This window comes from Brachypodium distachyon, chromosome 2, assembly GCF_000005505.3.
Source record: "Brachypodium distachyon strain Bd21 chromosome 2, Brachypodium_distachyon_v3.0, whole genome shotgun sequence".
NCBI lineage: Eukaryota > Viridiplantae > Streptophyta > Magnoliopsida > Poales > Poaceae > Brachypodium > Brachypodium distachyon.
This window is the reverse complement of record NC_016132.3, coordinates 7,608,470-7,889,494: the sequence shown is the minus strand read 5'-3', so window position 1 is coordinate 7,889,494 and position 281,025 is coordinate 7,608,470. Positions and strand designations below refer to the sequence as shown.

Here is a 281,025-nt window from a genome sequence, read left to right as displayed (position 1 = left end):
GAATACTCAAAAACAGATTTTAGTTTACAATTCCATCATTTGTACATCCAAACATGAATTGGAATTGGATGCCACTTTCCAATTCCAACTATCAATTGGATGCACATCCAAACAACAATTTGGCATTCTAGGCAATTCCATTTCCACTAAGAATTGGAATTCCTACCCAATTCAATTCCCCCACTTGAATACATACATCCAAACAAAGCCTAAACGATAATTAATTTAAGAGGAATTAATACTTGAATTTGAGTGGAGTAATTAATGTTTTCGAGTATGTCCAAGTGCAAGAGTGGTATCTCTAGTAAGAGACCACAACAAGAAGCAGAACAAACTTACCTTCCTCATCGGTGACTAGGTATTCCTGAAGCTTCGATCTTACGTCAGTCCTCTGTTGCTACTCATGCACATCACCAACTGTTGTTCAAATACTATGGTCCCTATACTACCGCAAGGATGCAAGATTCACCTTGTGATTCATGTTTCTCAATTGAAAAAGGCCTTGGGTTCAAATGTTCAGGTACAAGTATTACAACTCCCCTCTCGTGATAATTTGCTTCAGTTTCCAACTTCGTATCCTGTATCAGTGCCTACAGACGAGAGGATCACTCTCCATTCCACAAAGATTGATTCACTGGTCCAACCTTCCTTACTCCCTCGCTACTTGGGAAGATTTGGCTGAGCTTCGCCAGTGATTTACACAGGCACCGTCTTGGGGTCAAGCCGGTTTTCAAGAAAGGGATAATGCTAACTTCGCTAGTGATTTAGACGATTCATCTTTTCTACTCCTTCGGATCATATTAAGTGCCGGGGATTTAGTAAAAAAACTTATTATGGATTTTGTACTAAATTCTCAACACTTATCATAGATCGGAGGGAGTACTGCCAAGTCTAAGTGGCCTTTGGTTATCAGACCGAGAGGAGCAATTAAAGAGGTGTGATCAGGTATTCAAGAATCATGACTAAAACCGCATGCACATGCTTATGAATATATACAAATGTCCCCATATTACAGAAGCTTTCAACAAACTAGTGACAAGACACTCTCCATAACCTTCATTGCACATGATTGTGACTGTTTCTCCGTATCACAAAAATTGTTCACCAAGTAACTTCAGATCTTTCTTATTACAGGGATACTTCACTGCGTAGTCCCATTCGGCAAGCCTATCGTGCACGTCAGGGTTAAATTGGATGGACATTTGCTCGACTTTGCAACATAACAGAGCCCTCCAGCAAAGTTTGCTCCCCAACCATGATCATAAATCTTTCCTTCTCTCCATCCATTTGGTGGTGCCGTCAGCCATATAGTATCGAACCAAACTTTACATAGCAGTATTACACGGCGGAACAGCACAGCCGCAACACGAATCCATGGAATCTGGCGGAACCGGTTGGCATAACTTGCAAACACAGCGAGACAAACACGCTCTCAAAACTTCAGCCTTATCGGTGCATACATACATAAACACACAGGAAGCCGTAAGGTTTGCCCTATCTGAAGCAAAGAAGAAGAAAGGAGCAGAGGAGGGCGAGAATTACCGAGCTCTGAATCTTCCGGACGACAGAGAACGGCTCCTGCGTGGTGCGCATGTTGAATCCGTGGAATGTTTTCTGTGGATTGGGGATACTGGGATCCTATTCCACACCACAAACCCTAGAATTTGGGAAGGAATTTGGGATGTTGTCGGGCTCATGAACTGAAACTCTGATGATTGCTTCAGTTCAGCTGTCGAAAACTTCAGAATCTTCAGTGAAGCTGGCAGTCAACCTGAAGCGTTACGGCTTCGCACCGTCTTTGTGCCGATCTGGAGCGGGCAAAGAGGAATCCAATGGTCCATGTTCAAATTATCTTTTGTGGCCCTATTTACCGACGGACAACTCGCTTTCATCTCTCTTTTACTTAGCTTTTCAGGCTGTTTCACAGACCATAGAACACAGTGGTATCTCACTGTGCTGTGAAAAAAAGTGGTATCTCGTTACGCCCCACTTTCCCGTGCCCATTGCCCCGTCCGTTCATTCTAAGAACGAATAAGCCCCTGTGCGGGTAATAACCGTCGCTTTACGGACTCTAGAGGAAAAAACGGACCCGAATAAATACCGAATATGAAAGCTGATCCGAAAAATGTTTTCGGAAATCCAATCTCCTGGGCGAAAAATCCCAATATACTCGGGAAGGAGTTCGGAACTTGTCAATACCCAACATCTCGTGAAAACAGATGGCCGGCTGAAATTTCAGCCCGCGCTTTCCGCATCTTCCTCCTTTGGCCGCCGCCGACCCCTCCATGGCCACCGTCCGCTGCTGCTCGCTGCTGCCCTGCCGCCCCGCATTCCCCTGCGCACGCCGCCGCCCCTGCTCGCGCCACCCGCCGTTCTCTTCCTCCTCCGCGCGCCCCGTCCTCTGAGGGCCCCTTGTCTGCTGCTGTTGTTGTTCCCCAGTCGGACGCAGGCCTGAACGCGATGCGGTTGCAGCTCTTCATTGGCTTTGGCGCCACGCTGAGGGGGAAGCGCAGGAGCAGCAGATGACGGGCCCTTTGTTGACCGGATGCACGAGGAAGATGAGAAGAGGTGCCTAAGGTTGTGCGTGCGTATTCGGTTGCTGTGTGTGTGCGCGCGCGAAATAGAAGGCAGAGGTGTGGATTTGGTCGAATTTGGTACCTCTGGGTGCGGATTCCGGGTGAATTTGGTTTATGTGTGTGTGTATTTGGATGAACTGTCGAACTGTCAATTTCTATCTGTCGAAGTGTCGATTTGGGTTCGGTACTTCTTTTATGGTTTTGTTCGGACTCAGGCAGAACAGAATCCGCAAACTGGGTTTTCGTGCCAGTTTGCAGATTCTGTTCTGCCCGAGTCAAAATGGATCCGGAAAACAAGAGATCAATAGACCGGATACGCGTTTTAACTGGTCAGAAAGATTGGTAACTGTTAGAGTAGCTCTAAAGGCGAGTATGGCTGCGTTCTTTTCGACTTTTAGGACCGGTTTTTCCTAGAAGCTGTCCTAACCTAGCTCCTGAAGAAGCCGCATCTCAGATTTAGCTAGGTTTTCATAGTAGTTTAGGCCAAACTAGTTTGCTAGCCTAATCAATTTTAGGTGACGGCTTCTCTAGGAAGCTGGGCTAGGGCAGTTTCTCGGAGAAGCCAGTTCAGGAAGTCAAAAAAAACTGCCCTATATTACTTTTTGTTTGTTAAAATGTTGTGTCTAGCGTTGCGCGGTAGATTCTTTCACCTACTTTTTACTACTTTCTTCGATATGATTTGTTGCAGTTTTGTCTATATAAGTACGTAAAATAGTCGATTATTCTTGCTTTTGTGTGTATTTGCACACAACAAATATAAAATAAGTTCAACACAATACAACACGGCACCTACAAACTAAGTCTAAGTGAAAATAATAAAGTTTGACCATGCATTTTTTTTAATAAAATTATCAGTTTATTGTAGTACATTAATACCAAATAAACAAACTATACAGACATATTTTTACGGTGGATCTTTAGGGGAAAGAATAGGATATTTGCAGCCGCATTTCTGCTTCTTTTATGTTTAATTTGTTAATTTAATTTATCATCGAGCTAGAAGACTTATCATCAGAATGATTTCGTATTATAGAATATGTAAATTATCCTTATTCAGTCAGAACTATTTCAGTTCGAACGGGGTGATTATCACTCCTGCATGACGAAATGAATGCAGGTACCATCGCCTCATCATGGTGCTGTTTCCTCTACATTGATGAAGTGACAACAACTTTGTGCGGTTAGCAATCATCCATCAATTGATGAGGTTAATAGTTATAACAAGATTGATCTTCCAATGTAGCATGTGTAAGCACAGAAGCCATACAGTCTGAAGTGCTCGTTGACAGCCAGGGGAGCAACCAGTGACACTGATATCGTAAACTGTTTCTGCACAACAATCAAATTGAATCGCCACAGTATGTACGTGCATCCCTTTTAGAAATTAATTAATCCTTGGCAGGTGAAACAATCAATACGCTACTACAACATGATCTTCTCTCTCTTAGAGAGAATAGCACACGCATACATCGATCAGTTAACTACTCTTGCCGTCGACGAGCTTGGACGTGGCCGGTGGTGCCGGCCTCTTCTTGGCGAGCTTGTACCTGACCATCCTGAGGATCCTCAAGAACCAGTAGGCGCTCACCAGTTGCAGACCAGCAGCCATCGCCTTGCGAAACAGAAGACCAAGAACAAGCATGGATGCATGAAAAAACAGTTGGGGTGCGTAAAGCAGAGGAGGCGGTGTTGAGAGGAAAGCAGCTGGACCGCGGAAGGTTTTAGTTAATTTGGTGGCGATGGAGCGGTTGTTGCGAGAAGAGAAATACCTTGATGAGGAACGGGTAGTCGGCCGTGAGGGTGACGTAGGTGAGGTACGGCCCACCGACCATCCGTGCCACCGAGAAGGTCACCGCGAACAGAATCTGGACATACATGGAGACAAGAACAGTTGGACACGGAGTATATATACTATCACAGTGCACAGCAGCCTAGAGAAGACCGAAGGTAATATACACGTACGTCGACGAGGAGGTTGAGGTCGGTGTCCTTGACGCCGAGCTCCTTGAGCATCTCCCGGAGGTGCAGCAGCGGGCTGGAGATCTCCGTGACCACCATGCACGCCACCATCTCCGTCCCGCACTGCAGCGCACTCAATTAAACACACTATTATTAGCACGGCCGACCCGACATGCATCCACCCAGCAGTTAAGAACGACCAGCCAACCAATTGCGATCGATCTCTATCTTATACGTACGTACCCTCTGGTAGGCGAGGCCGGCGCCGATGCCGACGATGCTGACGAGGTGGTGCAGCGTGTTGTCGAGCCGCACGTCGCCGTTGAGCTGGCAGCAGGCGGCGTCGTAGATCATGTAGGACAGCGTCACGGCCAGCGCCCTCATCTGCCGCGGCGTCGACGGCGCGTTGAGCGGGCACACGGGGCAGGACCAGTCCTCCACGCAGAGGCACGCCATGCACACCGCCGTCACGGCGTGCGCCGTCGACACGGCCCGGTTGCAGAACTCGTAGGAGCGGTGAGGCATCAGCGCCCGCGCCGCCACGAACGCCGTCGACCACACCGCGAACCCGCTCGCCACCCACCGCACCACGAACTCCTCCATCGTGTCTCTTCTCCGGCCACGGCCGGCGCCGGCGACCTCGCTCTGGATCGAAAGAATTTGGACGGCGGAGACTGAGCAATCGATCGGCGATCGAGCGTATGTGTATATAGGAGGGGTCAGTCACGGTCCTCACGGAGGCAGCGTGAGTGACAGACGGGGTTTGTGGTGCGGAGTCGGAGTGGAATACCGTTGCGGCGCCTTTAAGTAATTTCGGAGAGCGAGGTCCGGTTTCAATAGGGGGGCGGTTGGGGACGGATATGGGTCAGACTCGAACCAGCAGGTGGACGGACGGAGGTGTGCCTAGCGCTAGCAACGGGAATTAATTGCTGCCGATTGGTATTAAGACGTGCTGTATATATTAATGCACATTAATTCGTTCCTGCTTCTGATTCCAACCCAAATCAGTCACGACGTGTACCCTGTCTTGGAAACACCAAAACTGTCGAGTGAATTGTTTTGGATACGTTTTATCGTGCTCTGAAATATTTGCACCGACTGTTATTTTTATCGTGCTCTGAAATATTTGCTCCGGCGGTGCTCCATGCCGAAGACGGCCGCCTGCGCACGTTCTCACGGAGTTTGTCAACCCCTGGCAGCAGCTTCTTACGGTTAACTTATCGAGAATCAACTATTCAGAGGTCCACTTAACAGTCACTCACGGGTGGGTCTGGGTCCGCACGTCGGTGACTGCAAAGACACCGACCTGAAGCCAGGGGACTCTACTCCTATATCTTCTACTCCCTCCGTCCTCTTTTAACAGACGTACTATTTGAAACGTTCCGTCCCGATATTGCAGGCGCCCACCTCTTCTGAATGAGAGCAGCTGCATGCTGTACTGAGCTCAACTGATTGGCCAACAAAAAATAATCTAGCCTGACAGCAGTACTAGATAGAAGGCGGTTGTAGGGGTACTTTCGTCCAAAGCTTTACTGTCGAGGGTTATCTTGGTACCGGTGTAGAAACTAATTCGCGTGGCAAATTAGCACGGAGGGAGCAGTACTCCGCTGCAAGCGCATACAACCTGCAACTGTTTTTGGGGAAACTGAGTCACAAGCAGCTGGCCTAGTCTGGTGTGTTTTTCCCTACTTCTTTTACCTTGTTTTGCTTCGGAAGAGTTTCAGGAAAACATATATGCCATAGTAGTAATCTAAGACTTTCAATTGCCTCTAATCTCAGCCGAATATTATTTTTACAGGCACACGCAGAGCTGTTCTCATTTCCATTGTTTCAGTAGGGCCAACGCAAGAACTCTTTCATTTCGGGGTACTCCATTTGACATGAGACAGCAAAGCAAAGCCATTATATATAGCGTACTGGAGTAGTACTTGGGTAGGCATGATGGTGATTAATGGACGCACTGTTTTAGGTAATATACTGTACTGTATTTGATTTGACCATTCGCTTGCCAACGAATGATGGAATTCAGCTGGAGTAGGCGCTTAGCTAGGGAGATCATCGCTTGGATCGTCTACTCAATAAACGAGCTAGCTACTCTCGTACTGTACTAGTTTAGGATGCGTTGTCGCCAACCGGCAACCGCAGCTAATTACTCAATCGGCTGCTTGTGGAGCTCAACTATATATATATATATAGCTTGGACGAGTCTCTAACGATGCCAACTAACGACTTTTGCGACGGAGCTCCGGATTCAATTCCCGTCACATCCTTACGGTTATGGATTAATTGATCAACCATCTGAAATTCATAATATGTGGAAGTATATAAATAGATGCATTGTCGTTGTGCTGGACCTGTCTAGTCATCGATCAATGGATTTGCCATTGTATACAGTGCAACGGAGATGGACGGATGACCTAACGCTTCATCTCTCGGGAGCGGTCATATGTTCTTAATTGAGAGCAAATATGAATACATTGTTTCTCGGGAGTACATGTGTATGTATGTTCATGCTTTTTGTGTACCGGTAAATTTTACGAAATTTAGTGTCCTGAGCAAAAAATCTCTAAATGCACAACTTCGTGAGCAATGTAGTCTTTTAACACAACGCACACAACTTACTTTTTTTCCTTATAAACTACAGTAGGTACAAAACATATGCATATGTAAGCTATATTTTTTTTAATTTTCACCACATATAGTATCGAAAGTAAATTACATAAAACCACCACTTTGAGGCCGCATTCTAGGAATATAATTTATAACAAAGATGTCGTAGCTCAGAAGTTTAACTTAACATACCCTCTCTTTGGCTTTAAATATAATTAAAAATCTTAACTTTGTCTTGATTCAAAATTATTCAAATTTGATCAATTGTATAAAAAAATCTACAAACTTGATCAAACTCAAAAATATTTAGCTTAGAACAAATTTAAAACTCATTATATTTAGAAACATTATACGATGTATCTTTAGGAGGAGGAAGTAGTAGAGTACTCCATAATAAATAGAGCTCTTTTACAGTACCCCTAAATGAATTTAGACCGTTTATTTTGTTCAATCCAACGGATCAATGTAAGTCGTACTCCAGTCCGATTGAGCAGGAGTACCGTATATGAAAACAACGGAGTACCTAGCTTACAGGGGCAAACTCGTAAATCTGGAGGGCACTTAATGTCTTGGTCTACGCGGTCGTCAATGGCTTCTGACCTCTGAGATGTGCAGTGGCATGGCGATGTGATGGAGATGTTGTTTGCGAGGGCCCGCGTGTGCCCTGCACACCGGCACACCACGGCCCATGCCTCCCTCCGACGGTCATGGAGCCTTCTTATCTCCACCAATATGGCAATATTCCACGGCCATGCAAGTGAATCGTTTGTTGTTTTGTCGATTTCAATCTGGGTTTATTGCTAGCCAGTTCTTGCTTGTCCTTTCTTCAGTTCTAGGTATTGGAAAATAGATTAATTTCAATCGTTATAAATTTTTAGCTCCGATTTGTTCCTTGTGAAATTGATGAGTGGAGAAACTGTGTGGACGATAATCAATGTGCAGAAAATTGTAGAGCCTAGGCCACTTGTTTCACTCAAACTAATTAAATTCAAACAATTAGCTCTGGACTTGACACATCGCCGTTCGGAAGAAGAAAAGCATAGCATCTTGATCACAAGACGAATGGCGATGCGATGCGGTTACAGGAGTGGAGCAGCCCGGCGGCCGGACATGCATGCAGTGATGGTGGCTTGCGGGCGATTGGGATATGGGCGGAAAAGGCAACGGGTCAGGTGCGCGCCGATCAGGGAGGCGGCGGCGCCGGGCACACTACCGGATTAGCAGGCGGCGATATCTAGGAGGCGCCGGCGCCGGGGTGCACTATTGGGGAGGCGTTGACAACGAGAAAAGATTCTACGATTCTGCCCCCATCCAGTATAAAAGTCCCGTGTTGTATTTCATTAGTACAAGGCACCGTAAAAATTCCTAATAAATTAGCAGAGGACAGTGGCATAAAAATATCTGCCACGAAGGCAGCAGAACCAGAAAAGAAGTTCGGCCCAAGGAGAAAGAAAGCCCACAAGAAAGTTACATGTGTTTAGGGCGATTGCTTTGTACGGTACGCAGTTCATCGGGTAAGGGTGGGATTGCTTGTTGCAATGAAGTCCGTCCCGTTCCATTCTCCTTCCTCGTCGTCTCCGTGAGATTTGATCTCTCGTTTAATCCAATCTCGCACTAATCGTTAGATGCTAGCCAATTACTGTCGTAATCAATTCTCCGCTCATCACCAGTTCATCCCCGGTGGGGAAAATCCATAGCGATTTTTGGTCTCTACCACCATCCCGTAACTTTCCTTTTCTCCTGACCTAGCCGAGCTCCAATCCAACCCAGTCGCTGTGCCCTAGCCTAGTGTCACCGCGACGCCTCACACCCGCGACCCCCCCTCCGCCTCTCACGCGCCTCGCCGCCGTCGCCGTCGCCGTTTCCGTTTTCCCTCATCGCCTCCCTTCTACCCCTACCCCGTTCGTAATTCTGGATATCGGTTTTTGAGGTATGAGATTCAGTCCCAGGCGATGATGGCTTAAACCGAACCGAACTCCACAGATTTAATTTTGGGTGTGTCATATAGATCCGCCCTCGGTGTTCGGAGATTCGCCGTGGGGCAGCAGCGGCAGAGATGATCCGGCTGCAGACCTACGCGGCGTTCAGCCTGCTGGCGACGACGACGGCGGTGTACTACGCGTTCAGCAGCCGGGTGCAGTTCTACCCGGCGGTGGTCTACCTCTCGTCGTCCAAGATCTGCTTCGTGCTGCTCCTCAACACGGGCCTCGTCGCCATGTGCGTCGCCTGGCAGCTCGTCAAGCGCGTCTTCCTGGGCAAGCTCCGCGAGGCCGAGGTGGAGCGGCTCAACGAGCAGTCGTGGCGGGAGGTCGTGGAGATCCTCTTCGCGGTCACCATCTTCCGCCAGGACTTCTCCGTTGCCTTCCTCGCCATGGTCGCCGCCCTGCTCCTCGTCAAGGCGCTGCATTGGCTCGCGCAGAAGAGGGTCGAGTACATTGAGACCACGCCCTCCGTGCCCATGCTGTCGCACTTAAGGATTGTGTCCTTCATGGTGTTCCTGCTTGCTGTTGACTGCATATTCCTGTCCAACTCGTTGATGTCACTGATAAAGAATTGGGAGGCCTCTGTTGCAATCTTCTTTTCATTCGAGTAAGCTATGCTCTATCAAATTCTTCTTTACTCTAAAATTGGCCGCAATGCAGCATCTGTATTGGACCACTTCACCTTTCAAACAGTACCCATTAGATTGAATGAATTCAATTAAAACACCGATACTTGGATATTAAATATGAAATATATTCTTTGTTCTAGACACCTATTAGTTGGAAAGGTGGAATTTGGTGAAAATGTGTGCACTGTTCCATGAAATGAAAAGGTTCTGTTTCGTGGAAATTGACATTTGCGTGACATTCTTTGAAAGTTAAAAGTAGACGTCATTCAATAACTCACATCAAAGTGTGGATGATATACTTGTATTTCTAGTTATGTATGCTTGAAGTTGCATTGATAGGATGCCTTACTATCAAAAACTTACCGGAAATAGAATTTCTTAGGTTGCTACATATTCCATCTATTTATCATAATCATATATATAGTGGCATTTATACAATGCCTTAGTATGAATAACTTAACCGAATAGGGTTTATTTTGTGTACGTTCTTTTGTACCGGGTCTAACACTTTTCTAGCTAAGTCATCAGTTAATCATTTCAGTTGGTGCATCCACTAAGGCATGTATAGTTCCGTCTAGTATGCTTACCACCTCGTTCATTTGTATGTTACGGTTGTTAAATTTCAGGATCTGAGTCCAGGGACTTGTTAAATTATGTATATAAATCTGTGTACATTCTTTTGTAAGCAGCACAATAATCGAAGGTGGTGCAAATCTAGATCTGAATCGTTTAACTATAAACTGCATGAGTACCAGCAGTAGAATTTATTTATTAACTATTGCTTCTAAAGCATGGGTCATGCCTTTTTAGGCAAGTCACCATATCAACTAGTTTTTTTATTTACTTGATGTCATACTGCTATTGTTAATGTTATGAATATCTGCATATAATTCTTCATGTGTTATTTCAAGATACTGAGATTCTTCGTAGCTCAAACATGTGTAAATTATATTTCAGGTATATGATACTAGCAACATCCACGGTGTCGACATTCATGAAGTATGTATTCTATGTCAGCGACATGCTAATGGAAGGTCAATGGGAGAAAAAGGCAGTGTATACATTTTATTTGGAGCTCATCAGTGACCTTGTGCACTTGTCTTTATACATGCTCTTCTTCATAGCTATCTTCCTGTAAGTTCCCTTGAGACGACCTTCCCCCTTAGGGAACATCAGTGTCTGATCTGTTAAAATTGATATCAGGAACTATGGTGTCCCGCTGCACTTGATCCGTGAGCTGTACGAGACCTTCCGCAATTTCAGGATTCGTGTTTCAGATTATGTACGCTACAGAAAGATAACTTCCAACATGAATGAACGCTTTCCAGATGCTACTGCCGATGAGCTCAATTTGTAAGTTATTTAATTTCATTGGCACTGTTTCAGATGATTCAACAAATGATCATGTTTGTGATTTTGATAATTTTATCTATACAGGAGTGATGCTACATGTATTATTTGCCGCGAAGAGATGACCACGGCAAAGAAGCTGCTCTGTGGGCACTTGTTCCATGTGCATTGTTTGAGATCATGGCTAGAGCGCCAACATACTTGCCCCACATGTAGAGCACCAATTATCCCCCCGGACAATGGACGTGCTGCATCAGCGCGACAGCATGGAGCTCAACGGGGAGTTCAGCTTGGTGAGCTTCATTTGGATCTGATTTTTGTTTTACATTTTGCACTTGACCATTCATATAAGTTAGGACTACATTATGCAAGCAGTTCTGTATGCGATGTGATTCCTAACGCAATGAAAGGAAAAAACAGCTGCAGGCGCTGGTACTCCAGGTTCGGGAGGAGCACCAAGTGAGAACGTGAACATGCGCCAAGCAAAACTTGAGGCTGCTGCTTCAGCTGCTTCCTTATATGGGAGATCTTTTGCTTATCCAACAAACACTTTAAATAGGTATATTTTCTTCCATCATTGCCTTTTTGGTTCTTCTGTAAATAACCCCAAATGTAAAGCATTTCATGATCCTGGTTGAGATTCATCTGTAATGATCAGAAATGGTGACTCTCTTTTTTTCTGGTCGATCAATTTTGCAACTTCTAGGATTTATAGGCATCTCATATGCATAACTCGGAATATATTTACGAACTTTGTCGGTTTGGTCATAGCTTTACCTGTACTATTTTGATAGTTGAGTATGCCTGACAAAATGGTAGAGCTTGTTATTTTCCTCACTAAGCATATCTTCTTTGGGATAGATTTGGTTTTGCCACTAAGCCTTGCGTTCATCATGGTTTTCTCTCTCTTTTTTTTTTTGCTCCGGAGATGTCTCATTGATGTGTGGGCTCAAACAGTAAACTGAAGACATTGTGACTTGTGGTTACTGTATTCAACACATTGTGACTTGTGGTTGCTGTATTCAAGATTAAGTTAATTTGCCTTTTTCAGAGCTGCGATGTAATTTTCTGGAGCAAGTTACTACTTTTTGCTTGCATTGTACTGCTAGGACTAGGTTGTTAACCTTTATCTTAGGTACCTGAGATTGTGCCATCACTGTGTTTGACGGTTTTCAGTGTTGTACTGATAGACTATGGAACAAGGGTATCTTGTGCCATGCATTCTAATACCAATAACTCAAAATCCCTTTTACCCAATCATCAGGTATTCGGGACCTCGTCATGCTACATCAAATGCTTCACAATCAGGAGAAGCAAGTACTTCCAATCAATCCCAGACAGACCAATCAGTGCAGTGGAAGCATACTGGGGATGCTTTAGAACCAGAGCCTTTTATTTCATATGGCCCTGTTGTCCCAATAACAAGCAACGGGGACCTTGAAAATTCACTACAAAAGGCGTACGAGAATGCTATAAGGAGCCAGATAGAGGTAATTAATATTCCTCTTTTCCTAAAGCAACGTGATTTAATCTTACTAATGGCAGTAGCAGGTGTTGCATATGAAACTGCTCTAAAGAGCAAGATATATATCTTTCTGAATTACGCATCTAGACCATTCAACTATCATCCAGCGGCCTACGTGAATGTGCATGATTCAAACATATATGAGTTTGTCGCACTGGATATGTCCCTGACAATGTTTCTGGTAATCATATATCAGGTGCAATTATTCAGAAATCTTTGGTTGAACACCAAATCAGTGAAAATGTCCATAAGTTTTTCACGATATATAGTATATAGACAGTCGAGTTTTGTATCACCCTTTAAATGTCTAGTGTAAATTCCACATGAGTGAGGAAAGACACAAAGGAGAAACTTTTTGATGCTCTCAATCCTTTTTTCAATATTCTCTTATATTTCCCAATGAAAAATGAATTTGAAATCAAATTTTACATGGCAGTACATTAGTTTACCATTATGTATTTGGAAATTTTAATATTGTTTTGGTATCAAAACAAAAGTAATCTGCATTGTTGCACCTAATATACGATTCTTTTTCATGTTAAATACATCCCGATGCTTGAATCAGCTCAGTTATTGGTCATTGCTTATGGTTTTGTCAGTTCCTAGTAGTCATAATTATGTTCATGTCACAACTGAGATCGATAGGCATGCCAATAATTTTATTTCTTTTGTTACTATGTTAGTTGCTAAGTTAAATTACTGTCTTGGAATCCCCTTGATTCTTAACTAACACTATGCAGCAGTCCAATATCTTTATTATGACCATAAAGTAACTGCCAACAGTGTACATAGTTCATTAGCTAATCTTCGGCATTGCTGGTAGATTATATTCTACAATGTTACTCATGACATGCTTGCCTAAATGTTAAGTGAATAGCAAGTAACTACTCCCTCCGTCCCATATTAAGTGCCGAAATATTACATGTATCTAGACACTTTTTAGGTATAGATACATCCATATTTGGACAAATTTGAGCCATTTAATATGGGACGGAGGGAGTAGATCATAGATATGCATGCTTGCTGGGGATAAAATAGCATTACATGATATCTATCCTTCTTTGCCCGGGATATTATCCTTTATTGATGCTGTCCATAGCCAATGGAATTTACTAGTCACTTGTTTTCCAGATATTGCAAATCCAATTGCAAATGGTGCAGCAAGGAGCTACGACATTGGCAACTGACAACAACAATGCTGATCGAGCACCCGACCCGAAAAATGAGTGAAGTGGTATATATGGGGACATGGAGTCTGGATGAGGAAAGGATTTAGATGGAGATTCGGCAATACTTGTATGTTACTTAGTACCTCTATCAACACCAGATGTTTGTTTGTTTTATGTGCTAATTTTTGTAGCTTAAGGCCTCGTTTGGTTGTTGGGGAACCATTCCCCAAGTGGAACCAATTCACTAGGGGATTTGGGTTGATTCCCATCCCTTCACCCGTTCCCCATAGGGATTAATCCCTTCCACTCCTTTAAACCCCTTCCATATGATGATTCTCCCAAAGAGATTCTAAAACAGAGTTTTCCTCTTCAGAAACCTTTTCCCCATAGGGATTAATCCTTTCCACTCCTTTAAACCCCTTCCATATGATCATCTTTGCAGAAACATAAAGGATAACCCATCTGGGCCAGGAGCCCCATCTGAATAAGAATCAAACACAGCTTGTTTAACTTCCTCTTCATTAAAAGAGATTCTAAAACAGAGTTTTTCTCTTCAGAAACCTTCTCAGAATCAGAGTTTTTTTTTTCTCAGCTTAGCTCAGGGAAATCCTCGCTAGCTAACCACCATTTCTCAAATTTAAAACTTGACTTTTAAAACCAAATCTTTGTTCAGTATCCATCAGTGGCGGAGGGGGGGGGGGGGGGGGGGAGGGGGGGCTAAGTCCCCATATGATTTTTTCCTGGATCCACTCCTGGTATCCATAACTATAGGCACATGATCATTACCCAATCTAGGCAAACCACTTGTACAAGCTAAGTAGGACAAAAACATCTATCTCGGTGGTACAAAAGATCCTATCAGTCTTTGACATAACTAGGTTAGTTTGATTATTAGCCCAAGTATATATCCCACCAGATAGCTGCATCTCCAAGTCTCCAACAGAGGCCAAAGGTTAACCCGGTCATTAAACCTATCACACCATCTTAAATAAACTTTTCTGTTATTTTCATCCTCCGGAGCCCTCACTAGATGAAAATCCCCTCCTATAATAGTGGGGCCAGACCATTCTAAGAAAAGTTCATGAAGTTCAGAAATAAATTCTTCCCAAAATAGTTTCTTCAATGTGCATAGTAGTTTGGAAGTTTTTGCTTGCAAAAAAGTCCTAACCAATGCATGAGTTTTAACATGAGCTCAGTAGATAGAATCATCATGAGGATGTAAGAAACATAGTCAAATCATTATCTCACGAGGTTGCACATAAAAGCGCTCAAGCTGAAGTGGCATGGGAAGGAGAAACGCAACATATTACATATCTGATATCTTTCTCACCCAGGTTTTTCTCTTCTTGTAAGAAAACTCAGAGTCCGTTTTGAGTTTTCTTTTATGTTGCCAAGTAACTGTAACCTACACATAATCATTTTCTATGGCTTTTCACAACAAAAACGACTTGCCATCTAATTCTGTCATCTTAATTGCCAAACTAACTAGAGATAGTCTTGTCGGCATTTCATATACTCCCTCTGATCCATATTAGTTGTCGCTGATTTAGTACAAAGTTGCTTTAACTTTCATTGCTAGGTTTTCATATGATGCAATTACTCTGGCCAACTCTAAAGTATTAGAATCGGGTGGACTAATGGACTGCAAACTGCAATCTCACACTTTCTCAAAGCAATATCAGTTTAATGGTACATTAGTTACAACAATAACAATAAGAAAATAATCATTTAGGCAAAATCCACTAGGCCTGATTCTAATACTTTTTGGGAATCAGGCCGTTAAGAATTTGATGACCACACTATTGTAGGTTGACCTACAAATTAATGCGACTGCCAAGGCTAGCGGTACATCATGTGGTTAGGTCCATCTGACATTGCTCAGAGCTGTCAGTTCTCACTAGGTCCTGCATGGACTGCTGCTAATCCATTAAAAAAAATTTACAAGCATCCAAATTTAACTTTTTTTGTCAAGAGAATAAATAGCACAAATTTCACTTATGTATCCATTTTGTGTTAAGGACACACTAGCCAATTAATGACTGCCAAGAACTTATTCTGAAATTTGCCACTGAACTGCTATAAAGATTAAGCAATACACATAACTGACAGAAAGTATGTCGTGTGTGATCAGTATGAAAAAATCTTCAGTTTAGCAGCAAGAAACTGAAGAAGTCAAGATAACTCTGGGGAATCATCTCTAAATGATTTCCTATAGTGTTAGCTATTGTGTGAGGTAATCATCAGTGCTATAATTATATCAAGCTAACTCTGAATGCATACTCTGCCACTGCAAAATAGTCAAAACCCTAGATTTATTTATCGCAGGAGGAGAAGCCGGATGAATAGGAGAAGAAAGAGGAGACGGATTCGTGTCAGTTGCTAGAGAAGAACGAAACGACCGTCAGCAGAGGAGGAGGTGTCATCGGAGGTCTTGATCAAACAAAGAGAAATAAGGTGGCGGCCTCAGGAGTCATCTCTGCTTGCCACAGAAATTGCAGGAAGAGGAGGAGAAAATGGAGGGTTCTCTGGAGAAGATGAGATGACCTCATCTTCTTTGGAGAACCTTTCAGTTTTTTCTCCTCTTCCTGCAACTTTTCGTTCCAAGCAGAGGCGACGGCCTCGCCACCTTGTTTCTCTTTTTTCACGACCTTCGACGCTTCCTCTGACGACGATGGCGGTCGTTTCGTTCTTCTCCAGTAATTGACCTGAATCCATCTCTCTTTCTTCTCTTCATCCGGCTTCTGCTCATCCGATGAATAAACTAGGGTACCGACTATTTTGCAGTTGTAGTGTATGCATTCAGAGTTAGTGTGGTATAATCATAGGTCAGGCTATAGGAAATTATTCAGTTGAACCAATTAAATTTATGTAGCCATAAATTCGCCCCATCAATGTACAACTCAAGATGATTTCCTGCAGAGTTATCTAGACCTCTTCAGTTTCTTGTAGGTAAACTGTAGAGTTTGTTTCGTACCGATCATAGCCGGCATACTTTCTGTCGGCAACTTCTTTAGAGTTTCATGCTTGATTCTTTACAGCAGTCAACACTACTACTCCCTCCGATCCATAAAAAGTGTCGCCCACTTAGTACAAAATTTGCACTAGTACAAAATGGGTGACACTTTATGGATCGGAGGGAGTACAAAACAGTGTTACACTGATGGGTCTTAAACCCTCACCTCTGACGCATGAGGGACCGCCACTAACCTGTATTTATTTTTATGTCACCACTAATGGGTCAGGGCCCCGTCAGAGGTGGTAAAACACTGCTGACAGACCGGCAAGGAGGACCCGTCAGAGGTGACGTCTCTAGGGCAAGTCCTGCAAGCCTTTTGTAGGTGTCATCGCTGACGTTTCTTATCATAAGACCTGTCAGTGTTGTTCAATACCAGTTGCTACTGTAAAGCCACCATTAACTGTTCACAGGCTATGTAACAGAATGTCAGCTTAGAAGAATGCCAAGCAATTATATATAGACAAGCAGCTAGCAATTTATTGAAACAACATTACCATAGAAGTTTACAAGAAAGACATGATATACAGAGAACACAAGTTCACATGAAGCTAATTTATTAAGCTAAAGTTCAATCACGATCTACATGGTATAAAAGCACCATCTATCTGACCACTGAAATTTCTTGTTTCCTGACCCAGTAAGAAAAATTAACAGCAATTTGCACTTTTCTATCATGAAAGAACAAGCTTATACAAACATTTACCATGGAGTATGAACAATTGTCACCAATCATCACATCACGAATAATAAAGATGTCTATACCAGCATGTCATAATGGTGGAAAACACATTATACATGCCTGTGCTATCTTATCTTTCATGAAAAACTATGCTTTCACACTTGTGGACCTAAATTAACTAAAAACATAGATGAATCTATGCCAGGATGTCATAACGGTGGTGCTGGGGCAAAACCTCCATTTGCAGTATCTAGGAACGTTCATTTTGAGTTCTTGGGTACGGGAATTCTTCTCTAACTTAAATGACTCCACGAAAATACAATCAGTTTGCTTGTTCAAGGATAAGACACATTCTTCTAGGTATAAGATAGCAATAGCTTCAAAGATGAGATTAGCTTCTTGCAAATTACACATTTGTTTAGTTGGTCAAGTTTATATTTTTTAGAAAAAGGTAAGGGAACATATCTTCCAGCATTTGCATCTGAAGGTGCGCACAGCCTAAGTCAAGTTTACATAGAAAAATATTATACTCATGAATATCAAAGGAAACCTCTTAGAAATATGTATAAGCTGGATATTAAATTTTTAGTCATTATGAAAATTAACTTTATATCCGCCATGGTATATCAACGGAAACCTGTTAGAAACTTGTCCATAGCAACCCAGAACCAGAACTGACCGAATGGAATCCTTGTTATTCACTCACACTGCCATGTATAACATAAACATAATTAGATAGCATGCACATATCAACATCATACACATGCATTTGAAAGTACGTAGTACGATGCAGTTCTTGAACTGAATCAGTTATATGTGCAGTACAAATACAATATACTCTAACGACAAGTAATATGGGTCGGAGGGAGTACATATTTCTACAGCCCCAAAAGCCATAAACACTGAAAAATGCCATATGTCCTACCGGCGAACTTTTAGTTAGCAGATCCAAAATAAAGCTATCTAAAGCTTCACCATTAAAATATATACTTGTACAACTCTATCCTCTCAAGCGAACTTGCATCCTATAGGATTGCAGGTCTCAAATTTGAAACCGTTCATCACAGAGTAGATGAAAAACAAATGCAAGAAACAAAACCTATTTTGTGAATTTACAATTTGGTGAAACTATCGACTATATGTAGTATGAATAGTGAGTCAAGCAATTAATACTGAATCGGCTGATATGTGATTGATTATTGTCTGTCTTTTCGTACTGACTTTGGCTACAATGGGCTGACATGGGAGTTTTCAGCCATCTTAGATGAAAAGGTGTCGAAGTGATAATTGCGACGAATTATCCCTTGAAATACTGCTAATCTTATGTCATATGACAAAGGCCGACAGCAAATTTTCAAGAATTATCATGTATTTGGAAACATACTCGTCAATACAAAACCCTAAAATGATTTCGCTGATTATTTGTTCTAGAAAAGGGTATAGAAAGAAAAGAATATGTATTTCTCAGTCGTTCTAGTACCACGGCAAGCACAATTTGAAGAGATTTATGGATTCTAAATTTCTTATTGTGCCCTCTAAATAACAATTGCCGAAGCTAAAAAGGAAATTCCACATAATAGATCTTGCCATTACATAGAGTTGTAGATTGATGTGATAAAATACAATTTTATTTCTTGAGCCCTTATGTTTATGATGATCGTGAAGATTCGAGACACCGATATGTATATATGCTACAGTGGGGGTGAATCACCAATCGATTGCCGTGAACTCTTATCACATTGGTTCCATTGAAATTGTCCAGATATATTATTTTTGTTGTTTTAGCAGAAATTTAAGAGTTAGTGTAGTTGAATTTTTGTTCATATGAAGGAAAAGTGCAACCTAGCTAGCTTGTTGATGTAGCTGGACCAATCATGTTATATCGATATAGCTAGAACTTGTGAGTTAGGAAAGGAGAAGTACATATATGTACGTACCTGCAGGTTAGGAAACCATTTGCATCAACCGCTGGGCATGTTGGCATGTGTCAACAGCTAGCGGAGGCGGGAGCTTGCAGTCGGATAGGAGGCGCCATAGTACGCAGTCGGATCAGGTTACATGAGCACGTAAAATATAGAGAATCCAGTGTGTTTGTTACGTGAGCATGGAGATCTTGAAACAAGATAACCTTTGAGAAAATGAGAATACGATGAGATCTCCTTTTGAAGTGATTTTCTCTAATTGCGCTTTTCTTTCTCATTGGGCAGGACTCCTGAAAGAAGAAGATGCCAACCTGGTCAAGGGAGCTGTAGATGAACTGAAGAGTAATATGCTGTGGACCGGTTGAAGACGCTTGGGATGGCCGGTCAAAGTTCTGCTTCGAATGTTGTTGCTGATTCTCTGAGGATAGAATATGCTGTCTGATGATACCTGTTGATTGCTTATGTTGTTGGGGTCACCTGCTTTAGAGTCTCTTTGTCACTCTGTGCATGTAACTATTTGAGTCTTACAGTACTATTGGAGCTGCTGCAGCGGCAGCTCCTTCCTCTAGCAGCTGCTTCTTGCTTCAGGTTGCAGGCTGCAGCGCTCTCAATCTCTCTCGTTTGCATAACACAGACTCACAGATGAACACATGGATTTTGGCGATGGCTGCCTCTCACAGCTCATCCTTTTTCTCTTCCTCTTATCTCTTGTCACTATTTTCTCAACTCCCTTAACAACTTGATTACAGTGCTTAAATAGCTAGAACACGCGTGTAGCCGGATCAACATCCTGACGGGGTCTTGCGCTTACTCGTAAAACAGTACGAGGCCTTAGTCCCTAATCTGCACGCACACAACTAGCTGCCTAGCTAATCTATTGCTGCTAACAACTAACCTTACTCGCGCGCACAGGCATGCATCGGCTAACTACCTGGCCAAATCATCACTTGACTTATCACTCAGCTATTTGCATGAACCAGCATCTCAGCACGCCACATCACACGACGTCTTTGGCATCTTACCTCGCATGGCACAGCTGAAGACTTGCCGGCCTGTATGCATCACGCGTGCATGCACCTCACTGGACTCAGTGGACTGACCACTGGTCACAGAATTAATCCTAAGAGTAAAATGCACTTCTTTCGCAAATGTCCTAAGTTAGTCTCGCAAATGTCCCAAGTTAGTCTCCAATCTTTGAAATTGCACGTTTTAGTTCTAATTATTTCTTAAGTGGTTTATCCCAGGTCCTATACTGGCTTCGGGGCATGTCTGGTGCATATGTGGCTCTTTGGGCCCACTCGTCAAGTGCCAATACGGATGGCCTTTTGCAAATAACCCTTTGTCTCTTTCTGTCTTCTCCCCCGCGAGCTTCCAGGTGATCTCTCCTCTTCTCCTCACTCCCTCGCGTGAACCCTAGTTGGCGGTGGGTGGACTGCGGCGTGACTTCTTCTGCGATGAAGAGAGGGAGGAAGGGAGCAGCCCCGGCGCCATCTACAGAGCTCCCTCCATGTGTTTTGCCGCTGGTGACTTGCCCCTGCTGCCGGGTATGACGTGCCGTCCGCCTAGTCTCAAAATCAGAGCTCAATCCGAGCAGGGTGTTCTACAAGTGTCCTAACCACAAGGTAAGAGAAGTCCATCTTTCATGTACTGCACAAATTTTGCTTGGATTTGTTTGCTTTGTGCCGCTGCCTGATTTGAGCATGTTGAACTTGATTTGGGCTGAGTGGAAGTGGGGGTTGCAACTTTTTCCATTCGGAAGATGGTGAATATTATTATGTTGATTACTTGTCAAGCATTGGTGTGATGATTCCAAGCACTTATTGGGGTGGAGAGATTGAAGGAGGAGCAGAAGGAGGAGCTGAATCTGGTGCACAATGTTGAGAAGAAGGTTTAGAAGGTGCAGCAGAAAATAGAGAATTTTGAGATAAAGTTGTTGGTGGAGAAGATGGATGCTTTGGTTGTGATCTGTAGGATGACCTTATGTGATTTTGTAGTATTTGTTGCACTGTTGTTGTATGTGGTGGCTAAGAAATAAGAGTTAATTCAAATGTATGAACTTTGCTTCTTAATCAATGAATTTTGGCTCCTTTTGGTTGACTGTATGGTCTGAATTTGAGAGCTTTCTGTTGTTTGGTGAAACTGATCAGAGGCATAGCATCATGTTATTTGATTTTGAGTCAATTTTGACAGTTCTGTTTTTATTTGAATGAAATTTACTGGAATTTTTTATAGCATTTCATTTGTATTCGAATGAAATAGATAACACATCAAAAAACTCATAAAAAAATGAATTCACACAACAAAAGAGTAATGAAAGCATCATTCCTAGCTTTGCATTTCATCTAGTCATTCATCAACATCCATCGGTTCAACAAAAAGTAAACTATTAAAACACAAGTCCCCTTAGTAGAACTACAGGAACATTACAGGTTCACTTAGTAGAACTACAGGACCATAACTAGCAATTTGCTGTGCAAAATGTGCACTATCTGTCTGTCCGTTTATCCAAAATGTGCACCTTCCTGTCCAAAATGTACTCCCCTTCTTGAAGTTCTTCTAATTAGCTCACTTGTTTTCTTTTGGCTTTGGTTTCCTTCTCTTCTGTCCTGCTAGACCAAGTGCAGCAGTGGTGGCTCTTGGCACAAGAAGTCCTTCTCTACAGTTTGCAATGAATGTACTTTTTGGAAGAGGGCCCGGTGCTTGGGACTACTGAGTTGATTCATTCTGCTCATTTTGGTAAAAGTTAATGTCGTCATGCTTGGCTTCCAGAGGAGAATGACTAGTTATTTGAAATGCATAACTCCATGAAAGTCAGTTGTAGCACTGAAAGATTCTGTGACAATTGTAGACATGAGTTAATGTCATGCTTGGCTTCTGTGACAATTTTTGTAGCGCTGAAAGGTTCTCCTGGCTAACTACATGAAAGTCAGCTGTTCTAGACAAAGCAACACTTGGGCTTGTTGATGCCTTGCAAGAATTGTTATATAAGAACGATTTGTCATGTTTATGCAAAAGAATTAGTAATGATATATATGAAAATGGAGATCATTTTACCTGGCAGCTAGAACTAAGGTTTTTTTTCCTTACAAATATGCTTTTTCTTCCTTGTAACTTCTGGAGCTGGAGCATTTGCAGGCTGAGGAGCTGGAGCATCTACAGGAATTATCCTTCTTTTGACAGGCAACTTCCTCTTCTTTGCATCAGCCATGAGCTTGAGCAGCAGATGTTCTTCCCGAAGCCATGGCTAAAGTGTCTGCATCACAGTCAACAATGCGTCTTCCAGGAAGAAGCCAGTACACCTTACACTTGCTGTGAATATAGCCCAACTGTTCTATGAAGTCCTTAATCCAAAGAGGTGACCATGTTTCAACCTCACATCCATCAAACCAATCAAGATACTTAACTCTTGTTCGCCCCGAAGCCACAAAAAATCCCCCATGGCTGATGCCCACAGAGAATAGAGAATCAATTGGTCCTACCAACAAAAAGACAAAATTTGTGCTCAAAATCAAACCAAACTACTTCTACCTATCATCCATTCACAGGATTGATCCAATTTTCATGAAGAGATCAATGGACGTTAGGTTAGGGTTGAGAATCGGCCAGGTTAGGGTTTTACTTACCGTACAGAGGCAGCAGGGCGCCGGGCTCCCGCCGGACTAGGGCCATCTCGACGGTGTGGCCCACGTCGTCCGCCGCCTGCCAATGTGGGTTTCCTCGCCGTCGCTGTCATCACCGTCGGGTCGCCTCTGCGTCGCGAAGAGAGGAGGAAAGGAGGAGAATGAGGTGGGCTCGCTGGGGAGAAGAAATGAAGGGGCATGGGTTATTTGCAAAAACCCGTCAACGGTAGCACCTGACGACTGGGCCCGAAGAGCCACGTAGGCAGGCGGCACGCGCCAAAGCCAGTATAGGACCTGAGATGAACCACCTATGAAACAATTAGCACTAAAACGTGTATTTTCAAAAAATCAAGACTAACTTTGGACATTTGCGGAAGAATTGGGACCTCTAATGCATTTTGCTCTAATCCTAACTACGATACATGCATCAACAAAAAACAACATGCAGATACAAGAATCAAGATTAAGACTAACACTTTGGTCGTCTCTAACTTGGTCTTGTAGTGTAAAAAACTTCATAGTGGTGTTAGGTTTTCTCCCTAAGCTTGCACGAACCGTGGATTTCCTAGCACCGCTAAACTAGTTAGCCTCTATTTTCCTCCTATCTGCTGTAGCAGACTAAATATTTTCGTTTATCATGAAGGGAACTTGGGAAGTGGGATAGCCCGGTTGGAAAAACACGAGGACATCATTTATGGATCCACTAATCAAAGACCAAATCATGTTTAGCTTTTCTTTTGACATTTTCTAGCGTGTCTAGCTATCATTTCCGGTTAACTCTATTTTAATTTTAGTAAATTTTAATTTGCACAGATCTGTACACATGTATACATCAAATAAATCACTTCTTTCAGGAAAAAATATTACAACTTACAAAATGCGTCTTAAATCTTAATGGAGAGGAAACAAAAGGCTAGGTGGGTATTGTTTTTGTGGAAACATGGGAAACGTAAGAACCGAAATTACTTGATAAAATGCATTGTGTTTGAGCACAACATCCTTTTTAGATTAATAGGAGGAAACCTGCACACTTGAGCATTACATCTGAATAACAGCTCATCTCACTCACGCGCGCCGCACACACAATGCAACAATGGTGGAAAACACATGATACATGCCTGTGCTATCTAAATTAATGAAAAACTGTGCTTTCACACTTATGGACCTAAATTAACTAAAAACAAATGAATCTATACCAGGATGTCATGACGATGGTGGTGGGGCAAAAACTCCATTTATAGTATCTAGAAACTTGTCATTCTGAATTAGGGAATTGTTCTCTAACCTAAATGAGTCCACGAAAAACTTAAGTGGAGTCCACGAACATACAATCATTTGCTTGTTCAATTATAAGCACCACACGTTCTTTGTATGCATAAAATAGCAACAGCTTGAAAGATGAGATTTGCTTCTAAATTGCATATAGTACACATTTGTTTTGTTGGTCAAGTTTACTTTTGTTTGTTTAGATAATGGAAGAGAATATCTCTTCCGGCCTCTGCATCCGATCGAATTGAAGGTGCACCAACCTAGGTCAAGTTTAGATAGAAAACATAAAGATGATACTCATGAAATATCAAAGGGAAACGTGATAGAAACATGTATAAGCTAGATATTAAATTTTTAGTCAATCTGAAAATTAACTTTATATCGGTCCGTCGTAACTGAGCACTGACCAAACGGAATCCTTATTATTCAATCACAGTGACATTTTTAACATAATACAATTAAATATAGCACCATACACATTCATTTTAAAGTACATATAGTACCATGTAGTACCAATACAATATAAATATTTCTACAGTTCCCAAAAGCAATAAATACTAAAAAAACGTCAATTATCTTACTAACATACTTTTAGCTTGTAGATCTAAAATAAATCTATATAGAGCTTTAAGATTAATTAAAACACATATTTGTAATTCGATCCTTTCAAGTTTGAAACCATTCTTCACAGTAGATGATGAAAACAAATTCAAGAAACAAAACATATTTTGTGAATTACTGTTTGGTGATATCATTGACAATATGTAGTATAAATACTGAGTCAAGAAGCATTAATAATGAACCGGCTGAGATTTTATTGATTACTGCTGGTTGCCTTTTTATACTGATGTTGGCCACAATGGGCTAACAAGATGGGAGTTTTCAATTTCAACCATCTCAGAGGAAGGTGTGAAATTACAATTCTTGTGGACTATTCCTTGAAATACAGCTTATCTTATGTCTTTTTTTCAAGAAGCACTAGCGCTGGTGGTATTGAATTATCTTTCCCATATGCTTTGTATTATGATTATTATTATTATCACGTAAATGCTTACATGCAAGAGAAACTGTAATGTCCATAGAAATCGCATACTATTTTGAGATTTTTTAATTACCTTTCCATTTCGAGTTTTTTATTTTGAAAAAACAAAATGAAGGAAGATGTCCGAAGAATCTATATGTCCAAATAGTAGAGATGAAGAGCAAAGTGGACAGGTTGCATAGTCAAATTTGAATACTATATCACAAACAAGAGCCTCCTGATGATCGGTGGGCATGCACGAGTCGCGCGGGGGAGCGGGACATCGGTGGCGAGGAGGTTGGGGAGGCAGCCCCAGATGTGGGCGACGACTGGGGTAGTTTTCTGCTTGCACGGATCTGTCCCCAGATAGGCGCGGCGGAGTTCGTCGTGTTGAGAAGTGATGCGTGCCACATGCATGGTGTGGTGTACGTTTGACGGATGGTGACAGATGCGCGTGGGGGAAGCTGCTTCCTGAGCTCTTGTGTCTTGACACTACTACAGAAAACCCCTTCCGTGATCCCCCTCCACTGGCGGTTAAAACCCAAGCTTCGGTTGGAGTAGGTGACGGTGGTTCCTTTCGTCGTGGTCCTTCGGTCTTGGAGGCCTCATCTCTTTGGAGAATCCTCTCTTGTGGCTGGCAATGGCTTGTGGCCGTGGATTGAGTCTTGTCCTTCGCGGGAAGGGGAACGCGGGGTAGCTTCCTCAGGGATTGATCTTTGGAAGTCAAGGCGGCGGCCTTGAAAAGCTTTGCGGTGGCGACCTTAGGAGGTGGGGTCGTCATTTTGCATGGTTGGGGTAGCGGCGCTATGCTACGTGGGTAGCGATTGAGTTTCCTTGGCCTAGCTGACTTGACCCGTGTGGGTTAAAGGTGGCAATCGGGTCAGTTTTGGTCTAGCTGGCATGTCGGGGCAGTGCCCTGGCCCGATCTTGGCACAACAGCCGTGGTGTAGCTAGGGCTACAAGAGGTGTCCAAGGTTGTGCAGCATTGTGGCTCGAGTGTGAGAGGTGGATGTCGGGACGGTGGTCCCGGACCTTGCTGTATTGTGTTGTGCCTTCGGTCGTCTCTTGTCATGTGGTGACGATCATCGAGGCTTTCTGTCGTCGTTGTGGGTCTGTTCATTTTTTTGCTAGGTTTTCCTTATAAAATAAGCCTTGTATTCTTAGTGAAATCGAGGAGCACCCTAGCTACCCTCTAGACGAGGTTACAAAAAAAAAAGGACACAGTGTGCAACATACCATAGCAGTCCAGAATGTCCAGCTAAACATTTGTAGCCAGTGATATTCTTATTTGGTCCATATTTGTTAGATTCACACTTGATACTATTTGTGTCCAGCTCCATCCTTGAGAAAAATGTGGTTTAAAATACAGGATGGCATTATCCGACAAGAACAGAGGCTTCCGGGTGGCCATTATATGTACGTGGGATCAACAAATTAGCTAGCTAGGATGTGGAGATTTCGGTCCTGTCACATAGCATATTCTGATAATATCCTTAATTACGGATTCAATCCATACTAAAAATACAACGGTCCTATACTCAAACATAAACATTTAACCAATGAAATACAAAATAAATCTTAAAAAAATGCTTTAATATCGTTTTTGTTCTTTCTTCTTTTAAGGGTCACCATTGGCTCTAACAAACCTGTGGGTCTGTGCTCCTGTGCCCCATCTCAGTAACACGTTAGTGCCCTAATTCTTTGTCATTGATGACCAAAACAAAAACCGACTTGATCACATCATGCACTTTCAACTGTAGCTTAGCTAGAGGCGGCACATGCTATATATGTTGATGCCTTTAGAAGAGTTTTTCGTATGAGACTTGTTTTGATTTGTAAGACGTCTCCATACAAGTTTATGTACGTAGTTTACGAAAAGATATAGAGTATACTTAGTTTGTTGAGTATTTTTCCATAAATAGGTAGGGGTTGGTAGTCAATTGGCGCCATGCATACCAATAGAGAGAAAAATGGAGGCAACTAGTTGGAGCTACCGATAAATGGCTTCAATCCATGGCCAAAAGGTTAGGCATACATTTTTTTCGTGTTGCCAACATGTACTGCAAATATATTAAAACACACCGGCCATGATCTTGGGGGCAAAGCCAACAGGCATGGGTTAGAAGACTTAGGTGGTGCATGTGCCACATCGTCTACGTACCTGCTGTAGGACAGGACTCGCTGGGAGCAAGAGACATCAGAGAAGTTATTTCTTGTCATTTCGTTTATGGTCTTTTCAGAACCTGGGAGGTGTTCTGCTGTGTACATACTGCACGGACATGTTGGTTTCATTAAAAAAAAAGCACACCATCCTACAGCTGACTCCTTTGTGTCAATTATCTTTCGTGTGTATGACAGATCAATTTCTATCTCAAACACCTACTCAAAAGAGATTTTCTAACGATTAAATTTCTTGGAATGAAATTTTATATAGCACACCATCCATACAGCTGACTCAACCTTCGTGTCAACTATCTTTCGTGTGTACGACAGATCAATTTCTATCTCAAACACCTACTCAAAAGAGATTTTCTAATGCTTAAATTTCTTGGAACATTTTGTATAGCACAAACAAGTAAACTTTAGTAGAAACTCAATGTCTCTTCATTTGGAACATATGATATTCCCAAAACAAAATACTAGAACATGCCGTTTTGCGTTATTCTTTAACTATATATACAAAATCATCCATAAGTCATCAAGGTACTAATTTGTGATGAGTATGAAACTCCATTTGCCAAGTATGTCGCGTCAAAAGATGAATAGGAAAAGTATGGATTAGGATATATAGCAAACAACATCTTAAATCCAGCCTATTCTCTCTATTTTGAATTCGATCCCTGAAGGTGTAACTAGAACCGGAAAATTAGTTGAAGGATAATGTTTTCCTATAGTGTATGTTGCTAAAAAAAATCTGCATATTGCAATTTGCAATACACGCTGATCTAATTTACGTCCTTACAGCAACTTGTATTTTTTTTAACAAATAATGTATACAGATCAACAAAAAAGGGCACTCAAAACTGAGTACGACCTCAATCTCTTGCACAATACACAGATCGAATGCTGTTTGCACATATTTGTTTTCCTGTAAATAAGTTGAACACATCTAGCTACGGGAAATAAATTGCTTCATTCAAAAATAAAAGTAAAATGATTACAACTCAAAAAATGTATCTGAACGAGGGAAACCAAACAAGTGGGTATTGTTTTTGTGTAAACCTGGGAGAGCGGAGGAATTACACAAATTACTTGATAGTAAAATGCATTGCATTCAAATTATTTTGACCAACGTTAAGGGAAATATAATTAATTAAACCATGTTTGAGCAATACAATAAGACGCATTGAATCTAATAAAATCGAAGAACACATTACTGCAACAGACGATAACAGTACACGTTCAGAATCAGAACTGAAACAAAAAATGAGACCTACGGGGAGAAAATGCATTGAACTCAGCTCTTGTTTGCCGCGGCCTATGCGATGATAAAACATGGGGCATAACCTATGTTGGGTTTGTCCAAAGATCAATCACATGAAGACGCACACGCACAAACGATCACACAATTATTTGACCAAGGACGCGTATCGTGCCCTCTAGTTTCTCTTTATTTCTTTCTCAAATCCCACAACCTTGTTACAAGCCATGGTTCATGTGTATATATACACGTACCGGTAGCAATCCTAGCTAGACTCGATGACCAAAACCGAGACAGACTCAACTAGCGTCACGCAAGCACTTACCTAATAGAACTCATACGGTACTAGTACGGAACTCTAACTAGGACCGTCAAACTCACACACGGCCAGCACAACTAATCCTATTAGGACTCATACTCAAGATTACTCAACAACCTAGTATGATATGCCCAAAACAATACTAGAACATGCCGTTTTGCGATGTTCTTTAACTATACAAAAGATGAATAAAAGTATGGATTCAGATAGCAAAATACATCTTCAATCCTACATATTTTCTCGGTTAATTAGATCTCTGAAGGTGTAAATAAAACCAGAAAATAGTTAAAGGATGACTTTTACCTAGTGTATGTTGCTAAAAAATCTGCATGTGTTGCAATTTTGCAATATATACACGCTGATCTGATATATGTACATCCTTACAACGGCTTGTAATTTTTTTAAATGATATATATAAATCAATAAATGAGCAAAAATGGGCACTCAAGACCTCAATTAATCTCTTTTGCACAATACACAGATTGAATGGTATTTGCGTAGATTTTTTTTCTTGTAAATAAGTTGAACACATCTAGCTACGGGAAATAAATCCCTTCATTCCAAAATAAAATAAAATAACGAAAACTCACAAAGTGCATCTGAACGAGGGAAACAATTATACAAGTGGGGATTGTTTTTGTGCAAACCATGTGAGGGGAGGAACAAAAATTACTTATAAAGTGCATTGTATTCAATTTATTTTGACCAAGGTCAGGGGAAATTAATTAAACCATGTTTGAGCAGTACAATAAGATGGAGTGCATGAATCTAATAAACACAATATGCTGCAGCAGAAAATATAGATAACAGTACACACGTTCAGCTCTTGTTTGCCCCGGCCTATGCGATGATGAACATGAGGCATAACCTAGCTCAAAGGCTTCATAGCTTGCAGCAGAGATGGCAAGCAAATCTCATGAAGGCACGCCTCCGAGATCGAGGCTCCGTTTTTGCTCAATTTGAAGATGACGGTAACCTTTTTGGTGTCGAGGTTGAGCTTGACGAGGGATCTACGCACAATGAAGACCAAAATGCCACTCCTCTCCCCGAAGCCCTCGAACCTAATTGAGTTGGGATCCCCGATCCCAAATGCCCAATTCTTCTTGTCCACCAGCACCTGCCGGCTCCAACTCGCGAGCAAGCTGCTCCTGCTCGGCTCCTCCTCAAGAGTCCACGCCGATATCACAAAGTTCTCGGAGACGACCACCATGAGCCTCCCGTCCGGAGTAGCTGCCAGGATGAGCGACTGCGGGCCGATGAAAGGCTCCATTCTGCAGCTTGTGCTAATGAAGGGCAGGTCAATCAGTGTTGCCTGCGCCGTGTCGGCATGCAGAGCGACGACATACACCTCTCGCTGCGTATTGGCCGGCAGCACTGGCAGTGCACATAACCAGTGGACGTTGCGTCCGATTACAACCGGGCAGGAGCCGTGAAATGGTCAGAATGGCAGCTCGGGATGGGATCTGCGGGCTGGGCTCCATCTGCCATCCCGTGACGAGTAGAGCTGGCTTCGCAGCGTTCCTTCCACGACGAGCAGCTCGAAAGAGCCGCCGCCCTCGCCGACGTTGAGCAAGGCGTAATTGTTGAGGACTACCATGTCTGTTGGTGGAATGTTTGAGGTGTCTCCGGTGATGTTGTTGCATATGCCAAGAGGGTTACCTGGACGGAAGAAATTATTGCGGACGACGACAAGGCCGTCGCGACACGCCAGGTTCTCCCACTCCGGTCCCATCATCTCAGTGAAGCGGACGAGGGTGGGTTCAGCCGAAGGCAAGCCCTGGACGGCGCGCCGCGCGGCGGGCTTGTGCTTCGAACTGCGGTTGCCGTGGTTAACCACTTTGTACGACACGCCGAGGAGGAGATCGGGATTAAAACGGCCGGCGCGGACCGGGGCTAGCTGGTCGCGAAAGCCCTGGGCGAGGATGGAGAGGCGGAGGGTTTTGGAGGTGGCGGCGCAGCGGACGATGGAGACAGCGTCCGAGCGAGCGGCGATCTCGAGAATCATATCCAAAGGGAGGGTTGTGGACTGCTCGCCGTCGACGCTCGGGATCGGGCGATTCGGGACGAGCAAAGGGACGGCGCCAGCGGGGCGTGGTGGGGGTAGGGGAGGAGATCTGCGGCGGCGGATGCTCCGTGGGGGAGGAGGAGGAGGAAGCGGGGGAGGGGCGATGCCTCTGATTCGCGAGCTCTGGCGCCTCTGATCCATGGGGTGTCGGCGCCGGCGGCTGGGAAGAGGATGGATCTGAGATGGACTAGGGTTCTGTTGGAGTGAGCGGAGAGACCAGTGGGCAGTGTGGCCGCCTCGAGAAGCGCTGGGGCAGTTTTATGCTACGGGCCGCTCGCTTTGTACAGACAAACTCCCGTGGGCCGAGGAGCGTGGGCGTGTGTAATGAATGTGTTCGCCCCGAAGAACTGTGTCTGCTTTTCTTTTCTTCTCCTTCGTGCGTCTGAGGATCTCGATCTGGTTTCCTTGTCCTGTGTTCACCCGGTTGCACGCTAGCGCTGATGTTCGATCGGAGGAAAAAATAGAACATCACTGATGTTTGACCGCAGTAAGAAGAAGAGAGGTTACTGCTCCGCCTATCCACGACGTCCAATGATTTTTGGTTTACCGTTGGATAGGATCTTCTGACGACAGGCTGATGTATTGTCAACGCAAGCAGACGCCGTTGACGTTAGCATCCGAGGAAGAGGGATGCGACGGATTACTATTCGCATAAGGACGCGGAAGAGAGCACTGTTCGATCTGTTCCCACAAATATATACTCCGTAAAACATTCGGCATCCATCCGGACGATGGCATCGCGGTGTGGACGGCCGCGCAGTACAGAGGGGGGCACACAAACAGGGAGGGCACGACCTAGGAGTAGTAGGGTTCTGTTCACATGGGACCCAGTTTGCTTCTTTTTGTTTTTGATTGGTCCACGGTGTTCATCTGGAAAGAATAAAAAAAAACTAGGATATGTGTTTTCTGAGGAGCACTGTTGAGTCGCTGTTGACACAGTACATGGCATTGTTCACGGCTTGAGTCAAAGCTGAGAACAATGTTGAAAGTACTGCTGAGGAGTTGATTACTGTTCTCTAAATATATATATATATATATACATTTTTTCAGGAATATGTGTTTTTTCTATTTATTTGATTTCGTTTTTTTCTTTCTATATGTATTCGTTCTCTCTCAAGACTGTGTTTTCTTTATCTATCTATATATATATATCCATTCTCTCTCAAGAATATATGTTTGCTTTCTTTGTTTGATGTTATGTTTTCTCTCTCTAACTATATATATGCATTCTCTCTCAAAGATATTTGATTCTCTGTTTGGTTTGGTATGTGTCTCTATATATATATCCATTCTCTCTCTTAAGAATATGTGTTTTCTTTCTCTATATATACATTCTCTCTCTCAAGAATATGTGTTTTTCTCTCTCTCTTTATATATGTATTCATTTTCTCACGAGTATGTGTTTTCTCTCTCTATTTGATCTCTCTATATATCTATTATATCTCAAACATATGTGTTTTCTCTCTCTACATATATTCATTTTTCTCTTAATAATATGTGTTTTCTCTTTCCACATATATAAGTCTCTCTAAAAAAAATGTGTTTTCTTCTTTCTCTCTATGTTTCTATGTTTAGCTAGGCTTGGCCGCACTGTGCCTACAATCTCATCGTTCCTATTCAAAGCTGGGGTGGCTGTGGGGGCAGATGTCCCTTTCACTCACGTCTGTGGTACTGTTCTCACGAGCAAAAGGACAGTACGAGGGCTTTATTAGTACTGCTTCTCCCGTTTGCTTCCGTCTGCTCACTAACGCCTGATGGACGGTGGAGATAAGTGGCGCAGGAAGCTCGAGACCAGTCTCAGCTTTCTCTAAGAAGAAACCATTGGACACTGGCCGGTGTTGGAGAGCAGCTGCTTGCCTCGATGGAGGCCGCCGCGGCATGGATTTCTGCAAGGAATTCGGCAAGCACCAACCTAGATCTCTGCAGGGAATTCGACGAGCTGAGATGGATGTTTTAGAACGTTGGCCGCTCATAAATTTATGTGGGATGGATGGAGTGCATATATGTTTGTTATCTCTCCTCCATTTCACTCTCTATCTGTGGGAATTTCGGACATTATTCCTAGCCAGACAAAGAAATTAATATATAGGATTCTCGATTTAATTAGAGCTCGTTGAGTAGACTGCACATCAAATTGCTGTTTTACCAGAATATTGGTGATATGGATCAGTACCAAACAGATTTTCCACGGCTGGGCTAATGTGTACGTACTGGTTACCGGGCATTTTATGTTAGTGTCCCATATCCACATTTATCAGTGTCCCAAAGGTAAACCGGTTCACTGGACAAAACTGAGTGATGATGGTCTCAATCTTTTTTGCACAATTAATGCAGATCAAATGGTATTTGCAGATTTGTACACATCTAAGAAAATAACTCACTTCATTCAAAAAATCTAATGGTATTTGCACAGATTTGTTTTCCTGTAATTAGTTCTAGCTACGGGAGATAAACCACTTCATTGAAAAATAAAAGAAAAATGCATCTGAATCTGAACGGGGAAACCTGAGAGAGCGGATGAACACAAATTACTTGATAAAATGCATTGTATTCAATTTATTTTGGGCCAACGAGGAATTGGGGAAACCATGTGCTTTTGAGCAGTACAACATGCAGTGAATCTAACAAAAACACACGAAGAGCACAATACTGCAGCAGAGTACCATAACAGTACGTTCAGAACTAAAGTAACAATGAGACTGGAAGAACAAATAACAATGCAGACAGAACATACCCTGCAGTTTCATTTCTAATGTATCTTAAAGGATAGAATTCCCCCAGAATGAATCAGAAATCTAGAAATTATCACATCAGTTGGAAAAACATCTACTCCCTCCGTCCCAAATAAGTGACGTGGATTTGCATAAGAATCTATACAAATCCAAGTCACTTATTTTTTGGACGGAGGGAGTAGTTACTAGACTAGTCTTGGAGCGGAAAAAACGCTGTTAATTTGTAATCGAAGGGCATGGAAATTTGACGCTATGTATTATGCTACAGATAAATTTTTAGAAAGACAATTCACCTATATTGTGTGCCGCGAGAACATTAAGTCGCCAAGAACAACACACCTGCGAAATATTAGAGTGACAAACTAATTCTAAGCAAAGCATCATGTACATGGAACAGCACGGTGCAAAAAAAAAAGTACATGGAACAGCAGATCTAGAGAGAAAAGTACAAGATTATGTACGTAGTTTCAAAGAAAAAATATAGTTTGAGGCGTAATTTGCCCAAAAAAATGGTCGTAACTGCTTAGTAGTCAATTGACATGCCAATAGAGAGAAAGATGGAGGCAATTAGTTGGAGATACCTGTAAATTGGCTTCAAACCAATCCAAGGCCAAAAGGTTAGACATATAATTTTTTTTGGTACTGCCAAACTTGGACTGCAAACAAAGCACACACCAGTCATATTGACTAACCGTTCGCGCCAATTAGCTAGATTTACCTTGTGTCTATGACAGATATATATCTCGAACAACTAATCAAAGGAGATTTTCTTATGACTAAGATTTCTTGGAAAATCGTTTACTTTTTCTATAGCATGCACAAACAAAAAAACTTTGGCACAAAATACAAACTCAGGGTCTTTTAACTTGGAACGTAGGATGTATATTCTTGGAACAATACTAGATAATTGTCATTCTACTTTATTCTCCATTTTCCATGTATGTCGAGTCAAAAGGTGGGTAGGAAAATCTTAGGATTAGGTTAGCACACACAACTTCTTAAATCCTACATACAAAACTGGAAAATTAGTTGAAGGCCGACTTTTTCCTATAGTGTATGTTGCTTCAATGTATGCATCAATGCTGATCTGGTTTACCTCCTTACAACTATACACATAAAGTTATTTAACAAAATAATTTATCTAAACCAATAAATCAGCAAAATGGGCTCTCAAAACTGAGTGGTGACCTCAATCTATTTTGCACAATGCACATCGAATGGTATTTGCACAGATTATATTTGTACATATCTACAGAAAATAAAACACTTCATGCAAAAATAAAAGCAAATAATTACTCCTAAATTGCACTGAACGGGGGAAACAAACAAGTGGGGATTATTTTTGAACAAACCTGGGAGAGAGGATGAGCGACATGGAGTCGTTGATATGGTTGACATGTCTTAGAGTTAATTGTTGAGCGGTTTTCATGAGAAGACATGGAGTCATGTCTACCACCGCCTTTGATTACACCCAGATTTGGCTACTTGGATTGATACTGACGGAACTATCATGTGACATGGTTAAAAATGAAATAGAAGCATTGCATATTAGAGCTAACCTACTTATCTGTTCTAGGAAACTTAGAAATAAACATGTCGGACTCAACCTGGGAAATGACCATTAATATTAATTTTTACCCTTAATTTTAGCTATCACTGAAGCGGGTATACTTCAAATGGAATTGTATCTTTTGGTTATATATCAACAACCTTGGTCCAATCAACTTATTAACTACCCCCTCCAATCCTAAATTCTTGTCGTGGTTGTACTAAAACCACAACAATAATTTAGGATCGGAGAGACTACTTGAGCAATTAAACAAACACACTTTCTCTTCTTGCGCTTCCATAAATTAATTCACAGCATGTTCAACATATGTGATCCATACCGGGAGATGAAAGCACCATCTATTGGACCACTGAAAATTCTATTTTTCCTGACCTAGTAAGAAGAAAAATTAACAACAATATGCACTTTTTCTCATGAAAGAACAAGTTTATACAAACTTTTACCATGCACAATTGTCACCAATCATCACATCACGAATAATAAAGCTCTCTCTCTCTCTCAATGCAATAATGGTGGAAAACATGATACATTGTTACATGTTTGTGCTATCTATATGTTTCATGAAAAACTATGCTTTCACACTTATGGACCTAAATTAACTAAACATATAGATGAATCTATACCAGGATGTCATAACGATGGTGGGGGGGGGGGGGGGCAAAACCTCCATTTCTATTATCTTGAAACTTGTCATTTCAAACTCTTGGGTTCGGGAATTCTTCTCTACCTTAAATGAGTTTACAAAAATACAATCACACTACTACAAAACAGTGTATATGTGATGAGTCATCAGTGACGGGTCTTTCGCGTCCGTCACTGATGATGGCGAGCACGCGACCGTCACTGATGATCACTTATCAGTGATGGGCAGTGGCGGAGCTAAGAAGAAATTCATGGGCGGGCCAAACTAAAAGAGAACGCAAAATTTTTGTTCTCCATCATACCACTTCACTAGTCATTTCTCAAATCTTTCGTTCTCTTGAGCACGAATGAGCAAACCAGGGATTTGGAAAGAAATTGGGGAAGAGGAGGGACAGTGGGCGCATGGCAGCACTGCTGCGGGGTGAGCAGCGGGCAGCGGCGGCATGGCCACGCGGCGGCGGAGCAGCAGTGGTCTCGGGCGCTGGGCAGCGGGTACGGCGAGGTGGCGCAGGGCAGCGGGCGCATGGCGACTGGCGCGGCGAGGGGCGCATTGGCGCAGGGCAGTGGGCGACGGCGGCGTGGTGCGGGGCGGGGCGGAGTCCGTCGTCCTCAACTCCTCAAGGGACTAAGGGAGCGCGGCCCTGGCTGCAGCCTGCAGACCATTGGCGACCAGGGAGAAGCAGCAGGGAGCCAGGGAGAGGCTGGTTTCTGTGATTCTATCGGCAGTCTGCTAGGCTCGGCCCATGAGTACTACTAGTGTTCTTTTTTTTTTCAAAAACCCTGGGCGGGCCATGGCCCAGGTTGGTCCTAACGTAGCTCCGCCGGTGGTGATGGGTGTGGTATGTCCGTCACCGTTGACCACTACCACGCACGTCACTGATGACGTCTCATCACTGACGGACACGCAGGACCCGTCACTGATGACCATTCATCAGTAACGGACGTGGGAGGCCCGTCACTAATGGTTCGATGTGAAAAATAACAAAATTCACAAAAACACAAATCACTGGCGGGCTTTAAATCCAAGCCCGCTACTGATGAGCCCGGGAAACATTTGAAGATTGAAAAAATCATAACTAATTTATTAAAAATCAGAAAAATGTGATTTTTTTTTGCTAAAGTCTTATTAGCTATATCAGACTCATCAGTGTCGGCTTTGGAAAAAAGCCGCTACTGATGCTGCGTAGCCCAAAGAAACACAAAAACGGAATGCACGCACGCTATCGGTGGAAGAGCACAACGCATGGATCAATGACGTGTACACATCCTGCTTTCTCTCTCCTCTCTTGTTCACCCCACGATCTCCTCTCTCCCATCCATCTCGTTCTCTGCTCTCCTCTCGTCTTTCCCACTGGCCGACCTCCTCCTCCTCCTCCTCCGTCCAAGTCCATGCCACAGAGGAGAGGACGCCAAGCCAACAAAGAGCCGCCGCTGGCATGGAGGGCGGCGCCGACCTCCTCCTCCGCCCGTCCCCGCCTTCCGCGCCGCCAGGAAGCCGGCGCTGTGCCTCCCTAGTCGCCCGAGATCCAGGTTCCTCCTTCCTCTCCCTTTCTCCCGTTCCCTCTCCCCCGTTCCGTCTCTCACTGCCCCGCCCCTTCTACCCTCCAGCAACAGCAGCGGCGCCCGGCGCTTGGAGGACCTGCAGCGGCGCCGTCGGATCCACCGGCCACGACCCCGTCGCGGATCCGGCACGGAGGCCACCGGATCTGGCCTCTCTTCTCCTCCCGCGCGCGTCCTCCTCCCTCGAGCTCCTGCAGCAGCGGCCGCGGAGGACCATGGAGCAGTAGTGCTTGGAGGCCTTGCGCCGGCGCCCCCGACCCTGCCCGCGGTCGGATCTGGCGCCCCCGATGTGAAGCAATGCCATATTTCTTGATCTTGGTTCTGTCCAAGCTAGGGTTGTTGATCTGCTTTGTGTCCATGTCGTGTGTTTGTGACGCGGCGAGCTGCCGATTCCGGCCGGCATTCCGGCCTGTTTTTTTTTAATCGTGAAATTAGTATTAGTGTCGGTTACAGATGTGAGCCCATCACTGATGTACCACAACATCACCACAATCATGACCGTTACTAATGATACAACCATTCTGTTTTTTTAATCTTGTTACTGGCAGGAAGTTAATGATGCGGTTTTTCGATCGTTACTGATAGGCTTTTCTGTAATAGTGTTAGTTTGCTTGTTCAATTATAAGCACCACACTTCTTTGTAGGCATAAATCAGCAACAGCTTGGAAGATGAGATTAATTATATTAGCTTCTAACTTCCGTATTACACATTTGTATTGTTGGTGAAGTTTACTTTTGCTTTTTTTAGATAATGGAAGAGACATCCACACAGCCTATCTCTCAAGTTTACATACAAAACATAAAGATTATGCTGATGAAATATCAAAGGGAAACCGGCTTGGTAGAAACATGTATAAGCTAGATTCTAAGTTTCTAGACGATTGATATGAATATTAACTTTATATTCGTTCTTTGTAACTCACCACTGACTAAATGGAATCCTTATTATTAAGTCACATTGGCATGTACTCCATCCGTTCCAAAATATAGGGCTCATAACTTTGTTGATGGTCAAACTGATCTAGACTTTGACGAAGCTTACCGCCAAAATATTAACATCGGTTAATTCAGATGAATACATATGAAAACATATTTCATGATAGATCTAGTGATCTTGGTTTGGAGCTTTAAATGTTGTTGCTTTTTTCTATAAACTTGGTTTTGACATTCAACAAAAGATATACGTCTATATTTTGAAACGGAAGGAATATAACTTAATAAAATGAAATAGCTAGCACATCTGCCCATGCATATCAAAACCATACGCATACATTTGAAAGTACTTAGTACCTTATAGTTCTTGAAGTGAATCAGTTAAGTTTGCAGTACAAAACACAATATAAATATGCTTCTAAAGCTCCCAAGAGCAATAAAACATGCCAATTTATCTTAGTAATGTACTTTTATCTTATAGATCTAGAATAAATTAAAGCTATATAAAGATTTAAGATTTTAAAATATTTTTTTTTTTACAACTCTCCTTTCAATAAGTTTGAAACCATTCTTCACAATAGATTATAAAAAATAATTGCAAGAAAGAAAACCTATTTTGTGAAATGCTGCTTGGTGATATCATTGACAATATGTATAGTATAAATGAGTCAAGAAGCATTAATATAATGAACCTGCTGAGATGTGATTGATTATTTCTGGTTGCCTTTTTATGCTGATCTACAACGGGCTAATAAGATGGGAGTTTTCAACAATCCCAGAGGAAAAGGTTGAATGAAGTTATCATTCTTAGGGACTATCCCTTGAAATACAGCTTATCTTATGTCAAATGACAAAGGCCAGGATTGGATTTTTTTTTTCAACAAGCACAGGTGGTATATTGATCGAGAGGGCTTGGAACTATTTTTTCCAACATGCATTGTAATATATTATATTTTTCATCAGGTAGTGCTTACAGGCAATTGAAACATACTGTTATGTCTATATATATAGAACCGCATATATACATATTTTGAATTCTTTTTACCTTTTCATTTCGACTATTCTCTTTTTAAAAAACAAAAATGAAGGAACAACTCGGAAGAATCTATATGTCCAAATAGTAGAGAGATGAAGGACGCAATGCAGCAGATAATATATAGCAAGCAGTTCAGAATGTCCAGCTAAATATTTGTAGCTAGGGATATTTTATTTGATCCATATTCATCACATCTGATACTATCTGTGTTCAATTCCATGCTTGAGAAAAATGTTGTTAAAAATAAGGGATGACAATATCCAACAAGAACAGATGCTTCAGCTGGGTGGCCATTATATTGGGATCGATCAACAAATTAAGATGGAGATTCAATCCTAGCATGGATCCAGCAAACCTGTGGCACCGTGTCTCCGTGTGCGCCATCTCATAAAGACGTTAGTGCCCTGATAATTTTCTTTAAATTTTCATATATTAACCAAAACAAAAACACACTTGCATACTGGACACATGCACTTCCAACCCTAGCTTAGAGGCAGCCCATGCTATGTTGATGGCTTTACAACAGTTTTTCGTATGAGGGGCTTGGTTAATTTTCTTTAAATTTTCATATATTGACCAAAACAAAAACACACTTGCAGACTCGACATGCACTTTCAACCCTAGCTTACAGGCGGCCCATGCTATGTTGATACCTTTACAACAGTTTTCATACGAGAGGCTTGGTTGACTGCCAACTTTACGTATACGTAGTCTGATGCCAATAGAGATAAAATTAAATGGCGGCAAATAGTTGCAGCTACCTATAAAAATTGGCTTCAACTTTCGTGTCAATTATCTTTTGGGTCTATGACAACTCAAACACCAACTCAAAAGAAATTCTTTGGTGACTTAAATTTCTTGGAAAGAATCTTTTACTTTTCTATAGCACAAAAAAAAAACTTTGGTACAAACTCAGCTCGACCAGGGTCTCTTAGTTTAGAACGTATGATATTCTAAAAAACAGTACTAATAGAGAAATGCCGTTCTACGATGTTCTTTAACTACACAAAATCATCCATAAGTCATATCAAGGTACTTTAATTGTGACAGGTTTATGACGAAACTTCATTTGCCATGTAAGTCGGGTCAAAAGATGAATAGGAAAATCATAGGATTAGGATACCAAACAACTTCTTAAATCTTGCATATTTTTCTCGCCTTTGAATTTGACCCCTGAAAGCTAGTGTAAATGATACTTGAAAATTACTTGAAGGACAGACTTTTTTCCTTTAGTGTATGTTGCTCCAAATGTGCATAGTGCCGCTCCTGCTGGGCTCCCCCTCAAGAGTCCACATCGATATCACCATCCTCTCGGAGACGACTGCCATCAGCTTCTCGTCCGGAGAAGCTCCCAGGATGAGCGACCGGTTGGCAGTGAACGGATGATCCATTCTGCCAGTGAAGGGTAGCTCAATCAGTGTTGCCTGTGCCATGCCGGCATGCACAGCCACGACCCGATACGGCGTGCATAATAACCAGTGGGCGGTGCGTCCGATGACCACTGGGTAGCAGCCATCCAACAACCGGAAGAATGGCAGTGTGGGGCGGATTGTGCGGACGGGGCCCCATCTGCCATCCCGTGACGAGTAGAGCTGCAGGGTTTGTAGCGTTGCCCCCACGATGAGCAGCTCGAAAGAGCCGCCACGGTCGCCGACGCTGAGCAAGGCGTGCTTGTTGTGGTTTATGATGTCCGGGGCTGGAATGTGGGAAATGCGTCCCGTGATGCCGTTGAAGACGCGATGAACTGGACCCGAATGAGTTGAGCGGAATAAGCTGTAGATGTCCCTGCACCAGCGGCGGAGGACGACGAGGCCGTCGCGACACGCCACGGGCTCGAAGTGGAAGTCGACCTCCAAGTCCACGAACTGAGTGAAGCCGACGAGGGCGGGTTCAGCCGAATTGACGACAGCGCCGCAAGGGGAAGCAGCTTCCCGATTCGTCCACTTTGTAGGAGACCCCGCGGAGGAGATCGGGGTCAAAGCGGGGCGGCCTCGGCTAGCTTGCTTCGAAAGGCCTGGGCGAGGCTGGCGAGACGGAGGGGTTTGGAGGTGGCGGCGCAGCGGACGATGGAGACAGCGTCGGAGCGAGCGGCGATCTCGAGAATCACATCCAAAGGGAGGGTTGGTGACTGCTCGCCGTCGACGCTCGGGATCGGGAGATTGGGGACGAGCAGAGGGACAGCGCCGGCGGGGCGTGGTGGGGGTAGGGGAGGAGATCTGCGGCGACGGATGCTCCGTGGGAGAGGAGGGAGCGGGGAAGGGGTGATGCCTCTGATCCGGGAGCTCTGGCGCCTCTGATCCATGGGGTGTCGGCGCCGGCCGGCGGCTGGGAAGAGTACTCAGATCTGATGATGGAGAGGGGGGCTAGGTCTCTTGGAGTGAGCAGACAAAGAGGATAATGGGCAGTTTATGCTACAGTACAGCAGGGGTTGCTTATTTGTACAGGCAAGGATCCCGTGGGGATCGGAGCTCTGCCATGCCAGTGTGTGTTCTCACCGTTCACCGAAGGACTGCCTGGTCTTTCTTTTTCTGCTATCGGGTGTGTCGCGCGGGCGCCTGTGTGTTTTCTTCTTTCTTTCTTTTTTTTATTGCGAGTATCTCGTTTTCCGGTCAGCCGGTTTATTTCTCTATGTCGTCCCTGGTAATTTAGGAGATAGGTATTCGTTATAATTTCCCACGGAGAAACATGTATAAGCTAGATACTAAGTTTCTAGACGATATGAATATTAACTTTATATCCGTTCGTTGTAACTCAGCACTGACTAAATGGAATCCTTATTATTAAGTCACATTTCCATGTACTCCATCTATTCCAAAATATAGGGCTCATAACTTTGTTGACGGTTAAACTTTCTAGACTTTGACGAAGCTTACCGCCAAAAATATTAACATCAGTTATTTCAGATGAATACATATGAAAACATATTTCATGATAGATCTAGTGATCTTGATTTGGAGCTTTAAATGTTGTTGTTGTTTTTCTATAAACTTGGTTTTGATAGTCAACAAAAGCTATAAGTCTATATTTTGAAACGGAAGGAATATAACTTAATAAAATTAAATAGCTAGCGCATCTGCCCATGCATATTAACACCATACACATACATTTGAAAGTACTTAGTACCATGTAGAGAGATGAAGAATCTATATGTCCAAATAGTAGAGAGATGAATAACACAATGCAGCAGTTCATATATAGCTAGATGTTCAGAATGTCCAGCTAAATATTTGTAGCCAGGGATATTTTATTTGATCCATATTCATCACATCTGATACTATCTGTGTTCAATTCCATGCTTGAGAAAAATGTGGTTAAAAATAAGGGTGACAATATCCAACAAGAACAGATGCTTCAGCTGGGTGGCCATTAATTATATTTGGATTGATCGACAAATTAGAATGGAGATTCAATCCCAGCATGGATCCAACAAACATGTGGCACCGTGTGTCCGTGTGCGCCATCTCATAAATACGTTAGTGCCCGAATAATTTTCTTTAATTTTCATATATTGACCAAAACAAAAACACACTTGCATACTGGACACATGCACTTTCAACCCTAGCTTAGAGGCAGCCCATGCTATGTTGATGGCTTTACAACAGTTTTTCGTATGAGGGGCTTGGTTAATTTTCTTTAAATTTTCATATATTCAACAAAACAAAAACACACTTGCAGACTCGACACATGCACTTTCAACCCTAGTTTAGAGGCAGCCCATGCTATATATGTTGATATCTTTACAACAGTTTTCATATGAGAGGCTTGGCTGACAGTCAAGTTTACATATACGTAGTCTGATGCCAATAGAGATAAAATCAAATGGTGCGAAATAGTTGCAGCTACCTATAAAAATTGGATTCAACCTTTGTGTCAATTATCTTTTGTGTGTATGACAACTCAAACACCAACTCAAAAGAGATTCTTCGGTGACTTAAATTTCCTGGAAAGAATCTTTTCCTTTTCTATAGCACAAAAAAAACATTGGTACAAACGTGATCAGGGTCTCTTAGTTTAGAACGTATGATATTCTAAAAGCAGTACTAATAGAGAAATGCCGTTCTACGATGTTCTTTAACTGCACGAAATCATCCATAAGTCATATCAATGTACTTTAATTGTGACAAGTTTATGACGAAACTCCATTTGCAATGTAAGTGTCAAAAGATGAATAGGAACATCATAGGATTAGGATACCAAACAACTTCTATTTTTCTCAGCTTTGAATTCGACCCCTGAAAGCTAGTGTAAATGAAACTTGAAAATTACTTGAAGGACGACTTTTTTCCTTTAGTGTATGTTGCTCCAAATGTGCATATTGCTTCAAAGTGTGCATATTGAATACACTCATGATCGGATTTACGTCCTTATAACAAGGGGTAAATTTTGTTTAACAAATATATAAATCAACAAATCAGAAAAAATGGGCACTGAAGGCCGAGTGACTTTTGTTTTATTTTAATTTACAAATAATGTATATAAATCAGTAATTCAGCAAAAATGCATGGGCACTCAAACTTAGTGTCCTCAATCTTTTTTGCACAATACAGATCGAATGTTATTTGCACAGGTTTACTTTGCTGTAGTTAGTTGAACAGTACATGCATCTACAGAAAATCAATTACATCATTCAAAAATAAAAGCAACTAATTGAACCTCACAAAATGCATCTGAACTGGGAAATTAAAAAACAAGTGGGACGGCCAGGATTGTTTTTGTTCATACCTGGGAGAGGGGCCGAACACAAATTAAAATACTTGATAAAATGCATTTTATTCAATTTATTTTGACCAACGACAGAGGGAATTGGGGAAACCATGTTCTTGAGCAGTACAACATGCTAATAAAAACGCACGAAGACCAGTAGTACTGCAGCAGATCATATATTCATATTCTGAGAAATACCCAAAAATCCTGTAAATTTCTGGAAGAAATGGAGAATTCACAGAAGACCAAGAATTTCTGGGTTTAAGTGCCATGATTTTTCAGTAGAATGTCTAATTGAATTCGAAGGATTGTCAATGTAAAAATCGATCTGAACGATGTACTTTAGCATAGTTCAGGACATATAATGATTGTAGTAACTGAGATCAAACAGAGGCATAAAGCAATGCAGACAAAACATATATAGCCTACCCGAAAAAAGAACTTATATAGCCTACAGTTTCATTCTAATGTATCTTATGGGAAATAATATTCCCCACAAATTAAATTACTTGATAAAAATGCATTGTATTCAATTTACTTTGACCAACAACAGGGGGAATTGGGGAAACCATGTTCTCGAGCAGTACAAATGCAAATAAAAACACACGAAGAACACCAGTACTGCAGCAGACCATATATAACAGTACACGTTCAGAACTGAAATAACAATGAGACTGGAAGAAGAAATAACAATTAGACTGGACAAACATCCATGGAACTCGGCTCTTGTTTATGCGATGCTGAAGCCCGAACATGAGGCATGATTAAGCTGGCTCAAAAGGCTTTCATGCCTTGCAGCAGAGACGGCAATGAAACCTCGTGAAGGCACGCCTGCGAGACGGCGATGAGTCCTGTAACATAGCCCGGTGGTTGAAATACGATGGTTACCTCCTTCGTCGAAAGATTGAGGTGGACGACGTAGCTTCTACCCACCGTGAAGATGACAATTCCACTCCTCTCCCCGAAGCCATCGAACCGAAGCAAACTGTGCGCGATCCCAAATACCCAATCGTTCTTCTCAACCAGAACCTGCTGGCTCCAACTCGTGAGCAAGCCACTCCTGCTCGGCTCCACCCAGGCCCGTCGATGAGGGTGAGCGAAGTGCACGATTGCTCAGGGCCACCCAAAAAATGGGGCCTCCAAATCACACACTTATGTAGGTTAATTAATCCATCTATTTACATGCTTAAGCATAGAACAAAGCCAACCTGATGCAATGTCCAGTCCGTCCTTTGATACTTTGTTGGGCCGTGCACGCGCAGCTTCTCGAGGCCCGTACACTCATTGACTAGTTCAGTGATGCATTGTGATGGTCGACCGACCTAAACAGCTCCAGGCCAGTCCATCGATCATTAATTTTGTTGTTTTGCAACGCAATCGACCGATTGATCGATCCGGTCGTCTCGGCGAGACTCTGTTCGCCGCACCTGCCCTCCACATCCGCCACTATTCCGTTCCTAATTGGTAAGTCCATACTCGATCGATCAATAAATTCACCGGTCCATTGTTAAACTGTTTTTCTAAGGGATGGAATAGGGAGCGAACGTTCGCTCTCTAGCTTTCTGGCGCGACGGGTAAAGTTGCCAGCCTCGCAGAACTAAAGTTGCCATCGTCACAGACTAAAGTTGCCGGCCTCATAGAACTAAAGTTGCCATCTCACGCAACTAAAACGTTTGCTCCATAGTCTTCTAGCGCGACGAGACAAAGTTGCCATCCGTATAGAACTAAAGTTGCCACCTTCAGAGAATAAAGCTGCCACTCTACATACTAAAAGTTGCCATCCACGGACTAAACTTGTCACCCCACAAAGACACGTGGCACGATCCCAGCCATAATCTTTCCGATCGAATGGCCAATAGAACGTTCGCTCCGAGAGACTAAAGAGCGAACGTTCGCTCATTATAAATCCCGTTTTTCTAATCATTCAGTTCATCGCTAGACTCCTTTAACATTGATATATGATATATTTCTAATATTGTACTCCCTCCGTCCAACAAAAGATGTCTCAAGTTTGTCAAAATTTGAATGTGTCTAGACATGACTTAGTGTATAGATGCATTCAAATTTAGTCAAAGTTTTGACATCCTTTGTTGGACGGAGGGAGTATAAAATATCAAAATTTTGAGGTTGAATAATTAATTGAAAATATATTTAGCTGTGTTAGATATGTGATCTTTTTACCAAAATAAGATTTCATTTTTGCATTCGCTCCGGGGCCTCAAATTCCTGGAGACGGCCCTGGCTCCACCTCAAGAGTCCACATCGATATCACCATCTCCTCTGAGACGACCGCCATCAGCTTCCCATCCGGAGAAGCTCCTAGGATGAGCGACCGGTTGGCGAACCGATGATACATTCTGCCAGTGAAGGGCAGCTCAATCAGTGTTGCTTGCGCCGTATCGGCATGCACAATAACGGTGTGCATAATAACCAGTGGGCGGTGTGCCCGATGACCACTGGGTAGGAGTGATCCAACGGCCGGAAGAATAACGGCATGTGGGGTGGAGTGTGCGGTGTTAGTTTAATCTTGAGTTTGAGTTCTACTAGGATTAGGTGAGTTTGAGAGTGCCAGTCCAAGTATAATTATGAGTCATGGCCGTGTGTGTGAGCTAGGAATAAAGCTAGGTTCAAGTACGAGTTGGAGTTGGAGTCCGAATAGTACTAGGTGTGTCCTGGCCGTGCATGTACAAATACACGGGTAGTCAACGTAGCTTGTAACAAGGTTGTAACGTGAGTTTTGAGTTCAGAGAAATAAAGAATAGAGGGCACGATACGCGCCCTTGGCCAAATAATTGTGTGATCGTTTTTGCGTGTGTGCGCCTTCATGTGATTGATCCTTGGGCATACCCAACATTTGGTATCAGAGTGAGGTCCAAGATTTGAAGACGTGCTTGCCCCGGGTAGGTGATGTGCTAGCGCCTTGGGGCAGGCAACCGTGGCGGACCGGCGCGCGTCTGCGGATTGAAGCGGTCAATGGGCGGAGTGGCGTCTACAGATCAAAGCGGGCGATCTGCGGCTGTGTGGCGGAGTAGAGATCAACAGATTGGATCGAGTTGTCATCGCGGTGGGCCGATCTTCTAGTAACGGGAGATCATAATACTGATCGTCAGAAAGTACTCGGCATCAGGGCAAACTGTCGTTGGCAAGCTCGTTGAGGAGTTATGTGTGTCCAGATCAGCATTTGTGAGTCGTGGTTCTGTCCAAGTGCTTGCCGGTGTGAGGTTCTGTTGAAGTAGAAGTGTGTCACGGTCGAAGGTTGTCCGGTATGGTGTGTCATCAGAGCAAGAGATCGACGTGCGTGCAGACAAGGTGGCATGTGGCCATCTGCGTGTCTCGACGAGAAGATCAAACTTGGGGTGTAGTGGGACCATGACCAGTTTAGTTGAGTTCCTGCGTGAGATTAATGGTGTGTCTAATCTGCACGTAGCACGCGAGATGTGTCCGCGTGGGCTGGTAGTACTACCAGATCATGCGTTGAGTTGAGTCGACGAGTTGTGAAGCTGAAGAGAGAGCCAAAAGCACAAGAGCATGGAAGACATCAACTTCAAAATTAGGGGGAGATTGTTAGGTTTAATCTTGAGTTTGAGTTCTACTAGGATTAGGTGAGTTTGAGAGTGCCAGTCCAAGTATAATTAGGAGTCATGGCCGTGTGTGTGAGCTAGGAATAAAGCTAGGTTCAAGTACGAGTTGGAGTTGGAGTCCGAATAGTATTAGGTGTGTCCTGGCCGTGCGTGTATAAATACACGGGTAGTCAACGTAACTTGTAACAAGGTTGTAACATGAGTTTTGAGTTCAGACAAATAAAGAATAGAGGGCACGATACGCGTCCTTGGCCAAATAATTGTGTGATTGTTTTTGCGTGTGTGCGTCTTCATGTGATTGATCCTTGGGCAAACCCAACATGCGGATGGGGCCCCATCTGCCATCCCGTGACGAGTATGTTAGAATTAATCTTGAGTTTAGTTCTACTAGTATTAGGTGAGTTTGTGAGTTGTAATCAGGTTAGTTTCTTTGTTAAGCTAGCCTGCGTGTTGGAGTCCTTGTGTTATTAGGATTGGAGTTACCCACGTGTGACTACTAGTACGTGTGTGTTTAGTATATATACGCGGGCATAGCCGTAGGTTGTAACAAGGTCGTGGGATTTGAGATATTGAGAAGAAATAAAAAAAGAGGCACGACAGGTGCCTCTGGCCAAATAAATTTCCGATCGTGTGCGTCTTCATGTGACTGATCTTTGGTCAAACCCAACAGAGTAGAACTGCAGGGTTTCTAGCGTTCCAGTCACGACGAGCAGCTCGAAAGAGCTGCCACGGTCTCCGACGGTGAGCAAAGCGTGCTTGTTGTGGTTTATGATGTCCGGGGCTGGAATGTCGGAGATGTGTCCGGTGATGCCGTTGAAGACGCGATGAACTGGAATGAAAGGAGTTGGACGGGATAAGGTGTAGGTGTCCCTGCACCAGCGGCGGAGGACGATGAGGCCGTCGCGACACGCCACGATCTTGAAGTCGAACTCGACCTCTGAGTCCACGATCGAACTGAGTGAAGCGGACGAGGGCGGGTTCACCCGAATTGACGACGCGCCGCAAGGGGTAGCGTCCCGTGTCGTTCACATCGTACGAGACCCCGCGGAGGAGATCGGGATCGAAGCGGGGCCTGGGCGGCCTCTCGGCTAGCTTGCTTCGAAAGGCCTGGGCGAGGATGGCGAGGCGGAGGGCCTTGGAGGTGGCGGCGAAGCGGACGATGGAAACAGCATTGGAGCGAGCGGCGATCTCCAGAATCACATCCAAAGGGAGGGTTGGTGACTGCTCGCCGTCGACGCTCGGGATCGAGAGATTCGGGACGAGCAGAAGGACAGTGCCGGCGTGGTGGGGGTAGGGGAGGAGATCTGCGGCGACGGATGCTCCGTGGGAAAGGAGGGAGCGGGGGAGGGGCGATGCCTCTGATCCGGGAGCTCTGGCGCCTCTGATCCATGGGGAATTGGGGATGGGGTGTCGGCGGCGGCCGGCGGCTCGCTCGAGGATGGATCTGGACGATGGAGAGCGCGGGGGGGATCGGGCGGGGCGGGCTCTCTTGGAGTGACCAGACAAGCTACAGTGAAGGGCTTTGCTTTGTACAGACAATCCCGTGGGGATCGGAGCTCTGGCGTGTCAGCGCATGTTCTCACCCAAGGAAGGACTGCCGGAGTGCCGGGTCTTTCTTTTCTGCTCTCTTGTCAGAGAGTGGTCAGTGGGTGTGCGTTGTTTTGTCTTGTTTATCTCTTCTCAGTGTCACTAGCTGTCCGTCCGACTATCCCTGGTAATTGGGAGATCGATATTTACCGTAACCAAACGTACGCAAAGCAACTCCGTTAAGTATGGATTTTGTACAGCAAATTGTTTGAGCCGAAGCGAAAGGTAGACAATGTTTTGTTTTTTCGAGTTCATTCAAAATTAGAGCAAGTACTTCATCCATCCCATATTAAGATATTAAGCATCGCAAAGTTGTGTAAACAAAATTGCTACACTTAATATTAGAAAATATTAGAAAGAGAGGGTAGTATCTAAGCGTCCTACCGGTCGCAGTTCCATGTACGAACAAAATTAGAGCAAAAGAAAACATTTTACAAAATTGAACTTAAGACCGTATATACGAACACTATATAAGAACCCGTGCTGATTCCCTTCTTTAGGAGTGATAGCTAGCATCATCCACTATAAAAACCACATAGGTTCAGTACATAACTATGGCCAAGAAAAGAAAATTTGAATTAAAAGTTTGATCAGGAAACATGTCCACTAGATGGATGGTATATTTTGGTTGGTACGGTTAGCGAAGAAAAGGAATCCTCTGTAGCCAAAGCCTTGACAACCATACCACATGGCAAATTTTTGTGTGACCGAAAAATAGGGCTGGCTATTGGCTCGTTAAGATAACGAGTTCAAAATCAAACTCGGCTGGACTCATGTAACTCACAACTTAGCTAGCTGGTTAAGCTCATTAAGCTCTTGATCGGTAATGAAGTTGGACATGTAGGCTCTAAATTTGACTATCTCCTCACATATATATTACATCTAGATATATAGATTACAGGATAACACAATCACCTAGAAAATTTCATCCTAAAATATTATGATTTTGTAGAATAAAAAACAAGGCATTTACTATTCTCTTCTCCCTTGTCTTTTTTGTACCGGGTACAATTTTATGAAACTTAGTCGGTGCACACGACATAGTATTATCATAACTATTCACGACTTCCTATCATAAGTGTTCAAAACTCAAGTGTGTAACATGCACTATGAGTTGCGCACGCAACCCGTTGCAATTTTGAAATATCCCACAAGATATATACCTCTTAGGTTAAGAATCTTGAAGAGACAACGATAACTCACTAATTGCAATGACAAAGAGGTAAGATCAAATATGGAAACCTTGACGAGTACCTCGACTACTACCACTACTACAGAAAACCTCATCCGTGATCCCCCTCTAGTGGCGGTTAAAACGGACCAAAAAACACACCGCCACTGGAGGCCTCTCAAGGCATCCACGAGCGCCACCAGTGGCGGTGAATATTGTCCCGAAACAAGTCACCGCCACTGGTGGTCCATCACCAGTGGCGGTGTTTGTCACCGCTACTGGAAATGGCCATGGAAACCCTAACAACCACCAGTGGCAGCCGTAAAAAAGACCCGCCACTGGTAGGCCATCCGATACATGATGGTACTACTCAGTCTCAGTGACCTTCACTGAACCCCTTAAGCACCGCCCGATCATTTGTTTAGTACTCAACCGGAACGGGGAGCGCACTGAGCACTAAGTAGTAACCACCGGTAAGTGGGGCGGCGTAATCCTTTTTATGCTGGTCGGAACTCATGTAAACTAGCGAGGTGGGACTAAAGAGGGGAAACTGGTGGGAGAGCACCAGTGGCGGGCCTCATGTTACTCGTCACTGCTGAGGCCTCCAGTGGCGGTTTATTTTTCCGTCCGCCGCTGGAGGTCACCAGTGATGGTTTATCCGTACACCCGCCATTGGTGACCTTCCTATATATAAGTACTGTGCGTGCCTGAAGCTGTTCGAGCTTGCGCGTCTGTCTTGGACCAGCTGCGGCTCTGCTCCTCACCGGCGGCGAAGCCCTGCCAAAATTGATGGCGGCAGCTCGAAGGTAGCTCTCCCCCCAATCTCCTTCTTTCTCTCCCTTCTTCCTCCGCTTCTTCTTCTTCAATCTGGCCAAAAAGCCATTAATGGCGCGGTGGCCGGTGGTGGCAAATCCAGCCCCGATCTCTCTCCGGCGGCTCTCCCGGGCTGCCCCTGCTGTCTCTGGAGCTCCCCCTCACCCTAGTGAGGGCCCTCCCTCCCGGATCCCTCTCTCTCTCGCTTTAATTTTGCTCCAATTAGCTCCCTCTCTCTCTCTCTCTCTCTCTCTCTCTGTGCAGCTCTCTATCTAGCTCTCTCTCTATCTCTGCAGCTCTCTCTCTAGCTGCTTATGGGGGAGCTTAGCCCCTGGGGGTTAGCCCTAGGGTTAAACTTAACCTCGGGACATGTGTACGTGCATGTTAAGCATATTAAATGTGTGTTGACACCGGCCTTCGTGCCGTGTATTTCTTATGTGATGTGATACCGGCCGTCATGCCGATGTGGGTGGGGGTAATTTGTTTTTGATGCAGGCATCGAATTTCGTAGTGCAAAATGCTATTTTTTTTAGCAAAGGTCATGCCGAAATTTTCCATTTTTGTCGATCAAGTTGATTTGTTCATTTAAAAAAAAATAGTGTTGTAGCGCGATGGGCCGTGCTTGGATGTACGAGGACAGGTTACGTGTTGAGTTTGGCTGAAGACTTTTGTCGATGCTGGCGTGGAAGATATGCATAGGAAAGGGGGTGATAACATGTGTTGTCCCTGTGTGAGATGTCGGAACAGCAAGCTGTACGAGCCAGAGGATGTCGAGATGCACTTGCTCGTGCGAGGATTTGTGTCTGGTTATTCAAGGTGGACTTCTCACGGGGAGGATGGCATTGAAGTCGATGACGACATTGAGATGGAAAACATGGAGTCTGACGACCAGCCTGGTGAAGAAGCATACCGTGGCGAGGATCCAGTACAGGACATTCCAACCGGTAGGATGGTTGAAATGCTGGATGATCAGCATCTGCAGAATCAGTTGGATGACCCCGAGGATGAGAGGGTGTCCCGTAAGTTCGAGAAGTTGAGGGAGGATGCCGAGACGCCACTTCGCCAGAATGGGTTACTGGCACACGAGCTCCAGTGGTGGTACAGTTGGTCCAAAAAATTCACCGCCACCGGACGTCGTTGGAGGAATCCAAAACAAATATCAGTGGCGGTGAGCAACCACTGCCACTGCTAGTGGAGCACTGGTGGTGGTGAAAGCACTCGCACGACCAGCACTGCCACCGGTGCTCTAGCACCCGTGGCGGTGGTCATTCACCGCCACTGGAGCTCTTTAGTAGTCACCGGCGCACGAGCACTAGTGGCGGTTAAAGTGGTCAAAAAAACAAACCGCCACTGGAAGTTGTTGGAAGAATCTGAAACGAGTACCAGTGGCGGTTAGCTTCCACCGCCGCTTTTAGTGGAGCACTAGTGGTGGTGCCAGCACTCATGCGGCTTTCACCGCCACTAGTGCTCCTAGTACCAGTGGCCGCATCAGTTAACCGCCACTAGTGCTCCTCAGAGATTCCCATCCCATTTACCAGTGGCGGATAGATTCTTTGAACCGCCACTGGTAAGTTATCTGTAAAGCAAAGTTATTGTGGCCTTATCTTCCTCAGCTCGCGCGTCTCTGGACCAGCTGCGGCTACTGAACACATAGGCGACGGCGAAGCTCTGCCAAAATTCCATGGCGCCGGCGGCCGGAAGGTTGCTCCCTTTCCCTCTCCTTCTTCCTCCTCTCCCTCTCCTTTCCTCTAGTTCCTTCCTCTCTTCTCTTCTTCCTCGATGTGGCTGAAATGGCACTGGCGGCCGAGAGAGCTCGATCTCTCTCCTGGAGCTGTCCCGGCCGGCCCCCTTGCTTGGGAGGTCCCCCACTCTTCCCCTAGCTCCGTTTCTCCCTCCCCTCTATCGTCTCTCTGGTTGTTGCGCGCACGCCCCCTCCCCTCTGTCTCTCTGGTCCCCTCTCTCTCTCTGCTCCCCTCTCTCAATAAAATATGTGTTGAATGTGCATGTTCCGCGGCCATCGTGCCGTGTTTGTGAATATTTTTGTTTGTACATGTATACGGGCCATCGTGCTGTTTGTGTTCACATGTGGGTGTGGGTGGGTGTTTATTTGGCAATTTTTTGCAAAATTTGTAAATTTTATAGCAAAGGTCATGCCGAAATTTTGCGTGATACTATATGTAACTTGATTTATGTTTGTTTATCGGGTTTTAGCTCGATGAGCCATGCTTGGATGTACGAGGAGACAAGAAATTGCGAAGAGTGGATAAGAAAACTGAAGGACTTCACTGATGTTGCCATGGAACATATGCTGAAAAAAGGGGACGACATGACATGTTGTCCATGTAGCAATGTCGTAACACAATGATGCTTCTGCCAAGCGATGTGGAGTTGCACTTGCTCCTACACAGTTTTGTGTTCGGTTATTCACGTGGACTTGTCACGGCGAGGATGCCACTGAAGTTGAAAGCGACCCAGAAATGGAAAACATGGAGCATGATGATCCACCCGACGAACCATGCCATGGCAAAGATCAAGAAGTTCCGCAAGGCAGGGTGGCCGAAATGCTAGATGATGTGCACCTGCGTAAACAGTTAGATGACGCTGACGATGAGATAGTGTCCCATAAATTCTAGAAGCTGAGGGAGGACGCAGAGACACCGTTGTATGAAAATGCAGGGCCGGACAAAAGTGTGCTGGAAGTAACGCTCGAACTTCTCCGAATGAAGGCAAAATATAACATCATGGACTCGAGATTCACGAATATTTTGAATTACCTTTCTACAGTTCTTCCCGCGGGCAACATGTTGCGTAAGAGCACGTACGAAGCGAAGAAGGTTGCATGTCCCCTCGGGTTAGAGGTTGTCAGATACCATGCTTGTCCGTTGGACTGCATCATATGCAAGGGTGACAACAAAGACATGCACAACTGTCAAGTATGCAAAACATCTCGATACAGGAAGAAAGACGCCAATCCTGAGGGCCTCCCGGAGGAAGAAGTGACTCGTGCTCCAGCGGCAAAGATGGTATGGTACCTCCCGTGTGGTAGCCAGCTGGAGCGTTGGTTTCAAAACAAGAAGGAGGCCAGGTGGTTCATCTTCCACAACCCGACTCAGAAGGATATCGATCCTAATGGGGTGTACCGTAATGACGATGGTGTACTTAGACACCCCGCCGATGCGGCTCAATGGAGGACCCTGGACGAGGAGTTTCCAGACTTCGGCGCAGAGCCCAGGAACATCAGGTTTGGGATGAGTACGGACGGAATCAATTCGTTCGGAAACATGAGCAGCAAACACAGCACATGACCGGTGATCCTGTTCATATACAACCTTCCTCCGTGGCCAGGGAAGATTTAGTCGGCGGAGCCTACTTCGTGGCCAGGGAATATTTAGTCGGCGGAGCATCAGCTAATTCTGCACAACATGGCCAACCAATGGCGGCCGTCACTGTAATGTTCCAGTGGCGGTGAGTACGCACGGCCACTGGTACATTACAGTGGCGGTGCTTCCCACGGCCACCGGTGCACTTTCCGGAGCTCCCCTACGGATTAACAGCGGCGGTTGTGCAAATCGCCACTGGTGCTGGCTAGCACCGATGGCAGCTCGTTAGCACCAATGGGTTACCGCCACCGGTGTGTAATCCGGACCGCCGCTGCTAACCTTTTCCGGAGCAGTGCACCGTTATATGAAAATGCCAGCGTGGATAACAGTGTGCTAGAAGTAACGCTCGAGCTTTTGCGTATAAAGGCAAAATACAACATCGTGGACTCAGGATTCACGGAGATTCTGAGTTACCTACGTACGGTACTTCCTCCGGGCAACAAGTTGCCTAAGAGCATGTACGAGGCGAAGAAAGTTACATGCCCCCTCGGGTTAGAGGTCATCAGATACCATGCTTGTCCGCTGGACTGCATCATATATAAAGGCGACTACAAAGACATGCACAGCTGTCCAGTATGCAAAACATCCCGATACAGGAAGAAAGACCCCAATCCTGACGGCGGCGAGGAGGAAGAATTGAAGCGTGGTGCGGTAGCAAAGACGTATGGTATCTCCTGTGTGGCACCAGGCTGGAGCGTTGATTCCAGAATGAGAAGGAGGCCAAGTGGTTCATCTACCACGACGCTACTCAGGCGGATATCGATCCTGAGGGCGTGTACCGCAACGATGATGTAGTCCTCAGACACCCCGAAGATGCGGCTCAATGGAGGACTTTGGATGACGAATTCCCCGAGTTCGGCGCAGAGCCCAGGAACATCAGGTTCGGGATGAGTACGGACGAGATCAATCCGTTCGGAAACTTGAGCAGCAAACACAGCACATGGCCGGTGATCCTGTTCATATACAACCTCCCCCCGTGGCTTGTCATGAAGAGGAAGTACATCCACCTATCAATTCTCATACAGGGTCCTAAGCAGCCTGGAGCTAATCTGAACGTCTATCTAGAGCTGTTGAAGGATGAGCTCAAGGAGCTTTGGGAGAAGGGTCGAAAGGTATGGGACGCTCATAAGAAGGAGGAGTTCACCCTTCGAGCAGCTCTCCTGACATGTGTGCATGACTACCCAGCGAACGGGAACTCATCGTGCCAGTCAACACATGGGTACAAAGCGTGCACAAAGTGTGGGGACGAGACAGAAGGGTTGTTCCATTCAGAATCAAAAAAAGATTGTGTACATGGGACACCGTAAGTGGCTGGAGATGAAGGAACCGTGAAGGGATGATAAGAAAAACTTCAACGGGAGGGCAGAGAGGCGGCACAAACCGAGGGAATGACTAGACACGAAGTATACGAAATTGTCGGGGACCTCGAAGTCGTGGCCGGAAAGCACAGCCGGCTGCTGGTCCAGATGGCGGCCTTACGTACAAGAGGAGGTCCGTGTTCTATGACCTGCCTTACTGGAGGTTCTTACAGAGGCGTCACACCATAGACGTCATGCATGTCGAGAAGAACGTGTGCGACAGCCTGTTGGGCTTGATGATGCACCACGCGGACAAGTCAAAGGATGGACCAAAGGCACGGAAGGACCTGCAGTGGATGGGGATAAGAGAGAAGCTGTGGCCGATAGAGGAAGAGGCGCTGCAGGAAAACAAGGATGGTGAACGCACGATATATACGCGATGCAAACCTGCGTGTTACAGTCTGAGCAAAGCCAAGCTACATAGAATGTGCGAGTGTCTCCATGGCATCAAAGTTCCATCGAACTACTCATCCAGCATCAAGAAACTCGTTGACATGAAGAGCCACAAGCTGGTTGGCATGAAGTCTCATGAATGGCACGTGATTCTCACGCAGCTACTTCCGGTTGCAATAAGAGGCTGCATGGAGCCATGGGTGAGAGAGACGGTCATGAAGCTCTATGACTTCTTCGACACGATCGGCCAGAAGTCCATCATGGTGGATCGTTGCCTGCAACTGAGGGACGCAATGATACAGATATTGTGCGAATGTGTGAGATGTTCTTTCCCCCAACGTTCTTCGACATTATGGTCCATCTAATGGTCCACATCGCCGATGAGATCTTGTTGTTAGGGCCATCGTTCCTACACAACATGTTTGGGCCCGAACGATACAACGGGTGCTGAAGCGATATGTTCGTAACAGAAGGCGTCCCGAAGGAAGCATCATGGAAGGCTATCATGCAGAAGAGTGCGTTGAGTTCTGCACTGATTGGTTGGCAGACGCAAACCCATAGGGGTCCCCGAATCACGACATAAGGGGAAGCTAGAAGGTGAAGGTGGGCTTGGCCGGAAGGATCTTGATGTGCATGCCCGCCAAAGAATGGATGACTTTATAAGAGCACACACAATGGTGCTGCAACTCACGCCAGAGGTCGAACCGTTCATCGACATGCACATCGAAGAACTTCGAAACCTCAACCCTAACAGGAATGATGATTGGATCCAGTGAAAACACAATTCTACATTCGCCATGTGGCTCAAGGATCTTTGGTATCCGAGGGCTGCGGCGAATGAAGATGAGAAGATTGGCCAGAAGTTGTCACGGCTTCCCGACCGCAATGTCGTGACATACCAATCGTATGCAATGAATGGATATACGTACTACACCAAGGCTCAAGACCGTAAGAGTACGTACCAAAACAGCGGTATAGTGCTCGTAGCTGAGACGAGGACCGACAGCGAAGGCCAGTTTGAAGCGTACTACGGCGTGGTTGGCGATTGAATACCTCACTCAATTCATGTTGAAGCACCAAGACCGCCGTTTTGTATTGATATTGTACCATCTACAGTAACTTGTTTTCAATTCGCGTGAATACATACATCTTTTTCCGTCGGAAGACTTGCTTGTTATATTATTTGGCTAATACAATGTGCGCCCTTTTGTGAAACAACGGCCATTGGATGACAATCGCCATCTGCCTCGATATGGGAGGGGTCACATATTTTGATCCACTGCGACGCAAGGGGAATGAACCACAACGCGACTTTGAGCCGATCAAATATGTCATCGACGCAGCCTATCGCGACGCGATGAAATGCTACGCGATGCCTAGATTCAGCCGCAATGGTGACGCTCCCCTCAGGCACACTTTCAACTTCCCCTGCGAGCAACAGCCTGAAGGATCCGTCTACTGTGGTTACTACTGCGCGCACACTATTCAGCAGATGATCAACGACTTCCAGCTGAAGGGGAAGAAGACCTTCAAAGAAGTGAGAAATTGGTTTCTGGCCAACGCCGAGTTAGGGAACAACTCAGAAAATTCTCGTGTACGAGATTCAGAAGGATATCGACGAAATCCTCAACAAGGAGGTTCTCAAATCGAGCAGGGATTACTACGGCGGCGGGATTGTCGCCAAAAGTGGCTAAATTGTGTGGAACACTTCTATTTGTGGCTCATTCTTGCAAACACTTTGTATACTCCATGTGCCTTGAATGTTTAACTCATGTGGAACTTTGTAATATATTTGCTGCTATTCTATTTCTTTGGTGTTGTATACTGTGTTGTTGTATTCCTGACATGTGTTGTATTCCTGCTACTTCTGTGCTACATGAATATTTATTTTTATAAATAATTCATTTATTTATTTTCGGAAAAAAACAGTAACAGTGGCGGTTATACACCACCGTCACTGGAAAAGGTTGCAGTAATTACCCGCCACTGATGTACTCCACGCACTTTTCGGGTGATGCCGGAGAGATTTACAGTGGCAGTTTGTAGGTCTTCGGTGGCGGGTATTTTACCCGCCATTGGTGATCTCGGTGCAGCAGTGGCTGGTATTTTATCCTCCACCTGTGCTAAAATCTCCAGTGACGCAGAGTTGGTGGCGGGCGTGATCACCACCAACAATCCCATTTTTTGACCGCCACTTGAGGGATTTTCTGGAGTAGTGTACCCAAAGGACTCAATTAAACAGCTGGCCATTAGTATATATTGTTAACAAAAATGGTGGCCGAGAAAGATACATCATAAATTAATTGATAAAATGATCATGAAACCTTTACGTGGTAGTAGATCCCTAGCTATAGAGCCACATTCTGAAAACTTCCAAAACATCTTGAAGGTGTGTGTGTTCTTTCTTTTCTTCTCTCAAGCATGTGTGTTTTTTCTTCTTTTATTGCGAGGATCACCTTCTGTGGTTTTCTAGTCCTGTCGGTACTTTATTTTATTGTCTGGTAAAAGCGTTTGCAGCTGGTGCCCCCCAAGTAAAATAGTTCATTCGGAAAAAAACTTTAAAATAATTAAAACTTAAGACACGGATGAACGGAATGGAACCTGTGACCCCCTTGATAAGAAAATGATAGCACTGCCACTACAGTACGGTTGTATTTGATAAATCACATAGCTTGAATACGTAGTTATCTCTTCAAAAGACAAAATTTGGACTCAAATTTGATCAGAAATCCTCTCCGCTAAATGAACGGTATTTTTCAGTTGGAGCAGTTAACCAAAAAAGAGAGGATCCAGTACCCAAAACCGTGAAAACATTCAAGGACATATATTACACAATAACATGACCACATAGTCAACAAAAAATATGATCATTTATGAAATGTACAAAAAACAAGAAATTTACTTCTGTTCTCTTATATATATATAAGAGAACAGAAGTAAATTTCCTGTGAATCCTTCGTCTGCGTGCATCCCTGCATCCATCACGTCACAGCCTTCCGATCGAAATTGTGCGATGCCAACGCTTCGCGGGAAATTTTGTGAAAACACGCCCGCCTCGTCCCCAACTGTGCGTGTAATTTTTTTCAGAAAGCCCCTAGCCGCATGCATCTCTCTCAACTCCCGATTCCCCCACAGCGACCAAACCTCTCTAGCAGACGCCGAGATCAATCGCCTCATGGCGGCCGGCCACCACAGCCAGAGATGACAAATCTGATTGGATGGAGATTGAGAGAACCTGCTTGCCCTCCCTCTCCCGAGTCCAGGATGCAACATGGAGTATGCTCTCCCATCTGGCCATCCAGAGACTAATCGCCTTTGCCCATCTCAGTTTTCCCAATTCTCTGCGCCACCTGCAGATCGTGAGTTCACTTGGACACATGGGAGTTTTAGATAACACAACAAAAATGAATTCAGTCTTAGCATACATCATACATGTGTGCTTGTTGTCTAATATTTTTAAATCATGTAACTGCCTGTGCAGGTAGAGGATCAGTTGGTAGCTTGCAGCCTCAGAAAAGAGAGAGAATTTAGTACACCCATGTATAAAGAAAGCGAGCATTCCTCTATTTGTAAGTTTAATAATCTTTCACTGCCATTGTGATATTCATTTTAACAGAATTATGCATAAATGTGTTGACCATGATTAATTATTTATGTTTCAGTGTTCGTCTCTTACACTCAATTGAAGGGCTGGAGGCTGTGGAGGAGTTCAACAAGTCTTATGAGGCTGAAGATCATGTGGGTTTTGGAGTCCGTACCAGACAACAGAAGAAGTTGGGCAATGTGGTAGTTCGCACAAAGCGCTTCATGTGCAATAGGGAAGGATTCAAAGCCGAAACAGGGGAAGAGACTGAAGACCCTTAAAGAGAAGGCATAAGAATACAAGCACGGAGACATGCAGCAGAATGGTGTTTTGCCTTGAGTTGTCCAAAAAACTCATGACTTTATACACCTATGATTTATTAGTACCATTTCAACAAAGGATGTCTCAACTTTGACTAAATTCGAATGCATTTATACACTAAGTCATGTCTAGATACATCCAAATTTTGACAAACTTGAGACATCTTTTGTTGGACGGAGGGAATACTGAATTTTTGTAATAAATGAGAACTTGTGATTTTGTCAAATTGATTTCATGTTTTTTGTCTGTTAGTTGACGCATATGGAACGGAAAGAAACAGACCATGATGCTTCTTCATGGTCAGAAATATGGCAACTTTTTGTGAGTCTGTGAGCTCAACATTTTGCTCTATTGCATCTCATCGATTTATTAGTTATTTAGGCTGTTAGCTGCTAGCAGCAGCAGAGCATCGTACTTCTCCTTTTTTTTTGAATATAGACAGCCTTTTATTCTTTGAACTATTTGTTACACCAGGAGCTCAGATTCACAACAGAACCTCATACAATGATACATATCTAGCAACCTGGTTAGCTGATCTAACTAACACCGTCCATTAACAATTCAAAAGAAATACACTCAAAGCGAGCTGATTTGATGTCTTCGATGCATGATGACCTGACCAAGTTCAGACAATCTGATGCTATGGCCATCTTTTTCTATTTTTTCTGAATATATCGCCGTACCAAATTGCAGCATGTATCGCCAAGGAACACCTAAGGATTACAGAACCACATTAGCCTCAACAATTGCATTCACCGAAAAGAAACAAAGTTACTATTGTTTCTGAAACTTTCACTCATGAGCAGTACACGAGCTAGTGAATGTATAGACGTATAGTAGCAGAAGCTGCATGTATCAGGTGCAAAAATATCACCACCAGCTAGTCGGACTAGTAAATTAAATTGCAACATGTATCAGTCAAGTAACACATTACAACACAACTTCACATCCAGACATTCAGTTCCTTTAGAAAAAGTTTACTCACCAACACATGTTAGTCGCGTCTGAAACAATCCACAGCAGAAAGAACAAGAACTAGCTATGTCAAATAGGAATAGTAGTGGCCCTAGCAGCAGAGTGAGGGAGGTCGCCGTCGCCGTCAGGATGTGGTGGCCCGCGGTGCCGGCCGCTTACGTAGGTCCCGGTCAAAGGCTGATGGCGGGGCGAGGTGGAGCTTGCCATCGCCGGAATCCAGTGATAGCCAAATCCTGAGATTGTTGGGCTTGTTGGAAATCCGGTGATTGTTGGGTCATTTGAATCGGGGGACCGGGGGTATCACCATCGTTGAATCGCCGGTGGGGAATTTGGGGGAGACAGGAGGAGGCAGGAGTTCCGGCAAGAAGACTTTTGTTGGGGGCGTTCCTGAAAATTTACCATCACTAGGTTGGACGAGACGGGCGTGTTTTCGCAAATTTTCCAGCGAGGCATTGGAGTCGCACGATTTTGATCGGAAGGTTGTGACGGGATGGATGCAGGGATGCATTTAGATCAAGGATTCACAGGATACGACGCCCCGCGCGCGCGTGTGTGTCTATATATATATATATATCTTTTCTTTTCTGTACCACGTACAATTTTATGAATAAAAATCGGTGCACATGAGATAGTACGTATTGTCCTTGTTTCATGACTTCCATTCATAATTTTTCAATACTTAAACGTGCAACATGCAATATGAGCTGTGTGTTATCTTTTACCGGGTACAACTTTATAAACCCAATTTTGCCGCTGCACATGACAAGTAATATATCTCTTCACCATGACTACCTTTCATAATTTTAAGAACTCAAATGTGCGACATTGGTTGCACGTTATCTCATGTCTTTTAGTATTGGGTACAATAATGAGACTTTTGCCGGTGCACATGACATTGTATTACCTTTATCTCATTACTTCCTTTCATTTATTTTCTTCAAAACTCAAATGGGCAACTTGCAATTAGTAAGATGAGTTGCATGCAACCCGCTGCAATTTTGGATTATCCCAAAAGATAGATATACTACCTTTTACGTTAAGAATCTTAGAGAGGTATAGCGACAACTCATTAATTGCAATGACAACGGGGTACATAAGATGAAATATGAAAAACTTGACGAGTACCTCAACTATCCCCAAAACATCATAATTGTTCGCGCCATTAATGTAAACACAAGGGAAAATTGGCCACAAGACACCGTTATTTTCCGACCTTTGCCAAGACATGCCATCGGATTGTGCCTTTACCCAGTACCATTACAATTCTGTGGTTATTTGCCACAACACACTACTTGGCCTAAAACAGAAAGTTCGCTTTTTCCACAATACCCCCAGACCTGAATTTTAAACCTATGATTTAATTTGTCGATTGTTATGGTTCGACTTGTTGGATAAATGCTGAACAATTGTGTAATCAAATAATGTCCAAAGTTGACTCTTACGTACCGCCTTTTGGGGCCGAAATTTCAATTAGAGAAAAAAACTCTTCAAAACCGTCATCCTCCCAAGCAAAAACCGTCATCCAGAGAAAACGAGTCAAACTTTCTATTTTGGGCTAGGCGATGTGTTGTGGTAAATGACCAAAAATTGTAATGGTACTGAGCAAAGACACAATCTGGCGGTATGTTTCGGAAAAGGCCAGAAAATATGTAAATTAATTTGATGAAATAACCATGCAACGTTTTATGTGGTAGAGCCCTACCTATAAAGTCACATTTTGAAAAACTCCCAAAAGAACTGGGAAAAATTCTTAAAATGCCTAGAAGGACCCAAGAAAATTCAGGAAATTCTGGAAAGGTCCATCTCGTAGTAAAAGATAAATATGAAGTTGAAGGATCGAGGCATAAGATAAAATCAGGACGGAACTTACCGCGGGACAAGAATTTCCCCTTACCAGGAACAAAAGTTGGACAAGAACCCTTTATCTTTAGATGGCCAATGACATGAAAAACTGAAATCACACAATCGAAGGTTTCTGAGGACCATAAGCTTCATCCAGAACCGGGTGTTTAGGGTCGATGAGATGCTATGTGTGACGATCAAGGGCTTGGAGTCCGAACCGAGTGACAGGTGAGTATTGACTTCAAATATTTGTAATTAACTTGAATTTATTTCCAAAGTCAGAGCCTAACGTCAGAGCCTAGCTCTGATATTCTTAACGCGTGCTGCAACGGTAATGTCGGAGCTGATGACTAGTTGGGTAGTAACATCCTTGAAAGCATGAGACGAATGCATTTAAAAGTTCATATTGATCCGAACCTGCCTGGGTTTAACCTGTTGTGACCTCTGCCACGTGATCGTTTTGATCCACTTCTGCCACCACCACTTTCTGCGGCATCACCGATTGACATGCATTGCCCACAGCGGCGACTGCGACGCCAGCTCGTATATATCTTGTATTCCTCTATGTGCAAGTGAATGTCCTAAGGTTTATACTATGTCCAACTTGCAAACTCGTTTTCTCGGGATAAGGGCTTAATTGTCCGGGGTTAACTAGGCCAGGGTCCGATAACCCGGGATTAGGAGGTTAGGGTTTGATACCGTGGGTCTCTACAATTTAAGGTTTAAATGGACATTTATGTATGCATTAGCACATACTTGTTGTATTTCATGAAATTAAATTCAGCAATAGCTATGATCGGCAGGCTTCATATATCCTTGAGGCTACTGATAAAACGTCACAACATGGCACTTGTTGCTCTTCCTAACATAGGAGTATGTTGTAGCATTGCACTTGAGGCTACTGATAAAAACGTTCCCAAGTCGAGTTGGACGCTGGACCAAGCAAATCAAAGAAGCAATGCCAAATCCACAAGTCCTGCGAAGCAACTGCCTCGAGCACGATTGTTGGCTCGCGGTGATGGCTTGTATACTGCCCGTGCCAGTCGGGCAGTTCTTCCACGTCCAGTGCATGCAATCTATTCTCCCAAGTATTCCCGGCCATCCCCTTGCTTCATTCATCGCCATCAGCCTCTTAATTTGTGTCCTCCTCATTAGGTGCTCGGAGGTATTGCTAGCCGAACATCCGGATCAACACCTTCGCAAACATGCGGACAGATTTTAGTGTCATATCTTCGCCAATGCGAAGATACTCGTCGGTGTAATCCGTCAGGACGCCATAAGCAATCATCCGCATGGCGGCGGAAATCTTCTGATAAGTACTAAACCCAAGAAGGCCGGCAGCGTTCCTTTGGCGAGTGAAGTAGCGGCAGTTTGCTTTGCATGCGTTGACAATTTTCACGAACAGAGGCCTACGCATACGGAAGCACCTACAGAATAGGTGTGCGGGGTAGGTGTATACCTCCACAAAGTAATCATTCGTCAACATGGAACGGCCGAGGCTTCAATTGCGGGGAATGCAGTAACGACCAACCTTTGATCCTCGCCTCTTCGGTCGCTTCCCCTTGTCTTCCACCTCTTTCATGGCGAGAATCATCAAAATGTTCTCGAGATCACCGAAGCTGACTTCTTCGTCGGACGAAGAGGAGGGGTCAAAATATTCCAGCACGGAAAAGGACAACATTGATGACTGCATCTGAAATCGGCAATTCGCAACATGAAGAAAGCCCTAATTCACGAGATCTATCCCCGAATCCGAAAGGCAAGAAATCGATGAGAAATTTACCTCGTTCGGCGGATGGGGACAGTTTAGCTTCTAGATCCAGCGAACTAGGCCTCCGCTGACTAGACAGCGGCGGTTTTGGATCCCTCCGAAGCTCCTAGACGGTGGCGGCGGTGGTTATGGTGCTCCTAGCTTGGGGAAACTTGTGGCGGAAGTTCACGGGGTAGCGGGCAGACTGCTACGATGCGTTGGCGGTGGTGGGGTTATGTGGAACAATGACATGCGGTGAGGATGCGGTGGTGACGGCGAAAATCCACAGGAGCGAGGTGTCGGGGAAGACACGAGCGTGGCGACGCGGGATGAAATATCCTATCGCCAACCGTTTTCCCAGGCCAAATCGGTTCCGAGACAGGGGGACAACGGGACCGAGGAAATCCAAGCTCGGGGGCTCCTATTCGGTAAATCCAGAAAAAAATCTGTTTCCGCCAATCTTCGGTTTTTTCCACCAAAAACCAATAATTGGCGGTTATTTTTCGGTTCGGCCCTTTTTTCAGTATTCGCTAGAGTTGCTCTAAACATTGTATAAAAGCAATGGAAAGGAACGAGGCAGGTCGAGATTGCAGCAGTAAATCAAATCCCACGAATATCGTTTTCTGTTTTCCTCTGCCGTAACTTTGCCGCGGCAGGAATCGGGCTGGCTGGAATAGGCAGGAAATCGCTTCTGTCATCTTTCTTCTGTTGCCGATCTTGTGATCTGAACCAAACAGACATTACGAAAGATAAACAAGCTAGTGATCACGCTAAAAGGCAGTAACATTTACTCGAGTCTCGACACACGTATAAATCGGCTCCTCCAGGAGAATAGAGTCTGGAAACCCCGATGCTGATCAATGAAACTGTTTTTTCTTTCTTTCGAGACGAATGGAAGTCAACGTTGATGGCTCGTTTCCGTATGATCAAAATAAGCATGAAAAGAAAATCCTTGTTCGTGAACTAGGGCCAGCACCGTCGCCTTACCTCTGGGCACACTGATCGGCCCTGAGCGCCGGTTGACCAGGCTAGCCGCAAGGGAGCTTTTGCAGAGCAGCAAATACACTTCTGAAATTGGCCCCTAATAATTGCTTAATTTCTCTTTTGGCCTGTTTTGCAAAGCATCCTATTTGTACTCCTACTGTAGTACTGTATCTCTGCTTACGGAATGAGTAGTGGTGAAGTGATACAAATGTTAATTAATACATTATGCTAATCTTCGTTGTGTCCGACCTTCCATGTCACTCACCGTGAGACATCGTTCCACAAAATAATCATACTATTTCAGAGCTTCAGGCCTTCAGTGTCCAGATCCAATTTATGGTATCCATTACAGGTCACAGGCTAAGCATCATCATTTTTTCACGGTGAGCCAAGAATCAAAAATACTCTGCAGCCCTGATCTATAAGATGGGTAAAGAAGCCTAACGCCTAGTTCCTGTTTCAACCGTTCATTTGAGACCCGTTTTTCAGCAGCTATAATTCTATCATGAATGTTTGATCTTGCCGGATCCATCGCAAGGTCAGGATATCTTCTCTCTATCAAGCTCTGAGCAAATGCAAAAACATCAGCTCTTGGGGCAGGATCGTCATCCACCACATTGTATATTTTCCTGGAATCAAAATAGTTAAACATGGGAAATCACCGATATCTCTGGGTTTTATAGAATTGTTTTTGGCAAAATGTAACTAGAACCAATATAACTAAGCATGTTTGGTAATACTGCAACATGAAACCAAATATGGCACCAAAGTGAGTTTGCCCCATAATGTTAAGTAACACATGGATATACTGCCTCTGATCCAAAATAAGTGTCTCAGTTTAAGTCTAGTTCAAAACTGAGACACTTATTTTGGATCGGAGTGAGTAGCTATTTCCAGGAAGTGCCTAAGAAAATTGTTCTGTAGAGCCAAGCAAACAGAGAAATACAAGCAAAGAGAGAGAAAATGCAGTCTCACATTTCAGCTATGCAATGTAAGACAGACTGAAATGGTGTTTGAGAAAAATGTATGAAGGCTGAAGCAATTGCAAAGAATTGAAGTCGTTATGCAGGCACGAGGAAACAGTAACCTTGCAGATTTGATGCTCATGCTAGCCCGGATAGCCTGATAGATGTCAGCCACATGGATTCGTGCAGTGAACTGTTTGGACTCCCTCAACTTCTGTCGTGATGACAAAGATTTATTACCCTTAGCTATTGTGTCCAAAGCACTGCAAATAATAAATCAAAACAGGGGAAAGAAGAATGCTTTAAGAAACCAAATATCAGGATACCATGACAGTCTCCACTGAACAAAGCTTCTCATTATTTTGCTCTAAAAAGTCGTCCCACTCATCATCATATTGTTATTTGGTCGTTCCATTCATGAAGTACAAAGAGTCATAGTATTAGAAGTGCTGAGAATCTTTCATTGTTCAGATAGGTGCAAATATATTGGTTTCAATCAACATGTCAATTCAGATCTTGCATTTCTAGAGTTTGATTATTTGATTAGAAATCAAAAGAGTAAAAGGAACTGAATAATATTGCAACCTTCTTCCAGGCCCATATATTCCACCCAAACGCAGTATAAAAGCTGACAGATCCAGCTCATCGACAAGATCCAACCATCCTTCTTCGGCGGCATATCTTAACTTGGCCGACTCGCTCTCTGGATTTACTACATGACTGCATATACATCAGCCTCTTCAGTTTATTAAAAAAAATGTATTGCAAAAATACAGACAAAAATCACTCGGTCTCTTACTCCTCATCAACCCATGCACCACCACAATCACCATATACACCTGTAAAATAATAAAACTACGAGATGCTTGTTAAGCTGAAAGTAAAAGCTAATGTACTTGACAAGAGTGAAGAAATAGATATTCCAGTGTATCTAAATGGTTGCAGTATGCGCGTCGCACAAGTGTGGTCAAGCACAACTATAGGCACTAAATGCTTATCAGTATATCTTAACATTGTTGCTGACCTATTAACCTGTTTCATAGTCACTGGCTATTTACAATATTAGCACAAGAAAAGTAATGAAGAAACTATCTCTAACATGCCGCAGGTGTTACCTATATTCATAGCTTCACAGTGCGCAAGGACAAGTGTAAAACATCACTACTAGTTCATTTGACTGTTTGAGTGCAATGGCAACCAATGAAATAATGGTAATCAGTTTCACCCAAACCAACATACAAGAATAGCATTTCATACTAGTGGTGTAGCATTGTGAGAACTTACTTGTTGAAGAAAGGTAACATAACCATTGAAGATTACCATCCGCCAATGTTCTTTGCAGGTCAGCATGTGAAGAAAGGAACTGCTGAAGGCATTAGATGTTAGATGAAAATAACAATGAAGTTGAATTGAGAAGGCATGCAAGTAAATCATACTGACTTGAGCAGCAAATGATTAGCAACTTACAGGATCACCAACTCCAGGGATGGGTGGAATGGAGATAAGCAAATGAGTTGCATCTTCCAAGGCATGAAGATCCGCAAGACTGGAATTGATAGTCATAATCAGGAAAAAAGCTCATTCAAGACCATCGAGGTTCATGTATCGGGGGGGGCAAATAGCAACTGGGGATTCTATGAATCAGGACGCGCATCATAATGAATTTCAAGAAAATGCATTGGGATCCAATAGAAAATGAGAAAAGTACCATTTTGATCCCTCAATTTGTGAGTTGTGACAGAGTTTGCTTTTGGTCCTTTAAAAAAACTTTGTACTTTTTTTGTTCCTCATTTTCTCAAACCGGAGGTCCTGGACCCGACCTGTTATGGTTTTCCGAATGATATGGCTTGGCTTTTAACCCGATCGCGGACATGGCGGTCCAAGTTGGCACCCACCTCACCTTCTTCTGTCTCCTCATCGCAGGCATTTCGTCAGGTAGTTGGTGGGCAGCCAGGAGTGACATGGACATGGACAACCACCTCAACGGGGGCCCAGATACACTGAGTATCCTGCCAGAGCATTGGCCACTCCTGCTGCCCCTGCTTATCCGCCCACCTTTCTTCCAATGCCTCCCACGGAATGTACATGGACCTCAAGCTTGGAGCAGTGCAACAATGGCAGCGGCAATCACATGGCAATGACGCAGCTCTTTAGGACACCCGACGACCTGGGATGGGCAGCACTATCAGAACATGGATGGCCTCAAGGTCTCCGATGAGGCGCTCATGGTGCTCAACTACACACATGTCCATGAGCTCTGGGAGAGCAGATTCGTGGCAGTGGGCACCTACAGTGAGATGGTTGCTGTACCAGAGCGAGTACCAGGACCTCCACACCTTCCCAGTCCTGTCCTTCAAACTGTGCAGCATGCTCTTGGTCCTTGGAGCACTTGTCGGAATTGGAGACGGCAGAAGGCACAGGAACTGGAAGTTCTCCTCTGCTTGCTGCTTCGAGATCACCAGCCCGTGAAGCTTGCCCACATCGCTTGGTGTCACCCTCTTGTCGAACAAGGGCTCCCACGCCACTGCCGCAGAGACAAGAACGACGAGGCATCTAGGAGATACGCTTGTTATGGTGGGTGAGCTCACTGAGGTATGTGTGCTTGAGGCGGGACGCGAGGAAGCGGAGCTCGCCGAGTTGGACCACAGGGCAGAAGTTGGTGATAGCGTCATAACTAAGGAACTGCTGCCTTGGCCTCCATCATGAATGTGCCGAGCCACACGCGGCTGTGGCACTCATAGATGTTTGGCGTGCAGCTCTGCCCACCAACTGTTCGATGAATGCCCTGGAGGAGGAAAAAGTTTGTGGTGAGGTTGATGCCAACTTCAACCACCACATGCATTCTGAACCACCCTACGTTATCAGTAAAATCGCTCCAGGCTGGGTTCAGAACAAAATGTGTCTGGTTGAGAAGAGGGACGAAAAAAGTACGAAATGTTTTTGACGGACCAAAATATGAACAGTGAGACAAGTTGATACCGAAAAAGTACTTTTCTCTACAAAACTCATTCAATAATGTAAGAGATCTCACCCTCCTAATTATCCAACCCAACCTCTAAAGTATTTGCTTTAAGATGAAAATATATTTAGTGCAGGCGATTAGTCCCAAAATGGTAGATTTAAGTTTATGTTCGAAGAAAACGTATGCGTGTTCCATTCACTTTTTTAGGTGCGATTCAACTTAAATGGGTGCCCTCCTCAAACTAGTGAACTGATTTTGAGTCACAGATTTTTAGCCAACCATCGTCAAGTATTGATGATTAAGTAGCTAGAATGCTAGATTCATCCATCTATGTTCCTCTATTATGGGGCATATGGCCCCTCAATATTTCTCTAAAGTCCTCAGCAGCAGAGAACAATGCTTGAAAGAAGAAGAGCGAGAACACAGCGAAGAAAGCCGTACTTGCTTCTTGTGGCATCGAAGACAGAAGCACTCATGCCCAGCTTTTCGAGCTCCATCTTCTTGGCGGCACTGGTGCACGTCCCGGACACCCGCCTGCGTTAATCCAGCCACAAATCAGGATCGAATTCGAGAGAAGAGAGAGATGGCAACAGAAGCAGCACCGGAACCCAATCCAGTCCCAGACATCAACCGGGGAGGTGGGGAGCCGCGACGGGGTCGGTGGTCTCGATTTCTCCGACCCCGCTTGACGCTAAAAGAGATGCGGTAGAACGGACGAGGGGAGAGGGGCGGCGGACTAACCATCCCTGCGAGAGGAGGCGCTCCGAGACGTAGCGGCCCACGAAGCCGGTGCCAAGCACAAGCATGTGGCCAGGATTTGTCGGGGGCCGGGCCATCGGCGGCGGCGGCGGCTTGGGGGCGAGTCCTGGCGCCATCTTCCCTGGGCGGAGCTGGGCGGAGAAGGGAGCCGGCGGCGCCGGGCGCCGGAGCGGTGCAAGGAACGTAGTAGTTGTATTACTGAATCATCATCTAGCCAAGGATTCATGGAGAAGACGAGGAAGGATTCATGGAGAAGACGAGGAACACGAGGAGGAAGAAGAAGCAACACACGTGCCTCGGCCGAAGCCGCCGTCAACTCTGTTCCTAGCCAACCTGCTTTTGGCTCACTGTGCAGCCCATCCGGAAGGGTGGAGGTCACTGACAATTCTCCCCCTTTGAAATTCGGCTTTATCCTCGAGCCGACGTCCTGTCAAGCCGTCCCGAGTCCCAAGACCTTTGTATTGCAGCGAATTAAGGAATTGCAGATGCACTTCTCTATTTTTGACGAGCTTCTTGTTCCAGTATCAGTGTGGAGAGTTGTTGTTTAGACTTGCTGCCACCAGAACACAAGTTGAGGGACCATGCAATCTTCCAATGGATAATCTCAAAGTCACATTTAATAACAGGTGCTTGTGTCAGCATCTTTTGTTCACCGGGCCCAACCATCATCAGTGTGTCACCAGTAGCTCTCACCAAAGTTACACCATATGGAAACAACTCCCACGAAGGCCCGAACTTCGATTGCACTTGGGAATAGGCTTCAGTTCTACTGCTCGGCAAAAAAAGTAGTGGAAGATGAAATAACCATGCAATCTCTCATTGCATAAGTTCTGAACCATATCGAATGATGTGACTAGCGAGGTTGCAGCTAACAAAGGTGTGTAAGAAACCATAAAGTTCTAACTCCAGCTCAAAAGAGTGCCAACTATAACCAAGTTCAGAACCACTTTGAATAGTTTGGTCCATACCGGATATTGCATCAATCCATGAGCTCATTTCTGTGGAATTTTCAATAATATGAACCTTTGTGAAATATGACCATACTATCAGCACTCCAATAAGCAAAACACCCAGCAGGATATGATGAGCCTTGAGGATGCCACAAGTGAAATTTTCATGTAGTTGGGTTGGTTGTATGGACAAGTATAAAATAGTAGCAAACTGAAATTTCAGCCCATTTGATGCTGACTGTACTGATACGCAGCAAACAAGGACTAGGAAAAACAGAGCTGAAGTCAATTCCTCCCGGGAGTCAAGTAGCTTATACATGCTGATGAGACTCTCACCACTTCCCAAATCTGAATATGCACAAGACAATGCCACTACCAACCATGCGATTTCCCATGAAACATATAGAAAACCAAAATGTGCAGCACCTGTTGTCAGTAGCCCAGAGAGTCCATGGTGTTGTGGGAATAAACAGCACACACACTTCTGATGCGATGTCCTCAGATATGAAGTTATGATGGCTTCCTGTTCAATTGGCATCATGTAAATCAATGAGCACAGCTCAAAGGGCCACTGCTCCAATATGATCCTAGCTTCACATAACTTAATGTAATGCATATTAGTCAGTACCCTTGTCTTGGTTTGAGGCAAAGCCATGACAATTGCTACAGACAGCTGAATACTCCAATGAAAAGAACCATGTGATTGCCCACTGAAAATCTTCACAGGCAACTAATCCAAGATATTGCTCAGGTATGTGCTTGAGCTGAACCCACCTAACTGAATCCAACTGAACAAAACATTGCAATTGTTGGTCACAGAAATATACCTCCCAAGCAGAGCACGTCTTTTGTTTGAATATAGCAGTCACTGAATTCTGCAACGTGTTAACCGTCAGGAACACAGAACAATTGGAATAGTGAATTTTGGACTCATGCTCAACAAGTTCTAGCTGTCCCGGGTCCCATGGTGATCCCAAGCATTCATCACAAAATAATAATGATGATGAGTCTCTGCTAACAGTGCCAATTATAGCAAACAATCGAGTTCTATTTCCATGCAGGCAACCACCCGGATTCCAAGGAAACAAGGACTGATTAGAATCAAATATCATACCATCCGGTGATGAACTTGCAACAGCTTGTTGCTGCGGACTTTGAAGTGGTCGCCATGGTTGTACTTGATACACATTGCCAAAGAAGCAACCAAGTGACGGCCATGGAGGCTTCAGCTGCAAGCTATCATTAATTTCAGAGTCCGGTGCCACACACATGGAGAGTACTCGAGAGATCAACAAGTCCACCACTGGAGCTGCCATGGTCGCTACGCAGTTTGTCGTGGCGGTTGGCGAAAACAGGATCAATTACGAGACCAAGTCGTCCTTGTCCGAAGCCCTGATATAGGATGCGGCAATAGGGGAGCCTCCCTTATGCGAGATTGAAGTTGGTGGTGCCTATTTTGTGGCTGGCGTCGAGTACAGTGGAGGGCGCCACAGAGGTGACAGAGCTGGGGTCATCTTCGTCGACCTCGTGCATCACGGCCACTGTGAGATCGGCAGCCATCGGCGTTGCGTTGTATGGTGGTGCGCGAACCAAGGAGTTGGAGGCCACGAAGTGGACATCGTCCTCACAGGCCGTCGTGGTGGCCGCTGTTGGAGTAGTCACCATCGCCGCTGAGTCCGCCACAGCTACAAGGACGAGAGTCGGTGAAGTTGTTGGGGAAGATGCCGTGGATGACATGACAATGAGGTCATTGCCCGATGTGGATGTAGCAGAAGTCTTGTCCGGCATGGAGATGTCTGTGAGCATGGCTGCCGATGTGAGATCACTGTCGCCCTCGCTGACCACGAGCACAACCGGGACAGTGGCGGACGCCTCTAGAGAGGGCTTGGAGGAAGCCGGCGTTGCCGCAGGAGGCGCTGCAATGGCTACAGTCACCGATGTGGCCGATGGCTCCATGTCCCAAAAAGCTCGCCAGATTCTCAGGGAGCAGCAACCTTCGTAGATGCACTGGCCATTCCACTCCTTTCATGCTTGTGCCGCTGCTTGTCGGGAACGGAAGAGGATTTGGGCAGCCACCGAGGTGACTCCCTTGGATGTGAGGGGCGGATAAACAACCATCTGCTCCACACCATATGAATCGAAGATGTCATGGAACAATTCTTCACTGATTGGGTAAATAGCACAGTCGACAACAACCGCGACACCACGATCTAGAAGCGCTGGCTGGCTGGACATTCTCACGAACAGATGGTGGATGGGGAGAAAAATTGAAAGAAAATTTGTGGATTTTTGGTGGGGATCAACTGGGAAGGGTGATGGTTGGATCTGATACCAGATGTAAGGAATCTAGTACTTGTATTACTGAATCATCATCTAGTTTGGTTACAACTCAAGGATTCATGGAGAAGATGAGGAACACGAGGAGGAAGAAGAAGCAACACACGTCCGAAGCCACGCCTCCTTGTTGCCAAGATCACTGTATTTGTATTGCGGCTCGTGCTTTGATACCAGGTCCTAACCCATGAACGATATGGTCCACTGTGCAGTCCAGCCGGAAGGGTGAAGGTCGCTGACAAGCGGCGGTGCGGGGTGGTCTCAGGGGGAGCGGAGGGAACCGGCGGCGCGAGGTCAAACCAGCGGCGCGGGGCATCGGAGCAGCGGGGGCGGCGATGACCAGCGCCCTTTGACGCAGCGGCGGCCGGCGAGGTGGCGAAGCAGTGCTGTTTCCCTCCCGTTCGTCAGCGAGAGCAGTCCTCGTTCCGTGCGTGCGCTCGTTGTGGGGCTGTGGATAGCCGAAGACGTCGGATTAAAATGGAGGGCAGATAGGAGGAGGCAAGGCGCGCTGGCACTGGATCTCTGTCCGGACAATGTTCAGAGGTAATTTCTACAAACTCTGAAACCAGGTGTAAAGTAGTCACTACCGTGGCAGGTGAAAAACTGTGAAGTTAGGAAACGAAAGACGACTGAGAAAAACAACGGATTCTGCCCAGTTCACGTCTCCTGTTCATTGGGACCAAGGAATGCTCTAGTCTGGGCTACTACTTCCTTTTTATATATTCTTTCGCAAAAATTAGAGCTGGATATCAACTTATCAAGTTATTCCATACATGTAGAAATGCAAACGGTGCATAATCAGCCATCGATGCAACAAAAAGCATATTGTTGTATAATCAACCATTGGTGCTACAACTATAATAACCTTGCTTTAGCATCGAAATTAGAGTATAACTACAGAGTATTATGCAAAAGACGGACAAATTGTCAGCTGCTTTACGGGTTGTTCACACCTCCAGCCATAGATCGATAAGACAGAGCCGGATAAAGAAACAATACTACCAAACCAGCTGAAGTTGCATCATTAGTGCAGCTGACCTTAGAACAGACAATTTGCCAAAAGAATGTGGCTCCACAGCAGCTCTTGGATAAACCACAGGCCGAACTAAACAGAACCAAGCAAGGCCTTAAAACAGCCAGCTCTTGGATACTGCACATCCGTCCGCAATCCATCAAACACTTGTGCCAAGCAACACAACCACAGGAACGCTTATATCCACTCATGGGATTCATCTTCTGGAGCACATCATGGCTGATCACAGTGCATGACACGACTTATTAGCATGTCAAGAGGACAATGTACACAAACTTGTTTATTAGACACATGAATAACAGTTGTGATTTTCTAAATGGGAAGCATGAGTCATCCTGTGCAGTGCTGCAAATTACCGCCACCGCAGCGCATCCAGGGCCTGCCTATGGACGTGGGCATCTCCAGCCGCCACGACGTTGAAACCTGAAAAAAGAAGAGCAATAGATGTTTGACACAGGAAGCATTGAATTTCTGCTAATCATGCATTATTGCAATTTTGAATTGGCCTAGTTTCCTCAATAATGGATCTTGGTACTCAGATTAATTATATCAAGAAAGCAAGATTTAGGTTTTTCAAAGTGTTGAGGCTTCAGGAGTGGGAGGGATGCAAAATAGAATGAAAATTTTGGAAAGCAAACTGAGAACTTGATAAAACATAACAAGAAGACTGTTATACTTGTAGGCCGAGATTCAGAAGAGACAGGCCAATGGAGTTTGTCCCCTTTCCAGTCAGTTATTGACCCTCCAGCTCCTTCAATCACTGGTACCAATGAGAGGAAATCGTATGGCTGCACAAACGTGTAGTACACAATTTAAAATTGATTTCAGAAGAATGATAATTGAATCCCGATCTTAAGCTGGTCAGAGAAATACACTGACACCCCAGCTTAGCATAAAAGTAAACTTAAGCTGAAACTGACCTGGTGTGGTCACATTCAGTTCATTTCATGCAATGCAAATAAAGGAAAGATTCTGTAAAACAAATCAGAGAGCATTCCCAAATAATGAAATGCACATACACAATAGGGCTATTTACCTTCAACCCGGATTCAACAACAAGATCGACAAAACCAGAAGACAGGAGAGCATAAGCATAGCAATCACAGCCATACAATGGGACTTTCACCTTACATCAGAAACGATAGATTAAAAAATGTATAATGTTGATGATTGCACAAGTTCAGTTAACCATGTATAGTTTAAAAATGGCACATACCTTATCTCGTACACGAATAAATGCATCTTCAGTATCTCCTTCAAATAGATGTGGACTCGTTGTATACCTGGCACATGCACACTACTGATGATCATACACAGGAATTAACAATTCAAGATTGGATGCTATGTATGAATAATATGCCTACATACTAAAACATAATGCGCATACAAGTAAGCTTGCGCCAATGCATTGCAAGGACGAACAGATATTTCTTGTCCATTTAAGGTTGTTTTCTTCCCATCCACCCCGATCCATCTCTCTCTCAAGACTGGCTGATCAATAATGCCCATAACCTAAAGAAAGGAAGGAAAAAAGTCAAGGGCAGCTAATGCCATAGAAATATCAAACATATACCACACCTACACAACAAGTCCAGAAAGAAATATCATCAGTAATTAAAATAACTAATGTTTCTGGAAGTGCCATCAAAATATCATGTAGAGGTAGTTCATTCTGTTGGCTATATCAAACAAAACAATTGAATGTATGTAGTTATATATGACAGAATATTATCCATTAAAGTTTTCTTCCTGTAGTGGTAAACAGGAGTGGTGAAATGAAAAGGAAAGCAAAAATGCTAGATATGAGCAAGAGAAACTAGCATACCGGCTTCCCATTGTGCAGAAGTGCAATAAGCGTACCAAACAGAGGCTTGCCTAAAAATAACGGATTAGCATCCATCCCTGTTAGTTAAGCTCAAATTAGTCTAACTACCCAAACAGTGATTAAGGTCAGTACCAGTTATGAAGCTTTTTGTTCCATCTATAGGATCCAAAACCCAAACATAATCAGCAGACTTCTCCACACATCTCCAACCATTCTCCTCGCCGAAACTTCATTCACCCAGCAAAGATTGCATTATTTATCGTACTGTTGTAGCTGCATTGAAAGTGGACTACAATATGGTAAGAACAAACAAAGTGATCTCACACAGCATGGGTAGGGAAGCTCTTCAGTATGACTGACGTCATTGCTTCTTCTGCCTCTCTATCCGCAATCGTGACGGGACCTAGACAAAGTTCAGTAAATCCAGTTCAACAACACACATACTGACTTGAATACATTTCCACCTAAGCTGCTGTCCAACTTCAATAATATGATTCATAAGCACATCCAAATTTTCTTTACAGGTACTTTGTTGTCTTTTTTATTGAAATGATTTCGGGAGTCCTATTGCATGACAATGTAATAATAAAAACATCTATTGCAACAAACTACAAAGAAGCAGGCATCTTAAGTAATCTAAAACTTAGTACAAAAGGATGTGGCAAATCTAAACTACGGAGTAACTATCACTACAATATAAAAACACTACCCATTGAATAAATTTCATCTCCCAGTACACTACTGGAGTAATAATCAACAGCTAAAACGATCCCCTTCAAAATGTCAACAAGTAGAGAGGAGGGCACGAACTGTGGTCCTCCTTGTCGATGATCTCTACGCGCTGCCGGAAGTACTTCCTGAGCACCTCCCCCGCGGCGTCCGCGGCGCTCTGCGCCACCTCCACCAGCCGCTCCATCTCCACCCCACATTTACCCGCCGCCGGCACCTTCCAGCCGCCCGCCTCGGAGGCCTTGGCTCGAACGGAGCCCATCCAACGGCACGCTGTCCCGCACGCCCGAACCGGCGGCGCGGACGAGGCCGTGTACGGGAGGAAGCGGGGTCGGAGCAGGCGGGGGCTAGGGTTTGCAGAGGCGGGGTTGGGGAGGGGCGAGGTGGGTGGGACTGTGGAAGCGGGGGAAAGCATTATCTGGGTGGGAGGAGAAAAGCGGCGGCTTGGCGGCGAGGTTTAAATGGTGGCGCCGCGCGTGCAGAGAGAGAAGCGGTGGACGGCGGCGAGGTTGGGCTCGGTGGGTTTTCGGTGGGTTTTGGCCGCTCCGCACCGCCGTTTCAGGTTGGGTTGGTTCGTCTTGGCTCTTGCGACGATGAGACGAGAGTCACGAGACACGTGCCGATGCCGATGCAGATGCCGCCGCCGGCGTCCCAAGTGTTTGGGCCATTCCCGGAATATTCCTATTGCATACCTTTTTCTATTTTTCGATGCACACAAAGTGGAAAGAACCAAATGAAGATGGTTCTATTTTTCGATGCACACCATAAGTGAAAAGAATCACAATCTGAGATGGGTTTAAAGAAAAAAAAGAATTGAGAATGGGTGATCGATGGCGTGGTTTGGTGCGCACAATCTTGTTTCGTGTTAAATTTATATACTCCATCCGTCCAACCAAAAATGTATAAAGTTTGTCAAATTTTGGATATATTTAAATATGACTTAGTGTATAGATGCATTCAAATTTGGTCAAAGTTGAGATATCTTTTATTTGACGGAAAAAATAGTTAAAAAAATTACGGATATCTTGATCGGTTTGCTTGGTTACCAAAGTTTTGATTCATTATAGAACCATGTCCATCCATCACTACAGAAACGGAAATATCAGATAAACCATATCATGTATACCATTCGTATCGGATGTGAAGTCGGGGCCGTCAATGTAAGGATATGAATACAAAATACGAGTATTAACGATTACGGATATGGAATGAATACGAAGCGAACAAGGTTCGATAATAAAACTACTCAGTAGAATATAACGTCAGAGAAACAGAGACCATGTATCATGCACACAGACCGTAGTCAAATAACAATAATTTTTTTGAGGAAACAAATAACAATAAATTAAGGACATATCTAGAGTATACAAAGACAATTATCACTCCTCAACACTACGTAGTACTCCCTCCGTTCCAAAATAAGTGACGTGGATTTGTATAAAAATTACATTTCCGGACGGAGTTAGTAGAATTCTTCTTGTCAAGCTCGTACAAGAAACTCTCTTCATCTCATCTCGTGATATCCAATGATCTCTGTGACTTTCCGGGCTCAGGTGCCACTCGTGAGGTAGGTGCACGTCCGGCCATGGGAGCGTCCTTGGCCAGATCGATGCCGACGTAGCGTCAACCTAGCCGACTGGAGCGAGCGGCGCGGAGCATGGTGGATCCCCGCGACACCGACGGGAGAGAGCGTGAAGCTGGCGGTGTGCTCTGGTGCGGTCCTGACGAGGACGACGCCTTGTGGTCGTTCTTGGTCTTCCGCCACCACAGCTTGGGCGCCATTGCTGCGGTCGTTTCGGTGGTCGGTGGCTAGGGTTTGTGGCTCCGGCGAGATGTGTGGAGTGGGGGAGATGGGGACGGGGCCGGTCCCCATTTAATATGACCACGACAGTAGGTTATTGGGTCGCTGACAGGTGGGGACAGGGAAGGTGTCGGGAGAATGACCCCGGGTAGGGTCATGACGACACATGGTGGCCGACTAAGCGAAAGCATGGCCGGCATACGTAAATAAACCGGCACTCGTAAGCCGACTTTCTAGCAGGCCGGCATACCTAAAGTATGCCGGCGTCGTTATCTTGTCTCATATGTCTACAGGACAAGTAAAAGCTATCTTGTCTCGGCTGGAGCCGGGATATGCCAACGATCTTCTCCTGATTTTACGGTCTAAAGTAAAGTTACGCTCTTTTGATGACGGAAAAGCAATCGTTGCTCACGTCGCCGTGTCAGACGACTGCACAGTGATGCACCGTAGAAGGACAGTGACGATAGCCGAGGCGTGGCTACAGTGCGCGCCGTCTCACAGTACGAAAAGCACAAGGCTGCATTGTCCCCTCCCAGACAATCCAGAGGGGACCACGGGCAGTACCCGGCGGGCCCGCGAGTTTGGTCAGGGTGGCCCCTTGCCCCACCTGGTAGAGTAACACCCTTAGCCTATAAATAGAGTCATCACCCCTCCCGTGAGAGGGGTTTCCCCATTGAGTACTAGTTACCTCTTCTTCTTCTTCTTTTTCTTCCTCTCAACACAGCTCAAGGAGCAACTTTGTAGTTCTCTTATATCTCGAGTAATAAAAACTAAGGCAGAGTAGGAAACATTGTGTAATCTTTACGTTGCGTGTAGTTTCACTACGCCATCCCTCCTCTGGATACTCCATCGTCCATCGGCCACAACTCAAATCATCCCATGACATCTGTCGTGACACCACAACGACAGAAGGCGAGGGGGTTTGACCGTGCGGACCAACCGAACTGCGCGGAGCTCCGTTTCGCATCCATGAAGACACAAATCCGTCTCAGATTTGCAGTCGAAATGGGTCGACATAGACCAAAATCCGAACCGCCGCGCAAATGGATCGTCCCGTTGGAAGACGCGTTTCCTCCTTTTCAGACCGAACGAACCGTACAGTTCCAAATGAAGTTGCCCTTCAAACATCACACCATGTTTGCAAGCCCGCACTCGGTGGGCTGGAGCCTCAAATGGCTCGAGCCCGGTCAGCACTCAGCAGCAGCACATTACTCCAGGTGTCTCAGCCGCTAGCCAGTGCGGCTTGGGCAGCACGACAAGGCCCACGTGGCTGAACGGCCCCACAGCCACCGCATCAGCGCCCCCAGGGAAACGAATCACCGGATCCGACGGCACCCCTTCCCTTGACCAGGAAGGAGGACGCCCGCGTTAAGCAACGGATTCCCCGTTCCGTTTTAAAAACGCGTCCGCACGCCACACTTCCGCTTCCTGGCAGCTTCCTTCTGGCCTTGCCCTCCCCTTCTCCTACGTCTCATCTCACGCGCCCCGCAGAGTCTCGCTCGCGTGCTACTAGGAAGGAAGAGACAGCGCACCACGCCGCCCAGCCCACCCACCCACCCATCCATCCACCTGCCAGCCAGCTCGAGAAAGACTTGACCAGTTCGCGCGACTGCAGCCGCCTTCTCCTCGGCCTCTTCGCCTCCTCCGCCTCCACGACGACCGCGACCCCGCTCCGCCCTCATCCTCATCCATCCTTCCTTCCTTCCTCCATGGCGAATTAGTCCTCGCCCCCGAGCTCCGCCTTCTTCCGCCCCGTGGTGCTCCCTCCGCTCGATCGGGCCCGGTGGGAAGTTGGTCGCGGCGCGTCTGCGCTCTCCGTAACCGAGGTGAGGGAACGAACCCCCTTTCCTGGCCAGCGCCTTTTTTTTTAATCTTCGGTTCGGCATGGCGATCGGTTCCTCTGCTCCTAGCGTTTCGTTCTAGGGTTGGGTTTGTTGCAGCGTTCGGGCTACGGACGCGCGTTCATGGTCTGTTTGATGGACTGGGCTCCGTTTGACTTCCCAGTAGGACGGGGAACTGGGAAGAGACGTTGGCTTCTCGGTGGCGGTGATTCCAGCGGGTTCTAGAGAGTCCCCCGCTGTTGGATTAGGACTCGAGGATTGGGTCTTCCACTCTTCCTGGATTAACGATTTTTGGGGACAGGAAGGGCGAAATTCGTTGCTCGAGTCCCTCTTTTCGACTTCTGGTTGGCTAATCGGCGGCCGATTTGGGGCTCCTTGCGTTTCGAGCGGCATCATAGTGGGTGGAGAACTCGGGATCGGTTACCAGCTTGTTGCAGTACCAATCGATTAGGAAGGGTTTAGGAAGGATCTCTGGAGCCTTGCGGTTTCGGCTGGTTTGTTTTGGACTTGCGATTAACTGTTGGTGTCAGTGACAAGTGACAATAGTCTATTAATTCAGCATGTTTACCAAGTGTTGGTGCCAGTGAAGAGAACAGATATTGCCTGCTTAACCCTATTTGTTTTGCTTTGCTTTACCGCAAAAAAAAACCCTATTTGCTTTGTTGACAAGTGACAATGGTGTAATCAGCATGTTTACCAAGTGTATTACGGTCAAATATCTAGTGGTGTTTACGTTTTCGTGGGTTTAAGATCTTCGTCTCACTATTTGCTTTCTGACAAACCGCAAGTACTGTATATTAGAGACTCAAGAATGGGACATAAAACATTTTTCAGCAGATACAACATAACAATTTGGTTCTCAAATTTTTAAATGCTTCCATTGCTTAACTTTACACTACATGCGGAAAATGCTCCCATAAGTGAAATTTGTGCACATGGGTTCTTTCCATCCTTCTACTACATATGTCATTATCTTTCTTAAGGTGCGCTATTCGACATCCCTTCATGGACACAATTGACTTAAAACTTTTCTTTAGAGAGAAAAATGGTGTCAGGAGGTGTGTCTGTGGTGGTGGTGGTGGTGTATGTGTGTTTGGGGGAGGGGGAATTTTGTACTAATTACTTCTTATGGTTTGAGAATCAATGTACTAATCATATTTGTGTTCTATTATTCTTATGCAGATTTTCTAAAATGGAAACTTTACGTAACATGACCCTGCCACCAGGATTTGGATTTCATCCAAAAGATACTGAACTCGTTTCTCACTATTTGAAAAGGAAAATACTTGGTCAGAGAATTGAGTATGACATCATACCTGAGGTGGATATATACAAGCATGAGCCATGGGATTTACCTGGTAAGTTGAACATGCTTCAGTAGTTCCTTGTGATCATTTAGGTACATAGAGTGGTGGAGAAAAAGCTTAAGTTTCAACTATCATATGTACTCCCTCTGTTCCTAAATGTTAGAAGTCTTAGCTTTATCCTTAGTCAAACTTCTTAAACTTTGACCAGGTTTATAGAGAAATCTACCTACATCTATGACTCTAAATAAGTTCTATTGAATCTATCATGGTATATATTTTCATAGTATGCTTATTTAATATTCTATACGTGTATATATTTTTCTATAAACTTGGTTAAACTTTAGGACAAAGCTAGAACTTCTTACATTTAGGAACTGAGGGAGTACTCCCTCCGTTCCATAATTCTTGTCTCAAATTTGTCCAAAAATGGATGTATCTATTCCTAAAAAGCGTCTAGATACATGTAATATTTCGACAAGAATTATGGAACGGAGGGAATATTTATTGATCTCTGTGTTTTTTGTCAAACTGAGTCTTCTGAGGTCACATAATAACAATATTCTGGTAAATGTGATCATAACTAGACATTTGTCAAGAACAACTAAAGAATGCGACAGATCCCCTGATCAAACCAATTTTAGCAGTCAATCAGGTGTGTCTTTTGTTAGCTACATTTAACAGTTTCGATAATCAAACATGATCGTTGTTGCGGGCCTATGGGAAAGAACATTTAGCAGTTATTCTCTAATGATGTATTTTCTTTGTCCATTACCAGTTCTCTATCTTTTTGGAGTATTTACTCTTTGTTTTCAGTACCCATTATAATTTAGAAATGTACTGTGTTTTCTAAAATTTCTCATTTTATCTAATCCTCTGATGATATTTCATATTGCAGCAAAGTGCAATGTTCCAACCCAGGATAACAAGTGGCATTTCTTTGCTGCTCGAGACAGAAAGTATCCTAATGGTGCTCGGTCAAATAGGGCAACAGTTGCTGGGTATTGGAAGTCTACTGGAAAAGACCGGGCCATTAAGGTGGATAAGCGAACCGTAGGAACAAAAAAAACTCTAGTTTTTCATGAAGGTCGACCTCCCACTGGAAGACGTACTGAGTGGATTATGCATGAATACTACATAGATGAGAACGAATGTCATGCCTGCCCAGATATGAAGGTATTGTTGAGGTTTCAAAATAGCATTATATTTAGAAACAGCATGGGAGCTAGATATATTTCTTGCATATTTTGGATGCTGCAAAACATAAGGTGTACTTTACCTTCGTTGGGCCATCATGTAGGCTTCTTGCTGCATCAGAGGAGGTTGTTCTCCTATGTTTTTTTTTCTTAAGCTTGAGATCCGGTATGCTAATGTTGTTTCTTTCTTCAGGATGCCTTTGTTCTTTGTAAAGTTACTAAAAGAGTTGACTGGACATCAGAGAATGGCAATGAGGTGGGCAACAGTGACCCTCATCCACAACAGTCAAATGTTGCTGCTACCTCAGCTGTCAGTGCTGAACAACCAGATGCTGCTGCTGAATCAGTTATCGGTGGTGAACTACCGAATGATCTTGCTACTTCAGCTATAACTGCTCAGACAACAACTCCAGATGGTGATGACGAAATACAAGGATGGCTGGAAGGAATGATTGATTTTTCCTTTAATTCTGCAGTGGATCCTGTTTCTGCTGGCCTGTCTCTGGATGAACAAAACGCTGAATCATCGGTATGTTCGTGTCACTCACAGTAGTGTACAGACTTAAAGTTTGAACCAATATTTCGTTATGAGGCTATGCGGTGTCTAGTTCTGTTGTAATCAAAGTGCTAATGCATAGATAAGTGAGGAAACCATCTGTTTGATCTACAAGCCAACAAGCCTTTTTTAACCAAAGGCAAAAACCTTTGCTTTTATATTAGTAGAGCAGAATAGAGGTACGAGTAGCATATTTACATGCTGAAATCATCAGACAAAATCTCCTAATCACCTGTAGATTTAAATGATAAATGCTGTGCCCCAGCAAGGACCAAGAAAGTGCTTCTGCCTTGATTTTATTCAGGTGGGTCGACAGCATCATAGATTTGTTGTTCAAAAGTCGGCAATTGTTCAAATGTTGCTTGCCCGGTGTTAATGAGTAAAGTTAACCATGTATGCATAAATCACTTCTGCCAGACAAATACTGCAGAACTCTGCCAAGATTTGGATAGCAATTACAACACTGCATTATAAATAAGTTTTTATGCACCTTTTCAAATAATAATCAAAGTTCACTGACCCTGTATCGCATCAATTCCTGCTTGGAAGTTCAATGGTTTGATCCATTTATAAAGATTTTAACTGGTGGTGATGTGCAAACACAGACCCTACACCTAGGCGAGCTGTAACATGGCATCCAACATTTTTGCTGTAATTTGGTATAAGCTGTTTTTTTCTCTTCTTTATTTGCAAAAACTTGGTTTGCCATTGCCAATAATTATTTTCAAGGAACTCTGGAATGGTGTACTCCCATCCAAAATAAAGTTAAAACTCAGCTAGAGTTACTATGACTTGTTGGTGTAAATAGCTCAAATCAATTAATTAAGCTAGCTGCTACCAGTTTGTGCTGTCTCTGACTTTGCCCATACCTGATCGATTAACTGCAAGCTCCATTATGATTATGTTCTCATGTAACAGTAACACCCTTCTTAAAAAAATTAAAGTTAGTGGCATTTCATAGTGCAAATTATGAGTTATGTTTATGATGTTTTCTGTTTGATGGGCATGCTACTATATAATGACTGGATTTTTCAGTCACTCACTGCATTTGTTTTCCCTGCTGAATTTACAGAACCGTGGTGCTATGGCTCCAAAGGTGGAACCAGACTATGCCAGTCCTAACCAGTTTGTGGTAGACGATGATTCAGACTACCTGTTGCCAGATGATATTTACAACATGTTGTGTCCTGGTAGTGATGACTTCATGCCATGGCATACTGAGCAGGCAGCTCTTGCTTTTGCTGACCAAACATACTCCATTATGGGTGTGGACCCCTTTACTCTGCCAAGCAACTTTGCGGAAGGAACTCAGAATGAAGAGCTACAGTTACCTCTGGAAATTAATGAGCCTAATCTGTCAAATGAAGCTGCTGATAATGGAGTTATAATACGGACGCGTAATGGAAAAACACCTGCAGAGAGCATTCCACCATACAGGAGTAACAGGACTAGACTTCAGCATAGTATCAACAGGATGGTTGTGAGCAGCTCTGAATCTATAAACGAGACCATGAAGTTCGTTGACAACGGTGGTCGTCTTGATCTCATGACTAATGTTGAGCACAAGAAGAAACATGTGCGTGATGTTACTACTGTCAGGCAGCGGGATGCAGGGAAGTCAAATAGAAACCAAAACAACCAAGGATTTTTCAGGGGTGTCCGAAAGTCAGTTTGGGGCTGTTCAGCAGCTGGACTGAATATACTTGTTGCTCTTTGCATGGTGGGAGTTGCTGTAGCAATACTGCATCATGGATGTCACCGCACTGGGATCAGCTTATAGTAGAGCGTTCAGAAGCATGCTTTGTTTTAGCTGTACGAATCATTAGCATCACACCCTTTGATCTTGGCAGTTGGCACTGCGATTGAAGTGGATGAGCGATCGAGTATTTAGCTGGGATGGTGGCCTTCTGGAGATAATGTGTTCTTTCGTGCAGAACATTGCTCCCCCGTCTATCTTCGCTTGTTCTTGTACATCTATGGAATTCTTTCGTTTTGATCCACTTGCTGTCTGGATAGTATGATGGATGAGTGCTAAAAAGGAAGAAAAAAGGAAAAAGGAAAATATAATAGATATGGCACACTACATGTTAGTATTGTAACCCTAAACCATGCTTAACATCTTGTAATCCTTTTGCTGTTTGCAATTGAATACCTGATACATATGTAAATTAGTCAATAATACTCGTAAACTGGTAGATGGCTACATTATTATGTTCGTCCGAATTCATTCTTCGTGGTCTGATGGCTGCTCCATTTTTGGTTGCCTGTGGACTCTTGGTCTGCATCGTATGGCCTGGCCGAGCACATGCAGGGAAAGCACGAGTGTTTGGTTTGCCCTGTTGCCGTCGCTCCCTGCAGCCTGACGTGGATCCCTGCGGCTCACCGTGGATTCCTCTATTTGATTGAGTCAACTAACATTTTTTTAGTCCATAAAATTCTGAAAAAAGGGGAAAAAAATCAAAATATTGTTCTTAGCATACTATTAAAATTCCCGTTTCGTTGGACCAATGATCAGTAGAAAAATGACTTATTTTGTTTGAGGCTCCAATATTGAATTAAAAAAATAAAAGTTCCAGAAAAATTGAAAAATTAAAGAAAAGCATAAATGTTGGTCGTTAGCGTACTACTAAAGATATGAAAACATATTTCACAATGGATATAACAATCTCCATTTGACACCGCATATGTTGATATTATTTGTTTCAAGTTTGTTCAAATTTTTAAAAGTTTATTACAATTATATACCCTGTTCAAGGAAAAAACTTCAATGCGACAAGGCGGAGAGAAAAAAAGAAAGAAGTGATGGTAACTCCGCAAGAAATTGAATCATGGTTGATAGCTTGGGTTGCAAAGAAGATATCAACACCTCTTTCTAGAACCAAGATAACTCAAAACAGGACGTATTATAATGTTAAGGTACCTATGATACTGATCCTCACCACTAATAGCAATATTTACTTGGAGACTAATGAGTCAGAATGAAAAGAATCGTCTCGAGCTTGAAGAGGATCAATAATGGTTTCAAGATTCGCTCGACTTGCACATGCAAAGCTCTTTCTTGGCCGCGATTTATGAGACCAACTAATGTGTTTTCTTTAAGTAACCACACATTGTATTAAACAAACATAGTATTGTTAATACAAACACACACGAAAACTGCTAGACCGATCAAGGAAAGACAACAGTTCAAAAGCAACGCAAAATAAGCTCCAAGAAAATAAAAATTACACTTAGATTCCTATGAGCCCCTGCACATAACAAAGTCAAAAGCCGACGCCAAACCCCAACGGTACCAAGACGTTTGACCGAGGAAAAGTACAACCTCCAATGTTGCGAAAAGTACAACCTTCAATGTTGCACGATCCAAAAAAAAACCACCATTGCCATAGAGGCTTTGACAGCCGATGAACAGGACTGCTGCATGCAGCGAGACACTTGTCGCTATGGTACGTTGGCTGGAAAACATCTATATGTTGCCATGGACCGGAATATGTCGCATCCCGCTGACAAAGTCAGGAAAGAGCACCTAATCCTCAACCGTTATACCACAAAACTCGCTCTTGAAGCACCATCTTTTTTCTCGGCAACTGTTTTTTTTTTCTAGAGTACCTCAGCAACTGGTGTCGTTGTAGACCAACCATCAGCGACACAAAGAACAACAAATCTCACCGCTGCGAGCAGGCAGTGAGCAAACAAGGCCACAAACTTCTTGCCGACTGTCTTGTGTGTTGTCTGATCTTTGATCCCGGGTGCAATTATCGCCATCACACAGACAAACGAGCCTCTGCCTCCTGCCAGGGGCGCGAGTGTGTGACCGTTCTTGCCGATTCATTCAAGAAAATGAACAAGATACTGCTTAAATTACTGACAAGAGCTCCCATTCGTTCTGTTCTGGACGAGATGGAACGACAAAACCTGTCAAGACTGATTGGCTGCTCCAACAGCCGCACAACATAAAATATTTCTGTAAATATGACAATTGCTACATAACCATTGATACCTTCTGCGATGCAATGTGATAAATAATTAGCATCTCCAGTTTTCAGCTATGTACAACAGTTCCAAATTATGCATGCAATCAAACCATTTAAACAGGATGCGCATAACCAACATAACAAATAAATGGAAATAGAATCTACCATGCCCTATTATACCCTTGCAAGCTTCAACCCAGAGTTGGGCCTTCAGCCTGAAGGCCACCCCCTTTTCTCTGTTAGATTACTTGCTAATAAGCTGCGACGGGGTTTGCAAGAACCCTCAGTTGCATAGTATAGAAACTGTCAATCAACTATCCTGAAACTGTTGCTTGCCTCTGAACATAACGACTGGGGAGAAACTTTCGGTATGACGGTTGCTCAGGAGCAAATATTCTTTGCATCAGTTTCATTTGACTACAATGTCCAGATGCTTTGCTTGCTAGCTTGCTTGGGAGTTCACCTCCTTTTCAGGAGCATTTCTAGAAACAAAACATGGACCAGATAACTATGTTCTCCAATCTGTACTCATCACACGCAATGCACTGCTATCCTAATTGAAATAGAACAAAACATGCAAGGCTGCACACATCTTTGGTGACTGAATGCTATGCTATTCTCTCCAGTGCCTCGCCCAGAAGCCCTTCTTTCCAGTTGACTCACTCTCTGAAACTAGCCGGGGAGGTCGAGAGCCAATCGAGAAATGCCTCTTCAAAAATGGCCGACTGAACGGGCCCTTCATGCTACTACTTGCGCCTAATTTGGGTTCTCTCCTACTTTTCTGCAGGAGCTTAGAGCTTCCTTCTTGATCACCATCAACTATCACATTCTGAGGCATCTTGTTCTTTATCTTAGATTCCAGCTTCCCAAATAGCTTCACAGTATGTTGCTCACCATGGGTGCATACAGGGCAAGGAGGATCATATTTCTCAGCTTCTGCAGTTACTCTATCCAAGCACTTAGCATGGTAAACATGCCCGCACAATAAAACAGCGACAACACCCAGATCCTGAGCATTCCACGCAGTCCTTTCCTTTAGTAGCTTTAAACATAGCTTGCACACCTCTTGGTCAGGGGGGAGGGTAGTAGGATTTGAAGCACTTGATCTTGTCATTTTACTGGAAGCAGAACCTAAGAGCTCACTATCCACTGACCATCTCTCCCTTCGAGATGATGCAACCATTTCAGAAAATGTTCTCATTGACCAACCATCAGAGGACTCACCATGCGACCCTGCTGCAGATAAATCATTGCTGCAGACTGAGAGCATGGAGGAGGAAGGCCTTCCTTCAGGAGAGCTGCTCTCATTGAGAGACCTAAGAGATGGAATCTTGCTGTCTGAGACCTGTCTATATAGTTGATACCCTGGTGATCGACGTGCTTTTCTCATTGAATCCGGATCCATTGGTAGAGAATGGCCCGTAGAGGATGAGGGATCTGCTCTGGATACTATAGGTGGTGTTGAAGGAACGGACATTGATGTCTTTGTATCTGAAGCAACGCTAACCATGTCTAGTGATTTCCTGCAAAGCTTTGCCTGCACAAGATATTGAAGAATAGAGCTCTTAGATACAAACTGTATCCATCTTTCAATTGTATATACATAAAGTGGCAGCTGTTAATTTTAGATGCATACTAGCTAAATGCATGTGAGTTGCTACGGAAATATTATTATTATTTTGCATAAGTTGCTAAAATGCACTTTCACCCTTCTGTTCCCAAATTTTGTGCAAATGACAACTATCTCAAAATATACATCAATACAGTCAATTGTAGTCAAAATATCATGATACATATATCTACCATATTGAAGGGTGCAATTACATTCATTTCCTAGCAATATAGGGAATAGTCTCAATGAAGTGAACAGATGACTACCAACTCAGATCTTTACAAGTACAGATAATGTAATACTGCATACCTCGGGGGAAGAGTTGCTTGCAGTGGATCTATCTGCTGAATTATTAAAGAAGAAACGAAAATCAGCAAAGAAATTTTCAAGTCACGGGTGAATCATGAATACAATAATGATAAATGTCTTCGTATCCTGTGGCCTTGTGGTAAAGTTAAAAAAAGGAATAAATACTGTTGCAATGATGTTAGTTTAAGAATGATGCAACTGTAATCAATTAGCTTTGGGAAATGCCACTGCAATGCCCAAATATATTTTCAAGAATGCCTTCAACTCAATATACCGCTATTTAAACATGGTTCATGGCAAGTATTAAATCTATATTTTCACACCGCATAATTACTGCTGGCATTGTCAATGTCTAGTCATATGGACCTGCTAAGCCCCCAAATGCCACAAGACAGTGTTGATGGCTGTAGTGTGGCTGTGTTGTTCAGTTGTTGTTAACGCCTTGTTGATGCATCATCAAATGCCAAGCACTTAGTTTGGGTCACAGCGCGCAGAGGCATCAGTTCCATTTAAAACGACTCTTCTTCATGCTGCTGTTGTTTTCCTACTATTTGTTGATGATTTTTTTTTCCGAGGACTACTATTTGTTGATGATGTGAGCTTTTTCAGGGAACAGAGCAATGTATCTGCTAGCGGGTCTTCTAAACAAGGTGGCAGCTATGTGCATGGCCCCTGCCCACATCCATGACCACTGAATTGTGGCACACCATGCTCAGTCCACCTCTCTTTATTGGCTCCATGGAATCAGGTCACGGGGAGGTCAGCTTGGTGAGCAAACCCAGCTGCTGTCAAGCTGTCTCAGGATGGGAGTACTAGAGGTGATATACAGGTTTAAATTTGAACCATACGTTGACTTTAATAGAGGTGACTTCGTGTAAAATGGCAATTTGTTTAGCATGCCAGCTTTGTGGGGCATTATTCAAAATGAATGGTGATTGCAAGGGCATTTATCCAATCACCCCAAATAAAAAAATTGCACTAAACAAATATTACAGTTGCCCTATAAGATAAACATTTCCATATAGTTTTCCAGACTAATTTGATTATAAAAGAACATTAATATTATATCACTCCATTTTCGAACCAAAGCATATCACATATATATGAAGTTGTATCTATTTACCTCGAGGATCAAATTGTGCAATTTTAGATGTTCCCATCTTCTTTTCAGATTTGTGCCACTTGACCTTGTGGAACAGATCAGAAGGGCTACCTCCATTAGAAAAGCCTTCAGTTGGTGCAATGGATCCACTCTTCGTTTCAGGGCGAATGCTTCCACTACTATGGTTGGAAAAATTTGTGGGGATCTCCATTATGTCTTCTATGTGTGTTCTGTTGTCCCAACGGAAGCTCCATGATGGGGATTGTCTTATATTCCTATAAGATGACACTTCAACTGGAGTTGCACATGGCTCAGGCCTTTGCTTTGCAGCTATACAGCAATTAGCTCCCATATTGACTGAGCAAAAGAAACCAATGACAGTTTTGATCATCCAAAATTAACTTGCTGAGAACTCATTCATGTGAAGAAAATTCGTGAATCAACAAAACTTAATAAGCTCATCCAACCTAGTTGACATAGAAAGATAATGACGATAAGACAAATACAAGACTCAATATAATAATACTAGTAATAATATGTAGTGCAGACAGCAAGGGCGTATTAACCAAATAGAAAGCAACCCAAACAAGGAAGCTAAGGAGCAAGAAGCTTCTACAACAAGCTGATCTGGTATGACTAGAAATTATTAAACTATAAAACTAAATTCCTCCAATGCACATGTTAGCCTCGTAATCAACATGGTCCTTTGAAAGCTGGGCCTGAAAGCAGGTGTGGTTGCCTATCTGTGGTAAACAGAGAAATGAGAAGAAACGGAAGATTACAAGAAAGAGACATATTCTAACACGGGGTCCACATATTAGATAGTATGAACAGACAGGTTCATCAATCCAAATTAGGGAGCGGCAACATCAAAAGTGGACCCCATTTCTGAGATATCTCTGATAAATGCCAAATAATAATGATAATAATAATTAGCAACATGCTTTCCATACATAAGCTTTCCGTGGTGGCATTTCTAACATCCATAAAGCAGCCGCTTAACGTATTCAGAATAAGAAAGCTAAGAAGAATACAAAAGGATGCTAGCGTATAACTGAAGGCGGAAAATAGAGAAGCCAGCAAAACAGTGGGTGGAACTATGTGAAGGAAGAAAGCCGGCGTTAGGTAGACCAGAGTCCAAGACATTCTTAAACTAAAGCACACTCAAAGGGATCGATTCCTACCCCAACACTACACACTAGCATATCACATTATGCCCATGTCAAATCAAGAATTTTATAGACTACAGCAGGACCGAATTATAAACAAATAATATCTTGCCACAGGGTATCGCATTAAAGCAACATAAAAAAATTTCAAAACGTTATATGAATATCTACAGGTGTATGACTCAGGCGCGAGACTACAACAGTGGGCGCAGTTTATCACATCACATCAGGCTACTCCGAAATCTAGAATTGTTTCCCAACGCGAAAACGTGCTGTAAATTTTTCAACTATCACGGAGTGAACGGTTAGCTGTTAAACAAATACTAAAAATCTACCAGGTAAAATCGCGAACATGATAACTCAGGTGGAGCACAAATAGTCAAATATACCCTAAAATCATAATACTCCCTCTATTCCATAAAGATTGGTACGGATTTGAATTAGCTCTAGTTCAAATTCGTGCCAATCTTTATGGAACGGAGGGAGTACATCAGATGAGTATTTAACAGAAAAAAGAACATCTTTCTGACAAACGAGCGCAAACCACACACAGTTCATCAGAAACTGGCCGCGCGACTACCAACACGTCACCAAAATTTCCCCATTCCGCCCCCACCTACCACCGCAACAGGTCCTCTCGCAATTCAGGAGGGAATTTACCTCGAGTGACGCGAGAAGCTAGCCCCGATCAGGTTCTCCTCCGCAGGTCCACCGTCGCCGGCGATCCGGATAGCCCGGCACCGGTTGCGGATCTTGAAAATCTACAAGGAGCGTCCGCAGCGCAACCGACGGCGCGCCTCGCGCTGAACTGGGCTAGGGCTCTGGCTCTGTGTGTGGGGGTGGGGAGAGAAGCGGCGAGCGAGCGGAGGAGAGGGAAGCGAAGGGGGGGGCGAGAGAGAGAGAGAAAGGTGGGGATGGCAGAGGAGTGTGGGTATAAAAACTGGTGCGAATGGGTCTTCCGCTGCGGAGTGCGGGGAAATACTGCTGTGGCCACGCGGAGCGGGTGGACACGACACGGGAGGCGCAGCCGTGACGGCTTCCGGCGGCGAGTCCTGGGGCCACGTGCCCCCACACGTCGACTGCTGCTGACGCCCGGGGCCACCGCATTCGGGTCGACGGTGCAGTGTTGGCTGTGTTCTAGGAATCCAGGGAACGGGTGAAGCGATTTTGAAGCAGGAGGAGAGAGTTTAAAAATTGGAAGGAGAAGAAAGAAAGTAAGTGATGCCAGTAAGTCATGGGAGGGTGAAGAGAACAACCCCAGGCGCCAACCAAATAGAAATTGGGATGAAAATCTCAATAGACCGAGAAAGGTAACATGTAAATGTTGGGGAGTGAAGAACAATTGAAATATGGAAGGAGCAAAAAGAAATAGGAATAACTAAAACCGTGTTGCACATCAAGAAATCCAAGATCTAATGGATCTGATTGACCCGATTTCGATCTAATCACATGCTCTCTTTCAACCGCGAAGCTGCGGTTGAACGGCCGTAGCGAGGTTGCAGCATGGCCAACCGCAACTCCTCATCTATGAGTAGTTGGATCAAAACGCGGCGAGCTCGGTGTCACCTGCTCTAGGACAGTACCAACATCTCCAAAAGTTACGGCTATGGGCTCCGCATCGGACGCAGTTGTGCATCCTGGCCTCGGATGATTTTGGTGCATAGCTCGGGGACGGGGGCAGGATAGGAAGCTCTAGTGGTTCAATCTCGGTAGAGTTGCAAATGGACAGGAAGCCGAAGAGGGGAAGTGGATGATATATATAGGGAAACTGACTGTCGATGTCGAACGATAAGGCATATATGTTTGAGGCCATCCACATTCTACACACTTTATGAAGGAGTGGCTTCCTTTGGGCGGTGGGCTATCTACCTATCGACGATCCTTCTAGGTGTATGTATTTCGTCACTCATGTGATTGTTTAGATACACGTAATAGGTAGGATGTTGCGAGCAATATGGGAAAACAATGAACGTACTCGCAAAGACACCGATGTGTCAGGTTTAAGGCCGTTTTCGGGTAATAGAACGCAACCTGCTATTATTTATTATCCTAAGGAAAATACCAAGAAAGGGGGGACTAACCAAGATTTTTCCTCCCATTTACTCCTTCCTGGCGGCAAGATTACCGGTAATTTTTCTCTCTATTGTTTTTATCTCATAAAAAAAGTCATGAAATTTATAGTGAAGTCGTGATCTAGGGTTGCAAAGTGGTTTCTGAAGGGTGGCAGCAGTGGCCCTCTCTGGACCCATGATAGCCACAACTATAGGGCACTGAGGCGTTCTTCATGGGTAGTACATTAAGACAAGTCATAATTCGACACATGGGGACCAAATAAGACCTTAGTGGCAAGAACATAAATCTAACCACACTTGTGTTCAAAAAGGATGTAACTCCTCAAATTGCAGCCCTCCCCATTGATGTCCCGGACTATCACCCCAGGGGTCACCGATTTGTAATTGTGACTCGTGATACATCAAACAAGTCTAATAAAAACATAAATCAACATCACATAAAACTCATATCAATCGTACTGACCGGACCAAGCAACAAACATTAAGCATTGGAAAGAGGGTCTGGCAATCCAATAGGAACTGCATATAGACGAGTGACCGTCGATTACAGCAGAATTCATTATTACATAGGAGATCTCACCAAATTCTTATCCACCCCATGTGCCTACATAGCACTACTCACACATGAGAGGGAGGGTGATGGCATGACTGAGGAAGAAGGCTTAAAGTCGATGGAGGTGATGGCAGTGAAGAATATCTTGTCTCCTCAATGAAGAGAAGATCTAATCTGCCCCAAAAACTTGGCAGAGGTTTGGCGACAGTGTGGTGAAGCTAGCTTTCTAGAAAACCCTCATCGTTATTACTAGGTCGAATCAAAAACACGCCAACTTCCAACATAAGCTTCCTACAGATTGATAAACCTTGAGTCACCCACTAAACAGAAACTTGTAATCGTCCGCATCCCTTTATGCTTGGGTGCCTAACAAAGTTTACATCAACAACATGACCACTCTGTCATATTTTTGGCGCCTGTTAGACTACGAGGAGTAGAAATTAGTTCTCGGGGAGTCGTTGAGAGAGTTTGACATCTGAGGGAACCATTTCTATGAGTATCCAGTCTCAATTGTAATAGTAGTTGCGGTTGTTGATGAAAGGGGTCGGCGAGCAATTTTGATTTTTAGGTCATGGTCATAGAAGCGATCCCTATTGTTGACCTGGGGAGATCAAAGACCAATATTCACAATTGAAGTTAGGGAAGAGGAGGCTCGTAGATCTATGTTTTACCTCCCCATCGGTGGACATTCAAAATCTGTAGAGCCAATGAGGCATGTTTACCCCGTGAAGGGGTACAAAGAGATTCTTTGATTTCTTGGATAGTCTGTAAGTGTTCCTCTGGATTTTTCCCACATGTGAGTTCAATACTTTCGGTAGTGAGGGTCTACTTAGAAATGGAGTTGAGTTCGAAGATGATCAAGTTGTGTTGGAGCGTACAACGTCCCTATGCTTCTCTCGTTGGTGCATGTGGTTTTCTCCTCCATTTTATCAGGGTTGATCATAGTGTCTGGATGAGAAGCAAACGGGGTTATAGAACGCTAGAGTTTGAGCTGACTTTATCTCTAGAGGAAACCTCTATAAAAGCATGTCGACCAAAAACCCATAGCTAGAGTGCCCTACCTTAATTGATCAAAGTTGAACCTACCAATACCCTAGACGTTGAGCTAAGGGATCTTGATGTCATTGTTCAACGAGCACACGCTTGATGTCATTGTTCACCGACCATACAGGTTTGATATCTTGAGAGTACTCGTAGCTGAGGTCGAGTCACTTATGTTGCAAGCGCTTTCCAACAAGGGACTAGCTAGGGTTGTTCTTTAAGTCCTTGTCGAAGAAGTTGGCAGACAACATTGTCTCGAGGGAAGTCACTGCCGGAGTTGATGAAGATCTTGATGAAGTCGGTGAAGTTACTCTGGCAAAGTTGTTGTGTGGCCCATGGTGTTTCTTTGAGATGTTTGCAAATTGTGTGAAAAATAATATGTACATAGTTTAATTAATTTTAGTTACTCAATAAATGTGAATAATATTTTTTTTGTCAATGATTTGGTGATCTTAAATCTTACAATTGTTATGGACATGTGTAGGAAAAGGGTGACATTTATTTTTGCAGGATTTTGAAAACAAGAAGTAAAAAAAGGATAAGATTATAATGTCCTGTGTGAAAGTACATCATCGATCCCACAGGGATGGGTTTTGGTTAATTAGTGATGATCAATTCAAGGAAATAATGATGACACTAAATGTTTATCAAGAGTTTTTTTGTGAGGGTGTTTATAAAGAGATTAGTTTGATAAAAATGATACTAAGATACTTAGAAAGATGAAGGACATTTCTAGAGTTGTGTGATCCGATCCTTGATCACTGTAAGTCCCAAGGATGTCGTATTACAGATGGTGGGAGTTAGACAACAACTTGGAGTGCTAGGATCTCAAGGAAATCCATCTCAATCCTTCATTTCCTTGTTCTGTTTCTAGTCGAAACTTGAGTATGACTTCTTCTGCTTTGAAGCACACGGATAGCTTTCCTTATCTTGAGGGATACCAACTTTCTAGTGGTAGGTTTCCATATCTCTTTATAGTTTTTTTCCAAATACATTAGGGTATCTAGAAGGCTCTTAGTAGAGAATTATAGAATGATAATTATGCATTATACATCATCAATTTTAATGTGGTGTGTATCCGTCTTTATATCTTGTCCATGTTCTCTCACTTTCTTTTTGTCTTTAGACATGATGTGTCTCCACCTTTATGCCCTATCTCTTTATCTTTTCTTTCACCTTTTTATATTTAAAAGTGACACATCTCCACCTTTTATGTCTACTATCTCTTTTCTCGGACCTCCTATTTATCTTTAAGACGTGATGTATTCTCCTTCTTTATAACATCTTTTTTTATGCGATAGTGATGACAACTTTATCTCTTGTTCCGCAAGAAAACTTTATTTCTTTTATCTACTCTCGCATCGTATTTTTGTCATAACCTATCTTTATGTTTCTCAACTCCCACCTCCTAGCATTTTCTCGTTGAGTACATGGTGCACACATCGGTACGGAATTAGTATCACTGCTAACTTAGAGCAACTCCAATGGGATCCCCCAAATTTTGTCTCCAAATGTCCTTTTTTTGGTCATAAGAGAACAAGTGAACATGTGTCCGCCCCATATCCGCCCTAATTACCCAACCACATCCCCAAATTAAATTTTCCTTCTCTTTCTCCTTTCTCTTCTCCTTTTCATATGTCTTGTTGTGGGGCCAGGATGAACAAAAGAGAGCACCGGACAATGTCTGGACACTCCAAACCTCCCCCAAATTTGGGGCAAGTTTGGGAGATCTGTCCGGACAAACATGACATTTTGTCCGTTTGGAGATTCCATTGGAAAATGATTTTATGAGCAAAATGTCCATATTCTCCCAAATAGAACATTTGGGATAACTTTGTGGGATGCCATTGAAGATGCTCTTAGCGGCCCAGTGAGTCATACTATCTCATTCCATTTGAAATACATGTTAGAGGAAAAAAAAACTACCAATCGGTTTTTTAGCGAGAGACCACCAAGTTGGGTTGTTGAAATAATAACTAACCGAGATAGTTTTCTCTCTCAGGTGTGCATAAGAAGTTCCAACCGGTAGTTATCTCACTCGGGTTTTTCATGAGGAACCAACTAATTTAAGTTCCTTATCTTTCGGTCCACTGTACAGAACTAGCAACAATATATCTCAGTTGGCTTTCTGGGCCATCAGTCGGAGATATTGTTGCATGAATTCATGCTATTACAAAATGTTTTATGCCACTTAATTCTTTGCTCGACAAAGTGCGGGCACCTAGAGATTCTAATGGAGTTCTGCAAAACAAATATAGATGGACGCGTTTAAGTTGAATCCTGGATTTAAGCGGTTCTCGAGGCACAACTGCACAAGGGAACCAGCTCAGGTCGCAACTCGCAAGTTAGTGGTTTCGTTTTCCCAACAGTCCTTCAAAATACACGAGGCCAACACAAAATTTTAATCAACTGACAACTATTACAAAAATCATATTTGGCATGTGTACATCAAAGTTATAATATTAAAAAACATTTTCATTATTAATCCAATGATGTTATTTTTACATCCCAACAAACCTCATACTACTAATCTAATAGACGATGAATTTTTATTGCATAGATTTCCATATTGGTCTTGTATATTTAGAAGGAGAAAGTATTGACAAGACTCCACGTCAGATTTGTGGTTACGGCCGATTTTTTTCAGTGTTACTAGTTCAACTAACAGATATCATTAGCTTTAGAAACGGATAAATAGATTTATTTAGATCCTAGATCCACATCAACTAACAAGATGCACTGACCACAGATGCATGCTTAGAAAGAACACATATAAAATCATAAAGACAATCTTAATCTTCAGGATAACCGTTCATCACTGGGTGCCACGTCTTGTAAAACCTACATGGTGCGTGCGCACCGCCGGATGACCTACATTATTTGAACTCCTGTGTCTTCACCATGAAATCTGAGCTACTGCCATAACATAATCATATTGTGCAATAAACTATCTGGATGCTAGTTCAAAATTATGTGAGCGAACTAACATTAAAATTACAAGAGAATGGAAAGATAACAATATACCATTGCGGATTTAAACCCAAACCAGCCTGGGACTTTTTGTCTCGAAGACTATCCCCCTTCTCTATTCTATTACATTGCCTAGTGAAGAACAAGACATATTCTAGTTCCACAAAGCGTGCTTTAACGAATATCACCGAAACTTACGATATGGTAGCTTGACGGCTCTATCCTTGCTCAGGACCTCACACCATCTAAAGGTTACCTAAGAACAAAAATATGGAGAGATCACACACTGTTATCTCGCGAATAATCAAATTCCATCGCATTGCATTTATGACATGTTTTATAAGATGCTAACCACTTTAATCATGTGTAGCTGGCTATTCTCTCCAATGTCTTGCCCAGAAACCTTTCTTTCCTGTTGGCTCACTCCCCAGAAATGATCTTGGTGGTCGAGAACCAATCGAAAAATGCCTCTTTAAAAATGGTCGACGAAATGAATCCTTCATGCTAGAACTTGTGCCTAACCTGGGTTCTCTCACTTTTTTCTTCTGGTGCTTAGAGCTCCTATCTATATCAGTATCTGACATCACATTTTTGGATTTCCTGTTCTTAATCTTTGAGTCCAACTTACCAAATAGTTTTGCTGTACGTTTCTCGCCATGAGTGCATACAGGACATGGCGGATCATATTTCTCACTTTCTGCGGTTATACTATCCAAACAGTTTGCATGGTATGCATGACCACAGAATAAAACAGCAACGACACCCAGGTCATGAGCACTCCATGTAGACCGTTCCTTTAATAGCTTTGAACATAGCTTGCATATCCCTTGGTCAGAAGAGAAAGCAGTAGACTGTGAATCATTAGGTCTAGATATTTTACTGGTAATTGAGCCAAAGAGCTCACTGTCAACTGACCACCGCTCTCTTTGCGATGATACCACCAATTCAGAAAATGTGCGATTTGACCACCCATCAGATGATCCACCATGTTGGGATCCTCCTGCAAACAGGTCATTGCTGCAGGTAGAGAGCATGGAACTCGATGGCCTTCCTTCTGCATAGCTACTCTCACTGAAGGACTTGAGAGATGGGATCTTGCTGTCCGAGATCTGCCTATACAGTTGATGTCCAGGTGATCGACGTGCTTTCCTCATTGAAAATGAGTCCATGTGAAGGGAATGACACCTCGAAGATGAAGGATCTGCTCTCGATACTAGGGGTGGTGTTGAAGGAAGGGACTTTGATGTCTTTATGTCTGAAGCAACAGTTAGCCTGTCTAATGATTTACAAGAATTTACCTACACAAGATCATGATTGGTGAAGAACTATCAAAAACAACTGTGCCAGTCTTACATATCATTCGGAAAACAAGAGTGGTAGGCTATAAAATATAGCTGCAATGTTCAATAGTGCTGGTGCATACCTCAGAAGTTGAATTGCTTGCGTTGGATTGAACAGCTGAAAACATGAAACAAATATCAGCAAAAAATTGCATATTTTTATGGCGCAATGTGAACTCCAAGTGTAACAGAACTGATTTCTTTACTTCGTTTTCTAGAAATGATAAATATCTAGTGAAAAGCAAAGAAGATAAAATTGGACTCGAGTGCACATACAATGAAAATGACACCACTAGTTTAAAAATGCCTCTCAATGTGACATTATTCATGTAATATTCCACCCACATAGGTAGCTTCATTCTGTTCTACTAAAATATATATGTATCTTCATACATTTTGCGACTACTATAACTATTCAGTCAATAATACTAAATCCAGATGGAAGAAAAAACCCAGATAAAAGGATATCAGTTTATAAATATACCTCGAGGATCAGCTTTCAAATGTTTGGAAGCTTCCATCTTGTCAGATTTTTGCCATTTGACCCCTCGGAACACATCAGAAAGGCTATCCTCATTGGAGTGGCCTTCGGTTGGTGCACTGGAACCACCCTTTAGTTCCGGCCTAATGTTTCCACCATTCTGATTGGAAAACAGTGCTGTGTTTTCCATTATATCCTCTATGTGTGTGCGGTTATCCCAGCGGAAGCTCCATGACGGCGACTGCCTTGTCCTGTATGCTGAAACTTCAGCTGAAGCTATAGATGGCTGAGGTCTCTCTTTAGCAGCTATGCAACAATTAGCTCCCATGTTTATTGTCTAGAAGAAATCAATTCGCCTTATTGCATTCACTTATGTATAAACAAATCTTCAGGACTCATCCATATGATGAAATACTGGAAGTCATACATAATATGCTCACCCTCCCAAGATGACACTGTAAAACAATAACAACCATATTATTTTTAACAAAGAAAATTAGGACTTCAAGAAAATACTATCCTAGTATAGGTGGGGTAATTCACAGTTGTACACTTCTACTAGAGACATTGGGAGATAACTGATGGGTGCAAAACTAAAATAAGAAACCAACTCCAACAAGAAGATAAGAAGCATCAGGAACAAGTTTATTTAAGTCAACGTAGGACAAGTGTTGAACTGTTTATTGAACTTTGAGACAGATAAACTCCAGACTTGAAAACTGTTTATTGGTCCTATAATACAGAAACTAAATGCAGGAGGGATTCAAATTTAATTGTCAGTTTGGCTTTGAGAGTTCAATAAGCACATCTAAAAATAATGAAAATCTGGATGCAAATTTCAAGTGTATTTTCTGGACATGTAGCTCGCTTAAAGTTTGATTCAACCTTCTAGACACATGGCCTTCATCAGGCCACTACAAAGTTCTAAATTTCACCTGAAAGCCAAAAATTTATCTAATTGAAACAAAAAAAACTGACAGAAATATTTTATTTTTCATATAATTTTGGCAGCACCTAGGTAGGAAGGCTAACAACTTTCAGTGAAAATACAGGGAGGAAGGTATTTTTGGATGAACATGATTTTATTCCCCTGCTTATTTCTGTGTAATTCAGTGAACTTTCTGCTGTTTTCTAGGCTAAAAGTTCTTCAGATTGCCCCGAGCAACTTTTAATTTCCTGTTATGATACATACACTGAACTTTGAAATATCGCCCCTTTCATCTAAAAAAATGCCAAGATATTCCTAAACTACCGCAGTCAGTAACACAAGACAGTAAATAAAGATGGGACTACATATAACGGTGACACCTTTATTTTTTGTAAAAAGACAATCAATTTTTCGGCCATTAGATTGACTCTTTGAATACAACCTCGTCTCCATCAGCGCCAGCTCCTTTTGGCGGCTAGAATCAAGTCCATAGTTTTGAATACGTCGCGATCTCGTCGTTATGGCGACGCTTAAGCGTCGTGGCGCCCCTGGGCTCCGTCGTGTCGACCCACGCGACAGAAATCGCCTGTGGCATCGCTGTGGTGTCCTGTGGCGTCGAGATGACGTCCGCAGACGATACAGCCGCTGTAGCGTTGAGAATACGACGCCACACCGCCTAAACAGAGCAGTTCGTGCGGGCGCGCGCAGGAAGGAGATAAACAGTAAGCGGGAGTGAGGAAGAGAGAGGAGACTGAAATAGAGAATCTATTGACCAGATAGAAGAGAAATTGGGGGGAAAGCAGTCCGCGCGGAGGAAGGGAGAAAGAGAGAGGAAAGGGAATCGACTGACCTGCAGTTCCATCCCCCATCTCCAGCGGCTACAGCGCCAGCAGCTCCATCCCCTGTTGCCAGCGGCTCCAACCCCCATCTCCGGCAGCTCCAGCAGCAGGTATGTCTTCTCTTCTTCTCCCCTCCTCTCTCTGCTCTGTTCTTCTCTCCCTCCTCTGTGCTCTGTTCTTCTACTACTCTGTTCCGCTCCCCTCTCTCCCTCCTCTACTCTGTTCTCTTCTACCGATGGTTGTTTAATCTCAGATATTTTGTAAAATCTGAACTGATGTTGATCATTCTTAATGCAGGCTGTTTTGGAGAAATGGAAAGGGGATGTGGGCTGCACAACCTCCAACATCGAGCTATGCATATGTACTAAATTGATGATTTATATGGTGCCATTATAGGTTAGGATATTTCTGTGAAGTCGCAACGCCACACGCCACAAGCGTTACAAAGCTGTGAGGGGGGTGGGTCGCCGCAACTCGCCACGCCGTATTCAAAACTATGATCAAGTCTTCCATCTAACCCCTCAGCGGCTCAGCCTAACCACCCCAACACTAACCCTTAAGCCCAGCATGGTCGCCTCTCTCAGCTTTGCCCCCACTGCCGCAGCTACACTCGGGCCAAGTTAATATCGACTGCAACTTTGAAACGGTTGTGGTATAGAAATTGAGATCGAATATCTCTTTGTTGAGTATCATCTTAAAGCACAATGGCTAACAGAACACAAGAATATTCCTTAAATTGTGGTTATGCATTGTATATTTCCAAAAAAAATTAACAGGCGTGAACATAAGGGGTTGACAGTAACAATGCGAAAACAAAACCACGCAACTACGGTTCCTTTTTTAGTATGCAAAACAGAAATTTTGATCTATCCGTCTCAATTTGGCAATTGTTAGTTTCCATCAGAATTAAATCAACTCGTACGATTTCAACTATCGAAACCATATACCCTATTTTTCTCTCTTTCCGCAGAACACATGACATGACAAAAAAATCTAAGCTTATGAATTCCATAATTTCTCGACAAAAATAAAAGCACCTAGCTCCCCCCATCGTCCACCGAATCCACAATTGTCAGAAATTACCTCGAATCCATACGAAAATTAAGCCCCAAGCGGAAAGCCGGAGCGGGCACAAAATATGGAGCAACGGCGGTCGCAATTCGACCGAGACGGACTCCCGGCGGAGGCAATCCGGGATCCGGGGTCAGATCCCACGACGCCGGTCGCTAGGGGCCGTCGGCGGGCGCCCGCGCGGGAGCTAGGGTTAGGGCCGGGAGACGCGGAGGCGGGGAGAGGAGAGGAACAGAAGGGCGAGGAGGGAGGGAGAAAGAGCGCGTGGTGGGTGGTATGTGAGGAGTGGGTACGAAGACTGGTGGGAAATGGTTTTCTTCCCGCTCCACGCGCCTGCTGCGGGGTGGAAGGAAATCGTACGCCGACGCTCTCTCGGGTCCCGCGCGGGCCCCAGTTCTGACGGACTCTGGGCCCGCTCACATTGACCGTGGTGTTTTCGGTCTCGGAGATGCCCTGGTACACTCTGCTCGCGGAGACGTTTCAACGAAGCTCAGCGAATCAGAGCTGACGCTCGCGCCACGTGGCACATATCTGCCGTAGTGTGCGGTCAGCCGTGTACTGATTCGTGGGCCGTGGGTTGTTCGCGGGCCTGGGCTGCTGGGAGTTGTGGGTCTAGCGCATAATTCAGGCCCGACTTATTAGTTGCCACTGGGGAGAAGATCGGCCCAGGTAATTTGGAATGTCTCCAATGGTGAGGGAAACCGAAGGACCGTATGAAGTCTGAATAAAGTCATGAATGATTCTCAAAAAATAAATTGGAATGTCATGATCTGTGTTGAGTCTCACTGAAAAAACAAAATTCCCTCAGAAAAACTCAAAAGAAAGATAAAAGACATGAGTCTGAAAAAATGAATATGAGAAAAAGGTACTCCACCCATAGAGAGACTAATATTTTGTCATTTTTTTGCGGGTAACAAATCCTTTGATATTACATGAAGATGAGTAAATTGAGTTAATCCTAGATAACCTCGTGAGCTCGATGGATGGTATACTTCCCTTGAGGCTTTCAAAACCACAGGTATTTGACCTCTCCCGAGGTTGGAAAAACCATCTAAATCACTCCCTGAGCCCATGGAAAGTTGTTCTGTGTTGCGACGTTTTGCTTAAATAGTGGCCGACGTTCTGCATATTAAAGCTGCTCGCAATCTTGCTCAACTGACCAAAGGACATGTCGATGTCCGTGTGAGCCTTGTCCATGCACCTGCCGACATTGCTGGCATTTTTGACGACCAGGAATGTAAAACACATCTATGCATAAATAAAACTCTCTCGTGAACTTAAAAGAAATCCATTACAACTAATGCTAAACATTATCAGCCATGCAGCTTGATCACATCACACATTATAGAAGTATAGATATGAGTACTAGTTAAAACAGTCGCAGAAGAAATGAGAACAGTACTAATTAATTAAAAGTAATTAACATGTAAAAACAAGTGTACCCAAATCGATCTCTAGTGCATGTTCTCGAATGTAGTCACTAACTAATCAGCAACAATGACAATGAGAGTTCCAACCAAGAATGCACAACATATATATGTCCACATAAAAGTAGTGTACACTGCACAAATACATATACACACATATATATATGTTTCACACACACGTGTCGCGATATCAATACATGAGATTTATTTGAGGACCAAATTGATACATATGTAGCGCATATCATATGTTTCCCATATATATGAAGCTATCGGCCGGTCGATCTTGATCATCGAAGCACTTAACATCCAGCCGTTGATCCCAAGATATATAGAACTCAGTTAGGCAGTTAGTTAGGTATGTCCTTGAAGTGAGGCTTAGCCATGGTCGGAGACGGGTCGTAGGTCCCGTAGTCGTTCGTGTTCTTCACCTGCCTGAGGATTCTCCCGCCGTGCAGAGCCACCACCAACACCTCCTCGTCTTCCTGCTGCAGCTGCTCCGTGGATGATTCGGACGTCTCCTGCCATATGCACGCATGTATGCACGTAATGAGCAATGCAAAATTAGCTAGTTAACAAGACAATACATATGGTACTCATTTACTAACAATACATGTGTGATACCTTAAGGAAAACAATTCATGTGTGATACATTCCTGCCTGCATGCATGGAAGAATTGATGATGTTCATGATGCTATGAAATGTTTTGATCGTTCTTGTATTTTACGTAGTTTGTTGCTTCCTTTACAAGTATGTTGCAGTATGGCCATTTGGCGAGTTAGCACAATTGAACCATTTGAATCAAACCAGTTTGACGAACTGGCTTGATTCGAACTATTGTGATTCTAACAGCTCTCGAATGGTTTAATTGTGCTAACTCGTCAAACAAAATACGAGTATGAAGATTAACGTTGTACTATTCCCATGAGCTCTCCAGATGCACATGAGATGGAATAAAGGCAGAGGAAATTAAAGAAACTATTTGTCCCATACTTATTGTTCCTTAAAAAAATTAATGTGTCCCATACTTGGAAACACATAAGTACATATATACTATAACTCAATACATGCCTAAGTTTCTCTTAAAAGTTTTTTTTTGTTGCATTTGCGTCAGAAGTTAAGAAAAATCTTGATGGCTAGAAGGGCAGGATAAAATGACAGAAATTAATATGCATCATATCATAAGCCAAAGATATATATATATACACATGCATCGTATCACTAGCTAGCTAGTTCGGTGATTTAAATACCATTGATCCTACTTGATCTTGGTCCAACAACTTCCTCTGCGCTCCTGCATCAAAGAAACTACGACAAATCACAACCAAACTCGAGCACACATGCAACTAACAAATGCACCCCTTAATATATTTCTCCGATGCGCTCGAAGAAAAAAGGACCTAGCTATAGCTAACCTGCAACCATGGAAGACAGGATCAGTGCCGCGAAGAAAAAGGCGACGAGATAGTTGCAGCTCGACTTGTTGATCTCCATGGCGCCGGCCCAGCCAGCATGCGGCTACCTTTCCTCAGCTTGAAAAGAGAGAGACGAAGATGCAGCAGCCAGCAGATAATGGCAGGAGAGAGAGAGGAGCGGAGCAGAAACCTTTCCTTGGTTTGGACACAAAGGAACCAACACACCCTGCAGACGTGAGTTGTCTGTCTGCAATGCTGAACAGAAGGGATTTTTCATATTGTTTATTAGCTAGCTATATCTTGTTAGTATTATCATTGTCTCTCTGGGGGCATGATGGCCGGGGACGTGAATCTCAGTGGAGTGTGCTGTTTATTGAAATCAAAAGGTATGGGTCAGAGCTTTCCCCGTGGAATTTTTCAGGGCCTTGTAGTCATCATGGCGCGCATTCGACCGGCCTTGCTGGTGCCGCTGCCCGTTTGATTAACTAGCTATAATAGATAGCCCATAAGCTAAAGCAACTGACCATGCAAATAGTCTACAGTAATCATATATATTGTACATACAATCTTCGACCACTATTTCTTGGAGTGCAATAACGGCATACTGTATTTTTTTTTCCTCTTCTGAAATAATGTCACATCCAACAATGCGACCGGTTGTTGTGTTCGTGATCAAGCTGATCCTGTGCTGCAGGTTGGTGTGTGTGCCACAAATTCAGATATTAGAATAATTAACTTGATTAAGCCTGAAGGAATTTTGTGAGTTTGACGGGAGTGGTCTCATTAGTCAGAGATCTTCAGTAGTGGTGTCTGATGGCCATGCACGCAACATGGCGAGCACTGAGCAGGCAAGGTCATAGTTTACTTGAGGTTTGAAACCATGATGATGAACAGGGCAGAGGTTAAAAGCCTGCCTAATTGCTTTTCCGGCATGCAGGCATGGAATTATGCTGCCTCTAATTTCTCTCTCTCCCTCTTCACTATATATACATAATACATATATACTCTTGTGTATTTCTAGCTGCAGAGTACAGTAGAAGGTATTTTCTCTGCAGGGATATATCATTTTTCTCTTCATTATGCATGCTTCTAGTGCCATACTTCTAAATTGCTTTGTTTAGAATATACTTCTAAATTAGTGTGGTATAAATTAATTTTGGAGTGCATGCACGCAATTATATGTGGAGTGGAGGACGTGTAGGATTGTGAGAAGAAAACTATTGATTCAGCTACCTGGCAGTCAACCTTATGGGCTGTGGCATAAAGTAATCGGAATTCAGAGACTTTACATAGACAATGTGATCAAAGGAGATGCTCGCCTTGCTAGTGGGGAACTGCTTTATTGTTTTGGGAATATTATGTTCTCTAAATCGGATTAGGAGGGCAGCAGACGATGACAACCGGAACTAACTAGCTTAGTGGAGGATAAAGATGCCATGCATGCATATATGTCTTGCAGCTTTCCTCTTTAAACATGAGTAAAATATACAGGACCTAGTACCAGCTAGTCTAGTCTAGCTAGTTTAAGTTAAGTAGGAGTAGAACTATATATCTAGTGTCTAGTGTGTTAAAGCTCACTGATTATCAACTTTTATAAAGTTCGTGATTGAGAAATAATTTGTCTGTTCATATATAGCCAATGGTGGAAAGAATGTGTAGTTTGGAGATAGGATCATATGATGATATGAACAAATGCTTTGAGGAAATAATGGAAAAGTTAATCTCTGCAAAAGAAATTATTACTGGTTAACTATCATAAAGTTAATGCTTTAGTTAACAATAGGATGTCTCGGTCAAGTGTGAGTTTTGTTTTAGATGAGATTAGACAGTGGGTTCTTGGAAGTCGGGAGCTTATTTTCCTGAAGTTTAGTCGTTCACAAAACAAGGTTGCAGATTTATTAGCTAGCTCTGCTAGGAGGGGGGAGGGGGTCGAGGGTCGGATGTCTTGCTGAATCGCCCCCATCCCTGTATCGTTTCAGCTATTGCTGATGATTGTAACCCTGTTACTTGATTAATAAAGCTCCATATTTCCCCGCAAAAAAAAACTATCATAAAGTTAAAAACATATTGAGTTGATGGGCAGAATGATACAGATCAAAGGGGATCCGGTCTCTGCTGATGGATGACCTGTCTGTTCAGATATAATGTACTCCCTCCCTCCGTTCCAAAATAAGTGACGTGGATTTGTATATATTCTTATACAAATTCACGTCACTTATTTTATATAAATTCACGTCACTTATTTTGGGACGAAAGTCACTGCCATGCAACCAAGAATATTGCTAATTCGTCATGGAGAACAGGAATAATGTTGTCGTCCATTGGACGGTAAGACAACCCACACAGTACCATAGTACCATACGCATGCCTTCTCTTCCCTTGCTGTCTTTACTCTGAGTTGAGTGTAACAGGAGTCTGTGAACAGTGATCAGTAATCATAAGTGTGTGCTTTTGTTGCTTGCTGAACCACAGACCACTGCACAGCAGCACTAGGGAGGGATTTAAGAACCAAGAATATTGAGCTGATGAAAAGTTAAAAATATAAAGAAAGGCAACATATATAGCAGCATCAATCGGTAAACATATAGACATGCCCTCACTATAGGTTAACCAAACATAGAGAAGCTATTCAGTCTGAAGATGGAGCCGTGGATCAGAGCTCTGTCTCCAGAGCAATATTCATTACCCGTTCACAAGATCTAGAACAGAAACAGGGAATCCTGGGGCTGACCTGTGTTTTTTTTCGAAAGGGTAAAGAGAGTGGGAATTAAGCAACAACAATTACGGAAGTAGCTACAGTACATAAGTGGTGTCTGCTACAATAGATTGCATTCATAAAAGTCCACCATAAGACTCTCAATGGGCAATGGCAAACCATCGCAGTACATGTAGAAGGTAAAAGAAAGTTCAGAGAAGTGAGATGGCTAGGACAACGGTTTAACAACAGATGAATCTGGGTCCGGTAATGCATCCTTATCTGACGATGCAAAGCTTAATGACTTCAGAAACAGGTTTTAAGCTGCTTAGTTTGGAGGCCACTTCATCAACAGTCTTACAAGATCATTCTTTTAAGAGCGACGGCGTCTGGCACTTCAGTGGAGTAGTGAACTAACCTGGCAGCCCCCTGCACAGTTTGCAGAGAGACTCTCGGACAATATTCAATGATCAGAGACTCTAACTTATGAGCTTGGACCAGTTCAGCAACTCCAATATCAGTCACATGATGACAACACCGGAGTGTGAGATTACTCAAGCGCGGCATATGCGTGATGAAGCGCATCCCAGCATCAGTTACAGCCTCGCAATCTGCAAGCTCAAGTGTCTCCAGGAATTGTGCAGATGAGAGGCCCTTCATCCCCTGGTCATCGAAGAAGTGGGCACCATTTAGCAGAAGAACACGAATTGGGCAAGACTGAATGAGCACCAAAAGACCCTTCTGTGTGAATCCTATTTCTATTGGATAATCAGGAGAACAACATGTAAATGTGAATTCAACAATCTGAAGCATTGGACAGTTGAGAGCTAGAGCCTTAAGACTGTCATCAGTAAATGACGTCGTGTAAGCATGATTGTAGTGGAAGCAAGGCCTGAGCCAAAGTGAAATGCTTTTAAGGTTGTTGCAGCTCCGGGATAAAGCAATCATGTCATTGTCATTTAGACCATGAACATACTCCAGACAAATCTTCTCCAATGATTTGCACTTCCCCAGGACAAAGCGGAGTCCAGTTTCTGGCCAAGTTTCAACTTGCACCAACCTCAAATCCTTCAATTTCTCACAGCATAAATCATGTCTAGCCATGGTGTGAGTGTCATATGAGGGATCGTAACCCTCAACCATGGCACGAGAAGAAGGCCAAAATCCTCCCTTCATCTCAAACTCAAACTTCTGGAGCTTCATCCATCCTGAACCAAACTTCAGGAAGTCATACTGTCTGATTCCCTTGCACCTCTTAACTACAAGTTCTTCCAACGATCCGCCCCAACCAAAGTACTCGAGCCACTCTATGCTGCCTACTCTGTTGCATTCAATGAGGTGGAGAGCAGATAGACTCTTGCAACCAACAGCCACTGAGAGAAGCCCACTTGAAGTTATACCTGGTGCGGAGTGCAGCCTAAGGGTCATCAATTTCTTGCAATGGGCTAGATAACCAAGTCCAGAGTCATTGATGTATGAGCAGGAGCTTAAGGTGAGATCAGCAAGTGAGGGGCAGCAGGATGAAAACAAAAGGAGGCCTCGGTTGTCCAACTGATTCCCATGGCCAGGTATCCGACCAGAGTAATCAATTTCCACTTTCCATAGATTTGGGAACCGGGAGCACAGTGACGACAAGGCTTCTGTAGCAGGGCAAAGGCCGTAGCCGACACGGATAGCACCCCTTTGATCCGCCTCGATCCTGTAGATCAACTTCGACACAAGAGAAAGGGAGTTCCGATCACTTGTGCTGGTAATCCTCTTTACGATCTCTGCCAGCAGTGCCTCAGGAAGATCCTCCATCGAGTAATGCAGCTGCAACATTTGGGTAAAGTCAAGGTTCAGAAGGAATCGACAATTGAGAAAAGTCAAAGTTCAGAACAAATCCAGGGGCACTGGACTGAAATTAATAGAAAATCAAACGGAAGCATATGATTCCACCCAAAGCAATGAATCATATGAACCTATGAAGATATTCATGAAGTTTCTGTTTCTGTTTCTGTTTAAATTAACATAAAGCACATTATTGGCCACTAGAACGCAACGAGCACAGACGAAACAGCAAAGAACCGACCCATGGGCAAGAAATGGTAGATTTACCAAGATCACGCTGATCTGAGACCTCGTTTTGAGTTGGCATCAGTGAACGGTGGCCGTAATTATGACTGTCCTAAGGCAGCGAATATAGTAAAAGAATCGACTTCGCCAAGAGAGATAGCTACTGCTGGGGTTCCCTCCAGCCTCGTCTCAATCAAGGATGCACAAAATAATCATAACAAGAAACATTTGTGGAATACGTACGTATGGGATGGGCAAAATCAACCAAAGCCATATATACCTCAAATTAAGGAACCAACCAAGAGAGGCTAGGGTTGCGTTTTCCTCATCTTGAGACGGAATCAAGAGACGGTGGTACCTTCAGCGCGACCGGGAGAGAAGAACGGGATAGAAACGGGGCGCCTCCGCTCGATCAAACCAAGGGTCTTCAATTTCCGACAGAAAGTGCAAAAACTTAAAACCCTAGTCTCGCTCCCATAGTCACCCCCCGGCCCGACTCCCGTGTCCCGTCTCTTTGTTCGAGCGGAAAGGGATGAACATTGAACAGCGACAGAGCGGCCTTGCAGAATGAAGCAGCAAGGGAGGGCGTTGGCATGGTGGGCCGGCCCACTACTCATTTCAGACCTTTTGTTTCTCCGATCCTCAATTCAGACTTCAACAGAGTTTATCTTCAAAATTTGGTCAAAAAAAAGTTTATCTTCAAAATTCTGGAAATGCCCCCTAAAAAAAATCTGGAAATGCAGGGAGGAAGCTTTTTTGGAAATTCAACTAGACAAAAAAATATAACACTGAAGTATTTATAAAAAAGTTCCTATACGGCAGATGCTCCTCGTGAAAACCATTTAAAAAAATTTATTAACCATCTATGGTAAATGTAAGTATATTTGTACCTTTAAACTCTGCTCTTTCATTTATATTGTACTCTCTCCGTCCCAAAATAAGTGACTTGAATTTATATATTCTTATACAAAGCTACGTCACTTGTTTTGGGACGGAAGGAGTATTTCTCATTAAAAATTTCTTGTCTATTTCGCCTGTGGTTGCTCTTCTCAGTTCTTCCCCTAGTAGAACCCCAAATAACAAGTTGTAGCTTCAGCACTGTCTCGCCCCATTTTCCAATTTCTTAGCTGTAGCCCCAAAAATGTACTCCCTATGTTCAAATTGACGTTCTGGAGAGTTACGATAGCTTTGCAAAACGGAACGGAATTACGGAGGTAACAGTTGTTAAACACTAAGATTCTTTGCTGAAATCTTCATTTGGAAGACCATGAGCCCATATTTTGCTACCATCCTGATTCTTTAAACTAGTAGAGTTTGTATGAGATCTCCAAATATTTAAATGGATTTCTTCCAGAGAAATTGGCATCCGCTCCAGTTTTCTTTGTTTTGTTTTAGTTCAGAAAAAAAAGGGTTACAGAACGGTGACCACTAAGCTTATTTTATAATCTTGTGTGGATGAATAACCATGAGAACAAAAAGAAGTTGGTTCGTTAAAAGTCAAGTAAAAGTGCCAGACACAACTTGAGTGTTACTAATATACAGCTTTTTGGGCCAGAATTCAACACCTAAATACTTGAATCCAGCGAAAGCAAAGCATCACACTCTAGACATGTTTGGCTAGAGGCCTGGATAGGGTTTCAAACTTGGTGATTCTTGCCTGCCTATGCAAACCCAAAATTGCCGGTTTGGTTTGCCTCAGGAAAAGGAACAGGGGGAGATGATGGCACGAGAAGAAACCGGGCTCAGGCCACCAACTCTGGTAGCCTGGTCAGGCGCTGCGAATGATATCCGGCTGCCACTCGATCCAAACAAGCCCTGAATATGCCTTCCATGACTGAGCCACCGGCATGCCGCGGCGTCAGCTATTCAAAATACCCCAATGCTGTCAAGTTGTCGATAATCAACTCCTCCTGGCGACCCTGGATTAGTGCGCAATTCCTCCTGCTTCAGATCCAATAGCGCGGCACGCCGACACATTGATCCATCTGTCCTTGCGCAAAATCCTCCATTGTCTCACACCATTCAGCATCTTGCTCTGTATAGACCCCCACTCCTTTCCAGTGAGCACCCTGGAAAACCACATTTCATTCTGTAAGCGCCAACCACCCATAGATATGGAGGATATTTCTGATAAGAAACTCCACATATGCTGAGCAATGCAATCAACTATGTTTCGTTTTAGGTGGTCAGAAAAACAATTGCATGGCGAGAAGGCTATGCATCGGCAGAGAAAACAAGGAACCGCAGATAGGTGGTGATGTCACTACGCTCATATGCGGCACGTAAAGCTCAACTGAGCGGACCATAAACATGTTCAACCTATTAGGACTACTGTCAATTTTTGAAGCTACTCGGAATGACAAAAAAATATGAAAAGATCCAACTGTAAAGATTGCAGTTCCACAGAGTTATATACTCCCTCCGATCCTAAATTGTTGTCGAAATATTACATGTATTTAGACGTTTTTTAAGAATAGATACATCCATATTTGGGCAAACTTGAGACAAGAATTTAGGATCGGAGGGAGTACTCCGTACTTATGTATGGGTTATAAAGTACTGAGTTTCTGTTATATGTGCTGCTATTAAACTAAACTTCTGGTGTTCACCTATGTCGTTGGCTACATGAGTAACATAACTTATTTGTGCACATGGTATACTCCTGACCAGTGTGTGCCAGAGCAGGACCTGGACTTCGAGCTGCACTCCTTCGAATATACAGTGACTAGCTGGCTAACATGGATACCAATACAACGCGTCAGTTTGACTTTTAGATAGGAACCCAATAATACTTCCATTCTGGTATATTATAACACATGCATATGTGTTGCGCTTGAATCTTTGGAGAATGACCGACTTTGTTGCTCTCCAGGTCAAACGAAAAAAAAAAACAGTTGTAAATAATAACTAGCTTTGCTCTGGTCAGTTAACTAGCAGAATATCGTCGACAAAAATAGATGCATTACTACCTGTCACGAGATGAGGATACTTGGGATATGACAGATCTTGAACCAATCCTTGCCTTTATCTTTTCTGCAATTTTCAATGAGTACAGAGCTACAACCACTGACAATAAATTCCTCCAGTGCAACCAAGCATTGCAAACCTTCTGGCAACGAGACCAACTTTTGGCAGCAGCTTATCTCAAGATATTCAATTGCTACGAGCTCGCCTAGCCATTCTGGAAGGACCTCCAGATCAGTGCAATTGTTAATCTTCAGCTTCCTCAGCATGCTAAGGTGCCTAATGGCCTCTGGCAAAACATGTAACCTCTCACAGTATTCAATGGTCAGATCCTCAAGTTTTGGCCTGTGCTGTAATATGTTCCAATCATTCGATGATGCATAGCATTGTCTAATCCACAGTCTCCTGAGAAGTGATGCAGATTTTGAGGATGATGGACCGAGCATCCCCCCAACTGATAAAATCTCACTGCTGTTGGATAGTGACAAATCTGCTATAGCATCTGGGAGGCATGGTTTTGGTCTCATCTTTGTACATCCACTTGCAGTGACAGTTTTAAGAACTGGAAACATGAATACTTCTTGTTGACTGTCTTCACTATCCATTGCCAATGAAGTTGGCCAGATCTCCAAATCAGGCATGTCTTCGAAATGGAGTTCCTTCAGTGACTGGTATAATGTGTTTTTCTGTCCTTTCTCAAGTATTTCAGATCCCATGCTACTGACACCACTGATGCAGCGGAGCTCAAGAGATTGGAGATATGGAATATGACCAAGAGGTGGAAGGCATTTACAGTTAGGGATGTTGCCTAAACTTAGGGAGGTAATATTTGGAAGCCATGACTCCATGCTCTTCATCATCCAGCTGGGAAATTTAGTGCCCATGTAGCCATCTATTTCAAGGACTTCAAGGTTTTCAGGAGGCAAGAGAACTTCAATAAATGTTTCGACATTCTTTAGATCATCAAAAGAACACAAACTGGTCCATGCCAACGCCAAGTTTCCCAGTTTACTCTTGTTCCTCAAGTTTGCTCTCTTGGCATCGGTTGTCAAATCGTTCTTGTGTGAGCAGCATTCAATTCTAAGAAAGCCAGTTAGAAGATTTAGGTCTTTTAGCTCTGCGATACTGCTGTATCCTGCACCTATAATGAGTAAGGATAATGTTTCAAGTTTAGTCCATTTCCCAAATCCACCAGGTAGTCTCTCCAAAGATCGGCATTGGTCATTTTTTAGGTGCTTCAGATTGGTGCCTGCCATGCCCTCCGGCAGCTTGGCTAGCTCTTCACAACCAACAAGGCTCAAATTCTCCAACATCGTGAGGTTGGTTATAGACTCAGGTAGCTCACGAAGATTCCAACACTGGAACAAAATAAGTTCCTTCAAGTTATACAGATTCCCAACTGATGCAGGCAATTCCTCCAGACCGATATTCCATGAGAGATCCAAAGTCTGCAAGTTTGGTAGGTGACTTGTTGTTATGGGCAGTGCCAAACTGTGTGAATGATGTGATAAAATGAGAGTTTGGAGCTCTAGCAGGCCACCAATAGATCCAGGTAATTCTGATAAACTACTACAGTGAGACATATCCAGGGTATGCAGCCTTGTAATGCAGCCTACTGAGTTCGGAATTGCCTCAAGATCACTGTCTTGGAAATATGCCCTAGAGGCAATAATAAATTTGTTATTATCATATTTCATTGTTCTTGATAAATGTTTATTGCCCATGCTATAATTGTATTGATTGGAAACTCAAATACATGTGTGGATAAATAAACAAATACCGTGTCCCTAATACGCCTCTACTAGATTAGCTCGTTGATTAAAGATGGTTAAGGTTTCCTAACCATAGACATGTGTTGTCATCTAATAACGAGGTCATATCATTAGGAGAATGATGTGATGGACAGACCCAAACCTAAACATAGCTTTTGATCATGTCACTTAAGTTTAAGTTGCTTATGTTTTATTATGTCAAGTATTATTTCTTTAGACCATGAGATCATGCCACTCCCTAGTACCGAAAGAATACTTTGTGGGCATCAACCGTCATCTCGTAACTGGGTGATCATAAAGGTGTTTTTCAGGTATCCCAGAAGATGCTTGTTGGGTTGTATGGATCAAGACTGGGATTTGTCACTCCTTGTGACGGAGAGATATCTCTGAGCCCTCTCGGTAATATAACATCCTAATGAGCTTGCAAGCATGCGACTAATGTGTTTAGTTGCGGGGGTATTGTATTACGGAACGAGTAAAGAGAACTTGCCGGTAACGAGATTAAACTAGGTATGGCGATACCGACGATCAAATCTCGGGCAAGTAATATATCGCGAGACAAAGAGAATTGGATACTGGATTAATTGAATCCTCGACATAGTGGTTCAACCGATGAGATCTTCGTGGAATATGTGGGAACTATTATGGACATCCAGGTCCCGCTATTGGTTATTGATATTTGATCATGTCCACATGTTCTCGAACCCATAGGGTCACACACTTAACGTTTCATGTTGGTTGGGTTAGATGAGATAAATGATGATGATATCGAATTATGATTCGGAGTCTTGGATGGGATCCTAGACGCAACGAGGAGCTCCGGAATGTTCCGGAGATAAAGATTTATATATAGAAAGTTGTTTTCAGGGTTTTGGAAAGTTTGGAATATTTCCCGGTTTTGACCGGGAAGCTTCTAGAAGGTTCCGGAGGGATCCGGAGGGTTCCACCTTGAGGCCCACCTATCCCTGGGCTAAATGGGCCTGTGAGGGAGCACCCTGGCCTTAATGGGCCGAGGGGCTAGCCCACAGGGCCCATGCGGCCAGGAGGAGAGTCCTGGCCGCATGAGAGTCCTGGCCGGCCACGCCTCCTCTACCCCTATATAAATAGAAGGGGGGGCAAGGGAGAGAGACACCCCAAGCTTTCAGTTGGATCTCTCTCCCCTGAGCCCTCCTCTCCTCCTCTTCTCACGCGCACGGCGTAGCCTTGCCCGTGAAAATATTCACCATAGTCACCACGCCGTCGTGCTGCCGGGATCTCGTCTACCTCTCCCTCTCGCTTGCTGGATCGAGGAAGGAGGAGACAACGTGAAGCTGAACGTGTGGATACCAAGGAGGTGCTGTCCGTTCGGCACTGAGATTGATCTCATTGAAAGTTCCACTACACCAACAACGATCTCGTGATCGTAACGCTTAGCGGTCTACGAGGATATGGTGTTCATGATCCCTCTCGTTACATACATCTAGTATATATATTCTTGGGTTTCTTCCGCACTTCTCGTAGGAAAATTTTTGTTTCCTATGCAACGAACCCAACACACTGCACTGCGATAAATTCAGGTGCAACAAATTTGAGAGATTCCCGATATTTTCGGGCAATGCTTGGAGAATTCCACATTGTGAAAGGTTCAAGACCTGCAAATTTTGCAGTCTGCATACAGTGTCAGGCAGAGTCTCAAGGTTGGCACATCCTTTAAAATTCAAGGCTTGCAAACTTTGGAGTTTGCCAATGGAGCTGGGTAATGAACAAAGGAAATGGCAAAATGACATATTCAGATTTTGCAGGTTTTGAAGATGCCCTATGGAATCTGGTAAGGTATGAAAGTGGCAAGATGAAATATTCAAGGTTTCTAGATTCTCAAGGCTGCATATTGACATGGGAAGCATATAAAGGTTGGTACAATTGGATAAATGAATTGTTTGCAGATTGTGGAGTCTGCTAATGCAGTTGGGCAGAGTTCTGATAGGGGATGAAGAGACATCCAAGTACCTCAAGTGTTTTAATCTACCAACTGACTGGGGAAGCTCCATAATTTGGCTGCCTCGCAAATCTAGTACTCGCAAGCACCTGAAGTGAAGAAACAACTGAATATCGAGAGCATAACCCCAGGAATGTAATGCACGGACCCTGTGAAGCATGCTCCAGAGAACTTTAGGAACCTCCATGTCATCAGCCAATGATGCATAGTGGCATGCTTCAGTGTGCCCATTGACATTCTTAGAATTGATCATCTGGACTTCATCCCCTGCTACAGATTGAGCAAGGTCATGCACCAAGTCATGAATCTTGTACTTAACATTGCCATCTTCTTCTAATTCTTTCTTCGATAAATCATGCTCCTCTACTTCTTGAAGGAAAGACATCCACAATAAGTGCTCAAAATAGTCATTCGCTTTATCAGAAACTGACTGACAGCCATATTTTGCAGGTTCAATCAAGCCAAGAGCAATCCACTGCTGAATAAGCTTATCCCTGTAAAACTCATGGTTTCTAGGAAATACTGCACAATGCGCAAAGCACTGCTTTAGACCAGGTGGCATTTGGTCATAGGTAAGCTTGAGAGATGGCAAGATTGTCTCTTCCTTATCCAGCTGCCATATTTCACTGTCCTTAACAGCAGTCCATGATTCCTCATTCCTCTTAAACCGCAACATGCTCCCAAGAGCCTTCGCTGCCAACGGCACACCACCACATTTCCGGATAATCTCCTTTCCTGCCTTGACCAATTTGGGATGCAAATTGTCTTCCCCGTCCTCAAAAGCCTTTCCCTTGAACAGCTCCCAACAATCATCATCCGAGAGACCCTTGAGCACGAACGGTGGCACAGTGCGCACCATCGTGCTGACTTTACGGCTCCGTGTCGTCACGATGATCTTGCTTCCCCTCTTGCCATCCTTGAGGAGCAGCTTCAGCTTCTCCCACTCCTCCTGGTTCTGGCTACATACATCGTCAAGCATGTCGTCAAGAACCAGCAGGTACTTCTTCCCTGTGAACGTCTCCGACAAGAAATCGGCAATGGCCTCCTTGCTAGTTAGATCACGCTTCAACTTGGACACGCTCACGATCGGCTGAATCAGCCTCCAGAGGCTGAAGTCAACGGACATGGAGACCCAAATCCGGCGGTCGAACACCTCGTCGTTGGCCCTCCGGTCGTTGAACACCAGCTGCGCGAGCGTCGTCTTGCCGAGGCCGCCGAAGCCGACGATGGGGATCACAGACACGTCCTCCTCGCTCGCCGCGTCAAGCACCAGCTTCATGAGCTTCTCCTTGTCCGCGGCCCTCCCGACCGTCTTGGCCTCGTCGACCTTGGAGATGGTCTCGCGCTTCGGAGGAGCAGCCGGATGCGCCGGTGGGGAAACATTCGGATTCAAGCGGAGCCTGTCTCTCCCGGCGGCGACCGCATCCAGCTTCCGCCTCAGGGACCTCAGCCTGTGCGCCATGACGACGGAGCGGAAGATGCAACGGTCGGCGGTGGAGCCGCACACCGTGTTGCCCCGGCCCCGGCGGCGGCGGCGGGCGGCGCGCAGGTCGGTGTGGCAGGCGTCGAGGAAGTCGTCGATTTCGTGGGCGAGGTCCTTGAGCTTGCGCAGCCAGTCACGGACGGCGCTGTCGCCGCCGCCGCCGCCGCCGCGCGCCTCCGCGTCCGCGAGAACGCCACGGATGGTGGCGAACTCGTCCTCCATCGCCTTCAGGTCGGCCCTGAAGCTCCGCAAGAGCGCGAGCTCACCCCAAACCGAGGACCCGAACTTGGCTAGTACCGCCTTCACAATGCCCGAAGCAAGAACCCCCTCAGCCATGGATCTCTCCCTCCCTCTCTCTCTCTCCGAAGAATTCCTCTCTAAACCATGTCGCAGTGCTGGTCAAATCTCTCTTCCTCAGTCTGTGTAGGTTGTGCTGACAGTCAGCCGATGTGACATACAAGTAGTAAAAGAAAACTCTTCTCAGCATATCGATAATCAGTTTCGTTTGTTTGACTCTAGAAGGAGAACAGAATCACCGCAACATTTCTAAAATATCGACGTCTATGTCAACGTCTCAAATTCAAGCGTGGCCGAATCTACGTCTACACCTATTAATAAACGGAGTAGTGTTTTCTTGGTCCTCGTCCGTCGGTCCAGTTTACAATTTAGTCCTTCAGTTTTTTGTTATAATTCATCCAAATTGCGAACGGAACTGGTTTGTTTAGCAAAATATGAGCTATTATGCAATTTTGCCGTCTCCGATCCAGGGCAAGGAGGAGCCGTGCAAGGATCGGTCAGCCGCCACGCATCTCCCTGCCCCTGTTTGACTCCCCGCGCTCGCACCGGCTGCCGCCGCCTCGTCCCCCTCATCTGCGAGGCGCCGTTCAGGATTCCCCATTCCAAGTCGTGCCGTCCCGTCACCCTCCTCTACGTGCCGCCATGCGGCTAGTGGCAATGAAAGAAATCAAGAGGACGTGTCAACGCACGGACGCTGTACTAATTAATATTGAAAACAATAATCTTTATGTTCTAAATACAAGATGTTATAACTTTGTTCTAGTCAAACTTGATAAAGTTTGATCAAGTTTATAGAGAAATCTATCAAAATCTACAACTCTAAATTAGTTTTGCTAAGTTCATCATGATATATATATCGAGGACTTTTCATGTGAAAACTTGAAAACTCTTGATCATAAACATTAAATCTCAAAAGAACAAACAAGATTAAAGGTGGGATCTCTTATCACTTAAATGTATTTTATGAAGAAAAAAAAACCTTGGACCTCTAATCGTGAGGAGGATTTCATACTGATATTTTAAATATTAGTAATATATTTTTCTACAAACTTTGCTAATCTCTCAAAAGTTAGACTTAAAACAAAGTTAGTTAGTACATCTTATATTTAAGAATAGAGGTAGTATATTCAATAACACAAAACATAAAGTTTATCTGTGTGATAAAATTCTCTACACATGTTTTTCAACAAATAGTCATTTTATTCTACCATAAAACTAGTTTCCATCTCATAAATTTGGCACCGAGATGGATTATGATAACTTAATTTTCAACCACATTGTGCCTTTTTCTTTGTGCTAACCATCTTTTTGCTCAACCTAGCACAACCACAAACTAACCCTTGGAAACGAGAAGTACAACGGTGGTGTAAAATCGTTTGCTAGCTGGCTTAAAGATGGGACACCTTTCATTAGTCTATCGCGTTAACGATCACCACAGTGAGGCAACACCATTACGATTATATTTTCCACCGTGCGCTATATGGACGTGTTTAACAGAAAGGACCGGAAAATTAAAACTGTCCTTGTTCGGGCAGCGGAAGCTACTGAGAAACACACATAACACGATCTTTCGTCCCGATGGAGTGAAAAGGATCACTCTGGTGAGGCCAGCAATTACTCCCTCCTCCCATTTCCCACATTAAGTGATTCAAATTTATGTAAATAAATGTATCTACTACTTTAGTCCCATATTAAATGATTTTCTATTACATGTATCTATACGCTTTTTAGTCATAGATATATCCACATTTGAACAAATTTAAGCCACTTGATATGGAACGGATAGTACATAGTAAAATACATCTAGTATCTAGTACTTCGACACTTAATAAAACGGAGGTAGTACCACACCAAGACAAGCAATCCTGCCACCTCAAAGAACTTCGGTAAAAAAGTAACAGCCAACTAACTTACACCACCACACGAACGATATACTGCTTATTATTCCTCAACAGAAAGATCCCAAACAAATCAATCCTCACCATTGACTTGAGAAAAAACTAGAAATGAAACATTATTATCCCCATCAGATGAATTAATACTGCGCGATCTACACAACCACACACCACATGACTGAAATCCTAGGAGAGGCATAACAGCAGTTCGGGCCACAAGATCGAGCTAATCATCTCTGACTGGGCTCAACGGTGCGTACGTTCGCACCCGTCATTCCTTCAAGCCTGTCCTTCATTATATCTACAAAGTGTCCCACCATCTCATGGAACTGCTTCAAACCAGAAAGCGGCAAGATTATTGACGAGCGGTCAGCTCCAGCAACCTGCCATTTTACAAGCAGGAACAATTAGCTATTATCCTGATATGGGTGGCAGAGTACTACGAGTTACAAGCAGGAACAAGAAAAGAGTACCTCAGAAATCCTCAAATAATGGCCCCTATTGTTGCTGCCTAGGTCAAAGAAGAACCTCTTCTGATCTGCCCGTATCACCTTGGACAACCCCATGCCACTAAATTCTTCAATAGGAGGCACATCAACCAAGCGTTCAACATCTACCTCTGGTCCAGATGCAGATTGGCTGGCATGTCCAGCTATAAATCCAGCACCCACATCATCAGAAAGACCAGGAAGGCGCTCTGGCGGTTCCAAGTGTTGCTGACCAATAAAATCCCAGAAGAATATAAGAATATTGATGTCATGACTCATGACAGTCTAGTAGGCTCCATAGATACACCAAAAACTGGTAATTTTGTTATACCTGACTTGGATGATTTGGAAGAACATAGAGGCGGGAAGCTTCATCACTGATTTCCAACAGTACATTCCTGAATGCTTCCCAACCTTCTTCCCCAGAGCTACCAGCCGGAACAATTATTGTACTGCGGTTTCTGTTGACAGATGCCTCAGAAACCTGGAGAAAATTTGAGTTAGCTGATGAATGTTCTAATTATTTCAAGACAAATAATTACAGCACATTGATTTAGGAGAAAAAACAGAAATATGGGTAATGTAGGTCAATCAAGATGTCAGGAAAAAATTCATTGAATGAAAATGTAGCAACAAACAAAAACAGTCTCTCTCACAGTCTATGATCTTGGTAGTGTTACTGCTTACCATCCACATAATATCCACTTTGCAACTTGACAAATGACAGAAAACTGTAAAGTGATATTTGAAATACAGAAATGTAAAAAACACTAACTGGTCCTAGTTGGTATTGGTCCTCAGACCTCAGATTGCTAAAGCACTATGTAAGTAGAAACTGCAATCATAATCATAATGAGTTCACAATAAAAGGAACTGGAAATGCAACATATTTGATGAAATAAGAGTAAATTTCTTCAAATTCACCTTTTCTTACCAAAGAGACACACAAAACAAAGAGCCACTTTTGTTTTGTGTCTCTTTGATGGATGGGCCATGACTGCCAAATCCTAAGAAGTGTGGGTTTTAAGGATCTGTTTGTTTGATGACCAAAACCAACCCTACCAATATTTTGGCCATGCCCAAACTTTTGGCTCTTGTATGGATGATTATCAAAATATTGGCAAGCCAATTTTCTAGTTTATTTTTGTAGCCAACATTGTCTAAATCTTGGCAACCAAAACCTTAGCCAAAATATTGGCTAGCCAAATTTTGGTGAGGTAAGTTTGAGCTAAACCAAACACACCCTAAATGCACCTAGAAAAGAAGCGTAGATTGTGAAAGCACCTGTGTAAAGTGCAATCCCTTCTTGTTCAAGAAAATTACTCTCAACGTAATCCCACCTTAGGTATATTGGTAGTAGTACCATATTGTATTCACAATCGAGTATTGATAGAACATATTCACTTTACATGTAATTACAGTACATATGAAAACATATATGAACCAAAAGATAACCAAGCCCCTGACTCATAACTCAATAACGGGTGGAGCATAAGGCGAGTCCAAAGAACTACAGACCAATGGGACACCTAACCTGTCACACTAGTAAGAAAAAAAGATCTAGAATTGCAAGATAAGTAATGCATACACTACATGCACTTTATTTAGACGGATGAAAGGAAACATAGCACCAAAAACTACTCTCTGTTTTCATACTAAGTTACAATTGTTATAATAAATATAGTAATATACATGGCAGGAGCTTTGCCCGTAAAGATAGAAATCATGTACAGGATTCACCTCATCCACAAGACATTTTCTGATGCCTGACTACACAGCGACATGAAATGTACTGTACTACTTGTTGTATTAGACTGAAATTTATGTGGTTGCCGAGGCCATAATAACTACGATGATATAAAAAATCCTTCTGGCAGTTAATCCATATCAAAATAAATCTTAATGAGAAGGGAAAGAAGATACGATGTTTGGAATCATTTAAGAGAATGCAATTTCTGGCACTTAACACACACAAAAAAATGACACAAATATCCAGAAGATGGGAACTTTCCCAGAATCGTTTAGGATGATAAGGAAAGTTTAGGTATTGACCATCGTGAATAAAACACACGAACATTGGATATCAAACTCATAGATTTCAAGAAATATGATGGGAGGAATCTGAAAGATTCTATAGAAGGGCAAAGAGCAGAGAAACAATTTATTTCCTTGCAAACATTTCAAAATTGATATTTTCTGGAAACATTCAGATTGTGTAATGCCTCACCAATCTGAACACAAGCTCAACACTCTAAAAACTAGAATTCTGTATCAAGCATATAGTCTCATCAAATGGGTTATAAACAAAAGATGAGGCAAATCAATGTTAGAAGCCTGGATCACATTTCAAAAAGCAGAATGCTCAATGCAAGGCAGCAGAAATTGCCAGATGTGTATGTGTGTCTCCAATCAACATAACCACAAAACGTAGAAAAAAAATTACCATCTTGCTGTAGAAATATACAAGACAGTGCACCATGAATATTCAATGATGATCTGCACAACGACATATTGCCATGAACAGCCAGCATAGGATGCTAGGTGTTTGGTAGGGCTTTTTGGTGGCTTTCCCTGCTTATAAGCTAGAAGCCCAACCAAAACAACAAAACATATAAACACGCTTTCATATAAGCCATCCCCAAAACCAGTGTACTGGTGCAAGCATTTCGGGAGGTGCTTTTCTGGCTTTTGGGAGTTGGCGTTACTAGTTTGCCCAGTTGGTGAATTATTGCCAGCCCCATGCCAATCCATAAAAGCAGGCCAAGCCACTGCCCGCTCTCTTGGCTCCTGCAGGTGCTGCCCCTCTGCAGCACTGCTCTCTCGAGCGGCTAGGGTTTCCTCTGCCGCATCCTCGTCTTCCCTACCAGCAAGCTTCCAGCTCTATTCTCTTAGCGTTGATACCTCCCCATCTGCAATATCGGCCTGTCAAACCTCCTGCATATCCAACTCCCCAGCTCTTCCACCGGTGCCAGACTACCTCCTGCAGCCCAGATTCTCCTCCGCCAGGTGACGTGCAGCTGCCGTCCCCCGCTAGCTGGACTTCGTCAACCAGTCAACCACATACACCCCACCCCACCCCACCCCCCCCCCCCCCCCCAGCTGAAGCAGCTGACCACCCACACTTCCCCCAAACCCAATTTCAGATTCAGAGCAATGTTGGCTGCTCTGGTGTGCCAACTGATTTGAGTGGCTAATTAATTCCTTGTCCAGTATCAGGTTAATGGCTCTGTGCTTGTGTACATTTCTGCAATGTTGGCATCCTTGTTCTGATATGTGCATGTGCAAATCAAGTGGGATGCTTCTTCCAATTTATGCAAATTGGCTTTCTTTATTCCCATCTATGCAAATTGGTGTCCATTCCATCTGTGCAAATGGATAGTCATGTGATGGTTCAGAGAGGTTTTCTTTATTCCCATCTATGCAAATCATAGTTTTTAATACGTCGTTATCTTTTCGCCATAACGACGATACAACGTTGTGGCATCCCTGGCTGCCGTCGCGTCGACCCACGCGATAGAATTTGCCTGTGGCGTCGCGATGTAGTCCTGTGGACGATTCAACCCTGTGACAGTTAGGATGCGACGCCACAGAAGCAAATAAGCGGAGCAGGCGGGAGAAATGGTCGCCCATGGGAGAATAGCAGGCGCGGGGGAGGGAGGCTGGGAGGGAGAGAGAGGAGAAGGAATCGACTGACTGGGTGAAATCAAATCAAAGAGAAATTGGGGAAATTGGGAGAACACCAGTCCACGCGCGGCAGTTGTTCCCTGCCCATCCTCCAGCGCCAGCGACTCCAACCCCCATCGCCGGTGGCTCCAGCAGCTGGTATGTCTTCTTCTCCCCTCCCTCCCTCTCTGCTCTGTTATGTTCTTCTCCTCTCCATCCCTCTCTGCTCTGCTCTGTTATGCTCCTCTCTCTCCCTCCCTCAACTCTGTTCCTCCCTGTGCTCTGTTCTGCCTTTTGTTAGTCATAGGACTTTGTGCAATACTTTTATACTGATTAGGGACTATGCTTGTTTCCTAATGCAGTCCAGCACAATGGAAGGTCCAATTGACGGCAACGAGGCTGAGATGGATCCAATGGCCGATCCTATTCGTTGCTTGTACTAAATAGGTGATTTATATGGTGCCATTAAATTGGTGATTTATATGGAGTCATTATAGGCTAATATATTTCCGTGAAGTTGCCACGCCACACGCCACAAACTTTATAAAGCTGTGAGGGGGGTGGGTCGCCGCAACTCGCCACGCCGTATTCAAAACTATGATGCAAATTGGTGTCTATTCCATCTGTGCAAATGGATAATGATGTGATGATTCAAAGAACAAATATTTTGCAGAGGTCCAGAGATGATTGCATCCTGACCTTACTGACTGGTGAGGAATTGCAATTGATGCAAGTGCTTGAAGTTACTAATTCCAGCTATTGGTGCAATCTCAGATGTCATTTAGACTAAATTAGCTCTAGCACTAACAAGTCGAAAAACATATACATATGCATGCAATTCTCAACTTGTATAGAAAAGATGGAATAAAACTTACGGTAAATAACCTTCAAAAGGTATCATTTCATAGATTAATTATATTTTATCATCTCCGATATAAGTGTTAAGTGTCGAATAAGTGTATAAACAAACCTAGGGGCATTCTAGACATTGCTCTCATAGCCACATCTTTGACTGCCAGTTTGACAAACAGCTTTCCAGCTTTCCCACAGAAAAAACAGCCCACAGCCATTTTCCTACAGCAGACTGCTCACAGCTGCTTTAAGATAAGCCCACAGTCCAAACACCCCCTGAGCTTCATTAATAAATGGCAGACAACAGGAAAAGGGAAACTGCCCGATTAGGGAAGCCAAACTCTGAGAAAACACAACTACCAAAGGGGAAAGTCCCATTTTGGTCACCCCATCTTTGGGTTCAAAGCCCGAAGCAGCCTCTTAACTTGTGTCTGGTCGGAAAAGACCCTCTGTCACTGGCAAGTAGGCACAGGTCTATGCTTCGCATGTAGTAGTACTAATAACTTCATAGACTTACGATATCATTATTTAATCAGCTTGCTTTTTTCGGAAACGAATGCTGAGGCCTTTTGTATGATAGAAAAAAAAAAGGTGAGCTCTAAAGGACCAGAAGGGCAACCAAAGCACACCTATTACCTGTTATAGCTAAACAGTTGAACTTCTCAAGCATGGAATTTCTGATGTACCAATTGGGCAATTCCACGACAACAAAGTTAACAAAAACAGAAATTTCACCAATAAAACGCATAAAAAGGTTAGTCACCTTGAGGTAGCGGCCTCTCTTGTTCTCCCCAATATCGAAGTAGAACACCTGCAAAAAGCAACAAACACGAAGCCAACGGAAAGGATAGAACGAAATCAGCGACGAAATCGGGGCTTAAATCCTGATGAAGAGGCGAGCACGGACCTTGGTGTCGAGGCGGAGCTCCTTGCTGAAGACGTCGCGCTCGTCGGTGCGGATGTAGTAGTCGAAGAGGTCGAGGAACCAGGCGACGCCGGCGATGGGCACGATTATGGTGGAGCGCGTGGTGGACGTCTTCTCGGAGATCTTGAGGTACCTCCCCCGCGGGTTCTCCTTCAGATCGAAGTAGAAGAGCTTGTGCTCGAACTGCAACGTCTTGCTCACGAGCTCCACGTCGCTCCCGCCGCCCCCGCCCCCGCCAACGCCGACGCCGACAGGGCCCACCATGCCACCGCCCACGGGGCCCGCCATGCCTCCTCCGACGCCTCCGCCGCCGTCCATGACCGCCGCCGCCGCCGCCGCCCGAGCTAGGGTTTAGGCTGTCGAGATTAGGGTTTGGGTTTAAACGAAGCCGGGTCGAGGGGATGTGAGGTCGGGGATTGGGATAGATCTCGAGCGGGTTTACCCCCTGCAAAGACGGGGCTACCTTTTTGTTGACAGACGAGGCGACTGACCCGTGGGTCCACACGTTGCGTGGAGCCCCACAGTCGGTGTTAGGGGTTGGATATCTGTGGGCGGGGGTGGATGTTTCTGGGGCCCGTGTGGTTTACCTTCGGATGCTGACCGTGCGCTCGTGGCGTGGTGCCGTGGCGACTTGTGATTGGCCGGCCGCTTTTGTACGCCAGTTTTGGTTCCGGATGGGCAACTGCAATAACGTCACATCATTGTCTCCGACCCTATCACTACACGTCACGGCTGTCCTGGTATAGTCTTTTTTTTTCTCTCGCGGGAACTCTCTCCTCTTGGTGTGAGAGCGAGATTAATAGTTTCGCTGTACACATGACACGTCATTTAAAACCATCATAACAGAAAAATTAACAGTGGGTTATAAACTGGCTATAAGAATTCTTCCGTTCAATAAAAGATGTTTAAAGTTTGTCAAAGTTTGGACGTATCTAAACATGACTTAGTGTATAGATGCATTCAAATTTGATCAAAGTTGAGACATCTTTTGTTGTACGAAAAGAGTATTTGTGATTAGTTGGAGGGGAGGGAAGAGGAAGCAGGCTGTATGTTAATAGCCAGTTGTAGCACAAGATCCTAGGTTGTCTGTGAGACTGAAATGTGTGCCATGTTTTAATAAAATATTACTATTATATATGCTATCTATTAGACTGGTTTTAGATGGCTTATAACCAGCTGTTGGCTACAACTATTATTCTTACTCTAAGTAAGCACTAATATAACAAGCTGGCTATTAGCTTGGCTACCATAGCTATTAAAACATTTAATGCTAGTACATTGAAGGACCGATGCATTTCTCGTAGCATGTGCTAGTCGGGCGCTTCCTCGATCGACTGCTTTGGTTTCTCTCGTGCTTTCTCTTTCTTTCACATAGAAATTCAGTGACATGGCATGTGCTATAGCCACCTGACTAGGCCTTATTAAACTTGCTCTAAAAGAGAGATGGGACCGATGACATAGACTTTGGATATATATACGCTTGACTGCTCTCAAGAACTGACTTTATTGTTATTTTGGGCCGTAACTAAAATTGTATATTTTTTGAGTAATCGGTGGGTGGGGCGGGGGGGTGGGGGGGGGGGGGGGCTCCCCACCTGAATTTGTATTATCTCAAAATTAAGAAGGATCTGTTGAGTCCGAGATCGTTTCGAATACTCAACGAATCCAACGTAACTAAAATTGTGATAAATTGGTTACTGCTACTTCTCCCGCACCCTTTGCTTTGAGGTTCTCTCTTGGATCCGATCCCCTTCAATCGTCAAAGACACATTCATGGGTTGGTGCCAAGAGATCGTAAGCTCAACCACTCCAAGTGTCAGGAAGGGCAATGCATCTAGTATTGTTGATAGCTTGGTGAATCTGGAAGCAAGGCAACACCGCCGTCTCTGACAATGCTACCCCAGCATCATCTCCCTCCTCGACAAGCTCAACGCTGAAACTCGATATAGGGTGAAAGCTAGGGTCGTAGGCCTCAGAGGGATACTCGCGACAGACCCTAGTCCCTAGATGCTTGGAGTTGTATTTGGGGTATTGCCCACTCGTAGGTTTGTAAGCAACTATCTTTCTTATCAATACATCGAGATGCAAAGCTTTTGTGTTTTCTCGAAAAAGTTTGGTGTAGATAATTTGGTAACGTAGGTTTGTAAACAACTATCTTTCTTATCAATACATCAAGACACAAATCTTTTGTGTTTTCTCGAAAAAGTTTGGTGTAGATAATTTGGTAACGACATGCAACACACAACACCCCGAAAATGTCTTGGGCTTGACGGACATGGGCCATAAGCCTACGGAAGTGGCTGGTGGCATGGCGTGTTGGTTACAAGAGTAAGGCAGGTGCGCCCAGGGGAAAGATCGAAGAGAAATGAACTGAAAAAATCTCTCTTCTTCGGTTCTCTTCTTCCCTAGGAGCAGCCATTTATCCTCCTACTCATGTCACGACAATCGTTGGCAGCAACAGGTTGTTACACAAGAGTTGGACATTTTAACTTTTTAACAACGGTTGAAGTGGAGTAATACTTACTAATTACTTCCTCCATTTCAAAATATAACACACATATCTTTTGTTGATATAAACACATGCACATGTAGTATTAAGTATTTCAAAATAATGTGATAATTCTTTTTTTGCCAGGGGAAAACCTTATGGTACGTGTCTGGAAGCCAATGTCACCGTCAGAGGCGGAATCACACCTAGGGCAACTAGGGCTACAACCCTAGGTGTGAGCCAGCTAATACACGTACATTGTAATGGTGATTTGACAAAAGAAGCTAATTAACAATAAATTAGCCGTAAGCTTCCATATTTAGCCTAGTTTAGCCCTAATCTCCAGACAATCCTGAATCCGCCACTGGTCACCATGTCACAACTCACAATACATCTACAATGGCTAGCTCAAACTTGAAATATGTTGCATAGTTGCACTTGTGTGAGTTTAATTTGAGTTGTGATTCATGCATCCATCTCCATCATCCCTTGCAAAATAATTTCCCCCATCATGTCATGTGATCCCCATTGTTGCACCACCCACCGCGCGCGCGTCCCATCACACACTCACTTAGCTCCCGTGCAACCGCACCCCCGGCCTTTAACCAAGCAGCGTACCGCGTCATGCATTTCCTTGCATGCACCGGCCGGCCGACCATGACACAATTGACATGAGAGAGCACCAACTGCTGCAACAGCAGGCCCAGGCCGCCGGCCCTAGCAGTACTAGCAGCTCGCTCTTCTTCCTCCGGAACCCGCTGGCCGCCGCCTCCCGCACGATGCGCCGCGGCATCATCCGCGGCTTCTGCCACGGCGTCGCCTCCACCTCCACGCAGCACCACCAGCTCGCCCACGGCAGCAGCATCCACGAAGAAGACGACCACCAGCAGCAGCGGCGGCATCATGCCGACGCCGCGTCGTCGTCCTTCCTGACCGTCCCGTCCTCCTGCGGCGGGGCCGAGACGGAGAGCGAGGCCCCGCAGCCACAGTTGACCCTGGAGCAGATGATCCTGCAGCTCGACCTGGAGGAGGCGAAGGCTGCCGCGGCAGCTCATGCCAGGAAGGAGCGCCGCTGCAGCCACCACGCCGTCCCGCGCCGGATGTCGTGCGTGGACCGCGGCAGCGCCGACCACGTGCTCCGGGACGCGCTCAGCCAGTACCCGCGCTTCTCCCTCGACGGCCGCGACGCCGCCGCGTGCCGGGCCTCCTTCAGCAGCTACCACGACGCCGCCGCCATGGGCCTCGGGTGCGAGATGGACTGGCGCCTGGAGGGGAAGATGCCGATGCCGGACACGGTGGGCGGGGAGAGCGTGGTGTGGTGCGAGACCGGCGTGGTGGCCAAGCTCATGGGCCTGGATTCCGTGCCCGTGCCCGTCAGGGCTCGGCCCAGGGGCGCCGTTGTTGGGGCCGGAAGGAGGAAGGCCCGCGGGCCGCCACCACCGGCGAAGACGACGACGGGCAGCGGCATAAGGAAGGAGATAAGGCCGAGGAGGATGGGCAGGGAGGAGCTGGAGAAGGAGAGGCTCTTCATGGCGCTGCATGGCTACGGTTATGGCTACGACGTCATGGCCGAGGCGGGCGCGTGCCACGCTGGCGGCCAGCTGCGCACCGCGGTGGGCCCTACTGTCAGTCGGTTTGGCAGGGAAGGAGTAGGACATGGCTGGGAGTTCCGGTTTCCTAGCTAAACATGCGCCCCGTTTCTCTCTGTTGAATTCTCCCGCTCCTGTTAGTATTGTCGAACATTTAATTTACGAGGTCAGCTAAATTTCGAAATGGAAAGGAATGGATCCATGTTTTGGAAAGAGCTAAAGTTATATTCTTTGTAATGCTTGGGGCTAAACTTCAACATTAATTGTACATTATGGTATAGGTCTTGAGCACGTTGGCGGGGGAAGTCGGAGTCGCTGGAGGAGTATTTGTGTGATGGCGACAACTTCTGTGTGGCAAACTCGACGGCTATCTTTTTTCAGTTGCGTGCGTTGAGAGAGTGTGGGTGAGCCAATGTGGTCTTTGATGCGGTCATTCATGACATTATTACAGTCTTTGCCTTTTTCGTTAATTAACTAGAAAAATATTTTTTTCTTAATTAATGGATCGACTAACCTTAGAAGATATGGTCTCTATACTTAGATGTTGTACTCCATTTGATGGGTATTAATTGTACTCCATGGAGAATGGCTCGGATTTCACACCCAATTGTGGGCTATTTTGGGTTTTAAGTTGGTAGGCTAAGTTGCGGACTGAATGATGGCACACATTTCCTTCAAAAACAAGTATGGAAGACATGACACACTTATTCGGTTATTTGGCATACGCCGGGGGGTGCATGTAAATGTAGGTGCTTTTTTACTATGATACAAGAGTTGGGTGGTATTTTTGTTTGGGTATGTAAAACAGAGCTCTCTGTTCTAGCAGATGCTGTCAAACAAAGAGCTCTCTTTTCTTACTAAATTCAATAGTCTTTCCCCCATTCGAGGGAGCTTTTCTTCTACTTTCCAACCAAAACCTTGAATATGTTAATGCTTTTGAAGTTTTGAGTGAGACTTGTTTTCTACAAGAGTCGCATATATAAATATTGGTGTAAAACTCTAATTTGGTAGGTTTATGCTATTTGTGTTCTTGATTTGGTAACCTAGCTTGTTACCTATGTCTTGACGTGTTGTGCTCAGTCGGTTGGTGCAAATATGAGTTAATGGAACTTACTCATCTGCATTGTGTAGGAGATAAGCAATGTTTGCTTGTTAGCGCATACATAATGATAATTCCGATGATGATATGCTTGTTAGGATTTACCTTGCCTCTACTGGTTGTATGACCGATGTCATCTTCTTTTTCCTCTTTTGAGCTGACACGTGGCATATATACATTTCCACGTACTGTGTCATACCCGTTGTTGCATCTCAAGTGGTATGAGGCTAATATTATACTTATGTCATAGCGTTCTCGTTATATAACAAAGTTTCAAATATGTGTGCCCAATATGAAAAAAAAATAGTTTGCTGTTTGTAAGCTTCCTGATAAATTTGTAGACATAAACTGATTCTATGACAGTTGAGTTTGTAGTAAGGCTGGTGAGCTATATATCAATTTTGATGCCTCAAAAAAATATAATCTATTTCGATGTTCATCAAATGGACTGAAATGTGACTTAAAGTTAAGGAAAAACAACAACCTTATAAATAGGATATCCTAATGTAGATATGTAGTCATTGATTTGCATGCATAGATGGATGATCATGCATATTTGCAAATTCAAGCTAACCTTGGCCTACCACCTCAACTCTTTAGTAGTCTGGATTCTGAGGACACAGGTACACATATATGAACCAAAAATCATTTCTTTAGTTTTAAAATTCTAAAAAGCATGCAAGTAATACGTGGCTGGAAACTTAGCTTTGTTTGTAAAAACATATGGTCCTTTTAGAGTTGTGTGAAACAAGTTGTCACGGTACCAGTTAAGTAACTTGTAGCAGATTTTTACAGAATATTTCTGCCCATATATTACTTAAAAACACCTTTTTGCTGACTTTTTAGAATTTCGGTTCATAACCAGGACCATTCTAGAATTTTTCAGTTCTTTAGCATCCACCTCAATTGGTGGAATACTTCATTCCAAAGAGCTTACGATTACTATAAATACAAACCAAAGTTCGGTAACAAGTACTGAACATAAAATCTGTCAACAACATGCTTACATGCATGTCTTTAGGCTGTAATGCAAGAACCTCTCACATCAAGTGCTTGCAAGTCACTTTAATTTTCCTTCAAGCTCATTCCATTGCTCTCTTTGTGTTGTCTGTCAATTTTTGGTAACTTCCTCCATCTCTGATGTGGCCGTCAACATGTTCATGTCTTTTCCCTTCCTTTTTCTATTTTAAAGAAAGAAATGAAGGAATAAAAAAGTGGCCATGTCTTTACTCACCTGAGGGCTCAAACGTGCTTGCCAGCGAGAGACAAGGGAGCCAGGAAGACGCTGGGCCATACACAGGGAAGTAGACAAGTACTGTACTCATGATTCCTATGGCCCATGGCTCCAATTCATCTTATCGCCCCAGATCTATAAAAGAGATCCTCTGTTCAGTTTCTGTGCCCATGAATGGCCGACTTTGATTAGGCACATCAGACCTGGCAATCTGCACGTATATAAAAACAATTTAGATGAAACAAATGTAGGCATTTTCATAGCTGAGGGAAACTTTCAGAGTACTAGTGCCCTTAATTTGGCATCCTAACATCTGTAGTCGATTCTGAACATTCATTTCCCTTTTTTTGTTGGACAGCAGAGCGTACTTGAGGATGCAATTCCTTAGTAATTAAGGATGAAGCCAAGCCAAATCTCTCGAAATGAGTGATGGGCCCTTGATTTATTAGTCACAGTTGGTCACGGCATCACCGGACACCCTTGTCCCGGTGAAACTTCCCTGTTGAGAGTTGAGACCCACCTATCAACACAATCATGTATCTCATTGCTTAATTGCCTCACTGGATTGTCTAGAAAATAATAGAACCTATAATTGCCTCAGTGGAAGAGAATTATTTTTTTCTCAGCAGATACCTAGTTGCACCAGCAAAACATATTGTAAGACAATCTTAGCTGCTTCAATTCTGTTCTACCATCCATGAAAGGCACCATGGCACCAGTAATGTACATGCCGTTTCTCTATTTCTACGTATAAGACTACTAGATTATTTAATCACACAATTAACCTTTAAAAAGTTGTTTAAGCACAACAATATAAGAAAAGACTAGCTCACCACTGAGGCTGTCTAGCTAGGGTCTAGGAAAACCCAATGACCAATGTTCAGTTATACCTGGCAAGACGGAAGGGAATAAAAAGTTTACATGTATGATGAATGTACCTGGTCATGTACTGAGACTGGGAGCATCTCGTGAGTGAACCAGTACCAGGACGATTTGTTCCTGCTGACTTGATCGGGAATAGCGCTGCTGCTTGGACAGTAGTACGAACCCAATGAAAAATACCATGGCACCTCTTGTTTTGAGCGATGAACACAAGATTGATCAGTGCCCAACATTTTCCCACCTGTTGCCTCTCTCAGGCTTGATGCCTCTCTGAAAAGTTCAGCATGGCACATGGTAGGTGAGCTTTTCGATGACAGCAAAACAGGACTGATTTTCACTTGCTAAACTAAACACACATCCACCCATACGCCAGAGAACACAATTTATAATGGGCTCTGTCATACTTAATCGCCATCACTCTCTCTCTCTCTCTCTCTCTCTCCACGAGAAAGACACTGAAAACATATACACACAGAGGGGGCAACTGGACTGCTTAGAGTTCTGACTGGATTTCCCCTCCCTTGACCAAAGGATCCCAGGTATGGCGCATATGATTTGATTTGTCAGTTTTTTCGCTATGTATTGATCACATAGTTGAAGTAGCAATCTCAACGGAGTATTCCGATTGATCTTTAGCTGCAGGAGCTGTTTATGGAGGTAGCAGCCATGGCGGATTATACTGTCAAGATTCAAAATGCTGAAATCAACAGGAGGTGCTTGCAATGCTGATGTAGAGAATTCCTCTCACTGGTTGTGGTTGGGCACTGTCATCTTTGATAGTGACAAGGTGATGGATATAGAGCACAGAAACTGTCGTGAAGGTGAAAAGAGCTAGTTGAGGAATTGAGGTATTGCAAAGTTTCTTCTCTTCCAATGCTTTAAAACCTTATCTGACACTTGAATTACTCTGCAAGAAAAAGCGATGCATTCTTTCCTTTGCCTTGCTTCATGATGATCTCTGTTTTATCTAACCTAGGAAATGTAGTAGTTGTAGGCCTTGAAGTAGAACTCACCTTTTCCCTGAAATGTGACAGAGACCTGGGAACTCCAAGAAGGATTTAAGCAATGTATGGGTTCTCCAGAGGCAACTCCCTTTGCTCGTGCACACCTTAGGCGTTTGATTCAGTATGGAAGTGCAGGTACGAACTACCAATATCTTTTCATCTTCTACAGATTTGGTATTTTGAAATTTCTTAGCATATTTCCCTTTATATCCTTCTCGAGTCTAACTGCAACAGAACACTTGGTCAGAAAAGGATTAGAAAATCATACAAGAGGTCTTGGATGTCAACTATGTGTGGTAGACTAAGCGTGCTGAAACAGTCTAATTTGGATTATATCTGACTTTAACATAACGTCACTCTCTTTTTTTCTGTATAATTCTAGAATCTCATTCCAAAATGGCAGGCGGAATCACCAATAAAGAAGGAAATAAGAGCAGCGTGATAATCATGGATGAGCCATCAGGGAAAACCATGAAGAGTCTGCCGGATACATTGTCATCCCTCAAGGGTTTCAACAAGTACCTCACACCCAGCTGGATTGAATCAGTATCTAACATCATCAAGGAATTGACGCCAACCAAACCACAGAAAGCAACGGAAGAGAAGGCTCAAAATAAATTTGAGCATGATGAGACAGAATCAGACACTAAGGTTGCAAAGATTCAAGGTATGTACTTATAATTCTTGACCTCAAAACCTCTAAGCATGTCTGAAAATATTTTCTTTCTTTTTATCATATATGCAGATGAAATGGATTCACTTAATGCTCATCTAAAGCAGATAACAGTGCAGAAGAGAGAGACACTAAATAACTATTTGGATTTGAAAGGTAGAACTTTGTCAATGAGACAAATTTAACTGCTTTTAGTTTGCAACACTTCAAGGTAAAATAATGGGTGCACTTATCAGTTAATTATCGTGCCTTTTATTCCCCAGGAAGTATAAGGGTGTTCTGTCGTATAAGGCCTTTCAGCCATGAAGAAAGTTACAGTTACAGAACCATGTTCACCTTGGACGAGAGTAATGTTTTCTTAAAAGTTGCTGAAACCAAGAGAAAGCAATACAAGTTCGATAAGGTTTTCGACCCATGCTCGACACAAGGTATTGAATCCGATTGTTTCAATAGGAGCTACTCTTTCCAATCATTTGAATAAAATTGACTTATGATAGCATACTTCTCCAGGTGATGTATTTTCTGAAGTCGAACCAGTGATAAAATCTGCTATAGATGGTTACAACGTCTGTATATTTGCCTATGGCCAGACAGGTAGTGGAAAAACTTATACAATGGTAAGATTTACTCCATCCAGACCTTTTATGCCCTCCTTTCTCCACACAAAAGAATAGAAGAAAAGTTCAAACACTATCAAAAGATAGAAAGGCAGATGTTTTACTCGCAATCTATTACCATATGAATCAGGAAGGAAAGCCTACAGATTTGGGTGTCATACCACGTGGGATTCAAGTACTATTCGATCGAGCTTCGGAGAGCAAGAACAGGTTTTTGTTCACTTTCAGTATGCTCGAGATATATATGGGGAACCTTCGAGATTTGTTAGTTCCAGGAAACAAAACCAATGGGTTTCCGAATGCGCCCAGGTAATTGGCTAACTTGATGGAACTTTCTTGCAAGACCAGTAATGAGGTTTCTTTTACCGTATGTTTTATTATTAGAATACAAAGAGAAACAAACTATAACATATCTAAGATATGTTAGTTCTACTTTCCCACTTATAACAAACATAAGAAATGGGAATTGGGGTCAGTTCCTGAATCCTGACTGATGTAGAGCAACAGCAATGAATAACTAACAAGTGTCAGTTCAGTGTTCATTGTCAAATTATGTTGAATCAATTTCCAATGATATTGAATCCATACTATAAAAATGTACTGCAGCTATGGTTGAATATTTTAAGAGGTGTGTTGGAAGTCATTAAAATTCAGTCGGGTGAACTTTCTGGGTATGCTGCAGAATTCTTTCCAATCTAACGGCATGAGAGCTTGCTCGGTTGACTCGTCAATATTTTCCAATTTTTGGTTAGCACGTGCCTGCACTGATATAAAGCTGTCAGGGTATGTGAATCTGCTGCTATAATTTCCACATCAAACCAAAATACATGTACAGGTTCCTGGCTTCAGGTTGTAGAAGTAACTTTATGAACTTATATGAAGACTACCTAAATGAACATGCGCGCTACGGATTTTTTGTTGCATAAGTCGCTTAATTGCACTTTTATCCTTATGTTCCTAAATTATGTGCTGGATAACAAAAGATATACATCAATGCAATTATTTGTAGTCAAAAGATTAAGATAAATTCCCTGCAAAAAAAAAAGATTGCGATACATATATCTACCGTACTGAATGGGTGTAATTATGTTCATTTTCTAGCATTATAAGGAAGTCTTAGTGGAATGAACGGATGACCAACAACTCAGATCTTTATAAGAAGTAAAGATATTCTCATGTTCCTAAATTATGCGTTGGATAACAATTATCTAAAGATATGCATCAATCCAATCAGTTGTAGTCAAAAGATCATGACATATATCTATCATATTGAATGGGTGTAATTATGTTCATTTTTTTAGCATTATAAGGAATAGTCTTAGTGGAGTGAACGGACGACCACCAACTCTAAGAAGTAAAGATATACCTCATGTCATTATGAAATTATTTAGATCATTGATTTTATTTAGTATCACTATTGTCCAATTTAAAGTTCTGAAAAAAATTCACAAGAGTGACATACTGTGCCATCCCTATACTACTACATATGTGCAACACAGGTTACATAATCGGTCATGATTTCTTGTACATGTAAACACCATTAATGCATAGACAACAAGGAAATATGTGAATGATGTAACTTTGAAATTTAATGCCTTTAAGGATCTGACTGAAAGAGAATCATTTCCTACGAAAGAGAATCTTACATCATCTGCTTGAGATATGAGTTGTTTGAGTTGTTCCTGTAATTTTGATAGTGTGGGTTAACTAGCTTTTATGTTATATATCTGTGCACCCTTACCATCGTTTGTTTATGTAAATCAGTATTTAATGCATCTCTGGATACAGCCTCTCAATTAAAACAGATCCTGATGGTGGCATTGAGATTGAAAACCTAGTGGCAATTACTGTGAATAATTTTCAAGAAGTGAAAAGATTATATGGCATGGGGACCCGTCTTAGATCAACAGCGTCCACGATGGCTAATTCCACATCAAGCAGATCTCACTGGTAACATATTTATTAAATTGAGAAAGTATATCTTATTTTTGTAGCAATTGAGAAGATATTAACCATGGTTGCACCTGACTGAAAGAGGCCCTGAATCAAAAGTTGATAACAAATGCTTATTAAAGCTACTGCTTGAATAAAAAATGACTGCTTTTAGAAACAGAACAAGATGGAGGGATAGCTAACATGTACTCTTTTTTTCTATTCATTTATGCGACAGTTTGATTCGCATATCATTGACCTCCTTCAATGCACCTGAGAGAAAACAAGCAAAAAACAAATTATGGATGATTGATCTAGGTGGAAGTGAAAGACTTGTAAAGACAAAAGCAACTGGGAAAAGGCTCAAGGAAGGCAAAGCCATTAATTTGTCACTGTCAGCCCTAGGGGATGTGATTGATGCATTACAAACTAAAAAAGCTCATGTACCTTACAGGTAAGTGAAATTCCTCATGCTCATGCTCCGCAGTTGGCACAAAAGTTTGCCATTTCATCAGTAAAGTTCAAGACAACGGTAACCTTTCACTTTTTTCTTGCAGGAATAGTAAGCTTACACAAGTCCTGAGAGACTCTCTAGGTAAACAGAGACTCGCTAAGTGTTTCAAAGGCAGTTTATTGCTTTCTAGTTTTACAAACCCAGATTTCGTGTAGCTCATCATACTGTATTCATGTTCACAGGATGCGAGTCAAAAACATTGATGCTTGTCCATATCAGACCAGATGAGAACGATTTTTGTGAGACAATCTGTACCTTGGGTTTTGCAACAAGAGTGAGAAGCATTCGCCTAGAAAGTGAAGAATCGCCAGTAAGCTTTTGCAACTACGACTAACATGAGTATATTTTTGAGAGAAAAAAACTGAATATATTCATCACTGCTATTTGTCAAACATTAAAGTAGTTCAATTAATGAAAACTAATACCAAGACATTTGAATTGATAAAAAGACAACTCCTGATAATAATAAGAGGCTATTAAATCTGCCAAGACTAATGAATGTCCCAGAAATTGTTCGAGGGAAATGAATGTCCCAGAAACCAGAAATTGCCATGATAAGCTACCTAACTGTTTTATATGTTGGCTTCTATTTTTATGTACTACATAACACTCTTTTCTACAGAAAAAGGAACTAATATATTGTTCTCAATCAGGAGGTAAAAGCAAGGAAGGAACATTTGCTAATGGAGTTAGAACAGAAGGTCAGTGATTTGGAACAAGAATGTGAAGATATTACAAGAAAAGTTAAGAAGCTTGAGGAGACAATGGAGCATCTGAAAGGGCCCCAGCCATCTTTTAGCACAAATTTAATCATTTCACATCCATCCACTGAACAACTGAAGATTGACATATTAAAGAATGTACGAAGTTTGAAGAATCGTGGAGAAGTTTCTTCTGGGCTGCCAAGGTTCATGAAGCCAACTGCTGCTAGCCAGCAAAGGATAGGCTTAAATAACAGCATTCCCAGCATTAACAGGATGAAACCACCAGTGCCACCAAAGAGAAGGCCTTCCTCAGTTTATGCTGAATCTGTAAGGCTTCCACTAAATGCTAACACTTGGCAGTCAGAATGCAGCTCTGAATGCAGTCTCTCCATGACAAGTGACATGAATTGGACACCGAGCATACTAGATGGAACTGAATGCAGCCAAGAAGCATCAGAGTACGAGATAAAACAGGTGATTTTCTCAGAACACGAGAAACCATCACAGGGTCTTTCCTTCAAAGAATGCCAACTTACAGAATCAGGAAATATGAAGAACAAAACTGAAGACAGAGGGATTATAGACATTGATAAATGGATCCACCAACAAATACTTGAAAACACTGGCACATGTCAAAATAAAATGGTTCTAACTGTTCCCAAAGTAACTGAAGAGGAAACTCCCAGTATTCCTTCACCAATTAAGATGGAAAAGACTGAAGGTTGTAAACAGGTACATGATGAAGAAAGCGACATGACACTTCGTTACCCACCACACAATTTAAAGGATATCAGGCACACTGCTAATCATTTAGCTGCAGTAGAATTATGCAGTCCTCCATCAAAAGAATTTTGCAGCAAAGACGAATCAAAGAAACATAAAAGTGGAACTCTTGCAAATCATGGGAGGTCCAGAAGATCGCTTCAAGAAGAGCTGAATGAGTGCATGCTAAAGCCAGAAAAGGAATCAAAAGCTGATCCAAGTACAAATCCTGGAATCAGGTTCCAAGAAGAGGAACACAACATAGGTAATGCAATCTAACATTGGGGAATGTGCTTCCAGGATAATGTATTTGCCAACATCCTGTCAATTTTGTTTTTGCCAACAGAAGGTCATCGTTATACATCTAGCGCCATCTGGATTTTCTAATGTTATTTCATATAAATTTGAAATCAAAGTAGGAGAATGGCTTGGCATATAAAAAATACTTTACAATATACATATGCACAAGTAGATTATTTTAGAGAAAAAAAGGGGAAAAGATCAAGTTCCAATCATGTGATGCTTAATGTCATATTTGTATAACATAAATAAATTGTGCTGCATCCACATCTAGTCAAGTCTTGCAAACACCTGCCAATGATTTAACCTGAATCATATATACTCCCTCCATCTCATATTAAGTGTCTCAAATTTGTCCAAATATGGATGTATCTATACATAAAAAAAATGTCTAGATACATGTAATATTTCGACACTTAATATGGGACGGAGGGAGTAGTATAGAGATGTTGTCTCCATCCTATCCACAATCCATATTTTGCTATTTTAAGGCACATTGAGAAAAGATCATAGCAGAATGGTACTTATAGAAATTTTAGTGGAAACCGAATACTTTTAAGCATAGCTGAGGCAATACAAATCGAAAGAATGTACAGGTGGCAGATCATTTTGAAGACAACAAGCATGCACATGCAAAGAAACGTGAAAAAACTGGTTTATCATGTGTGTTTTACTGATTACTCCAATTGCTGCTAGAGAGTAAGTTGTAGAACATATAGCATAGTCCTGGTCTTCATTGTTGAAAACTGAAGAGCTACTAAGTATAAGCTATAGAGTTCCATCCCAGAGTGAGTCTAGAATAGGCACTCTGAAACTTCAAGTTATGGTTGATAATATAGACTTACACACGATGCTAACATGAGTCTTTATGTAGCTAAGGATATTGTTTAAGCTGTTTCTATGAAGGATAGTGAATTGGCAAAATCATTTATTAATAGGATAACAGTTTATATAGCAATTAATGAAAATTATGGAATATACCTGGTCTTACACTACAAAAATGTAGTCTAAATCTTTACCTTGTTATCATTTTTAACATAAAACGAACTGCACAATAGCCTAAAAAATAGCACCATTTGTTCGTTTCAGTGGTCTTGACTTGCACTTCTATCATTGTATATATAGTCCCTAATCCCTATTGCAGAGGCTCTATGTTTACTGATTGTGTTCTTGTGTACAGGAAAGTTGACAAAGTTCTTTCAAGCTCTCCGAACAGCATGGGTCGGTGTTCTTCTAGGATTAGGCACTGTCAGCCTTGGATTAGAGCACGACTTCTTTCAGAGCTTGATGCTCTAAAGTAACTGTAATTTGTCATTTTTAAGAGGTAGTACTCAGTTTTAAGAGAGCACTACTTCAGGAAATGTATTGCCGGTTTGACATAGAGTAGTAGGTGAATTGCTGATCTGGTGCTGCGTTGCTGCAACAGTTGGTTTGATTACAGCTGGATTCTCGTAGGACCAAAATGGAACTTGTAAGGAAGTGTAATAAATTAATAACGAACGAACGATTGTATGAGAAATTCGACATAGCATACTGAAAAGTATCTGATACAGTATATAAAGAAGAACCCGCACAGTACCAACTCAGAGAAAGTAACTTTTAAGTTTCTAAAGCATTTTCGCTGATTCATTTAGATGTGATAGTAGTGCACGCAATAAGGACTCCTTGAGAACAGCAACTTCAATGACTATACTATACATTTTTTATTAAAGCTGAAAATGTGCATCAGTGCATCCGAGGATGCACAGGCCGGGAGGCTTTGCGTTCCCTTTTAGAAAAATGAAGGTAAAGCTAAAAACGGTGTGGTCCATTTGTTCAATATATGTTGCAAAAGATGAAGCCTGTGGAAACAACTGAACAGTCAATATCAAATAAGAGGCTCGTTGTAGTTGGTAGATGGTTCTCGTACCTGTAAATAAAGCTGCGCGCTTGCTCACTTTAGATCCAAAGAACAAAATCTCTCACGGAACAACTAGTCCATCAAGGATGAGCTATCTGACTTTCGACCCTCTGTACACAACCACTGCTTATTCTCTTACATTCCTTGGATGGAATTCACTCTAGGTGTGACCGTGTGAGCTCGTTAACCATGCTGCCAATTTCACTGAACTTTAGCTTGGCACACCTGGCCTATGATGTGAATAGTGCTCTTACTTAATGATCTTGCCCTTCTTCAATATCATGCAATGCTTCAGGGAGCAAAGCAACAAAACTAATGGATTTCATGTCAGTGGTGATCTCACATAGTACTTTACATATCTTGTGTAAGCAAGGATGTGATCCATCTCTCGAAGTGAACTCATGAACCATGCCATCGACTTCAATAGAACTTGCCCCCGGTACATTTCTTAGGCCCCTGTCTTTCATTTGCTTTCGAAGTTTGCTCACATCATCCCACCTCTCCTGTTCTGCATAAATATTAGATAGAAGAATATAGTTCCCACTGTTGTGAGGCTCAAGCTCAATCAAATGCAACAAAGCTTGTTTTCCAAGCTCAGCATCACCATGTGTCCGAGCAGCAGCAAGAAGAGCTCCCCATATTGCCGCATTTGCCTTGAAAGGCATGTCCTGAACCAAGTCTTGAGCTTCCATCAAATAACCAGCACGGCCAAGTAGATCAACCATGCATCCATAGTGTTCAACTCGTTGCTTAATCCTGTACTGAGAAACCATTATTTTGAAATACCAGCGACCCAAATCAGTCAATCCAACATGGCTACATGCTGACAGGATTGCAAGAAAGGTGACGTCATTTGGTGCCACATTCTCCATCTCCATCCGGCGAAACATTTCAATAGCTTCCAAACCAAGGCCATGCAACGCAAACCCAGCGATCACCGTCGTCCAAGTCACAACGCTCTTCTGATCCATACCCTCAAACACCTCCACTGCCTTCCTAACACACCCCAATTTAACATACATGTCAATGATTGCATTCATCAGTGGTATCTGCCAGCATAACCCCCGCCTCACCACGAACCTGTGCACCCATTCCCCCAAATCAACCGCGCCAAGATCCCCACAAGCTGACAACACCGACAGCAACGCCACCCCATCCGGCTCGATCCCTTCCTCCACCTGCATCCTCCGGAAGACCTCGACTGCCTCCACTGGCTGTTTCATCTGCGCATATGCCCCAATCACAGTCGTCCACGACACCACATTCCTTGCCGGCATAACATCGAACAGCTCGCGCGCGCAAGCCAAGTTCCCAGACTTCACATACCCCGAGATCATGACATTCCAGCAAAAGATGTCCTTGTCGGTCGTCTGATCGAACACGCTGCGAGCGGAGGCGACGCGGCCGCAGGAGAAGTACGTCTGGATGAGGCTGGCCGATACGTGCGCGTCGGAGGCAAGCCCGGCACGGACGATGACGGAGTGGAGCTGCGGGCCGAGGGTGCCGCGCAGGTGGGGGATTTTGGCGGCGGCGTTGAGGGATAAGGAAGGGTGGATGCGGCGGAGGAGCGCGAGGGCGTGGGGGCGGAGCGGGAGGCGGAGCGAGGCGAGGAGGAGCGCGGAGAGGAGGCGCGCGTTGCGGTGCCCGCCCCGGGGGAGGAGGTAGGCGTGGGTCTGCAGGAGGTGCCGCGGGGAGTCGAGGCGGGTGAGAAAGGAGAAGGCGTGGTGGAGCGCCTGCGGCAGAGGCGGCGGCGGCATGCAGGGAGCTTGCGCAGCGGCGGTGACCGGTGATTGTCCGACGGTTGGAGGACTTGCTGGATTCGTGGCGCGGGCTACTTCTGTGTTTGAACAAGCTTGGGTCGCCCTCGAAAAAAAAAACAAGCAAGATTGGGTCGCGGTTGGGGAGTAGTTCCTTCCACGGATCCACACACCGTATTTAATTGCATGCCCACTCTATTTTCTTAATCCTCTACCACGGATGAGCGATTGGCCAGGCGCAAGACCTGCAGGTGCAGCCTGCTGCGGCCGTGCACGCGCTCAGGCACGAGGCCGCCGCCGGTGTGGCGCCGTCGGCCCGTCGACGACCTTCTACTCTGCCGCCGCGGCTGAGCATCTCCACCCTCGGCCCCGGCCTCAAGTTCTGCTCCCCGACGGCGCTCGACATCTACGGCATCAAGACGCCACCTCTGTCTTCTTCTTCGTCCGGCACCCACCGCCTGACCAAGATGCGCCCATGACTAATTTGCACTAATTTGTAGCTGTAATTTTGCACTGATTTCGTACCGATGGCAACTTTAATTATTTGCAGATGATGTTCCACTAACTTTCATTACCATGGATCATGTTGTACTCAATTTGATGTGCTTTCGTGTAAATTTAACATATGCATTATTGTCTAATTTTAAATAAACAATGAATAGTTGATGTAATTACAACCGGCGAGGTACTTGGTACTGGCATGATGTACTAGTTTTAGTTATCATAAGTCGTGATGTACTAATTTTGATGTGTTTTCGTGTACATCTAACATCTACCGCATGTCTAAATTTTAGATAACAATCATTGATTTTTATTATCATACACGACAATGAATCTCGTAGAATTTTTACTAAATAAATTTGTTTATTTAGCATTGTTTGGTGTACATGCACCTGACGCAGTGTAATATGTACCCACGAGTAAAATTAATACAAAAGAAACAAGTGTCTCTCAAAATTTCATCTACAAAAGAAACAAAATATACGAGAGAGAAAAGTGAGAAATAAAATAGGTCTGTGGTGTGATAACACAAAGAGGAGAAAGAGCCGCAAAGGAAAAGAAAAGGTTATCACGTGATCACAACCAAAAAGGTCTGTGCCTGACACGAGTAGTAATATCTTTTCTCTTGATCATCTCTCTAATATAAGACACATGAAACTTGTTGTAGTAAAATAAAACTTTTATATGTGCCGGGCCGTAAATCCTACGTGGTGACGACCAAGTCAACATTCCGCAAGCACGAGTCAAAGACACCTACGTGGCGCGGTCAATTCTACGTGGCAGAGGAAGACTAGTCAACGAGTCAAGCCTCTCATGCCATGGTCAAGTGGGCAAATGAGCTAGAGTGGGGGGGCAAGAAAAGTGAGAGGAGGGAGCCCTTGGACCATGGTGGACCATGGACCAAGCCCTACTTTTCTCACATGGTGCACACAAAAGTTATGGACCAAAGTAACTACTTTTACCCTTTTGTCCCCACTTTTCTCTCTCCCTCAAGGGTAGCCATGGTCATTTGTCATGGACCCTTAGGCTATAAATACCCCCCATGAGGCCATGTATCATTCACTCTCAAACTTGAATAAACTCAAGGGGAGAGGGCTAGAGTCTCTTGCAAAGAGCTCTAGTTTCGAGATCCGGGAAGACGCGTTCGGTCCGGACTCGAAGGAGAATGGGTTTGTGTTAGAGTTCCGAGGGTATCCTAACCTCGATACTTGGAAAGACACGTTCGGTCCAAGTACGAGGCCGCCCCGACGAACCTCTCGCCAAAAGGTGTCTTGGGAAGATCCGCTCGACCCAAGCCATCGGTTAACAACCCCCTCGAAGCCTTTCCTAACATAGGATTAAGTCGCACCCACAGGGTCGACCGAACCTATTCAAAAAATATCGACGTGTCCACTTGTCCAAGTGTACGGCGACCTTCCCTATAAGGCCGGCGTACATGCCTACATTTATACCCGCACTTGTGCCATCGAGCATTGGCACCCCTTACTCTAATTGTTGTCGAGAACAACAACAGTGGCGCTGACCATGGGGAACCCTCGCCGCAATTGAAGATCTAATGGCCCCCACGAAGCCTACTTCATCGGGTCCCCAACTTGCCGCGAAGTCTACACGGTTGCAAACGAAGAAAGCAAGTGCCTCGGGGGCTCCCGAGGAAGAAGAAAACATCACCATTCCGGACGCTGCTACAAGCATGGTCGCTGCGACGGAAGTCGCGGTCGCCCCTCCGCTACCGGCCGTCCCGGAAGGAATCGAGGTGCTCGAAACTGTCGTAGGCGGTCCCTCGACACTTACCAATGTAGTGGCAAGGATCGGCGAGCTGCCTACGGTTACCGCCCCCGTAGGGGACACGGAACTCGGCATGCCTCGCTCGATGGGCTTCGCGCCACCTTCTGTACAACCAGTGGTAACCCTGCCCTCGGAACCTACAAGAGGAAACCATGTGGCATCGGGAGGATCCGCGCCAGAAAACCAAGGAGTCCCGGCCTACGACCCCTCCAACACAGGATTACCTCCACTGGCGCTCGCCGCGATCGCCCAAGGAGCTCCTTGGTATCATCCTTATTGGGGGCTTCCGCCGCAAGGTGCTCTCCAAATCGCACACCCTCAACATCAACCTCGCTTTGCGAATGCCCCGCAAGCGCCCCTTGCTCCCCCCCACCGGGGTCGAACAAGGCGCCCACCAGGTACCACCTCAAGCTGCGCCTCGCGAGGAACGATACCCTAGCGTGCATGGAAACGAGCAAGTGGCGGAATCCGGAACCCGTGCCGACAGCGAAAGGAATTCCCGTCGATGCTCCGACCCTCCAAGAAAACGTCGAGATCATTCTCCAAGCGACCCCTCTAGCGACGAGAGACGAGGGAGGACCTCGCCATCGAAGGAACCAAAAGAATCGGCCGACTTGCAACCCGCTCACTCGGGAGATCCAAGACGCGCCTTTTCCGCCAAGGTTCAAGCCGCCCATGATACGGCCGTATGACGGGGAGTCAAATCCTCTTCAATTCCTGGATGTCTACTCCACCGCCATACGGGCCGTCGGGGAGGTCCCGTCGAGATGTGCAACCTATTTCCGCTCGCGCTCATCGGAATGGCGCAAACTTGGTTTTACAACCTGCGGAGGAACTCCGTGCATTCATGGAAACGTCTCCAAGAGGTCTTCATCGCCAACTTTCAAGGAAACTTTAAGGAGCCCGTGCAGGCTCACGAGCTATACGCCGTGAAACAAAAGCCAAGGGAATCCCTCCGAAACTTCTTCCATCGCTTTGCAAAGGTGCGAAACCAAATCGCCAACCCGCCATTGACCACTGTGATCGACGCATGCATGCAAGGTCTTCTCCAAGGAGAAGTGAATCGGGCCCTAAGTCGTAACCCACCGAGGACGACCGAAGAGCTTTATCGAATCTTGCAAGAATACGCCCGGGGCGAAGACGGGGACATCGCCAAGAAGGACGCGCCACGCGCCGCTCTCGAAGGAACTCACTCGTCCGACAAACCTCCTGCACCCGCTTCGTCTTCCAAGAAGAAGAAGAGGTGGGGGAAAAAGGGCGCCGGTGACCAAGCCCGGAAAATCTTCGCCGTCGAAGGGTAAGCATCACTTCAAAAGACTTGGCAAGCCAAGAAGCCACCTCGTCCGACCGAGGGAGTGGCTGGAAGGTGCCTCATCCACAACTCGGCAAGCCATAGCACCGAAGAGTGCAACACGCTCATCGTAGCCCGCAAAGAGTTCCAGGCGCGAATGCAGGCCTGGCGCAAGGATGAGAAGACAGCCGAGGCTCCACGCCCCGCCAACGTCCTCGTCGCTGACCCAGCACCAAAGGAAGACAACCTCCCGTTCCAGGAACCAGCACATCACGTAGGAGTGATACTCGGGGGCTCCGCAACGGGACGAGAATCAAAGCGACAACGCAAGGAGTACGCTCGCGAAGTCAATGTCGTGGGAACCTTCACCCCGACACCACCACCTAAGTGGGCGAGCGTGCCAATATCCTTCACCGAAGAAGACGCTAAGGGGATACGCTTCCCACATGACGACGCCCTCTTTGTGACGGCGATCGTCGCCAATTGTGAGCTCAAGAAGATTCTTGAGGATGGCGGAAGCTCCGCCGACATCCTATATCTGAGCACATTAAAAAAGCTGATGGAGCCACGGGGGGGATACAAGAACGGCTCGCTTTAGCCATCCCTTTATCTCCTCACAGGTTTCGTACCAGGAAAGTCCATTTAGCCGCTCGGACAAATTGAGCTCCTCACGACCTTCGGAAACGCCGCAAATCATCGAACCGAGCTCGTACGCTTCGACGTGGTGGATATGGAGGCCTCCTTCAACGCCATCCTCGGGAGGACGATGCTAAACCGTCTTTGTGCCGCCATCCACCACAATTTCTTGTGCATGAAGATCCTAGGGCCGAAGGGCGTGATAACGGTCCGCGGCGAGCAATCTTCCGACAGGAAGACACTTTACCGCCACGAGACCAAGTGCGCCGAAAAGGGAGAATCATCCAAGAGTATTAACTTGCTTTCGAGCACGGGAGCATCCGAAACCAATTCTCAGGAGCGCTACATCCCCAAGCCTCTCCCCGAGGGAGAACTCAAGGAAGTACGCATCTCCCAAGATGACGCCATGCGCACGGTGAAGATTGGAGCCGACCTCCCGAGTAAACTCGAGGACGAACTTGTCGGCCTGCTCCGGAAGAATTCCGACCTTTTCGCTTGGTCACCTTCCGACATGGGAGGAGTCCCGCGTGACGTCATGGAACATCGCCTCGCCGTGAGACCCGGCAAAGCTCCCGTGAAGCAGAAGCTTCGAAAACTCTCCACCGAGCGAAGCGAAGTCATCAAACAAGAAATCGCTAAACTCTCCGACGTCGGGCTTATCCGAGAAGTTTGGCATCCCGAGTGGCTAGCCAATCCTGTCTTGGTGAAAAAGGCCAACGGCAAGTGGCGAATGTGTGTCGACTTCACCGACCTGAACAAGGCATGCCCCAAGGACGACTACCCGCTCCCTCGGATCGACCAACTGGTCGACTCCACGGCGGGATGCGAGAGGTTGAGCTTCTTGGACGCCTATTCGGGATACCACCAAGTCCACATGGCCAAGGAAGACGAGGAAAAGACCAGCTTCATCACTCCTGTCGGCACCTTCTACTATCGCAGAATGCCCTTTGGATTGAGGAACGCCAGCGCGACCTTCCAACGCCTCGTCAGCCTCATCCTCAAAGAACAATTGGGGAGAAACGCCGAAGTATACGTGGATGACGCCGTCATCAAAAGTCAAATTGCAGGAACTCATCCCAAGGACCTGCAGGAAACCTTCGACAATCTCCGCAAGTATGGCATAAAGCTCAATCCGGAGAAGTGCGCATTCGGAGTTCAAGGAGGAAAACTCCTGGGCTTCCTCGTCTCTCAACGAGGGATCGAGGCTAACCCGGAGAAAATCTGGGCCATCATGGAAATGGAGCCTCCTCGCTCCGTCAAAGATGTGCAGCGCCTAGCGGGAAGAATGGCGGCCTTGGGACGATTCGTCGCCCGATCAACCAAGAAGGGTCTTCCTTTTTTCAAAGCCTTGAGAAGCCTCGACAACTTTGAGTGGACCGACGAAGCTCAAAGGGCCTTCGAAGAACTCAAGACCTATTTGTCGACCCCTCCGCTTCTCACGGGCCCAAAGCAGGGGGAGCCCTTGCTCCTGTACCTTGCCGCAACCCCGGTCGCCGTGAACGCCGCACTCGTGAAGTAGGAAGACGGGTCACAACGCCCGGTATATTACGTGAGCGAAGCCTTGGAGGAGCAAAGTGTCGATACACCTAGATCGAGAAGATCGCTGACGCCCTCCTCATGGCCTCTCGAAAACTCCGTCATTACTTCATGGGCCACACCATCATGGTGCCAACCACCTTCCCACTCAAGGAAGTCTTCGGCAATAAGGAAGCCACCGAAAGAATCACCAAATGGGCAACGGAATTGGCCCCTTTCTCGCTAGAACTCATGGCGAGAACGGCCATAAAATCCCAAGTCATGGCTGACTTTGTGGCCGAGTGGCATGCTCCACTAGCCCCGCCCGAAGAAGTCGCGTCCAAAACCGAGCCCCTCGAACCACATTGGATAATGAGGTTCGATGGCTCCAAGCGCCTCGACGGCGCCGGGGCCGGAGTCATACTCATCAGCCCTGAAGGAAAAATCTTGGAGTACGCCGCCCACCTGGACTTCAACGCCACCAACAATATGGCGGAGTACGAGGCGCTACTTCTCGGGCTTTGACTGGCCAAGGCCATGGGGGTCCGACGCCTTCTCATCCAAGGAGAGTCCCAACTGGTGATAAACCAAATGGACAAGTCATATCAATGTCTTGTTGAGAGGATGAAGAAATATATCGAAGAAGTTCGCAAGATGGAACGGTACTTCCTGGGCATGGAGGCGAGACGCATTCCACGAGGAGAAAATCACCTGGCCGACAGGTTAGCCCGAACGGCCGGTTCCAAAGAACCGCTGCCACCCGGCGCATTCTTCGAAGTGATTCGCACCCCATCCATAAAGGAAGAAGCCGACACCCTTGACGAAGCTTCAAAGACCAGCATGGTCATCAACGCTCCACCCTCTTGGATGACATTGATTATCCGCGCCTTGAAAGGCGAGGTGGACGAAGAAGCAGAAGGCCCAAGCGCCAAAACTCTACTCGCGAAAGCCAAGATGTACGTCCTCCTCGACGGCATCCTGTACAAGAAAGGGGCGGCCGCATTGCTTAAGTGCATAACTCCTGACTGGGGGGCCGAGCTCCTCCTGGAAATCCATTCGGGAATATGCGGCCACCATCTCGCGCCAAGAGCCACCGCGGCAAAAACCTTACAACAGGGATTCTATTGGCCCACCATGGTGCAAGATGCAATCACCATATTGCGGAAATGCGAAGCTTGCCAGAAAATGGCTAAGTCAATCCATGCGCCCGTGACTTCCCTGAAGAATATCCCGATAACATGGCCATTTGCACGCCGGGGAATGGACCTTCTTAGGCCTTTCCCCGCGTGCAACAGGGGCTGCAAGTACCTCGTGGTGACGATTGATTACCTTTCCAAATGGATAGAAGCAGCGCCGCTCGGCAAAATCACGTCACAAGCCACTCAAATTTTTTTTGGGAGAATATCATATGCCGATATGGCGTCCCGCGAGAGCTAACCGTGGACAATGGCAAACAGCTCAACTATGCGGAATTCATCAAATTCTGCGAATGTCTTGAGATCAAACTGCACTTCGCATCCGTTGTTTACCCAAAGAGCAACGGCGCTTGCGAAAGGGCAAATGGACTAATTCTCCAAGGACTCCGCCGAAGGGTAGAGAACACGGTTAGCAAAGCAAGGGGAGCATGGGGAGATGAACTCGCTAGCGTGGTTTGGGGCATACGCACCTCCGTAAGCCGTTCCACGGGCCGAACATCATTCTCCTTGGTGTATGGAGCCGAAGCAGTTCTTCCCGCCGAGGTCGAGTTCCGCTCACCTCGGGTCGAAAGGCTCCAAGAAGCCACTCCAATGGCCTTCATCGAAAATGAAGAGCACCACAAAACGGCCATCGATCTTGTGGAAGAAGCTCGTGACAAAGCCCTCATGAGTCACGCCGTCTACGAGCAAAGCACTGCACGCTTTTATAACACAAGAGTGCGGGAACGAGCCTTCTCCCAAGGAGATCTCGTGCTGAAAAAGAATATCGACCCAAAGCTCTAACGCAAACTCGACCCTAAATGGGAAGGACCATACCGCATCACCGTGGTATTGGGAAATGGTGCATACCACCTCGAGAACATGAAAGGGCAAGATCTTGTCCATGCCTGGAACAGTGACAAGCTCCGGCGTTTCTACGCCTAAGGAGAACCTTCAAGGGCAATCCTTGCCGCTCCCAAAGCAGACCATCAGCGCCCAACCGGCCTCTTCCCTACGAAACTTCGAGGGATCATAAGCGCCAATGAGGCCACGTCTACATAAGGCTTGTAAGTGCCCATCGGGCTATACCTTAAGACAAGAAAGTAAGGATCAATAAAAACAAGTCCTTGAGGAAAAAATTAAGAGTGACACGAGACACTCACACGACTCATCGTCGTAGAAGAGCCGCTGCCCCTGTGCCGCTCGCCGAGGAATGCGAAAAGGCCTCCTTGGCCTAAGCGTCCTCTAAAAATGTCCATGGACATAGGTCGCTACTAGCGACTTGTTCCTTGGTGGATCCTAGCATGCCTCGAGGCCATCCGCCAAGTAGAACCAAGTCCCCCGAGGGCCGGAAGCTCCTTAAAACGCATTTAAGGAGAACCGTAAATAAGCGAGTTATGCATGAGCCTACTTACCTCGGAGAACCATGCTACCCGTATGCGAGACGTCACGCACGGGCCTGCATGATAGTAACCGGGCTAAGGCTCCATAATAATCGCGGGAAAGCATAGCTTCCTGAAGTCCGAAGAAGGAAAATTCCGCATGAAATTCCCCAAACGGCAGGTCGAAGTGTCCAGATCACTACTGGCATATCGATAGCGACCCTCACAAGGGTACTAGGACCCGTGGCTCGTAACCATGGCCTAAGGCGCCGAAGCCAAGTCATATCCCAACGGCGACAGCAATTGATGGCACAAAAGTGCAATCACAATGAACGATCGTGAGTTGTATAAACTAAGGAAATATAGTACTTCGCAAGAAGGAAATATAGTACTCCAAAAAACACATGTCGAGCCAAGTTAATATTTCCGATAATGTCGACTACATGGTGAAACATGAGAAATACATGCCAAGCTAGGTTAACATTTCCGATAATTTTGACTACATAGTAAAGCATGAAACACAACAAAAAAGCTGCCTTACGACCTCTACGACTAAGAGCCTAAGCATGCTAGACATGAGGCTAAGTCAAGTGGGGATATGCAACATCGCATAAGTAAGCAGCTGAGGTACATCACCACCTCCAAGGGCGACGAGGCTCACGCCTCACCGTCACCCTCCTAAAGAGCGGGCTCAAGGTAACGCACGAAGCGTCGAGCCTGAGCGCGAAGAGGAGCACCCTGGTCCACCAGAAACTTCTTCGCCCCGTGAGACATCTCACCCTCAAGCCCACTCATCCCGGCACCGCCGTCAAGGACTGCCGCCACCGTCGACGAAACAAGTCGGGCACCCGTACTCAGGAGGCACTACTTCACGGTAGGCTCAATGAGCTCCACCTGGGAAGTAAGCACCCCGCTCGCTTCATCCACCGTGCGACACGGAGGAAGATCCGGCTGGGGAACACTCCTCAGGCAAGTCATCGTCTCCCGAATCTCGGTGGCCTGGGCAAGCAAAAGCGAAACCACCTTGGGGCGACGATCCGGTGGAGGACGGGCACGAGGAGCAAGCATCGGGCCGTCACCCGCTGCCGCTAACTCCACCTTGTGGGAAGCTGCCTCCGCGCGGGTGTGCTCCCTATCAAGGTTGGCCACCACCAAGTCCTCCTCAGCTCGACGGGTCCTCGTGATCTCGTCCTTCTGGCACTCCTCAGCGAGTCGAGCCCTGGTCGCCGCGAGCTCCGCTGAAACACGGGAGAGCTCAGCCTCCACGGCCTCGCGCCGCACCCTCTTCGAAGCCAACTCACTCAAGACAAGGGTAGACTTGGACATCTCCACGTCCAAGGCAGCGGAAAGCGCCCCCACCTGAGTCTTCAGGGCAGGAAGGGCACCCACGGCCTCGACCAAGCCTCTTACCTGCAAAGAAGAGGAAGTTAGCATAAAGCTAACCCAAAGGGCAAAGGGAGCTACGTCACGGTTGCTCACCAGCTCCAGTGTCACGAAAGGGTCTCTCGCTCCGTCCTCGGACGCCGGAAGCCTGAGTCGGGGGCTCGCCCTCACGAGCCCCGGGCTCCGCGGCCCTCGCACCTAAAAACAAGCCAAGAAGATCACATCAAAATCATTCTTAAAAAGAATGACGTGAACAAAAGAAAATGGCACTCACCCGAGGTAGGAGCATCCTCCTCAGGGCGCTCGCGACCAATGGAGAACACCTGGACGCCCGCACCGCTAGCTCCGGTCGACAACTCCACCAACGAGTCGCTCTGAAGCCGAAGCCTCGTCTCACGAGTGAAAGCCTCAACCTCGTGACTCGAAGGAGGAAGAACTTGCTCGAGTCCAATCTTCCCCTTCATGTGCAGGTCCAAGGTCACCCTCATGGGGGACCTCGACTCGCCCACGACAGGATCCGCCGGGGCGTAGTCCAGAGAAGGAGAAGGAGTCGGGGGAGCTTTCCTCTTGCATCCACTCGACGGGCGAGGTACCTTGGGGACCGGCGCGACAGGCACCGCCAGGCCCAGCACCGCCGCTCCCGCCTTCGCCTTCCCACAGGAATCCCGCAGCTTGGACCCCACCGCCAACATCGACGGCGTAGCCAAGCGGGAGTAGCGATCGCCCACTCGAAGAAGGCGACCAAACTTCGGATCCTGTCGCACAGGCACCATCTTCCCGAAGCACCTCGCGATGATGTTGTGACATCCCCCCTCGCTGATATTCGCCTCGTAGTCACGGTGCTCTGGCCCGCCGTATGGACCTATCAACTGCGTGGCCCACAACGCCGCCCTCTCCTCAGAAAATGTCGCTGAAAAAGACAAGCCCAAAGTTGTTAAGTACCTTCACAAGGAAAAAAAATCAAGGCGCGAAGGGGAGAGGAGCGCCACTCACGTGCGGCGACGAGCTGTGGAGGACAGAAAGATCGAGGGATCCCAATCTCGGACCTCGGACGACTCCTCATCATGAAGCGTCCCGCCATCACCACCTTCTCCATGAGGTCACGAAAGCTCCTCTCGGTAGACACTTCCTTGATCGTGGCCACCTTCCAGAGGTCGGCCGACCGAGGATCTCCGGGGTGGGACACCTCCCTGAGACCTCCGGCCCTAGAGTGCCGGGGGAGATCACCCGTGTGCCGAAGACGGGTCTTCGAAACCCAAAGAAGAAACCACTGGGACTCCCACTTGACGAACAACTTCTCCGCGCTCTTCCCCGGCATGAGCAGGAAGTCGTCCCCAAAACCGGAACGAAGCCTCAGGTTCACCGAACCAAAGGCGCTCAAGGCGAAGCCGTCCGGGGTGAGCAACTCCCTCACCTCCACGGTGAAGTAGAACAGCAGAAGCTTCATCGAAGGCTCCTCATGAAGCGCTGTCTCACACAGCCACCTGAAAACGTTCAACCTCACGATCGCCGACGGGTGAAGCTGGGCCAGCTCGATGCCGTACGTCTCCAAAAACTTCAGCAGGAAGGGGTGAACGGGCACGCACAGGCCGGCGTGAAACCAGGCCGAGAATGCCACGATGCAACCCGGACGCCGTCGCTGGTCAAGCCTCACCTCCTCGCCATCGGGCAGGATACCATCCCCTTTTGGGAAGTACCCCGCCTCCTCCAGCTGGGCAAGGTCCTCGGGGCTCATCGACGAAGGAAGAAGGTGGTCATGCACCCAACCTCCCCGTCCACCGGCGCTGTCGGAACCAAGGCAGGGCCACCGCGAGGACGGAAGGAGACTTTCTTCTTCTGTGACAGTCGGTTCGCCACAAGCTGCGCCGCCAGAGATCCCCTCGCTGGCTCGCCCACTGGACGATCGACGTCGAGTCCCGCCATCTCACCTGCGGAAAGACCCGCCGAGAATTAGCAAAGTGCGGGATACCTCAAAAGAATCAACAAAAAAGAAAGGAAGGAGCAACAGGGGTGCCGCGACCTTCGCCCGCAAGATGCTCGGCAAAATGCCCGCGCTCTGCCGCCGATACCCGTGCGCGCACCTAGCCGCGCGCACCTAAGCATTGTCGTGCCGCGCCCGCGCTCTGCCGCGTGTGCCAGCGCTCGACCGCCTGTGCCCGCGCTCTGCCGCCGGTACCCGCGCACGCACCTAGCCGCGCGCACCTACGCCTCGTCATGCCGCGCCCGTGCTCTGCCGCGAATGCCCGTGCCCGCGCTCGCGCTTGGCCGCCTCGCCCGTGCCCGCGCTCTGCCGCCGCGCCCGCACCCATGCCCTGCAGCGTGCCCGCACCCGCGCCCGTGCCCTGCCGCATGCGCGCGCCCTCGCTTGGCCGCCGCGCCCGCGCCCATGCCTTGCAACGTGCCCCCGCCCGCGCCCGCGCTCGGCCGCCGCGCCCCCGCCCGTGCTCTGCAGCATGTCCATGCCCGCGCTCGGTCGCCGCGCCTGCGCCGGTGCTCTGCAGCATGGCCGCGCCCGCGCTGGGCCCCCGCACTCACGCTTGGCCGCCGCGCCCACGCCCGTGCCCTGCAGCGTGCCCGCACCCGACCCCGACGCCCCCGAAGCGCTCGACGGAATGCTCGCAAGGATTGCCAACTCAAGAAACGTCGAGGACGAGGTCCGCAAGCCTCCCCCTACCTTCGCATGAGCAGGATGGGCGGAGACGAAGGCGAGGATCGCCCGGAAGGACTTGCAAGCACAATCGGCAGCGCGCCCCACGCGGCTGTGGGCAAGCTCCGCGCCCCCAAGACGACTCAACGATGGAGAGCTTCCATGGCTTGCTCCTAACGAACAACGCGACCTCCGTCATCACCAAGGAGTAGCTAATGCCCCTGTGGAGCTCCCTACTACACCAACCTCACGAAGAAACGTCGGGTGCCGCCGAACTCGTCTTCGATGCCGGACGAATCAAACGAGCATGGTGTGAGTTTGTCCAGCGAATGGGGTCTCCATTTTATAGGCCGCCGGAGCTCCTAGGCGTCTAGGCCGGGCCAATGGTGCGGCGACACCTCGCCGTCCTTCATCCCCAAGGAACAAGACAGAGAAGAGGAGAAATGGGGAGAGGAAGGCTTTTCCTTCTCCCTAAAGCGAGCCGGCGTGGCCAAAAGGAGGTACCCCGCTCGCAGGCCCCCGCGTCCTCACCGAACCGGCGTCACGCCGGTGACAGGCGCCCCCCCTGCAAAGCGCTCGGAAAGGAGGCCCCCGGTCCCCTCCCGTACGAAGGAGGAAGATGAACCGGGGCCGTCCGATCTAGGGCTAACCTCCTTTCGTGGCCGCCGGATCTTCTTTACTTAAACCGAACTGGTACCGGGCTCCAACTGGGCCGCAGCCCAGTAATGGCCCAGGAAGTCGGTCGGAATAAAAAAAAAGGGGGGGGGCAGCGCGCCCAGGGACGGCCAAGGTGCCGGCCCGGCGTGATCCCGCGCCCCCGAAGACGGCCCAGCAGGCCCGCGAGGCCGGCTGAGTTCGGAAATCTTGCAGAAAAGTCCAAGTTTTTGGAGGAATTGCAAATAAGACCCTGAAAATTTCGGGGAGGCCCGTACGGCCCCTGATTTTTGCAAAAAAGCCCTCCGGGACACCGGATTTCTCGTAGAGAGGCCCCTAGGGTCCCGATTTTGATAAAATTACCCCCCGAAGCTCGATTTCTCACAGAGAACGTCATCATGGGCATGGAATCTCCCCACAACGCCTCCAAGACTTCCATTTTTTGCAGGAAAAACACCAAGTACCTCCGTTTCTCACAAGGGAACCCATCGGGATATCCTCCAAGGGACACCGTCACGAACCCAAGAGCGACGAAAAAGATCAAAGATCTCGCACCGGAGGTTGACCCAAAGGCATTCTCAATGCCTCCAGCTCAAGGGGGCTACTGTTGTAGTAAAATAAAACCCTTATATGGGCCGGGCCGTAAATCCTACGTGGCGACGACCAAGTCAACATTCCGCAAGCACGAGTCAAAGACACCTACGTGGCGCGGTCAATCCTACGTGGCAGAGGAAGACTAGTCAACGAGTCAAGCCTCTCATGCCATGGTCAAGGGGTCAAATGAGCTAGAGTGGGGGGCAAGAAAAGTGAGAGGAGGGAGCCCTTGGACCATGGACCAAGCCCTACTTTTCTCACATGGTGCACACAAAAGCTATGGACCAAAGTAGCTACTTTTACCTTTTTGCCCCCACTTTTCTCTCTCCCTCAAGGGTAGCCATGGTCATTTGTCATGGACCCCTAGGTATACATTCCCCCCATGGGGGCATGTATCATTCACTCTCAACTTGAATAAACTCAAGGGGAGAGAGCTAGAGCCTCTTGCAAAGAGCTCTAGTTTCGAGATCCGGGAAGACGCATTCGGCCCGGACTCGAAGGAGAAGGGGTTGGGTTAGAGTTCCGAGGGTATCCTAACCTCGATACTCGTAAAGACGCATTCGGTCCAAGTACGAGGCGGCCCTGACGAACCTCTCGCCAAAAGGTGTCTTGGGAAGATCCGCTCGGCCCAAGCCCTCGGCTAACAACCCCCTCGAAGCCTTTCCTAACATAGGATTAAGTCGCACCCGCAGGGTCGACCGAACATATTCAAAAAATATCGACGTGTCAACTTGTCCAAGTGTACGGCGACCTTCGCTATAAGGCCGGCGTACATGCCTACATTTATACCCGCACTTGTGCCATCGAGCATTGGCACCCCTTACTCTAATTGTTGTCGAGAACAACAACAAAACTAATTTGGTGAACTCACGTATTAGCACGTCTCTGGGGAGAATGGAGTGGCTGTCATGATGGAGTAGGTACCAGCAATACCGCCTCCGCTTCACTATAGCTACGGTGTTTTAACGCTAAACGAGAAAACCCTAACAATGTCACTAAAGGGGCCTAATTCAATACACCCCCCTCCCCAAACTCAGAAGGATAGAATAGTCTTTTCGCGTTTTCTTTCTTCTTCCTGTTCTATTCTTCATCCTGCCTCTTTTCTCTCTCGCAAGGTATCTACTAACGCAAGAACTTTTTCGACGATCCCTCTGATAAGAATGTTAGGAATTGTGTCTTCTACAACGCTGTGAAATTTCATCATGATCTAACAGTGAAATCTCCGGCCAATACCAAAATACCGAGTGTTGTTCGGATTTCTTGCGATCATGCGTGATAACACGTTGTTCACATGTTTCCTGCTGATTCGAGCAATGTTCCAACGATCACTTTGGTGGGATTGTGGGGAATTTTGTCTACTACCACAATGTGAAATTTCATTGGGATCCAATGGTGGAATCTCCAGAAAACATCAAAATACCTAGTATTGTTTGAATTTCTTGCGACCGTGCAGGACGGCACGAACATCCGACTTGTTCGCATGTTTCCCGATGCCTCAAGAAGTGTTTCGCCGATCCTTTCGGTGGGATTGTGCGAAAGTTTGTCTACTACTACAATGTGAAATTTCATCGCGATCCAACGGTGGAATATCCGGAAAGATTAGAAACACCGAGTGTTGTTTGGAATTCTCGCGCCCGTGCGGGACAGCACGAACATCCGACTTGTTCGCCTGTTTTTTGCTGGCTCATGAAATATTTTGTCGATCCCTTCGGTGAGATTGTGCGAAATTTTGTCTAATACTATCACGTGAAATTTCATTATGACCCAACGGTGCAATCTCCGGAAAAATTAAAATATTGTTTAATGTCTATCGTGCCCTTTTTAATTGCAAATAGTGTTGAAACCGGACATGATTTAGTGCTAAATCTTCGTCGCAAGTCCAAAAGTATCGGCCCAGAAAATCGTTTGCCCGGACCATTTTCTCTTTTGTTCTCTGAAAATCACCACGAGAATCCTAGCCTCCATTGCTCGTTCCTCTTCTCTCCTAAAGAAATAGCTGCTGACGGAGAGCGATTTGCAACCACTTCGCTATATGTGATATATGATGCTTAATTGGGTGATATTTTCTTATATTTTCTTTTCATGATTTTAGGCTTAGCGCCTTTATATCTGGAGAAGAAATGGCTTTGCCCGCTATTTAAAACTTTGGTGTCAATACATGTTTGTGAACATCTATTTTGTACTACCACGTTTCTCCATAAGAACACTGAATAACATGTTTTACAGAAGAGTGTCAGGTGAAGACGAGGCAACATCGGCAACATCGGCTGGTACAGATGAGGTGCTTATATGTATTAGTACTGCGCTAACTGTAACTGGGACTCATCTCCACATGTGCAGATGCCCTAAAATCCATGTGCCGTACAAAGCCTCAATGGTCGCCTGGTTGGACTAGAATCATACTACTCCCTCCTCTAAGGGTACCATAGAAAACCTCTACGCATAAACCCCATCACTCCACACCCAATCGACAAAATGTCCAAAAGTTCCAGAAGCGTTCTATGGATCATCTAAAAACATCAATTTCAAACCTACTCCCATCAGACCAATACAATTTTCAGTGCATATAGTTAAAATCTACTTTGTCACCATCTGAAGCAACCCCATGGCGTGTCATCAGAAAATTCCCAAACTATGCATACCAGAATCCATGGTGTGTTATCCGTGACATTCATCTGTCCCCTTATCACTACCATACTCACCGTAAAACACCCAATCCACTAACTGTACCTTGATTTTAGGATTGCTTTGGTGATTGCTAACGGTGTCCATCAAGGTGGACTCTGAATCAGCACCTGCACCCCCAATTTTCACAGTGATCTCGTTAAGACCGGACAAGCGCTCGATGCTGATATGTGCAGTGTCTTGTCGATCCACCGTCGGAGCGTTAAATCCAAGCTTGAGAATCTGGAGATTGGGCATTGCATCTGCCTCAAATTTCAGCCAAGGTACACTGCACCTGAACTTGAAGTACTTGAGAGCAGAGAATCCTGCCTTTCCAAAGACGATTCTTTCTGCAACTCTTTCCCGGACGTAGAGTGAGACAACAGTTAGCGCAGACAATCCTTGGAGATTAGCCACGTCATCCATCGACAATGTCTCGATGGCAATCTTCAGAATGCAGAGGCTGCCAAGTTCTCCAATCCACTTAGGAACCCTGGAAAGTATGCAGCTGCAGGGTAGCCACTCGAATCTCTGGAGGTGGAGAGGAGGCGTCAATCCATCCCAGGAAATTGTTGTTACTTCCGAAGCGCTGTCAGCACGTAAAAAATCATTTCTACAAGTGGCAATAGGAACCATGGCTAGAGTTTTCAGGTTGTCATGTCCTCCGAGCAAAGAGCACAGAGCTTCCATGTTTCTCTCAAGATGGTCGGAAGGCGGCACAGAACATGTGAGGCGAATATCCCTCAGGTTGATGAGCTTTCCAGGGCTCCCCGGGCTAACGGATCCTGTGCTGCCAATCCAATCAAACTGCACACTTGTCTCGACAGGAAGGTGGAGATGCAACAAGCGTGGAAGATGAATAATATCCAATGGAACAGCACTCACTTTTGCATTCATGTCCAATGTTTCCAAGCATTGTAACCCTTTCATATGGTTTGGTAGCTCTATGCAGACATCACATGCAGATGCAACCTTCAAGTATGTCAGCTGAAACAGTTCCGAAATCCCAGTGAGGTCTATCCTGTCATCACCGTGATGACCAGATAATTCAATGTTCAGAACGCGAACAAGCCTTAGCTCTGCAACAGAAGGCATGCACTTGGATAATCCAGAAAATGTAACAGACCGAACTTGAGAGGTTCTGATATTTTCTGGTATCTTTGCATATTTTGCATCGCCAAAGTGAAGAGATAGACGATGAACATTATCGGAAAGTGCCATATTTTTTTGATGATAATCTGTTACCATAATGAAGTTCTCTTCTGCAGACTTGTGTGCAATAAGATCATGTAGCATGTCATGAACGGTGCAGGACAGCACCTCATTGTTGTGGTTCATACATAGAGGTTGGAGGAACTTTCTCTGAACAAGTTCATCAAAATAGCTTGCTGCAACTTTCTCCATGTCTTTCCCTTCTGCTGCATTGATAAAACCTTCAGCGACCCATTGTTTAACCAAATCATCCTTGCAGATGGTACGGCCCAATGGATACATACTAAAATAGAGCAAGCATGTCTTCAAATATTGAGGGAGATTATTGTAGCTGAGGTTTAGTACTTGTCTCATTCCTTCTGAGGTGGAATTTGCCCACAGACAGGTGGTTAATGAATCACGTATGTGCATCAACAGATCCATTAATATGACAGTCTGGCTTGCTAAAAGACTAGCAATGCTGATTATGGCCAGCGGCAAACCACCACATATTCCAACAATTTCATCTGAAACTTCTTTAAATTGCTGAGGACAGTCACTTTCAGAGCCAAAAACTCTGCCAAAAAATAGCTTTCTCGAGTGATAATCATCCAGAGGTTTCATCTCAAATACATACTCGGAGAGATCACAGCAACATGATAATGCAACATCTTCATTTCGTGTAGTTGTTATTATTCTGCTGCGCTGATTATTACCCTTTGGACAAGCATCACTTATAATATCCCATACTGATGCATCCCACAAATCGTCAATAACAAGTAAATACCTGCGTGCCAATAATTTTTGCCTGTTAGATAGATTTCAGGGTAATACAAAGATCCACAAGGAACTGAATTAAAACACTGAACAAATAACAAAGGAACAATGAGTTTTACCAGAACTAAGATATTAGAAGGAATATTGTTCTAAGATCTTAGATAAAGAGAATGAACATAAAGTAAATTGTCGACTAGCAAGAACCAAGTAGATTTGTGTGTCTAATTGGTGGTTTCACTCGAGGACCACCCTTGAAATGACTATGGTGGCAAAAATGCGAAAAACAGAATGTGGTCATGGGAGCACATGCTCTCTCATAAAAAAAAAATCCATATGGCCAAAAATGACAATGACTGACTATTATGCGCAGGTCTTAAGTTTATTGCAAAAATTCATCCTATGGAAAAAAGTCAAAGAAATTTCGACTCCAGATGATTTTTTTTAGGCAATCCAGATGATTTTCTAGCTCTTCATTCTTGTAATTTTTATGCAGATTGCAAATAAATTCACTTTCTCTTGAAAATATGCGGATGTATATCCCATTCTTGTATTTACATGTGAGAGTTTTTTATTGGGAAATTATAAACTTCTTAGACCCATCTTTTGAATTTTGCAAACTAAACAAAGCATATATGCTCCTCAGAGCCATTGATCCTAATTCCGCAAAAATGCCCATAACAACTACATTGGCTAAAATATGAAAGAAGGAGAGGTCTGAGAGCAAACTGCAGCGTAGTGAGTTAGTGAGCAGGGGATCTATGTTTATCAGATTCTTTGATACATTTTGGCAATCTTCAATACAATATTTTCTGGACATACTTGGACAAAATTCATACTCCCTCCGTTCAACTTGTCAAAATTTGGATGTATCTAGACATAACTTGTTATATAGATGCATTCAAATTTAGTCAAAGTTGAGACATCCTTTGTTGGACGGAGGGAGTATATAAATTTTGTGTGATAAAAGAGGTAGTACTAGTTTTCTTTGAGAAGTAGAGGTAGTACTAGTAGTACCTTTTATCTTGCAGATGTTTCTTGATACTGTCAGTAAGTTCATGCTGCTTACAATCTTCAGGGGGCTGTTGCCTTTGGACCTGCCAAAGAATGTCCCTGAAAACCCTCTTCATGTCAGCCTTTCGGGACACCCGAACGAAGGCCCGACAATCACATTGCGCCCCAAATTTCTCGTAGAACACTCTGGCAAGTGTAGTTTTACCAAGACATTCCGATCCAACAAGAGATGCCACCTTGAGCTGCTGATCCCCATCGTTAGCCAGAGAGGTGATAAACTTGCTCATCCGGCCATCAATTACTATGTCGGCAGCTTCATCATACGTCATTGGAAGCACAGGACCGACAGACACAAATCTACGCCTCAAGCTGCGACAACCGAGATCATACCTCTCGTGCCGTTCAATGGCCTCCCGGACAAACACCCTGAACTCTGATAGCATGTCGGCGATCCTGTGGGGCCGGTTGACCCTCCTCGGGAGACGAGTGATCTTAACATGTCGGGCTTTGGCCACGGGTTTGCCGCCGCTCTTGATCTTGGCACTGGCAGTGGCGCGGACAACAACAGGCTGCCGCAGCACAGACTTGTTCATGTAGTCCTCGACGTCGTACGTCAGCTCACGCACCTCTTTCATCCAGCACTTGGCCGTCAGGGGAGGGTCCTCCACCTCCGACAGGTCCTCGAGGTACGCGCCTATTTCTTCAAGATCATCTTTGAGGAGTTGCATCCTTTCCTTGACCATCTTTGGCAGGCTGCCACTTCCGTGTAGTTCTGTGTGGAGATTCCTTAGGAGGGATCCCATGGCGCCCAGAGCGGCACAGTAGTGAGAGCTTGTTGGAGGAGGAGAAACAAGCCACGGATAGAGCTGCTGTTGGTGGTGCTCTTCCTCTTCCCCGCCCGGCTGCAAGGGCAGCTGTGGGCAGTCTTCTGTAGCATTGTTCTGGATGATGGAGGCGGCACCTTGGGGAGGGACGTCCATGGTGCCGGCCGCCTGGACCTGGAGCGCGTCAGAGCGCGAGCCGCCGCCCTCGCACGACGACAGTGCAAGCTCGGTGCAGAAGTCGAGGCACTCCTCGCCTGGAACGGGGATGTTGAGCGGCGCCAGCCAGTCAGGCAGCCAGTTGGGCGACAGTGTTCCCTCAGATGACGGTGCCAATGTGGTGGTTATCTCTTCAGGGAAGTTAAGCCGCGGAGACCCGACTGTTGACAGTCCTAACAACATCTCGGCGGCCGTGGTCTCCTGGAAGTAATAGCTGCCCTGCGCGGACTGTTCGGACGACAGTGTCACCGCAGACCTTGTTCGCCTTCGTCGCCGCCTTGTTGGCCATCTTGGCCTGAGTACAGTTCTCTCTGGGTTCTGGATTGGAGGGTAAGCCCAAAATGAACTAGAATCCTTCTCGATCTCTGCCGTTCCCTCTGGATTACCCAAGGTTTGGGTTGAAACCAACGAGGACTCCTCAGACAGTGACACCTCACATGCCGGTGCCAAGAAGACGAACCCATCCAACAGATCGATAAAGTTTTCCTCTGCCGAACCTTTGCCTTGGGATGGTAGTCGCGGTTCATCGGCAAAGTCGAGAGCCTCTGTGTCTGACTCTGACTCTGACCCTGACCCGCCATCAGACGAGGACCATTGCGTGGCGATTTTATTGGGTAGCTTTAGCTTCCCCGATCGGCGCTCGGTCGCCAGTGCAGCGGCGGAGGTGACCTCATCAGGGAAGTTGAGCCGGGACGACTTGCCACGGCGCTCATTGGGTAGCTTCCCCGATAGGTCCTCGGTCGCTGGTGCGGCCGCGGCGGTGACCTCATCAGGGAAGTTGAGCCGTGCCGACTTGCCACGGAACTCCCAGGAGGCACGGTCGTAGGCGCGCGCGGCCTCTTCAGGCGTATCGTACGTCCCCAGCCTGAGGGGAATTAGGGGAGTTTTCTTGTACGGGTTCCGGATCTCCGCTGCGTACCTTCCCGACGGCCGCTTGCGCACGCCGTGATAACTTGGCACTTCCTGCCGTCCTGCCACCGCTACCTGCTTCTCTTTTGCCGGAGCTTTAAAACGGGCCGCCGGCGAATCCTCGCCGGAAGAGCTGCCCATGAGCGAAGCTGCCTCTACTACGAACAAGCTAGCAGCCTTCTCTCTCCTAGCTAGCTGGGTAGCGGTACATTCTTCGATCTTGTTTCAGGGATCCAGAGTAGCAGTATTGCAGGCGTGGCTTCTTCCTCACCGCTGGCTGGCTGGCCTTCTCTCGGTGTCGGTGGCTGCCTGGTGGGTGGGTGGAACAAGACTTTACGTTCAGAGTTGGTCGGTCTTTAGTAGAGGTACTCAGCAAAGCATGTTACTTGGTCTTTCATTTGTTGGAAGGAATATACTCCCTGTTTCCCATATTAATATTAATTGTCTTAAAATTATCAAATATGAATGTATTTATCTTAAAAAATATTTAGATACATGTAATATTTTGAGCAAATCATATGGATTGGTGTGAGTAATTGCTAACCAATGTATGCCACACGCCCACGCGGTGTTTTTTTTTTGACACGGTGTTTGCTTAGGGTACCACATAAAGCGCGCTGATGCTGGACTGCAGGTCCCCGCCAGAGCATTCTAGTACAGTACTTCAATACCGTGTCGTTGCTTTTGTCTATTGCAAGTTCCTCTCTGGATCCTGTGAAGACCAATGCCTTTGCATCAATACTCAATTCTTGGCACAACAAAATGGATCAAAGAAGAGAAAACGAGCTGTCCTTTCAGAGCTATCTTCTTCATCTGCGTGTGTCCACCAAGCGTGTGCGGCTGTGCGCTGCTCCGGCGACTGCACAGCGAACACATGCACTGCATTGGCTTAGGCCAAACTCCAAAGTGCACCCAGGCTGGACGAAGGAAAAAAAATCTATCAGTACTTCATCCATCACATATTAAATGATTTTCTATTACATGTATCTAGACGTTTTTTAAACATAGATACACTCATATTTAGATAAATTTAAGTCACATGATATGGGATGGAGGAAGTAAATCAGCACAGAAATAGTGGGTCTTGGCCGAGCGGGACCATATGCGACGTCTGACGCCGGTGTGTGTTGATTGAATCTGGTTAAAGAACTGGCACTCGTTTTTCCAGCACTTCGCCTTCCTGCTTCATCTATAGCTACTACTCGGAAGCTACCTCCACCTCTGCTCTTGCTGCTTCCTCTTGTAGTCCTCTTCATACTTCATGCTGTTTCTGAATCCACCATATTCCACGAAGGAAGAAAGTTGAGGCGAGCAAGAAAGTTGAGGCCGGCAAAGGAGCGGAGATGGAAACAGCGGTGGCCACCGCTTTTCTCACTAAGATCGCGCCGAAGCTCTTCGCGTTTCTTCAGGAAAAACACAAACGGCGGCAGAACCTGGAGCGCGACATCCAGTACATCAGGAAGGAATTCCGCATGATCGCCGCCGCCATCCAGGACCATGACCGTCGTCGCGGTCTCCAGCGGAGCGACGGCGACGATGTGCAGAGGGTCTGGATCCAGCTCGTGCGTGACCTGGCCTACAGCATCGAGGACTGCGTTGACCGCTTCACGCACCGCGTGAGACTGCCGCCGCCGCCCAAGCCCGACGGGTCGACGCCGTCGTGGCTCCGGAAGACTGTCCATGGGGTGAAGACGGCGACGACCCGCAGCAAGTTCGCCACTGCGGTCCGTGAGCTCCGCAAGATCTCAGAGGAGGCGTCCAAGCTGAGAGCGTGTTATATTGGCAGCGGCGGCGGTGGTGGCTGCCAATCTAGCACCTCGGGGCTGTCGGCGTCGTCGAGCACCTTCTTCTCGTCGTGCGAAACGACAACGCACACCATTGCAGCTGACCTCGTGGGCATGGACGTGCCCCGTGACGAGGTCCTACAGCTGATGAGGGAAACCCAAGGCCAACCGAAGCAACTGAAGGTGATCTCCATTGTTGGGTTCGGTGGTTTAGGGAAGACACTTCTTGCCAGGGAGGTCTACGATGAGAGCGGCGACGGGCAGTATGAACCACGGGCTTGGGTTCGCGCCGCAGAGAGGGGCGCCGGGGATGTTCTCAAGGAGATACTCCATGAACTTGGCATGCAGGTACCTGATGGCGGCGATATTAACAAGCTCAGCACCAGCATCAGAGACTGCCTTGGGTCCAAGAGGTACTAGCATTCATTAAGAAACATTTAGCTAACTGTTCCAGATGAGCAGCGGTAGTTCTTCTCTGATTCCAGGATTTTGATGTTTCATTTCTCAATCTGCCTCTTAATTAGGTTCTTCATTGTGATCGATGACATGCGGAAAGAATTTTGGAACATCATAAAGAACGCCTTCCCTGCAGTCTCCGGCGTGAGCAGCAGAGTCGTTGTTACAACGGCCGTCCACTCCATAGCAAATGCCTGCAGCAGCTTTGCTCATGGTCATGTGTACATGATGAGGACTCTTGACGAAGAAAACTCGAGGAGGTTGTTCTTCAAACAAGCTTCCCTGGATGATCCACCGCCTGATGCGGGGCTTGGTTCCGAGGCGCTAAAGAAAAGCGATGGTCTGCCACTTGCTCTTGTCACCGTAGCCCAGTTCTTGCAGAGCAGAGGCAATCCGACACGGACAGAATGGGCAAAGTTGTGCAACAATCTGGGTGAGCTCCTGGAAACAAAGGATACATTAGCAAGGATGAATCGCGTGCTCGCTGACAGCTATAGCAGCCTCACTGATCATGTCCTCAAGGCCTGCTTGCTATACATGGGCATTTTTCCAGGTGGTCGTCCGGTCAGGACAGAGAGTCTGCTAAGGCGATTGTTGGCTGAAGGATTTGTTGAAGAATGTGGTGTTGCAAATGACAGATTCAAGGAGCTTGTTGACCGGAGCATCGTTCTGCCTGTTGCTGTGAACAACAATACAGAGCTGAAGACGTGCCAGACCCATGGTATGATGCTTGAGTTCATCTTGCGCAAGTCGGTACAAGAGAGCTTCGTTACGTTGTTACATGGCCAGGATCGCCCGCCCGGTGATGGTAAAATCAGGTGGCTTTCCCTAAACCATTACTCGGGGAATCCAAGCAATGATTTGTCTCATGTCCGGTCTCTGACTGTCTTTGGGAAGGCACACAAATCTGTCCTGGAATTCTCCAAGTATGAACTGCTGCGAGTGTTGGATCTAGAAGAATGCGATGACTACTTGGATGACAAGCATTTGTTGGAGATATGCAACCTGTTGCTTCTCAGGTATCTAAGCCTAAGAGGCAATAAAACCATTACAGTGCTTCCCAAGGAGATCTCAAAGCTTAAATACTTGGAGACATTGGACCTAACACGGACGAAGATAGAGGTTCTGCCCATACAAGTTCTGAAGATGACATCTTTGATTCATCTGTTTGGAGCGTTTAAGCTTGAAGATGTAGGCCGGAAGGTGAGTAAGCTACAGGCTTTCCTGTCAGAGAAGAGCAAGTTGGAGACACTCAAAGGGTTTGTTGCCGACGAGAGCCAAATATTTGCACAACTCTTGCAACATATGGAGCATCTAACAAAGGTGAAAATAAGATGGGTGCCCACTGTGGATGGCAGCAGCAACCTCAATCATCTCTCAGACGCCATCCAAGGGTTCATTGAGAGAAGCACCAACATGAACGATGCCCATTCACTATCACTGGGCTCCACAGAATGGCCCCAAGACTTGCTCAATTTCTCTCTGGAAAATTCCTGCTATCTTCATTCGTTGAAGCTACATGGCAACAGCATATGCAGCCTGCCTCCGTTTGTCACCATGCTGGGTGGCCTCACTGAGCTGTGTCTTTCATCTCCAAACAATCAGCTCAGCGGGGATATTCTTGCTTCTGTCAGTACAGTGCGCTGCTTGCACTATCTCAAACTTACCGCAAATCAATTAGGCAGTTTGGAGATAGAGAATGGGGTGCTGGGTAGCCTGCGAGGCCTATGCATAGTGGTGCAATCCATGGCCGGGTTAGATATCAAGAAGGGGGCTCTGCAGCGGCTCGAGTCACTCCGGCTGCTCTGCAAGGATCTAGATGGCCGGGTTCTTTGTGGCATAAACATGGAGTGCCTCAGACAACTTAAGGAGGTCGCTCTCCATGATGGAGTGAGCGATGGAGCAAAGCAAGATTGGAAAGAAGCAGCAAAGAAGCACCCGAAACAGCCCAAGGTATTGTTTATGCAAACAATGGAAGATGTCGATTGGATGCAGATGGGAAGTAGTAACGAGAATTCAGAGAGCTGCGCAGCACCAACTCCCATGTCTGAAGATGACGTCCAAACGCAGGTTGGATCTGTCATGCAGAAGAGCCCGGCAGGAACGATTGCCAGACTGATCCATGGTTCCAAGAGGACCAACAATCACCTCGGACACCACCTCTGTGAATTTGATAACCAGAGTAAACAGGAACTGGAAGCAGCAGCAAGCAAGCAACCTAAACGTCCCAAGGTCTTGTTTGTGGGGACAGTGGAAGACGTTGACGTGACGATGCAGATGGAGCATTCTGCGGCAACAGCTACTGTTGCAGTGGCTGACGTCCAAATGCGGCCTAGTGAGGGACGTGAGCACTCCATCGCAGGGAAGATTGCCGGACTAACACGACACTTCAAACGACGTCGCTTCTTGTAGAAAGGGCGCGAAGTCCTGACGAGACATGTATTCCATTTCACGGTGTCCTGCATCTTATGTTACTTTGAGGGAGCCTGGATGGATCTTAGACCATCTCCAGGGGACCCCTCTGTACACAACCACTGCCTATTCTCTTACACTCCTTTGCTTGCTTTCAGCTATATTCGCTTGGCCCAAAATGCAAGTATATATAAATACGATTTTCTCGTACTACCGGGTATAGTTACTCCCACGTGCATTTCGCATAAATCAGGTTAGTATGTAGCGCAATTGGGAGAATGTAATATGTAGTACTAATCAGGTAGTATGTAGCAAACTATAGGCAGTATGTAGTACGCAGAACATAGTATATATTTTTTTTGTTAGAATATGCAGCTTTTTAATATACTCTATTATATGTACAAATATGAAGGTATTTCTCAAACACAATAAAAACTAAGTTCCAACTTACAAAAATTTCATGTAGTTCGCGTTGAAGTATCTTAGAAATAGCATATAGAATTTATCAAAAATGATAAAGTAGAATATATACTCTCTCTATATAATATTCATTCGTTCCATAATTCTTGTCGAAATATTACATATATCTAGACACTTTTTAGGAATAGATACATCCATTTTTTGGCAAATTTGAGACAAGAATTATGGAACGGAGTGAGTATATTTCTTGCAGAGTGTACCAGAATATTTAATCCTTCCATACAAAGTAAAGTATCAGGCATAATCAGTGGGACTTCAGGTTACCTCAAAAAAACTGATGTCATATAAAAGATCAACATCTTCTGTATGCACGGATGGGATTCACTGTAGGTGTGAGCTGAACCATGCTGCCAATTTCACAGAAACTTTAGCTTGGCACACCTGGGCTATGATGTGAATAATGGTCACACCCTTCTTGAATATCACGCAATACTTCAGGAAGCAAAGCAACAAAACTAATAGATTTCATGCAGTGGTGATCTCACATAGTACGTGACATATCTTGTGTAAGCCAGGATGTGATCCATCTCTCGAAGTGAACTCATGAACCATGCCATCGAATTCAATAATAGAACTTGCCCTGGAACATTTCTTAAGCCCCTGTCTTTGATTTGCTTCCGAAGTTTGCTCACAACATCCCACCTCTCCTGTTCTGCATAGATATTAGATAGGAGATTATAGTCCCCACTGTTGTGAGGCTGAAGCTCAATCAAATGCAACAAAGCTTGTTTGCCAAGCTCAGCATCAGTATGTGTCCGAGCAGCAGCAGTAAGAGCTCCCCATATTGCTGCATTGGCCTTGAAAGGCATGTCCTGAACTAAGTCCTGAGCTTCCATCAAATAACTAGCACGGCCAAGTAGATCGACCATGCATCCATAGTGTTCAACTCGTGGCTTAACCATGTACTGAGAAACCATTATTTTGAAATACCAGCGACCCAAATCAGTCAATCCAACATGGCTGCATGCTGACAGGATTGCAAGAAAGGTGACGTCATTTGGTGCTACATTCTCCATCTCCATCCAGCGAAACATCTCAATAGCTACCAAACCAAGGCCATGCAAGGAGTTTGCGCCGCGGTGGTGACTGGTGATTTTCCGTCGGTTGCCGGAACCCGTGCGTTCGTGGCGCGTGGTGACTTCTGTTTTGAACAAGTCTGGGTTGGCTCAACTGGGCCGGAGTTTAGTGTTGCTGGATTTGCGTTGCATGGCCCGTGCGGTGCTGGAGCCTGTACACTGAGCTTGCAGGCCGGCCCGGTTAAGTTATCCATATTTCATCCTCAAATTATGTCTCCGACCGCGTAACCCCTGGAACTCGCATTTGGTCTGATTTAAACCTGAAATCCACAAAACAAGATAAATCACCTCCTTAAGTGGTTTTAGTGCTGATGTGACCAATTTAGAACGGTTTTATGGCTGATTAGGATTCTTGACTCACAAAGCTCTCGTTGAATTTCCTTTTTGCCTTCGACCCTGCTTCCCGTCGCCCCCAAGCCAGTGAGATACGGCAGCACAACATCACGTGATTGTTGACATGCGCCGGTCAACAAGAAGCAGCGGCATGGCCATGGTGTTGTGGCAAGCACATAGTAGCGCACGAAGGGCGAGCAACGGCAAGGCGGCCTCCCGCGAAGCGCAGCGCTGCAGCGTGTCGAGGGCTCGAGGCTCACTGCACTTGCGGCGCAGCTTGACGCGGCCAGCGCGTGAAAGTGCGGCTACGCGGGGCGCGGCGTCGGCATCTCGCTGGAGCAGTACCAACACGCGAGGCCTGACGACGCTTTTAACTCAGCTACGCGGGCATGACGACGGCGCCGCTCTTCCCTCCCGGGCTCCCTCTCCTCTATTTCCCCACCCTTGAGCAGAGCTGCTCCTCCCGTTCTTCTCAACCGAGCCGCCCCCTGCTTCTTGTACCCGAAGCCCGGCGAGCTCGCCCGCCCGCACAGCTCATCTCCGCCGCCGCTAGAACCACAAGGCCGCCTCAGACCGGCGGAGCGAGCGCCTGGAGCCCCCTGTGCTTCACCACCAAGTCCGAGAGCATCGCGACGTCGCGTTGAAGCCATCGGCGCCCTCGACCGCGGCGCCGACGAAGAGGTCGGGCGCCGCCGGAGGAGCACCGTGACGGGGTGATTCGGGGCGGCTAGAGGCGCAGGCGACGGTTTTTACACGGCCTAGCAGTGCTTCTGGGCTCGTCGGCGAAGCGTGGAGTGCTCGGGAGCGGCGGGAGGTCACCACGCTGGAGAAGAGGAAGCAGGGTGCTTCTGGGCTTCGGGGAAGAAAAGAGGGAGCCTTGGGGGAGGGAGAGGAAGAAGAGAGATGGGATGAGGAGAAGGAGCAGCAGGGCCACGTCAACGAAAAAAAGAACTTCAAATCACACCCTAAACCGTCTAAAATGTGCCACCTCGGTCCCAAAACAGCTAAGTGGGGTAATTTATCTGATATTAAAAAGTTTGGGGTTAAAATTAAACGGTTTTCAACCTTCAGAGGGTTATCCGTTCACGGAGATACATTTGAGGGTGATATATGGACTTCTTTCTTTTTCCAGTTTTCCTATATTTGGCCCGTCAACCCTCTAAATTCTGGCCAGCCATACAATTTTGGCCCATTATTTTTGGCCTAATCTAACTTTTTCAAAAAAAATCTTAGCTGGGCCTTATGCACTGATGGGCTTTCCTCAGGCCCTATCGGGCTTTAGGGGTCGGGCCAACCCGTTTAGGGCCTCGTGGCACGCTTGGGCCACCAAGTGATGTTTTAGGGCCGGTCCGGCCCAACCCCTATATTGTCGGGCTAGGCCCGTTTAACCGGTGCCGGGCTGACCTAATGGCCACTTATACCCAACATAGCTTACACCAGTTCAAGAAAAAAACACGAGGCTACATCGATTTGATTTTTTTTCTATTTGTTTTGTTTGTATTTCCTTTTCACATATTTTGCTTTATTTTTTATTTCTGTTTCATTTTCTTCTTTTCTCACTTCCCTATTTCATTTTTTCCTTTTCTCTTAACCCATTTCCACATTTACTTTTTGTAAATATATACTTCAAGGTTTTTAAGAAGACATGTACAATACACAATTATTTTTTATTCATTAGAACATTTTTTTGAAGTTGTGCAAGCATTTTATTTACTAAAAATGAAATTTTCTAATAAATTTTGAAATTGCCAAGAAGATGGAATATTAGATTCTCTATACAGGAGTGGGCCTCAAATTCTATGTGGAAAGACCAAGTCAAGCTATACGTTATCGAGATGGTCAGCTTTACAACAAGGTTGTCAGTCAAGCCAACCAGTCAATCGATGAAACCACATGGTGAGCCAAAAAGGGGCAAAATGCAACAAAATTACTATAGCACGAGAGCGTGATAAGAAGAAAATAGGAAGGGCCTATGATAAGGTTCTAGACTTGCCCTTCTACCCTTCCATTTCTTATCCATGGAGGGCAAGCATCCTCGTTTTTCATTAACCTTTGGGCTATAAATACCACTCAAGAGTTGTGCAACTCATTCCATCCTCATTTGGATGAACTCAAGGGACTTGTGAGGGTCCAAGGAATACTTTGAAGGGCCCTAGTGTCGAGTTCGGGAAGTCGATGAGCGCTTGCATTGACGGGGTGTCGAGGTAAGATTGAGACTGCACCGAGAAGTCGTGGACTCCTTCAGAAGTAGGCTTGAGGTTGCATTGAAATGTCGTGGACTCCTTGTCTCCTTGAGCAACTAGTCAACCACTTCACACGTTGCTCCTCCTAACATATAGCACATTCGTTTATAAATATAAGATGTTCCAGTTTTACATTGAGTCAAACTTCTAAAGTTTGATTAAGTTTCATCTCAATAAGTTTTGATCAAATTTGTATATAAACGATATAAACAAACATACTATAAAAAAACATACTATAAAAAAATATTTATTTATTTGCGAAAATATTAGAATTATAGTTTAGAATTATAGATTTTGGTATATTTTTCTAAAAATGATTGAACTTTAACATTTTGACTTAGAACATCTTTTGGAAACGTGATTGTAAGGAGTACGACAATCTGAAACACAAGAAGGTGCGATTTGGCCTGGCTTAATATAGCCGTGCCGCAAGCTGCTCAGCACTGGATGCTACCGGAGGCGGGCGGCGACTAACGCTCCCTCACTCAGACAGAACAAGCAATCGGTGACCCATCCCAGAGAGGCGGCCCGACGCGCCGCGTAGTACAGACTCCCGACCCTTTTCCCGATCGAGGCCTGGCTAGCTCCCATGAGGCCACTACACGTGACCTTGGCCAGCTCCCCCGCACCCCGAAAGCGGAAAACGGTTGTGTGGCGCGGGCCAGCCAGCGTCCTCCGCACAAGTTAATAATGCCGCGGCCCGCGGCCGGCCTGGGTTGGCCGATAGCATATGACGCCGCCGGTGGGGCGCAGCCAGAGCGTGACAGGCTAACCAGTAACTCATCGCGTCAGTTTGTTTGATGAAAAACTTGAATCGTAGCCCTGCTACGGTACGATAATCTCCAGCTAGCCAGCGCCTTGCCATGCAAAAGGTGCGTGGTCACGGCTCACAAGTTGCGTAACGAATAAATACAATAAAGATGACAAACTCATACTTTGCCCAAAAATACTCCCTCCGTCTCGAAATATCTGCACATTTGGTCTTATCTTAAGTCTGTCAACTAACGACCAAGTTTGTAGAAACAAACACGAATATATACAACATAAAACTAGTATGGTTAGGACTATTAACAAATACTCTTTATGATTGATATTTATCGTCGCTGATTTAGTGCACGACATCTAATATGGATCGGAGGGAGTATATTTTTCGTTTCGTTTTACATATGTTTGGGGTTTTTTATATAGAATCGATCAAAATTGAGAAGTTTAAACTTAGAACAACCCCAAAATGAATAGATATCAAGCAACAGAGGGATTATATATACGGTTTTGCTATCGAGAAGTCGTCTGTTTTTTAGTTAGCGATAGCACATGAGAGAGGGGAGGGTGGGAATGACCATCACATATTAATCCAACATTTAAAAATTAGGAGACTGAAAAATTGCCACACACACATATACTATAAGACTTTCCGGCAGCATCAAACGTGTGCCTGGAAATCCAATAACCAGCATCCTATAGGTCAAGGAGATATATATTCATCATATCCATTCGATTTGTGGTTGCCTGGGTTGTCGAGGCGTTAGAGCCGTGCAACCTGCAGGAGAGGTATCACGGCATTTACGTTTTGCAGTTTCTGCATCCGCAAGTGGTCTGGCCTGTACTGCCCAGTGCCCAGATTATAACAATGTGTCCTGTCCATATGTCCAACTAGCCGAACAGAGGGATACAGAGATGCATACATCGCTGTTCGGCTAGCTTAGGCATGGCACCCAGCTGAAGATCAGGAGAGAAGTGAAACCGATTAATCAAATACTTCGATTAATTAACCAAAACATGTTGAACATAATGAGTCCAAGCACACTAACTTACCGTTCTTAATTAATTTGGAACCACTAGCTATATATACATACCACCGCATGCCGGCCTAACATGAGGGGCAGGAGCTAAGATGTAGCCAAGAACAACTCGCCGATCGATGCATATTGTGCATCGTTTCGATCGGCAAGTCATCCTTGGCTGCACCATAGTCCCCAAGCCTAATGTTAGCGCGGCCACGGGCAAGCAAAAACGTATCCTACCCTTCCATTGCTGAGCTGAAGAGCTTACTAGCTTCAGGATTCTGCAGCCATGGTTGGCGCATCATGAATTAAGTAGCCTGGATAAGAGAAGAAGGAGAGAAGAAGCTGGGAGAAGCCGAGAGAAGGGAGAAGCACAGAGATGGAGTACACTTTGGTTGATGGGCCTTCTATATATAGATCGATGCAGCGGCCCAGGGTCGATCGGTGAGAAAATTGAAATACGCCATAAATTACACTGGCAAATTAAATTGAATAAAGCTGCGATATACTCCGTCCGTCTCAAAATAAATGACGTACGTTTGCTTAGATTCTTATACAAATTCACGTCATTTATTTGGGACAAAAAAGCATGTGCATGTAAGGAAATATTTAATGCAATATCATCTGGAAGATTTTTGAAGTGGACAGGTCCTGGAAGGATCTTTTGGCGTATCCCGATGGCGGCGATAATTGGAGGGAGCACATGCAGCTAGCACGTACGTATATACGTACTGTACTGTGTCCAATGGAGCTGATAAGGCCGATGGCGATGGATGCAGCCCATGCAGTACTGTCGAGGCATGGCAGTCCGTTTTCATTTTCGTAGAATGAGAAAACAGCCGTACTGTCGAGGCATGGCATGGCAGTACGTTTTAATTTTCGTAGGATGAGAAAACAGCTGCCGTGCCGGCCCGGTGCACTAGGAAATACTCCGGTCCAATATACTGCTGGACTAGGATGTATAAAATTTGTTAGTTGACAAACTTTATAAAATTGGAATCGATTTATAGAAAAATATCAACTTATGCAGTGTTAAATCAACGGAAAATCAATGGGAGTGTCTATTTCTCAGTCGTCTAAGAAATGGTATTTCTCAGTTGACAATCATAACCATCCAATGAAGATTTTCTTATTCATCGGACCTACATCAATCTTACACGAATCTCAATGATCGAATCAAAAGATTGTTATCATCGACTAAGAAATAGCAAAACCGTAAATCAAGATACCATAAAAATACATTTCATAATAAATCTAGTTATCCTGATTTGGAACCATACATGTTGATATATATTGTTACATAAGGGCATTCAAATTTTAAAAAGTTAGACGTCAAATAAAAGTTACGCACGTTATACTTGGGAACGGAGGGTAATATAAAAGACCTTATGCGCGTGAAATCCTAGCTATGGCACAATTGTTAATTAATTTGATTGATTGCCAGCTACAGGAAAACAAAAGGTGGTTTAGCAAATCCTGCGGCGATCTTGAAAGCCTGGCTCCGAGAGAGCCTTTGTTTCCTGAGCGGGTTTACAACATCGAATCTAGATTCCTCGTACTCTGACCTGACGGATGATTGATCATTAGCTCCTGTTTAGGAAAATCTGTCTTAAACCGACCTCGTCCTCTGTCCTCTGACCTGACGGATACTGGTCATTAGCTCCTGACTCCTGTTCTAAAACCGAGAAAGCGCGCAAAACATGAATGCGTGGGTGCAAAGAAGAATAGCAATCATGCACTCAAAACCCATGATGAGCCCGGCCGGACGGACGGTAAGTGTAAGTACACGTACGGCGCTGCGCCGCTGTCTGGTTTCTATTGCCCTGTTCATTCTTCAGTGTTCGTTCAGTGTATCTCCTCCGTCGCTATCCTTCTCCGCCTTGCACTCACATAAACAGCTAGCTCCACGTATGAGAGAATCCTTCAGCCATGACGAAAAATCTGGAAACTCTTGTGCGTTTAAGATTAGCTTTGGCGATGGCGTTTCTCTTCTCCCCGCCCGCCCGCCGTATGGTTGCAAAAGAAATTGAATTCTGTGACGACGTAAAGTGATGATCGCTCTGGATAAGGGTTGCACGCTTGCACGCACAACAAACAAGATCATGCGCGGCGGTTCCGCCCACAGCCCCACAGTTCCTTCGGGACGTTCAAACCTGCAGAAGGCAACACATATTTTCCTTTTTCTGAGAAAAACGCAAAAACATTCACGTCTCAACATATTGATAGAAGAAAATTCTCAATGTATCGATGGAAGAAATGGTTATGTACATGTCCCCACGAGATCTAATGCCTGGATTACAAACTACACTAAGGGCCGACACCGGTAGCAGCGACCCGAGACCCATCACCTCTGTCTTCGCCCATAGAGGGGCCTCCTTCCTGATCGCGTGATGTGCATTGTTGGTCCGATGTTCATGAATTGGATGGTTTTGAGCAAACCCAACAACAATTACTTGGATAACTAGCAAATCAAATACGTAAGAAGTTTCTGCCCAGTTGCAAGATCCAACAACAAACACGTCTGAGAAATCATTTGGATTTGAAGTTTACTCTGGTTAGTTCAACTTCGACGGGTGGCATTGGAAGGGGGTAGGAGCAAAGCTCAACGAAACTCGACATGCATAAACGTTTTAACATGCATAAACGAACGGCAACGGCATCAAATTTGTCTTTCTGAATTGGAGGGAGATGATGCGGCAGGCGTACAGGGCATCAGCACAGAAGGAGATAAATGCAGTGAATAAAGAAACATCACAATTTCGTCGTGTGTGGGGCATTTCCGTATCTCAGGTTGTCGTTATGAATCCTCCTCTGCCGTCATGTCGTAAAGAAACATCACAATTTGCAAAAGGAGATACGAAGAAACTACCGCCTTGTTTTTGATAACCAAGATCCATCACGCCGGTCTGGGGGAAACAAGACAACTACTCCAAGGCGAGTGACTGCTGCCATTGTTGCTGCTACGCTTCAATCCGAACCTTCTTTTTCTTCTTGGATTTCTCTCCTGACGTCTGCGGCATCTCTGAGGTCGTGTTGCTTTCTGCGCCACGAACCTTGGATCCTTCGGAGGATTTGCCTGAAACGTTTGAGTGTCCCAAACTGCTTCCATCCTTTCTCTTTTGCTTGTGTTTGGGGGTCGGCTCTACGCTCTGTTGGCCCAGTGAGAATGCTGATCCTTGGCTGCTGCGGTTCTTCGATGCACCAGTGAACCGAGACATGGTCTTCTTAGAAGAAGCTGGAAAGTCGTATGCACTGATCAGTGACAGTCACAGTTATCACACATACTTATCAGACTGACGTTACTCCTATTCATATATATAATAATAAACGGCATAATAGAAAACTAGCAGGCATCTAGCCCAGTAGCATTCTAGCACCAGTGAATTCCGCATCTTGCATATAAGATATAACAGCAACATAGAATCAATCGGTACATTTTAGAAGCAACTTTTGCGGTGATGTTTGCATGGTGCAGCTATGGTTTAATTTATTTTCAAGCAACCAGCTATGGTTTGATTTAGCACATGTAAATTACACTTCCATTCATACTTAATTCAGTACAATTTGGTAAGTCTAGTTAAAAAATTCTTCCAGATTAAACACATCTAAATCTAGTGACTTTAACAGGTAGTCAACTGGAGAGCCATCCTGCCTGCCTAGTCAAATCACGACAGTGGCATTAGTGAAGATAAAATATATTTAAAAGAAATACCTGCAGATTTCCTACTGCCAGGAGTAAGACTCCCATAACCTTGTTTCTCTTTCTCAAATTCTTCAGGTTCAGGGTAACGAACCAAGCAAACTCTGCGGGAAATCTTCCCCACTGAAGTTTATTTATATATTTGTTAGTGAAAAGGTAAGTTTGCATAAAGAGAGCATACAACATGAACAATAGATACAAAAGAAAATAGACTGCTTGTGCTCATAAAGTCATAACAAACTGGGAAAAACACTGCCACTCAAAGGAAAAAATAGCAGACATATTCCTTCAAGTTGTTCTTGAACCAGTGTGAAGTAAGCATAACATATCTGTTTACTTCCCCCAGTTTGTTTATCTGCTTGGGTTAAAGATTAAAAAACAGAATAGATCTGCTACAGGTTATAGTAAAATGGAGGACATAATTTTTAGGCTCGTGTTACTTATATTAAGTAGTTGGGGGGACAGCTATCACACTAAATTGCTTTCTATATCATGCAATTTACAGTTACACTGATTCAACGAAAACTCACAACGTTGGAAGCTTTATTTCTAGAAGACACTTTTCTATCAGTTGGTAGAGAAACGTTCCAACATCTAGTATGCCAGTTAACTCTAAGATTCAGTTTCACAACATTTTCCAAATCATTACTGTGCCAACGACCAACGTTAACAAAGCAGTAAGCATGTGCTGCAATTCATAGGAGTTAGGCATTTGGAGGTAAAATTTCAATGATTGAAGTGTCATATCCTATTTCCCTTCAAGATCACAAAAGCTCAAATTTACTACGCATTTTCAGAAATTAAACGTGGAACTATAAAATATCATTACTAGCATATATTTAGCAGAAGGTTCGTTGTCTTCTATCATGACTCATGGAAGGGTGAATTAATGTTTTTGCCAACAAGAAAAAAATTAAAAAGCTACCTACTGCAAACTAAACTCGATCCTGTAATTGGTAAATACTAAACCAATGCAGAATGTTTAAAAAATTCATATTTCTTCATTAACAAAGAAAAAATAGCAGCTGTGCAGAACACTCTAATACTAAGGTATTAAGTTGACATTTTACCGTACCAGCTCTCATTCCAGATTCTGATGGAATGAAGACAGTAGCATCTGGCTGTTGAGCAGAAAAGCTGACAAGTTCATACGATTTACCTGCCAAATAATGTAAATAAAATTTTATGGACAAAATTGATACTCCCTCCGTCCCATATTAAGTCACTCAAATTTGCCCAAATATGGATGCATCTATAACCAAAAAGCGTCTAGATACATGTAATATTTCGTCACTTAATATGGAACGGAGGGAGTAGTATTTTAGCTGATTAGTGGTATTTTCAGCCTATGAGAATGGAGAAGGGACTAGAGACGTCGGCAAGTAGCCTGGTAGTACTACAACTTCTTACTGATGGATGGCATGTTAACCAAATAGCTTCTAGTAAAGGAGGAAGACGTATTTTGGCCATTGCATGTGTAAGTTGACTAGGAACTTTCACTTTAAGCATATCAAACTTCTGGATTCTGAACATCCACACAGAATACTATCTTTTACTCTAAGCTGAAGTGTAACATCATGCTGATTTCTATTTCAAGGAGTCAATACTCAATAATAGCTAATAGGTTGTTGTGTAAAGATAAACAAGAAAACTTGTAGAAGAAGTTTAATCCGAACTTAAAACTCAAGAATACTAGCAGGTGTGTCCGCGCGTTGCTACAGGTCAACAAAATCACAAACTATTAACTTTTATTTTCTGTGTAGTCAACTCATGGCGCCGTCGAGGTCGGCATGCGGGTGTGGTGGCGTCGGTTGTAAGATGGAGTAGGAGAAATCGTGAAAAAAAACTAGAGGAAAAGAAAATAACTGGCAGTGGCATATTGGTTGTAATTTGAACGAAGTTAACCTACCGCGGCGACCGTACCATCACCAACAACTCCAATTTAATATATTGGTATAGATACTTGTTTGGCCTGCAATACATTAATGAGAATGAAAGAACCAGCATTGACTGAATCCTCTGAACAGAATGAGACAAGTTTCACCATGGACAAGCAAGTGGTTCCATTTGATATGATTACGGCTGCTACATTTCGGAATAATGAGCACTGCTATATTCAGGAATAATGACCGCTTTTTGGGAAAAATAAAATTGATCAACACTGAAGTTTGATGGAATTAACCAAAACAGAATTGGTTAGTGGTTACTGTATGCAAAACTTCAAAATCATCAAACCATATAATCAATCAAGTAAATAAATTACAACATTAGTAGTAACTATTACCTTTACCTGAGGAACTCTCCAAGCTGCCCAGTTTTCCATCATGGTGTAGTTTAAGAGAAACTTCTTCACCGTGGAAATCAGAAGCATCTAACTGCATGATCATAAAGAAAAACATTATGTTGGACCCAAACAATGCAGCATATTAGTAACATGCCACAGGGGTGGGAAAATAAATAAATCCAAGTGACCTGGTTTACAGGCCACTGCATTAGCCAAAGTTCTGTTGAGTCTGACGGTGAGATGTCAAGCATGGCCTCCATTCTGCTCTCTTCAAATGACGGCCCAGGCTCATAGCTGCGCACCAGTTGCATCAAAGTTCAGATGCAAAAGAACAAGAAGGCCTCAAAGAACAACTAGCGACTTATTCCGCAATAATTTTTATCAAAAATGTCTGATTCATGAATTGCTAATTGCCCGTTTGTTGAATTCGAGTCATGTATTGCATTCGGAACAAGGCTGCAACTAGCTGATCCCACAATCCACTAATTCGACTGGAGGAGAGAAGCGGTCGTACCGGACAGTTCGTGCGCCCTTCCCCATGTCTACCGCGCAACGGAACCTCGTGTGGCGCAGAACGGAGCTGCCTTCCTGCAAGGGCGGAGGACCCGGTAGGAGATGAAACGGGGAGCTAAAGGGCGGGATCTGTTCGTGGGGTGATGGGAGGAGAAACGGTCGGGAGCGAGAGAATTGAAGGGGAGATAGATACCTGCGGTGGAGGCGCTCGCGCGAGGAGGAAGACGAGCGACGGAGCGAGGGGGCTGGGGCGCTCGGCAGCGGGATGGGCAGGGAGGGGTGGCGGCGCTCGCTCGAGGAGCAAGACGGGCGACGGGGTTGGGCCGTTGGGGCGCTCGGCAGCGAGATGGGCCAGGGGAGGCCGAGAGGGAAGGTCGCCAAGCAAAGAAAAAATGAGCCATAAATGAGCTCCGACCCTCGGCCCAATTGAGAAAAAAGTACTCATAATTCTTGGCAAAGAAAAAGGAGTCTCATAATTCATTCATGTGATACAAAAGAAATGTTTTTGGTGTCAACAAAAAAGAGTTTATTTTTCGTTTGAAAACTTTGTTTATTACCTTGTTCTTTTAACCACGTTTCATTAAGGGTTTTTTCCGACTTTTTTACCGGTACAATTTGTTATTCGTTTGACTTTCAAAGAAACTCTTGACGGGAGAATCGAGTCTATTTAGGAAGAACTGCAACAGTTCTTCAATCCTAATGAAGTAATTTCGGAGGAATCCAATGAACAACAACGATTACTTAGGATCAACTTGGGAATTTGCATGCTGTGCGAAGTAGGCTATTACTCACAGCAATATTTGTCATTTTTTTCTCAGAATGTAGATTGATTTTGGATTTGAAGTTTCTAGTGTAGTAATTTCGTAAAGAAAAATGAACAACCATTCTCTCGATTTTTGGCAACATCCAAAGTGAAACGACCCACATACTACCCTTTCGAGTAATATGGTGATCTTTGACAAATTGAACATGAAGTGCCGCCTCATCAACAACATATCGATCAGAATAGTACAACAGAAGCATTGCAGCGGTCCATTATTACAAACTTATATTACAAATCCATACAAACTGAAGTGCCAACACAAAGATCTTACAAACTGATTCCCAAAGTACTGGAAATTTAAAACTGGGAATTTAAAACCGTTCTGTTTGGTACAGCAAAAGTAATACCACACGCTCGTCTCACAAAGCTACTAACTAATCTACATGTCATTGCTGTCTTCACAGTACTCGTAGTAGTAGTCCACTCCTTCGTCGACTTTCGTTGAAGGTGGCTCCGCTGGTACTTCTTCTCCAACTTCGATGTACACCACTTCTTCCTCTGTCGTCGGCTCACAACCTAAACAAAGGAGGTTTACATAGGGGATGAGTACGGAAGGTACTCAACAAGTCCAGGGATATCAACTGGTGTTTGATGCACTATGTACTGAGAACAGAGGTGTTCTCCAAAAGAATGCATTTTGTAAGGTAAGAGAGTCAGGTTATTATTCAAAGAGCTATTGATCCCTTGTCTTACAGGCTGCTAGAGTCCCCGATGGACTCCTTTCCTGCCGTAGTTCTAGCCAGGAACATGGAGTGACAGGTCACACTTTTTACACTCTGCAGAGGTGCGTTACTTTACCCACAAAGGACCAAGCGTCATGGCGTTCATGCCGTCGCACTCACAACCAGACTCTTGAATCACAAAGGTTTTTCGCCGTCTTTCTGCCATACTCCGCGTCGTAGTCCCGCTCAACAGGCCGGGTACTACCGGTCTCATGCTGATGCTACAGATCCAGCACATTGTAGCTGGTCCCAGACCAGACTACCTTCCTAGTAGTTGATACTACAGATCCAACTACCAAGGTCTTGCTCTCCCGGGGGTAGTATGGCATAGGACAAGGGTACTTCGGCTTTGCCCACATACAGGGTATGTGGTCAACGCGGTCGCTACGGCGCTTAAGCACAGGTAATGAATTGTTGTTTGACCTTATATGAAAACCCATTGTAGTGGAACCCGCCTTCCATTGTGCCTTCGGCACCTTTCCAGAGTTCCACCACCACCATGATCACGCCCAAGGATGGCGGTCACTATTCTAATTGATTCACTTTAGAAAATAGGTTTTCATTTTGTGCAAGTTATAGAAGAGATGGAAACTTTGTCAAACAGTACCAAAGGACATGAACAAGAAACTGGACTTGCCTGGTGACGAATAGGTAATGGAGTTCGACAGGTTTGCTTGCTGAACTCCCACTTCTCAAAAGAGAGAAAGTCCGATAAGGACTTGTTCCAGAAGTTATGCATCGAATGCATGTAATGCAGATGATTATGCTCATGACATACTCATGATAGTGCTAAATAAATTTTATCACAGCAAGAAACTTGAAACACCTGCATGTACAATTTTAAGAATTTTAGCTATTGTCATTGAACCTTTATTGTGATTTAAAGCATTAAAGCCAATTCAAAAATTAGGTTCTGATTTATTTTGGTTTGACAACTCCCTTAACAAATTTCCTCACTCACAGAAATTTGGTGAAAATAATTTCCTACAGGAATATGTACTCTAATATGTGTGTGTACTTGTTTCAACAACCTGAACATCTACTACAGGAGTGTAGCTTCCTTCCTGGTTGTTGTTTATTTTTGCTTGACCAGATTTCAAGGTGCTAAAGTACAAGTACTCTGAAAAAAATAATTGCCAGGCCTAAAGCTGGATGATAGAAATTAATTGTCATTCCTCAATCTAATTCTCTCTACAACTTAAGCACTCAATCCTACAAACAAGGCATGTAGTCATTTAGATAGACTAGGAAGTAGTGCTTGTAGAATTAACAATCTATGCTCACAGCTTCTTTTCTGAACATTAAGCTATTTCCAAAACTGAACTGTATGCATGTCTGTGTGGCACACCTACATACACAGGTTGACAGTACAAAATTTGACAACAAGAAAGCATGTCTTCCTATGTAACCTCAAGATGACATTAAAAATCTGAAGTAAGCTTCTACTATAAACCCAAAGACTTAATAAGAAAGCAATACATCACTCTGTTTTCTATAGAGAACACTGACAAAAACAAGCTGAGGTTTTCCGTAACTCCTCTTCAAGCATCAGAACAATACACAATCAAGCAAAACATTCAGTTTTTCCCCTTGGACAACAAAAAGTAGTTTTTCTCTACTCCCAGGCTATACCTTCTTGCTCTGCTCGTCCTCCTCCTAGCTGTTCTGCTACTAAGCACTTCTCCTCCAGCTGCAGCACGACTGTCCCTGGCCTTCTCCTCCCCGACTCCTTTTCTTCCCAAGCCCCTGCACTCTCAGGTGCTCAGCACTTCTAGGTCGCAGCCATGGCCTCCAAGTCGGGAGTTATGGTGTGGGGAATTTTTACACTGGTAAGAACTATGGAGAAGAAACTATCCCTAGCTTGGGTCGATTCCTAACTACACCCTTCTCAGGATATTTACAAAGGTCACCACGTGGCTTTGGTATGGTGCGTGGCTGTGCCTCAGCTGGCCAGCTCCTGCTAGTGTTAGTGATATCTTGTACACCTGTAAAACTGTACAAAGGGCAAGATTTTGGAAAAGTAATAAATAAATTTATTTCTCTGACCAAAAAATCTCTACCTGTAAGATTGGTTTGCATAAATACCTTAGTATTATTTTTAGTAGTCATATTCATGATCTTAGCCATGTGCCCCTCTGATATTTTCTAAATCAAAATACTTAATGGGAAGTAGTTTCAACTTAAATACATACGTTTCACTTTTGATGCACTTTCGCCCTCGTAATTAACACAGCGAGTTAAACGAAATATGCCGGTGAAACTACTAACTTATGTGACCCTGCGGTCTTAAGAGTTAGACGCTAAAGATCGCGACTTCTTTCTGGTTGGAGTTAATTATTCACAAACATCAAGCATACAACCCTCATAAAAATAAACAAGCACAAATAATTAGTGGCAATAAGTATTCACTTAAGCTTTTCTCTTCTTGTTGTAACTGATTTTCAGTTTAAGTGAATAAAAAAAAGTGCTTAGGCACGTGCGTATGCAATGCTTGATGCACAACCAAGTTTATAGCTAAAAACAGGGTTATCACACAAAGCGTGGACGTTCAAAACGGCAGCAAATCCCACTTTGGACCAGTATCCATAAGACACAGCAAATCCCACTTTCAAAATAGAGATATGTCCTACTCCGTACATATAAACTGAGCTATTCCCGGTCATGGTGGTAGTACTTGCTGTGCGCGGGCCTCCGGCTGCCATCGTCCCTCGCCCGGCACACGACGACATGGGCCTGATCCCGCCGAGCTTTCCGAACCTCCGACAATTGCTCCTGGACGATCTGAAGGAGCTGTTGCTTGTCTTGGTCATCGTGTCTCAGAGTCGTTCCCCCCTGTTCTGCTTCTGGGTCTGGCGTGACGAGCACCAGCTGCTCCAGGGCAGGCGCCATCCCCACGAGGAACCTGAGCAGCCGCAGCTCGCGCCTCGTCCCCCGGAAGTTGGCCACCTTGATGAACGTCAGGCGGCCAAGAGAGATCTCGTGGCCGGGAACCATGTCCGTGTCCTCCTCTTCACTGTCGCCGTCGCAATCGGCTGGGAGCTGCACGGTTTGATCCGGTCGGGAATTTCGCTTGTCAGAGTCGGCCATCGTGTCGTGTGCAGTTCTACAGGATGGTGCATGATACCTGGATGTTTACCTGGATGAAGAGGCGCTCGAGAAGCGGCGGCGCGGCGAGCTCGAAGAAGTCGGGGAAGCGCGTGTCGTCGTCGTCGCCCAGGGAGCCCATGAGCACCTGCAGCTCTTGTAGGTTCGGGGTGTCTATGGTGGGCATAGAGAAAAATCTCTCTTCTTCGATGTGCTGCCAGATATCGATTCAACAATCAATCGGCGCATGTTTAGCATAGTTTTGTTTTTGTTCATTTTTGTAGCCGAGATATAGGAACACGTTCGAATTGGATCGTACCAGCAAGGCCACGGAGCAAATTGTCAGGATCTTGGCATGCGCGACCTTGTTTAGGAACTCTGTGTAGGCGAACCCGTCGAAGACTTCGTCTTCTCCGCTAAAGTCGACGTGGGACAGGTACGCGTCTCGCAGCTCCGGCGTGGCTTCCGACGGCGGCGGCGTCACGTTGTTGCCTTTGCTGCCGATGAACTCCAGGGGCTTGCTGTCGTCTTCTCTCAGGTACATGAGATCGCCGTGGAAGGCGAAGGACTCGAGCGCGGGCGCGGCCACCTGCAGCTGCCGCACCTGGCAGCGCACGACTTCCAGGCCGCGCAGCCTCCCGCCGGCGATTCTCACATTCGAGAGGAGGTCGCAGCTCCTCAGGCTCAGGAACTCGAGAACGGGGCAGCCGGAGACTGCGTCCCGGAGAGCGTCGTCGGTGACGTCGACGTGGCTGAGAGACAGCGACGTCAGGCCGGCGAGCCCCGCCGCGCCGGGCGGGACGTGGCGGAGGCTGAACCGGCTGAGACTGAGCCGGGACAGCGAGCTCGGGGAACAGAACAGGTCCCCCCGAAGCTCCACCTCCGTGCGGCGGAACGTCCCGCCGCCGTCGTCCTCGGCATCGGCCTCGATCCCCCCGCTTCTTCTTCTTCCCTGCGCTCTCAGATCCACGTCCACCTCCGTGGCGCCGCTCCCCAGGGCGGCCGAGATCCAGCCGACGACGTCGCGCTCGAACGCGCCGAAGGGGGAGAAGGCCACGCGGAGCGCGCGGAGAGGGGCGGCGCCGCGGGCGCTGAGGCAGCGGTTGACGGTGGCGACGAACTGCGCTCGCGAGTGACCGCGGACGAAGTCGGGGTCGGTGAAGTCGAGGACGGGCGAGGCGGCGAGCGCGTGAAGCCAGAGGCGCGGCCACCGCCTGGAGAGGGCGCTGGTGCGGACGGCGTGCTTGAAGGGGAGGCGGGCCAGGATGGAGTGGAGGACGTCGTCGGGGAGGCCGCTCAGCCGGTCCTCCTCCTCGTCGGCTGCTCCGGCCGCCATGGCTCTGCGATTTTTCCTCTTTGGGTTGGATTCTTCCCCCGTTGCCTACTTGCCTTCCTCACGCGTTGACGAGCTTGACTTTTATGTCTTCAGTGGTTGTTGATGGTGATGCCCTTGATGGAGCTCTTTTTTTTGCTTTCGCTAACCTTTTCTCCCCTTTGGAAAGGCCTAAGCTGATCTTCTTTTCTTCTCGATGAAAGGCTATCCCTAATTAATCATTTTTACCGTGGTTTTAAATAGCGCCTTATTTTCTCACTACAACGTCGCTATAGCATATCTGAAGACCCGACGCCAAGTTTAAGCACCCGACGCTACGTTTAAGCAATTTTTCTCACCATGCCACTATTCTCGCTATTAGCATGCTAAATAATGCTAAATGCTATATGCTATAGCATCGCTAAATATTATAGCGTCCAAAATTGATCAAATAGTACCACGTCGGACTAAAGACCATACTCAAAATCTCCTAGTCTCAGTCTCTCGGACCTAACTGGTTCCACCATGAGGGCCGGAGGCGGCAAATCCTCACAGCTCGTGACCGGCAGCGGTGACGACGACTCCTTCCTCCAATTCGCAACAGACCGCCTTTTCTCCATCTTGCGGCCAGCGGCGTCGTCACCTCTAGTGCTTCAATTATGCTTTGTATCTTTTGTTTATGTCATGGATTTGGTCTTCAAAATGATTGGAGAATTTTTTAGTACGTTGTTATGCTGAACATTTAATTTTAGGCTACATTTGATTTTTTTTTTTCAAAACGCTATTTAAAATAGCATAGCATCTGGATGAGACGGAAAACCATACAGTGGAGCATTGCCCTGCCAGAGTATTTTCTCGTCAGAGTCTTAAAGCCACACGAGTGACCTGTGAAGGCTGCTTGCTTGACCATTGCCCAGAGACACAGCATCTCCTTACGCAAGATTCACCGGGAACAAAACAACGCAAGCCACTGGCTTGCAAACCTTGGTCGTGTTGATAGGCAGTCTTGTGGGTGGTTTAGCAACTTTCCTCTGCCTTTACTGAATGTTCTAAGAGATGATTTCTCTACGCCTGATTAATATATTTTCTTTCCCTTGCAAAAAAAAACGATGCGTGCGATGCAAACAGCCAAATCTGGGTTGCACAAACTGTTGCTACACTAGGGAATAAACGCGGATTGGTATCTGATCGATCCTACCATCCGAGCATGGGACACACGTTAAAAAAATTGAGGGAAAAAGACGGCTGATTCCGTCCGTTCGATTTGATTAGATTAGCAGAAATAATTATACCTTACCAAATTAATTGACGTGGATTTGTATAAAAATCTATGCAAATTCACGTTAATTAATTTAGGACGGACGGAGAGAGTACAATGAATCATAAGCAAAGGCTAGGCAAGGCCTCTGGAAAGGAGAGGGAGGAGCAGAGAAAAAAGTGCAGAAAATGAAAGACTAATCTCTCGGACCCGTGTAGGATGTTCGGGATCTGTTTTGGATCTTCTCCCAAATCAAATGTGCCACATCAAGAGCTGGGAGCGCATTACCGCCGAAGATCCTTTGGTTTCATTTCTTCCGAATCCGCCACTAGGCATAGATGGGACGTCCGATCCTTGCATTTTTCCTTCTTCCGGAGGCCGAGAATGAGAGAATCCCGGTGATCATTAATAGACATCACTATTTCATGACGTCATCACCATCGTCAAGATATCATTACAAGTACGCACAAAATTAACAAATGCGCCAAAAATAAATGATAGACATTGATCCATTGTCCTCCCCACCCCTTGACGCCGGATCGGTCTTCAGAGACGAGGGCTACAGGAACCAGCGAAGGTCAGAGTGATAGATGGTTCACAAAGTGCCAGCTTGGGTTTTTCTTCATGGCTCTCCACGACTCATGTGTCTTCTTGAGAGATTTATTTATACCAATATATTAAATTAGAGTTGGTGGTGATGGTACGGACGTCGCGGTACGTTACTTCACCGAAATTACGCTCCATATGCCACCAGAAAAAATCGTAAAAAAACGAAACGTTTTTTCCGGCCGTCCCACGCACCCTAACAAGAAAAAGAAAACATAACGTCTACCTTGCGCCGCCGGTCGTCGTGTGCGCTCGTCCCGCCCCGATTCTCTTTCCCTCCTCCGCGCCCGAGGCCACCGTGCCCTAGCTTGTTTCCCGCACGGCCGCGGAACAGGTCGGGATCCATCCCCGTTGCGAAGGAATCCTCCAGGAGGCCACGTCACGATGGCATCTCCAGGCGGCCAGCGGTGAGCATTCCTGATACGATCCATCCATCCATCCTCTCCCTGCCAGAAGTTCCGATCCGTGCCCCCCGTGCTTCGCGTACACGTGTTTCGCCACCGCCAAGCGTGTTGTGCCACCACAAGATTGTGCAGTGCACCGCTACCAGATCAGGGACGAGGAATGGGCTTCGCTGTCCAGATCGATGGGATTGGGAAATTGAGGAGATCTAGCTCCTGCCTACTCGTGGTCCTGGATGTAGATAGGGAGAAGGGAAGAACAGGCACTGGACCGCCAGATAGGGAGTAGTTGGGGAGGGGACAGGCCCGCAACGAATGAGGGAAGTGGCAGAGTGGGCCGCCAGATCGAGAATGACATGGGTTGCCTGTGTAACAGATTAAAAAAAAGTTAAATGGGCCGTGCCGCACCGGCATGTAGGCTTGAGATCGAGGCTTGCGGGCCAGCACAACCCGTTTAGTTCTGTGCTTTTTGGCCCTGCGAGCTCACGGGCTTTTTGGCCCGACCAATTGGCCACCTATAGTCATGAGGTAGCGCAACGTCTTCTGTTTTTTTTTATTGATGATCAAGTTTTTGCGAACACATGTAGTCAAAGTGAAAGAGACATCGTGTGCATAATAACAAGATTATCTTGTTTGTGTGGGATATATTCTCCGCAGTGACACAAATTCTATTGACTTTGAGCATTCATGTCGATTTCTAAATAGTTTCGTCACTGTACATTTGCAGGAAAGAGTGTGGTGGGCCATTGCAAGTCACGGGTATTTTACTGGTCTATTCTAATCCGTCTATCTACGTATGCAACACAATTTTTGCAACCAACCACACCTACCATTGTCGTTGATGTTGCTACTCCTCCCGTCCAACAAAGTATGTCTAACTCTGATTAAATTTTAATGCATCTATATACTAAATCATGTCTAGGTACATTTAAATTTTTAAAAACATGAGACATCTTTTATTGGACAGAGGGAGTACTATTTTTCTTTCAGGAGCGCGAGCATTAGACAAGATGCATCGCATGGAAAGTTTAGCCAAAACAGATGTTTGGCTTGGTCACTATGTGATATCATCGCTGCTAGCACATTCGCTCGTTTATTACAACCTCTGAGCCACTAAGCCTGTAAGAGACATGAAACTTGATGAAAGTAGCACGAAGACCAAACTTTGCCTCATTGAATATGACACCCAGCGGACAGTCAGTGGCGGATCTAGAATCTTATCACTGGGGATATTACGTTCGACACTTATAGATCACACAATATCACAAACACTACACAAAAGGTACATTTTTTATTATCAAAGCTGCATCACCATTGTTTTCAAAGCCATAAGTAGCTAGATTTAGGGGCATATTGAGGCCATAAATATCACGTAATATGAGATTTTTTTTGCAAAATTTTAGGGGTACGGGTACCACGGCACCTACTAGTAGTGGTATTGCTATTAGATCGTCCTTGTTTACACAGAAGAAATTTTACTTCTGATAGCTCAACTGTTGCTAAAATAATTCCCAAATAATATTGTGGCCGCATGCATCAATTGATGCGCATACTTGGGGGTCCTTCTTTTTAGAAAAAATAAATCAAATTTGCCTTTTGTTTTTGTATATATGTATCAAATGACATTCAAACGGCAGATCCAGTTTCCCGAAAAAAACCCGCACACATCCAGGCCAAACTTAGGCCCGTTTGGAACGCAGATAGAGAAAACACAGTAATAGAAAAAATACAGAAATTGACATGACATGTATATGAAATCATATACGAATTGAAAACATAGGTTTGAGGTAGAAAAAACGTTCGGAACGCAGGAACATTGAGAGTTGTTTCATGTGTGAAAAAAATGAGCTCAAGGTGGATGTTTTATTTCCTATGAAATCACATTGTAGCAACATTGTTTCACAGGAATGCACATTTTTCTATCGAGAGTGGATTTTCTACTCCCCAGCGTGTTGCTCCATCAATCTTGTCCGTCCGCGAAATCTCCTACAGCCACGATGGCTGACGTGAGTTTATCACTGTGTCGATGGAAGCTAACGGAGTCTAAAGGGCTTCCCGTTAGTATGTTAAAGAATGGCCATGCCTTTGACTATTCGATCGATAGTTCCAGATGTAAAAACATGTTCCTTCCAGATCTATAACTATTCCCACTAGATGCATTCAAAGAATTATAAATAATGTGTGTTTTCTCTCTCTCTATGTATATATTTTCTCTCTCAAGAATATGTGTTTTTTTTCTCTATACATATATTCATTCTCTCTCAAGAATATGTGTTTTCTCTCTCGATCTATATATAAATCAATTCTCTCTCCAGAATATGTGTTTTCTCTCTCTATATATATATATTCATTCTCTCTCAAGAATATGTGTTTTCTCTCTCTATTCAATTTCGTTTTTCTCTATATATACATATATATCCAGTTTTCTCCGTATATATATGTCCATTCTCTCTTAAGAACATGTATTTTCTCTCTCTAGTCGTGGACAGAAAAAAATCTCACGGCCATATATACTATTTGAAATTATAATTTATCTATGTTTCCGATGACATCTGAAAATCCTAGGGACGTTGTGCATAGTCATGAACTGTTCACGAACTATTTTTTTGACATGATTTATAGATCGAATTTCCTTGATTGGTTTGTGATAGAAAGCTAAAGCCAGTTAAGTAGTAAAAAACACGGTACCCTCTCAATTTCTGCATGCGCCCATCCTTCATAATCCACATCCAATCCATTTTTGTCTTTACAGATGAAGCAGTAAATATTTTCTTCCACATTGACATGACATCCGATGTACATATACTATTCCAACACAGTCTAATACTGTGTCATTTTGACCACAAAAGTTTTATACATTGATTGCAACAACATGGGCAACTACAACGCGGATCTTGAAACCCGGCCGGCCATCCCATTCCTATCTCATAAGTCATAATAACGCCTTACTTTCCTGTCGCAAGCATCCATTCGACAGCATGGATTTAATTTCCCGTCGCAAGCACACATATCAAGCAAGCTCAAGTGAAGGCAACCATAGTAATTCACACGGTCAAATATCAATTAAGACATGACCTATCAATTGGATACCATATAAAATGGGTTTACAAATATCTGTCCAGACCTGTTCCAATACACTGTATTGCTTTTTTTTTCGAAAAGGAGGAATACCCCCGGCCTCTGCATCGATCGATGCACACAACCATATATTATTAAAATCATCCAACATCCAAAAATATCCAAAATACAAGTAGCCGGTTACTAAAGAAAAATTACATAAAGTGAAAGGAAAAATGACTTGACATGTTACGATTACAAATAGGGGCGATCGTACCTATATGCTGTAAGGATTCCGTGAGTCTGCTGTTTGTGACTGTGTGTAGACGTTTTGTGCCGGTGAGGAGATGTGTGGCGTCTGATAAGGGGAGCAGCGCTCGAGAGTAAACGAACGTTTCCCTTTTCTATCCTTTGTTCCGAACGGTGCGAAGGAATGTATTCATGTACAATTCCTTTCCTGTAAGAATTCCGTAAAAATCCTCGGTTCCAAACGACCCGTTGCGTCAAATCCAAGATGATAAAAGACATGTCCGTGGCAGTTACGCTCGAACAAGGGTGCCGAATTTGAATCTACGCCGGCTGGGGTATACCTCAGGCACGCGCCGCTTCTTCGAGTCCCGGCGCGTTGCTCTGTACTTCGATCGATCGATTCAACCCACTCACCCCCTTGCGAGGTCGCGAACTCGATCTCTCTCCCGCACCTCGCTTGCGCTTCGCCGGAGGAGACAGCACGGCCGGGCCGGGGAGCGGCGCCATGGAGATCGACCGGGCGGTGAGGGCGAGCTCCGACTCTCGTATGCGCGCCAAGTATGACCGCGCCGTCTACGCCATCCAGCGAGCCTTCGCGCTCTACCCGTACGTGCGCACACGCCCTAGGCCTCCTCCGATCCTCTCCCTCTCTCCCTTGACAGGACTCGTCTCTGCGGGAGAAATTTTATCTTTGGTTTTATGGAGTAGCAGGACTTTTAGTTTAGGATATTTTTCATGCATCTTCCTGAGTGATGTCCTTAAATTCGATTAGTTCAATCGATTGTAGGTTTTTCGCCCCCCTTAATTTGATCCACTGATCGACGTGATCGACTCAGTCAGGGTTTTAGAGCAGTGAACAGTAGGTGTAAATTAGTATCTGTTCGTCGGCTGAGCGTGTTACCTGAAGAACAAAAATAGAATTCAACTTGAGCCAGTGTTTAGTCATTTAGTGCTCTCTCTTTTTAGACATATTCTTAGTCGACAATCATAGCCATCCGATTAAGATTTTTTTATCTTTTGTACTTGTATGAATCTTGCACAAATCTCAGTGATTGGATCGAACGGTTCTTAGCGTTGACTTAGAAATAGTTATAATGAGACATACAAACTTAATCAAGCAAAAGAAAAGCCATATCGACCATGCATCTTTTCACAGAAACAGAAGTTATGATACATAAATTCTGTACTCTTGATCTGAAGCTGTTACAAGTGGATGCTTCTAGATGCATTTAGCCTATGTCCAAATAACTTACTTGAATTCTGTAGTGCATTATGGATATGCACAATGTAGTTTTGAAACAGTACTAATATTGTGTTGTGCAAGCTTCAATAGTGGGAAGGATTTAGTATTCGGGTGTTACCTTTGGTATATAATAGTCGGTCCAAATCTTAGTCTCAGATATTTCACTTTACAGGTTTGACGAAACCGCTTTCAGCTTCAATGGTGGCAAAGATTCAACGGTAATATATCCATGTCTATACTCTCTCCTCAACATTTTAACTGCAGTCACTTGCTTTCCTTTTCACAAGCTTAACACGATATCAATGTAATTCACCAAACAGGTACTTCTTCATTTGCTTCGGGCTAGCTACTATCTCCACAAAGTAAGTTCAGGCTGCGGAGATCAAATGGATAACACCATTCAAAACTGCCCTATCAGGACCATCTACTTCGAGGACCCTACTGCATTTCCTGAAATAGACGCGTTCACTTACGACACAGCTGCGGTGTAAGAACTCACGTCCCATGTCTAATTCTTTTTGTTACTGAGGAGTAGGATGAAAGAATAGCAGTTTCATGACTTTTCCTGGCTCTGCAGCTACGGTTTGCCATTGGAGTCTATCAATACAGATTTCAAATCTGGCCTAGAAGCTCTGTTGAAAGAAAAGCCTATTAAAGCAATTTTCCTTGGCACTAGAAATGGCGATCCCAACGCGGTAACTTTCTTTTCCAATTACCAGTGATTTATTATCCAGCATATCCTTAGATTAAACTAACAATATGAAATTACAGGTTGATCAAGAACAGTTCTCTCCTAGCTCAGCTAGCTGGCCTCCTTTCATGAGGGTGAATCCTATCTTGAATTGGTCCTACAGGTTTGTTTCCTGATCATGTGAACCAATTGGAGCTTGCAATTTTTCAGGGTTCTGATTCAGTTGTAAATCAGTCATAAGTTTTTCCAGAGTGCTAATTTAAATGTAAAGCAGTCATAATTTACGTTTTGCCAGTGCTAATTAAAATTCTGAAGAGCATGCTGTGCTTTGACAGGGATGTCTGGTCTTTCCTGTTAACCTGCAAGGTCAAATACTGCAGCCTTTATGATCAAGGGTATGTTCATTCAGTCTTGACTCTTGAACTTTTTTGGTAGATATGTGGTCAACAGGATCAGGGTGCTATTTATCGCATCATTCTTGAGAAAATTAACTTAGTAGGAACCCTCTAAAATGTATGGAATTAGTTCCCTTTCCCTGTATTGGGCAGTATTGTTACTATGATATTCTAAACTTTCACCTCTTTCAGTAAAACTAACTTGTTATCTCAGTAGTTCCAGAAGCTATCCGGTCTTTAGTTTATAAAATTTATGATCACTCATGCATCTCCTTCTACTTTCTCTGATTCAAGGTACACTTCTATTGGGAGCATACATGACACTGTTCCAAATGCATTGCTGAGCGATGGGTCAGGCTCGTTTAAACCAGCATACATGCTATCAGATGGAACATTTGAAAGGGCCGGTAGAGCAAAGAAGATCAATAGCAAAGCAAAAAGTAGTTCTGATGCAAGAAAGGGCATGGATAAAACTAAGCCACGACAAACGAGTCATTTGTAGTAAAGTACATTTCAAAGTTCAGGTGAAATCCACACGTTCTAGGCAGGTCATAAACTTTGTAAATCTCATTGTGCTCGCTTTCTATCAAGATCTCATCGATGAAACTATGTGAATATTAGCGTGTATATGTTCAGTTTATAATATTTATTGATTAACTATAACATCTGTGCATTAGTAAGATTATTACATCTTGCATCTAAAAAAGCTATTATAGCCAGAACGTTTGAATTTAGCACTGCTTGAACGGAAGGTGAGGATTGCGAATGCTTGTATGTCTTGTTGCAGCAAAATTGTTAGAGGCATCCTTGCCAGGTTTGAATGGACCCTAGCTTGTCACCTTGAGGAATCTCTTTAAAAAGTACTGTACAATATGAAACACACGAATCCATGTGGAACTGCTCAGAAATTCAGAGTTGAGAGAGAAGGTTTCTTCTGACAGAGCTTTGTGAACGCTCGTAACATTTCTGATCTAAAATCCACCCCTCCTAGAAAAAAAACCATGGAACTTGCGAACCAAGAACTGATCCAACTGGTATCAGACCTGTACACAAACTGCATTCCAGGAATTTCCGTCGACACCATAAGTCTAAAACTATTGGAGACCAAGGTTCAGGCGGCTTCTTGCTGACCTTGAGCTTAAGGAGCTGTACTTGGCGGGTCGGCGCTTCACATGGTCTAATGAGCGCAATCGGCCCACGGTGGAGCACTTGGATCGTGTTTTTTCGAGTGTGGATTGGGAGACGCTGCTGCCCAACTCCTACTTATCCGCTTTTAGTACTGCCACGTCTGATCATTGCCCTTTGATCCTTGATTTGGCGGCTGATTTGAGAGTGGGGCATAGATTTCATTTTGAAACTTTTTGGCCGAAGGTGCCTAGCTTTCGTGAGGTGGTGTCCACGGCTTGGTGTGAGATGGCTCATATTCTCAATCCATTCCAATGAACGGCCGCAAGGTTGCAGGTGGCGGCTAGACGACTTAAAAGCAGGAGTGACAAATTTGTGGGCAATACCAAGTTGCAAATTTTGGTGGCCACGGAGGTGATTTTGCGGTTTGATGTGGCTATGGAGAGGCGGCCCTTGTCTGCCCAGGAGAGGCTCCTTCGATCTCTCATGAAGAAGAAACTCCTCGGCCTTTGCTCCCTTGAAAGAACGATTGCTAGGCAACGCTCCTGCCTTCTGTGGCTCAAGGAGGGGGATGCAAACACTAAATTCTTCCATCTTCATGCTAGTCAGCGCAAACGGAAAAACTTCATTGCGTCTCTTGGAGTGGATGGGGGGTTGATTTCGGACCACGATGGGATCTCCTCGGTGGCGGATGATTTCTTCGGTGCTTTGTTGGGCTCCGTCGAGGACCGTCCTTTTGCTTTGGACCCCAAATTCTTGGGCCTGCATTCGGCCCAACCCTTGGACCTTGACGGCGACTACTCGGAGGAGGAAGTGTGGATGGCAGTAAGGAACTTACCGCCGGACAAATGCCCGGGCCCGGACGGCTTCACGACACGTTTCTTCACCTCGTGTTGGCCCATTATAAAAGAGGACGTCATGGCTTGTTTCAGGGCTTTCGCCTCACTTGATGTGCGTGGTTTGGAGGCGATAAACCAGGCCCTTATCTGTCTCCTCCCCAAGCAGCAGGTGGTGGAATACATCCGTGATTTCCAGCCGATTAGCTTGATCCATGCTATCGGCAAGTTGATCTCCAAGGTGCTGGCCAACCGTCTTGGCCCGGAGCTACCTTGTCTTGTGGGGCCCCACCAAGGTGCTTTTGTGCATGGTCGTTGTCTCCATGATAATTTCCAGTTGATGCAAGGCACAACCCGGCATTTACATCAGTTGAGGCAGCCGGCGGTGCTTCTGAAGCTGGACATCACCAAGGCCTTCGACTCGTTGAATTGGTTCTTCCTTTTTGATGTCTTTCGTTGGCTTGGGTTTGGTCGCAGGTGGATTGGTTGGATTGGTGCCTTGCTTGGCTCCTCCACGACCAGAGTGCTGGTCAATGGCATCCCCTGAAGAGACATTCTACACCGTCGTGGTTTGCGGCAGGGGGACCCGCTTTCACCTATGTTATTCATTCTTGCCATGGATGTGCTTCATGCTATGATGGTGAGAGAGGAACGCTGGGGATTGTTGTCGCCTCGCCTCTGGCTCGTAGTGGTCTCAAGCAACGTTCCTTGTTCTTCACGGACGAGGCGGTTATCTTCCTCAAGCCTGTGGAAGAGGAGATGGAGGCTTGTGTGGCCATTCTTGAAGACTTCGATAGCGCTTCGGGGCTCTGAATAAATTTTGGGAAAACCTCGACGCACCTTATTCGTTGCATTGTTGAGCAAGAGGACTTGGTGGGGCAAAGGCTGTGGTGTGTGGTCCAACCTTTACCTTGTTGCTACCTTGGCATTCCTCTTGGGCTGAGAAGACCGTCGGCGGCGCAGCTCCACACCCTCATTGATAAAGTGGCTGGTAAGCTGAAGATGTGGTCAGCGCCCTTGCTTTTCTTAGGGGGCAGGTTGACCTTGGTGCAATCGACCCTTAGTGCTATGCCGGTCTATGCCATGCTATCCCTGGACCTTCCGGTGAAACTCATTGAGAACATCCAGAAGATTTGCCGTGGTTTCCTATGGAAGGGTCGTCGCGACGTTCGTGGTGGCCACTGCTTGGTTGAGTGGGACTTGGTCTGCTCTCCGAAAATGATGGGTGTCCTAGGTCTTCCAATCCTGCGGCTACTTAATGTGGTGTTGAGCTAGATGGTGCTGGCTCCAAAGGTCGGACAGTGCGAGGCCGTGGGCTGACCTTAACCTGCAAGTCTCGGATCAGTCGCTTGACCTGTTTCATGCGGCTGTCACGGTCTCGGTGGTAATGGGCAGCGCGCACTGTTCTGGATCGACCGTTGGTTGGATGGTGTGAGCCTCGATCTGATTGCTCCAACTTTGTCTGCTCGCCTGACTCCTAGCGCAAGGAAGATCTCGGTTGCCGACACGTTGACCAACAATACTTGGGTGCATGGCGTGGGTGCCTCTCTTGTTGTCCAGGAATTTGACTAGTTCGTTGTGATTTGGGAGCTGGTTCGGGCGGTGGAACTATCACCGAATGAAGACGCCTTCAGGTGGAACCTTGACCGATCTGGTCTATACACGGCGTCCTCGGCCTACGACGCTTTCTTCTCGGGGAGAGAGGCTGCCCCATGTGCCGATGATCTTTGGAGTTCTAGGGCACCGAGCCGTTGCAAGGTATTCGTTTGGCTTGCTCTTAGAGGCCGTTGTTGGACGGCGGATCGTTTGAGTCGTCATGGTATGCGGCACCTGGCACATTGTCCCTTCTGCGACCAGGCACCTGAGACCATTTCTCATCTTATGGTCGGGTGTGTCTTCGCTAGGCAGATTTGGGACATCTTCCTCAGGAGATGGAGGCGGCTGGATCTGATGCCGGATGGTCAGCTTGGCTTGATTCAGTGGTGGTCCGGTCTGCATTTTGGTGACCGAAGAATTCGCAGGGACTTCGCTACTGGAATCATCCTCATTTGCTGGTGCCTTTGGCGACACCGAAATGCGATTGTTTTTTAGGGGGTTCGTTCGTGCGTGTCGATGGTGGCTCACTCTATTGAGCAGGAGGGCGCCGCTTGGGAGAGTGCTGGCTTGTTTAAGGATAGAATCCTAACTCCTTTTGTAAGGGTGCGTGAGTCGTGGACTGTAAGCGAGTAATCCCTAACGCTAAGGCCTCCGGGCATGTAACTGCGTCGCGGTAATTCTTTTTCTATATATATGATACGCGTGGCTAGGCGTATTCTAGAAAAAAAACTATTGGAGACAAAATCACATCCAAAAATCTTTCACCAATTGCAAGCATGCATCGAACACTTGCATAGTTGCATTAAGCTAGACAGACAATATCCCAACAACTCTACAGCATCAATTTACAGTGCATCCACATATTGGACCCAAGCGCAAACAGCTACAGCAGCAGCGCCTTCTTATTTGGGACCGATCTCTTCGCAACGATTCTCGTTTTGCGCAGCGTCGATGGAGCAGCGGCGATCTCCACAGACTCCTCCTCCTCCTCCTCCTTTACGGAGACCGTCATCGTGTCGATCTTAGCAGCAGCAGCAGCAGCAGGGGAAGGAGAGTAGGCGTTTGCTGCGGCAGCGGTAGCAGCGAACCATGGGAGCTTGAGCGCTGCGGCCGCCGTCAGCCGCTTGTCGGGGTTGCAGGTGAGAAGGCCGTTGAGGACCTCAAATCCCTCCTTGGACAGCGTCTCCTCCGGGAAGAGATCTCGCAGGGCGCTCTGTTCCTCGGCCGGCACCTGGGCCACCCTGGCGGCCAAGGGCAGGGACGCGAACTCCGGCCACGTGGTGTCGTCTGGGGCGCCGACCACTTGGAAGATCCTTCTGAGCAGAGAGATCTCTTCCTCCCCGTGGAATAGCCTCTGGCCCGAACAGCGACCACGTGTCGACGAGCGCGTCGTAGTCCGTCTTCCCCAGCAGCATCTCCGGCGCCCGGTACAACCCGGTACCGTCCGCGTCGTACGCCGTACGGCGGTGGCTCTTGCAAGGACAGCGCGACGCCAAAATCGCAGATCTTGACGGAGCCCCCGCCTTCGCCGACGATTATGTTGGCCGGCTTGAGGTCGCGGTGGACGACGTGGCAGGCGTGCATCCTCTTGGCCCCCGCGAGGAGCGGCCACATGAAGGCGCGCACCGTGTCCTCCGGGAGGCCGCTAGTCTTATTCAGAGTCGACGAAGAGTGCAGGAGGCGGTGGAGGCTCTGGCCAGGGACGTAGTCCATGACGAGGGAGAGTTCGTGGGTAAGGCCGTCGCGCAGGACGCCGCGGAAGCCGACGATGCTCGGGTTTCCGCCGGCGCAGGCCTCGAGGAAGCGGGCCTCGCGCAGCAGCGCGCGGGCCTCGTCGGCCTCGTCCTCGTGGTCCGGGTTGCAGAGCGTCTTGATGGCGACGGGCTGGCCCGTGGCGCGGTGGCGGGCCTTGAAGACGACGCCGAACATGCCCTCGCCAAGGCGCGACTCCCGTTGGTAGTCCGCCGTGCGGCCGACGCGCCTCTTCTTGCGGCTTCAGGTCGTCGGCATCGCTCCGTGGTTGGCTGCGCCGCCGTCCAGGGTGGCGGCGGCGGCAGATCGCTTGCAGATGGCCATCGATCGATCTGAAGGAGCGCTGATCGTCGATCGAACTGCTCTGGGATTCTGGAGGCGGTGGGAATCAGTCAGATCGGCGAGGGGAGAAAGGGAAGATGCGACTGCTAGTGTTGTTCCCTGCCTGTCTTCGTGCAAATAACATTTTTTTGGGTTTGTGGATGCATCCGTAGTCTGCATGTTGTGCTATGATTCTTTTCTCCGAAGCTGGGACAATTCATTTTTTTTCTTTCTCAATCAGTATCTCTCCGAGGTTGATTAATATTGTTGTATATAGTGAATTTTGCAGAATATTGTTAATTAATATTGTTGTATAGAAGAAATTTTCAGAACTGTTGTATAGGTACAGTTTGTGCATAACAGAATTGTTGTATAGACTTGTGCAAAGAAAACAATGCGATTATGTTTTCATTATTATCTACTAGCAATTTTTTTTCTTAGAATTCATCTTATCGGTCAATTCTGTGGCTACAACGGTAAAAATAATGATATTATGAATTAACATGAAATAATTGAAACTTAGGGGCGTTACAGACATTTCCCATCCAAATCAGACAATAAGCTCCAATTTTAGAAGCCGAAAGAGAAGGGATCAGCTTCTCGAAACTTCCCGTGGCAGCAGCTTCTCCAGAAATCAGCTTAGCTGCAGCCGAAAAGAAGAGGGCCATTATCGTGCGAGTGGGTGGTATCTTTTAAAGAATTTCCCACACAATTTAGACGAGGATAATTGGATAAACCAGACATGGCCCACATGAGAACTCAATATCTATTTTAGCCAATTTACACGGACTAAATTGTTGTCGAAATATTACATGTATATACATGTTTTTTAATAATAAATACGTGCATATTTGGCCAAATTTAAGTCAAAAATTTAGGAAGAATTTAGGAGTGAGTATCTAGCCGCCCTGTCCGCCACGTCGACAGAACGCCCGGCTGCTCCGCGTGAGAGGATGTTGGGCCCACCGGAGAAACGGGATAGCGGGCGGGCGCACATGCCCCCCTGTGGTTCGAGAGCACGGCACACCACGTCAGCGCCGCGCAGAGTAACGGAAAAAAGAATTTCCTCCCGGTAGTTGACGAAAAAGAAAGGAAAACGCACAGAAACAGAACCCGAAATATCCACGCCTGAAGCCCCGTCCAACGCCGCCGAGTCACACGCCTCTTTTGAGTCCACAACTGCTCCTCCTCTGCCCCCTTCTCCCAATCTCTTCTTCTCCTCCCGTTTCAAGCCGCTCTACCCCCCTTTCGCCGGAACAGCGCAGCCAGCCGATGGAGATCGACGCGGCGGTCCGGGCAAGCAGCGACGGCCGGCTGCGCACCAAGTACGGCAGCGCCGTCTACGTCGTCCAGCGAGCCTTCGCGCTCTACCCGTACGCCGCCTTCCAACTCTCATTCACTCTCGGGCTGGGATCGGAGTGGTGGCGATTTACCGGGGTCCGAGATTTGGGATGGGGGTGGCTGGGTGCTTGCCGCCCGCGCCGGGCCATGCGATCGGGTTTGCTTCGCTTTATGATCGCCAGTGGCGGCTAGTCCGATGGGGTCTGTTGACCGATCAAGCGGAGAGATGTGGGCGGGTAGCTGTAGGTATGCGTCGGCAGAGGGATAGGTCCGCACTCCGTAGTCCGTAGGAAGACTGAGCTGGAACGGACTGGTTAGATCTTAAGTTGCTAGGCTGTTTAGTTCCAATGCGCTATCTGTCTGTGTGTATTTATTTATTTTTGACACTTGTCTCTGTGTGTACTTGTATTTTGACCTGGAGCAACTTAGTTACACCAAACGAGGTGGTGGTTGCGTCAGCTTGTTATGTCTCATCTCTGCATTTGTACTGGAAAATATGCTGTGTTTCAATTTCTGAGACGATCTGGGTAGTTTAGATTGGCTAGCGGAATAGCATAGTTTTGTCGCTGACCTTAATTGATTGGCTCTGGATTGTTGATCATAAACTCTTCCGTCGGTTCCCTTAGAGAATTAGATCACTGGTTGAAGTGACAAGGTACAATCTGTTTGCTGAAACAATAGAAAGCAGGTACACTGCTCTCATTACAGTTCCATATTGTTCTTATGCCAGTTGAAAGGAGTAAAGTATTTAAAGATTGTCCAATTACCACTCAAGTTAGGAATCACATTAAACTACATCCTTAAGGTTAAGGAGTATGAAGATCCATTATGCACCTTACATGTAGAACATATAATCTTAACTTGAATCAGTTATCCTTCCATGCAGTTTTCTGTAAATTTCAACTAAGTGTGCATGTATTGCGCATTATACACTTTTCCATTTTTCTCTCCATCACGTATGGGTTACAACGTGCAGGGTAGAAGTTCTGAAAATGTATATTGATAGTCTGAAGATTCTTTGTTCTCCTTGTGGCTGTGGGTGGATGTCAGGGTGTTGATCTGGGGGTCGGACTGCCAAGTCTCATTATGAATATTGGATACATTTCCAGTTTAAATCTCTCATTGTGCCAGTAATTTCACTTTGCAGGTTTGAGGAAATTGCTTTCAGCTTTAATGGTGGGAAGGATTCAACCGTAATACCTTATATCTTCTGCATCATTTTTTAATGTCATAGTAATAATTAGCATCTCTTGGTGTGTTTGACAACATAATCTATGTTATGTATCAATAGGTACTCTTACATTTACTTCGGGCTGGTTACTATCTTCACAAAACAAGTTCTGGTGACGGAGCCCAAACCGATACGATTCAAAACTGTCCTCTGCGTACCATCTATTTCGAGACCCCTTGTGCTTTTCCTGAAATCAACTCATTCACTTATGAAACAGTCTCAACGTGAGAACTCACTAAGTTTTGCTCCCATTTTTTTGCTGTCCATGAGAAGTTAAAAGAAAGATTCTTCATTCTATTATTTCTCTTCTGTACTAGTTATGGTTTGCCACTGGAAACTATCCGGTCAGATTTCAAGTCTGGCCTAGAAGGCCTATTGAAGGAGAAGCCTACTAAAGCCATTTTCATTGGCACTAGAATTGGAGATCCAAATGCGGTAATTCTGTCATTATCTTGTGCAATTATACATCAATTCTTCATAGACCTATTACATGCAATACATACGACCATGTTCGTGCACAATTCTTCAGCCTATTAGTGATTGAGTTTAAAATTATAGGTTGGTCAAGAACAGTTCTCTCCTAGTTCCCCTGGCTGGCCTCCTTTTATGAGGGTGAACCCTATCTTGGATTGGTCATACAGGTTCTTGTCCTGATGATATAAGTAAATCAAGCTTGCATTCTGTAGACTGCTAACCCAAACATAAGAATAATTTTTTTTTCTGACAGGGATGTCTGGTCTTTCCTCTTAACCTGTAAGGTCAAATACTGCAGCCTTTACGATGAGGGGTGGGTTCTTTTCCATTTTTCAGGCTTACAAAATGTATAATTGCTCATTATTTCTTCACATGTAGCCTTTAGGTCATAATGCAGCTTTTCATGCCGTTATTCTAAAAAATCTCTAAAAAGGAGGTGTTTCCTTTTTGACGAGCAATATTGTTACTTCGTATGCTTCTGGATTTCAGCTCATTATGTAAAGCCACGTTCTAATTGAAGCTGCTGCAAACTACTCTGAGCTTTAATATAAACTTGCTCATTAATTTTTTTTTATCCTTGCACTCATTGCAGGTATACGTCCATTGGGAGCATATATGATACTGTTCCAAATGCACTTCTTAGTGATTCATCAACTGGGAAAAGCTTTAGACCAGCATACATGCTATCAGATGGAAGGCTTGAAAGAGCTGGGAGAATGAAGAAGACTAGTAGTAAAACGGGAACTAATTCTGTTGCAAGCAATGGCATGAACAATGCTGAGGGAGAACAAATGATCTCACGCTCAGCTTCAATTATTGTAGTTGGAGATGAAATTTTGTGAGTAGTTCTCATACCCATATCTGCAGATGCCCACTCTTTCTGCTAAATCATTTTTTTCTTTAGCCTGCCATGCAAATAAGATCAGCTATTTGTGTGTTTATACGAAGCTTGATGCAAACAAGCATCTTCTTTTCTAGGAAAAAAGAGACATGAATGTGGATTTTAACTCATGTGTCTGCCTTAAGAGAATGCAACTTGATCCTTTTAGTCGATACAAAGGCAGCCAGTCATCCAAAAATCCAAAGTACATTTTATTACAGGATTTACATATTACTGTTGTATTTATTGGTGTTCCTTTAAATTTTTGACATGCTGTAAAATTCATTGATTACCCTTTATTGGTAACCGGACTGGGATATTTATATGGAAACATCTCCATGTCTTGTATTATACACTATAAATTGATACCTATCCATTTTTGTTCTTCAGGTTTGGAGCAGTTGAGGATGAATTTGGTGCAGCCTTGTGCAAGAAGCTTAATGAAATTGGCTGGCGAGTTTCTCATGTAGCAGTTGTTCACAATGAAGTAAGTGAAATTTCATGGATTGACATAGCCGCATGTACTACAATCTCTATATGGTTTCTCAAATGTCCACAAATAAATTGCTGCAGTTCTGTTGTGAAGTGTTCAGCTAAGCTCCAATTTTTTTTTTCATCTTCCCTGTCATATACATTTAATGGAATGATTATGTGACGGCCTTGCAGATCGATTCTGTTGCTGAGGAAGTCGGACGATGTAAATCTACTGATGACACGGTTAGTTTCTGTAGGTTTTTCACTTTTAACCCTCTTAAGTTTGGAGTGTAATGGAATTGGTGTTGTACAGGTATTTCTTTTGGGCGGGCTTGGGCCTCTACATTCAGACGTTTCATTGGCTGGTGTTGCAAAAGCATTTGGAGTGCGTCTGGTACGTCCATTTCAGCTTTTCTTGCAGCTGAAGTTCTTCTTATAGATTTTTCATGGTTGATGTGTTTGTATAAATTCTGATGTTCTAGTGTACTCAGATGTGTTTGCTGCATTTTTCTTATTCTACAACAAAGAATATCTTATATGTCGATCTATAGGGTTGCACTATTGCCATCACTAGGAAATCATGTCATGACAGGACGTGTTACAAAACTATTTCCACCTATCTATGGAAACCATCTTATTATATTTTTTGTTCAAGCTCCCTTGCTCTTAGTGCAAAGAAATTTGAAATTAGCAAGTCTGTTGGTTTTTGTCAGGTTCATTCCAAACCGGAAATGAACAGCACTATGAAATGTAGGAACTGCATAGCCTTGAATTATTGCCATACGCCAAATGGCTGCTTCACGAATCTCTATCGATAAAAGGCCATTTCCTGGTATGAACTTAAGTTTCCTTTTGGTTTGCATAGGCTCCTGATGAAGAGTTTGAGGAGCATCTTAGTCAACTCATAGGAAACAGTTACACTGGTGACCGGAATGAGGTAATCTGGATTAATTCGGTTTCTTCAATACCTATGAATGTGCTCGGTATTCTGGACAAAGTGCAAACTGTGGTATTATAATTTAACTCATTTCCACTACTCTTCAGATGGCTCTGTTGCCAGAAGGAATTACTGAACTATTACATCACAAAACACTCCCGTTGCCATTGGTACGTTCTGCTCTTTCGGTGCATTTATTATAGATCAGTACTGAATATTTGGGTGAATTGTTTTTGGGCTTTAACAGGGACCTAGATTCCTCAAAACTAGTGAATGAAAATGATATAATACACAGGCTATCCTGTAACGTGCATATACATTTGATATAAACTACTGGTTCAAAACTTCATTTTGTTTTTCCTCCGAGTTGGTTTTGGGCCCACATTTCAGTGAGACACCACATTGGCAAAAAGGATATTTCAAAATGAAAAGGAAATAAGATTCAAAACCATTGGCGAGACAATATGTTTGGAGGATTTTTTTTGTCTTTATCTTAAAATTGGATCATTGTTCCTGAACATTAAGTCTGGCATCCAATCAGTATTGATCAGAAAATGCTTACTGATAGTTGTAAGGTGTGCTCTATCTTTACGTAGTTTTTAAGATATGCTATGCTAGTAAGCACTCCTTTTCTGGTTTGCATTGTAACCAGTGCCTGTGAACATAAGATCTGGCATCCAGTGAGCATTGATTAGAAAATGCCCACTGGTAGTTGTAACGTTTGTTCACTTTGCAGTATTTCATTTGCCTTATAGATAACTTATTTCCTGTGCAGATCAAATGCAAGAATGTGATCGTTCTTGCTGCAACTAATGTTGATGAACTGGCCATGGAGTGGAATTGTCTTCTGGATACCCAAGAGAGCGGTTTAGTGAGGGCAAAACCTTTTGTGTCAAAGCATCTCAGGACTTTGCTCCCAGATGTATGTCTCTTTGTCATAATTAGAGTCATATTTTTCTACATATGTTCAGCATTTTTGCGAGAATTCTAAATCTGGTCTTGAAAACTATCCTGCAAGTTTTCTCGTAATATTGTTGGTAATTTTCATACTTCATGTGCACCTTAATTTGTTTTCTCAAATTGCATATGTCTTCACTCTTCTGGAATCAATTTATCTCAGCAATGTATATTTTGACAAGACATTATGTTTATGGCTGTTTCTTTGTGTTCTGCTAAACGTTTCACAATGTTTCTTTACCTTTCCATTGGGATTGACCCTACAGTTCCAGTGGTACCTTCATGGTAGTTGCAGAAGAATACTTGCATCTGTGTTCAATACCCAGTTTTCTTGCCATTTATCAAAAGTCAATTTTGAGGCTGTAGTTGTAGTAAAATCTTCCATTATTTATCTAATGCGAATTTGCTGGATGCTTGTTCAGGTTAAAATTGCCCCGGTGGTTGCAAAACTATGCCTAGAGTTTTCTGATGTTTACATAGGTATGATGCCTGTGATATGGGTTGTCTTTGTCGGGTCTTGTTTGACCCATTTGCTGATTGCTGATCAATGTTTTGTATGTGCAGGGTCTCATCGGATCTCTAGAACTGGGCCTTTGGTTGTGAGTCTTGTTGGAAAGGTATCAGTTTGAACTCTTTGCAGCAGACTTCTTTCACTCCACTAAGCAGCATAACTACTACTGTAGTCTATTTAGATTTAGAACTCTATTAGTGCGCTCTCACAAAGAAATTTCTTAGCCCATTTTGTGAGCTCTTCTAGAAAATATCAATAAAGCAGTCCAATAATTTGCATCCATTAATCATTGAGGAAAACAATCTTTAACCACCACCAACTCATGCTTTCTACCAGTATGCTGGACTGCCTCAAGTAATAAATTTTATAGAATCATCTTTTACTTAATTTCAGGATAATCAGAGGGTAGAGGGGGCTGCAGAGAAACTGGCAAGTAGCTTTGAAGGACAATTTTCCCAAGTGGACAGTTGCAAATAAACTGTCAGGGTATTCACACTTCCACATTCCTCCCATATTCTTTCTGCTGGAAGTTCTGAAATTGTGCAGATCTAATGGTGCATTGTGGTGCTCGGAGGCCTTAATCCAGTCGCCGGAATAAACCACCTACTTACCTCTCTGAAGCTCCAGATATTATTTAGGAAACATACAAATTTTGTTCCAGAAGTTTAGAAGTGAAGGGGACGATGGCTCCAGCCACTGTAACGATGTTAGCTTTGCATGGGCTATTTTGAGCGGGATAAGAGATCGCAATTATTCCGTGGAAAATTAATTCAATGATTATAGCGCAGTTGTGTTATCTGATTCTTTTGTAAGCCAGATGTTAATTATGTTAAAGCATCTCTAAAGAATATATGTGGTATTATGTCAAAGCAGAAGAAGGCTACACATTACACGTATCTGAATAACAGAGCTAGACAAGGATAAGCAATTTTGAAAATTACTAGCAGAATGCCCGTGCGCTGCCACGGTTCAGGAAAACCACTTTTGGGTCTTCTATTTTTTGTTCCTCTTTTTCTTCCGTCTTGGGCCACACCTGTTCTCCTTCTTGCGCCAGCTTCCTCAAGAGTGTCCCGCACGAGTGCTCGTGCCTTTCTCCTCGTGCCAAAAGCGGCACACGCGTGTGCCGGCCGCCGCACTCTCCACCCTCGACGACGCCTCCTCGATCCGCAACCCGTCCAGATGCTCTGAACCGTATCCCACTGCCCTTCCCTTCCTTCTTTCTCCTCAATCATCCCCCATAATCATGGCTGAACCGGCTTAGCGCGCGTTGTCGCAGTGGCTCTTGTTGGCCTAGATCAACATGTCGGGGATGACGAACATGTTCCCTTGTTTTATGTGGAATTAAACGGATGCTGAACCGTCTTAGTGCGCGTTGTCGTAAAGCAGTATTATCTAAAATCATGCATGTGTAGGATTACATAAAATATGTAGTATTCTGGATGCTCGAAAACAAGATACCTTAGACTCCACAACAGGTTCATATTGTAGAGTAACTTGAGCCAAAAACATATCACCGTGTCCTCCAATTGATTAGACTGATCCAAGGTTGCCCTTCGAAAGTAAGGGCAAAACCGATATTTAACGACATAAACACACAAATGGCGAAATATTTATGGTGGTTAAGGATATAGAACAACCTGGTTTCTTCAGTTCATCTACTTCTCTACCCAGCCAGTGCAATTTTGGCGATATCGAAAAATGCCACTGAAATTTTCATGTTTTGAACAATGTCATTGCAAATCTGCAGATTTTTGCCACTACAATGGATGGAAAGATTCAAAAGATGAGAATTGCGGTGCCACTTTTGTTGGTATTAGCCCATTGGTTCGACTTATAGCCAATCATTAATCAAGAAGGTGAGACGAACTCCATCATTTTCCGGTGGGAGAAAAGGAAGATAGAGGGTACAATACAGCAATCCCACTGACACCACCAGGCTATGCTTGGTCTTTTTTTCTTAGAGAATATGCTTGGTCTTTGATCCTACTATACACAATTGAACATATTTGCACATAAATTTTGTGTAGGTGAACACATGATCACTTCTTCCCCAAATCATGTCTTAAAAGTTCTACTCCTATATATACAGGTTTTACGTAATTTTTTCATAAGAGAATGGATATGCTGTGCAGTGATGTTTACTGTGCAACGGATCAGTTCAAAAGACGCTTTGGGAGTTTCCTCTTGTAGCCGTTGCCACACATGGGCAGAAGGGCCTGTCACTAATAGAGTCAAAGGAGCTTATACCGATAAAATTTAAGGGCAAGGTCCTATCTGCAAAACTAACAACCAAACGAAAGACGAGAAGATAGAGAAAGAAAAACAAAAATCGAAAATCAGCAGGAGCGCCTGCGCCTCCTCCGAAAACGAAAGCCCAAAACGTCAAAACTAGCCGAGCGGAGCGGCCATCTCAAATCGAAATCCCGCTCACTCTCTCTCTCCTCCCCCGCTCCGCTCCCCATTTCGTCCACTTCACCGCCGCAGATCGCAAGCCCTAACCCTAGCCGGAGACGAGGGGAGAGGGCCTCCTCATCTCGCTGCTGCTCCGCCATGAACAACTTCCATGTATACGAGGCCATCGGCCGCGGCAAGCACTCGGTAACCCTCTGTCCCCAACTCCTCCACTTCCGTGGGTTTCGTCCCCCGCTCCGCTCCCCCGGATCCGCTCGTATCGAGCAGGCTCTAGCTCGAAGTGGAGAGATTTCTGACAGTTTGTGTATTTTTTTTGTGTGGTTTCGGCGCTGAAGACGGTGTACAAGGGGAGGAAGAAGAAGACCATTGAGTACTTCGCCGTCAAGAGCGTCGACAAGTCGCAGCGCTCCAAGGTCCTCAACGAGGTGAGCCAGTCTTTCCGCCATACCCCAACCAGTCGCCGACACCCCCGCGCCCCCGCTAGCAATACCGGGCACTGGCGATTTTGGGGGACTTTTTCAGTCGAAGATTGTGCGGCGTTTGCTTTTGGTCTAGGAGCGGCTATTTGGTTTGGGAATTGGGCATCCATGTGCCAATGCGTGTATGTCGTGATTCCCATCATCGGTTAGAGAAATCTTCAGTTGCTTAGGGTTTAGGCTGTTGAGATGTCTGGATTTGGTTTATTGTTGTTTGCCATGCACGAAACATTTCTGATTTCTGGTTAGTGTTGCTTGAGTAGTGATGGCTTATGAAGGGGCAATTACCCCACGCCAAATGTAAGGTAATAATAAGCTTGATGTGCTACATGTTGTGCTGTGTTTCTCCTGGGACAAAGCATCCTGCATGTGCTGGCCAAACATGAACTTCTGAATATTTTCTGCATATGGTTTGTTTCTCATACCCTGTTATAGAAGGGATACGCCTAGGAAGACAGGTTGCAATTTGTACACACTAATGGCAATTTCGTTTGACTAAGATACGTTGGGAAATGCTGTTAGTTGGTCAGGAATATACCTAGCATTAACTAACAATATACTTTTGGATGTGGTCTCTTTGAGCGACTGCTCAAGCATGGAAGTCAGTAAAGTAGATAACATGTTACCGATAAAGAATCAACCTCATGGCAAGCATTCTTAGATGCTATAATTCCTAGGTTTGAGCAAAGCTTACATCCATTAGGTTGTTCATTTATGGTTTGTTCCTTTGTGCCAATAATGCTTTTGAACTTCTGTTTGCAGGTTCGGATGCTTCATTCTTTAGATCATGCAAATGTTCTAAAATTTTATTCCTGGTAAGTTTCTTAGGGAATATAGTTGACCTATTACTCTGGCTTGAATAATTATGCAGTAGTTACAAGAACTTTGCCACTCTTGTCTTGTTGAGCTTAACCTTGTTGTTCACTTAACATTTGACCATCCTGGTGCAAATGATAATCATGTCGTACTTGCCTTCCCAGGTATGAAACCTCAGCACATTTTTGGCTGGTATTGGAATATTGTGTCGGTGGAGACCTAAAGGGCTTGCTTGAGCAGGTATCTTGCTTGTCCGTTCAAGTAATGTACGCATTTCTCTTACTTGAAGAAGGAAATACAGATTGTGCCTCTTGTATACTATGTAATTGATTTACTCAGCAGATATGTCAGATAAGTAAATTTGTTTTGCATGGAAGGTATAAGAATGTGGAAGATATGGTATTGTTGATGCATCTAAGCCTTTTAGATAGAAGTACAAGAAACTTGATGTCTGCTTTAGCTTATAGGTATATTCCGCATGAAACTGTACGTGATAGCATGCTAATTGCTCTTCGAATAAGTGCTCTGCGCAATCTGTTGCTATATGTAATGGTGTACAGTGGAATAAATTGTATTAAAACTGACTAATTAAAATTGTGAAATAAATAGCAAACGATATGCTTGAGAAAACTATGTGTCATTACATTGAAGTATGATCAGCCTTAACCAGTTGCTTTAGTGATCTTACTTCCACCTTCTTACATGTTGTCCTATTATTTCTACTAGTTATGGTTGCCAAGATCCAATTTTTGAGTAGATATGTGGAACTTTTACTATATGCTACATTGATGAAGACGGATGCTGCCCCATTTTTCTGTTCACCTTGCCTTTATGCTTTTTTTTCCTTTCTCATGCCTCATCCTAGGTAGAGATCAAATGTTTGAGTAGATATGTGGACTTTTACTATATGCTTCATTGATAAGGACAAATGCTACTCCATTCTCTGTTTACCTTGCCTTTATGCATTTTTTTTGTCATGCCTCATCGGCTCATCCTATGTATTTTCATGCAGGATGAGAAGCTGCCTGAAAGTGCTATGCATGACCTGGCTTATGATCTTGTCAAAGCCCTCCTGTAAAGTTTCTTTGGTAGCCTCGTTTCATTATACCTTTTGTCTTATGATCGAAGTTTGATTTATTGAAAATATGTTGGGCATTAGGTTCTTGCATTCACAAGGAATTATATATTGTGACCTGAAGCCATCAAACATTTTGCTTGATGAGTTTGGATGTATGAAGGTACATAGTGGACTACTACAAAAGAATTAGTAATACAATAACATCAAAGGAGGAGGCAATAGCTTGGAACTAACAATTTTTGCCTTACTGTTCTAGCTGTGTGATTTTGGATTAGCAAGGCGTTTAAAAGACATTGAGAAGACCACTCCTGGAGATGTGAGCTTCCGTTTTATTTTCTTGCAGCATTTCATTTTGTCTCTTTTCATGTGCTTTTATTAATTTTCCTGGTTTGAATACCTGGCTTATAGGTTCCACAACCTATGAGGGGGACACCATGCTATATGGCTCCTGAGTTATTCCGAGAGGGAGGGGTCCACTCATACGCTTCTGATTTCTGGGCGCTCGGTTGTGTGCTGTACGAGTGCTATGCCGGAAAACCTCCTTTCGTGGGTAGTGAATTTACCCAGTTAGTCAAGTCCATACTTTCAGATCCTACACCACTTTTGCCTGATAACCCATCAAGGTCCTTCCAAAATCTGATCAATTGCTTACTCATGAAAGACCCGGCTGAAAGACTACAGTGGTCCGAACTCTGTGAGCACAACTTTTGGAGAAGCAGTATGCCGTTGATTCCTTTGCCTCCTCAACCTGCCTTTGACAAGATGGTTGGACTTTCTAGTACACCATATTTGGCTGAGAGAAATGGGGATAAACTCTCCAGACAGCTGACACCACCCAAGACCCGTGAATACAACGGCTTGCGGAAGAAAGATGAAAACTCTGGTCAGGGGTTCACTACCCCAGTTAAGAATGTGCAAAGTAGTAAGAAAAATAGTGCAAAACCTTCCTGCAAGGCTGATGGTGGTCTCAAGGGTGTAAATGTCCTCAGGATGTCTCGCATAGCTAAGATAAATTTGCAAAGGGAAAGGGACAAGGAGAACTACAGGCGTGGTCCCACAGACACATATGAAAATGAGGCTAAAGTTAAGATAGAAAATAATGACATGGAGCTGGATTTTGGTGAAAATCCAGAAGGTGATGCACCTGATGATAATGATGGATCAGATAATACTGCATCCACAGCAGATGAAAAGCAAATGGCTCAAGGCGCTGATGGCAATGAAGAGAATTGCATGATAAATCAGATGGATATGCTCACAGATGAGTGTTCTGTTAAGCCTGACACCGTGCAGAAAACTGAGCAGAACTGCTCAGAGGTTCTTGACGTGGTGGCCACTCCACCTAGCTTTGGTATGAGGAAAGCACGTGCAAAGATAACTTCTGGTGCTGCAACTGGTTCTGAGCCATTGAACATCTTTGAAGCATTCTGGCATCCAGCAGATCTTGCAGTTAAACCAGTTATGCCAAGTAAAAAAGGAGATAAAGCTACAGAGGTGGTTCCTGTGCTTCCTTTTGAAGCTCTTCCCGCTGGTGATTATATTAAGTTGCCACGAGAACAGATGAATGCATTCAATAGTCAGATAATTCAGAGTTTGAGTGGAACTTTTCAGGTCTCAGAGAAACAGAATATAATCAGATACCTGGAAATGCTAAGCATGAACTCTGATGCTGCGAATATAATCACTAATGGCCCAATTATGTCGCTGCTTATAAAGATGCTCCGATTGTCAAAAACTTCGGTTTTGCGTGTACAGGTTGCTTCACTTATGGGGCTGTTGATACGATACTCCACTATCCTTGATGCAGAGTTAGCAAGTTCAGGAATTGTTAATGCCTTATCAGATGGTTTAAGGGACCGTCATGATAAACTTAGGAGATCATGTATGGCAACACTGGGGGAATTACTGTTCTACATATCAACTCAGTCTGATGAAGATAACAAAGAAAGCAATGCCCAAGAATCTCCTCTGAAGGACAACAAATCTGCTGCTTCATGGCAGGTTAGAAACCCAAAACGAAGAGTATGCTATGCCTGCATGTTTATTTGCATGTTGGTGTTTGATTTACCAAACTGGCCTTGTATTATTACTTTATATTGCATCATGTAGTTAAAAGATAAGTTGTTTTGGTAAGATCTTGTTCATTAGAAATATCTAATAGTTGGTAGTGATTCTTCTATGGAGCATATTTTCTTTGTGCATTGTTTATATTCTGTAGTAGAAATTTATTAGGAGTTAGTATATTAACTGCAAAAGCATTATGATTTCCTTCACTGATTTGGGACATGATAATTGGTATTAGGGATGTGTGTTTTCCCATGACATAACTGCAAAAACTTCAGTGTCTTCCCATGATTTAACTTTGCAATTTTTGCAGGTTCCGAGTGCTGTAATTGCACTGGTGTCATCTATCTTGCGTAAAGGTGAAGATGACCTAGCCCAGCTTTATGCTTTGCGAACAATTGATAACATCTGTAGCCAAGGTACAGATTGGACATCAAGGTTTGCTTCACAAGATGTAATTGGGCATCTTTGCTACATCTATAAAGCAACCGGGAAACAGGAGAATACGAGGCTTATTGCAGTATCTTGTTTGAGTCGCTTAGCTCGCTTCAGTTCATCATGCATTCATTTAATATTGGAGAAGCTATCATTCAAGGATATGGCATGCACACTGATTAAGGGCAATCCACGTGAGCAGCAGACCACTCTGAATCTCCTGAACTCGGCATTAGTTAACAGTCATAACATAGCAAATATGAATCGCTATATTCTGTCCTTAACTGAGGAGAAACAATTGGTCCCTGGACTCATTTCGCTGATAGAACAGGGAACTGATGTTCTGCGTGGAAAAGCCCTCTTATTTGTTGCTCTTCTTTGCAAAAACAGTCGAAGGTGGCTTCCACATTTCTTTTGCAATGCAAAATTACTATCAGCAGTCGATAGATTGGGAAAGGAGAAGGTTGGCTTCATTCATCAATGTATGGAAGCATTTGTTCAGCTAGTTGCTTCTTTGGTCCCAGGCATTCTTGACACTGTGTGCAGTGACATACAGCAGGTCATGGGTGGCAAACGTCATGGACCCGTTACTGCTTTAACTGGGCGTTCTCATCCAAAAAGCACAATTCATTTGTTTCCTGTTATTCTTCATCTTCTTGGGAGTGTATCCTTCAACCACAGAGTTGTGACAAGTCATGTATTGCTCCAGTTGGCTAATCTTATGAAGATTTTGGAGACGCCGTTTCAGGTATGACCTGTAAACTCTTCTGGACACACCATGACGATATGGAGACTACACCTGTAAAAAATACATGCAGACTACATTCATTGTATAAACGCACCGCAATGTTCAAAATATCTCATCCTAGTGTTGATGCTGCATTGTCTTGCGTCTTAACAGTTTTTGCATTGGTGCAACGTATTTGCTAAACTCTTGTCCTTGTGATTATTTATGCACATCTTATTGTACTTCCAGGCCCGGGATGATTTCCAAATGACATTGCTTCGAGTTCTTGAGGCAGCTACAGAGGAGCCTTCTGTTATACTTAAGGAACACAAAATATTCACAACTCGTTTCCTCCCAAGCTTATCCATCTTATACAAGGGCAATAAAGATTGCGATGCCAGATTCCTGTGTTTGAAGATACTATCTGATGTGATGATTGTGATCTTCAGTGATTCTTCATTGACTGCGGATGAGCGAACAGTAGCTGACCTGAAAACAATCTCTCATAAATATTTTCTCCCGATGTATCCTTCATTTGCAGAGGACGAAGATCCAATACCTATATATGCACAGAAACTTCTAGTGATGCTGATGGAACATGATTGTGTTAAAGTCTCTGATATCCTGAATGAAGCAACAGTATCCCAGTGCTTTGAATTTTTGCTTGGAGATCTGTCAAATGCAAACGTAAGCAATGTCAAGCTTTGTTTTGCTCTGGCTTCTGCTCCCGACATGGACACAAATATTCTTTCACAGCTTCAAGTTGTCAGAAGAATAGGAAATCTACTCGAGTTTGTGACTGCAAAAGATATGGATGATTTTCTCGAGCCAACCTTGGAACTTTGCCGAGCCTTCATTATCCGTGGAATTGGCAGCAACAGAAGTATCGCCCTTACCAAAGAACCTGCTCTCCTTGTTGACAGCGCCTTCAGCATGAGCATTGCTGTTGATCAACAATCTTGTATCATGGATATATGCGACCTTGGTGGCAGCATGGGTATATTCCTTGAGGTAGTTGGAAATTCAGATCCACAGATAAGTGATTTGGCATCTGACTGTTTGGTATTATTGCTCAAGGCAGCACCTCGAGAGGCTACGATGGGCTTGTTGACCAATCTTCCCAAATTGAGTACTGTTCTGGATGTGCTGAAGAATGACGCTTGTCTGCGGCTGACTCGCCTGCTATATGGCCTAGCATTCTCTTGCAGGCAGTATCTAGCCCAAGGAATGATCCTGTCAATATCAGTACCGGCCTTGATGCGAGTAGAAGCGCTTGTCTTGGCTTTCAAGGGTGCACATGATAGCCGCCTTGTCGATGCTGCTTCCTACTTGGGTGCAGAACTGCAGCGCTTGCCTCGCTGTGGTTGAGCAGAAATGTGGTCAAGGAGCCACTCAGCTGGCTGCCATTGCACAAGTGATCTTAATTAGGAGGGCCTTGGCTTGGTAGTTCTGGCACCAATTGTGTGCAGAGGGCCATGGCCTCATCATCAGCGGGCAGCGTACTGATCCCAATGGCTACTCGCCGGCATAAACTGCTGCCTGGTATCTTCATTCGTCGGTGTGCAGGGCGCTGTCGTGTAATCGTTTGCCTCCGTCGATGCGGGGCTGCTGTACATGTTTATTTTTCCCCTCAAAATATGGGAGGTGGCTGGAGGCCAGCATCCTCTTCTGTATTTGCTTGCCAATTTTTGTTGGCATGTAAGTTTTCAGTTTCATGTAATTTTCTAGTATGTATACAAGGTCTTCTTTCTGTTACAAACCAACAACTGGTAGGGGATTTCTATTAAGATGGATGTATGGGATCGGTACTATTCTCCAATAAGCAACTTTTACTTCAATTATTATGCTTGTTGGGAACAAGAAACAGCCAATAAGGCGAGACAAGAATTTCGTTTTCATTGATCATTGGTGTGCTTGGTGGTGGAGCAGGTGATGACTTTGACCGTATCCTGTCTGGCCAATCTATCTCTTCTGGTCTTTATCATCGGTTCACGACTATCACAATTCACAAGTCACCTTGCAAGCACCCAACAGCGGAAAATGGATGTAGGTACCGTTCTTTGAGAATGACTTGTCGAATGCTGATGCTGTTGCTGCAACTTGCATTTGTTGCGAAATTTAAGAGGGAATATGTTTTTCTAAGTGGAAGGGAAAGAGAGACGACGACAGATGTTTATTTATTTTTGCTCCAAAAACAGGTGACGACTTATCTATCGTTATCTTCCATGACGGAAATTTATTCTTGGCATGCATGTGGGAAGCTTCACTTGAAATTTCTTCTGTTTTCCTACCTCTTGGAAAGGAACTCTTTATTTTTATTATGAATTGATACACAACTCTACAACCGAACCTATATCTTATATACTTAAAATTTGTATGATACTACACACGAGTACACGGTATCATAAAAGAAGCAGATGAATATCTTCGAGAAAAACCCACAAAAAGAAAAGAAAAGAATATCTTCGAGAAAAAAGAAAGATGAAGCAATCATTTTTTTTCTCCAACATAACGGAAACAACAGTTCAGAGTGATAAGGAGCATAAAAGGATGAAACAATCATGAGAGGAAGCAATGTTTCTTGAAGCCAACAGCAAGTTTCTTAAGCACAGTATTTTTTTGAGAGATTTTCTTAAGCACAGTAGTATCAAAAGTGTAGTAAAGATTCGCGATCTCTCGCAGACTCCTATCAGAACATTTTAAAGGCTGATCTCACTTCGGTACCATATACATGCATTCCCACTTGCGTTTAAAATGCATAGCCTTGCCAACTCTCGGTTCCTACTCCTAAAAAATATAGAGATTTAAGTCAGTCCTGCCTTAGACTTTCACGAAGGTGAGCGCGTGCCGAAGAACTGAAGAAGAAGAAGCTTCGGCGATCATCCAGATTGATCGACCGCTGTCTAGCAAGTAAGCCGACGCATATATATACCGGGCGTCCGGGCCCATACGCCGGCAAAAAACTAACAGCCGCATGTGTCGCATGACCCTTTTCCGCAAGTCTAATTAATTTCTCAAAACCGAAGAAGTTTAATTAAAGACATCAAGATGTGGTCTCGCGGCTGAGTTGACCCGGAGAGACAGAGCCTCCCAATTGCATGTGTAGTTTTTCTTTCTTCTGAAATGTCCACTGTATACACACGTCATATATATACTACTCTGCAGGGATCGATTCATTCATCGGAGAAGGAAAGAAATAAAGGAAGAGAAGGAGAGCATGGGGAAGAAGCTGTGCCTGCTGTCGCTGGACGAGGACATCGTCATGGCGCTGCTCGTCCTCGCCGTCGTCGTGGCGGCTCTAGTGGCCGGCTCGCAGCCACGCCGCCGCGCCTACGCCGTCGTCTACCCCTGAAGATCCATCGCATGTTGTCCCGACAGTCGAGTCCCTTTGTTCCAGAAAATTAAAGGAGTTCCTTAGCTTGGCCTTCGCAGCTGAAGGTAACGTGAGCATCCTAGCTGTAGCCGTGACTTGAAGTGCTACGACTATGCTTTCCTGACCTGTGTAATCTTCTTCAGAAACGTTATTCTGTGTAGCTGCATGCCATGGATTGCACCTAGAACTGCAAATTTTTGACCCTCAGTGTACCTTTTGACCACGTAATTCTCGACGGTTTTCTTTGCTAATTTAAGATGTCTACCTCTTCTTTTACCTTTCCCCTCCTAAATCAATTTTTTTACCTTTCCCCTGAAGCTAGCCTACATCAATTTATGCGACCATATGGATTTGTATTGAGAATTTGAGGTTGATATATTGCGTGGTTGGTTGGGTAACTCTAAGATGTGCACCGATTCATTACACCGGGTGGGGAAATAACCCAGGCATCTGTGTGTTTGTGGGGGAAGCGGTTCAAGAATAGCTGCTATTAATAAGTGTTGGGGATTTAGCACAACTGTACAATGAATACATTACATGGTTTGCTACTCCGTATATATTTTTTTGCGGTAAAAAAGGATATATTAATAGATCAAGGCATTCCATCTTGGAGAACCACCTCCACCACACTCGGTGGGGTGGAACCCAGCCACACAAACGTGCGATTCTCCGTACGAGCCAGATTAGCAAGCGTATGACTAGCACGATTTTGAGATCTATCCCCTTTTACAAAAGTAACACGTCGACCATGTGACAAAAGCAACCGAATTTCTTCAACTAAGTGAGCAAACAGAGATCGGTCCTTCTCCTTCCCCATACCTGCCTGCACAACCGCAGTGCAATCAGTCTCAACGATGATAGGGAGCTGGCACCATTCAAGCGCAAGGCCAAGCCCTTCCATGCAGGCACACAATTCCGCCTCCAAGGGATCAGTACAGTGATCAAGTGTACGGCATGCAGAGAAAATGATAGCTCCCGCGTCATCCCGTAAGATCATGCCAGCACCCGTCGCATTAGGATTCTGCTGGACAGACCCATCAACATTGAGTTTTGCCCAGCCGGACATAGGCAAAACCCAGCACTTGAGGAGCTTAGGGGCTGTCGGCCGGCAAGGAAGCTTGCGCTGAAAATCAATCACAGGTTGCTTACCTTTCACAACGTCCATCAGCGGGTTCAGTTTTAAGTTGAACAAGGATGACATATAGCTGTCTAGGAACCTGCAAGAACCTTCGGTATTTGGCAGAGGCTTCCCATGCGTAGCTTCATTGCGAGCAAACCAGTTGCGCCATAAGAACATCAGCACAAATGCACACATTTCCTTGTCCATGCCATCAAGGCAAGCCCGAAGCCAACAGGAGTGGGGTTGGCGAAGACAGAGGTCGTCCGGCAGCCGCCAAACCAGCCGCATCTCCTCCCAAAGCTGACGAGCATGCGGACATAAGTACAGTGCATGAGCAATGTCCTCAACTTCCACACCACAGATAGAACAAATGCCTGTCTCCTCCGTACCTCTTCGTTTCTTATTCTCCTCTGTTGCTAGTGCATTATTGGCAGCCTTCCAAGCAAAAATCTTAACTTTAGGTGAAGCTATGCAGATCCAGATTTTATTCCAACATGGATCAGATCCATCAGGGTGAGAACTCGTAGCAGTACGATCATTAGCAAGCTGGGAGGAGTCAACACCCAGCCGATAAGCACTACGAACAGAAAACGAGCCCATCTTCTCAAGGTGACATGCAAGAAAATCAGGAGCAAGTCTTGGCGAAGTTTTTATACGGAGGATTGCGTCACTGTCAGCCGGAAGAAACATCTGACGGACCAGCTCCTATCTCCATGCGCCATTCTCATCAAGAAGATCTGAAACCCACCGAAGTCTGCAACGACCCTGGTTGCTTACGACCTTCAAAGCCATATGACAAGGAATCCAATTATCCCGCCAAATACGGATATTGCGGCCATTACCGACACGCCATATAATGCCTTTCTTCAGAAGCTCCAGGCCATAAGAAATTGCAGACCAAGTCGACGAGGGATTCCCAGTAAAAACTGTACCGATGAGGTTGCCGTTTGGATAGTACTTCGCCTTAAGCATCCTCGCACACAAGCTATCCGGACACTGCAACAATCTCCAAGCTTGACAGGCAAGAAGAGCATGGTTAAAAATACGCATATCTCTGCAACCAAGTCCTCCTTCAGCCTTCCTTCTAATCATCCGCGGCCAACCCATCCAGTGAGCTTTACGCTTGCCATTCTCTGACCCCCACCAAAAATTCCGAACGAGTTTGGTAAGGTCCTCGCAAACTGAAGCTGGGAGCTTGAAGACGCCCATGACATAAGTCGGAATCGCCTGAGCAACTACTTTGATCACTACTTCCTTGCCTCCTTGGGACAGTTGACTGTCACCGAGACCTTCTTGAAGATTAACAAACTTCCCCTTATGCATTCGGCCCTCAGGAGTAGGAAGGCCCAGGTACTTCGAGCCAAACCCATCCTGCTCCACATGTAAATTCCTTTCACCGTGGCTTGCAGCTCAAGAGGGCAATCAGTACTAAAAAGGATGGAGCACTTTGTGGGGTTTATCAACTGACCTGTTCCCCTTGCGGCCTTGCATACATATCGAGCACCTGCTCAATCCGATGGGCTCGGTCCTCACCCGCCTTGAAGAAGAGAAGAGTATCATCGGCGAACAAGAGGTTAGATATTCCGGGTGCCCTCCTGCAAACCTTGATTGGAGAGATCCTACCATTATTAACTTCATCTTGTAGGAGAGCGGATAATCCATCGGCCACAAAAAGGAACAGGAAGGGAGATAACGGATCGCCTTGACGTAGGCCTCGTGAAGGAGAAAATGCTTCCAATAAGGCTCCATTAAATTTAACCGAGTATCTCACCGTGGTAACACAAGTCATAATCCATTGTATCCACCGGCGAGAGAAGCCCATCTTATGCATTGCTTTCTCCAAGAAGACCCAATCCACCCTATCATACTTGGATAAATGCAACTTATAAGCACACCACGCATTATCATCCGTCGTACCATGCTCCATATAATGAAGGCACTCGAAGGCACAAAGGCACTTTGATTTTCAGAAATAATTTCTCCCAATAATGACCTCAACCTGTTAACTAGACACTTAGAGACAATCTTGTAAAGCACATTGCACAAGCTAATAGGCCGGTAATCCTTCAACTCCTTTGGATCATCCGTCTTGGGAATAAGGACAATAGCTGTATTATTAACGCCCTCAGGCATAATCCCAGTCTGAAAAAAGAGCTTGACGGCATGTGTAACTTCCTCCCTCAAGACTTCCCAATTCCTTTGGTAAAATCTGGCCGGAAAACCATCCGGGCCAGGAGCTTTAAGTGGACCAATCTGGAAAATGGCATTGGCAATTTCCTCATTAGTGAACTCCGCACACAGAGCAACATTCATTTCATCCGATATACACTGATTGAGCTGGCCAACAATTGGAGTAGCGTCAAGGGAGATATCTCTTAAGAAAATATTCTGAAAGTACTCGGTAGCCATGGCTTCCAAAACCTCCCTCTCTTGCTGTACAACACCCGCCGAATCAATGAGTTGAGAAATTTTATTCTTTCGGGCAAGCCAAACAGCTTTACAAGGATTTTTTGTGTGTGTTGCGATCCCCATCTTTTAGCCAATTAACACGTGACCGTTGCAACCAAAGCATCTCTTCCCGATATAGCAGTTCATTCATGGCATCCGTGGCTTGCCTGATCACCCCCTGGTCCGCCCCGGAAGACAAGAGGGATTCCAGATTCTTCCTCGCTTTATCCAGTTCACGGATAACATTGCCAAAATGTTTCTTGCTCCATTTCTGCAGAGAAGTCATAATCTTCCCCGGCGCCTTCCTAATTTCCCCGAGATCTTCCTTCGCACCAGCTTGCAGCCATTCAGAAGCAATTCGCTATGGAAGCCGTTTGCCCGCTCCCACATGATTTCATAGTTCTCCGAGCAGCCACCGGGTGAGCGAACTTCCTATGCTAAGGACAAGAGAACAGGGCAATGGTCAGAACATGGAGAAACAAGATGAACAACACGAGCAGCAGAAAAAATATCACGCCAGCTCTCATCAGCCACCGCTCGATCCAACCTCACTTTCACGTTTGTATTTCCTTCGCGCTTATTATCATAGGTGAAAGGCAACCCATGAAATCCTAGATCTTTCAACTCACACAACATCAAACAATCACAAAAGGTAGCCATCTGGTGCTCATCCCGCTGACACGCAGAGTGAAAGATCGGTATGGTCGACTAGAGGGGGGGGGTTGAATAGGAGACTAACAAATTTTAGCTTTTCTTTTTCTTGAAAGATACAAACACTTAATCCTAGGGCTTTCTAGATTCTCTAAAGTGAATGCAACCCTAGAATGAAATGCAATAGCCGAAACAATAATAGATAGCAAGAATGTAAAGGGGAAATGATACCACACGTGGAGACGAAGATTTCACCGGAGTTCCACCTATTGGGATCAGTATACGTCTCCGTTTGGAGGAGTGCTCTATCACAAAGGTAGAGACGGCACAAATGCTCAGTCTATTCTCCAACTCACCACACCACAAAGGTGGGATGAGCTCTCACAACATCACAAAGGTGAGGTGAGTTCCACTAATGGCTTCCTTGAGGGCGAACGCTGAACCCTTACAAACTTGACCGGGGCAAACTCCACAACTCAATTGGAGACTCCCAATCCAAGCCCCGAGCTCCTCACACACCAAGTGAGAGCTCGAGGTGACCGCTTCCGTCTAGGGTTCCCAACAACCCAAGAGAAACGAAATCTACAAAGAAAACAAGGGGAATCAACCTTTTGACTTGGTGAAACCCTAAAACAAGATCTTCTCCTCCAATCCTCAAAGAATCAAGAGTTATGAGTGGCTAGGGAGGGAGATCTCAAAGATTTAAGCTTGAGGTGTTCTTGAGGTGTTCTTGGCTGCTTGCTCGGTCTACTGGCTCGTTGGGGACGAAGGGGTATATAAGTGGGTTCTCAGAAATCGAGCCATTAGGCATAGGTCGGAGCGGGCGGAATTTCCGCTGAATAGCCGGAACTTCCGGCTGACCGGAAGTTCCGAATATTCACCGGAAGTTCCGCATATTCCCCCGGGACTAACAGAGAGCACCCGGAGGTTCGGGCGGAAGTTCACCCGGAACTTCGGCCCCCTGGAAACCTGTTATGCCAGAAACACCCTCAGAAAAAAGTTTTCTTCTCACACCTTTTTGGGTAGGCTTTTTAGTGGGTGCAATTTGGTGTAGTTGTGTACGTGAAATTGATTCACCCGTTACCTTCCCTTGTGGATCTCCTCTTAATAGTACGGATGTCCTATGACTCAAATCAACCGAAAAGGCCGCTAAACACCACTACGCTTCTTTCCTTTTTGAGGGTCCACAATTCATCTTGTGTCGGGTTCTTTATAAAACCTGAAATGCTTAGCGCAAGATTAGATAATAAAACACGTTGTCATCACCACCAAAACCACTTAGGAGAGAAATGCCCTTTCACAGAGAAGTGTTCATACTGCCATAATGCTTCATTAAAATCACCAATAACAACCCAGGGAAGCTGAGACGAGGCTTTTAGATCACATAATTTCGCCCACATCCCATCACGGTTCTCCTCTCGTGGTTCACCATAACCAATGGTAGCATGCCAAAGAGGAGCAGAGGCGGACACACGAACATACGCATCAATATATCTTTCATTTATATCTTTGATATCAAAACACAGACTCTCATGCCAAAACAAAGCTAAACCACCACTGTAACCCACACTATCCAAACCAGCAAATCCTTTTAGTCCTAATCTGTTGCAAAGGCGCCGCATACGGTCGCTGCTCTGCCTAGTCTCACACAAAAACACAATCTGAGGTTTGTGCGCCTGGACCAACACACAGAGATCATGAACTGTCGCAGCACCCCCCCCCCCCACCGCGACAGATCCAGCTTAGGCAATTCATTGCTCCTGACGAGACGCATCTAGCATACCCGTTAGGTGACCGAGAGCCCCAGGGTCGGTCGCTTCCTTGTCATCCTCACGCACCATATCATTTTGAAGGGGCGCGTAGAGATAAACAAAAACTTTTCCTACGCGAACTCCCAAGATCTAGCCGAGGTAGAAGGCCACGAGGATTACCACTAGACGCGCAGTTGCGGATTATTGATGCGGCGCCTTGATGCAGTGCAGTCCCTCGATCCGATCCAGCCGATCCAATCCCGCGATCGTCGAAGTGCTGAACGTACAGCACCTCTGCCGGTATCCACACGTGCGAGGAGGAGCTCCGGCGGCGGACTGCTAGATCCGGTGCGACGGTTGAACTGAATCGGGCTAGGGTTCTCAACGCATGAGAGTGGAAAAAACCGTGCCCTTTAGGCATCCCACGCCCCTGCTTATATATCGAGTGGAAGTGGGCTCCAAGCCTTGTGGCCCATCCACCCTGCGAGTCCAACTCGCATTGTCAGCCCAATTCCAGTTCGGGTCCAACCCGACCAAATACTTGCTCCCGCTCTTAAGTGTGTGACCCCACAGGCTCATGGCGACTTGGACACGATTGGAGTCCGACTCACAATCGATCAATCGGTAGCGGCTCCTAGCAGAACGTGCCGACTCCCAAGTACCATCGAGTCATGACGACGTACCTTCCAATGTGACATACGTCTTAGTCCCTTTTTGCCTCACGATATACCTTGTCGAACTATAGGCGATTAATCGTCATCCCTTTAATAGTTCAACTCTCTTCTCGATCTGTGATATACGATTCATCCGACTAACTCTTAGTCGATCAACCCGGTTAACAATTAACCAAGTCGCGCATGGCCATGCTTCCCGAATCATATCACTCGAGAGGGCCCAGAGAATATCTCTCCAGTCGGAGGGGCAAAATCCCATCTTGGTTATCCACATCACACAGCTTGATTCTCAGTCAACCCGAACTCTGCCTTTATAACTGCCCTGTTACGGAACAACGTTTGACAGAACCTAAGTTGATGATCCACAACTCGGATTGTGCGATAACCTCAGGTCTAAGGATTACATTGATTGAGACATGCAAATGACGACCTACTCGTTGCATCTCAATATGGGTCAGTCCGACTCGCTAAACTCTTTAGCCGAGTCCGTGTAAGCTGGAATGACATCACCATGCCCATGACAAGTGGAACCGAGTCATCAGCCAACTTTCACATTAGTCTAGGTTATGTGTCCAGCACAACCTCAATGACTAAGGACAATTTAGTATGAACAACATGAATACATAGTTCTACAATCAAATCACATATTCAATGATACATATCAGATGTTCAAACAAGGACAACTCAATAATATTTATGAATACATTGGGAATTACATCATACATGATTGCCTCTAGGGCATATTCCCAACACATTTCCTTCCATCTGCAAAAACGCAATACTGACCCCCGGCGACATCTTGCCTCTCTGCCTCTTCAGCGGAGTGCTTGACTGGTTTCCATCCCCGGTAAGCACCACCGGCAAGGTAGGAGGAGGTGCGTGTTCATCTGTGTCATTAGCCATCCTCTTGCCCAGAATAGACGAGTCCATAATTGTATCTATAGAGCCACCAAAAGAAACAGGTGAATTAATATGTTTAATCGGAGAAATCATCTCATAGCTGCCAAGGGATTCTTGCGACAGATGGCGCATACTATTGCTCTGATCTGCCCGAAACTGAACCCCAGCATTAAAAACCTGCCCGGCCTTACCATTTAGTGTTACCTGGAACTTCTGCAACCTATCTGCAAGCTCCTGATCATCCGTCGACGGGCTCATATTCTCATCTCCATCCTCATCATTAGCTGCGTTTGCCTGCTCAACAGGGGTACCCGAGCGATCCTTCTGCTTGCTCATCGACGAGATGACACTACTAGTTGGCCGAAACAGCTCCTTGCGGGCCGACGCTCCATCAGCACGAACAACTCCAGCTCGGTGATCTGCCAACTTGAATGGGGAGCATCGCAGTTGGCCATAGCTTAAGTTCAGCGAGGGCACACCTACCAACTCTCTCTCACACTCATCCTTCTTGTGACCGATCAGCCCACAATGAGAACAAAACAAAGGAGCTCTCTCATACTTCAGCGTGTACTTGCGGATCTAATTGGTGCCCTTACCTCTAATCTCCAAGTGTTCCTGTAGAGGTCTCGCCACCGGCCACTCAATCCGGACACGCAGAAATTGATGTTTGCTCCTACCATCCGCCCCCACGTCCATTTCCCGTACCCTCCCAAGCAGACCGCCGAAGGCGTGACCAACTTTCTCAGTTTGCATACCAAACTGCAGTCCCGATATACGAACCCACATCGGCACAAAATTCAGAGGTACATCATCAACACAGTCATTACTATTAAGAGCCACCACTAACAGAGTTTCCTTCTTGTGCAACCATGGTCCTCCACGCAAAACGTGGCAGTAGTCTCCTTCGGCTTCAAAGGTCAGTATGAAACGGCGATCATCCAACTTTTGGAATTGCATATCTGCTCTAAGCTGCCACATGGTACGCATCTCATCAAATAGACGCCCCATAATCGGAATCTTTGTGGAATAATATCGAGCTAAGATCGTCCATTGGGGTTGTATCTCCTCTTCCAGCCCCTCCAGATCCATCTCAAACACGCCAGAGTCAGGGTTAGGGTTGCCTCCATGCAAGAGGTCCTCAGGCTCCACCTGCATTACCGGTTCCTCCTCTTCTACCCACAGGAGACGCCCGTTTCCTGGCTGAACCAGCACCAGAGCACGATCGCTAGCCTCCATAGTTCCGCGTTGTGTCGCCGCCAGCAGCACACCCTCCTTATCCGAACTCATCACCAGCGCCTGCGCCGCCATGATCGCTGTGTCAACATCCGGCTTCGAATGGGTAGGTCTCTCAACGAGTCCCCCTTTTTCACCCCCACCATCTGTTGACGCCATTGATCTATAGCAGCAGGAAGAAGAGTCGCCGGGATCGAAGGCAAAAGCAAGTGACAATTGGAAACGTTATGAGATCTCGCAGCCGCCCCCGTGTGGATTTATAGCACCAATTGCCCCCGCCTCCACCTCGTACTCGATAAGGACACAGCGACCAGCACCAATTGCCCCCGCCTCCACCTCGTACTCGATAAGGACACAGCGACCAGCACCAATTGCCCCCGCCTCCACCTCGTACTCGATAAGGACACAGCGACCTGCATCCGCACGAGTCGATGGGATCGGGGAAGTCGTAACCGGATCGGAGACGAACTCCATCCAACCTTGCAAAGCCAGATCAAATCGATCTAGAGCCACCGCCCCAAGTCGCCTCGGAGTCGCCAGAGCCCTAACCGAAAACTCTTCTCCGTATATTTTTTTGAATACACGAAAGGTGCAGGTGAGCCAACCCAAGCTCTAAGCTCCGAAAATAAAGCTGCGAAAATGCGTGTGTATGTGTGAGAAGGTTAAATTCCAAGTCCCCCCCCCCCCACCCCCCCTTTTGATCTAAAAATTCCAAGTTTCCAGCAGATTTGGTCATATCCAAATTGCTTTCATGTGAACATGAATGCGTGGTGACCGCCTGGGAACTTTCTGGCATAACTCTTCCATGACAACAAGAGCTCTGCAGCAATTCAAAATTTTGTCACAAACAAGTACACATGGAACAAACTCCCACCATAAGTTCCAACAGATGCGCTGCAAAAAATCACACGACACAGCATTGAGTTGTTCAGGATATCACCATTTTTTTTTGATGTGACAGTGCATATAAAATTCTTCATCAGGTTACACTGCTGAAGCTTCATGTTCAATGATGGAGTTAACATGCAAATAAATTGTATATGCTGCAAGACATTACCATTTCATGTACATGGATCCAAAAATCAAAATTCTGGCCGTCCAATACCACTTAACTGTAAAAAACGGTTGTATACTCTGATCCATCTACTAGGGGGGTTATTACATTACAGCCCATGCTGAGGCTGTAACTGCTCAACTATGAGTGAAAATAAATCCATGTGTGTATGCTGCAACAAAATAATTCTGGATGTAAGTCTTCACCGGTGAAATCTTGCAGCGCTCACTCTGGTGGTGCAGCTGTACACACCACGCTGTGCATTATTCCTCCTCTTGTAACAATACTTTTTTGTCTGTACTTCATATTGTTCTATAAAATTGCTAACATGACAAAACCTCAAACAAAGCTCATGGTCCATGGATACTATCGATTACCGAATTTTGTTTTCCTTCTCGTGGCGCCTCCAAGCCTCGGCCCAGACATTGGCATCTGCAAGTGCACGCTCTCTGTCCACACCGTTTGGAACAACCCTGCCCCGAGATGTGCGATTAGAGCCACTCCAGCAATGTTCTTTTCCTTCTGGTACAAAGTGATTCGATTGGTCATGCATCGATGTCTCAGCTCCATGTTGACTAGGCATAGCAAGATCCTGGTTAACCAGATCGTCCTGCGCTCTTGGAGCTGAAGGGCCCACAAGGTGACGACGAGAGGCAGCGTCATGCCTATCATACGTTTGTGATGACAAATAAGAGAGCGCAGCAGCAACTTCCCTAATGAGAGGGCGGTTCCTTGCTTTTTCCTGCAAACACATTGCTGCAATAGCCATTGCCTGGTACAAACCCCTCCTCGGGAAGTGGCCTTGCAACAAAGGATCAGCCATCTTTGGAAATTTCTTTTGCTCTTTGAACAATGGACGAGCCTGCAAAAGGATAGGTAAAACATACGATATCAGCATACTTATACTTTGATATTTTAAAGGAAAACAGAAGGACACTCCCAAATTATGAGGATTCCTATATGGTTCGGGTAAAATGATTTATTTAACTGCTAAGGGGACCTAAAAGAATAAATTTAATGGTTTGTCATTTTTTAATAAGAAAAAAACCCTGAGGATGTAAAAAAGAGCTCATACCATACATGAGTACACATACAGGTTGTACATATTTCCAGTACAACCCATGCACTTTTATTTTACTCTAATCAGTTAAACCACCACAGAGCCATTTTACCCTTTTCCAACTGTAGCTACAAGAATATGGACAATAATCTAAATGAAACAATTATGCATTTTTTTTAACTTTACACTGTTTTCCTAATTCGGTCCCGCATTATTATTTCATTGCTGCCTTCGGACATATTTTACCCATGTTTATTTTTATTGTAAAAAGTATTCGCATTCTTTCTATTCCATCCCAGTCCATTCCGGGTGATTGTTGGACCACTTAGCTGCATCTGAGGTTTACAAAACCTACCCATGAAACCAAATCTTGTTCCTCGCGGGGCCGATTGCTGTCAAGTGCTCTTCGCCCTGTAATTAGCTCGAGGAACACCACACCAAAACTATAGATATCAGACTTAATTGTTAGCTGTCCAGTCGAAGCGTACTCAGGAGCACAATAACCATAAGTCCCCATGACACGGGTTGTCACATGAGTCTTGTCACCTACAGGACCGAGTTTAGCAAGTCCAAAGTCAGACAACTTTGCATGATACCCTTCACCAAGAAGAATGTTCGATGGCTTAATATCTCGGTAAATAACTGGTGGATTTGCCGTATCATGCAAGTATTCCAAACCAGCAGCTGCACCAGCAGCTATCTTCATCCGTGTTGTCCAATCTAGAGGTTGTTGATTGGGCGAAAGATCTGTTAAAAAAGCATCAAGAGTAATTTTGTAATGGGGGTGTCCAGTAAATAACAGGAAGAGTGTAAAGAGCATGCATGGGTAACTCTAATACAGGTGGCAGTAAAAAACCATGAAGCAATAAAAACTTCAAGGTGTCTATGAGAAAAAAGTGTATACTTCAAGGGAAATGGAATGTCAAGAGGCATTTTAGTTCTTATTAAGACATGTGGTGTAATAATACTAGAAAGAAACACAAACTTAGATGAAAAAAATCACTTTGTATTCAATAAATTGGTTATGGTACAAATCCAATGAATCAATTGTTCAAAACTTTTCCCATCAATGGATTATTAGATAGCTCATCCAAAAGTCAAGTAGTCCGTACTAGCTTTAGCTTTTCATCACATTCAGCAAGCAATGGAAACAGGACAATCTAGATCACATTTTAGGTTTTACTGAATGATAAAAGCGATTTTAAAAATATTTTCCCATTCACAATATAAAAGAATGGAATGCTTGATTAAATCAACTGAATAAAACAAAGAGGGGCTGCATTTTTCTTTCCTTTTCACTCTAACCCCTGGTGTGTGTGACAAGAACTGATAGTTAAACTTATAAAGCATTTCAGAAGTTAGAACATATTTTCACCATGTTCAAGTACTATGCTTTAAGCATTAACAACAAAAGTGTGCTGATATTGAAATATAAAGATCCTACAATCTACATATGCTCGCATTGCTAAATAAGTAGCAAATGATTTCTGACGACGGTATCTTGATAACTGTATAAATTTTACAAATAAAACTTCTAAGTTGTTCGCAATCTTGACTGTAGGTATTATACATTTCAATACATAAACTAACCATGAAGATGGTCTTCTAGTGATCCCAATGGCATATATTCATAAACGAGCAAGCGTTGATCCCCATGGACACAGTAACCAAGTAAATTGACAAGATTAGGGTGATGCAAGAGGTTCAGCATGAGAACCTCCACAAGGAATTCTCTGTTCCCTTGAAGCCCATTGAGATCAAGTTGTTTCACTGCAACAACCTGTCATGAAGCATATTCTGGAACAACATTAGATATTGGATTACCAAAATACGCATAAGATTATTGTACTTTCTACATCTCCAATAATTGATATTCAATGAGAATTATATGACTGTCCATGAGAAGCATAGTGGACAACTAGCAAACACATACCTGTCCACCGTTCATATATGCTTTATACACACAACCAAATCCTCCTCGGCCCAAAAGAAAATCAGGGCTGAAATTGTTGGTAGCATCAGCAAGCTCACGCATAGTGAAGATCAATGCTTCATCATGAGCTCCATTCCTTTGGATTCCTTCCATATCCATGGATTCAGTTTTCAGTGGGCAACTTTCTGACGACTCCGAAAATTCCACTGTCAATGAGAAATTTAAAAGAAAGAAATACGCATCCACTGTTAATGATGCTATAATGCTTCTGACACAGAAAAAGGAAGCTGGGAAGACAGAAAGAACAGAATTATCACACACTCAGTCTTCGTTCTACTACTAGCCATTTTGTTCATTTTGGTTCCGTATCACTGATCATGTTTCATTCTTTTCTCTTAATAAGACTCTGCACACTATTCCCAAACAAGCTTTTAATTTTGAGTTAACTTTAATTTGGACAACCTATTTGTCATGAGTTGATATTTGCAACACAGTTTCCGAATTTGACCACTTCGCACCATATTTTGGATCTATAATACCGATTTGCACCACATTTTATTTGCCACACACACCATCATGTCACATGAGCATAAAGAGTAGGTTCATCATCTCAGATCTGCTGAAAAATAATGGCGCAAATCGGAATTGTACAAGTGGCCAGATTTATACAATGTGGTGCAGACTGTCAACTCATTACAAATAGGTTGTCTCAAATTTGAATGAAGTCTACAATTTTCCTTCGAGCAAATTTCTAACTTCTCGAGCAATTGCAATGCCCCCTAAAGAACTAAAGGTTGACTTTGAATTGAAAATTCCTGCCGGTTAACTATAACATATCTCCTCTTCTAAACATCAAAACCTGTTTACCTCCATCTCGGAATCATCAACTAAACACAAACAAAATTGGGGAGCATGAGCTAACGGGAGTCGACTAATTTCTTTCATTCCACAAGATCATACTACAAGCGGAAGGAACTACATGTCAAGAACCGAAGAAACCGATAACAACGCCAAGAAACGAACATTTCTACCCTGATTAGGTAAGCACAATTGCACAAAGGGGTTAAAAAAAGACTAGCGCAGGCATCCTCACCTGAGGCGTCTTGATGAGCGACTCTGCTGCACTCCTCCTCCTCCGCCGCCGCCAACCCGTCCTCAGGACACCGGAACAGGCACGACAAGAAGCCCATCTCATAATCCGGCCTCAACAACCCCAACGAGAGGACTAAACTCAAGAAGATAAAATCCCAAACCCCCGATCCCGAGCCGCCACAGAGCGAGACCTTCAGGTCGCCGGGATAACAAAGATTGCCTCAGCAGCGAGGAAGAGGATCAACCTAAGTTTTTTTTAGGCCCGCAGCCCCGTCCAGACTCCAGAAGCAGACAGCGAAAGAAGAAGAGGAAGAGAGAAGAGAAGGGATAGATATGGATAGCAGCACGCGGCCAAAAAGTCTATCCCCACACGCGAAACGAATATAAAAACTGAATGCGCAAAACAAAAACAGTGGGGTCAGCGTCGACGGGGATGTCGGGGAGTAGTTAGTAGTTACTGCTAGTAATTCCCTGGAGTAATTAATTGAGGGGTTTAACTCAGATGGGTATCGCATTCAAATTCCTTGAGAAACTTCTGTTATCTGTGTTTGGCCTCTCCAGTAAATTACTTTCTTTTTACGGTCTCCAGTAAATAACTCTGTGTTAGTTGTATTTGTTTCATGTAGATCACATTAAATGAAACCATTTGGGCCTCGAAAAAAGCATTTTCTTGCTTATGGTTAGGGAGTAAATCTCTGAAAACTTGAAAACTTTCGCTCCTAACCATTAGATCTCAAATTATGAATAAAATGTCTACATAATTAGATTTTTAACGAGCTTTTCATAAAATACATGTAAGTGATTAGAGATCGCACCCTTACATTTGGTTCGTTTATTTGATGTCTAATGGTTAATGGTTAGTATTGAAATTTTTCAAGTTTTCACTCAATGAACACATGCGTCCTCCTCCAACAGTACAAGTGCCAAATTTGATTTGCGAGATAATTTTTTTTTTGAAGAACAAACCATATGTAGCAGCCATGGAGTTAATTTTCTTTTTCCCAGAAAGAGAATATATTAGTAATAGTCTCCCGTTCCATGTTTTAAATCATGTTTTTTCATAACTATAAAGCCACTTTTAACTTTTATCTCGTAAACCGTGCACCACTTGATTGTAACGGCATCTTTAACGATAGTCGTTATTAATTCTCTTCTCTCTTTTTTAGTATGTTTTTTTTATTACTTTCTTCTCTTTCTTGATGGACCCACATATCATCATTTTTCATGTCTTGGTACGCGCGTAGAGGTGTTTACTTCTTCAAGTAACCACTACCTCTTTATTATATTAAGGTCTTATTTTTATTGGTCTAGTATTTCTTGGTACCCGTGTAATAACCATTGTTGAAGATGCTTTAAGACATGCATTCCATGCCAAATCTGCATTATTACTTGCAAGTTTTCATTTCCAAACCTATTGGGTCTTAAATCAAAATTATTTTTAGAATGAGCGCTGTTTGTATATATTGGTACTGGAGATTTTGAAACCGGGCGCTATATAAATAAAAGGAGATAGTATAATTCTATAAAAACCCATAATTCTTGTATGTTTCATCCGTAGGATCTCCCAAAATAGAATTAGAACCGAGATGCAAATTGCTAAGATCGAGAAACATGGAAATATTTCCAAGTTGAAAAATTACAAATGGAACAACTACAAAACTTTTTCTTAAAATAATTAATTGGTTACTACTCACTCCGTCCCGAATTAACTATCGTCCGAATCTATACAAATCCACGTCAGTTAATTTGGAACAGAAGGAGTATAATATATTTCAACAAAAAAGGAAAATTTATCCTTACAAAGAAAAAATTAACCAAAGATGGCCAGATGCGAAAATTAAGCGTTTACAAGGTTCGGATGCATGAAAGTCCACAAATTTTTACCTGAGCGTCTCTTTCAGTACCACGGCATTCCCACCACGTTTCAGAGACGTGCGGCTGGCCAAAAAGAAAGAAGTGCCATCTTTTAGTTTGGTACTGTGTAGCTGGTCCTAGCATTTTTGTGTGTTGGCGTGTTGGCCGCAATGGTTGAAAATTGAAGAGCGGCCTAATTGAGCTGCGGATTACGACTTCCATCTATACGAGCCCCACGTTAATTAATCTGGCTCCGTGCCCTCGAACCGTAGCCGCTGTTTATGACCATTTATTTGGCTAATTAACTACTGTTAATCCAGCACGTAACAACGGTCGACGGGTGCGTGTGCGTGTGCCTTAGGTCGATCTAAAAAGGGGTGGAGGATCGACAGTTCATATGTTTCCAACATCTCAGCATAAGACCTGGTCTGTAAAATAACCGTTATTTTACGGTTTGGGTCAAAAAAATAACGAAACAATCAGAACAGATGCATCATATTTGGAAAATCCGAAGAAAAAAAATCCGGACCAACCGAATAATTTCTCCTAACTCGCTGTATCTCCAACTTCCTATGCGGAACTTTTCGGTACCCTACATCTCTAAAAACCGGTTGGCCGGTAAAAATTTCAGCCCTTTGCTTGATTTTGGTATGGTCTGAATTTACGGACCAATTTTACGGTTTTGCATGCTTGGCATCAGACGGAACAAATTCCTTAAACTCGGCCCGTAAAAGGTTTTCAGACCGAGTTTCCGTGTCAAAGCCGGTACTGTGGAACATTTGCAGTACATTGCAAACGCGTTTTTACGGGTCGAGATATACGGGAATCCACCAAAGATGATCTGAAGTGAGTTCAGCACTTCAACCCACGCAGGCTCGCTTTTCTGCGGTTTCTCCATCGTCAAATGCCTGAACGAACACCAACGCGTGCGTGTGATTCCGTGGTGTGCGTGTCGACGACAACCACGATGGGTGGCCATGGGCCCTCATGGACCGTCACGACTTCCCGTCACCGCTGAATCCCCCGCCAGTTAGGCCTGCCTATTGAGTCTTACCTATTTCCACGAGGGAGAGCCCAGCTCACGATTTGATCTTGGTTTTGTGTACTCGCAGTAGGTATCTGTTGAGTTTTTGTTAACGTGTCATGATGCTTTTGTTGGTTTTATGTTTTGTAATTTTAGAATACTTCTCCGGCGTTCTGATGAAGATCTTGCGGTTCGACGACCTGCACGTTTAGGGGATCATCCCCGGCCCAAGTACGTTCAACGTTCATGCCTTCTCATCTTTTTGGATGAGCGACTCAAGGGGCTTTACGAACCTTTTGAAGGTAGTCAAGTTCGTGCATGGATACCAGTAACAATGTTGCTGCTACAGTCAGATTGCAGTCTTTGTGTTGAAGCCTGAGAAGAATTTCATGTTGCAAAGTATGAAATCACGGAAAAAATGTCTTTAAGAAATTTCATCGTAATTCTTAATTATATGAGTTACCTTGTATTTTCTAAAGTATATGATCCAAACCATTGTACCCTTAATGATTTTCGTGTTTGTATAAAGTTACGGTTTATTTAAAAAAAATCAGATCAACGACCACATCCTCCCAAGTCGCAAGAAGCACGGCACGGTGGCGGTGGCGCCAGCAAGCATTTGGACGCTGTGCGTCGCCCGCCCAGCCCACGCCAACCCCGTTGCGCGTCCGCCCAGCACGCACGAGTCACGACTCACGACAGAACGTCAGGATCGGAGCCGCAGGCCGCAGCTCGTCACGGACGCGAAGCTCCTCGCGTACCACCGGCGCGGACGTACGGCCGGACGACGTGCACCAAGCTCGTCACGCTCCTAGCTCGCGGAAGAGGCGTACTCATATACGCGGAAGGGTATGTTTTTTTTACGGCCATGTAAAAAGACTGCCGCGTATATACGCGGACATGGTGTGCCTAATTTGATGACGTGCCAAGTAAGCAAAAAGTATTATTGCGTGTAAGTATAATAAAGAAATTAAAAACGGAAAATAGAGAACACTGTGTTGTTGGAGTACTGCCCGTACTACCTTCGGAAAAAGCCCAATAAATTTCGGTTTAAACTAGTGGAGTATGAGGAAGAGATGAGCGCGCGGTCGGCCATCCAACTAAAGTCTGGTGTCAGTTTCTCGCAAGAAAAAATAAAGTCTGATGTCAGTTAAAAAAAAAATACTAAAGTCATCATCACGTAGTAAGGTCCAATTGAGAGAGATAATCAGAGTATCAGACGGTCAGGGTGGTGTCGATCGGACGGCTGCGGACGACCCCTTTTAGATATTGCCTCCATGACTCGTCCTGCCTGTAGCACTGCTAACTGCTGACCATGATGCACTGCAGTAAGTGTCTCAGATTATCAGAGCATCACTAATGTCACATTTGCAATAAGGTGGGACTCTTGTAGCTGTCTTACAGCTACCTAAAAATTTAACTTGTTCTTAAGATGGGCTCACAACACAGAAAAATTGGCAAGTGGTAAGCCTCCATGTGTACACAAACTATTAAAAAGTAATACTTTTTGCTTTATGAACTGTCCACAAGTTTATGGGTTGCCTTTAAATTCTTGTGCTTGTGGACAACATCCACAATGTATAAAGCTATCCTTAAGGATCACTTTTTAGTAGCGTCCCCGCTTGCGTCATCATCCAGTAATATATGGTCAAATCAAGATACAGCGTCGCAATTGGTTTGTTTGGCCCAAGTCAGACGTGCACTACGGAGTAATCTTAGGTTCTTTTCTACAGCACATACGGAGTGCGTCATCAACTTGTCGAAAGCAATATGATCGATGTTCGATTGCTGCCGGACGCTATCCAGAGTGCGACTGGTGCGTGCGTGCGTGCGTTGATACATGGTAAAAGCAGTTACGCGGGTTAAGTTAACGGTGTCAAAATGATATCACGTACTACGTACGTGTCACACTCTATCCATCATGGAACGGGAACGTCACAAGCATAGGATCCTAGTCAAGCTATAAAAAAACCCATCAAAAGGTGTATCATCTTAGACCCACACTACATCACCCCGTTACTTTTGGAAAACAAAAGGTGCCGAAATACTCTGCCGTGATTTTCTGAAAGAAATAAAGTACTAGTATGATCGAGATGGAATCTGAATACAATTGGTCTGAATATTTTTCAGAATATTTCATGAAAGTATGATGAGGTCGATGTCATGATTTTGTGAACATTTCGTGAAACTTTTACTGGGTCAGAAAAGAAAAGAAAAGTTATCAAGATGTTATTAGTAGTGTGGTCAATTGATTTGATCTCTATCTAGCGTTTGGCCATCACTATCAGCAGTTCCTCTTCAGATTTGAGCTCGTGACGTATACACGCACGCTACCCACACAGACCCACTTGTGTGCCGTTCGTGCCAGGGAGCGGGGCCGCTCGTGCTTTCGCTGTCCCATAATCCCGTTTCAGGGCCTGGCTATGGCTTAGCACTGCACGTATCCGTAGTGTCTTTTTTTTGTGCTGTGTTTCCTTTTCTTGAGGAGGACAATACAACGTACTAATGCGGTACTGCTTGCCACCTGCTAGCTTAATTAGATCCAGCGGATTGCCTAGCTTGGAAGGCAACGCAACAGTTTCTTGCCCGATTAGAGGTCCTTTTTTCTTCTTCTTTTTCTCATCATGAATTCAAGAATTTATGTTCAGTTCTTCCCTTTGCTTTTCTGTTTTGAGGTGTTTTTTTTTTCCAAAAGTAAAAACCTGTTTTAGATTACAACGTAATGCATCCAGAGTACATCGGGTGGTGCGGAAAAAACACAACCTACCATTAGTGATATGTTGTTGACAATCCACACGCAGGAGCAACATAGAAGTGCACCGTCAGGGAAAGAGAATGAAGTTTTATGGGTTTCGGGTCAGGGGCGGAGCTGGAGAAACTAATCATTGTGTTCATTCTATTGTAACCACGGGTTCATATGTAGCATTGTGAGAAAAGTTCTTGGTGTGGTGCTGCATGACTCCACCCAATAGAATTCAAATTCTGGTGCTCACAATATACTTTAGGGTTTTCCTTACAATCTTTTTCTCAAAAAAATATGTAGCATTGTGTCTAAATTCTATTGACTTTGACCATTTTATTGGATTCATATGAACCCAATGCTAACACTGCAGCTCCGCCCCTATTTCGCGTTCTATGGGAAAAATGTGCAAGAAACTGGTGGCCGCTAAACTTTCTACGGGAATAGCGGCCCCTTAGTACATAGTAGTATGGTCTAGTTCGTGGCATTGTGTTATTCTGAACTGTGCATTAATTCGAGGACCAAAGATAACCTCATCAAGATAATAAACGGCCTAGGACAATCGATGCACAAGAGCCCTTCTAGAGTGCGCATTTTAGTGTCCTAAATGTCCTTTCAGAATGGACGCAAGAATTGAAAGTGCGAGTAAAATGTCGATATTGTTCTTGCTTTTCCACTTTTCTGCCCAAAAGAATAATGGGAGTGTCTATTTCTCAATCACGTAAGAAATACTCCCTCCGGCCGGAATTACTTGTCAAAATATTACATGTATCTAGACGCTTTTTACACATAGATACATCCGTGTTCGGGCAAATTTGAGACAAGTAATACCGATCGGAGGGAGTAGTTACACATAGCCATCCAATAATGATTTTCTTATCCATCAGACCTACATTAATCTTACACGAATCTCAATGATGGAATCAAAAGGTTGTTAACATCGACTAAAAAAATAGTTATTTCTCGATCGGCTAAAAAATAGCAAAATCGAAGAATGATACATGCCACCAAAACGGTTGAAAAGTGCAGATCGTTAAATAACTAATTAGCTTTTCTTCTGTACAATATTAATTGATGAGTGACAAAATAGGGACAGGCGACAGAAACTACATTGAATGGCAGGAATTTTCAGAAAAGTTTGAGAGTTTGAGTTAAAACGAAAAGAGTGATAAAGTAGTAGTAGAGTCTCGACATAAAAATTAGCCTGCGGAGGATGAGCTCCATACTCCATAGAGCTGTAATTAATTGCTCGTTTGATGTCTGCTACTACTATGATTTTTGACAGCTACATGAACAGATCTTCGAACAGCCAAAAATGTCCGTTGGCTATATATGGTTGTTACTCAGGGTCACCAAAAGCAAAGTGTGCACGTGCACCACGCCGAAAATGCCAGTTACTTTCTCTCTCGCGCGCTCGCTTCTTCCTTCTCGATCACGTCAAGCTCTTCGAGATTCTCTTGTCGGCGGTTGTTGCTCACTTTTGCTGCCCGGGGGTATGCACGATGGGATCAGTTGACTTTCTACAGGCCTCCACTTTCAACAAGTGTCGAGGACACGCACGCGTGCATCTCCTGAGACGTGGAATACAGCCCCGCCATGCATACATCGATACATGCCAGTATACTTAGAAAACAAAATAAGTACTTGTCCGAAGGAAGTACAAATCCACATCAATTATTATGAGACGGATAGAGTACTATATTACGAGACATATATATCACGGCAGATTTACTAAATCTCATTCAAAGTTATTGATGTTGATACATTTTTTTAAGATAAAACTATAATTTCGTGGAGGGAGTAGCTCACGCATATCTACTGATTCTCATTTCTTGAAGGGGCTCATGAAAGTGAATGATGAGTTTTTTAATTGTTTTGTGGAAGATACTACTTGGTTCGGCGACTCACACCTTGCGTTCCAATATCCATCATTATTCGAATTGTGCAGCACAATAAAAATTATGTTGCTACAGTCTTTGCGACAGTTCCCTTGAATATCGTGTCAGATGGAACTGGTGCTAGATGGTTGCGATGGTTACATTTGGTCCAGCGCCTGATGATGGTTCAATTTCCAGGAGGGGGGGGGGGTAGATTTGTGTGGAGCATTTCTCCCTTGGGTATTTTCTCTATAAAATCCAAGTACGCGGACTTTATGGAAGGCTAGACGGTTTATCATCGGAAATACCTTTGAAAATTAAAGATACATTTAAAAGTGAATATGTTAATGTGGTTTCTTGATCGTAAGTTTATTTTAACAGATGGGAGCTCAAAATGTTGTTTTTGTGACTCTCACGAGAGTATACAACATCTTTTTCTCCTTTGTCCTGTCCTTTTTGCTCGCATCGTGTGGCGCATTATTTTTTATATCTTTTATTATACCTCCACGGACAGGCCAAAAGAGCTCGCACCTAACTTATTTGGGAACTGGCTTAACGTGGTTGAAAAAAATATATTAAAGCTCATATTCAAATGAGTGTTTCGTTTTTGTTGGGCTATATGGACTGCAAATATGATGTTGTTTTTAATCTGTCTAGAGTTCCTCATTTTTTTCATGTCATCTTCAAACCGACACACTGGATTCGGTTATGGTCCTACTTTCTCCCTGTGCATCGATGATAAGTTTTGGATATTGGATGCAACCGTATAGAAATGGTATCTCAGGATATCTTCAGTCATTATGGTTGGCCGCATACTAGTTGCTTGTTATATGCATATACTCGTTGTGTTAGACTTTTTCCACTGGCTAATTTTTGTATCCACGATCGCTGATCAGATATTTGTATGACATTTTATAACTTTGTAAATTGATGCAGAGGCTGGTGATCATCCCCTTTTCAAAAAACCGTACGATGGATTGTTGTTGATAATAAAGGCTAGCTCTCCCTTTTTCTTTTAAAACAACATAATATAAATCACATACTCCCTCCGATCTATATTAATTGTCTCAAATTTACCAAAATTTAGATGTCTAAAAAGCGTCTAGATACATGTAATATTTCGACAACTAATATGGATCGGAGAAAGTACAAAAGTAGTTATTGCAAAGGTAGAGACTAAGTCCCTAAGACACTACTACGTCCCCGTAAAAACATGACTAATCTGGTTATCCATACCTAGAGTAATCTTACAAGATGGAAATATGGCTTAATAAGGAGCTCTTTGGTTTGTGTAGCATGAAGAATGCATGGAGTACATTTGAAAAGCAAATCAAATCTGCAAGGATGTTTTGTCGCAACCGAGCAAATCCTTCGGCGTGTTTTCACCGTGCACTTTGATTTAGTCGATCGACCGGGGGATTTTCCTTTCCTCATGAATCATACATACAGATACAGCATAACAACCCTTCCAATGAATTACTCCAAACAACACCTGTAAAGCATAGGAATAATAAAGCGCCCATTTAAACCAGCAGTAGTAGTCGTACCACCAGCACGAATTACACGGCGGTGTGTGTGTGTGTGTGTGACAATAAAACCAGGACCATGCAACGCAACGCAACATAACTGGCTCGAGTGCCATAATAGCGAGCTTAACTCCAACCGTTACCGCCCCAGCATTTATGCGATACGGAGAAACCACCATCAATCCTCCCCCTCCCACTTTGGATCCAAACCGTGGTCCTGCTCGACCCGCGGTCAAAAGAATGAAAAACAATCAAAATTAATTCCCCTTTTTTTCAACAAAAAGGAAAAACTCTCTCGCAACAGAAGCGAACACCAACCTACCGCCCCGGCCCCCGGGGCCCTGTGTAAAAAAAAAAACGGACAGGTGCACGCCGGGCCGCGCGGCGGTGTGTGGGAAAAGAAAGAAAACCGGCGAAAAAGAGAAAAGAAAAGGGAAGAGAGCGAGAGAGCAGTGGCCACACCGTAGTGGTGGAGAGAGAGGGGGAAACAAAACCCGCCCGATCTCCTCGTCCTGCTCCTCCCCACTCCGATCGCTCCTGTGCCCGAGTCCCCCCACCCGATTGCCGCGCGCTTCTTCGGCCCCCCCGTCCCGACGCCGATGGAGCCTCAAGCCGCAGCAGCTGCAGCCGGAGGAGGAGGAGGAGGAGGAGGAGGAGAAGGAGGAGGAGAGGGCGGCCGTGGCGCGGACCCCGACACCGGCCTCGAAGGTAGCAGCGCGTTTCCCTCTCCTGTGTCTCTTTTCTTCTTCTTCTTCTATCTCTGCTGCTTAGATCTCCGCGTCCGTACGGCGCTCGGATCTGCGTGGATCGGCGTGACGTGGGTGAATGAATGCGTGGTGTGGTTTGCAGGGCCGATGTGGGGGATGGGGCTGGGCGGGGACGGCGGCGGCGGCGGGGAGGGGGACGGGGCGGCGCGGCTGCCGGAGCGCCCCGACGAGGCGGACTGCATCTACTACCTCCGCACGGGCGCTTGCGGCTTCGGGGACCGCTGCCGCTACAACCACCCACGCGATCGCGGCGGCACTGAGGTGAGGAACCCGCCGCTTCCCTCCTTCTCCCTGGCCTCCCCTTCGCGCGCTCCCCTTTCTTTCCTGATCTGACCCCGCGGCTTAATTGTGTATGCGCTCCACGGTTGCCTTGTGTAAAATGATCCAGCAGCTGTAGGTAGATTTGTCATGTCATCGATGTACTCACACTGTGACCCCCCTCCTACTGGGGATCGGATCACAGAAAGTTACTAGTCATTTTTGGTAAATGTAGCTCTTCTCTAGCTGAAATTGCATCTGCCGCTTGTGCAATTGCCCGTCGTGTCTTGCTAGCACCGATCAGGTGGCAGCATGGCAATTTGCATTGTGCTGGGTAGGCTGAACCTTGGGTATTCCTTTGGAAGCACAAGGTCATGGATGCTCTCAGACTACCACTCACCGTCAATTCACCATGCCTTCTATGCCAATTTTCCACTTTATTGCCTACTAGTCCATCTTTACTGCCTCCTTGTAAGTTTACTAGGTCCCACTAAGTTCTCTGCTCTACATCTAGTTTCAGAATTACATCATGCCATATTAAATATACTTGTATGACCATCTAACAGTTCTGTACATGCTTTATGACTTGTTGAATTTGCAAAAGTTACAACTTTGCTCTCTGCTTACTAATTAGCAGTTAAAATGGAAAGTTGATCATCATAATGATTTATGATCTCTAGCAATTGCTTCTATTGTTGCCATGTTTTCGTTAAAGGAATTTGTTTTTTGGTCTGTGGACCTAGGTTATTGTTTTCTTTGTTTTCTGTTTAGGCAGTAAACCTTCAGTTAACTTAGAACATAACCAAGTGTCTCACGAGTTCATCTCCTCCGATTACAGTATAGGAATACATATACCTATTTTTCTATAGGCGGCAAATTTATTAATCACTGTCCTTCAACTCTTTCTATATTATATTTTGGTGAAGGGCAAGAAGCATATTTGCATTTGTTGCAATTGGTGAAATATTGATTAATCACTATTCAATTATTTCAAAATTATAGTTTGGCGGAGGTGCAAAGAATGCAGTAGTGTTGGACTACCCGGAACGGTTGGGTCAACCAGTATGTGAGGTACATAAATTCAACAGCTTCAGGTTCAAATTTAATTACCTTCTGCTAAAAGGAGCACCAGTCACACTCTTGAGCATGGATGCACCAACTCCTCCACACTACTTGCATGCACTCAGTTAGCCATCTACTTACTGCTCGTTGACTAGCATGCAAGGTGTACAACTAAAGTTGGAGTTGGAGTATTACATGCGGATGGCTCGTTAAGAGTTTGCACTCACCCTTTTTTTTTTACAGTATTACATGAAAACTGGGACCTGCAAATTTGGTTCAAACTGCAAATATCACCATCCTAAGCAAGATGGATCTGTGCTGCCTGTTATGTTAAACAACAGTGGATTTCCTCTACGTCCGGTGCGAAAAATTCTCTCCCAAAATATTGCTTAGTCTTTTCCCTAAGATTTCTCGGAAAATCATTGATACCAACACCTTGCAGGGTGAGAAAGAGTGCTCCTACTATATGAAGACTGGACAGTGCAAGTTTGGTTCTACATGTAAATTTCATCATCCAGAGTTTGGTGGTTTTCCAGTGACCCCTGGAATATATCCACCATTGCAGTCGTCTGTACCATCTCCTCATCCTTATGCCTCTCTTGCAAATTGGCAAATGGGGAGGCCACCTGTTGTTCCTGGATCATATATGCCAGGCTCGTACGCTCCAATGATGCTGTCGTCTGGAATGATCCCCTTGCAAGGATGGAGCCCTTATCCGGTAACTAACTTGACTTAACAATTTTACTTTTGATAAAAGTAAGTATGTTTTACTTTTGATAAAAGTAAGTATGTTTTACTTTTGATAAAAGTAAGTATCAGCTACAGATGTGTAAGCGAGTTAAGGTTCATACTACTCCCTCCTTCCCATTTTAAACGTCGTATTAACAAATCACACATACCAAGGAGCAGTTTGAAATGCTAGAAAATAGGCCAGAAACGCTTCGGCCGCCGAGCGTACGATTTTCCAGCGCCTCCTGCACGCCCGCATGCAACGCTAATCAATGCATGCAGACCCACTATTTGCTCAGGCCACTAATCGCTTGCATGCAGCCTCCCCAAGCCAAGTTTTGCGCTACTCTCAACGAATTAAATCAACGAGTACGCTGGCCAGCGCTAACGCGACACATAAATTGGGAAACAACCAAAAAACTAAGACGGCGTTTAAAATGGGAAGGAGGTAGTAATTCATAATAGCCAACTTGTGTAAAGATATAAATCAAATGAATCAGGGCCTTGTGAATTGTATTGCGACCTACCATAGGATTTGCTATGTAAATTGTAGACTGGTCTGAAAGATGGAAAATCTCATTGTGCTGAGGCACGAGCTCGGTGACATCCTTTAATATATTATATGAAAATAGTGATCAATGTCAAGAGAAGAATAAAACTTGGGCAAAACAATTGATGTATGTGATCATAGAAAGCTAAAAGGGAAATGTTTTGTAAGAGTGCATTTTTTTTCTGAAAGGAAAGCTTTATTGCACCTAAGAGTGCATGCAATAGGAAATATTTTCATCCAAGTATAAACTTTTCTGTTTGATGCAGGCTGCAGTCAATCCTGTTGCATCAGGTGGACCGCAGCAAACTGTTCAAGCTGGACCGGTGTATGGCATAGGGCACCACGGATCTTCCTCTACAATTGCTTATGGTGGTCCTTACATGCCTTACTCTTCCTCAACTATACAATCAAGCCATAGTCAACAAGAACATGGATTCCCTGAGCGGCCAGGGCAACCCGAGTGCCAGTATTACATGAGGACAGGAGATTGTAAATTTGGTGCTACATGTAAATATCATCATCCTCGGGACTGGAGTTCACCTAAATCTAATTATGTGTTCAGCCCATTTTGCCTTCCACTTCGTCCGGTGAGTAACATATGAACACCGATTATATATGTATTGTAGGGACTAGTGGTACTTGTATAGAAGCGGACTAGAGCTTCCACAGTTCCATGGAATTTTGAACAAATAAATCCAAGTCAAGGTAGAACGAAAGGAACAAGCCAGCTATGCTTTCTCACTACTACAGGAGCAAAAAAGCACTTATTTTTTCAGCAAAAATAAATATGCTAGGAGACAATTGCTTCCACTACTTGTTGCCTCATATGCACAGGACCTAATCTACCTTAGTGATAGCATTCTCTATCCAGACAATTAACAAACAACCTGAATATCCCTATTAATTTCCATAAGTAACCTTGGCAGTTTGCAGGCCACACACCAGAATATCTGCAAAAGTAATAACCTTGGGGAGTAGCAAATTTCACTTGCTACTCTATTAGTGCTGCTGGGTAGTTGGACCTTGTCAGGAAATCTAGTCATGGACTGAAAAGCACGTGTCATTGATTGCATTGGAGTTTATATTGTAATCTCAGGGAAACAAAATGAGTTTTTAAAGCAAATGAAAATAGGGTGGTTCAAGAGGCATGCATACTTCATTGAGGAGTATTCTCTTGAGCTGTGATGGTTATTTGGTTACTCAGTCGTGAATTTCATTACTTTCTCTATAAATTGCCTCAGATCACTCAATTGATTTTCAGGATGACGCTTAGAAAACTGAATGTTGGTGAATCATTATTGAAAATGTTTATTAGTCAGTAGTTCCTGTCAATTAAATGCTTGGCACAGTCTATCAGAGCAGCCACAGGGGTTCGTTAGAAATAGATGGCAGCACTATGGAGTCTATATTCTTTAGTCATTATTAGTTAACAACCATTGGGTTAGTGAAAACCATCAAATGTTTTCCATCTGGTCAAGGTCTTCATTCTTTAGGCCCAGATCAATCAGAACAAAACTTGCCTACCATTCATTGAAGATGGTTGACTGAGCCTCTCATTGACCAGATCCATTAACAAGATGTCAGAAATTGTGGGGATGCAGTGTAAATATGTAATCCAGCATATGATAGTAGCAAAAAGTAATGTTTTCCAAATTTCTTAGCCAGTCAAGTTTCGTCAACGAACAAACACCCTTATGCTATATTAACTCACTGACTGTAGCAGGTAGTTCTAAACTATGCAATTATCTGAGAAAGTGTTAGCTCTATTGTGAATTAAAAGCACAATGTACTTTCATTTGAATGGAATCAAGATAGATGCATAGATGTTTCTTAAGCAAAATCGTATATAGGATCTTCAATCTTTGCAGCATTAGTTGATGTATCAAAGAGTGTATGCATCTGGCATTCGCCCGCCAATGCTGTTTGCTCTTTCTAGTTGAAGGTCTCAGCTCAACAAAGCCAAGGACTTCTTTTTGGGTAAGATCTGCCAAAGCGGGTAGCGTTAACCGTAGTATGCTAGAAAATAGTCCAAACGCTGTTCTCATCCCTGTCTGGGGCTCTGGGCAGATGCCAACCGTCTCCCCTTTTCACCAAAGCCAAGGACTTAGGGAGCCTAATTTGCCTTCTTGACGTGCTCCCATCTAATTGAACTTTCTCGCATAGTAAGTGTAAAATGTCTCATCAAGTGTGAATTATCCCTGACAAATTTCTTTGTTTCCTTTAGTTTGGGATCTTACAAGTTACAAACTTTACTTGCAATTCCATGGCAGTTGTGATACAGTGTGACATCCTGGATTACTATGCAGTATACAGTTATGCACAAGGTTCACAGCCCTGAAAATTATGTTAGGCTCGTGACATACTTGATCTGGAATATAGGGTTGCGCAATATCATACATGATGCCAGATTTGCTTTAATATGCTAGAAAGAAGTGTAGTGGGTAATTCAAAGGTGCACCCGGGTAAAAAAAACCAACATATTTTCTGAATATTAAAACATTTTTAAAAATTACACCTGAAGATGTTTGTGTCTTTCATGCAAAGGCAGAGCTTTGTGTAAGCCAGGGGGTGCCGCCGGCCCCTGCAGCCTAATTTTCTTAGTTAACATACGTGAGCCCACGTTGTTGAAGGAAATTCTTAGTTAACATACATGAGTAAAAAGTAACAACAAAAGAGTATACATTGAAAACATATAATGTAATTGCATGATAGATTATACATTCTTCACTTAATGGAAATAGCTTGATGGAAAGTAACATGCATGCATGCGCAAAAAATATGAGTTTCCCACTCAATAGATGTGTGAACAAATTAATGGTGTGATGATGTGGCATGCTTGCATGTTGAGAGAAATCAAGTAGTGGGTTTCCCTTACTTAGATATAGAAGATTATGTATTAGTAATTAGCTGTAAATAGAAACATATTGGTCAAGCTCCGCCACTGCTTTCATGTGCTGTAAATTTTCATGGGAAGAAGGCAAATTTTCATGTGCCGTAAATCAGTTCTGCACCCTGTGTAAGAAACAAATTTATTGGATAAAAAATCTTTTTTAGAGCACTGAGTTTTTTTCCCATGGTCCACAAATGTTCTTTTCCTTGAAAATTTACAAGCATATAAAAGACTTGAACTTTTACATGTGTTTTTCTGGGTTTCTTTTGACACTAAAGTATTGGTTTTGAATTTACTGTTTGACACGGGAGTATGTGCTTTTGGAAGCTATTTCGGCTCCCCCAAAGTGTAGTGGCCTTTTTTTTAAGTATATGCAGATTCTTATGTCATCTCAATTTGCAGGGTGCTCAGCCTTGTTCGTATTATGCCCAAAATGGATATTGCAGATATGGAGTTGCCTGCAAGTATGATCACCCTATGGGTACGCTTGGCTACAGTTCATCTCCTTTGCCCCTCTCTGACATGCCAATTGCACCCTATCCCCTTGGCTTCTCTATTGCCACATTGGCTCCATCTTCATCTTCCCCAGATTTAAGGCAAGAATATATTTCAGCTAAAGACCCATCAGTCAACCAAGTAGGGTCTCAAGTAGCTGCATCTGAACCTGTTGGGTCAATGTTGCCAAAAGGGGTTTTCCAGCCAGACACCATGATGCGTGCTCAGACTACTACGACAGCTGGTGGTAGTTCAAGCCCTGGTGCTGGTCGCTGATTTTCTGAGCTGAGTGGAGAGATCTCTCACAACAATTTTCCAATCACTTGACACAGGTAGATCTGAACTCTTCATGCTTTCCCCCTTGTATAACTTTCTGTTGCTATTAATAACGTTTCTATCTTTCTATGTCAAAATCAGTTCTGATAGGCCCCTCCGATGTGAATAAAAAGCTGTGGCCTCTGTAGACAAGGCTCGGCGAGGGTGGTCTTCTCTGCCACCTCAATAAAAGCATTGATAGGTTACAAGCAAGCTCGATTCACTTGCAATTTTTGTGTTCTTCTGTTCGTCTCTGAGATGGGAAAAGCAAGGTTTTTGGATATCAGGTTGGGATAGCTCACAGTCGGCATGGATAGGCTCACAGTCATATCCATTCCTTTGGTAAATAATTCCCGGGCAAGGAAATTTCCACATGCAGAAATTACTGGGTTTTGCTCCTCCACTTCCCAAGTCCTTTTTTTTGTTCTGTATATTGTCATATATATAATATATATCCTCAACAGACTTGAGACTTTAAACTACATGAGTACATATCTATATATATGTGTCCATACTTGGAGCAAGGCACATTGTAATGAACACTGAACGTTTATAATTTAATGAAGTCTTGCTATCATGCTTACAATTGTCATTGTCTTCATGGAGTAGTTCTTTGCTGCATAGTATTGCTTTGAATGACCGTAAATCTAAACTGCAAGTGTGAGTTGGCTGGTAGCGTGGGGTTAGATTTGATTTGGTTGCAACCGGTGAATTATTATGGACTCCACAAGGTCTAGAGATGACCAACGTTGGGGCAATATCCTATTCCTTTTCCTGCTTCCGTTTTGTTTATTCTTCAAACTCTTCTTGATTAGAGGAATACTAGATCTTGCATCTTTGATTTGGCTAGCAGAGTAGAAAAATCCAAATTCGTATGAGAACAGATGGCAATTATTTGAGTGATTCTTGTTTTGGTACAACAGATGAAAGTTGTGTTAAAGAGAAGCGACATTGTGTTCACTGAATGTTTTCTTGGTTAAGAGAGAAGCAACATTGTGTTCACTGAATATTTTCTTAATGAGATTTATGGACGCAAATAGAGCCGCATGATTGGCAGTGTGCCCTTTTGTGTTGAAATGTTTGTACCGTCTGTTGCACTGGCATTATAGTCTAAGCTCAAAGTATACGTGTTGTTTTTCCATTTAACTGAAGTCCTATTTGCAATGATTTGCAAAAAAAAAAAAAGAGGTTTACTTCGGTACAACCCCAAAGCTCTCTTTATTTAGTTTGACTACCCATGTATAAGATTATAGTAGTCGCTTGTAAGATATATTTTGATTTCGTAAGATTCATGCCATTGTTCTCTTGCTGTAAATTTGTTAATAAGAAACTGCTAAAACTACCATAGAATGAAAAAAAAAGGAATAATGGCTTTGCTGAAACTGCTGTCATCTTTTTATTATTTACTACTCCTATTTAGTTACTGATGTCATGTCCAGCATGGCAATTCACGAGAAAGAGAGCATTAAGCATGGAACTAATAGCCTAGAGATGATGCTGAGTTCAACCTATGAAAGATCACCATCCTGGCTACAACAAGTATGCATGGATTTTTTTTTCCCCGTCAAAAAAAGTATGCATGTATTTTTTTATTGATTATATCGATGATAGCCTGTACGATGCGTTCTGCAGAGGGTTTCCTGATTATAGTCACTCAGTTCTAAAATATAAGACATATTTTGCTTTCGTTAACAAAAATTTATCCCACTAACACATGAGTTATGTGATACTAATAAGAAAGATAAGCAAGCATTTTTTTTAATATAAATAAAATAATAACTACTTTTGAATATGATAGAATGATACAAGCTCCGATCCAAAATAAGTGTCACAATTTTGAACTAGGCTTGAATTAGACTTGGTTCAAAAGCGAGACACTTATTTTGGATCGGAGGGAGTATCATTTTGATGTCACACAAATATTATACTAATGGATTACCTGTTAGTCAAAGCCTTGATCAAAGAAGTGAAATACACCTTATATTTGAAACAAAGGGACCACTATTTTGGGGCCTTGATTAGGTTTTTAGTCGCCTCATGCATTTGGCAATTAAATTGTCCTATTACATATTTTCCGTTGAATCGATAATTTAAAGTTTACAATAGAATTGCCCATAGAAACATTGTCTTCGCTAAAGGTAATTAGTCAGCCCCATCGAAGATGCTTTAATCAGGAACATAAGGACACCTTCAAAAGACGATTATTAATTGACATTTATTTATAATCTTCTGATGTGAAGGAAAGAGAAAATAAGAGAGAGAAAATAACTGACTATGCGTGAAGAGTTAGACTCTTAGTCAGAAGTAAGTTAATACTTGACATTTTTACCATATGTACACTATCGCATTTAAAGTTAACAAAACATTTAGAGTCAGTTTAAAAAGCACAAGTCAATGTATGTCCTACATTTCACAGTTGACTAAGTGCCGTGGAGAGTCAAAAATTGCTCCCTCATGGTGTCCCCGAGATCAAAGCGTTGTCTAGTTGGCTAATTAAGCCTTTCTAATTTGTTGTGACTTAAGTGTTGTTGTCTTTTAATGCATGATAGATATAGTAGTGCTCCTACTTTTGTGGCTCAGAAGAACCTTTCTAGTTATTCTCTTTAGTACTCCCTCCGTTCCATATTAACTGTCGATTGGCACGAGGGACGCACAATAATATACAACAGAGTACTCCCTCCGTTCTAAATTAACTGACATGGATTTGTATAGATTCTTATACAAATCTGCATCAGTTAATTTGAGACGGCGGGAGTATATGCCATGTAGACAAAACATTAGCATGGATGATGATTAAGAGATGACACACTATTGTAAAAGTAAAAGCATCATGAGTGGCCAAAAGAGAAAAAAGTTTCATCTAACAGAAACCAGAGGCCAGCAAACACACAATATAGCGTATGAACCCACCGTTTTGTTTTAGGCGAGAAATATAGCATTAAGGATCACAAAGTACATACAATGCTCTACAAAACAGAGCTCAAAAAGGCTGAAGAAAACTTGGGCAACGGTCAAGTAGGAGAATGAGAATGTTGGGGAAACGGGGGAGGTGGTGCAACCGTGCAAGGAGGACTTCGAAGTACCAAGCAGTCCTTTTACTACCAATACCACCAAAGTTCCGATAGTCACAAGTCCGCATTGCATTTCCGCAACCTACACCAATATAGTCATTGTCTTATCTCTTTTTTATGGAGGAAATAGAGCCATTGTTATCTGCACCGAGAGTTTAGCCAGCTGAAAATAAATCCATCCACCGGAGTACCGGACCACCATCCACCGCCTGTACCAAAAGACCACCAAATTCGACACGTTCCTCTTAAAAAAAATCAACCCCCAGCGTCCTCGTGGCCTAAAGAAAAGGAAAAACAAAACACAAGAGGATCCTAAGCTGGGCCTCGGACCGTAGTTGGGCAGCACGTGACGGTGCCGCCGCGCGCGTGGGGCCCGTCTGTCTGCCCGGGGGTCAGGGGCCAGGCCTGGCCGCGGCAGCACCGCAGCAGGGCAGGAGCGACCGACCGTCCGGACGACCGCGCATTCAATGCGGGCCTCCCGCCGCGGCTCGCTGCCCACTCTCCGCTTTTCACCTTTTACGTTTCGGCCCCTCCGCTTTCTCGCTAATTCGCCCCGTGCCAGGGGCCCTCCCGGCTTGGCGCCTACGCGACGTCACCACGCGCCACGACAACCCCTCACACAGCGGAAGGGAAGCGAGAGCGAGAGAGGGAGTAGTGACAGAGGAGCCCCCCACTCACGCGGAAAAAGCCACACGACGCGAGCGTACTACGGGACGAGCCGCGGCTGCGACTGCGAGGGAGAGAGAGAGGAGGAGTCTGGAGGAAGCTACTGCTACGCCCGCCTCCGAGATTAATTTTTTTTTTTTGCTTTTGGTTTGCGGCCGAGCAGCCCGATCCCCCTCCGATCGTCGCGCCGGGAGGAGCATTCGTTCCCGGGAGCTGGTTGGTTGATGATGGAGCCGTACGCCTCGCCCAGGGACAACAGCAGCGGCGGCGGCGGTGGGGGTGGTGGCGAGGGCGGCGGCCGCGCCGACGCCGACACCGGCCTGGAAGGTAACGCGCTGGAGCAGAATTCTGGCCCCCGATGTGCGCTCTGCGGGTGGAATTTCGGGGTGGCCGTGTTTGTGCTCGTGTTTTGGGGGAAAGCAGGGGTTTGGGCGTGTTTTTGCTTGTGCTAGGGTTTTGGATCTTCGATGCGGCTTTGATGCGTGTGTGAATGTCGCTGCGTGCCAGAGTCGATGTGGAGGCTGGGCCTGGGCGGCGGCGGGGAGGCGGCGCCGCGGCTGCCGGAGCGGCCGGGCGAGGCCAACTGCATCTACTACCTCCGCACGGGCTCCTGCAGCTACGGGGAGAGCTGCCGCTACAACCACCCCCGCGATCGCGCCGCCGCGGTGAGCTACCGGTTCTCTTCTCTCGGTTCTAGTTCCCCCCCTCCGTCATGCTCTGCTTCGCTAGTTCACTTCAGTGTACTTGGGGACTTGTTTGTTACGACTCGCCAGTCCCTGGCTGATAATGACTGACGGGTTGAATTACAGCTGGTTGGTGCGGAGGGGAGCTTCAGGCTTAAGCCTTTTCGCTGTGAATTGGATTGATTCTGGTTCTGGCTTAGGAGCCTGTCATGACCTCATGACCTGTACATGATTGTGTAGTCGTTGGTTGCTGTCGTTGATTATCTGATTGTATATAAAGGCTTATTGTCTTAGTCTTATGGTTGATGTTGATAATTCAAAGTTCCACTTTTTGCTCACGGTGCCACTTGCTTATGATGTAGGCCTGGTCAGAGTCCTAAGCTCCCACTTCTATTAGGAAAGTCTTTTTTCTTTTCTTTTTGCCTTCAGCTCAAGTAGATGGCCTTGTTCACGTGTCTGCAGTGAGCACTTCTACAAGTTATGATCTATGCATAGTATAGCAGCTATGATTTCGTGACACCAGGTCGAGTTCAAGGAGGTTGAATTGAAGGTGTAAACATGTTTTGTGCTCTGTTTTGTAGTTCAATGGAGGTGCAAGGACCACAATTGCCATGGGCGTGGAGTATCCAGAACGACCGGGTCAGCCACTGTGTGAGGTAAGTAAACTAATCCTCTCTTGCCAATAGTTCAAAACTCGCTCATACAATGATATCAAATAAAAGGTCTTTCCTGTAGAAGCTTGCAAGTGATATTTCAGTCATCATGTATGAACTATTTATTATGTTATATGCTGGATACTCTACAGTTACCAATTTTTCATGATTATTTTGCAGTACTACATGAAGAATGGGACTTGTAAGTTTGGTTCTAATTGCAAGTATAATCATCCCAGAGAAGGTGGTCCTGTACAACCAGTTGCATTGAATACCAGTGGATACCCTCTGCGTCCGGTGGGAGTGTTCTTCAATCCAAGTATCTATAAAGTCTTAGCCCTTCTTTGTATAATTTCTAATGCCAAGTTGCCTTTTGTGATGCAGGGTGAGAAAGAGTGTTCTTACTACATAAAAACTGGCCACTGCAAATTTGGGTCTACATGTAAATTTCATCACCCAGACGGGCCGGAACTTGGTGTTGTTTCAGAGACACCTAGCATGTATCCACCAGCACAACCATTGCCTATGTCTTCCCCTCTTACATATCCACCTCTTGCCAGCTGGCAATTGGGAAGGCCTTCTGTTCTGCCAGGATCATTTTACCAGGGCTCATATCCTCCAATGGTGCACCCGTCTGCAGTGATACCAATGCAGGGATGGAATCCTTACATGGTAAGTTTCTATTACAGTATGACTTCCATTTTGATCTTTGTGCTACAAACTGATCATCAAGCAAGGGTGTTTTACATAAAGTGGATCTTTTAATCTTGACCAAAGTACGCGAAATGAATTCATAACATGTCTTTTAAGGATGTAACATTTACTGTTTGATATAAGTAACTCAGAATGTGATTGGAGCATTGCGCTATAAAAGAAGACTACACAAAGGACCCAAAACATCTCTTTGTACTTTTGTGTTATGAAGAATGTGATGCATGGTCCGAATAATCTGAAGCTGCTCTAATGAACTCTTGTTTCTTTGTTTTTTAGTCATCTATGAACCAACTTGCATCAGCTGGGGGACAGCAAAATGTTCAGGCAGGACCACTGTATGGCTTATCGCACCAAGGACCTTCGTCTTCAGTTGCTTATGGCAGTAATTATGCGCCATTGCCCTCTTCAACATGGCCTTCAAGTAATAAACAAGTTGCCTTTCCAGAGCGGCCGGGGCAGCCTGAGTGCCACCACTACATGAAGACAGGGACTTGTAAATTTGGAGCCACATGCAAATACAGTCATCCTCAATACTTGAGTGCACCTAACTCCAACTGTATGCTGAGTCCTCTAGGTCTTCCAATTCGGCCGGTGGGTAGCTCTAGTACACCAGTTTGTTTCTTTACGTATAACTAATATGTTGTCACCATGAAAGGTGGTCCAAAAGCACACACCACTGAATTATTTTTCAATATGTTGTCCTAGATTATATTGGCACACAACTTATTATTCTGATATAAACTGAATTGCTAAGTGAAGTTTGACGTACACTTGTAGTTGTATGCCAGTTATTAAAAGCTTTTGAGTGTCTTGTGGTAGAACTTTAAATTGTTGCAATTAGGTGGCATCCTGTTATATAGGAAACATTGTCGAATGTCTTGATTTTGGCTGGAACTTTCATGAAGTCAATATACTTTGAAGAACCTTTCATTCATTGCCTTAGTTTCACCACCCAAATCCACCTTCCATATATGTTGAACAATTGTTCAAAGATCTGTTCCTAGCTTAGTAAACCATGTTGTTACACCTTTAAATCCCTCCTTGTTTAGTCAACCAGATTGTGAAGCAAAGCCAAAAACTATATAGCGTACAGTGTTCTGTGTGCGTACAATTTTCTATGAAGTCTGTAGCAGAAGATATGCGTCCAAACAGAAATAAGTCCCTACTAGAAAAGTAACTACTGCTATTATGCATCTACTTAGTACCTTTTCTTTTGGTTTTTAGCACGTCTGTTTTATACTATGCATATGATGTTAATCTTCAATTAAATGCAGATTGACGTTCATATATTTATCTAGGATATTACTGAGTCTTAATCCTGTACTACTTAAGTGATTCTGCTTGAATTCAGTGTCTACTCTATAGTTTGTTTCAGTTTATTTATTTTATGGTTTCCCTGCACCCATATGAAAAATATTGATGGTAGAGGACAGGAAAGGAACTCTTGAGCATCAGAAAGTATAAGATAGGGTCTGTTGCTACAAAGTCTTCTGGGCTGCATGACTTGTGTTTCTTGGTCATTGCTCATTAGCTTGACCAGGTGCTCATACATTTATACAATGTGAAATAGTGAAATTTGTGTATAGCACCTGCATCCTCTTGGTTTACAAAGCTGTGTTAAAAGACATTCTACTTTCTCTCCAGTGCTTCCATTTTCATGCTGATGTTACCTTACAATGTATTTATTCCCTTCTTTTTTTTTCATTTTCAAAACGAAACCACCTCCGACTTAGTCTCAAAGATCTCATTTCTTGGCCAACTTAGTACTGGTTGGTTCTATATTAGCCTTGCTATAACATTAGGCTGAAAAGGTAACTAGTAGACCTGACATAGTAAAATTTGACAATGGTAAGTTTGTATTATCTATGATGGTCTCTCCCTGTTAATAAGCAAAACCCTTTTTATTTGCTTTAACTAGAAATCTACTAAATCTAATTATTTTTCCTGGTGCAGGAGACTGGTAAATTATTTATATATCTGATTTGACAGTTGACATAATAGTTGTCATGTGTTGTTGCCTATCGGTAGTGAATTTATTTCTTTTTTCTCTTCAACTGCATGGTTATAAATTTAGTCTTGTTACAGAAAATGACAGTTGAACATGGGTGCCTATGCTGAGCTTATTGAGTTGAGGTACCTTGAAGATTCCAAAAAATAATAAATCATGAATATAGTGCATATTGTACAATGTGAACCTACAAAATTTGATTAAAAAATGACCTGCACAGAAAAAAAAGAGAGCTAAATGTGTTGCATTTAAAGCTGTTTAACTCTTTTTTTTTCGTAAGCCACAAATGGTCATGCTTTTCTGTAGGCTAACATGTTATATCATGCATTGCATCCACATTTGTTCTCTTGATTTTTGAAAACTTTTAAGTGCGTTAACTGATGGTGTTACCTGCACCCATACTCATAATCTCTGTTTTGTGTTACCTTTGATTTTTCGCACTTCCCATATATTTGTTCAAACTTATCTTGGACTGTGCACATCTTATAAACGTAATGTTCCTTTAGGATTTCATTTTGGTTCAAGTGACAAAATGCGAAGTAGAGTTTCTTGTGACAAAACATGAGTATATGATACTGATGTAAATACACAAGCTATTCTGATAAATGGCATTGTCCATTGCACTTTTCTCCTCGTTCTGCCTGTGAAGCTACATTGTGATCTGAAGTTTCCTTTAACTTGCAGGGCGCTCAGCAATGTGTTTACTATTCACAGCACGGTTTTTGCAAATTTGGTCCGAGATGCAAATTTGATCACCCACTGGGTACTCTGAGCTACAGCCCTTCAGCGTCATCGCTTACTGATGTTCCTGTTGCTCCCTATCCTCTCAGTCTCCCTGTTGCTCCTATGGCTCCATCTCCATCATCTTCCGGTCTGCGGCCAGAATACATTCTAACTCTGGAGCCTTCAGTGAACCAGCCAGCATCACCTGGAACTGCATTTGGACCCGCTGGATCAGTGCCAAAAATCTGTGCTCCACACATGCTTCTCCGACCTCCAACTTCTACAACTGTTGCCACTGTTACAAATCATGGTGGAGGGTTCTAATCTCTTCTGAGATCAAAATGGATATTCAGCAAGCTTGTGAAGATTCTTTTTTGGGCAGGTGAAATGTGATCTCGGCTCGTTTTTGCTCCAATTTGATTCCACAGCAAATCTGTCTCCACGTCCCTCCCAGCATTTGTTCACTTGGAATCGCACCCTGTGTGAATATGGCTGGAGCTGACATATACATGGCCAAGGTTGAAATCTTAGCCATCCGAATAAAAGCATAGATAGGCAGTGGCAGGCTCATTCCCCTGTCATTTTTCTGTCTATTGTTGAATTGGAAAAGAGGGAGAATCCTGAAATCCAGTTAACCGGCAGTCTTATCTTGGTACATAATTATCGAAGCAGGCTATGGGATGCATCATTACAGGGAGGTTTTTGTATCTCAAAGCTATTGGGTTTGGCACTTCTGCCCAAATCTTTGTTGATTTAACCATCTCATATGTATTATGCAACTATAGGTGTATGACTTCTGTAATATGTCTATTATGTACATTCATAATGCGAACAAGGAACGATGTAATGGAACCCTCAGAACCCTAAGTTTCATCATCAGCTGGCTAATTGTTCATCCGCATCAAATTCGAATCTGTCATGTTTGGTCAGTAGCTTACGGATTGTGGGCTGCTTTTGTTGTTTCTTGGAATTTATTTCTGAAGTATTTTGGCCAATTCTTCCTGCAACTTTAAAGGCATGTATCTGTGCGAGTTTACTAAAAGTTACTTCCTCCAATCCATAAAAAGTGTCGTCCACTTAGTACAAGATTTGCACTAATTTTTATGGAGAGGACGTATTTTTCCAATGGTGACCTTGTCGATGCGATGTTACTCAAAAAATATTCTCTGAGTCGGCAAGGTATTGAGCATGGCCTCAATCTAAAAATATTTCGTATTCTGATATTAAGATTTGCATTTGGAGGGATAATTGGTTGCCTCGTAAGGGATCTATGAAAATTACTGCCAAGCCGAATAGATCAATGTTAGAATTGGTCTCACATCTTGCGGTCCAAAATTCAAAGAGAGAATTCCATATTTGCCATTGAAAATTTGTCTATATGTCCAAATGCCATTCAGAATTTGCATGTTCTAAATATGCCACTCAAATTTTGCATATACGCCACAACTGTTAGTTGACCGTTAACTCAATTGTCAGTTTTTTCATATATTGCGAGACCCTTTGGACACTTGACTATTTCTTTTTTCAATTTTCCACGGCTGCATGTGGTTCCAGCCCACAACATTGCGGCAGTTAACATGCGGGATGGGAGCATGCAGTACTTGCGTTAATATTCGCACAAAATGTTTTATGCCTTATATAAAAAAAGGAGGGATTATTGTGCTGAATCTATTATGAATTTTGTGATGTTAAGTAAAATCAAGGAAAGTGCTGCTGAAATTTTCAATTTCTCATGCCAAAATCATCATTTCTGAAACTTACTCCGAAATGTTGTGTTACTGGCATCTTAAAAAACTAGAATCATAAATTCTCTAAAATGAGTACTTTGTTGTAAAGAAAAAAACCAACATACTACCTAAGGGCAAAATTGTTTTTTCATCTATTACTTACCGGTCAACTAACGGTAGTGACGTATTTGTACCATGTGCAAAATTTGAGTGGCATATTTGGAACAGGCAAATTTTGAGTGGCATTTGGACATGGACAAATTTTCAGTAGCAAATATGAAATTCTCCCAAATTCCAATGAACTGGACAAGGCTCTGGTTGCCTGGTTTGGAACCTGTTGTTGCCACATGACGCTGAAGCAATTTTGAGCATCAGGATTCTAGCTTCTCCGGATGATGATTTTCTTGCTTGGCAGTTGGCACTATGCAAAGAGTGGTAATTTCTCGGTTCGTAGGGCCTGTAAAGTTGGGCTTCAGAAACACTTCACAACGAGTAGCGTAACTAGCGTTTGGTAGAACATTTGTGAAGGCGAGGAGTTGGAATAAAATCGCAGTTTCAGGCAAGAAAGCTGAAAAGAGAGCAATGGAGATACTGTATTTTCTAACTGCAAGTTGCCGCTTGGTGGTAAGCTAAAAAGATTTGATTGCTGTAAATATCGTCCGGAGTAAAAAACATTCCAGCGACATGACTTTTTCCCCGCCGCCTGAGGACTTCCCAAGAATCATCAGATCATCTCCCGCAAGAACGGAAAAAGAATTCCCACGCTTCCAGTCCAAACGGAAAAGTAGGACATAATAAAGAGGGCTATACCTTGCAGTAACTGAGAAATAAACTCTGCACGTAGCAGCAGATAAATTAAGTAGAGTAGGTAGACCATCTCCAGCCGGTCCCTCGTATTGCGTCCGGCGCTAGGCCAATTGTAAGGCGCTGGCGCACCCTCTTCATTTGAGGTCTAGCCGCGACACAGCCGCACCCTGAAACGACGGCCCCCCAAAATACAATTCAAACAAAATTTTGCCGCCACTTCGCAGGCCGGCCCAAATCACCAAATACCGTCCAAATTCATCACAAGTTTCGACGAACAAAATAACATCAAACTAAAAAAAGTGAAATCACTCGGCCCCTTCGTCATCCGCTGGCGCTGAAGGCACTTCCGAGCTCGCCGGTGGTGTAGAAGTGGTCGGAGTTGCTGTTTCAGGCGGTGATGGCGCCGATGGCGTAGAGGTGGCCGGTGCTGCTGTGTCGGACGCCGATGGCGAACTCGATGACGCCGATGCTCTCGCTTCGGCCAAAATGAGCATGCGTTGGCCATCATACCACGTCTTTACTTCGGCATCCATGCCGGTGGTGTCGCACGCCAAGATTAACAAGTCCTCCCGTCTCTTCTTCGCCGCAACGTTCGGCTTGAGAATCTCGAGCTTGTCATCTTGTTTCTTGAGCACCGTCGCCCACCGTGACGCCGCGACCTCCTCCCTCTTCACGGCTTGTGCGGCGACGTCGGTCATGCACTTCTCGATGCATGTGTAGAGGTGCTCTGTGGCCGGCGTTGCATCCCTTGCCGCCTTTTCCTTATTCTGGTCGATGGGTCGGCCTTCCGATGCCGCCGAAGGAGTGCTTTTGGGTTGTAGGAGCCGTCCTTGGACGTGGCGAGAGCATTCTTGCGAAGACGTGGATGAACTTGATCTCGATGTCGTCGTTGTCCTCTCGGTAGGCGGTGAACATGACGACCATCTACAAGATCATAATGGACTTGCCTTGCAACATTCCGCCGAACGGGTTGGGTGCGGCCTGGCTGCAGCCGGCGGGGAACTGCTAGAAGGAGGCGAACGGCAAAGAATCGGCGTAGGAAAGAGGCCCGCGTCGCGGAGGAGGTGAGGCGAAGGCGTTGGGGTTGAAGCCGCCGAGTGGATCGGTGGCGAAGGTGTTGGGATTGAAACCGTCGAGTGGATCAGTATCGGGATAGTCGACGAGAACCGCGAGAGGGACAACGTGACATTCCCATGGTTTTCATGGGGTATATGGGGTGACACCGACGAAATTCCTGACGGCGACGATGAAGAGCTCCCTTGGCTGCTGCTGCTCTAGTACTGGCCATGGTCGCGGCCATCTGCACCGAGGCCGCGATCCTCTCCGCCTCCATCTGCCGGGCCAGGACGGCGTTCCTTTCCTTCGCCTTCTTCTCGCGACCTCGGCGGGCGGCGTTCTCGACGGCGCGATGGTTGCAATCCGCCACCCAGTTGGCGTTGCTCATCCCAGGTTGACGCTCGGCCCTTGATTTCTCTGCCACTGTGTCGCCGCCCGCCGTGCAACGAGGGGCTGCGTACCTCTTCGGCGGCATAGTTTTTGGGGCAGCAATGGTGGTGTCGGTGGAGCGAGGACGAGGCGCTTTGAGGCGGTGTCGTCGGCGAGAATGGGGGAAATGGCGGGACTGGCAGTCCAGGCGGGGGGAAGTGGAGGGAAAGGGGGGCACCGGCAAAAATTTGGAAGGAAGTTCGTATTATCTCGCCGGCAGGTGTGGCCCGCCTTGCTTTTTGGCTTCAGCCCCCCTCCCCCCCCCCCCCCCCCCCCCCCGGAAGTTAGGTGCGGCCTTGGGGCACCGGCTAAATTCTTGGACCGTGCCGACTACTTTTTAGAATTGGGGGTTGTGCTGGGTGGGTTTTTGGGTGCCGGCTTCCCCATTTGGCGTTTGGAGGGCATTTAGGGGGGCCGGCTGGAGATGCTCTTATCACAACAAGCAGCAAATGTCAAATAATCCAGTACACAACACAATGTTGATACCCCAGCTAGACATCAACTGAAGTAGTAGCACTCTCCTCAACTAATCTGCTATTGTGTAGCGAATCCCAACCTGCGGGGTGTTGCCATGATGGATGTTGAGCACAGACCTGAAGTTCGTCTGCAGGAACTGGTAGAGGTTCTGCAGGACGAGCCCCTTGAACCAGCCTTTCCCTGGGCCCGCCGCCAGGATGGTCCTCCCGATGACGACGTTGACCCCTCTACTCTGTGCCACCTCCATATTCTGGGCCTCCTCCTCGTCGCCGGCAACCGCCTTGAGCATGGCGAGCACCAAGTCCAAGAACTCGTCCCCCTCCACGGACAGAGCCAGGAATTCGACATGAGGGGGGCGAGTTGGGATTAGAGAGGGCGAAATTAGAGAGTTCGCCTATTTTTAAGTGACTTTTAATGAGCTAATTAGTACTCCCTCCGTCCGGGTTTATAAGTTCCGCACGGAATCTGATGCCAAATTTTGACAAAACATTATATTGATAATACTGGATTATTGTGGCACGGAAGAGATATCGTTGAATTCGTATTTGAAAACTCATTCTAATGATATAACTCTTATGTTCATATATTAAATATTATTTATGTATAATTGTTGGTCAAAATTGGACAAAAATTTTAATACAGTCCTTACATACCCGGACGGAGGGAGTAAGTATTAAGTAAAATGAAATTTCATAGGGGGGGGGGGGGGCTGGGGGCTTTAGGAGCCAGGAGAGGCGACCTGCATGGAGAGGACGCTGATCGATCGAGAGCTACGCCTTCTAGACTCCCAAGACCAGCGGCCGGCCCGGAGGGTTCGTTTCGAAGAGACTGTAACGAGAAAGAGGCCCGGGCGTAAAAATAGTCTTATGGGGAGTCGCCTTAGGACGCGTTTCAGCGGTTTTTCTATATCTAAGTCAACTAATTTTTAGTAATTAGTTGGAAGCTTATCTCTATTTTTTTAAAGATGGCAATAAAAAATTACACAAAAGTTTGGGCAAAAATTTCACACAAATTTTGGTGAAATAAAATTAGTGAAAGTTAAGAGAAATGTTTTTGAAAGCTGATACCATATTAATTAATGAATGTTTGGAAGAATAATGTTAAAAGTTGGGAGAATAATGTCATTCTACAAGTAGAAAAGTACAAATTGGTGGCCTGTTTCATATATGGAGAGAAAGCAGTTTAAGGCTTTGTTTTTTTGGACTTGTGCTTCAGTTTTTGGTGTTTATATCCCTCTAAAAAACGCTTCTAAAGTTTACACATAAAGCTGATAAGCACGTCCCATTTTCGACCTTACGCGATCACCGGTGCGGCTCATCTAGCTTTCCCTCAGTCGTTCGCTCCACTGTCACGCAGAAGCTAGGAAAAATGATCGACGAAACTGCACCAGCTAAGCAAACACACACATATAGCAACACGCTTATTGGGTGGTGTATTAAACTTGTTCATCTCATATCAATATATACTAGATGGACATGCGCAATTGGCTGCACCGGCCGCTGCCTGTCAGGAGTGATCCATGTGGGCACAAATCTAGGTTGTTTAAACTGTTATGAAAAATATGACAGGAGAACATGTAAATAAAACAATTTATCTATTTGGGGAATGTTCTGTACTTACGTTGCTACGGAACGTTCCGTCTTTCCTTCTTCCGCTTGGGCCAAGGCCTAGTTAGCAACGCAGCCCACCCGTGCGCTCCTCCTCTCTCGCTTCGTCTTCCTCTTCTGCTGGGCCACGCACGCACGCACTGCTCCCCATCCCCAAATCCCTGATCTCCTCCTCCTTTCCTTCTCCCCTTCCTCCTCGCGCCTCAACTCTGCACCACCATGGCCACGCCACCTTCGTCTCCTCCTCGTCCGTTGCTGCCGCCTCCAGCCATCCGTCGTATATACGCACTGGCGCGGGCGCAGCCTCGACCCATGCTCCCGCTCGCGGCTCCCCTACGCACGACGGCGCAGGGGTCGGGCAATTCGACCCGGCGACATGGGCCTCCCCGCCGTCATCTACCTGGAGATCTATGAGGACTTTATGGGGTCGCGGCGGTGGCCGGCGTTGACAAGGGCTTTGATTGGGCCGCTGCCGTCGGGTACGTGGACCCGGAGGAGCAGCTGGGCATGGGCACAGCCATCCCACGGACAAGATCGACGTCTATTACTTCGGCGTCCTCCTCGTCGAGCTATGGCACCACCTCGCCCACGGATAACCTCGACCGGTCGACCCCTATGACACCACCAAATGGTAAGACACGATACAATGGTACTCGATTCTTGATAGGCCATGAGCGCATACATATTTGTTGTGGAGGATTACCTTGATGTGGTGCAGGCGTTGCAGAAGCACGGAGTACATAGGACGAGACACGGTGGTGGCCATGGACCCGAGGGTGAGGACGAGACGGTTGTTAGTGGCGGCGATGGAGAGGATGCTGGTGATGGCAGAGCGGTGCGTGACATCAACGAGGAGGGGCAATGTGGTGGTCCAGGAGATAGGATGAGCCGTGGCAGGAGGCACGGGGCGCCACCGCCACTGGAGACAGGAGCTCCGTGTGGGTGAGTCGATGATGCCGACGGCCCGTTTCCAGGCCACCCCACGGCCAGCACGTGGTTCTGAAAGTTAGATAACATTTAATAACGGTAACTTATGCAGTTGTCGTCTGCGAATGCTCGTAGGTTATCGCCCTTGCACAAATTTTAGTTACCCACATGTTTATGTTACAATGATCATCCTGCCATACTTGTTACCAACCAAGCTTAGATGTAGTTACCCAGCTTGTGACGTGGGTTGGTAACTATATCTACCGTTCATTGGTAGCTTCATGCACCGTGGGTTGGTAACTATATGCGCCGTGGGATGGTAACTTCATGCAGCGTTCGTTGATAACTATACGTGCTGTTTCATTGGTAACTTCATGCACCGTTCATTGGTGACTTCATGCACCGCGGGTTGGTAACCGTATGCACCGTGGGTTGGTATTTCATACATTGTATGTTGGCAGCTTTCACTATCATTGAATGCAACTTGTGTGCACTGTGTGGGGTTTGTAATAATATGCACTGTGTGCCGGTAAGTTCATGCGTTGTATGTTGGTGATAGTTACCAACCCGACATCGATGTACCGTTCGTTGGTAACTTTATGAACCGTGGATTGGTAACTGTATGCGTCGTTGGTTGGTAACTGTATGCCTCGTGGGTTGGTAATTGTATGCCTCATGGGTTGGTAATTGTATGCGACGTGGGTTGGTAACTTCATGCACCGTTGGTTGGTATTCATGCATTGTATGTTGGCAGCTTTTGTGCCATGTAGATTTGTACCTATAGGGATGGTAGCCCTCTCACTATCATTGAATACAACTTCTGTGCACTGTGTGGGGTTGCATTGGTAACAATATGCTCTATGTGCCGGTAATTTCATGCGTTGTATGCTGGCAACTTATGTATCATGTTGGTTTGTGTCCCGTAGAGTGCTAATTTTCTCCCCTTCTTATTGAATGCAACTGTCTGTCCTTCGTGTTGGTAACTTTTGTATCATGAGGGTTTTTTCTCCTGCATTGTGTGTTGGTAAGGATGGAGTATGGTCTCACTTGAAACTTGAACATTTGTGCAAGATCTATGTTGACACGAGGGGTACATGGATGACTAGATATGAGGGTGTTTTCCTCCTTAGACCTTACAAGGGTAACTTTGTGTGTCTAGATATGAAAGTTGTGTTTGGTTCATGCCCTACCAAAATTTTGACACCCTATATTATTTTGTCTTTGTTAGGTTGGTAGCCAAAATTTTGATTGCCAAAGAATTTTGCCAATTTCTAACTTTTTGGTAAAGCAGGAACCAACAAATCTTTAACAAAAAAATTTGCTAGTCAATGATTGACAAAAGTTGGTAAAGCAATGACGGACAAGAACTAAACACACTCGAGTTTTTTCTCTTTTTTTTTGATCGAGCTAGGTAAACTCGTCCAGGTTTTGGTTTTGGGAGGAAGTAGCTTCGACGGGGCATCGATGCTATCCTGGGAAGAAACAGTGGGAGCCTGGAAGGATGGTGCGTGGGGGAGCTAGGAAAAAGCAGCATGTAACGTGCGTTTTGGGCTTGGGTTTGGGCAGCCGGCTTGAATTATTCTGGCGTTTGACAGCCTGTTACGGTGTAGCTCCAGGCCGGCGCGCGCTCGCTCGATCCCGCTCGCCAAAGGAATCGGTGGGCTCTCTCCGTCTCACGCTGGCGCGCTTCGCGTGCTCTCGCTCGCTAGGAAAACGTTCGGTACCACGAGTTAGGTGCATAACGGTTGCCAAATACTCCCTCTGCCCTTAATTTTTGACTCAAATTTATCTAAATATAAATGTATCTATTTGTAAAAATCGTCTAGATACATGTAATATTTCGACAACAATTTAAAATTGGAGCGAGTAGTCAATAAAATAGACACATCAAGTAGATTCCTCATGGGGCAGGAAAGAATACAAAATAAATTAGTTTGACATCATTATTGAATCGTTTCGGTACAAGAAAACATCATTCAGATAAAAAAAAAATTGTGACATTATTACAAAATAAAGTCTCAACCCCAAATTCAATTAGTACAAGGAGAAACAAGAAAAAAAATCAAGCTTGACTAATATCAAATTAAAATCCAGTGGTACATGTTATTATATTTTTGTATCTAAGTACATAAATCAAGCTAGGACTTGATTTTTTTTTTTTAGCATTGTAGATGTAACTTATGCCAGTCCGCTAAATTTTTCCTTCAAAAATCACAACCTTTTGGTTACGCTACCGCATCTTGGGAGCACGGTGGCAGCCCAAGTCAGGGTAGCACTAGATATGTTTTCGAGACATATACATGTTCTGGATACTGCCAGTTGATTTGATATAGAATTAATCCATAATACAGTTACCGCAAAAGGATGTATTCATCATGCATGCTCAACTTTGAAAGTGAGATCTACATTGGGTTTTTAATTTTTATGGTCGATAACCTATGAATGTAAAGGGGCATATCTAGTGCTAGAAACAATACAGCTTAACATTTTTTTACACTTCAACCATTACATAAAAGAACATTTGCATTGCCACATGAAAAATGGCCTTACTAGACTAGGCAGCCTAGTAGATTTTCATGCAGAATTCTTTCACGCTATTACTTCTAAGATGAATATATTCAGATATGATAAAAATTCAAGTCGCCTCTTGGACATCACACAATTGTCATAATTTACCCATATTATGAAATAGAGCAATGAGTTCGTCAATAACACTTTCTAAGACAATGTAGTTTTACTTAAAACATAAATATGCAAGCATATACTCTCCATCCTGAAATAAGTGACGTGGATTTGTATAAGAATCTATACAAATCCACTTCACTTATTTTGGGTCGGAGGGAGTATATAACTTCCAAGGAACAATCTACATCTGATATTTTGAATCCATCAGCTTAGAAATTTTTCCTATAGAGACTCTTTGGTTCAAAGGAATTCATGCTCCCAAAATCCTATGGATTGGGTTCCTAAACCCTATTCCTATGGGAATTTTAGCAAAAGGTCTAACCTCTTGGAAAAATTCCTATGTGTCAATGACAAGTGTGGCTTACACTCCTGCCTATACAAGATTCCTGTGTTTTTCCTATGCTGCAACCAAACAACTTGTACTGCTGATTCCTGTGTTTTGAATTCCCATAGGTTTCAATATGCCATGGCATCCTATTCCTGTATTTTTCATATTAGTTTTACAACTCCTATCATCCAAAGAGACCCTTAAGATTTAGGTGCATACCTGACCTGCTCTTAGAAGTTTTCTCTTGAACCTTGTCAATCAGCTGCTCTTAGGTGAAAGCAGATTTCCCAACCAACTTGTCTGTTGGGAATTCTATACCGTGGTGTAGTGACTGTAGATGACAGTAATAAATGCTATAATGCATCTCATGCTAAAGGTAACATACTACTGACAGGATATATGCTGGAATGGCATGGAAAGTAAAGAATTGACACCTTTTTTAAGAAAGAAAATGCTTAATACCAAACTGAAGGAAAGCAGGAAATTAAATATTCTGTTATCTACTCCCTCCGTCCGGAAATAAGTGACTTGGATTTGTATTCCGGAAGGAGGGAGTAATATAGTGTAATGCCATTTATCCGATGAAGTTCTCCATCGCTGACTTGAGTCGTCGTGCGGCTCATCTCTGAATTAGAGATGAAGAAGAGATCAATGGTGGAGAAGAGAATTCATTTCTGGAATATTCACATCCAGTCAATATGAGGTTTTTGGTCCAGTTTTTCCCATGAACTAGATCAACTTTCTTCTGCATAGTGATTCACCGGAGGTCATTCTGATCATTTGGGTTTCCTTGAAAAACATGCACCGTGTCAAACATGTGTTAAGTTGAATTTATTCGGTATTTTTTTAGGGTGCTTGTCTTCTTAATTAGGAGGGTAAGTATAATTTGTTTGGGATGGTTATACCTCAGGCGCAAGTGTGTGCAAGTTAATAAAGTCCGCTGCTTGACCTAAAAAAAAAGCAACTTGTACAGCCCCCCAGGACGCGCTCTCACTACGCTGTGAGCCCAGTCTTCCCCCCAGGCCCAGGTCCGGATGGGGACGTGGGGAGAATCAATGGAGGCCGAGGTCTTCCGCGGCATTGGCATCCCCGTGGGGGTCCGGATCTACATGCCCCAATGACTGCAACGAGCTCGTCCGTGGGCTGTGGCGAAGTGGCACCGGAAGATCGGGGATAGATGCTAGGAGGCAGCCCAACAAGCAGTTTGTCTGGCCTATGAAATTGAGGACATGTGAGGGCCTACGAATGATTTGAATTTCATTTTGTTTGTGTGGTACACGCACAGGGTGAAGTATCGGGCTGTGGCTTAGAGTCAGGTGGTTCCAACATCCTTTTCAGAAGAAAAAAAGATGAAGTATATCGGGTGAAAACTCCGGTCCAGTGAAAGAATGTGCATGCATTGCATACCCAGGCATTACTATAGCTCCACCCTGCCACATGGTCCCCAAAAGTGCGCCTAGTTCGTCTACACAAGCCTCGTTTAGTCCGTTTCGTCCACCTATTCATATGTTTATGAGTCGTCCAACACCGTGGGTTGATAGTTTATCTTCATTTGCAACTATTTTTAGCCTCGGAATTTGGAAGGCCCAATAGAACATCACGTTTGCGGCATTCCGACACCTATTCACCGCATATGACATGTCCCTGATTTTGCATTTTGCCCCAACATCCCAAATTCCCTCGTTACCTGTTTTTCGCCATCATGATTGTTGTCCTAACCGTTGAGTAGGGTAACACATAACAGTGTCCGATGGTTTCGACTAACACATAAATCACCATCACGTGGCTCAAAAATACTACACACCTCCAGCTCGATGGTTACAACACGATAGCCAGTTATTTAGGGCAGTCCCAGTGGTGCACCTTGTACGGTATCGGAATCGTGCCGCAAAAATCTGATGCAACACTTGATTAACTCAACTGAGCAAAAAGAGAGATACGTATCTAAAACTAGATACGACTATTAGCATTGAACCCAAAATACTCATAAGGCCGATCACAAAGCTCCTCTTTTACGCAGCGTAACATCACTGCCATGTCATCAGCATCGTTTCTTCCCTTCGTTGAAGAATAAATTCACTCTAGGATTCTTTATATCTATCTGTGCTTGTGGCTGTATACAGATGAGAGGGAGTAGTAGTATCAGCACACAAAGGATCCAAAAAAGTTAAAGGCCTGCCTTGGTTTACTAGCCAATGGTCGTTTGTATATGTTACTACCTAAACGACCGTTTCTTGTCTTTTCACATTAACTATCCTGCCACGTTAGCATTTTACCTAGATAGGAGAGCTATGGGACGATCCAGCGTGGAGCGCTGGGATGGCCTAACTCCTCTCTCACAGAAACATTAAATATGAAGTTTATTTTGATACAATAAGATATGCAAAGTATTTGGGGAAATTGTATTTAAATATTTACTTTAATATATTTTTTCGAAAAAGAGGGAACGCCACCGGCAACCGATGCATACAGCCATATTTACTTAATATATAGAATACGATTTAAAATACGGTGCATTTTGAGTGCTCTTATGCATTGTTTAGCCGGAGAAACCATACGACTTTTTGCGTGGTGGCTTAATCAATTTGGAAGAAAGCGTGCAACTTTAACAACGGAGCAGTTCGTTTCGTTTGCGAACCGCGGCCTAGCTTGATTAGATACAGCCGCGCCAAAACTTTAGGGTAGAGACGGGGCATGCATGTGTATCACGTATATATATATATACTATGGAAAGGCTAGCTATCAGAGATAAGCTTGATGATGATGCATGTTCTTCGCATGCATGTATATTACAGTATATCTTAACTTGTTCTCTCCCACTCATGATTCTATGGTCTAGAGTTGTCAAATTCCTAGTAAATAGACTCCTTTGAGCCCAATCCAATAGAAAATCTAACATGAGCTCAACCTTTGTTCATTGTTCTTCTTTAAGAGAAGTCCATTGCACCGGCCTGTCTACTCTCTCAAATTCTTGTATTCATTGTGAACTATTCAAAGAAATCACTAACAAACAAAACTTCCTATGCTTTAAAATCCAGTAAAAAAATTCAGTCGGTGAAATTCAAACCCTTTGTTATTTTCGGATCATAATTTTCTAATTCCTACGAGATTGTCCTCGAAGGGCCATTCCCACGAAATTGTCAATATGCCTTAAACTTCCTAAGGGCAACTGTAGTGCAGCCACCCAAATCGTACGCAAAAAGTGTCCTTTTTGATCCGTTTGGGTCGATTCGGACAGACCAGAGGATTTTATCCGTTTGGATTTGCTGGTGCCCCTAACGCGGTAACCAATTTGATCCATTTTATTGGTCATAGATATGCGGACCAAGAAAGAACAAATAAGCAAATGAAAGACAAACCTAGCACAAAGATGTTGTCCGTTCATACCCAAACCTAAACCAAATGTCCCGTCGGAACGAAAAAACGCCAGAATAGGTCTGTTGTCCATTTTGACCGAAACAGACCAGTTCGCGTTAAGTCTCACCACTGGAGATGCCATAACACCTCTGGACCTCTGAAGAGAGGCACCACAATACGCTTCCGTCTGACACCACCATGCATGGGGTCAACGCAGCGTCCAGGAAAGCTCTTGCCGTGGACTAGGATGCGGCCCGAGTGACCTTCATAAAGGCCGGGGAAGGCAGCCGCGTCCGAAACCACCAGAGATTTAGAAGTACGGAGTAGCTTTATCGATTTAGAAGTTGATATCGTGGAGACTTGGACTTACTTCTGGCCTGGGCTTGATATCAGCAACAAAAGCTCGAGAAGCCTCGGAAACTTTAACGGAAAAGCATGCATGGAACTTGTATTGTGCATTTGTGCCAGCCCTGATTGCATAGTAAATCCGCGCAAACTTACTTTCGGATAGACGTGCCAAGCCACTAGGCAAGTATAGAAAAGCGGGTAGCAAATTACCGGCCGAACAGTATCAAATCTCTGTTCACAATAATCAAAGATGCATCTTCTTTTCGTAAAAAAAAAAGCATCTTCTTCTCGTGGTGCTCGTACACAAATTATATTACACTAGCAAAAGAACCCGTGCGATGCTACGGAACAACGGAAAGTGTATCAAGCATGAGCCGGTGGAGGCGAAGTCTGGACATTGATTTTTCGATTGGATTGATTTCCATACTGAAATTGATACCAAGATTTTTTGTTTGGGTTCGGATTGATTTCCATATTGAGATGGATCCGAAGAATTTTGGATTTCATGCTAAGGAGATTGATTTATTTTAGGACTGTTCGTATTATGTTGTGACAAATTTGGACCATACTATAACTTTCGGTAAATCTAAACCGTAGAATTTCTGCTACTGAAATCGTGAATAAGGCGGGAGGGAAAGAAAATAAGGGGCAGTGGCATATTGATTGTAATTTTAACGAAGTTGACCGACCAACACCGACCAACGGCGTCCACCCTATCACCACCGATTCCAATTTAATATATTGTAATACATATGCACATGGTATCTTGTTACCGGAAATTGAATAATTAAGTGGGCGGGAGGATGTGATTCCATCGAGGTGATCGCTGACTTTTCGAACTGGATGCATCATTTCATTAGCTGTAAAAAAAGTCTAAGCTTTGGGTAAAAATGTGCCAATTTAGCTTCACGCTCAAAAATAACAAAGTTTCTATCTTTTTCATAAAAGTTGGCGTATTTGGTTTCGTTAAGATAAAATTTTGACCAAAATATATTTTATTGGTATGTAAATTTTTATGATACGAAACCACAATTGTCAGCAAAATCTTTTAAAAAGGAATCTATTGACATAAATTTCATATTTTAAAAACACATATTAATAAATTAATTCTCGGTGAAAGCATAGTCTTAATGAAACCAAATACGGCAACGTTTATGAAAAGAAGTGAGTACTAGTGTACATTAATATTAAAAAATGTTTGCGGTGGATATTTTATTTTTAAATAAATATCACAGAACCGCAGTTTTTTAGTCTTTCCTCTTACCGAGCCACAAATTTAATTTGCCCAGAAAACCACAAGTTTTGAGTCTAATTGTCTCAAGTCGCCCGAAACGGTTTAAGCCATGCCGGTCGGGTTTTGCCGACGTGGCGCCTGACATGTAAGAAATACTGTTGAATTAGTTAAACCGTTATTTCGGGAGACTTGAGACAATTATACTCAAAACCCATGGTTTACGGGAAAATTAGCAAAATTTGTCGCTCCGTGAGAAGACAGTCTCAAAAACTGTGTTTCTTTGAAATTTATTGTTTCTCTTTTCTTCACATAGTGTGTGAACTGTATACCAGGATTGTACATATCCACAAGCATGTTGGGAATTTTAATTTGGACACTTTCCAAATGCCATTTTTAATTTTTGAATACATTTGAGTGCACTGCACCAGGTACAGAATGTCAACAACTTTTCATGGTCTAACCGTCTAAGTTAACCCCGCACGCCCTCCACGCTCTTAAGTTATTAAGGAGATACATCATGCATGTTCTATTGTAATACTCATGCATCATGTATTCTTCTTCTCTCATGCACCACACATTGAGAAACACCAAACACGCTTTCAGTCTAAACAGTGGTCATACCATGGTGCCAACAATTATATAGTGGTCGAAAAAGTTAGATAAAAAATAAAATTATAGTTAGAGATGACAAGATATACGACCCATATATGCAGCAAAAATTCAATCAAACCCAAGATGCGTAGTTAAAGGAAACAACAAAAGGATAACTTTTTGTGATGTATTATTTGCTTTTGTTCGGGGGGTTTTAGAAGAAAAAAAAGTATTTCTTTGTGTACATTAATTTTGATTTTGAAATTTCATGACATGAAAGAGCGGCCATCCCATGAGGTTCTTATTCAGTTCATCAAGCTTTGGCAGATATTGCAGCATATCTCTCTCTCTCTCAAGTTCCGGACTCGATCTCATGGAAGCTTGAGGCACCTGGAAAGTATTCGGCCTCCTCTACCTACAATGTTCACTTTCTTGGCAGAATTCCGTCGATTGCTGCCTCGCTTATTTGGAAAATTCAAATCCCGACCAAAATTAAGTTCTTCACATGGACTGTGGCTCTTCGCAGATGCCTCACTGCTGATCGGCTGGCCATCAAAGGAATAGCTCATAACCCTATCTGTCAGCTTTGCCGTAATTCGCCTGAGACCGCGGATCGCCTCTTCGCTCGATGCTCCTTCGCTGCTCAGTTCTGGCTGCTGCTTCTCGCCAAAACAAATGTCCAGGTCAATGCTCTTCCACACGTTGCAGATTGCATCCTTATCCCCTTGTGGTCTGATGAAGTCAGGCGATGCCCCTCCAAGAGAGCTCGCTCTCGCCTGGCCATGGTCATCATGCTGGGATGGTGGCATCTTTGGCTTGAACACAATCAAAGAGTATTCCACTCCAAGCAATCCTCTCTGGCAAATCTCTGTGACGTCGTCTTTGATGAGCTGCTCTGTTGGAAAGCAGATGGATGCACCTCCGTCGCCACCTTCTAGATGATTGAACAATGTTGATTTCATAGGGTTCAGCCCCCAGAATTTTTTTTTTCTCGTTGTTGTAGTAAAATAAAACCCTTATATGGGCCGGGCCGTAAATTCTACATGGCGACGACCAAGTCAACATTTTCCAAGCATGAGTCAAGAAGCCCGCGTGGCGCAGTCAATCCTAGGTGGCAAAGAAAGACAAGTCAACAAGTCAAACTTCTCATGCCATGGTCAAAGGGTCAAATGAGCTAGAGTAGGGGGCAAGAAAGATGTGAGGAGGGGGCCCTTAGTCCATGGTGGACCATGGACCAAATCCCACTTTTCTCACATGGTGCACACAAAAGTTATGGACCAAGAAGCTACTTTTATCATTTTGCCCTCACTTTTTTCTCTCCCTCAAGGGTAGCCATGTTCTTTTGTCATTGACTCCTAGTCTATAAATACCCCTCATGGGGGTATGTATCACTCACTCTCACTTGAATAAACTCAAGGGGAGAGGACTAGAGTGCTCCCTCTAAGGTTCGCTCTCGCGCACCGCTCTCGACTGAAAGTCGATCGGCCTCGAGGAAGCCTTCTAGGGGACTCTAGTTTCGAGGCTCCGAGCTAACCTTGGTTGGCACGGGCTCAAAGGAGAAGGGGTTGGGTTAGAGTTCCGAGAGTATCCTAACCTCGATACTTGAAAAGACGTGTTCGGTGCAAGTACGAGGCAGCCCTGACGAATCTCTCGCTAGAAGGTGTCTTTGGAAGATCCGCTCGGCCCAAGCCCTTGGCTAACAACCCCCTCGAAGCTTTTCCTAATATAGAATTAAGTCGCACCCGCAGGGTCGACCGAATCTATTCAAAAAATATCGACGTGTCAACTTATTCAAGTGTACGACGACCTTCACTATAAAGCCGGCATACACGCCCAACTTTTATACCCGCACTTGTGCCATCGAGCATTGTCACCCATTACTTTAATTGTTGTCGAGAACAACAACACTCCTCTTCCTCTTTTCCATGTTGTTCCTCCTCCTCTCCTGTTGTTTTAGCTTGTAAATAACCTGTTTTCCCCTTTAAGTAATGAAAAGCAGCGCTGCTGCATTTTCGTCAAAAAAATTCCATGACATGATTGATAAGTTAATACCGCCTCTATGTCGCAAAACCCTTTTTTTTACAGTCGTCATTTCGATGAGTGGCATCACTGCACACATGTTGTCCACGCACATTATATCTCCAAAAATCTGTCTAGAGATCATCTACACATATGCAGCTTACTTCTCTAGGATACAAGTAAAATGCAGGATTCATTCTGCTTTGGCTAATTAATTCTCGATTGAATCGAAAAATAATATTTTCAAAGACCAGCCACTTAAAATTGTACTCTGCTAACTAAAAAATTGCAAATAAATAAAAGTTGTGCAACCTTCGTGAAATGTTGGTACTCCGTACATCTTTTGTTACTGGGTTTATCATAGAGTGAATTTTGAAGATGAGAATGATTGGACGATGATATAAGAAATGGGAGAGAATTCTTTGTTAAAAAAACGACTTAACAAAGCCATGTTTATTCTTGTTCACATGTCACCCACCCCACAGGCTAATTAATTAAGTGCGCATTAGTTAAGCCCCCTAGAGCTATCTCAAGCTTACCCATCCATCTATAAATACCCCTTCATCTTTGTTGCAGACTTGCTCTATCCATCCAGCAACAATCCATCTCACTGCTAACCGCTTACACCACCTCTCTTTCTTCCTAGTTGACCAGAGGTTGATCATGTCGGGGGTGTGGGTGTTCAAGAATGGCGTGGTGCGGCTGGTGGAGAACCCAGGGAGCGAGCGGTCGTCGACGGTGAGGCGGAAGGCGCTGCTGCACACGCCGAGCGGGCAGGTGGTGTCGTCGTACGCGTCGCTGGAGGCGAAGCTGACGGCGCTGGGGTGGGAGCGCTACTACGAGGACCCGGCGCTCTACCAGTTCAACAAGCCCGGGGCCTTGGACCTCATCTCCCTCCCCAAGGACTTCAGCCACTTCTCATCCGTCCACATGTACGACGTCGTCATCAAGAACAGGGACGCCTTCCGCGTCGTCGACTCTTAGATGGCCAGCTTGGTGAGCTAGCTTGTCCATGGCCGATCTGTAATCTTCAGTACCTTCTGTCTTGTTGTTTGGTGTAATAATGGGCAAGCATATGCATGATCAGTGCTTGCTTGCTCTGGGTACGTGGTGCTCAGTTTGTTTGTGTGTTGGTGATGCGTGTTAATGTGTTTATCTGGTTTGACTAATCGTGCGTGGTGCACGTTGTGAGTGTTAATATATATATTGCCCTGAAGGTTGTTGTATATGATTCTCTTGTGTTTCTGAACCTTTCATTCCAGTTGAATAAATCATTTAGCATTGTATAATGTTGATGATTGGTGTGGACCGGGACTTGTTTGATCGGCCGTGGATAATTAAAGACTTTACTCTAAGTGGTTACTAATTTAATCAATACATCCGGCGATTCTGATTAGACGATCATATCACGAACCATAAGCGATATTGAAAATGCGAGTTTCGATATCTAATATGTCAGATGATGTGGAAGCATGTATGACAGTATGATCAAGGGACATAGTGATCACTGAGATCGACTTGTCCTTTAAATGATGTGTTCTCACAAACATCCCCGTGTTTATGTTATCATTTCTTGAAATACATATGAGGCACAGAAGGATTTCTACATATATATCTCGTTTGTTTGACAAACTGATGAGCATAGTTGTAAATATCAACTAACCAAATGGAATATAATCTGTCGCCCAAAGACCAGGGTGAATACAACGAACAAGGTCATGTTAACTCAACAAATGACTGTTTAAACTCCTAAATGACGAAGGTGTGTGTCATGAGCTGCTACATAACAAATATTTTTTTCCAACACTTTATTTCAAGTTAAGGCCAAGCCTATGGACTGTCCATTTTGGAGGGGACTTATGGGAGTTAGAGAAGAGTTTTTTAGCCGTAGTTCATTCATTCTTGGCAATAAGACGAGTGTTGGGTACGTTCTGGAAGATACATGGCTCGGTGACATGCCTCTCTCTCATGAATATCCATCTTTACATAATGCTACAGTTTTCACAACAGTCCCCCTGAATACCAATTTCAGACGGACCTTAAGTGATGATAAGTGGACATCATGGCTATGCTTAGTAGAGTGCGTAATGATGGCTCAACTTTCAGTGGAGCCTGATATGTTTGCGTGGCGTTTCACTTCCTCATGTGTTTTCACTGTGAAATCTATTTGCGGCAATTTAGATGGACATGCTATTTTTATTTTGAAATATCTATGGAAGATTAACGTCCCCTGAAAATCAAGATCTTTGTGTGGTTCTTGAATCGCAAAGTTTTACGAAGGATAACCTTCCTAAGAGGAGCTGGCATGGGAGTCAGAAATGTTGTTTCTGCGACTTTGATGAGACTATCCAATTTTTATTTCTCTCATGCCATTTCGCTCGATTTATTTTATATTGTAGACATTGGTATATTTTTTTAATAATTTAATCAAACTTTAAAAAGTACCAGCGGCTAACTTGTCTCTAGTGCAATAATTAACACGAGCGATTTTTTTTAGCGGATTAACACAAGCGATAGACGAGTAGCCATTAGCTTTGGGCCGGGAGCCGTAGCAACTTGCCCCTTGAATTGGGCCTTTTGGCAGGTGAGCTTCTCTTAAGGCCAGATTGTACATAGGGCCGTTGGTGACTATAGGTGAGTTTGTGGGCCTTTGTGCTCACTCCAACCTTGGCCCATTGTGGAAAGAGGCATTTATGGCAGAAACAAAAAGCCCGCTCGAAACTGAGCGGTACAAAAGCTGATGGATGATCATCGATCAACTTATAGCAATCCGACAGCTGGCTAAGATATCCAAGAACTGCTACTAGCTCCGTTCGTCAAAACGCAGTGTGAAAAGCTGAAAGATTAGCCATGTTTGCTTTTGGAACAAAATATCAATCACGTCTTTGAGCCTCGTTGGAGGAGTTGAATTTAATTGGAGCTCATGCAGCCGTAACTTCCTCGTGGGACGTAACACATTAAATTTGTACGGAGTACATATTATGTCTTAACCTTCGGAAAAAGGGAGGGAATCGATCACATAAAAGACGCGTCATGCGACCGACTATTCATCAACTACCCAGCCCAGCCCATGCATGCATGCAAGCAAGAAAATGACTTAACTAATTGTGTGTACAAGTAGATGGTAGACGCCCATCGAGCACGTTTTCAATCGTCAAGAATAGTTAGGCACGAGATCCCCTTTCCAGATCATACTCATATTATCAGCAAGAGTAGTACGTCTTATCTTCTTCACAATTAATATATTCTTTCCGTCCCATATCGAGTGACTTAAATTTATCTAAAAATGAATGTGTCTGCGGTAAAATACGTTTAGACACATCCATGTAATATCGGACACGTTGTGTGTACGTTCGATCGTCGGGCGCTCGTGCATATGCATGCAGCGAGAACCGAGAATACGAATACGCACGGACGCGCGCGTGCGATAAGTTCGAATACGATTCTCGTCTATATAATTCCTCCATCTCGATCGGGTGCAACTCGTGACATGTGAGCTGCTAGATATACATACACGGAGGAGCCAGGCCAGCTGAGTGACAGAAAGCTAGCTCCATTCACAAGCTGATTTCAGTTCAAAAAACACAAAGTAGCTATAACTAATTTAAGGTGGGGATTTCACAAGCTGATGCTACATCTGTTTTGATATACATGTCCTATGCATACCCGTATGTCCACGATTTAACCAATATAATATGAGTTTTATATCACAAATTTAGAACTTATTCGAATGTTCTATTTTTTTAACGATATACTTTTGTGATATATATACAATTTACATTAGATTAGTCCAATCAGTGATCTAGGGAGAGATACACGTAGGCCTTGTATACTGAAACGGAGGGAGTAACTAATTTAATTTTCCCGGTAATTAGATAAGCATGTGGATTCTGGCTGGCTTATCGAGAACAGA

The 281,025-nt window shown here is 44.5% G+C and overlaps 25 protein-coding genes, 3 long non-coding RNA genes, 2 other non-coding genes and 1 pseudogene across 54 annotated transcripts; 13 read left to right on the top strand and 18 right to left on the bottom strand.

The window, feature by feature from the left end:
- Positions 1-956: 956 nt before the first annotated feature.
- LOC112270870 lies at positions 957-1,870 on the bottom strand. The gene is made up of 2 exons (XR_002963413.1): positions 1,543-1,870; positions 957-1,403 (listed from the first exon to the last, which is right to left on the bottom strand). It is a non-coding gene; the product is annotated as an uncharacterized LOC112270870 (long non-coding RNA).
- A 1,932-nt stretch (positions 1,871-3,802) lies between these two features.
- LOC100845171 (transmembrane protein 136) lies at positions 3,803-5,342 on the bottom strand. The gene is made up of 4 exons (XM_003565569.4): positions 4,779-5,342; positions 4,539-4,658; positions 4,346-4,441; positions 3,803-4,188 (listed from the first exon to the last, which is right to left on the bottom strand). The coding sequence occupies exons 1-4, from the start codon at positions 5,136-5,138 to the stop codon at positions 4,054-4,056; spliced, it is 711 nt and encodes a 236-aa protein (XP_003565617.1). The 5' UTR covers positions 5,139-5,342; the 3' UTR covers positions 3,803-4,053.
- Positions 5,343-8,620: 3,278 nt separating this feature from the next.
- LOC100823150 (ERAD-associated E3 ubiquitin-protein ligase HRD1) lies at positions 8,621-20,116 on the top strand. Of its 2 annotated transcripts, XM_014899660.2 has the most exons (9): positions 8,621-9,075; positions 9,154-9,734; positions 10,714-10,890; positions 10,960-11,109; positions 11,194-11,399; positions 11,527-11,665; positions 12,371-12,596; positions 13,763-13,927; positions 19,703-20,116. In XM_014899660.2, exons 2-8 carry the CDS (start codon positions 9,202-9,204, stop codon positions 13,859-13,861), a joined length of 1,530 nt encoding a protein of 509 aa, XP_014755146.1. In that variant the 5' UTR covers positions 8,621-9,075; positions 9,154-9,201; the 3' UTR covers positions 13,862-13,927; positions 19,703-20,116. The 2 variants fall into 2 exon arrangements, with proteins under 2 accessions (XP_014755146.1, XP_010230738.1); XM_010232436.3 differs by having other exon boundaries at positions 8,621-9,734.
- Positions 16,159-16,516, top strand: MIR7716 (microRNA MIR7716). The gene has a single exon (NR_126996.1). It is a non-coding gene; the product is annotated as a microRNA MIR7716 (primary transcript).
- Positions 20,117-37,324: 17,208 nt separating the features above from the next.
- On the top strand, positions 37,325-38,214 carry LOC112270591. The gene is made up of 2 exons (XR_002962856.1): positions 37,325-37,606; positions 37,685-38,214. It is a non-coding gene; the product is annotated as an uncharacterized LOC112270591 (long non-coding RNA).
- A 28,033-nt stretch (positions 38,215-66,247) lies between these two features.
- On the bottom strand, positions 66,248-71,099 carry LOC100841319 (protein YeeZ). Of its 2 annotated transcripts, none has more exons than XM_003566588.4 (8): positions 70,716-71,099; positions 70,416-70,508; positions 68,480-68,558; positions 68,297-68,378; positions 67,812-67,851; positions 67,598-67,732; positions 67,135-67,275; positions 66,248-66,676 (listed from the first exon to the last, which is right to left on the bottom strand). In XM_003566588.4, exons 1-8 carry the CDS (start codon positions 70,847-70,849, stop codon positions 66,418-66,420), a joined length of 963 nt encoding a protein of 320 aa, XP_003566636.1. In that variant the 5' UTR covers positions 70,850-71,099; the 3' UTR covers positions 66,248-66,417. The 2 variants fall into 2 exon arrangements, with proteins under 2 accessions (XP_003566636.1, XP_010230737.1); XM_010232435.3 differs by having other exon boundaries at positions 68,297-68,375.
- Positions 71,100-74,867: 3,768 nt separating this feature from the next.
- Positions 74,868-78,271, bottom strand: LOC100838580 (bifunctional phosphatase IMPL2, chloroplastic). Of its 2 annotated transcripts, none has more exons than XM_014898085.2 (9): positions 77,686-78,271; positions 77,200-77,278; positions 77,008-77,102; positions 76,876-76,925; positions 76,419-76,562; positions 76,267-76,347; positions 76,087-76,176; positions 75,727-75,838; positions 74,868-75,473 (listed from the first exon to the last, which is right to left on the bottom strand). In XM_014898085.2, exons 1-9 carry the CDS (start codon positions 78,017-78,019, stop codon positions 75,403-75,405), a joined length of 1,056 nt encoding a protein of 351 aa, XP_014753571.1. In that variant the 5' UTR covers positions 78,020-78,271; the 3' UTR covers positions 74,868-75,402. The 2 variants fall into 2 exon arrangements, with proteins under 2 accessions (XP_014753571.1, XP_003566629.1); XM_003566581.4 differs by having other exon boundaries at positions 76,267-76,333; positions 76,438-76,562; positions 77,686-78,268.
- A 2,631-nt stretch (positions 78,272-80,902) lies between these two features.
- Positions 80,903-86,525, top strand: LOC100839502 (NAC domain-containing protein 74). Its single transcript, XM_003566584.4, has 5 exons — positions 80,903-81,231; positions 82,429-82,604; positions 83,449-83,726; positions 83,940-84,275; positions 85,375-86,525. The coding sequence occupies exons 2-5, from the start codon at positions 82,439-82,441 to the stop codon at positions 86,080-86,082; spliced, it is 1,488 nt and encodes a 495-aa protein (XP_003566632.1). The 5' UTR covers positions 80,903-81,231; positions 82,429-82,438; the 3' UTR covers positions 86,083-86,525.
- A 1,733-nt stretch (positions 86,526-88,258) lies between these two features.
- On the bottom strand, positions 88,259-93,436 carry LOC100836754. Of its 3 annotated transcripts, none has more exons than XM_024458568.1 (4): positions 93,129-93,436; positions 91,321-91,766; positions 90,198-90,229; positions 88,259-89,813 (listed from the first exon to the last, which is right to left on the bottom strand). In XM_024458568.1, exons 2-4 carry the CDS (start codon positions 91,688-91,690, stop codon positions 88,890-88,892), a joined length of 1,326 nt encoding a protein of 441 aa, XP_024314336.1. In that variant the 5' UTR covers positions 91,691-91,766; positions 93,129-93,436; the 3' UTR covers positions 88,259-88,889. The 3 variants fall into 3 exon arrangements, with proteins under 3 accessions (XP_024314336.1, XP_024314335.1, XP_010230735.1); XM_024458567.1 differs by having other exon boundaries at positions 90,198-90,232; positions 93,129-93,430; XM_010232433.3 differs by having other exon boundaries at positions 90,198-90,232; positions 91,321-91,656; positions 93,129-93,430.
- Positions 93,437-99,029: 5,593 nt separating this feature from the next.
- Positions 99,030-104,059, bottom strand: LOC100834598. 3 transcript variants are annotated; one of them, XM_010232431.3, is made up of 6 exons: positions 102,704-103,761; positions 102,296-102,529; positions 100,929-101,380; positions 100,528-100,562; positions 99,457-100,402; positions 99,030-99,360 (listed from the first exon to the last, which is right to left on the bottom strand). In XM_010232431.3, the coding sequence occupies exons 3-5, from the start codon at positions 101,251-101,253 to the stop codon at positions 99,479-99,481; spliced, it is 1,284 nt and encodes a 427-aa protein (XP_010230733.1). In that variant the 5' UTR covers positions 101,254-101,380; positions 102,296-102,529; positions 102,704-103,761; the 3' UTR covers positions 99,030-99,360; positions 99,457-99,478. The 3 variants fall into 3 exon arrangements, with proteins under 3 accessions (XP_010230733.1, XP_003566616.1, XP_010230734.1); XM_003566568.3 differs by lacking the exons at positions 102,296-102,529; positions 102,704-103,761 and adding an exon at positions 103,776-104,059; XM_010232432.3 differs by lacking the exon at positions 102,296-102,529.
- Positions 104,060-105,267: 1,208 nt separating this feature from the next.
- LOC100831833 lies at positions 105,268-106,912 on the bottom strand. Its single transcript, XM_003566564.4, has 3 exons — positions 106,604-106,912; positions 106,439-106,482; positions 105,268-105,708 (listed from the first exon to the last, which is right to left on the bottom strand). Exons 1-3 carry the CDS (start codon positions 106,680-106,682, stop codon positions 105,538-105,540), a joined length of 294 nt encoding a protein of 97 aa, XP_003566612.1. The 5' UTR covers positions 106,683-106,912; the 3' UTR covers positions 105,268-105,537.
- A 2,409-nt stretch (positions 106,913-109,321) lies between these two features.
- Positions 109,322-111,909, bottom strand: LOC100829693 (F-box/LRR-repeat protein 14). Of its 2 annotated transcripts, none has more exons than XM_003566559.3 (2): positions 111,634-111,909; positions 109,322-111,110 (listed from the first exon to the last, which is right to left on the bottom strand). In XM_003566559.3, exon 2 carries the CDS (start codon positions 111,096-111,098, stop codon positions 109,656-109,658), a length of 1,443 nt encoding a protein of 480 aa, XP_003566607.1. In that variant the 5' UTR covers positions 111,099-111,110; positions 111,634-111,909; the 3' UTR covers positions 109,322-109,655. The 2 variants fall into 2 exon arrangements, with proteins under 2 accessions (XP_003566607.1, XP_010230732.1); XM_010232430.2 differs by having other exon boundaries at positions 111,712-111,909.
- Positions 111,910-112,865: 956 nt separating this feature from the next.
- On the bottom strand, positions 112,866-120,096 carry LOC100827876 (putative disease resistance protein RGA3). Its single transcript, XM_010232429.3, has 3 exons — positions 117,630-120,096; positions 114,323-115,962; positions 112,866-113,422 (listed from the first exon to the last, which is right to left on the bottom strand). The coding sequence occupies exons 1-2, from the start codon at positions 119,881-119,883 to the stop codon at positions 114,326-114,328; spliced, it is 3,891 nt and encodes a 1,296-aa protein (XP_010230731.1). The 5' UTR covers positions 119,884-120,096; the 3' UTR covers positions 112,866-113,422; positions 114,323-114,325.
- Positions 120,097-121,696: 1,600 nt separating this feature from the next.
- On the bottom strand, positions 121,697-128,102 carry LOC100825709 (transcription factor Pur-alpha 1). The gene is made up of 5 exons (XM_010232428.3): positions 127,650-128,102; positions 127,506-127,553; positions 122,559-122,711; positions 122,213-122,455; positions 121,697-122,122 (listed from the first exon to the last, which is right to left on the bottom strand). Exons 1-5 carry the CDS (start codon positions 127,983-127,985, stop codon positions 121,970-121,972), a joined length of 933 nt encoding a protein of 310 aa, XP_010230730.1. The 5' UTR covers positions 127,986-128,102; the 3' UTR covers positions 121,697-121,969.
- Positions 128,103-130,484: 2,382 nt separating this feature from the next.
- LOC112270895 lies at positions 130,485-132,547 on the top strand. The gene is made up of 2 exons (XM_024459481.1): positions 130,485-131,910; positions 132,026-132,547. The coding sequence occupies exon 1, from the start codon at positions 130,794-130,796 to the stop codon at positions 131,838-131,840; it is 1,047 nt and encodes a 348-aa protein (XP_024315249.1). The 5' UTR covers positions 130,485-130,793; the 3' UTR covers positions 131,841-131,910; positions 132,026-132,547.
- A 1,109-nt stretch (positions 132,548-133,656) lies between these two features.
- Positions 133,657-145,530, bottom strand: LOC100843144 (pentatricopeptide repeat-containing protein At5g56310). Of its 15 annotated transcripts, none has more exons than XM_024459474.1 (5): positions 143,375-145,530; positions 139,390-139,458; positions 135,016-136,188; positions 134,446-134,597; positions 133,657-134,288 (listed from the first exon to the last, which is right to left on the bottom strand). In XM_024459474.1, exon 1 carries the CDS (start codon positions 145,120-145,122, stop codon positions 143,620-143,622), a length of 1,503 nt encoding a protein of 500 aa, XP_024315242.1. In that variant the 5' UTR covers positions 145,123-145,530; the 3' UTR covers positions 133,657-134,288; positions 134,446-134,597; positions 135,016-136,188; positions 139,390-139,458; positions 143,375-143,619. The 15 variants fall into 15 exon arrangements, with proteins under 15 accessions (XP_024315242.1, XP_024315236.1, XP_024315241.1 ...); XM_024459468.1 differs by lacking the exon at positions 134,446-134,597 and having other exon boundaries at positions 135,016-135,866; positions 135,973-136,188; XM_024459473.1 differs by lacking the exon at positions 134,446-134,597 and having other exon boundaries at positions 135,016-135,229; positions 135,973-136,188.
- On the top strand, positions 135,665-142,996 carry LOC100824487 (kinesin-like protein KIN-14B). Of its 2 annotated transcripts, none has more exons than XM_024459465.1 (13): positions 135,665-135,807; positions 135,994-136,098; positions 136,367-136,630; positions 136,709-136,792; positions 136,900-137,064; positions 137,147-137,253; positions 137,384-137,562; positions 139,042-139,203; positions 139,424-139,639; positions 139,743-139,780; positions 139,882-140,009; positions 140,353-141,430; positions 142,646-142,996. In XM_024459465.1, the coding sequence occupies exons 2-13, from the start codon at positions 136,029-136,031 to the stop codon at positions 142,759-142,761; spliced, it is 2,607 nt and encodes an 868-aa protein (XP_024315233.1). In that variant the 5' UTR covers positions 135,665-135,807; positions 135,994-136,028; the 3' UTR covers positions 142,762-142,996. The 2 variants fall into 2 exon arrangements, with proteins under 2 accessions (XP_024315233.1, XP_014753496.1); XM_014898010.2 differs by having other exon boundaries at positions 136,346-136,630.
- A 15,335-nt stretch (positions 145,531-160,865) lies between the features above and the next one.
- On the bottom strand, positions 160,866-166,670 carry LOC100842838 (putative disease resistance RPP13-like protein 2). Its single transcript, XM_003565564.4, has 2 exons — positions 164,332-166,670; positions 160,866-163,327 (listed from the first exon to the last, which is right to left on the bottom strand). Exons 1-2 carry the CDS (start codon positions 166,416-166,418, stop codon positions 161,344-161,346), a joined length of 4,071 nt encoding a protein of 1,356 aa, XP_003565612.3. The 5' UTR covers positions 166,419-166,670; the 3' UTR covers positions 160,866-161,343.
- Positions 166,671-167,361: 691 nt separating this feature from the next.
- Positions 167,362-171,142, top strand: LOC100842535 (disease resistance protein RPP13). The gene is made up of 2 exons (XM_003565563.4): positions 167,362-168,474; positions 168,586-171,142. Exons 1-2 carry the CDS (start codon positions 167,621-167,623, stop codon positions 170,927-170,929), a joined length of 3,198 nt encoding a protein of 1,065 aa, XP_003565611.1. The 5' UTR covers positions 167,362-167,620; the 3' UTR covers positions 170,930-171,142.
- A 157-nt stretch (positions 171,143-171,299) lies between these two features.
- Positions 171,300-173,215, bottom strand: LOC100842220 (pentatricopeptide repeat-containing protein At5g56310-like). The gene is given in 4 exon segments (XM_010232426.3): positions 171,300-171,880; positions 171,883-171,985; positions 171,988-172,745; positions 172,847-173,215. Coding segments are annotated over 3 exon segments (663 nt in total). The 5' UTR covers positions 172,444-172,745; positions 172,847-173,215; the 3' UTR covers positions 171,300-171,776.
- Positions 173,216-176,910: 3,695 nt separating this feature from the next.
- Positions 176,911-177,091, bottom strand: MIR169A (microRNA MIR169a). The gene has a single exon (NR_126895.1). It is a non-coding gene; the product is annotated as a microRNA MIR169a (primary transcript).
- A 2,409-nt stretch (positions 177,092-179,500) lies between these two features.
- LOC100842949 (mediator-associated protein 2) lies at positions 179,501-183,705 on the bottom strand. The gene is made up of 7 exons (XM_003566527.4): positions 183,536-183,705; positions 183,344-183,417; positions 183,018-183,123; positions 182,836-182,920; positions 181,621-181,704; positions 180,558-180,668; positions 179,501-180,080 (listed from the first exon to the last, which is right to left on the bottom strand). The coding sequence occupies exons 2-7, from the start codon at positions 183,367-183,369 to the stop codon at positions 179,806-179,808; spliced, it is 687 nt and encodes a 228-aa protein (XP_003566575.1). The 5' UTR covers positions 183,370-183,417; positions 183,536-183,705; the 3' UTR covers positions 179,501-179,805.
- A 3,586-nt stretch (positions 183,706-187,291) lies between these two features.
- On the bottom strand, positions 187,292-189,382 carry LOC100841926 (putative F-box/LRR-repeat protein At5g54820). 2 transcript variants are annotated; one of them, XM_024459466.1, is made up of 3 exons: positions 188,291-189,382; positions 188,012-188,185; positions 187,292-187,926 (listed from the first exon to the last, which is right to left on the bottom strand). In XM_024459466.1, exons 1-3 carry the CDS (start codon positions 189,305-189,307, stop codon positions 187,537-187,539), a joined length of 1,581 nt encoding a protein of 526 aa, XP_024315234.1. In that variant the 5' UTR covers positions 189,308-189,382; the 3' UTR covers positions 187,292-187,536. The 2 variants fall into 2 exon arrangements, with proteins under 2 accessions (XP_024315234.1, XP_003565610.1); XM_003565562.4 differs by having other exon boundaries at positions 188,024-188,185; positions 188,291-189,379.
- A 5,648-nt stretch (positions 189,383-195,030) lies between these two features.
- LOC100841620 (probable FAD synthase) lies at positions 195,031-197,802 on the top strand. Its single transcript, XM_003565561.4, has 7 exons — positions 195,031-195,460; positions 196,270-196,315; positions 196,418-196,584; positions 196,675-196,792; positions 196,869-196,951; positions 197,124-197,183; positions 197,478-197,802. Exons 1-7 carry the CDS (start codon positions 195,360-195,362, stop codon positions 197,683-197,685), a joined length of 783 nt encoding a protein of 260 aa, XP_003565609.1. The 5' UTR covers positions 195,031-195,359; the 3' UTR covers positions 197,686-197,802.
- A 3,602-nt stretch (positions 197,803-201,404) lies between these two features.
- LOC100841316 lies at positions 201,405-203,214 on the bottom strand (annotated as a pseudogene).
- A 739-nt stretch (positions 203,215-203,953) lies between these two features.
- On the top strand, positions 203,954-210,514 carry LOC100841014 (FAD synthase). The gene is made up of 16 exons (XM_010232424.3): positions 203,954-204,186; positions 205,302-205,347; positions 205,446-205,609; positions 205,703-205,820; positions 205,944-206,026; positions 206,113-206,172; positions 206,452-206,697; positions 207,130-207,226; positions 207,406-207,456; positions 207,527-207,607; positions 208,079-208,150; positions 208,258-208,320; positions 208,926-209,072; positions 209,530-209,587; positions 209,672-209,724; positions 210,012-210,514. Exons 1-16 carry the CDS (start codon positions 204,086-204,088, stop codon positions 210,093-210,095), a joined length of 1,524 nt encoding a protein of 507 aa, XP_010230726.1. The 5' UTR covers positions 203,954-204,085; the 3' UTR covers positions 210,096-210,514.
- Positions 210,515-211,952: 1,438 nt separating this feature from the next.
- Positions 211,953-219,467, top strand: LOC100834098 (serine/threonine-protein kinase RUNKEL). Its single transcript, XM_014899731.2, has 10 exons — positions 211,953-212,216; positions 212,366-212,455; positions 213,269-213,321; positions 213,487-213,562; positions 214,335-214,396; positions 214,482-214,560; positions 214,657-214,716; positions 214,809-216,401; positions 216,778-217,647; positions 217,876-219,467. The coding sequence occupies exons 1-10, from the start codon at positions 212,169-212,171 to the stop codon at positions 218,992-218,994; spliced, it is 4,050 nt and encodes a 1,349-aa protein (XP_014755217.1). The 5' UTR covers positions 211,953-212,168; the 3' UTR covers positions 218,995-219,467.
- An 11,274-nt stretch (positions 219,468-230,741) lies between these two features.
- LOC100830409 (probable serine/threonine-protein kinase PBL7) lies at positions 230,742-235,264 on the bottom strand. The gene is made up of 5 exons (XM_003566499.4): positions 234,917-235,264; positions 233,824-234,029; positions 233,481-233,670; positions 232,246-232,637; positions 230,742-231,692 (listed from the first exon to the last, which is right to left on the bottom strand). The coding sequence occupies exons 1-5, from the start codon at positions 235,011-235,013 to the stop codon at positions 231,204-231,206; spliced, it is 1,374 nt and encodes a 457-aa protein (XP_003566547.1). The 5' UTR covers positions 235,014-235,264; the 3' UTR covers positions 230,742-231,203.
- A 9,095-nt stretch (positions 235,265-244,359) lies between these two features.
- On the top strand, positions 244,360-260,426 carry LOC100827764. Its single transcript, XM_003566494.4, has 14 exons — positions 244,360-244,644; positions 244,786-244,964; positions 245,964-246,032; positions 246,267-246,383; positions 246,466-246,741; positions 247,569-247,889; positions 250,595-250,960; positions 254,868-255,066; positions 255,247-255,404; positions 256,004-256,078; positions 256,256-256,372; positions 256,460-256,747; positions 257,066-257,380; positions 259,482-260,426. The coding sequence occupies exons 1-14, from the start codon at positions 244,536-244,538 to the stop codon at positions 259,842-259,844; spliced, it is 2,952 nt and encodes a 983-aa protein (XP_003566542.2). The 5' UTR covers positions 244,360-244,535; the 3' UTR covers positions 259,845-260,426.
- Positions 260,427-266,111: 5,685 nt separating this feature from the next.
- On the top strand, positions 266,112-266,952 carry LOC112270821. Its single transcript, XR_002963304.1, has 2 exons — positions 266,112-266,254; positions 266,342-266,952. It is a non-coding gene; the product is annotated as an uncharacterized LOC112270821 (long non-coding RNA).
- Positions 266,953-277,697: 10,745 nt separating this feature from the next.
- LOC100825904 (flowering-promoting factor 1-like protein 1) lies at positions 277,698-278,343 on the top strand. Its single transcript, XM_003566489.4, has one exon. The coding sequence runs from the start codon at positions 277,776-277,778 to the stop codon at positions 278,094-278,096; it is 321 nt and encodes a 106-aa protein (XP_003566537.1). The 5' UTR covers positions 277,698-277,775; the 3' UTR covers positions 278,097-278,343.
- The last annotated feature ends 2,682 nt before the right edge of the window (positions 278,344-281,025 follow it).

Bases quoted from the DNA above. Each gene is read 5' to 3' on its own strand.
- LOC100845171 (XM_003565569.4), bottom strand. From the start codon at position 5,138: ATGGAGGAGTTCGTGGTGCGGTGGGTGGCGAGCGGGTTCGCGGTGTGG. The intron at 4,659-4,778 runs GTACGTACGTAT...AGTGCGCTGCAG, and splicing joins CCGGCCTCGCCTACCAGAGG to TGCGGGACGGAGATGGTGGC. The intron at 4,442-4,538 runs GTACGTGTATAT...ATGTATGTCCAG, and splicing joins ACCTCAACCTCCTCGTCGAC to ATTCTGTTCGCGGTGACCTT.
- LOC100823150 (XM_014899660.2), top strand. From the start codon at position 9,202: ATGATCCGGCTGCAGACCTACGCGGCGTTCAGCCTGCTGGCGACGACG. The intron at 10,891-10,959 runs GTAAGTTCCCTT...AATTGATATCAG, and splicing joins TTCTTCATAGCTATCTTCCT to GAACTATGGTGTCCCGCTGC. The intron at 11,666-12,370 runs GTATATTTTCTT...CCCAATCATCAG, and splicing joins CCAACAAACACTTTAAATAG to GTATTCGGGACCTCGTCATG.
- LOC100841319 (XM_003566588.4), bottom strand. From the start codon at position 70,849: ATGGCGCCAGGACTCGCCCCCAAGCCGCCGCCGCCGCCGATGGCCCGG. The intron at 68,559-70,415 runs GTACGGCTTTCT...TATCAATTCCAG, and splicing joins TTCGATGCCACAAGAAGCAA to TCTTGCGGATCTTCATGCCT. The intron at 68,379-68,479 runs GTAAGTTGCTAA...TAATGCCTTCAG, and splicing joins TCCCTGGAGTTGGTGATCCT to CAGTTCCTTTCTTCACATGC.
- LOC100838580 (XM_014898085.2), bottom strand. From the start codon at position 78,019: ATGCTTTCCCCCGCTTCCACAGTCCCACCCACCTCGCCCCTCCCCAAC. The intron at 77,103-77,199 runs GTGAGATCACTT...GGGTGAATGAAG, and splicing joins AGCTTCCCTACCCATGCTGT to TTTCGGCGAGGAGAATGGTT. The intron at 75,839-76,086 runs GTAAATAGCCCT...ACGTTTGTGCAG, and splicing joins TTGTTGAATCCGGGTTGAAG to CCATACGATTTCCTCTCATT.
- LOC100839502 (XM_003566584.4), top strand. From the start codon at position 82,439: ATGGAAACTTTACGTAACATGACCCTGCCACCAGGATTTGGATTTCAT. The intron at 83,727-83,939 runs GTATTGTTGAGG...TTCTTTCTTCAG, and splicing joins ATGCCTGCCCAGATATGAAG to GATGCCTTTGTTCTTTGTAA. The intron at 84,276-85,374 runs GTATGTTCGTGT...CTGAATTTACAG, and splicing joins AACAAAACGCTGAATCATCG to AACCGTGGTGCTATGGCTCC.
- LOC100836754 (XM_024458567.1), bottom strand. From the start codon at position 91,690: ATGATCAAAACTGTCATTGGTTTCTTTTGCTCAGTCAATATGGGAGCT. The intron at 90,233-91,320 runs GTAAATAGATAC...TTAATAATTCAG, and splicing joins TGCACAATTTGATCCTCGAG to CAGATAGATCCACTGCAAGC. The intron at 89,814-90,197 runs GTATGCAGTATT...TATCTTGTGCAG, and splicing joins CAAGCAACTCTTCCCCCGAG to GCAAAGCTTTGCAGGAAATC.
- LOC100834598 (XM_003566568.3), bottom strand. From the start codon at position 101,253: ATGGGAGCTAATTGTTGCATAGCTGCTAAAGAGAGACCTCAGCCATCT. The intron at 100,563-100,928 runs GTATATTTATAA...TCATGTTTTCAG, and splicing joins TTTGAAAGCTGATCCTCGAG to CTGTTCAATCCAACGCAAGC. The intron at 100,403-100,527 runs GTATGCACCAGC...GATCTTGTGTAG, and splicing joins CAAGCAATTCAACTTCTGAG to GTAAATTCTTGTAAATCATT.
- LOC100831833 (XM_003566564.4), bottom strand. From the start codon at position 106,682: ATGGAGATCAACAAGTCGAGCTGCAACTATCTCGTCGCCTTTTTCTTC. The intron at 106,483-106,603 runs GTTAGCTATAGC...TCTTTGATGCAG, and splicing joins CCTGTCTTCCATGGTTGCAG to GAGCGCAGAGGAAGTTGTTG. The intron at 105,709-106,438 runs GTATTTAAATCA...TGCATATGGCAG, and splicing joins AAGATCAAGTAGGATCAATG to GAGACGTCCGAATCATCCAC.
- LOC100829693 (XM_003566559.3), bottom strand. From the start codon at position 111,098: ATGGAGGATCTTCCTGAGGCACTGCTGGCAGAGATCGTAAAGAGGATT.
- LOC100827876 (XM_010232429.3), bottom strand. From the start codon at position 119,883: ATGGCTGAGGGGGTTCTTGCTTCGGGCATTGTGAAGGCGGTACTAGCC. The intron at 115,963-117,629 runs GCAGTGTGTTGG...CATATTTCCAAG, and splicing joins GCACCTGAATTTATCGCAGT to ACAGTGATCTTGAGGCAATT.
- LOC100825709 (XM_010232428.3), bottom strand. From the start codon at position 127,985: ATGGACGGCGGCGGAGGCGTCGGAGGAGGCATGGCGGGCCCCGTGGGC. The intron at 122,456-122,558 runs GTATAACAAAAT...TTTATTGGTCAG, and splicing joins TTCCAAATCATCCAAGTCAG to CAACACTTGGAACCGCCAGA. The intron at 122,123-122,212 runs GTACTCTTTTCT...GTAAAATGGCAG, and splicing joins ATTATTTGAGGATTTCTGAG to GTTGCTGGAGCTGACCGCTC.
- LOC112270895 (XM_024459481.1), top strand. From the start codon at position 130,794: ATGCACCGGCCGGCCGACCATGACACAATTGACATGAGAGAGCACCAA.
- LOC100824487 (XM_014898010.2), top strand. From the start codon at position 136,029: ATGGGTTCTCCAGAGGCAACTCCCTTTGCTCGTGCACACCTTAGGCGT. The intron at 139,640-139,742 runs GTAAGTGAAATT...TTTTTCTTGCAG, and splicing joins AAAGCTCATGTACCTTACAG to GAATAGTAAGCTTACACAAG. The intron at 140,010-140,352 runs GTAAGCTTTTGC...GTTCTCAATCAG, and splicing joins TAGAAAGTGAAGAATCGCCA to GAGGTAAAAGCAAGGAAGGA.
- LOC100843144 (XM_024459474.1), bottom strand. From the start codon at position 145,122: ATGCCGCCGCCGCCTCTGCCGCAGGCGCTCCACCACGCCTTCTCCTTT.
- LOC100842838 (XM_003565564.4), bottom strand. From the start codon at position 166,418: ATGGGCAGCTCTTCCGGCGAGGATTCGCCGGCGGCCCGTTTTAAAGCT. The intron at 163,328-164,331 runs GTACTACTAGTA...ATTGGCACGCAG, and splicing joins AAACATCTGCAAGATAAAAG to GTATTTACTTGTTATTGACG.
- LOC100842535 (XM_003565563.4), top strand. From the start codon at position 167,621: ATGGAAACAGCGGTGGCCACCGCTTTTCTCACTAAGATCGCGCCGAAG. The intron at 168,475-168,585 runs GTACTAGCATTC...CCTCTTAATTAG, and splicing joins GACTGCCTTGGGTCCAAGAG to GTTCTTCATTGTGATCGATG.
- LOC100842949 (XM_003566527.4), bottom strand. From the start codon at position 183,369: ATGGGGAAGGGCGCACGAACTGTCCG. The intron at 183,124-183,343 runs GTACGACCGCTT...ACTGGTGCGCAG, and splicing joins AAGGGCGCACGAACTGTCCG to CTATGAGCCTGGGCCGTCAT. The intron at 180,081-180,557 runs GTATTTCTTTTA...ACGACTTTCCAG, and splicing joins TGGCAGTAGGAAATCTGCAG to CTTCTTCTAAGAAGACCATG.
- LOC100841926 (XM_024459466.1), bottom strand. From the start codon at position 189,307: ATGGCGGCCGGAGCAGCCGACGAGGAGGAGGACCGGCTGAGCGGCCTC. The intron at 188,186-188,290 runs GTACGATCCAAT...GATATCTGGCAG, and splicing joins TTTGCTCCGTGGCCTTGCTG to CACATCGAAGAAGAGAGATT. The intron at 187,927-188,011 runs GTATCATGCACC...CAAACCGTGCAG, and splicing joins TCATCCAGGTAAACATCCAG to CTCCCAGCCGATTGCGACGG.
- LOC100841620 (XM_003565561.4), top strand. From the start codon at position 195,360: ATGGAGATCGACCGGGCGGTGAGGGCGAGCTCCGACTCTCGTATGCGC. The intron at 196,585-196,674 runs GTAAGAACTCAC...CTGGCTCTGCAG, and splicing joins ACTTACGACACAGCTGCGGT to CTACGGTTTGCCATTGGAGT. The intron at 197,184-197,477 runs GTATGTTCATTC...CTCTGATTCAAG, and splicing joins TGCAGCCTTTATGATCAAGG to GTACACTTCTATTGGGAGCA.
- LOC100841014 (XM_010232424.3), top strand. From the start codon at position 204,086: ATGGAGATCGACGCGGCGGTCCGGGCAAGCAGCGACGGCCGGCTGCGC. The intron at 205,821-205,943 runs GTAATTCTGTCA...TTAAAATTATAG, and splicing joins GAATTGGAGATCCAAATGCG to GTTGGTCAAGAACAGTTCTC. The intron at 207,608-208,078 runs GTACGTCCATTT...TGGTTTGCATAG, and splicing joins AAGCATTTGGAGTGCGTCTG to GCTCCTGATGAAGAGTTTGA.
- LOC100834098 (XM_014899731.2), top strand. From the start codon at position 212,169: ATGAACAACTTCCATGTATACGAGGCCATCGGCCGCGGCAAGCACTCG. The intron at 212,456-213,268 runs GTGAGCCAGTCT...TTCTGTTTGCAG, and splicing joins GCTCCAAGGTCCTCAACGAG to GTTCGGATGCTTCATTCTTT. The intron at 214,561-214,656 runs GTACATAGTGGA...TTACTGTTCTAG, and splicing joins ATGAGTTTGGATGTATGAAG to CTGTGTGATTTTGGATTAGC.
- LOC100830409 (XM_003566499.4), bottom strand. From the start codon at position 235,013: ATGGGCTTCTTGTCGTGCCTGTTCCGGTGTCCTGAGGACGGGTTGGCG. The intron at 232,638-233,480 runs GTTAGTTTATGT...CTTTTTTAACAG, and splicing joins ACTAGAAGACCATCTTCATG to ATCTTTCGCCCAATCAACAA. The intron at 231,693-232,245 runs GTAGGTTTTGTA...ATCCTTTTGCAG, and splicing joins AACAAGATTTGGTTTCATGG to GCTCGTCCATTGTTCAAAGA.
- LOC100827764 (XM_003566494.4), top strand. From the start codon at position 244,536: ATGGAGCCTCAAGCCGCAGCAGCTGCAGCCGGAGGAGGAGGAGGAGGA. The intron at 246,742-247,568 runs GTAACTAACTTG...TGTTTGATGCAG, and splicing joins AAGGATGGAGCCCTTATCCG to GCTGCAGTCAATCCTGTTGC. The intron at 256,079-256,255 runs GTAAGTAAACTA...ATTATTTTGCAG, and splicing joins CGGGTCAGCCACTGTGTGAG to TACTACATGAAGAATGGGAC.
- LOC100825904 (XM_003566489.4), top strand. From the start codon at position 277,776: ATGTCGGGGGTGTGGGTGTTCAAGAATGGCGTGGTGCGGCTGGTGGAG.